The 240,589-nt window shown below is 41.0% G+C and overlaps 9 protein-coding genes and 2 long non-coding RNA genes across 21 annotated transcripts in view; 6 read left to right on the plus strand and 5 right to left on the minus strand.

Annotated features, from left to right (window-relative positions):
• The first annotated feature begins 3,696 nt into the window (after positions 1-3,696).
• LOC146966829 (uncharacterized) lies at positions 3,697-10,237 on the plus strand. The gene is made up of 4 exons (XM_085762671.1): positions 3,697-3,870; positions 4,107-6,730; positions 7,116-7,233; positions 9,222-10,237. Exons 2-4 carry the CDS (start codon positions 4,210-4,212, stop codon positions 9,463-9,465), a joined length of 2,883 nt encoding a protein of 960 aa, XP_085618797.1. The 5' UTR covers positions 3,697-3,870; positions 4,107-4,209; the 3' UTR covers positions 9,466-10,237.
• Positions 10,238-11,677: 1,440 nt separating this feature from the next.
• LOC146966830 (uncharacterized) lies at positions 11,678-16,840 on the plus strand. The gene is made up of 3 exons (XM_085762670.1): positions 11,678-14,209; positions 14,717-14,834; positions 15,901-16,840. Exons 1-3 carry the CDS (start codon positions 11,680-11,682, stop codon positions 16,139-16,141), a joined length of 2,889 nt encoding a protein of 962 aa, XP_085618796.1. The 5' UTR covers positions 11,678-11,679; the 3' UTR covers positions 16,142-16,840.
• Positions 16,841-17,814: 974 nt separating this feature from the next.
• Positions 17,815-19,252, minus strand: ccl20b (chemokine (C-C motif) ligand 20b). Its single transcript, XM_085763174.1, has 4 exons — positions 19,090-19,252; positions 18,886-18,988; positions 18,225-18,299; positions 17,815-18,103 (listed from the first exon to the last, which is right to left on the minus strand). Exons 1-4 carry the CDS (start codon positions 19,169-19,171, stop codon positions 18,040-18,042), a joined length of 324 nt encoding a protein of 107 aa, XP_085619300.1. The 5' UTR covers positions 19,172-19,252; the 3' UTR covers positions 17,815-18,039.
• Positions 19,253-24,349: 5,097 nt separating this feature from the next.
• On the plus strand, positions 24,350-27,006 carry LOC146966832 (uncharacterized). Its single transcript, XR_015034494.1, has 3 exons — positions 24,350-24,470; positions 24,757-24,834; positions 26,718-27,006. It is a non-coding gene; the product is annotated as an uncharacterized LOC146966832 (long non-coding RNA).
• A 4,161-nt stretch (positions 27,007-31,167) lies between these two features.
• map3k15 (mitogen-activated protein kinase kinase kinase 15) lies at positions 31,168-57,167 on the minus strand. 2 transcript variants are annotated; one of them, XM_085762584.1, is made up of 30 exons: positions 56,511-57,167; positions 54,004-54,143; positions 53,677-53,700; positions 53,300-53,377; positions 51,805-51,998; positions 50,966-51,134; positions 50,772-50,878; positions 50,396-50,566; positions 50,188-50,300; positions 49,791-49,950; positions 49,075-49,225; positions 48,851-48,958; positions 48,647-48,696; positions 48,163-48,258; positions 47,904-47,991; positions 47,689-47,822; positions 46,747-46,874; positions 45,302-45,432; positions 43,884-43,989; positions 41,915-42,072; positions 41,610-41,790; positions 41,155-41,332; positions 39,607-39,781; positions 38,433-38,618; positions 38,068-38,173; positions 36,746-36,986; positions 34,171-34,283; positions 32,753-32,859; positions 32,577-32,653; positions 31,168-31,389 (listed from the first exon to the last, which is right to left on the minus strand). In XM_085762584.1, exons 1-30 carry the CDS (start codon positions 57,019-57,021, stop codon positions 31,296-31,298), a joined length of 4,275 nt encoding a protein of 1,424 aa, XP_085618710.1. In that variant the 5' UTR covers positions 57,022-57,167; the 3' UTR covers positions 31,168-31,295. The 2 variants fall into 2 exon arrangements, with proteins under 2 accessions (XP_085618710.1, XP_085618711.1); XM_085762585.1 differs by lacking the exon at positions 53,300-53,377 and having other exon boundaries at positions 31,169-31,389; positions 56,511-57,166.
• Positions 57,168-59,504: 2,337 nt separating this feature from the next.
• sh3kbp1 (SH3-domain kinase binding protein 1) lies at positions 59,505-96,743 on the minus strand. Of its 5 annotated transcripts, none has more exons than XM_085763128.1 (19): positions 96,599-96,743; positions 87,668-87,825; positions 78,722-78,836; positions 77,231-77,337; positions 76,309-76,453; positions 76,033-76,112; positions 73,540-73,629; positions 67,188-67,257; positions 66,283-66,377; positions 66,022-66,117; positions 65,838-65,889; positions 65,665-65,736; positions 63,694-63,829; positions 63,515-63,585; positions 63,256-63,362; positions 62,676-62,813; positions 61,637-61,848; positions 61,487-61,550; positions 59,505-61,191 (listed from the first exon to the last, which is right to left on the minus strand). In XM_085763128.1, exons 1-19 carry the CDS (start codon positions 96,600-96,602, stop codon positions 61,153-61,155), a joined length of 1,851 nt encoding a protein of 616 aa, XP_085619254.1. In that variant the 5' UTR covers positions 96,603-96,743; the 3' UTR covers positions 59,505-61,152. The 5 variants fall into 5 exon arrangements, with proteins under 5 accessions (XP_085619254.1, XP_085619253.1, XP_085619252.1 ...); XM_085763127.1 differs by having other exon boundaries at positions 77,231-77,340; XM_085763126.1 differs by having other exon boundaries at positions 76,012-76,112; positions 77,231-77,340.
• Positions 96,744-103,374: 6,631 nt separating this feature from the next.
• On the plus strand, positions 103,375-115,762 carry tfr1b (transferrin receptor 1b). Of its 4 annotated transcripts, none has more exons than XM_085762863.1 (19): positions 103,375-103,444; positions 108,091-108,128; positions 108,424-108,637; positions 109,288-109,480; positions 110,245-110,382; positions 110,483-110,567; positions 111,175-111,297; positions 111,410-111,505; positions 111,596-111,735; positions 111,897-112,066; positions 112,166-112,285; positions 112,528-112,613; positions 112,702-112,765; positions 112,850-112,917; positions 113,003-113,070; positions 113,461-113,551; positions 114,209-114,436; positions 114,668-114,817; positions 115,320-115,762. In XM_085762863.1, the coding sequence occupies exons 2-19, from the start codon at positions 108,096-108,098 to the stop codon at positions 115,530-115,532; spliced, it is 2,280 nt and encodes a 759-aa protein (XP_085618989.1). In that variant the 5' UTR covers positions 103,375-103,444; positions 108,091-108,095; the 3' UTR covers positions 115,533-115,762. The 4 variants fall into 4 exon arrangements, with proteins under 4 accessions (XP_085618989.1, XP_085618988.1, XP_085618991.1 ...); XM_085762862.1 differs by having other exon boundaries at positions 103,375-103,438; positions 108,072-108,128; XM_085762865.1 differs by having other exon boundaries at positions 103,375-103,438.
• A 3,067-nt stretch (positions 115,763-118,829) lies between these two features.
• Positions 118,830-148,938, plus strand: tnk2a (tyrosine kinase, non-receptor, 2a). 2 transcript variants are annotated; one of them, XM_085762587.1, is made up of 21 exons: positions 118,830-119,073; positions 120,811-120,907; positions 126,976-127,138; positions 127,276-127,346; positions 129,225-129,431; positions 130,480-130,629; positions 130,736-130,831; positions 131,745-131,926; positions 132,026-132,152; positions 132,257-132,403; positions 133,442-133,536; positions 133,974-134,168; positions 136,871-136,962; positions 137,112-137,156; positions 137,263-137,498; positions 140,588-140,779; positions 140,917-141,578; positions 143,360-143,510; positions 144,270-144,365; positions 145,585-145,712; positions 147,487-148,938. In XM_085762587.1, the coding sequence occupies exons 3-21, from the start codon at positions 126,976-126,978 to the stop codon at positions 147,491-147,493; spliced, it is 3,042 nt and encodes a 1,013-aa protein (XP_085618713.1). In that variant the 5' UTR covers positions 118,830-119,073; positions 120,811-120,907; the 3' UTR covers positions 147,494-148,938. The 2 variants fall into 2 exon arrangements, with proteins under 2 accessions (XP_085618713.1, XP_085618712.1); XM_085762586.1 differs by lacking the exons at positions 118,830-119,073; positions 120,811-120,907 and adding an exon at positions 124,171-124,752.
• A 25,278-nt stretch (positions 148,939-174,216) lies between these two features.
• tmtopsb (teleost multiple tissue opsin b) lies at positions 174,217-203,494 on the plus strand. The gene is made up of 4 exons (XM_085763441.1): positions 174,217-174,713; positions 183,943-184,271; positions 195,473-195,706; positions 202,804-203,494. Exons 1-4 carry the CDS (start codon positions 174,326-174,328, stop codon positions 203,113-203,115), a joined length of 1,263 nt encoding a protein of 420 aa, XP_085619567.1. The 5' UTR covers positions 174,217-174,325; the 3' UTR covers positions 203,116-203,494.
• Positions 203,495-230,439: 26,945 nt separating this feature from the next.
• On the minus strand, positions 230,440-237,422 carry and1 (actinodin1). Of its 2 annotated transcripts, none has more exons than XM_085763245.1 (7): positions 237,260-237,422; positions 236,575-236,670; positions 233,876-233,920; positions 233,434-233,579; positions 232,371-232,778; positions 232,011-232,265; positions 230,440-231,915 (listed from the first exon to the last, which is right to left on the minus strand). In XM_085763245.1, the coding sequence occupies exons 2-7, from the start codon at positions 236,645-236,647 to the stop codon at positions 230,890-230,892; spliced, it is 1,953 nt and encodes a 650-aa protein (XP_085619371.1). In that variant the 5' UTR covers positions 236,648-236,670; positions 237,260-237,422; the 3' UTR covers positions 230,440-230,889. The 2 variants fall into 2 exon arrangements, with proteins under 2 accessions (XP_085619371.1, XP_085619372.1); XM_085763246.1 differs by lacking the exon at positions 237,260-237,422 and adding an exon at positions 236,898-237,125.
• A 2,544-nt stretch (positions 237,423-239,966) lies between these two features.
• The window catches only part of LOC146966839 (uncharacterized), an 11,579-nt gene continuing 10,956 nt past the window's right edge, over positions 239,967-240,589 (minus strand). The window contains exon 3 of the long non-coding RNA XR_015034504.1: positions 239,967-240,160. This is a non-coding gene — a long non-coding RNA (uncharacterized LOC146966839). The remainder of the gene's footprint in view (positions 240,161-240,589) is intronic.

A 240,589-nucleotide genomic window follows, 5' to 3' on the forward strand; every position in this document is an offset into this window, starting at 1 on the left:
TTTTTTCCCTGAGAATACACACATTTAATCTTATGTCCAAAATGGGAATTCTCATTCCTCTTCGTATCTTAATTCCCCATTTGGCTGTAATTGTACACTTGTGTGTAACATGTTTTTTTTATTAATTGTTGAATAAAGATCTTCCAAGTCTCACTAATGAATTCCTATACATATTTATGCTCAGCGCTGGGACATTAACTAAAGGCACTGTAGCAATTTCAGTCAGTGTGGCCAGATAATGAGAATATGATGAGAGCATTATTCGATTCAATCAAATCATTAAAGATTTATTGTGTTGAAATAGAGAGAGAGAGTGTGTGTGTGTGTGTGTGTGTGTGTGTGTGTGTGTGTGTGTGTGTGTGTGTGTGTGTGTGTGTGTGTGTGTGTGTGTGTGTTAAAGAACTCCCCTGCCCTTCATGCATGTCACCCATTCTCTCCCTCTCTATCTCTCTCTTTCACACACAAACACACACACACACACTTACACAGGAGGCAGGAAAGTACACTGCACACACAGCTCAGCTTCAACAAAAGGAGCAGAGCAGAAGTGCTGGAGATAAACATCAGATCTGGTTTCTTTTGATTTGATTCACTGCTGCGTCATCTCCTCTGTAGGTGGATGTATGCACATACTGTACCCAGACTGTGATCCAGTGCAAAGAGCAAGGACACGAAGAGTTTCCTTTCCCAACTGAGACCTCTGCTGGTGACAAGTGAAGTTGATGGTGGTTGTGTAGTGAAAGAAAGCAGGAGGCTCTAAGCTCTGTTACTACTGGATATCAGAGCAGAGACTTGAGACTTTATTCTTGGGGTTTTCAATGCTGTTAGAAATGAAGCTCAAGTTTCCAGAATTTTTTTTTAGATACGGAGGCCTGAGAAAAGACCAATGTGGAGTGAGTGTCAAGAAATAAAATATTCAACAAGACTCTATTTTAAGGGAGAAGAAAGGGCAAATTGTCCCATCACTTCAATTTGTACCTTGTCTTAGAAGACGAATAGGGTCATTGAGGGTCAAACACCAAAATCGATGCAACTCATGTCCATACGCAACATTAAGTCAGATGGTGATTTCCTGTGCTTAGCATGAAGGGACAATTCTAAGAATGAATAGGATCAAATTTAGTCATCAAGATTTCATCATCAACTAGAATTAGGCTACTTCCCCATGTACGTCTACCAAACTTGTGAAACAGAGGGAAAAACAAATCAACGCAATTACTTTTCAAAGTGACGTAATTTAGTCTTGTGCTATCTGGGCACCAGTGTCTTTGAATGGATATCATACTTTTACATTTTGACAAAACAACGTTTTCAAATACTTGTGTTGTTAGAGTCATTGGTTACAATCATTTGAAGTTTACAGACATATTGACCTACAAATCATTTACCCAGTTGAGGAACTAGTGATTAATAATATGTGAATAGGGAAGAGGAAAGGGGATTTGAAAATATGTAAATACTTCTAAAGCATTTCTTTACATGCAATTGACTGTCAGTGAAACAAAACTCTTCATCTATTTATAATTTATCTATATTGATTTACTTAAGAAATCACCCATACCAATGTGAATAATTATGGAACAGTTAGAGAACACAGAGTGAGGACACTGTGATGGAAGATCAAACTTCACACTAAAGAAGAAAAAACTTAAAAGGGACAATGGAAAGCTAAGTGTTTTCACACTACATTTCCCATGAGCAAGACGGACGAAAGCGAAAAGAATGTTTTCAAATCAAGAATGAAAGTCTGAAGTTCAAAGACGATCAGATACCGTCGTAGTTCCGACCATATCAGGCGGCATTATTCCCATGACCCGCCGGGCAGCATCCGCGAAACCAAAAATGCTGGACGAGCCGACCACTAAATAATAAATAAATAAAGACAAAAAAATATATATTTATCGAAAATGGACCCATTAACAAGTGTGAGTAATGTAGATTCATCCACATTAATATGAGGCTTTTTTATAACCAAATACAAACTCCTCATTGTCCCTTTAACAAGCTAAACCAGTAGTAGTGTAGGTCTATTTATTTCGATTTGCTGCCAAAGCCTAAAATATTTCACTGATGTGCAATAAGTAAAGTGAAACTGGGACTTTCTTTTTTTACTCAAGTAAGCTTGAGTCACTGTTGTATGATGTACATCATCCAGGGAAGTAACTCTTTCTTCAGTGACAGTATATTTTATATTGATTTGGAAAAATAATTAATACAACATGAAATGTGTAGAACACATACAGTACATATCTAACACACACAATTATGGTACAGTAGCTATATGACAAATGAAAGGACTATAATAAATGTTTGGAAATGTACCACCCCTACATGGCTCACTCAATATGGTGGCCTATAGGCAGCATGCTAGTTAGCTATATAGTTACACGTGTCGGCATGCAAGTTAGCTCAAACATGCTGTTCATTGTTGAGTCAAGTTAGTGACTCACTCTGTACTGACAGGATTTCGGGATTATTGTGCAAAAGTGACCGGATTGCTTCCTTAGGTCATGATCACCCCTACAGTATCTGTTTTATGCTGCAGTCATGGACTTAAAGCAGAAGTAAGTGGAATGTTTGTGTTAATATAAGCCTTAAATAGTTCTATCTTCCGACAGCAATCACTTATAGAGTGTTTGGTCTGAAACACAGGTCTGTCAGTCACTCTGCTCTGGTGTAAGCCGAGGAGAAAACTTTCCTTGTATCCTACAACCTTTATCCAATGAGGAGAGAGAACGGCATAAAGGGGCGGTCCTCTCTGTGTGTGCAGCCAAGGGATGCGCGTGAATGTGGTGACGTAGGGACGAGGGCGGAGACTGCTAACTCCATCGGCTGACAGGAAGTTAGCCAAAACGACCGGATCGCTTAACTATTGTTAATTTGGTCCTGAAATGTCATGAAGCCTATTACAAAAAAAAAAAAAAAAAAAAGGTTTACTAGTGCTCATGTCCCCCATGTTGTTTTGATGAATTCAAGTCGGTTCCCATTTTCTCCAGTTGTATGCACTTTATCTCTAAAGTGACTGTGATCTCTAGAGTGAAGTGTTGGTTGTTTTTCTACTGTAGTCTGTAATCATCATTACTAAACTTTTTAGCATACGTGATGAAATCAACAGCTCTCTTTACTACATTAAAAATAACAAAAAATATTAAGAGAGATAAGTGGGGTTCATCCAAAGTTCATGCGAGTAAATTACTGTATATCTAGAGCATTTGTATTTGTTGTAGCCTATATGATTGGATTTTTGTCTGACATGTACTGTATGCAGATGTGACAGTTGAGGTTCCTGTCACTATGCCTCCAATTGATCATGCGCCCTGGCTACTTGGCCAAGGGGATGTCCCTGGGTGACTGGCAAGCGCACATGACTATTATTACCCAGAGGGTGTGGGTTCAATCCCCGCCCGGGCCCTCTTCACCTTGCTACACAAACAACAGTGTAGGCTAATGGTAAATACGCTACTGTATACATAAACACAATGTTGTTTAAAAGGCTGACAAAATAGTAGATGATGCTGAATTTAGCATTCTGAAAATACTAACAAGAGGGGAATTGTGTTTATTCCTGAATATCTTGTCTCACTGAATACTCAGGATGAGTCAATGGACTGTAAATTTAAAAGTGAAGATACCCCTCCCTCTAAGCTAATCTCACTTCCTCAGTTGATTCATGAAAAAGAGAAGAGACACCTGCCAGAGGAAAGCTGTACAACCACAGAGCAAGACATTTTTTGCTCATGATCCCTGGATATTAAAGGGATAGTTATCATTTTTATTCTTTTGAACTAAGACACATTTCACTTGAACAAAGAAAGACGGCGGAAGATTGTTTGGATTCTCTCTGGATTTGACCAACCAAGATTTGACACAGTAAGTAACAGAAACCATTGTCATTTTTATTTCATTTGATCACAAACCAAGGCTTAACAGTAGATACAGTATCAGGGAAGGAAACAAGACAGGAGTAACAATCTTTTCTTGTAAATGACACTGTTAAATTGTAGTATTGCCATTTTCTAATGGCTAATTTCTAATGAGCTGAAGTTCAACAATTTAGTGTTAAAGCCTCTAATAGTGCTTGTCTGTCTGTTTTATTTCATTTTCAGCATTATATTCTTCAGTTTTATTTGCCTGTTGGAGAAAACACAAGAGCTCTGCCATTTGGACTCCACTTTTTATTTTATATTTAGCTGAGATTTTTTTTTAAAAATGGGTCCTGGAGTTAAAGAGAATGAAACAACTGCAACAAGAGGAAGAAGACATTTACAACTCATCATTTTTCTCTACTTACTGAGTATCAGCAGTTTAGTTGCCCCAGTCACAGGATTTGCATTGAAGAATTGCCGAATCAGTTACAATATTGCCATATGTGCCCAGAGTAAACTCACATCTGTTCCTCAGGATATTCCCTCAACAGTTAAAGGTATCGACTTGTCTGCAAACAAAATTCCAAAAGTAGAAATATCAGATTTCAAACATTTTCCAGTTTTGACACAGTTAGAACTAAATCGTAACTTCATTTCAAAGATAGAAAATGGTGCTTTTATCAATCTGATTTCCCTCAATAAGTTAAATCTAAACAATAATAAACTTGGTCAACTTGGAGAGAATCTTTTTAACGGACTGAGCAATCTCACCGAGCTCAGACTCGTTGGTAATCGTATTAAATCTGTGGCATCAACGTCTTTCAAGTCCATGATAAGCTTAACATTTTTGGACCTTTCTCACAACAAACTGCACGATGTGAGAAAAGTTAATTTGATAATACAGCATCTGCCAAATCTGCTGGAGTTGTATATTAAAAACAACGACTTTAACACTTTTCATTCGTGGGAACTAACAAATAGTTCAATACCACTTAAATACCTTGATGTATCTCAGAATCCAATCACACTTTTTCAGATCAAAGGGGATGTTTTACCAAACCTCACCTGGTTTAACATTGGCAGCTCTTTTTTAAAGCAACCGATGAAATGGGATGTGCGCAACAAGACTTTCTTTAGTAAAGTGTCTACTATTGACATGACTGGGCTTAGAATAGCTTTTCATGACTTGAAAACACTGTTTGAGACTGTTAACTCCTCACTAACATCTCTAAGGATGAATGCACTCAAACACAACCTTGCAGCGCTGGTCAACATTTCTTGTTCCGTCCCAACAATGTCCAAACTGCAGTTCCGCCGTTACAAACTGAGTTTTGTCAAATCTGATTTGTTTAAATTGTGTGTCAATATAACTATGCTGGATTTGGCGGATGATCAAATACAAAACATCAGTGATGACGCCTTCAGATCAATTCCGCGTTTAAGAATCTTAACTCTGAGTCGGAACAAACTTTCATCTGTTCCGGCCGCTACAAGGAATCTACCGATTCTTCAAGAGTTGGATCTGAGCGCTAATAAGATCAGCAACCTTGGATGTGATGATTTCGCCAACCAGACGATGCTTAGACAGCTCAACCTTTACAAGAATTCAATCTCAGCGCTGCATGAATGTCTGTTCAAAGATTTAATAAGATTGCAAGTTTTAAAGCTACAGAGCAACCACATCTCTAAGTTAAATGGTGCTTTCAACAAATACTTGCCAAACCTTAGACAACTGTATCTGAATGAAAATGATCTCAAAGTCCTTGAATATGAGGAATTCAGGGGTTTACAGTCCCTATGGAATTTGTCATTACATCAAAATAAAATAAAAGTCCTATATAAAGGGTGTTTCATTGGACTGACAAATCTTACTGATATCCTGCTACAGCAGAATAGTATTACAGTAGATGGAATAAACAATGGTAGTTTCAATGATCTGATAAATTTAAAAAGACTGGAATTGAGGGAAAATAGCATTAGATATACAAGCGATAATTCAACCATTGCACCATTTTCTAAGTTGTCCCGTCTGGAAACATTAGCTATTGGTGTACAGCATGGCAAGGGGAAGTTTACTTTGCCTCACAACCTCTTGCAAGGTTTGACAAATCTGCTGCTTTTCAATGCCAGGAACATTCAGCTGTTAACCTTGCACAATGAAACGTTTACTCACACACCTCAGCTGCAAGAACTTGACATTAGTTCAAATGAACTTGTGGATCTTAGTCCAGATGTGTTTTCCCCAATACCAAACCTTAAAATCCTTTACATATCCAGAACAATTCTTCGGTCTCTAGATTTTCTCATCGGTGCCAATCTTACCAAACTGGAGTTTTTGCAGGCAAGAAAGAATCAATATTCAGTTATCAGTGAGGAAATAATAGCTGCTTTACCAGCTCTTGTTTATGCAGATCTTCAGGGGAACAGTTTCACCTGCGATTGTGACAACGCATGGTTCCTCCACTGGGCACAAAACAGCCAAACACAGGTTTTTGATGCCTATAATTTCACATGCAACTATCCTGTGAACCTCCAAGGCACAAAACTGTTTGATCTGGACGTCCACTCCTGTTTAGTAGAGATTGAATTCATCTACTTTATCACAACCTCATGTGCAACCCTCCTGTTCATGGTGGTGGCCTTCACCTACCACTTCCTGAGGTGGCACCTGGCCTATGCCTACTACCTCTTCTTGGGTTTACTCTTGGACAAGAGGCACAAAAACAAGCAAGCTCCCAATCAGTACGACGCCTTCATCTCCTACAACACCCACGATGAGCCCTGGGTCATCCAAGAGATGCTGCCCAAACTGGAAGGAGATCAGGGCTGGAGACTGTGTCTGCACCATCGTGACTTTGAGCCAGGTGAGACCACTTCAGCTGCACTTTAATGGGCAAATGATGGTGATAATACTATGAAATTTCACAGACAGAGGTTATAGTAGAGCAGAAGTAAGAGTTGCACATGAAACTTTGAGTTTGGCAGTAAACACAAATGTGGCATTCTTCCTCAATACATTCAAAAATGGTGTTAAAGACGGCATGAGTTCAGAACCTGTAATCTGGGGGTTAGTGTGAACAAGGAATCACTGCTGACGCTGGTCTCATTTTGTACTTCAATCTCTTTTCCAGCAGGTGTCAGCATATTACTTTCTGTGCTGCACTATCAGAGGAACTCATGGGGAGTGCAGTGTTTGTGGTTCAGGTGTTTTTTTGTTTTTTTTTTACTTCTATCTCTGCTCTTCCTCAGGTAAACCCATCATAGACAACATCACCGATTCCATTTATGGAAGCAGGAAGACCATCTGTGTGATCAGTCGCAAGTACCTCGAGAGTGAGTGGTGCTCCAGAGAAATCCAGGTGGCCAGGTAATGTCTTATGTTTATATGAAGCATGCCTGTGTGTTAAGCAGTTGTCTATCATCTACTGTATGAAGACTTCTATCTATCTACAGATTTAGATCAGATTTAAGTTAATTCTCAGTTAAAGGGATAGTTCACCCAAAACTCAAATTGCACTCATTATCTACTCACCCTCATGTCGACTAAGGGTTTGGAGAAGTTTCAGAGTTATCCGTGGCTTCTCTGAGTTACAGGAGGTCTCGGCGTACAGTAGCAGTGCATGTCCATAATGGTTGCAAATGGATACCAATTGTCTTCGTAACAAAAAGACACACCAAAATGGTATTTGGATGTTTTTTTTAAGGCCAACTTAAAGTGGCTTCAATAACCCAAATAGATCTAAACTTAAAGATCATAAAACAGGTAGACATGCAGTGAGCAGGATGGATCTGACTCTCTATGGGATTGTGTAAAGGGCCAGCTGAAGGGGGGAGAGATAAAGAGAAAACTGTGATCAGGTGTGCAAGTGAGAAGATGCAGGTGGGGTGGGGGGAGAGATTAAACACAAGAGGGCAGCCTTGTGTAAAATATCTATCAGGGACCCCAACTTGAACACTGGTAAGAATAAGACATTGAGAATTTATGATAATAGCCAAGTTCTCTCAAGGTGTATGCTGTCAATTTTTGAGTAAAGATTCAGGACCCAAACACCTGGGGAGTGATTTCAAAGTAATTTAATTGGGGGGTGAAGGAACAAAAATATTCCCCCAAAAGAAAGAAAACAAAGTATCAAGGTTAACAGGCCTAAGGCCCAGACAACACAAAGAGGAACACAAGTACAGTATAACCCTCCCAGTATTTGGGAGAGAACGGCAACAAGATATTAGCATGGCATAAGCTCTTCTTCTCTTTTTGCCCCACATAATGGGCTCTTTGCACAGCTCTGCTACTTCCTGAACTTAATGCTCCTTTATTTCCTGTCTTACATTATTGGACAACCTGATTAATCCAGGTGTGTGTGACCATTGTGGCTACTCAGACACACCTGGATTAATCAGTTTGTCCAATAATGTAAGACAGGAAACAAGGAGCAGCATTAAGTTCAGGAAGTAGTGGAGCTGTGCAAAGAGCCCATTAGTAATTAAAGGGTAAGTATGGTCGCTTTTTCGCTGTTTTGGTCGCTTTTTTTCCCTCTACGGAGCTCTGTTTCGGAGTGCAAATCGGAGGCGTTCCCTCTTGCAGGTTGGTTTTCGGCCAAGAGACAATACTGTAGGTGGAAAAAAAAATAGCCTACTGTAGGTGGAAAGTGGAGAGCCTCCATTCTCCCTGTAACAAGTCATTTAACTTAACCTGACCTGACCATAACGGTGAAGAGTCAAGCTATTGTATTGAGAAAGGGGCCCACTCCTGAAAGTCAGTTATATAATGAGTGGGAAGTTGATGGCTAACCTCTACACCAGAGGCCTGAGGAACTGAGACTTTGGTCGAAGGCAAAGGCAGAATAGGCAATAGCCTGGGACAGAAATGGTAACAGATTCAATATGGAAATGAAACCATGGCATAAACCACCCGACAGTGCTTTATGAAGTTTCCCAGAAAAGTGAGGTAGTTACAGTCAGGGAGTGTTTCTTGCATGACTTTCATACCAAAAAAGAATATTTAGTTGTTAGTTATTTATGACTTTAACACTTCTTTTTTTTTTTTAGAGTTTAGCCTCTTAGCTGCCATTCTAACATGCTATGCAAAAAATATCATTTAATATCCCACTTGCATTTATCTAGGCTATCAATGACAAAAACATTCTCTTTTAACACATCATATGGCTTGAATGTTTTGAGGGGAAGGCTAGGCCTATCATGCAAGATACTGTAGCTTCACTTGATGCAGCCTCGAGTCCCACATCAGACTACAAAGCTTAAATGGACATAAAAATACTTTAATCATGCATGTGGAGTCACAGATTACATGGTGACTTTGCACTTATGTGTTCTCATCATCTACTATATCATTTCCAGCTTCCGTCTGTTCGATGAGCAGAAGGACGTGCTGATCCTGGTCTTCCTGGAGGACATTCCCGTCTGCGAGATGTCTCCTTACTACCGCATGAGGAAGCTGCTGAAGAAGCGGACCTACCTGAGCTGGCCTCGAGCTGAGGAGCACACCGAGCTGTTCTGGGAGAAGCTCCGCCAGGCGCTCAAGACCGGAGAAGATGATGGTGAGGGCATCCTCCAGTTAACTGTCGTGGACAGACAGTGGTAATGGAAAGCACAGCCAGCTCTTTGCAATGTTTACAGTTTTACAGCTATGCACTATACTGTAGTTCACTGGTTTCCTCAAGTTACTTTGGACTTTTTTTTTGTTCCTTTTGGCTCGTTTTAGTAGCTGCTATTATTTTGTTCTACCACAAATTGAATATTTCTGACATTTGCATTATAGGTTTACATTTATTACAAGGCTTGTTATAATAAAAAACAGCCATACACATGTATTAACCATATGAGTTGGTTTTGAAACAGGAGTTTTTTCATCACCCATCTCTCTGCAAAGCTTGATCCACCCCTTCCTTTTACAGTTTGTTTGGAATCATAATGTTCTCTGCTCATAAGGGTCCTATTTATTTATCAGGTTTGTTTTTATTGTACGAACTGTGTGTAAATTTGAGGTCTTGGCAGTAAGGTGGTTTATTTTTTATCTTTTATTACAGTGATCTATGTATGTGGAACAGAAGACCTGAGTGCTTCACTGTCACTGATATGTCCTTTATTATTTATTTTGTATTACTTTTGGACTGTTTTTCTTACCTACAGTTACTGTATCTGTTTCTGTTTCTTTTTTGTGGTATGGTTAAAGTATTCTCAGTTGTGGGTTATCGCGTGTGTGTTTGTGTGAATGAACAGACCGAAGATAGAACCACCTGCACCTATCTCAGGAATACAAAAATAACCATGAAAATTATTGACAGACTTTTTCATATGCTGTTCATCACAACACGAGACCATACTTCAGTGGTTAGAAAGACACTTGATGACATCTAGAAACAGTCGCTCTTCTTCCTGTTCCTATTCCTATTTTTACCAGATTGTCATCTGCGTCTGCCCATCTCAAGTCTGTATGCCTTCATTTTTAATTTATATGAATGAATTTTATGAATAAAAATGATCTTGAAGAGAAAAACAAAGAACAAAGAGAAAATGAACAGAAAAGAACAACAAATGAATGAATTATACACAGGTTATGTCATGTGAGTTAATTTATTCTATCTATGCACACGGAAATTATTCAAATTTTTGTTGACTTGCTGACTGATTTGCTTGGCTGAGACCAACCAGGGATATCTCCTCTCCACCAACAGTAACACTGTCCATCAGAGGAGAGGATGGGCTCATCATCAAAGAGGGGCTGCACTTAAGTAAAAAAATTGATAGTCTTTGAAAGCACCACACTCCCCTGTCAACTGGATTTCTATACATGATAGTTACAGTAAATAAAGTTATAAGATGATTGGTATTTTCACTGAAGTATTGATGATCTCCAAAGTTTGTGATTTTTACCTTTTTTCTGGTCTTATCGAGACATGATGTCTTCTAGTTGGCCGAAATGAGGAAGTGTCCACAAGACACCGCCATCGCTTGAACACCGCAGTCATTTGTGGAGGCCTGGAGGAAGTGATAAAAACCATGGCTTCCTGTATGACACAAAAGAGAAAGAAACGTAGATGGTGATGCTAGATTATAAACATAGTCATTCTGTATTTATCCTCAAGTATATATATTTTTTTCAGAAACGTAGGTTAACACATCTCTTAACATGCATCAAAAGTGATAGTGATGTTGGCAGTGGATTCATCATCATTCAAAAATGAAACAAAATGTCTCTTGCAGAAAGCAAACTCATTAATCGAAAGAAAAAAACAACTCACATCGGGAGCAACTCTCACTTCCTTAAGTCGATAGAGGAAAATGAGTGATGACATGATCTGCAGTTTAAGATGTTCAACCACACGGAGACACACACCTATGGTTTTTATAACGACAGTGAGTGATTTCACTCTTTTGAACTAAGAAAAATTCTTTATTTGGACAAATGAAGATTATTACAACAAGATTCCAGATTGATTGAGAGAGCAGCTTTTCCTTGGGACACAGTGAGTATCAGAAACAATTTTATGCCATTTGCTCAAGAGGATAATTCTAACTCATGTTTAATTTGTCATTAATCTGTCATTTGCAATGCTATTTTAATTTGTTACTAATAATAGGTTACAAATTCTGACCAGTTTAGACTGGAATTTGATTGTGTAGATTTTCGAGGAAGGGTAGATGACACATTTGTCATGTGTCACCACTTCTGGTCTCCTTTGTCTGCTGTGTGATTACTTTCGGCTGTTTCATTTTCTAACAATCATCATGCAAATTTACAATGTCTTGTTAGTTAGACAGAGCTTGTTCTTTGTTTTTTTAAACAGATTTTAAAATGGCTCTTGGAGTAAAAGATGGCAAAAAAGAGACAACAAGAGGAAGAACAACTTTGCAACTTGTCATTCTTCTCTGCTTGCTGTGTATCAGTAGTTTTGTTGTCCCGGTCTCAGGATTTGCACTGAAGAATTGCAGAATCAGTAAAGGCACTGCCTTATGTAGCGGCAGTCATCTCAGAGCTGTTCCTCAAGATGTTCCCTCAACAGTGAAAGGTTATGACTTGTCTCATAACAAAATTACAAGAATAAATGTATTAGATTTCAAAGATTTCACAGATTTAAGACAGTTGGACCTAAATAACAACTTCATTAGACAAATAGATAGCGGAGCATTTGTCAGTCTGATTTCCCTCAAGAAGTTAAATCTAAACCATAATAAAATTGCTGAACTTGGAGACAATCTTTTTAAAGGTCTGAGCAACCTCACCGAGCTCAGGATTACTAGCAATCACATTGGCACTGTGGCGCCCATGTCCTTCAAGCCCATGCTAAGCTTAGAGTTTCTGGAAATTTCTGACAACAAACTGAACAGCATAACAAAAGTCCATCCAATAGTACAGCATCTGCCAAATCTACGAGAGTTATACATTCAAAAAAACAATCTGACCACCTTTAACTCATGGGAACTGACAAACAGCTCAATACCACTCAAGTACCTTGACCTGTCTCACAATCCATTGACAGTTTTTCAGATGACTGCAGATGTTTTGCCAAATCTCACCTGGTTCTCCATTGGCAGTGCTTCTACAAAGAAAGAGATGAAATTGGATCTGCGCAATAAAACTTTTTTAAGTCGAGTGTCTGCTCTTGACATTAGCATCCTCCAAATGTCTCTTAATGACATGAAAACATTACTAGAGTCTGTAAACTCTTCACTCATACGTCTGAGGATGAATCAGCTCAAAAACAACTTCCCAGAGCTGGTCAACATTTCCTGCACCATCCCAACAATGTCCATGCTGCAGCTCCGGGAGTATAACCACAAGGTGGTCCACTCTGATTTGTTCAAGTTATGCATTAATGTAACTGAGTTAGACTTGGCAAAAAATCAAATAATGAATATCAGTGAGGACGCCTTCAGATCTACTCAGAATTTAAAAATCTTGACTCTAAGTACCAACAAACTTACATCTGTTCCAAACGCTACAAGGAATCTACCGATTCTTCGAGAGTTGGATCTGAGCTTTAATAAGATCAGCAACCTTGAATGTGATGATTTTGCCAACCATACAATGCTAAGACAGCTCGACCTTTACCAGAATTCAATCTCAGCACTGGATAAATGTCTTTTCAAAGACTTAATTCGATTAGAAGTTTTAAAGCTACAGAGCAACCAAATTTATAAGTTGCGTGGTGCATTCAAACACTGCCAATTGCCAAACCTCAGACAACTGCTGCTGAACAATAATAAGCTCAAATTCATTAACGACGGGGAGTTCAAGGGCTTACCGTCCCTCCAGAATTTGTCTTTACACGATAATTCAATAAAAGATGTTGATAAAAAGTGTTTCACTGGATTGACAAATCTTACCAATCTTCTGCTCCAGAGCAATGAGATCACAGCAGAAATTCTAAATAAAGGCAGTTTCAATGCACTGATAAATTTAAGGAGACTGGATTTGAGGGACAATGGCATTCAATATAAAAACGATTCAGCAATGCGTCAACCACCATTTTATCAGCTGTCCGATCTGGAGACATTGACAATTCCATCACAACACCACAGGCTGAAGGGTGTAATTCCTCGCAACTTCCTGCAAGGTTTGTCCAATCTGCAAACTTTCGATATTGGCAACGCTCAGCTTATATCCTTGCACGATGACACATTTATCTATACACCTAAACTGAAAAGACTTGACATGAGTTCAAATGAAGTTAGATATTTTACTCCAAAATTATTTTCCCCGATACCAAACCTTACAAGCCTTTACATATCTACAACAGTTCTTCGGTCTCTAAATTTTCTTATCAAAGCCAACCTTACCAAACTGGAGTTTTTGCAGGCAAGAAAGAATCAATTTTCAGTTATCAGTAAGGAAATGCTAGATGCTTTACCATCTCTCACTTATCTTGATCTTATGGGAAACAGCTTCAGATGTGACTGTGATAATGCATGGCTCGTCAACTGGATAGAAACAAACAGCCAAACACAGGTTTATGATGCCTACAACTTAACATGCAACTATCCTGAGAACCTACAAGGCACAAAACTGTTTGATCTGGACATCCGGTCCTGTTTAGTAGAGATTGAATTCATCTACTTTATCACCACCTTGTGTACAACCCTCCTGTTCATGGTGGTGGCCTTCACCTACCACTTCCTGAGGTGGCACTTGGCCTATGCCTACTACCTCTTTTTGGCTTTGCTCTTTGACACGAGGCATAAAAACAAGCAAGCTCCCAATCAGTACGACGCCTTCATCTCCTACAACACCCACGATGAGCCCTGGGTCATCCAAGAGATGCTGCCCAAACTGGAAGGAGATCAGGGCTGGAGACTGTGTCTGCACCATCGTGACTTTGAGCCAGGTGAGTGGAGGTTTTTCAGCCACTAGAGGGCACTGTTTTATTGTATCAGGCTTGGGCAACTATTCCACAAAAGGCCGGTGTGGCTGCAGGTTTTTGTTCCAACCAAGCAGCAGCACACCAGACTTGACTTATTTAATCAACTGATCTGTTTTCAGAACGTTGATTGTTTAAACTGTGTGCTCTTGATGGGTTACAATGTAGTGTAGGGCTGTAACAGGGCAGATAGATTTAGTTAACCTCAGACATGGGGTCAGACATGATAAATCTATGAAAATAAGTTGTCATTTATTCCATTATCTTTGCCTTTCAGACTATCATCTATATCTTAATCATCTAATTCATCTAAGAGAAAGTTGCATCAACTTCATTTTCAATGAGCATACTTTTTCCTCACAGATACCATCTTCCCATTGGTTGCTTTCATCTATACTTGAGCAGGTGTCACCATATTACATTTTGTGCTCCACATGGGAGTGGTTACTGTCTTATCCCTTTTCTCTTCCTCAGGTAAACCCATCATAGACAACATCACCGATTCCATTTATGGAAGCAGGAAGACCATCTGTGTGATCAGTCGCAAGTACCTCGAGAGTGAGTGGTGCTCCAGAGAAATCCAGGTGGCCAGGTAATGTCATGTACATGTCAGTTTAACATCTCACTTAGGTATCTATGCCGTATATTTGGTTCTCATAAAGTTAGGCTGTTCCAGTAACCATTGGCGATTCACCTTGAATTGAAATGAAGATAAAACACAAGAAATATGTCTAGTCTGTTTTGTTCTGACTAGACATGCTTCTTCGAACACATGTTTTCACCGGGTACTGCCTGCTGCTGTTTTGGTTCATAGCTTCCCAGTCTCCCCAGAAGTAGTGAACACCAAATTTACAGAAAGTCAGCAAGAGAATGTCCTTTTTCATCTCTACTGTTACCCAAAGATGAGGGGTTCAGCACCACAAGATGAACAGTTGGTAGAGCTAATTCTCCAGCTGAAGAGGTCTAAACAAAATTACGTAATGGAGCTAGTCGAACCTAAAATAATAGAAAAACATATAGAAAATCCTGAGGAAATGTAACATGTTTGTTCCATGAGGAACACTGAGGTTTTCCTCTACTGCAGGTTGTGAAACAAAAAACAAAACATGCTTTGTGTAGGCTATATTTACTGATTTAGTTCCTTATGTCTGTTCCTGTTACACTTTTAAGTTATCAGAAAGTAAAAGTATTTTTTTTTTTGAAAAAGAAAATTCTGATTTGTACCCACTTGTACATAAATTATATTATATTATATTAGCCTCAAGTTGTTGGCACCATGAACACTGACATAATGTTATACCTAAACCTTTGGGTTACCTCAAGGAAGGGAGATTTTTTTTCAAGAACAATTACTTGCTGCTACTCTACTCATGTAACAGAGGTCCGCAGGTATAACCATAGTCACGAGGTACCAGTGAGGAGAAGTGACAACGTGTGGCAGTTAGCGGTACTGAAGTTAAACTCAGTCTCCCATAAAAATGTGCTAATCCACTTGCCAAGTGGTCATTGACTTCTTGGCAAAACGGTTAGCATTGTCGCCCGCGGACCGCGGTGCGGGAGAACTGGGTTCAAAACCCACTCAGGGCAGGCCAGACAACATTGGTCACACTCATACGATCTCATCTTCTCTGTATCCCATCCCTCCTTGTTCCCTCCAGCTTCCGTCTGTTTGATGAACAGAAGGATGTGCTGATCCTGGTCTTCCTGGAGGACATTCCCACCCGTGAGCTGTCTCCTTACTACCGCATGAGGAGCCTGCTGAAGAAGCGGACCTACCTGAGCTGGCCTCGAGCTGAGGAGCACCCCGAGCTATTCTGGGAGAAGCTCCGCCAGGCGCTCAAGACCGGAGAAGATGATGGTGGTACCTCCTTACAGCTCATTGTGGGAGACAGAATATGATGAAATCAAACAGTTAATCTTTCTGTATGAAGTTTACAGTCAGTATAGTTACCTGCTTGAAGTCTTCCAATAAAATAAGCCATAAGTTTATCAAAGAGAGGCTACCATTACTTTTTATCAGAAGATATTCAACAACCTTATGCCTGTCTAGACTCATTAATCAGTTTAGCTGCACCTACTAATTAAATGAAATGGAAAATCAGGAGCTCCACATTTAAAATGTTTCCATACAACTAAACCAGAAGACCAAGTTATGACAGAGTGCCGGTGGACTTAATTTTTCCATGTTGAAATAAGGTGATACAACCAGTCCTGTAACCTGTCATACATATGTGAGGCAATCCGACAGACTGGAATAAGATGTGGAAAACTGTGGTGGCTATCATACTGAGGTGTTTCATGTATCTCATTTCAGCTTGTTGCAGATGATTCTTCAGAATTATGTAGAATTCTGTGTTTAAATGCTCACAACTCAAATATTCTTGCAAAAATGCAAAACATACAGACAGGCAGCAGATGCAGCACAACTTTCTGTAAGGACAATAACGGTCTTTTTAAGTTTAGGTTTAGGTATATACCAAGGATGGTTCATGAATGCAGATACTGAATGCAGATCACAAATATGTACGCAGCATTCTACTGTATGTCCTCCTGTGCTCGCCTATGACCTGGTTTATATCCTCATTTCCCACCGCAGGATTTCTGTCATCACTGGATTTTTTTTTTTTTTTAAAACTTGCTCCTGTCCACATTTTTTTTATCTAATCAAATTTCACTTTGTTCTAAAATTCAAAAGAAAGAAAGAAAGAAAATGAATAAAGAGGGGCCTCTCTGTCCAATGTTTGCCTGCATGGGCCTGTTGGAAAAACCGTCCACAGTCACACACATTCATTTTGAGGTGTGAGCAGGGAGTACAAAACCATCTGATTTGATTTAATGTTTTGCACTCTAGTTTTGCTTCAATATGCATTAAGCCATTATTTCTAAATAATTATGATGAAGACAATATTAGCTTTTGCTTGTTATTTGCAGACAAACTTAAGTTCTTCGGGGTAAAATGACAAATGCGCCACATGTTTAGCTGTGCTTTTGGTATGGCAATGTGTGTCTGTACAGTATATACATATATGTGTGTGTGTGTGTGTGTGTGTGTGTGTGTGTGTGTGTGTGATTTCTCTCTCTCTCTGCTTTAGTTCTATCAAGTTAGTTCTATAAAGTTCTGTCTTCAATGATTTTATTAAATAGCAATTTAAAAAATATATAATTCCACTTCTTATCACAGTAACATTAAATACAACTGAAGAAAATCTGTGACTGTACAGCAGCAACATGGTGTTTCATTTTCTTGCTTGTTTGTAATTGTATATAATAAAACATTTTTTAAATTGTTGTTACTTTAAAGGTTGCATTGAAGATATGAAAGGGCCCAGGTGCATGGTTTAAGTATACAGAAACCATAGACAGGAATCCATATTGGTATAAACATCTTTATTGATCTCTGTTTTAAATAAATGAATGAAAAAAAATCAGAATTTCACATATTTTGGGAAGACAGTCACTCCATTTCTCTGAATGAAAACTGTCAGTTTTGAATGTCAAAAATATAAACACAAAAAAATAATGTAGTTTAATTATTTTCTTTCTTCCCTTTTTTGAATGTAATCTTATTACTTAACTTAGTTTAGCTTATGTATTTAGAATACTACACATTACTGTTCACAAAACAGAATAAATATCATAAATGAAATACAAAAATAATATAACATACTAAATATCAAAGTTCCCATGACAGTAATTTAAAACATTTTCCAGTGTTGCTGATGTTGGGTTATGTGCTGGAGACACAATGAGTATAAATCCATTATGTACATGTATATCTCATTATATATTGTGTATGACTATGCTGGTGTGGTGCCATTGCCGTTCTGTTGGATGAGCTCAGCCATCTTCCTCCTCCTTTCACTACAAAACAAAAGCAGACAAAAAAAGGTTTAAATTTGGTTCAGCAAGAGCCATTAGTACTGTATATCAAATAAGTACACTGTACAGAAAAATCTTAATGAAGCCACGTGTTTATACTCACTTCACACATGCCTTCCCTCGCTGGACCCATTTCATGTTTGGGTCGGCACACACAAACCTCCCTGGAATGTGGAAGCTGTAGCATTCAGGAAACAGTGGAGACAAATGGTTACTCATGAGAAACATAAAGTCACCTGATGACACATGACTTGGGATTCACTTTCTCCCCCGGGGGGTCTCATTCCAGCTTATGTATTAACCCCAGTGTCTCTTATATTTACTGCAGTGTTACCTCAACACACACAAACACATGTAATCCAAACTTGCTGCTTTGGCAAATTGCTGACTCGCTGAATTCCACTGGTGATTTACTAAGTTACACTTTAACCACTGCAGAGACACAGGCAGGGGACTGCCACATACTTTCAATAGACAATGTCACAGAAGCGGTCTTATCTTGAGCCTTTTTTATGGTGTGTGTCAAACACTGAGCGGCTAAAACAAACTTATCTTTCCATATCCTATAAAAGCAGTTGCAACCAATGCAACCAAACCCAGCAACCATACATGAGATATAATTAATTATTTAGGCCTGTTTGTTTCATTTTCTCTAATCAACTAATCTATAATAACTTGCGGGTACAGTGCCACACACTGTGTATACTTAGAATCAATTTCCATCAGGTAATGTTGCATCAAGTGAGAGTGGACAGGTGACTTACATGATGGCATTGAGATCACAGGAAGTGTTGATGGTCTGGATGTTGTATCCCAGCAGCCGTGCGCAAGGCAACCGACCCTTGGTGTACCTCAGGCAGCAGCTCGCTACAAATACACACAAAGAAAATAAAATGTAAATAAAAATATAATAAGAGCAACCTTGTCATTTTCATACTAGCAACACAAGAGGCCGAAGAGGCACTCACCTGACTCTGTGCTGCTGATGGAGGTGGTGAGGATGATGAGGGAGCAGGCAGCTGCCAAGAGATACGCTTTGTTGTTTGCCATGTTTTCACTGCTGGTATGCTTGCTCTGCCGGTCTGTGTCTGTGTGAGGCTGGTAGTAGCTCAGGTGCCCTCAGAGTAGCTGATCTACTGAATGTGTTGCTCTCCTTAAGTACTCTGTTCTGGGATTTCCCCCGGTTGGTCTAGATTATGACTGGAGTTGAGCCAGCAACACATGGCATGAGCAACAGTGGGAGGTGCCGCCCTACGAAAGAGCTGGCTCCAAGTCAGATTTCATCACCTACACTCACCTGCAGTACTCAACAACAAGAATATAAAGATAATGTACTTCGCTTTCCTTTTCCGAAACAGCTTTGTCAACAAATTTACATACAGTACTGTGCTTCCCTGGGGATCCTTGTAAAGCAGGTTGCAGCTTCACAGCACAATTAATAAATAAACAAAATAATTAAAAAAATAATAATGTTTTAGTATGTAGTATTTAGCAGAATGGTTCAGTTTATTATGACAAATAGATTTTTCAGAGGGGCTGTCTGGGACAAAGTAAGAGCTCACACCAGAGAGATTATTGTGTTTTACTACAGTAACTTATCAAATTACCATGGCAATTGGCCTTTAATTCTCATGCGGCTTTGCTTTGTTTATCTGGCTAGAGGCTACATTTTTATTTATGCAGTTTACGGCATTAATCTCTCAAGTCTTTCAATGGTCAAATCACTGAATCATTTCTAAAATCACGACTAATGGTACATGTTAAATCTGGAAAGAATGCCGTACTTCCACGTTAGTGGCATCAGAGGTGATACAATTGTTTGAGAGGCTTATCTCAGGAGCAAATAGCTGAGATAAGGGATATCTGTGTAGAGAGTGGAAAGATTAATGGAGGCTTTTGTTGAAGAAATTCCCTCAGATTCCTAATCTGTGTCTCTATTAGAAACATTTTGTTTATTTTGTACTGGGGCCATCATTTATGTTTAAGTGTGTAATTCGTGTTTAACTGAGAATCTGCTTGTGAAGGAATGTGCACCGCTTCACTCCAAGAAAATCACATTGTCAAGTTTGTTGTGTGGCTTTGATGCTTAGAAGCGTGTCACTTAGATGACTGAAGTACCTGTGGGTTAGGCTACTCGTCAAAGATTTGCTAAGTTGTCGAAATCTTACTCCCAACTTGTTTAAAGGCCAGGAAGAGTTTGTTGAAATTCTTGTAAAAGTGGTTCTGGTTGGATTTCTATTCTCATATGAACTGGCAGGTGAGTCTCTACTCTGCATGGTCTGTGTGAAAACTAAAAGCTCATAGGAATCGGCACTGAGCATAGTGAGCAAAGCCTTGACAAAGTTTGACCTTTAAAAGTCTGAGTGTGTAATGTATAACATCACTGTTGATGATGAAACACACATGGGGCAGAGTGGTAGCAGTATAACTATGTGACGTGCCATTGACAAACATACCACTAATACCACTAGTCAAGGTATGGGAGGCTCACAGGTGATCGCATGACTTGACTATCATAACGTATATGTCAGTGATGACCCTGATAACTAAAAAAAAGAAAAAAAGAAGAAGAAGTGGGCAAATGTCTCATGGGCCTGAAAGGCAACTGCACTTGTTTCTAAGTTGGAACTAGCTTGTCTTCCCTGGTGTTTATTGAGGAGATTTCCCAGGAGCAAATGGTTCCATTACAGGGTGGGTGCATACCAAACTGTCTGTCACAGTTCATCACTGTGTCATGAGCATGCACCTTTCCTGTCAAAAAAATCCCTTCACCTTATCCCTCATACGGCCTTCTATTTTGCCAGGTCGTCATGGTTATTTTGTTCTTCATGACTGTCTTTTCACAGCTTGTGCGTCAGATCACAGATGAATGTGCCAAATTTACGATAACCTCTTGGTCACTTGATGGGCCTAATGCAATAACTGTGCTGGGGGGCAGTAAGCTGTTTCCCGTGCCGGAGCAGATAAAAGATGAATCACACTCGCAATGAGTGACCTGATTAGAACTTGCAGGGAGAAATCTTGTAGTATGCACAATAAAAAGCACACTCACTTTTCAGCAACACCTCTTGTTATGAGTCACTTGCTGCCACATTCAGGGCCCTTGCTGTCTGCTGGTTAGGTTAATTCACAAAGCTGCTTCACATGTACACAAGCTGAAGCAGACAGCTAAGTGACAGCAGGGTACCACTGTAGAGAGAGGGCACCTGACATATAGAGAGAAACAAACTCACATGCTCACTTTCACATCCACAGACAATTCAGATTTTGATTTCGCTAATCAAGCTAATGTGCATGAACCGGGCTTACCTGGCCAACCCTTCCAGGCATAGAGAGAACATGCAGACTTCACACAGAAAGGATCAGGGGTTCAAACCTTCTTTCTGTAAGGCAGCAGTGACACTGCAACACCATGCCACATTACAGTAAGATCAAGGTCTTAATCTGCCACATTGTCATTGATATCTTTGACAGAGGCAGCAGCAAAGATTATAGGAGCAATTTACTTAAAGGGATAGTTGAACATTTTTGGCAAATTGGCCCATTGCCATAATCCCTAGTCTTAGAAGTTTGTTACCTTTAATTGTCGGTGAAAGCTACTTTTGGAATGGCGGAGTGAGCCGCGAGCTGCTCTACGCTACGGAGGCTCATGGAATTTCTTGGTTTCCCTCATCAAACTCATCAAATACACAATCCAATAACTCCAAAATGCTCTCGTGGACAAGTTGTGACCTGCACATTCTCTCCTGCTGTATACACCAAGCTCCCTTTAGTTCTCCTACAGTTTGACACTCGTTCCCATAAAACCTGTAACGCTTTGTGGATGTCGTCATTGACCTCTGCAAAATTCCTGCTTGCAATCGATGAGAAAATGTGCAAACTCTGAATGACCGTATCCAAATCTTTGATCATGACGTGCACATGTTTGCTTGGATCTATTTTTAGCCCACAGCCTTATGCTAAAAATAGCTCAAGGTGTAGCGACTAAAAATAGCAACACATTGTCAGGTGTGCAATCATGTTTACAATGGTGGGGAGTGTGCTGCTATTTCCTTGTTGGTGACGCAAATGCAGGAGGAAAAGCACAGATTACAGTGCAGTTATGCCGCATGTTCAAAGCAGTCCCTCAGTTTTTATGAGTTTATGTTTGCTGGAGTTTTACATGCCGCTCTATGGGTCAAGGATTTTTTTTTTCTTCCTTGACAAAGTCCACTTTTATGCGTCACACTGCAGACTCAATCTGCTGAGGCTTTGAAAAGTAAAATGCTCCCTGTAATCATATCCGAGTTTGTTTGGTTTTTTTTCCCAAGGAAGTTTTTGCATAGTGGGCGGTTCCAGTGGGTGGCATTACACAAAACACAACATCAAAATAAAAACATTAAATGTTTAATTGTTGCTGTTGGGAATTGACCCCTGAATCCAAATATATGTTGTTTTGGGGTATTTCATGTTGTTGTTATATGTTGTTTTGGAGGTGGAGACCAAAAACAGAGGCTCACATTACGTCATATCATGTATTGAAATTAACATTTTTATTACAAATACAATTTTATCATTGTCTTTATAGTCTTGCTATAGTTGTTAAATGAATCACATTGAATTTTGGAGAAATGTGTAGGCCTATGACATATTCTGAATTATGAAAGAAGCTCAGGTGATGTCTGGGGACTCTTTATTGAGTATATTCAAAGTGACAGACATCATCCTCCGGACTAGTAGCTACTGGACACTATTATTCTGTCTCATTCTGTTTTGAACTGTCTACAACATTTTTTTGCACAGCCAAGCATCCAGTCTCCTTGTCTTCATTTGGACCTGGCTCTTTGGACTTTCTGGACCCTCTCCTGGACTTAATAATCTTTTTTGATTCAGTATGTGAGCTGACATGCATCACTGTAAATTTTACATATCTTTGTGGGCTGGCAGTTTGTTTTGTTTTGTCCTTCTACTTTTGTTTTGTTGTATATTGTCTCTGTTGTTCTATAGTGGTTTAAACTTAAAAACTTTATAAATAAAGTGTTCAGAAAGAAGCTCAGGTTAGGTCTAAGAGTGGAGAGGAACAATAGAACAAATTCACTCCAGATAACTCACTGCTGATTGGGTCTTATCTGCACAGCTTCCACAACAGTTACAACGCAAATCACTCACAGCAGGTGTCAAGATTGAAAAGAACAAACACTGTTTGTCACATGTTTGCAGGAGATTTAGGGTCAGATTGCTGTGTGAGTAGCTAGGATGTGTTGAAATGGAATCTCCTGGGCAACGCCTGACTGAGTTTTATTAGGCAGTTTAGACTAATTGTTATTTATCGTGCACAATTTCTGGAAAGAAATCCAGTCCAGGCCGTGGAAAGCACCTGCAGTAACTTAAGACACATTGAATATCCAAAAAAAAGTTCCAGTAGGCCCTCCCTCTGAGATCTGTGAATCCCACGGGCAACACAAACAATACTCAGTCACTACACTTGCACACCCAGCCCACTGTTTCATCAACACGGTCCACAGCCCGATGTCTCAAATGAGGCTTCTTTCCATTGTTCTGCTCGGTCTTGTTTGGCTGGCTCTCACAGGTAGCAGTACGCTGACGCTGATTCAGGCAGCAGGTAAGTCTTTGTTTGCAGAGATTAAAATAATTGCAGAATGATCACAGTTCTTTTTTTAAATTATTTGACGTCACTATATGTCACGTTTCTTGCCTGAATGTATTTTCTTAAGATGATTCATCTCACTCTCTTGCTATTGTTGTGTTAAAGAAGAAGGCCTGTGCATACTGTAGAGTCCAAAAGTCTGAGATCTCTTTCTCAGAGTATGAGAGTAAAAAAGGCATCAATGATATAAAAATGTGTGAACATTGGCTTAAATCTGTTTATATTTGTAGATTTGGGTGTCGTCAAATCCCAATCACTGGCATGTAGTTTGTTGTAATGCTTAGATGAGGTTCTTATCCCAAAAGGAAACGCTGAATATTTACTGGATGGCAGAAATTTGAGTTTGCAAGATGCCGGTCGAACACAGGCTGCTAATAGGTAACACTGTACTGCATATCACTTGTAAATAACTATAATGTTGTCCAACTAAAGGAAGGGACTCATCAACAGCTACACTGGAGAATAACTACATCCCACAAAAGACTGAGGAGCCAACAACCATCAACCTTCAAGATGTTATCTGAAGTATTACTGTATATCAGATGACCGTTGTGCCCGTGCATGTGCTTGTGCTCTTGCAGGACAAAGTGGCTGCTGTACGTCCGTCTCCAAAGCTCGTACTGTGAACTCCATCTTAAAAAGAGGAGGGACGGTGTGGTGTCAGTTGCAGGACATCAAAGAAAATTGTAACATTAATGCAGTGTAAGATTATCTCTTGCATAATCCCTTCTTTTCTTCTGCGCTTGTGTTTATGATACACTGTACGACTCTTTGAACTCAAACCATTTCCTTTCCTTTCAAAATGACCCACTTCCCCGTTTACAGGTTTCTCGTTTCCCGTCAGCACCTGAAATTTACAGTACAGTACTTTCTCGCAACAATTTCACCTCGTTTTGAGGTTATTTTCACATGACCGTCCTTGAGCCTTGCTGCTTATCTGACGGTCGGTGCCTCGGTTTCATTTGTACTGTTTCTGTTTCTCTTCAAGCATACTAAAGTGGAGAGGCCGCAACATATGTGTGGACCCGACACCCCAAAAGATGCAAAACCTTCTTGCAATTTTATGGTGAGACATGCAAGCACACATAGCTTAACAATGCACAACAAAATTCTTTTTGCCACCTCTAAACTGCAATTCTGGTGTATCAACCCCCACTCATTATGGCAAGTTGAAGTGAGAGCAATACCTGACATCTAATGATACAGTGCTATCTTCAATGTGGGCCATGATCATTAGCAAATTAACTAACTCACATTATACAAAGCCCAGGGGCAAACACTTAAACTTACAGTACTTTTAGTTTGTGAGCAGGTAACATAAAATAAATCTATCTTCACATAGGGTATCTCCCGTTATCAGCACATATTAGCAACCACCAAAATTAACCTAGCTAAAAAGATGGCATCTATTTTGCCACCAAAATACCAGTTAGTCCCCACCCTTACTTATAGGTAACTAGTTATACTACAATACCACACTTTAAGAACCAGCAGTTGATAGCTTTAGTCTTAGTCGTGGAAGCAGCTCTTTTCTCGAGATATACGTGCAACCTGTTTTATATTGTATATTGATTTTATTTTATTCGTCCATTCCACAAAACATAAACATACACAAACAAGTCAAAATTTCAGGATCAATATGGGCGAAAGGGCGAAGGCAGAAGCATACTGGGACTCTCTAGTTGAGAACAGCTTTTGTATGCAGGGTGGAAGTAGGTTGTTTATTGCCTTATACTGTAGGTTATTACAGCAGTGTTTAAATTGACCAGGTCTTCGAATTTCAATGTTTTGGTACTGGTGATGAAGAGGGGATTGGTTGGTGCTAAGTAATCCTTTTGGTGTATAATTCTAATGGCTTTCTTTTGCAGTATGACGATAGGATTAGTAATTGTTTTGTACTGTATGTGTTTCCCCATACCTCCACACAATATGTTAAGTAAGGAAGTATGAGGGAACAGTAGCCTACAGTATGTAGAGTGAGTTTTTGTCCACTATGTGCTTTATTCTATGTAGTATTGTGATTGTTTTGGAGACTTTTGTTTTATCAATATGTGATTTCCAGCTGAGTCTATTATCAAAAATGTATGTTCCTGGACTTGTTCGATTTCGACACCATTAATCGTTAGTTTGATTATTCTATTCATTTTTCTGTTGCCAAATATAATAAATTTGAATTCATCCAGGTCTTTGGCATGTACGTAGATGGGTACTGTAGTCCATTTTTTCCATACAGGCTTCCATCAGCAAACATTTGGAAGAGCATTGGGAAACAATTAATTATTCTCTTATTGTGGAAATCTGTCAGACCAAGAAAAAAAAAAGATTTTGAAGCATGTGACAAGTCGGTGTCATCCACACTTTCCCCTCTAATGGTCTGGTCTAAATGATATGCTGATTAATGGCTGCCGTTGATTTTATTTCTTGCCAGGCTGACTTAGATTGCTGTTTTGTCAGTACAGAACAGTAGGCTACTGAGTCATGTTTAGCTTCACCAGCTAGTGACCAGAATTAAGTGTTTTTGTCTTTTTGTATCAGTTCATTGGATATACAGGGTTCATTTCTGTAAATAACCTCATTTGGGGTTGGAATAACTGAATCCACACAGAATGTCAAATAGGAGGACACTGTAGGCTATTAGTAGTAGGCTATTACTCCTAGGGATTAATAAAGCATGTCCTATTCTATTCTAGTAGGCTACTGTTTTGAGGTCCTCTCATCCTGTACCTGGTTCCTGAAGGCAGGTTGATTGGCTACACAAGCAACAGTTATGATGAGATTAAGCACAAATGGGCGGGGATTTAATAAACCCCCACCTTCTTACTGTACCTGTTCTTGTTCTCACTCTGATACAACTTTGTGAGTGGTGTGGTGCAATCATAAATCACCCTATTGCAAAACTCCTGTTCCTGTGACGTAAAACAGACGGCCTTGTTCTGTGTTTCTATTCAGCAGCAGAAAAGCTCGTAAAGGAGTGAGGATCCATCACCGCCTACGGAGGAGAAAGACTAAAGTCTGAACTGCACCCACACTGGAAACAAAATCCTTTGTCCTCTGCCACTTTTTGAAGAGTATCAACTTCATTAAAAATACACAGACATGATCCACGGGGGTAATGTCCTCCACCAACCTGGTGTAGCCTGTTTGTAAACCGGAAATCTGCTGCAATAGCTTGTGATAATGATCTAAAATATCTCTATGAAAAAATGTCTGCAGTTTAACTTGGTAAGGCCTATGGCAGCAGCCAGAAAATAAGAAGCTGTATTGCTGTGATTTTGACCAAAACCCAATGCAAAGATACTTTGCTTTTCCGCGACCCTTACTATTTGTTTAGACTGTAGCCACACGCTTACTTTTTTCATTCTAAAACTGTCCCTATCAAAGTTACAACATCTCAGTATGATGAAACTATCATAACAAGCTAATTACAAAACTGTGTAGGGTCAAAGGAATGTCGAGAGGATAGTTAAGTCACGAATGCTTACATAGATAATTGAGCTGTCAACATTAAGTTTACCATCTTCCTTTCAGAGTTTTCCTGACTTAGTTATGTATTGTTTGTGACATCATGTGACTGCAAGCTCATGAAAGCCACACATCAGAATGGCCGTGCAAATGTTTAATTAACATGAAATATAGCATGTTTTTTTTAACATATAGTTCTACATTTGGCAAAATCAAGTTATTTACTATTCTTTCATATCTGTGAGGCAAAAATGCACCAGCAAGCAGGTGGTTTCCCGTAGCGGGGTCATTCCTATGTTCCCTCAGCCCTATGTTCCCACAGCCCTATGTTCCCTCAGCCCTGTTCCCACATTTCTAACTTTTGTTGTCACTGAAAATTAGGCCCTATGTTCCCACAGCCCTTTGGTCCCACCATTGGTTGGGTTTAGGCAATGAAGAAAGGAGTTGGTTAAGTTTAGTAAAAAGACCAGGTAGAGGCTAGACAGGCCAGATAGATAGAGTCCAGATAGGTAGAGAGAGTCCAGTGGGAACATAGGGCTGAGGGAACATACTGTAGGGCTGTGGGAACATAAGCTCTAAAGGCTAACACTGTCAGGCAATAACAAAATCCACATTCCTAAATCTTATGGAGTATCTCACCAGCAGGTTATACATACAAAGACTGTAACCTACTACTTCTCTTCCCTGTTGTTTTACACCTCAGTTTGTGTACAGCTACAGTAGTATGCTAAGCTAACTAACCCATTTAGCAGATGGATTAATACTGTATGTTGCTCATTTTGAACAGTTTGCAGTCTGTGTGTCTCATTTAATAGGCTACACTTCACTGCATCACTTCATTGAATGTTGATTAAACTTTTTTTTAGACCATTTTCCTCAGCGGTCTGTTGCATAGAGGGGTTTTCTGTGACTAACTTATTAACCAGGCTACAGGAGAAAATTAAACTGATAATGCAGGGTCTTTCCAAGATGAAGCAGTGACTGTCCAGTGATACATGCAGGAAAAACTCCTATACATGACGCATTAACTTGTCTAGTCTGTCAGGGAGGGTTGCCAACCTTTGGTCCTCGGCTGGAGTGAGATTCTGTTGGTGGCGCCAGGAGGTTGGGGGTCGGGGGTGGGGGGGGGGGTGGGGGTGGGGGGGCAGACAGGGAGGAGAGCTGTCCATAATAATAATAATAATAATAATAATAATAATAGTAATGTTTAATGTCGTTTTTCTCTCTTCCACACACAGGCACACACACACACCATACCTGCAAACTGAGTACAGGTGGAATAGGTGGCAAATTAAACCCCTCTAGGGGGGTCTGGGGGTCTGGGCTGTCTGACCAACACCGAAGCAGCAGACGGACATCACTGACGTAATGGCGGTAAATGTTTTCAGCGAATCAATAATCAGAGAAAAGTGTAAATAACACATTAGACACTGGAGTGGTTTAGAGCCTACTGTACGTAAGACTAGAGCTTGTTTACAGTCATTCGGAAATGAGTAGGTGATAAATGGAAAAATTTACAACATAAAATAAGTCAGATTTGGCGTGAGATTTCTCTCTTGAGCGTCAGAACGTGCGTGAGTTGGCAACCCTGGTCTGTGTCTAGAGTATACTTCCAGCTGGTGTTACAGAGGCAAAAGACAAGCCGGTCCTTTACAGAGCAGCATTATCCTTGTATGTGAAAACTTGTTTGGTTGGTTGGTTAAGGTGTTGCATATCAGTTGACATAACCTGCTGTGCTTTCACTGCCAAGTTTCAAGGTGAGGCTTCAATGGGATCAAACTGTCAAACAAGGCCGTGTGGAAACTTTGCCGTTTAGCTTGATGATGGATCAGCTAATTGAATGCATTTTATTAATGTGGAGGCAGGAAGTGTACCCATGCAGAACACACAACTTTAAGAAGCTGTCATTGGGACTGTTTCTTTGATAAAAAGTAGAAGTCAGCAGTGGGTTTTATGTTGCAGATGAGTGATGGGAGCAATATAGCCATAACCATGAGATTAGACATGCTCATCGCTGTCGATGTCTCTAATGTGGCCTGGACTGATCTCAAAAATAAATTGATGGATTACTGTGGAATAATGTGCAGTGACAATGCACAAACTAACTTAATAAGCATTAGTTAGCATTACTTAATCATCCAAAAAGTCCAATCCGGCTTGTGGGATGAATTTGCCAAGTGTGAAAATTACATAAAAGACAGAAGAGACATAATATTGTTGAAATTGCGCATATTTTTCATAAGAAATTACAGGTGGTTCATGATATGTTTTGTAAAAGGATAGTTCATTGTTTGCACAAAAAAAGGGAAAAATTCTCATTATTTATCAGTCATAATGCTATTATTTTACTGGTCTGGCCAACTTGAGATCAAATTGTGCTGTATGTGGCCCCTGAACTAAAATGAGGAAGAAATTCCCAGAGATAAAGATCTACCATCACAGATAAGTGATGAGCATTCTTTCTGTTATCCAGGCACACAGACGCCTAGAAAGGAAAAAAAAAAGTTGTTAAGACCGACTGGTATTGGATGACTGTCACAGATGTAAATACCTGGTAACCCCAGGCTGGACTCAGTAGTTTGGTCATCAATGGTCATGAACAGGCTGGAAACTAGCAGAGGCTCAGATATGATAGAATCAGTTGAGGGGAGGGGGCAGGTGAGACGTCATGCTGTAATGGTTAAAAGTATTTTAGGCAGGTGAGAGGTTGATCAGTGGAAGATTAAAGGAATGAATGAGTGCTATAAGCACTATACAGTAAGTAGAGGTCGTGACGGCATGGGTGATGATGTCACATTTAATTTTGCCATGGATTATACTCAACAATGCCCTCATAAATACTTCCAGGTGACAACAGTTTATTGCCGTTAACCAGGAAACAGACAAGCACATTATGTACAATAGTTGTGTACATATGCAGTAGTGTCCTAGATGGAATAAAAAAAACCCAAACAATTTAAATACAGGTACACACAGACGAGAAAACAACAGCTACTTCACTTCGAGAAATGTAAAGGAATTTAACAACTAATAAATAAGAGGATACAAATATAAAAGCGGCAATGGGCTGGCAGTCATGGTGTGTGCACATTTCAGTCATAGTAAGGCATTAGGCTTTCGCTAAAACAGTGTCTGTGGTTGCTTGCATATCACCGTATGCACAGTTTTAGAATAATAAACTAGTAAATGATAAAAGTCTCCAACTTGAAGCTGGAATACTTTGCCGAATATGTCTTGTCTGAGAATGAGCTCAGACTTTTGATGACACAAATCAGTCCAAAGGTTATGGAGATTTGAAAAACACAGGTGGTTTAAAATGGCATTTTTTGATAAAATTTGATACTTCACATTTTGCAGCAACAAGAGTAATGTATGTACTCATACCAATCATGTGTTCTGCAATAATTTGACAAAGACATTCAACCTGCTAACCAAATATTAAACAAAGTATACGTTTTTGTAACTTGTTTGCTTCTTGTAAAAGACACATTCACCTCTTCAAGTGTCGAAGAATCCCTCATGTTAACAAGAAAGAGGAAAAATATTTGGTTGAACTGTTCACATAAATCCTGTACACATGAAGGCCACAGTGGAGAGTCCCAGGTAGACATTGCTTCATTTTAAGGAGTCATTAAGGAATTGGGGATCACTGGTTTAAAATATACTGGCATCTGGACAGACAGCATGTAAGACAGTTCTAAAAAGCCTTTTTTCAATTCTACATCTGGTATGTCATACATTAAAGAAAGACTGAGGGGTTCCTTGTTTGCTAAAATGCTAATTTCAATAGAAAATCCTCAAGCACAAGCTCATGATGTGGCACAAATACACATTTAAGTGCACATAAAGATACATACAACTAGTGCCTGCACTAAAGCGCTTTGGTCTGGTCAAGTCTGACTCTGTATGGAGATGCACAGAGGAGCAAAGGCTCAGTCGGTCCTGTGCATAAGATACATGAAACGGGAGAGTGGAGTAAGAGAAAGGCTGGTAGTGTGTGTGTGTGTCTGTGTGTGCGTGTTTCTGCAATACAGAGTCCTCCAGAGTTGTAGTCTACATGTCCCGTCATGCATCATCTTCTGAGCGCGCGTCGCCCGTCACCCTCTCTCGCTCTCGGTGCCGTTGGATGGCTCGCCAGATGCGGCAGAGGACTCCACCCCTGAGGGGACAGATGGGTTCATCACTGTCGCTTTAGTTAGGGTGGTAACATTATATTGTGTGGCTAGCAAGCAAACAAACAAACAAACGGTTGCACCTTCACCTTAGAGAAAAACAACTTGGGACTACTCTTGGGAATACTCCTGGGACTCACACTTTTCAAAGTCTTAATTTCATTTTTGTTGAAAGACTTTATCAAGCAGAGAACCTTAAAGGGATACAGTAGTTCAACATTTTGGCAAATTGGCCCATTGCCATAACGCCTATAGTTTTAGGAGGAGGTCAGTGCAAGCTATTTTTAGACCGGTGGAGCAGAGCCGCGAGCTGCTCAGAGCTATGCTACGGAGGCTAATGGGATTTCTTGGTTTCCCTCATCAAACTCATCAAATACACAATCCAACAACTCCAAAACGCTCTCGTGGACAAGTTGTGACCTGCACATTCATCATGCTGTGAGATAATAATGGAACGTTACGAGACAGAGTTGTTTTCGAGGTAAATACATGCAAAACAGCTGATACGCGTTCCCGTCAGTGGTAGTTTTTCGGCAAGTAGTCTCTGCATTTGCCTCGAAAACAAACTCTGTTTGATGAGGGAAACCAAGAAATCCCATTAGCCTCCGTAGCGTAGCTCTGAGCAGCTCGCGGCTCTGCTTCACCGTTCTAAAAACAGCTTGCACCAACAATTAAAGGTAACGAACCTACTGCTATGACTATAGGGATTATGGCAATGGCCGATTTGCCAAAATGTTGAACTATCCCTTTAAGTCCCAACACTGTGTCATCACAAACTTGCATGACGCCTTAGATACAGAGACGAAGAGGAAACTGAAGACGCAAAATTTGCCTGATGGCTTGCAAAACTTCCTCATTGAAGGCATTGAGCTGTGGACAGTTTCTTTTAAATGTTTTATAACACTGCAGGCAAAAAATGTGCAAGGTGTGCTAAAGTAAAAAAAACAAAAAACTTTAGCTCCCAGAAGCACACGCTAAGTTTACAGAGAGACAGCCTGAGGCCATGCAGGCCTGGAGAAATCCATGAGGCCATGGACTTTAACTTTTGCAAAATGGCTATTTAATCATTTATGGAATATTAGAGAGCTAAATTGTGTATTGTATCAGTGTCTTGGTAACTTGATCTGATGTGGCTTTTCTGTCGCATGATACACAGATATGAAAAAGTAAATACCGTAGACGTAGACAGCGGAGGTCATCTTTGGTAACTTCATTGAGAACATCAGTCAGTGCGTATTCTTCCAACACAAACTAGAATGGAAACCCCAGAGAATCACCAGTGAGCTGTTATAATCCCACCAGAGGGAGAGGAAACTGTACACAAACCAAAGTCAACGGGCATGATTCAACCTTATCAATGGTGTCAGCATCTGCCCCCTGTTCCTTCAGCCAATCGGTGAGCTGTTTGTCTGGCTCGTGGTCCGCTGGGATTTGGAAGATGGAGGGAGGGGAAATGTCTGAAATAAGAAACAAAAGATACTTGTTTATGAGGTGCTGACAACACACTGCACACTTGCAGCCATTGACGTCAATACTTTTGGTTTAATAAAGTTAAACAAACATGACCAACATTGTTCTTGTACCCTGATGAAGACCTCGGTCGAAACGTTGGTCATGTTTGTTTAAACATTTTGGCAAATTGGCCCATTGCCATAATCTCCATAGTTTTAGGAGTAGGTTCGTTACCTTTAACTGTCGGTGCAAGCTATTTTTAGAATGGCGGAGCAGAGCCGCGAGCTACTCTAAAGGTACTTTATTAGTCACATATACAGCTAGTACAGTGAAATTCTTTCTCTGCATTTAACCCATCCCTGAGGAGCAGTGGGCAGCCGCGGTGCAGCGCCCGGGGACCAACTCCAGATTATGAGCCAGTCAGGGGCACTGACTGGAGGATTAACCTAGCTGACATGTTTTTTTAGTGGTGGGGGAAACCGGAGCAAACCGGAGGAAACCCACGCAGACACGGGGAGAACATGCAAACTCCACACAGAAATTCGAACCGGGATTCGAACCCGGACATGTTTTTTTAACCGGGAACCGGGATTCGAACCCAGGACCTTCTTGCTGTGAGGCAACAGTGCTAACCACTGTGCCACCGTGCCGCCACTATGGAGGCTAATGGGATTATCTTGGTTTCCCTCATCAAATACACAACCCAACAACTCCAAAATGCTCTGGTGGACAAGTTGTGACCTGCACATTCACCACGCTATGAGATAATAACAGAACGTTACCAGACAGAGTTGTTTTTGAGGCAAATGCAGAGACTGCGTGCTGAAAAACTGCCCTCGACGGGAACACGCATCAGCGGTTTTGCATGAATTTACCACGAAAACAACTCTGTCTCATAACGTTCCGTTATTATCTCATAGCGTGGTGAATGTGCAGGTCACAACTTGTCCACCAGAGCGTTTGGGAGATGTTGGATTGTGTATTTGATGAGTTTGATGAGCGAAACCAAGAAATCCCATTGGCCTCTGTAGGGTAGCTCTGAGCAGCTTGCGGCTCTGCTCCACCGTTCTAAAAACAACTTGCATTGACAATTAAAGGTAATGAACCTACTATCCTAAAACTATAGGGATTATGGCAATGGGCCAATTTGCCAAAATGTTGAACTATCCCTTTAACTATTAAACTAAAAGTATTTTACATCAATGGCTACAAGTGTGCAGCATCACTTTACTATGAAAATACGCAACAAAACAGAGATGAAGTGTTGATCAAGTAGACAGATACTAATCCATCAGTTAGTTAATGGGTGTGTTTACCTGGAGGTCTGTGTCGGGCTCTGACCAGCTCCAGGTCGTGTGTTCTCTGCTGCAGCGTGGCCTTCAGGACCTGCTGGTACTCCTTCTCCTTCTGCAGCAGCTCCTCCAGCAGCCTACACAGACCACCACAGCAACAGACAGCAAGGGAACTTAGTCTGGCAATGCAGCAGTGGCACTGTTCAGGGTCACAATGGGAATATGAACCTTGCAGAAGTAGTACACATCTTGAATATGACTCGAACATGGAGAAGTAGCAGCATTATGCTGTGCAATAAGAGAGAAGAGAGACTCAGGTCAACATTTTGAAATAAATGCTTAAAGCCCCTGTACAGAGTTTTCATTTAGTGTTGATTTTGGCGGCCCCTGTGATGAAAGCGGTGGTGTTTTGCCAGAATGAAGACTGCATTTCCCACTGTCATGAAGACGTTTGTGTAGATTTGTTTTGGAAACGCCAGAAAGAAGACGGGATTTGCTCTTTTTTTTTTTAGCAGCATAATGTATCTATTTGTATCGTTTCGTCAGTGGTCTGACCCGACCATGCCTTCCAGAGGTATAGAATTAGACTACTTAGAAATAGTGTATCTTCACACTGATGGGCTCATTTGCTGTTGTAGGTAACAGAGACACATCAGCAGAAACCAGAGACTTTTGCGTATCCAGTTAAAAGCTCCGTACAGGGGCTTTAAATAAGACAAAAGTATTTTGTTGAAATCCACGTAAGAAAACAAACATCTCAATTATTCAAAAACTCCTCTATTTGCACATAACCACCTGAACATGACACACAATCTCTGCAATGCGTCTATTTAAGTGACCACTTCCACGGCAGTTGCCATCTTCTGTCTTCCCTGTAATGACTGTGTCCACATGAGCCAACACTGTTAATCCCTGCAGTAAAACAAATAGCAGCACTGTACACTGAATTGTTCCCCTGTTAAAAATAGACACAAAGACAACAGAAGCATCGACTGCACTTTTTTTTAACCTCCTTGTTGGTTTCACTGTCAACGGACGGGTGCAGCCGAATAAACAGGATCAACTAACCGTTCACACGACTTCATGGCCGTTACCCAAAATGATGGGAAAAAATGTACACTGATACTGTTCAGTTAATATTAGTCATATTAGTCATTACTCAACAAATTTGATCAAAATCTTAACTTCATGGAGACGTGTGGCTGAAGATGTAGAAAGTGAAAATGTAAAAAGAAAAGGGTCAATACAAAGAGAACTCAGAGGCTCAAACATCAAAAAGAGAAGAAATATCAAGTGAAATCTCTGAATCCAGTTACTGAGGGACTTTAATGACAGAGTTATGATAAATGGTAAGAATAATACTTTAATTTTTAATTTAAGACATTGTCATGACTTCAACACGTAATTTTGAAATGTGAATGCAAGTATTAAAGAGGGAACTGCTGCATGTTTTCTCAAGATGTTGATTCCTGTTTCAAACTTGTAATAGAACAGTAAATTTAGAAGCAGCATCATAGATTGTCACAATGACTACTGCTGTGTTGTGTAGCATTATTTCTGAATCAACTTGAATTCATTTTAATTGCAATAAATCAGTTAATGTAAATTACAGGTATGTGATTATGACAACCGTTTTCCTTTCCTGGAGAGATGCAGCTGTACCTTATCTTCGACTCACGCATCAGTAATCCCTTCGTCACACGCAGCCTTCAGTAGACAATTTAACAATAACAGTTACAGTATCAAAGCAAAAGAAAGTTTTGCAATGAGTCATGTTCACACTAATCTCTCCAACATGTAAAATCAGACAGCCTTTCTCCTGCGTGTAGCATCAGCACCTCATTTTTTAAATGTTAAATAATCTCTATGAGCTTGTGTATTGATATTCTGTACCAATGTGTTTGTGTTCTTTTTTTATAATTTACTTATTGTTAGATCCATGCAGCCACATGTCTCCTTACAGAGAAAATCTTAATTTAGTGAGAATTTCATTAGGTTTTAAAAAGTACAAATACAAAATACATCTGTTTTGCTGAGTAATGTTGTATGTGTGAAGGTTTATCAATCACCGTCGACGTCACGCGACAGTGCGTGTCACCTTCTCTGCTGGATTAGTAACGTAAGTGCTTGCGTGTGTGTATTTCCTCCACTTTCCAGATTCAGGCATGTGTGTGTTTACTTCTAGCCGCACAATCTCTTCCACTTCCGTTCACAGATATGAGTGGAATGAGAATTTGTGGGTAGTTTTCCATGCGTGTGTGTTCTCTAATGAAGTACGTGTTGAACTCTTCAATTTGAGCTTCCTTAACCGGCGTTGCTTCACCACAAGAACTTGAATTTCCACTTTGCAGGTGTGTGACTCTTACTCATAATTATCTTATGAATGACTTCTGTGTTATTGCCAAAAATGTGTTCACTCACATTGCAGTGACCTTTCACTTTTGACCGCCAGATTCTAAATACTTCATTTCTGAGTCCCACCGGACATACAGTATGTGCCAGATGTGAAGAATCTCCCTCCAGCTGTTAATGATATGTTGCGTTCATGAGAATGGGCCAGAACGGTGATCGCGGTGTAGGAATTGTGTGTTTTGTTCACCTGTTCGTCTCTTGTTTGAGCCGTCCCAGCTGAGCTCCCAGCTGATGATGGGAGCGCTGGTTCTCCTGGGAGGGGGTCGAGTTCAGCGCGCCCACCGCCGAGTGGGTGGGGTCGGCCGTCGGGCCCGTGTCGTCCGCCTGAGGAGCCAGAACGGGGCCGAACTCTACTTCCTCCTCATCCACCTCGTCCTCTTTCTCTGCTCCCTCGCACTCTGACGCTGGGCCGAAGTGGGTCTGTAGCTCTGTCAGGAGGGGTCAAAGGTCAAGGGTTAAGGCCATGACATGTTACTGTGAATTAAGGCGAGACAGCACCCTCGAAAATGCCATTTTCCCTTTTTTCGGTCAATTTTGAGATATTTTGCTTCCTAAACATGTCTTTGGCACACAATTAGTTTCATTTTGCCAGACTGCGTCCATAAATTTCTCATAAATTTGCCAAAAGTTAGCACTTTTTGCATAGCTGTACTACACTGTATGTGTGTAGTTCTGTTCATTTCATATGAATAACTTCATGCTGTGTTGTTCAGTTATCAGTCATGTGTTTAGGATATTACTAATGGTTTGAATAGGTGTTGTGTTAGTAAATAGCAGTTTCAAATAAAAATGTAGGGAATTTTACAATACAGAACTTTCAGGATGTTTTCTCAAAAATTAGTTTTTCTTACACACCAGGATATGAAATACCCATTTCCCTTGTACCTACACTCACCAAACCTTCCACATTTCTTCCTATCTATATCCTGCTTCTTTTTACAGAAGGGTTTGTTGATATATCATTCATAGCCAGGTTTAAAGTACATTTTATACCAAACACAGGGTGAACATTGTTTTTTTATGACTGTAGACAGTATATCCTGATGTATGGGCTGATAAGAGGACATAGCCACAATCCCTTCTGTAAAAAGTTTCTTGTGGAATGTATCAACAAAATGAAACCAAGCTTTTGAATCTGGCATCATCCAATGTTGGTAATACTGTTCTTGGGTATATGCAAATTAGCACATATTTAATGAGTAAGTTCCTCATTTGCATATATAAACATAAGATTCAGAAACTTGCAATACATTTTTTCTTGGTTTTTATGTAAATAACTGGGAATGTTTCATAGGGATACCTTTAAAATATGTTTTTTTTTGCCTATTCACCTAGGCTGTCTCGCCTTAAGTTGAGCTTTACTTCCCTTTAACTTTTTGAGATACTATATCACTATTTCACCCTAAACCCTGTTTCAACATACACATGAGGAACGGCAAAATGTAAGATCCAAAATGTTGCATGTGTCCACTGGATGGCGACAAAAGCTCACACACTCTGAGCACCCACCTGGTATGAGGATGGTGATGGCTGCCTGCACGGCTCGGCGGATGATGTTATCCATGGCAAACATCCAGTGAGGTTTAATGTGGTGATTTCTAAGGACCTTGTTCACCTGAGAGCATCACACACAGAAAAGGACAAATAGTGGTATTTAAACTGTAAAGTGGCCTACAGACCTGAGACACACATCAGGGTGGACACATAAACACATCTGGATAAGTGGAATCAGCTTTTTTGTTAAGATATGGTTGATTTAATAGAGTTATGATACAATATGAATATCAGTTTGCCTCTTGTGTGCCATTTCTGCCCCATCCAACAGTTTTTATCAATGTGTGTGTGGTACTGTATGTATACATGTGTGTACAAACCGAGTCCTGGAAGCCAAACAGCACCAGTTGGATCTGGTTGATGGAGGTGGAGTCAAAGTCCAGGTCCAGCTTGAGCTTGGAGATGGTGGCCGCCATGACACGCCTCTCTGGGGAATGGATGAAGTCTCGAAGGATACAGATGATCTGCTTGATGTGGTCGACAGACAGCTGGAGCTCCTCACTGCCCTGTTCATATACACACATTTAATGGTTAAACCAACCAGCTACTCTATTAGGGATGTGGGTTTAGTGGGTTTGTCAAATTAAAGTAACATATCAAAGATCAGACTACAGATTAAAACAAACTGCACATGAAGTACATGAAAGTTTCAGGTGTAACTGATACTGAGAGAGTCATTCAGTGAATTTGCTGTTGAAGCTGTTTTTTATTTAAAGGGACAATGAGGAGTTTGTATTTAGATATAAAAAAGTCTCACCTTAATGTGGATGAATCTACGCTACCCACACTTGTTAATGGCTCCAGTTTCGATAAATATATCGTTTTTTCTCTATCGTTATTTCGTTATTACAATTAGTAGTGGAAATGCTGGGCGAGCCGACCAGCGTTTCCTTACTTTCGGTTTTGCGCACGCTGCCCGACGGGTCATGGGAATAACGACGCCGAATCGCCGTTTATGGTCGGAACTATGACGGTATCTGATCATCTTCGAACCTCTGACTTTCATTCTTGATGAATGAAAACATTCTTGGCAAGACGTCCGTCTTGCGCCGGTCCAAGAATTTCACCATGCACGCGGAGACTCATGGGAAATGTAGTGTGAAAACACTTCGCTTTCCAAAACTCCTCGGTGTCCCTTTAAAACCATGTGACTTTTGCGCCTCTAGTGGTAGAATCAGAAATTACACCGTGGCGTGGCTGGCTGCTCATCACCTGAATTGATTTCAAAATAATGTGAACTTTTTTGCACAAACCTAAATCTGTGCCTCCTGCAGTTCACGTGATTTCCTTAGTGTCGGCAAATGAAATTTGTTGCAAAACAGAAGGATAGTAAATGGTAATTTGACCTCCTTTATCTTGTTTTCACAATTATTGAAAGCCAAAATCGTATTTCTATATATTTGCTTGCACACTTTAGTTTATTCCTTTATTTTTGAAGATCAAATGTGTCTCTTTCCTTACGACAAACACACACACACACACACACACACACACCTGGATGTGGTTCTCCTTCAGGTTGGAGATGACCTTGTCTTGGTCGTCATTGAGGACCTTGTAGAGAATGGACCGTCTCTCACTGTCCTTCTTCAGTAAGAACAGGCCGCCATCCCTGTCCTCGGGGGACGGGGGGACGCTGCGGTCCTCTGACGCCGAACCTTCGTCTGGCACACTGCAACAGACACACACACACACACACACACACACACACAGTGATCTCACAGCAGCATAAAACAAAGACAACGGGTACGCGAATGATTTACAACATTGTGATGTGCCGCTCAGTTTATTTACAGATACAAGCCTCTCCAGGCGACTGTGTGTGCCCAGGAAAGTGCAGAGGCAGCATGAGTCAGCGCTCGCAAGCCGTGCACGTATGCGCACACAGATGTGTGTGTGATCGTGCGTGTGTGCTCAGCCGCCAGCTGAAGCTCATAAAATGATCAGACCTCATTATGTCAGTGCTGTAAAGGGCAGCAGAGCACACTGAGCACAATAAGGCCACCTGCCAGCCAAACACACACTCACATACAGACAGGTGCACATTCATTCACATCTTCGCACATGGTCTGTACTGCGCCGTCAGGGCTTAGTCCGCAGCTGACGAGGTTTTAAAACTGTGAAAGAAAGAATTAATCGTGTTTCTGCATTGAGAAGAGCTTTGTTTTTACCAGTAAGCCTTCGCTAATGCAACTCTAAAATCTTCCAGGTTAAAGGGGTACTTCACCTAAAATCGATAATTCACCAATTTTCTACTCACCGTCATGCCAAGGAAGGGTTTGGAGAACCTTTGGAGTTATCAAAACGCTTTTGGAGTTCCAGGGGGGGGTCCGGCTGGCAACGGATTTTCATATAATGGCGGCGGATCGTGCTCACTTTTGAATCATCCAAAACACACACTATGAAACATCCAAATACCTCCATACTGCTCGTCCGTACTGACCCAAGTGTCCTGAAGCCACCACATGAAAAAGTTTTTCGGAAAAAACTAATTTGATCTGTTATTAGCCTTGTTGTTGCGAGATTTGCTGCGAGATGTTCTTCCGTGTTTACGTCAGACATCCAACGGTTTACAATGACGAACCAAAATCTTGCAGCAAATCTCGCAATAGCAAGGTAAAAAACAGATCAAATTAGTTTTTTCCAAACAACTTTTTCATGTGGCGGCTTCAGGACACTTGGGCCAGTACAGACGAGCAGTATGGAGTATTTGGATGTTTCATAGTGTGTGTTTTGGACGAATCAAAAGTGAACTCTATCCGCCGCCATTATATGAAAATCCGTTGCCAGCCGGTCTGGAGCTCCAAAAGCATTTTGACAACTCCAAAGGTTTTCCAAACCCTTCCTTGGTATGACAGTGAGTAGATGATTAGTGAATTATCGATATCCCTTTAACATCAGTGTCAGAGTCAAGAAAGATCAGTAACAGCCAAAGACAAAGTAGATTTGAGATATTGAGAAATTCTGAGCTATAAAGTTTGGATGTCAAAGTCCTGTAAAGTCGATCCACCTCACTAACTGTTACACACACACACACACACACACCTCAGGTAGTTGGAGTTGGGGGGTTTGAGCAGGTTCTCGGAGCCAGAGCTTTTCTTCTTCTGGAAGAAAACATCATGTTTGGAGTCACAATCTGGACTGACGGAGCCATGCTCGCTGCTGCTGCTCCCGGTGGCCTCACACTGCAACTGCACCGGCAGGGAAACACTGTGGATGTAGTCTGCAAACAACAAACACACACACACAAACCACAAACAATCAAATTCACAGAATCATTTATGAGGGGAAAATACCAAATCATAATTTCTGCTGCATTGTATTCTATACTCGTAATAAAGTTGGAAATTTGAATTTTCCCTGAATCTTAATATACAGGTAGTAATCTCTCTTCTCAACTTTGGGAAAACAAACTTACTAGAGCATGATTTTAGCAAAGATTACAGCCTCCAGTGATAAATATAAATAAGCTGCGTCATTATGGGAGTATGTTAGTTAACCTGAAGGCTTGAAGGCGATCTTGCTCTTCTTGCCCTTGTTGTGCCGTACAAAGGTGTCTCTGAGCAGGTCGGAGGCGATGGCTCTCTTGTGAGGGTCGGGCTCGAAGCAGCGCAAGATGAACGATTTGGCCTCCAGCGACAAAGACTCAGGGATTTCCGGGTGGATCTTGAACATACCCACCTGTAACACACAGCCACAGATGCGCACACTGAAATCAGACACACAAAAATACTCATAGATACTCATAGGAAGTTTGGGAATCCAGTTTTTGATATAAGGCTTCAAATAGTAAAGATAGACCAACCTTAAACATGGCTGCCTGTGGCTCCCCCAGCTCATGGAAGGGAGGTTTCCCCGTGGCCATTTCTATGATGGTACATCCCAGGGACCAGATGTCGGCCGGGGCCCCGTACCCTCGAGGGCCCTTATCAATGATTTCTGGCGCCATGTACTGCAGAGTACCTGCAGACAGAGAGCTAGATATTAACCATTTCTAACGGACACAGAGAGACGGGTAACTCATCTGGAGTCAGGGTCAACAAATCTTTGCTGGACTCGTTGACTGAGCTCCAGATTTGGAACTGTGCCTTTTCTTACAGTGCCTTGCAAAAACTTCATACCCCTTGAACTTTTCCACATTTTGTCACGTTACAAACACAAACTTAAATGTATTTTATTGAGATTTTGAGATGAGTCAATACTTTGTTGAACCACCTTTCACTGCAAGGAGTATGTCTATTCCTCTTCACGGTGGGGATGGTGTGTTCAGGTGTGTTAGCTTTCCGCCACAAAAAGTTCAATGTTTGTCTTTGATTTGTAAAAAAATCTTGTACACGAGCTATCGTTTTACTTCCACTTCACAATTATTCACTACTTTGTGTTGGTCTATCACATAAAATCCTGATAAAATACATTTAGGTTTGTGGTTGTAACGTGACAAAATGTGGAAAAGGGAACAAATAATTTGAATAATATGAATAATATGAATAATAATATGAATGAATAATATGAATAATTTTGAAAGGCACTATCTAAAACATGATTAGAAACCCAGGTTTGACTTCACTGGAGACCTTTCTCCAAAAAAGACATGGCAGGTGTTTACATAATCAGCTTTTGAATCCAAATCCCAAGACTCAAGATCTGTACTGATTTCAAACTGCTGCAAAGATTCAAAAGTCTGACGACATCAGATCTGAGTCATTTTATTCCTCGAAGGTGAGTTCAGAAGAATATTTTATTCATGTAACTCTTAAGTATTTCTTAATAATTCTGAGTGGATTCAGTATCTAAACTGCTCTACGTGCTGATGTAAACAGAGAGAGCTATTAAAAGAATCAGCAGAGAGAGAGAGATGGAAGCAGCCGAGGAGAAACAGATAAGGGCACACACACATACACACACCTGCTAATGAAAGGTAAACACCTTTCTGTCTGTGCTTGATTAGCTAATCTAATTACACACGTCGCCGGCTGCTGGAGGAGGCCAGATGGCCAATGAATGTGCACGTCCATATGTGTGTGTGCACATTCACATTCGCACTGGCTCGTGTGTCCCGAGTGTTTCCATAGAGGCTGATAGTGGCTCTTGACATTTTGAGGGTCATTTGATATTTACAGTCATAGTCTGAGACTGCAGCATTTCTATGACTCCGTTTATGCAGCCCAGAGAATTACTGACTGTTGATGTATGACAGCACTTTGTCGAGCAAGGAGCTCTGTGCAGGCTCATTCTTTACGACTCAGTTTAGCCTTTTTGTTTTAGACATGCTGTTCATAAAGCATCACGTGGTGGTACACAGTGTTATTTCTGAGATTATTCAGTGTTTTTTATGTTAAAAAGGAAAAGATTCTATACCAGTTGGCACTTTTTATGTGTTTTACAAAGAATATCCATGTGGAAATGATTAAAAAAAAAGAAAATCTGAAATGTCTACAAATATTGCAAACATCTGGCTGAGGAGGAAAGGTTTGCATATTTAGAAAAGAGCAATGGAAACAGACTAAACAGTCATTTGGACTAAACAGAAACAATCTGTGATGAAATTACATTTATATTAGCAAAACGTTGGAGCTCTTACATCAGAAAATCTTACACCTGATTCAAAGATTCGCTTATTAAAGTCAATTTTTCCATCTTAATTGGTAGTTTAGGTATTGGAGACAGGCCAGCGACAAACAAAATGCAGGCATGTTGTGTGTGTATAAGATATCAGCAGGATATTGGACAACTATCACGTGTACTGGGGGAAGAGTAAAGTGTAAACAAGTTACCGGTGAATGTTTCTGTGCAGGGGTTGACTCCTGCCAAACGCTTGGAGGTACCAAAGTCTGAGATCTTCAAGACACCACTGTAGGTGTTGACCAGCACATTATCACCCTGATGGAGACAGAGACCGACAGAGTGTCAAAGGGAGACTAGTCAAACACAAAAAGGAAAACAGCAGACATGGAGAAAGGGGAATAAACAAATGGTGACTTTAGTAACTCTTAACAAACACAAAAAATTAAAAACAGCTGGAGAACCCAGGTGTAACCCTACAAGGGAAATCAAAAGGCGAAATAAGTCTCTAACTTAAAAAAAAACAACAAAGAAAGGAAAAAAAAGAACCAACAAACTCAGAAAACTAACATGGGGTATTCAGAGTCTGGGGCCATTTACTTGCTGTTATGGTAAGCAACCGGAACCAGGTCGAGAGAGACAGGCCTTTCCGTCAAAATAAAAGCACCAAGCTAATAAAATGCGGTGAAACTTTTTAATTTAAAGAATATAATTCTTAAAGAAAATCCCAGAGCCATTATGTTAAGCTTCTTCTTTCATTGTATTTAATTGTATTACAAGTTATTGCCTATTTTATAAGTTTTATGTTGGTGAACACTTTTACTTTGGTGAATTTGGTGATTTCCAGAAACAAGGCTCTGGGGTACTCACTCTCCACACAGACACCCGGGCAAAAACACAGGTGAGAAACGAGACACAGGTGGAACAATCACACACAGGTGAGACACATGAGGTAATCAGAGGAGGGCGAGCACAGGACGTCAAGAAGACAGGGAATTTCAAAATAAAACACAGCATAAACTGAAAACACAGAACACAAACCATAATACAGAGAGAGAAACAGGGTTTATAGTTTATATATGGTAGTGTGGGTTGGGATTCATTCACATAAATTGTTGTTAAGATACAGAAACTGCACTGGTCTCAAATACAAGTGTAGTTGTTAATTCTTTTTTTTTCTGTCTTGTCAAGTCAGCGTTGTTTAACATTGATACTGTATTTCACAGCACACATTTTAAAATGTCATAGCTGGCCTTATTAATAACACTAATGGTAACTGGGTTCTTAGTTAACGGTTCTATTTCCAGGGCCCTGTCGTGCTCACTCCCTGGCATTGATATTACAGCTAAATGAAATCATCAGATCATCAGTGTTAAATTACTTACACCTAAAATGTCAGGTTGTCTGCTGTGAGAATGGGTTTTTGTTAATTACAAAAACACCAGGGTGGATATGACTCAGGAGGGGGAGCGCGTCATCTACTCCTCCAGTCCACATGTAAAAGTGTTTTTCGGCATAAGCCCAAACCCCATGTATCATCAGTGTATGGTAGGAAAGTTCTTTACAGTATGTGTAAAAACAAACAAAAATAAAATGAAATGATTTAACAAAAGATACAAGCTACAGGAACCTTGATATCTCTGTGGACGATCTGGTTCTCGTGCAGGTACCGGAGCCCCTCCAGGATCTGCCTGGTGTAGAAGATGATCGTGGCCTCTTTCAGCGGACCCCATTTGGACCGCAGCAGCGCAGACAGGCTTCCTGGAGAAAGGAAGAGAAGGAGTGTCCAAAACCTATCATGAAATGGGAAGATGACCAAGCAGTTAGAGAGACCGCCCGCTAACCGAGAGGCCACAAGCATCCATCTCTGAAAGGGACATTTAGCCTGTTCTTTAATACTGAATTGTGTCTTTATTTTAACAATATCTGCCCACCTGCTTGGATATTTTGTGATACATTGGAGAAAATAATCATTAAAGGGGTTGTTCAACATTTTGGCAAATTGGCAATTGTTCAGTGCCATAATCCCTATAGTTTTAGCAGTAGGTTTGTTACTTTTAATTATTGGTGCAAGCTGTTTTTAGAACGGCGGAGCAGAGCTGGTTAGCGCTACGCTACGGAGGCTAATGGGATTTCTTGGTTTCCCTCAGCAAACTAATCAAATACAAAACCCAACAACTCCAAAACACTCTGGTGGACAAGTTGTGATCTGCACATTCACCACGCTATGAGATAATAACAGAACATTACGAGACAGAGTTGTTTTCGAGGCAAATTCAGAGACTGCTTGCTAAAAAACTGCCCCCGATGAGAACGCGCATCAGCGGTTTTGCATTAATTTACCTCTAAAACAACTCTGTCTCGTAACGTTTCGTGAATGTGCAGCTCACAACTTGTCCACAAGAATGTTTTGGAGTTGTTAGATTGTGTATTTGATGAGTTTGATGAGGGAAATCAAGAAATCCCATTAGCCTCCGTAGCGTAGCTCTGAGCAGCTCGCGGCCCTGCTTCGCCGTTCTAAAGACAGCTTGCACCGACAATTAAAGGTAACGAACCTACTGCTATGACTATAGGGATTATGGCAATGGGCCAATTTGCCAAAATGCTGAACTATCCCTTCAAACATATCAAGTAGATAGAGATTTACTATTTGTCCTGGACATTTTCACATCCCTGTATCAATGCTGACATGTCCAATCTTGCATTATCTTTATATTACCAACAGTGGATGGAAATTGTCTGGTTTAAACCCATGTTTTTCTTGGCTCCAATTAAAGGTTCCCTGTGGAGTTTTTGACCTCGACTCACACTATGGAGAGAAGAGCTACTCTACTTTATTTCCTCTTCTACACAAGACACATGCATGCATGATATACTGTATTTCAATCAAGAGGCCACAAAGCGTGACATTCAATATCTGAGGAAACAGACTTTTGTTTCTCATGGATTTCAAAGTATTGAAAACCTAAATGTCCACATTGTTGTGTTGCCTAACATACACAGTGATTATACTACACATGATCCATTTAACCATCTCTTTGTGTCATACACACATACACACAGACAAACACACACCTCCAGGCACTTGTTCCATGAAGATCTTGATGTATCCGTTCTCAGAAACAGAGCCCAAGTACTGAACAATGTTCCTGTGCTTCAGGTACTTGTGGAGGGCGATCTCCTCATGAAGGGGCTGAGAGTACCTGATTCACACAGAGAGACACACATTTGTTTACACAGCTCTTTAGTACAAACACACACACTGTTGTACAGATTTTGTGAAACAAGACATTCATTAACACACAGGATGTAACATTATCCAGTGGTTCTCCCATCATCCAAACATTTGATGATAAGTAACTTTTTAAGCAAAAACTTAACAACTTATGAGGTAAGAATGGGAATTTCTATCCTTAATCAGTCTGTGAGTAGCACTTTAAGCTTTTTTTTAAGGTCCAGTGTGTAATATTTGTCAAGGTTTATTTGCAAAATCTGAATATACTACCAATGAATATATAATATATAATAAAATCTGTTTGGTTTTCATAGCCTATTCTTCTTTTATCTATACATATAGCAAGGGTCTGTGTCGCCATCTTTCACCACCATGTTTGTACAGAATGGAAAATCCAGCCAACCAGAGAGCACGTTTCAAGAGTTTCACGTTCATAAATAAACAACAGAATTATTTAATAGATAAATAATAGAATAGGAATGCTAGACGTCACTGTTTTACCCTCATTTTACACACTGGACCTTTAAATATGGTGTTGAAGTCTGATTTTCAAAAAACAAATGTGGGGTGCCATGTGACACAGTGGGTTGAGCAGGTGCTATGCAGTGGCTACAGTGCTCGCTGCAGTCGCCCCTGGTTCGAAATACTGCATGTCATTCCCCCTCTCTCTGCCTCCCCATTTCCTGTCTCTCAACTGTCAAATAAAGGCAATAAAACCCCCCAAAATTATACTTAAAAACAAATGAATAAGATTGGACCATCATTAGACTATGTAAGTCTACCTGCTGTCTCTCTCAGGGATCTCCTTGATGGCGATTCGGACCTGGTTGCTGAGGTCTCTCCCAGCATACACCACTCCATAGGTTCCTCGCCCCAACACCACCCTGTCTCCCGTCTCATTGGTGTCATACTCATACTGTAACACATGAAGATGATTCTTAATGATCAGCAGTCATAAACAGCATCAGCTATATTCCTGTCATTAACAGCCTCTGACCTCCAGTGTGTCTCCGTCTCCCTCTCCCTCCAGCTCCACAGCGTTTCCTGTACCATCAGATATCATCTCCTTCACCATGGAGCAGAACCTAAAGCATGTTAAAACATACACACACACAACCAGACATTACAATTGTCTCTAGTTCATGGCCATCAGGTTGTGTTACAATACAAACACATATACTGTACGTACTGACTGGACGCAAACACGGACAAACACACACACCTACACAGACACATCTAGGGGTGTGTGTCCTCACCGACCGCACTGTTCCTCAGTGGAGAAGTAGATCTGGAAGTCGTCAGAGTTGTCGTGGACGTAGAGGAAGCAGCAGCGCTCGTCAAACTTACTGATGCTACAGGCAGGAGAGTTAGATTAGACCAAAGCTTAGATTAATCTATCTTAACCTGTAAAGGTTTTCTCGTTTTCTGTCCTTTCTCTGTTATAATTAGTTTAATTTAAATATAATCTCAAACTGTCAGTTGAAACCTTTTACACTACATGTAAAGCCTGTTTCAAAAGTGCCTTGGCCAAATTTTGTTAACGCAGCACTCAATGCAGCAAATGGGATTTTAACAATGGGAAACAATATCTGAGTGACCTAGTTTGGATTTCATGTGACTTCCATCTAAGAATTAAGAGTAAAAAATAAAATAAATAAAATCAAAATGAACTTTTAATGTGTTAAAAGTAATTTTTTTAAATAGTTTTTTAGCTACATAATATTCAACTCTTTTTCATACCTGATGCCTTTTATGGACATTGCAGTGAAGTTCCACTCATGGATGCCTTTCTGTAATGAAAAATAATCCAGTTTTTTTTATTTTGACATGAAAATTAATCAGCATTTTCATCTACTACTGTTTATCATATTTGAAATGATTTTATGTAAAAGTTGAAAATGTGCATAAAGATAGTGTTAGGTGGAAAGAGGGTCATATTCTTACAGTTTCAGCAGGAGAAACATGCCAAATAGAGACGTTCTTCTCTTCTGCCTCATTATTAATGGAGACGTAGGAGGGCTGGTAGATCTTCGTCGGCTCCAGAATCAACACCTGCAGCAAAGACACAAAAAAAGACATGAAAAGACATGGTGGCATGTTAGCCCAGGCTTCTGAATACTGAATACTGTGAATATTGTGCATATTTAATTGTCTGTATGTGTTTGTACCGGAAACCGCAGTCGATTGGTGGTGCGCTGTGTGGCCTCCACGATGATGTCCATCCAGAAGTTGAGCCTCTCCCGCTGAGGAGAGTGCTCTGTCGACTGCTTCTTAAACCTCTGGATCAGCTGCAGGTTCTGCACCACTGACCGCAAATACCTGGAAGACAAAACACAGAGGAGATGGAGACCACAACGCATGTTACAATGTTTCAAACTGTTAGCAAGAATACCAGTTGCCAGGTTGCAAAAATTCCAGTTAAATATAGCTTTTTTTAAAACATTTTTGCCATCCAAACTTTTTTATTGTTCTTACTGATATGCAGTATAAAGAATCTGCCCTTTGTTCAATGATGATGCCAAAATTCACAGTTTATAAAACCTCTATACAGTGTTCTTTGCAGAAGATGGTACAACTCACAATAAAACTAACCAAGAATGGTAGTAATACATTGTGTGAAAATTTGAATCCTGTTGTAGCCAATTAATATTAATATAATACTGAAAATATAGTTATTTTGATTACAACATGTATGTTGTTGAATGGCTTGATCTTACTGTATGTCCTCTTGAAATTAACTAGGAATAGATGAAATTGATAGAATCTATAGCTATATAGAATTTTTTTAAGACCATTAAAAGTTTAGATTGAAATACTTTGATAATACAGAGAGCAGATCTGTGTCGGCCTAAAGAAGCATGTGTGTTAATGTGAACGTGTTTACCAGAGAGGTGGCTTCAGTTTGAAGAGCTTCTCTGCAGCCTGAGTAGCTTTGGGGATGTCGTTAGCCAGCATGCTAACGGTGAAGAACTGGCCCACGTCCCAGTAATTATTCATTTTTTCCAGGGAACCTTTGCGCCCCAGCAGACTGTTCAGCCTCACACCTAAAGACATGAGGTTATCAGTCAGGAGAGAGTGGGAAAAATGCATTCTCTCAGTTTATTTCTGCACTTTGTTTTTGTAGTTTAACAGTTCACCACGAGTTATTAGTTTGAAATATGACACAGACAAATGAAGCAGATGGAGTAAACAAGGGCTCTTTGAAAGTAACATGTCTGAAATTGTACTTGGCTTTATGTGTTCTGTGAACAAAAGTAAAAGGAGTGCCAGTGATCTCTCACCTATTTTTCTCAGTTCAATTGAGCTCTCAAACTGTAGACCAGCAACTATGAGCAGGACGGCCAGATTGATGCCGGAGTAGAGTGTGGGCTGCAGCTCAAAACCCTTCCTGTACCTGAGGATAGAGAACAGCACATACATAAATAAAGAAACAGAAAGAAATAATTTAATATAGGCTTTGACAGGAGCATTTCTTTTCTGTGCTCTTACCACTGTATAGCGTTGTCTCTGTTTTTAGTGTCTTTGCAGTCTGAGTCCAGGAAGATGTCCTTGTATATTCGTCCACAGAGGCAGAACATGTCCGGCGCTGGATGTTCACATGACTGTAACACCTGTAGCATCACTTTGAGAGCCTGCTCCCTGTCACCAGGACTGTTTCTCCTGCACACATACAGATGGATAATTATTATCTGGGGTCATTTAGCAATTAGGGTGTTCATTTTCTATACCTGACCAAAGCATTGCAAAAGATTCTGCTCTCGATAAAGCTGCCGACTCAAAACTAATTTAAATGGAAAGGGAATAAAAAAGATGAAAAGGAGGCCATGACTTTTGCATAATAAAAAACAGGAAAAAGAAGAAGTACCTGTTGAGAGCAAACGCATAGTGGAACTGGATCATGGGCTGGGTTGCCAGATCGCACGTCGGCAGCATCTCCAGGGTTTGCACCAGCTTCACCATGGCGTCATAGTCCTGATGGGTCACATAGAGGCAGTTACATCAGGATTTTCTTCAGTGTTTCTGTTCATGCTTGAGTTTCACACCATGTCATGTTTGTACCTGTATATCTCTGTAGGAAAACAGCAGGTTCATGACGATGTCTTGTGTGAGGACCTCTGTGTTGTCGATTCGGAGTTTAATGCGGGAAAGCTCCTTTGCCAGCTCCTCTCCCTGGTATTTCTCCCTGGCCTTTCTGATGTCGTTTAGCAGGGTGTCCTTAAAGGAGGCGCTGGATGAGACAGACAGTAAGAGGAGGGACAATCAGATTAAATTAATGAATAATATATAGGTTGGTAGATGTGGAGGATAAGGAGAGAGAGTAATATAGAGAAAAAAAGACACTTAAATGCAACATGATAACACTGGGAAATGATTCTTGGGTAAAGCAAACCTCCTAATTTATACTTTAATTTAAAGGGATAGTTCAACATTTTGGCAAATTGGCCCATTGCCATAATCCCTATGAGTAGGTTCGTTACCTTTAATTGTCGGTGCAAGCTATTTTTAGAACGGCGGAGCAGAGCCGCGAGCTGTTCAGAGCTACGCTACGGAGGCTAATGGGATTTCTTGGTTTCCCTTGCAGTGACAATTAAAGGTAACGAACCTAACCTAAGAAAGAAAGAAAAAAAAGAATGAAATGAAATTTAAAAAATGAATTAGGGGCATAGTAATAATAATAAAAAAGGAATCATAAATCATTTTTCCATGTAGCTGTATGATGATTACTCACACAGTATCACACATGCACACACATCTTGAACAGTAGAACAATTCATTAAAGATAACCTCTCACGTATTTATTATTAAGTGGAATAGACTTCAAGTTTTCGAACTGTGATATGAGAGGTTGCCAGAAGTTGAAGTTTCTCTAGTGTATATTACTGGTGCATCGCTCTCACCAGGATGTGACGTGGATGTCCTTCAGCAGGCTGCTGAAGCGGTCGGTCAGGGGGACACAGAGCGGCCCCAGCAGGTTGTCCCAGCTGGGCTGCATGTACTCACTGGCCCTGCGCTGGGCGTCACTCTCACAGCACATATACTCATGGTTAGGAGTCACTATGTAGGGGATGAAATAGTAGTTACCACTGGATGCCTAGAGGAAGAGAGGGAGGGGATTTTAGTTTTAGTTTCAAGTCACAGATCTCTAATTACCGGAGATGCTTTCAAATGAATCGTGTAAATATATCACAACTATATCAGATGAACACATGCTGGATACTGATGAGAGGTGTAAAAGGAAAGAGGGGGCTTGGTGAGGAGAACATGGGGATTAGGGAGTGATTAATGATGGGATCAGTAGTACACCACTGACATTATTTGGTGGCAACATCAGCAAAGCTTGGCAGCAGCGATAAAGCTCACTTAAATGTTAAATATCCAGTAGAGCACAAGCAAATGCAACATCAATACACTCTTGCTCATTCTTACTCTTGCCTGTACTATCTGTACAATGTTCCCTTTTATTTTATGTACACTGTTTATTCTTTTTTTGTTGGTTTATCTTCTTCTTCCTCCTTCACCTTTGGGCATATTCATTATGATCATAAATCCTCTCTGTTGTCATTTTTATATTGAGGTCTTATCATGCATTCTGGCTTATTATACAGTACCTTGTCTGAAGTTGGGTGGAGCTACACTGCAAATTAAACCTGAGGTCAAAGTCCATGCACCAATGATTAAATCTATGTTGGAAAGTTCTCCTGTCCTTTAATAGATTAATTTTTTTTAAAAACATTAAAAACAAGGGGGTGCAAGGTCTTTTTTACAGTGCACTCTGTTTGTCCTATTGGATAACATCAGCTGAATTACTAAGAATGCATACATGACCCATAGTGGGTCTTGAATCCAGATGTTGTTATAACCAGTTCTATAATTAGACTGCCTTTCTTGGTACAGGCTGTCCAAGGTAAATCAAAGCAGAAAAGGGATAATCCAATCAAATCCAATGATAATCCATCACAGAGAAATAAGGGTTGGCTCTTGTTTCCATTCACCACAAATTGTAGCTAATTACAAAACAACTCATTATGACTTGAAATGAAAAAAGCTATTCTTATCTCTTTTTAAGCAGAGGATAGGGCCCTCTGCCACCTTTTGAATAAAGCAAACACATTTTATTATCTCATCAAATGAGTTAGTGCCTGTTTGAAGTTCGTATTTTACTCTAACTTGTTATTCTTATAGAATTAACAGCTGTTAGTGTTTCTGCTGTGACCCTAAGCACGTTATTCTATTGTGACTTTGTGAGTTGCATATTGTCAGGAGATAGAAATTGTTATTCACACAAGATCCCATTGGAGTGGTCACTGTTTTTGGCCCCTCTTTATTCTTTGTTATTATTATTAGTCTTTGACAAAATCTCCCAGCATGCTCTTGGTGCAGCATGTTACCTACTTTATTGCGCAATCCAGAGCCTCTGTACTCTGGAGGCAACTGAACCCATGGAAAACCTAATGCTGGAGGACGAGAGGCCTACTCCACACACACACATTAACAAAAAAATATGTCACTAGTAAGATTACACTTTATAATGCAATAGAATATTTCAGGCACCTGTCACACATGTTCTAGTGTGTGTGTGTGTGTGTGTGTGAGAGAAAAGAGGGAGACAGAGAATGAGAGAGACAGCGAGAGAGAACGAAAGAGACAGAGAAAGTATGTAGCTATGTACTTGCTATGAATATTATTCCAGAAATAGCACAAGACAGTATGTGGGACACAGATCACAATGAAATATCCAGACACACACACACACACACTCAGTTACTTACTGTGTTTTTCTGCACCACCATGTCCTATAAGCAGATAAAACACGAAATGTCAGACTGGACCTGGACATGTGATGTGTACTTTTGAGTGGCACTATTTGAAACAGCTGTTTCCCTCTGGTTGGCACCACAGTGCAGGACGCAACTGCACCACCCACACACACTGACCAATGCGCACACACACACTTACTCTGATCTGTAAATAACTCAGTGGATGACTTTGTTCTAAGGAGGTGCAAGGGAATGGCATCTGTGAACTCTGATTACACCATCAGATGATTCAAAGAGGTGTGTGCATGCATATGTATGTGTGTGTATGTGTGTGTGTACCTTCAGTGACTGGGCAGTGTCGGGGTCAGTGTCATGGTATAGGATGACATTGTTGGCCATGTCGAAGCTCTCCCTCACGCCAAGGTGGTAAAAAAGGGAGGGCTGCCGAAACACATCACTCATGTCCACAACTGCGATGTCTAGAAAGAGGACGATTAGAAAGATGATGATGACAGCAACAATAACCGGTCGAATACAATCCATGAGTAGCCCCTTTGAACACAACAGCTGAGACTAAAACCCATCTGCCCTTAAGTGTTTAAACACAAGTAGATTTAAACACTTTAAACCTTGTTGAAACTGGCCTCGCTTTGTCATGTACCTCCATTTACCATCACTAACAGTAGTTCAATTGCGCAGGTGCACATGAAGGTGTTGGTATGCTATATGATGTAGTATTTTGGTATCTGTTTGTATGTTTTGCTATTGTTTTCCCCTTGCATATACAGTACAGAATGTGGAAGACCATATTTCAAATGGCCATATCTTAAAAACCATCATTTAAAGTGTATTTTCTCCTCTTTTCATTGATACCAAAAATCTCAGTTTTGAAATCTGGGTCACTGTGACTCATTCTGTTGGATCAGGTCACTGCCTGTGTTGTCTGTGTCTATGCTTGTACTGTATGTGTTGTGACTGTATTAGCTGTTGTGTTTTTGTTTAGTTTTTTCCTTGATGGACTCGGAAGAATAGACAATTTTGGCTTAATGTTTGGACTCCAGGAAGAATAGCTATGCTAATGTGCTGGTGCTAATGGAGATCCAATAAATGAAATGTTTGGGGTCAGTGAAACGATGGATTTCTCTCTTAGATCTGTTATGAGCAAACTCAAATCCACTGTATTAAGTTCAAGTCCTAAATTCTGAAACATCAAGGTAATGTAAGGTCAGTGTTTTTCAGCCCAGGGTCTTCAGGATACATTAAAGTTAAGACAACACTGGAAGTTGTTGTTGAGAAATTTCTCTGAAAACCATAAATGTCAACTCCATGATGTCACTAAAGGTCATCAGAATTCTTAAATGGGAACAATAAATGTGATGCCAGTCCATGAAGTCAATACTGAGATGTTTCAGAGGATCAAGGAAGACTTTGACCTTGTTGTGGCACTAGATGAAAAGTCAGAGGAACATCAGAATCACTGTGGTTCATCCTCTGGACACCATACATGTCTGCACATAACTTCATAATGATCTATTCAATTGCTGAATAGACATTTCTCTGAAAACCACAGGCTAGTCTCATGACAGCAGTAGAGGAAACATGAGAATCACCAGAGACACTGAGCTTACTCATCTGGAGACTACTGGGTATGAATACAAAACATAATAGCTAGATATTAGTCAATAGGGTCAGCTAAGTACACAATGGTACTATACCGTACTGTACTATAAGCTTACACAGGGATATTTCACAGCAAACCTTCTGACATGTCCTGACAGGACTGATCTATTACACCAATGATTTTACCAGTTCCTATCCCTTCACTGTGTAAATAGACTGCCTGCCATAATAATACAGTGTTTTATGCGCTGACAAGTTAATGACTGCCATGAGAAAGATTTTCAATGAAATACAATAGGCCTAGGTGTTTTTTTCCACATGCACAGTCCACTGGCCTTGTATTTCTGTACAGTTAAAACTCCTATCTGTGTCAGTGCCGTCTTCTTTTCAGCGGAGGTGTGGACAGCATGATAAACCAGTATCTAACTGGCAATTGAAAACTTTGAGAGCAGCTCTCGTTTCAGTGCCACGATCAGACCAGGAGCAGTAAAAGGTGTCATCTTCTAAGGATGAAGACAGAATGATGAATCATGTGGTGGAGAGAGGGGTTGACCTAAATATTTAATCGGAGTCAATAAAGACTTTCAGGGGCATGTGGGGTTGTGTTTTTTAGCTGTGGTGGTCACAAGTAAGGGGAGCATCAGTGAGTGAACCAGTAATGGTCAAGATTATGAGGAATCAGATTCCTAGTTATTTACTTACAGTATAATCATTTATAAATATAAATCACAATTTGAGGTTAAAGGTCACCATTATGTGATATTGACAAATCTCATGTACTGTAGGGAGAATGAGGGGGAGCAAAGGTATTATGTCATGGTGTAACATGATTTTAAAAATTCTGCACAAATGAATAAAAACTGCATGACTGTGTATTCAGGCAGGGGACGCTAAAAAAAAGTGTGATAATGAATGTGTACGTTACGTAACAGACTTCTATAGCCTACCTAGCCTACATGGGTTTGCATTTTCCCAGCATAACTTAGCTTCTGGTCACAAGACCCATATAATGCAGTGTCCGTTGTTGCAGCAGAATTCACTTCACTATTTCAACATGGCAGTTGCTCAAATGCTGTGGGAACAACTTTTATGCAACTTTTCAAACGACTTTTGATGCAGCTAAAAGTTATAATTTTATCTTTTTTCTTTTCTTTTTTACATGCAAATGATCAGAACCCTCCTGTTTCTTTGTACACACACACACACACACACACACACACACACACCTGCATCGTAGAAACTGTCCAGCACCGATGTTTCTCCAAAGTCCAGCCTCCCGAAGGTGACGGTGGTGAGCAGGGCGCTCTCCGAGTCGCAGGCTCTCTGCAGGCTCTGCAGCGCTCCGGACTCCGGGCTGCTGGCCATCACCGCCTTCAGCCCGTCGTTCAGGACGTACACGGCCCGCAGGGAGCGCTGCTTGAAGGGCGGACTGGGGCTGGACACCTCGGCCCTCTCCCGGTCCCTGTCCACGCTCAGCCCGGCGGAGTGCTCCCCTCCCATGTCGACGACCTGCGCGCTTTGCCCGGTTTCCATAGCGAGAACCTGGGAGGGGCTGCTGGGGGGGTTTGTCTGTGTGTGATCTCCGGCTACTTTCCACCTCTCCCTCCCGTTAACTCCTTTATTCTGTGGGGAGTAGGGACTCCTCCGTCTTGTCTTGTCCTGTCGCTCACTTGTTGCGCACCTGTCGTGGCTGGAGCGCAGCGCGTCTGAGTTTGTGACCCGGCATCTCCGCCTCATTAACTCACATCATGTGGCGATTATCTCGCACCAAGAAGCCCGCTTCCCTCCCGAGACTGGATCCGACTAGATTCCCGAGAGAGAGAGAATAAGAGATGTGGAGAGAGGGAGGAGAAAGAGGGAGTGCAGAGAGAGATACATCCACAAACTGAATTCCTACTCCCTAAAATGTGTCCGTCTGGTTTGGAATAGGCTGCTGCTCCACGAGTGTTTATGTTGCAGGATACAATCAGGTCCTGGCACAGTCTGAAATGCTATCGCCGTGCCTCTGGTTGTCTAAATATAAAACTGTGTGTCCTTCTGGTGCCCTCACAGCAGCCAAGTTATTCTCAGTAATGCCCTCCTGACAGTAAATAAATTCAGCAGAGGGATGATATTTCCCTTTTTCCTCATCAGTTATCCTGAATCAGGTTTCACTTTCTGATGTCATGGCTGTACTTGAAGTTTTTTTCCTGAAGATCCTGGACATTTTTTTAATATCTGCTAACATATCTACATTTCAATAGAGGGAAGTAAAGAGTTCATGCTGCAGTTAATACACTGTTCCTGCACTGAGTTGAAGCACATGACTCTGATAGTCAGCATGGTGGCATGTGTGCCAGTGCTGGACTGGACTGGACTGACCAGAGCTCATCCATCAAACTCTGACAAGAAGGGACATACACTACCGGCCCATGTGTTCTCAAAGTGGGGTCATGATACCCACTGGTCCCTCCTCAATACTCTAATGTAACCACCATTACAGTATTATAATTGTATGTTGCAGATACAAGTAATACAGTATAGGAATACATGTAGTAAGAACACTATAGGTACTAATTGTTTTTTTTTAGTTACCATAGGAATAACAATAAAACATATTTTGCATCTAAGTGTATCCATCAAAGGTTGAAAAGATTTATAAGGTAGAAGTGGATTGTGTAGTGAGGATTAAAGCTATTAGATGAGGAAAAGGTACCTTCAGTAAAGACACACCAACTCCAGCTTGCTTAGACTGCACTACTACATGTGAAACACACTAAAAAATAAATAAATATCAAACACATTTTTGGCTCATGCCACATTTAAACTTGATATTTGTCAGTTAACTGGTGGTTTATGTATGTCGTTCATATATGTTTTGTGTAAGATGTCAAGGTGTTTTATTGTCCTAGTCCTGCCTCTTGTACTTTTATCGTCATTGTTTTTTATGTCTAACATCAACCTGCCAATGGGACTGGGGATGGAAATTAGCCACTTGGCTACAATCCCACATATCTACATGTCAATGTCCATTAATATGTACTGTTCCCATTTAAAAATAAATAAATAAATCTGAAATCTGAAAATATCTTATTTTCCTGCTTGGAACTTGGATAATAAACACATGTATTATCTCAGACCAATATATGACATGTTGATTTTCTTCTACAATTCCAAAAACCTGCTGCAGCTCAGTGGCTTTCTGGACACTTGGTGGCAGCAGAAACACGTTGTGAACCAAACATTACTAAATGATTATTTTTGCAATAGTGAACGTGTTAATAAACTGGTGTTAACATGGATGCCTTTTTATATGGTAGGATATTTTGCTGTTATAAATATGTGTTCAGACAGTCATACATCCCCAAACCACTACTGTATGTACTGCAGAAGTGAAGCTTATGAAAGTGTGTATCTGTTTTTTCCCCCCATCACATCAAAATAATCCTCTTGACGTTATTGCCACAGTGGTCTAAGTCGCCTGAATCAGGACTTTCACTTCTCCTTCTGTTCACTCAGACTGAGTACATGCAGTTTCCATCTGTCACAAACTCATACAGTTCTCTGTGAGTCATTTATATGCAGGAGCACCAATTACTGCAACAGATTGGAACAAAATGCTCCTATGAACAGTCTGTACTGTATATAAACACACGCACACTTTGTTTTTTTCCAGCAGACAATTCAATCATCTTTGTCATTGTTTTTCAGTTACATCTAAATAATGCTGTTGTTTTAATTCTGCAGTGGTTTAAGACGTTGTTAAGACTGAATCAGGGCTTTCATTTCTCCTTTTGTTCACTCAGGCCTTCAGTTTTCATCTATCACATACAGTGGTATATGGCAGTGCTCTATTAGCAGCCATCCATGCAGGAGCACCAGTTACCAGTGTTATGAGAAACACAATGTAGTGCTCCTATCAAGAATGGACTGGATAAAAACACACACATTTTACCGGCAGACGATTCAAACAGTTTTGTTTTGTTTTTTTGAAATAAAATATGCACACATACAGTACATAATAGCATCTTTATTACACTGAAATATAAAAGTATATATATTTATCACTATCCTGGAGAGAAAGGACCAAGTCAAGAAAACAACTTGTAGCCTCAATTGTAGCAGTTTTCTCACTGTCATAAGAAAGAAAGACAGAAAGACAGAAAGTGAGACAGAAAGAAAGAAAGAAAGAAAGAAAGAAAGAAAGAAAGAAAGAAAGAAAGAAAGAAAGAAAGAAAGAAAGAAAGAAAGAAAGAAAGAAAGAAAGAAAGAAGAGAGATTTGGAACAGGAAGGCCACAGTGACAGGTTGCCATAGATTCTGTGCACATTTATGGAAGGGAGGCAAACAGTCGAACATACATGCTACCACACATGCACATACATGTTTTTATCTTCCTTTACCTGTGAGGACTTAACACTTACTATAATACATTCCTTGATCCCTGTCCTTAACTTAAACCTTCACCTGCTGCCAAAAGAGCACCAGAAACACCAGGTGCACATGGATCTCAATTTGAGTTTCGGGGTGAGATGCGACCAGCACAGCTGTCTCATGAGTCGCAATATCAAAGTGCAAAAGCAAAAGAGGTTAAATTTGTTTAGTCTATCTGGAAGGCAATACTCTTGATGTGAAAATTATCATAGATGTATTCATGTAGAGACATGTTTTACTCAAAATAAAATTTGAAGCCTGACTAGCCTGGCTCTGTCAAAAGGTAATAAAACCAAAATGTAAAAATGACAGTTGAAGGTTTTACCAGTGGACATGCGCAAGACTATTTATTGACAGGAAGCAGTGGCTTGTCCTCACTGTAAAACCAGAAATTGCCATTTTCACACTGAACTAGAGGTGATGGTGAGAATTAGACAGAGCCAGAGAAGTTATTTTCCCCTGTTTTCCAGTTTTGTGCTATTGAGCATACAGGCATTAGAGTGATATCAGTCTTCTCATACAGTACTTCCCCCCAAGAAAGCAAAAGTGCATTTCTCAGAATGTCAAACTATTCCTTTGTGTAGCACCCATATAGTGTTGGTGAGATTTACTGAAGGGGGAAGAATCCTGATGTGCTTGTAGTTTTAACCAACATTTGAATATTTCACTAAAATCATCTGGCACTAAGAAGAGGAGGAAGAATTGTGAAATATGGCCGAATGCAAGTGCTGTTAATGGCTGATCTGCCGCCTGCAGTGTACCATAGGAGCATCAAGCACAATGTGCCCAATGATAATGATGTGCCTTTAAAGTGTGTGCTTTGACCCCTAAACCCAAATCCAAACTTTTTATTCCAGCATGTTGAAGAAGTCAGGACCAGCCACGATGACCTCACTGTAGATGTAACATCCACAGTCCTCACATGGATGGAAAACAAAACACAAACACGCACACACATCCCTAGATAAAAAGGCAAAAGGCCGCAGAGTGGACGCAGAACAGCACAGAGGTCATTTGAACCAGCCAGGCTAACGGAGGTCGAGTCCCAAAGTTTCCTTCACACTCAGAAACAAAAAAAAGTACCAATGGGGTCGCCACGGCAAACACACCTCCCGTCTCATCGTTTTTACAACCGTGGCAACCACACAGCGACGGGCCACGGTCAATCCCGTAACCGGTGGCACAGCAAGCTCTGACAAGATAGCAGTAAACTGAACAGAGAAGCCTCTTTAAAAGAACAAATAAAGAAGTAAACACAGGATAAGACGGCGTCGGGGAGGGGGAGGGGGGTGGCTGATTGATTCCATGGTGCTGAATTGTTGCTGATGGTGATCGTGATGATCATTTGGCACAAACTTTATCTTGGCTGAAGTGTCTCGGCCAACAGTGAAAAATGTTTTCAGATGATGGCCTCCGATGTGGTGATCAGAGTGCGCAGATGAGGATGCTCCAGTCTTTATTTTGACATATTTTTCTTTATGTGCTCTACTTCCATCTGTGAAACAAATATTGCACAAAGTCAGGACATTTATAAATGTACCTTTCTTTTTCCTTCAGTTATTTGATGCTGGCTAATGTTCAATCATTTTGCAGTGTAAATGGCAAAATATTGAAGCCTAAATATTGAAGAAAAAAATCAAAAAACATTAAAACTTTTAGTCAAAATCATACTGAAGTAGCGGTATATTTTGCCCTCTTGTGGTCAAAATGAGTACAGTACTTTTACACTTTGTAAAAACAAAAACCCTGACAAAAAGAAACTCCACCCACCAGTCCTTTACGAGTCTCACCTGTAAAGTAACACGTATCTTCTTCTCCTCATCCAGGGCACTGGCCAACTGCTTCATCTCCTGCCTGAAGTGCACAACAACACATCAGCATTATGATAAAAAACCATAACACAAGCCTATTGTTAACTTCAGTATGATGCACACATTTACCTGTGTTGGCTCTTCAGCAGTTCCACAGAGGTCCTCAGGTCTCTCAACTGGTTCCTGAGTTCCTCTAGTGTTGGAGGGGTCATGGGCGAGTGCCGGAGCTCGGGGGAGGGGCTCAGACCGGACGAGGAAGACGGGGAGGAGGGTCGATGGCCGGCGTTGGGTGGGGTCAGGACAGAGGGCTTGGCGGGCAGTGGTGCTTTACTATCAGGTGCCTAACAAAAATACAGATTTGTCATTTGAACCTTTTATGAATTATTATATTATTAGTAGTGGTCGTTTAAATGACAGCACAAAATAGACAAAAGGTGAAAAATATTTGACCTTGAGGTGAGAAGAATTTACTCTCAGTTTCAACTTTTAGGTCAACATAGGTAAGTCATCAGAAAAACTGATGTTTAACTTTTTACAATGGTTTTGAACAGGGGTGTCAAACGTGCGGCCCGCAGGCCAAAACCGGCCCGGCAGAAGGTCCAATCCGGCCCTCAGGATGAATTTGCCAAGTGTGAAAATTACATAGAAGACAGAAGAAGCATAATATTGCTGAAATTGCACATATTTTTATCAAGAAATTTCAGGTTTTTCATAATATGTTTTGTAAAACGACAGTACATTAACTACAAACATCTTAATTATGTACTAAAACAAAGGGAAAAATTCATAGTTCTTTTTCTATAAAATAGGTTATCATGCCATTATTTTACTGGTCCGGCCCACTTCAGATCAAATTGTGCTGTATGTGGCCCCTCAACTAAAATTAGTTTGACACCCCTAGTTTAGAACATAATAAACCTTTTAAGACTTTACATTACTAAACTAGTTGAGATTATCAATCATGTCATTGGCATTGTTGTGTCACTTTGTCTTGTGTAAAGAAACAATTATGTAACATGCCAATAATATTGTAGTGCATGACAGGGTGCAAGTCAAGACCATACAGTCTATGCTCAATACATGGAGAAACAGGAAAATCGATGCTGGGGCGCCCTCTGCTGAATAAAATAAATAATGCAAAAAGACTGGATCAAGGTGGTGGTCTTACAGAGATGGTGGGAAGTCCTTTTCTCTGGGATACATCTATAGATCGGATGGGAACAGGCTCCGGCTCATCCCTCCCTCTCTCCTTGTCCTTCCTGTCCTCAACTACAGGCAAGTCCAGGTCAATACTAGACAAGGAGGACTGCAAGAGAGACAGACAAGGGAAAGACGTGTTATAAAATGACTGCCCTGGTCGGTAACACTTTATAATAAGTACACACTATTAAAGGGATAGTTCAACATTTTGGCAAATTGGCTCATTGCCATAATCCCTATGGTTTTAGGAGTAGGTTCATTACCTTTAACTGTCGGTGCAAGCTATTTTTAGAACGGCGGAGCAGAGCCGCAAGCTGCTCAGAGCTATGCTACTGAGGCTAATGGGATTTCTTGGTTTCCCTCATCAAACTCATCAAATACACAATCCAACAACTCAAAAACACTCTCATGGACAAGTTGTTAATGTTAACAGTGTGTACTTATTATACAGTGTTACCCTCTGGTCTTTTTACCTGGGTTACTGCATTTCTCTGGGACACAGCTATAAGATGATTCTGGGGAAGACGCAACAATAACTCAACACTCACGGGTGTGATGATCTGTGAGCGAGGCCGGCGGTCTGTGACTCTCGGCCGCGACGCCGTTGGATGACTGAGCTTCTCTGTTGAAGAAACCACCACATCCAGGTCCACGTCTGCACAAAGACAAAAATAGTACGCACATTTTCAACGAGAGAAGTTGCGCACGCAAAGCGAGAGAGAGAGAGAGAGAGAGCACTCTGACAGTTACAGAGGCACCAACATGCCCTGATCTCATTGGTCGATTGCTCCTGTCAATCACACTCACCGGTGTCATGTGACCTGTCAGGGGTAGAATCTGGTGTCGAAGCCCTGCCCTCAGACTTGGGGCTTTCACACCTGAGCAGGTAAACCATACAACAACATTAGGCGTGATGCGTTCAGGGATGCCTGGATGTTTTCTGAGAGCGCCTGTGTGTGTGAGTGTGTGCGCGAGTGTGTACTGACGCTAGAGGGGGGGGTCTCTCAGGACGCCGCGGGGGTTGGGAGGAGGAGGAGGAGCTTGTCTTTGGGGGGAGGGGTTTCTTGGGAAGGAGAGACGGGAGGGAGGGCTTGGGGATGTCTCCAACCTTCACCTCTTCACCTACACACCCATATATACACATACACACACACATACATACAAAATAATACAAAACACACAGATAATCACTGAAACAGGTTTACAAGACATAAATACTGTACACACAGGTAAAACTTTCACGCACAGACATTCATAATAAGGTGAGGGCAAGGTCGAAGGAGAATAGTGATGAAGAGACGAGCAGCAGCAGCAGCAAAAAATGATTAATTTGATTCAATAGGACTAAAGCCGGTCGAATAAAGATGTTAGAGAATTGCAAGAGAATAAGAACAGAAAGAAGAAGAGGAAGAAGAGAGGTCTGAGGTTGCTCAAAGCTGCAAGAGCAGGAGAGGAAGAAGCTAAGAAAAACATCAGAGGTTTAAAGTGGACAAAGGTGATCAGGATGTTGGCAGCAGTAGGATTTAGTATTGTTATGTCTGTTTTGGTTTCATGAGTTTCCGTCTCCTGATGTGAAAAGTTAGATTTTGCAAAGATACTGTCTAGATTTGACTGTTTTTTGTCAATATGGGGTTTTAGAACTTCCACTAAATATACAGTAAGGCAGTGTTTTTCAACCTTGGGGTCGGGACCCCGCGTGAATTCGCCTGGAAATCAAATGGGGTCGCCTGAAATGTCTAGTACTTGATGAAAAAAATTACTGATAATTTTCTTTCTTTTTTTTTTTAGCTAATTATTTTTCTTTTTAAAATTACGATTAAAAACACCACACAAAGTCTTTAAAAAACTGTATTCTTTACTTTCACATTCTTGAATATAAAGAGTTCAAATAAAATGCAGCATATAAAAATATCTGAGTTGGCGCATCTTGACTGGCGGCCGTCACGTGATGGACAGAAATTTGTGATGTCACAAGCCAAAAAAGGTTGGGAACCACTGCAGTAAGGCTGCTAACTAATCACACATTTTTACTGAATGTATTTAAAAACTGCATAACATAACAGCAATAGATTACTGTATATGAATGGCAATAAAATGTTAAATTTTGATATATTATCTTTATGATACTGTTTTGCAAATAAGAGTATTGTGTGTTTGCGTAGCTTTTTTAGATAACATTGTTGAGTAAACTGTAAGAGCTCGGTACCAAAAACACACCTTGACCTGCTGCTAATGAGCACATCGGCGGGCAAAGCAGATAAAGCTGTTGGTCTTAGTTATTATATTTAAAAGAGGCATTGATGGGAGTTTTTTTTCCTTTTGTTTCCACTTGTTTATTCATACACTGATGAAACGTCATAGACTGAGACTCATGACTGCTGTTGCCCCCTTGTTTCATCATTCTACCTTTTTGTTTTAAATTTTCTTTATTAATTTGAAATATACTTGAAAATTAAAGAAAAACTATATTTAAATAATAAAAAATAAGAAACTGATATGTATGACTTGGGTGTACTGAGGGGTAAGAGGCTTTTGTTTTACAGCAGCAGCCAGCAGCACTGATGCATTTGATTAAAACCACAATGCCCGTGTCTTCCTGTTGCACAAAGACTGTTGTCGGCACCATTTCTTCAATCAAAGCTTTTGATTCTTCGCTTTGCAACAGGGGGCAAACAAACGGAAAGTGTTTTTCCATCTGCCCTCGTTTCAACATTCACCCTTCACACGAACCTACTGCTTGTTTAGCTCCATTTCTGCAACTGAAAAACAGCACCGTCGTCCCGTTTCGCTCTGAGAAGGAAACTCCAGCAGATGTAGAGATGAATTATTAATCATTAAGCGTGTTAGTTGGTTGATTTGCTCCTTGCCAGCTGAACAGATCAGTAGGAAGTTGCGAGATGCTGCAGGCAGAAGTGAGTCGAAGCAGCCGAGTGAGGCCGAAGTGGGTTAAACCGTACCTCGATCCTGGTCTCTCTGGGGCAGATGTTCAGGCCGCTCAGGAGGAACCTTCTTGACCTCAGACTTTTTCTCTACAGGTCAGAATTTAAGGTTTGATTTCTTTTGTTTTCATCTGTCTCTTTTTCTCTCTTTCACAACATACAAGGACAAAGAAGAAAATGTTAGGTGTTACCTGCAGTGTGTTTAGCTGAGGGGGCGCTGGGAGGAGGCGGTTTCTTTGGTCTCTGGAAACACACACAGGTGCAGAAACATTACAAAACCACCTCAGATATCTGTCACGTCTTTGAGACTTTTTAGCCTTCAGACGTCACAGTAAATACACAGCTTTTTACTTGTGTCAAGATGCCAAAAATAACCTCTTTCTCAGCTTCTAGCAGCTTGACAAAGTTGTCTGGGAAGACCCCTTGCCTTCCCCCGATCTCCCCCATCCACCAGCCGGCATCTGCACACTCCTGGACAAAAGATACAGAGATAAGTTATGTTTTGTATTTATTGTTTGTGGATGCAAATGATGTTTTCTTCTAACCAGAACAAACAAGTCCAAACCCACAGGATGCAAACAACCAGTTAGACACACCCACCTACAAGTGACACACACAGATACGTTCTCTTCTCACCTTGGTGATGATGTTGATGATCTCTCCCTCTTTGATCGTCAGCTCGTCTTCATTTTGTCCTTCATACGGAAAGAGAACTTTACACTGCTCCCGCCCTGACAGCCAAATAAATGATATATGAAGTCAGACAGGCCATAAACTAAACGATAACAAGAGGTAGAAGTTTTTATGAGGTATAATTTGTTCTGTGAGAGATGTTTCTGCAAGCAAAGGTCATGTGAAAAATACCCAGATGGTGCCCTTCAGAAGGGCAGACTGAATTAAGAAGATTTTCACGCCAAAAGTTGTTGTGTTACCAAAATGGAATAAGCTGAACACACTGGTCACCACAGTTTACAGTAAATACAGTTATCATGAGAGGGAGAGTTCAGAAAAGGAGAAAAGGGGGAAGAAATACTCTGGTAGGCAAATTGGACACATTCATATTAGCTTTTGAATGTGGAGTCACATTGTAGGCTACTGGAGTAAGCATGCTTTAGCCCATTACCTACAAATCATATGTGCCAAGAAACCATCAAATCCACATTGTTATTTAAATAATTTCCACGTTTGCTTATTGTCTCTCATCCAGTGGACTAGGTCAGTGCAATGCTCTTCATTCCCAACTCCTAAATCTTGGGAATCTGAGCTTTCTTCAAGCACTTGAACACACCAACAACAAGGAAGTATTTTCAAAACAGTGTTTTGTCAGGACTCTGTTACAATATAGCGACAATAACAAATAATACAATGTTAGAATGGAAGGAAGTCTTTTACATGAAAGGCAGGAAATTACATTCCATGTGGGGCATGGATAAAAATATAGTTAAATTATTCTGGAACAAATCAGAGCTAATACATACAGCTGTATAAATGTATAACTGTGTGTAATGTCACACGTACTGTATTTCACACACACTTCTTACCTTTGGCTTTGCTGTCAGGCTCAGTCTTCATGGTTTCAGGGGCAACACCCGCCACTTTCCCCTCGTTGACCTAAATGATGAACAGGTGGATGAGCAGGTGGAGACCTTGAGAAACCTTGAGACCCTCACACACATTTAAATCAAACCTCATGCATGGTTGGTTACCCTTAAACCTGCAGTCGCTCTGTTTCAGTTTGGGATTTCCTGAGCTTTCAGCAGTCTCTCTAGAGAGTTTTATGATGTCGTTTTGGTGGAAATGAAAGGGAAACGTGTGAGAATTTCAAATAGCTCTAGAAGCAATTGAGTATCGCAAAAGTATACACCACCTCAAATGGCCTTTTAAGAAATAAGATGACTTCTTTCATAGATAACATAGCCTCAGGGGATCACAGAGCTAAGCATGCAGTTTTTTCAAAACATTAATTCCCTTAAAAAATATGAGCAACTTTAATGAAAACAGTTATCACAGCTGTTCAAATACAAAAGACTGAACAATTTTAAGCTGTATATCGCTTGATATCTAGTCATAATTTTGCGTAACATTGGATTGTACTGGACACACAAGAGTTATGAACCCAAATCAACTTTCTTACTCTTTCCACCATCAAACGATAAAATAACATCGAAACACCAAACAACCTCCTGACAAACACCTTCAGCAGCCATCACACATCAGACGGTACAGACACCCACAATGTCTTTTGTATTTTCAATAAAGCCAGAGGACAAATGTATAATCCACATTGAATTACGATTATGATTACGATTACGAAAACTTTATTATCCACAGAGTGGAAATTCCTCTTTGGTTTCACCACCATAGACATGTCTCACAACAACAGAACACATAGTGACACAATAAAAACAAGTTTACAATTGTGGGTCTAAGACCTGCCTTATTCAAAGAACCTGCTGTGCAGGGAAACCCTCAGCAAAGGAAAAAACTGGAGTAAACAGGGTACCTAGCTACCGCATTCTGGTCTTATTTATTGCGTTGACAGCTTCTGGGGGAAGGGACTTTTTGTATAGGTTCTTCCTTGCCATCGGTAGTCTATACTGCTTCCCTGAAGGCAAAAGCTCAAACTCTCTGTACATGGGATGAGAGGTGTCATTAATCATCTCCTCAGCTTTACTTCTAATTAATTCATCATAAAGATCAGCTCAAATGTTTCTGTGGCTTCCCTAAAATCTTAGAGGCCAAGTTCACTATTTTCTGCAGTTTGTTTCTCCCTTTAATATTCAGGTTTCCATACCACATGATCATATTAAATGATAAAATACTTTCCACCAGGCTCTTATACACTGTTTCTAAGATACTTTGACTCACTCCCAAACTGTTAATTGTTATTAGCTTTAGGAAATCATCAGTTAACCATTTAGGTTATGCTTAAATGGAGGCCTTGAAGGATGTATGATGAGATCCAATCAAATCTGTACTGTCCCCTTCTGCCATTATTATTGAACCAAGTGTCATCAGGGAAATGAAGCATGCTTCCTAAATGGATTCAGCCTTTTGGAACCACAAGTATTTGCATGGTATTTTATAGCAAACCATCCAGTTGTTAACATACTTCAGTCTTCACCAAAATGGTGAACTGCCAGATATCATTGCTAGCCCTGGAGTGATGATGCTGCCAAGACATTCAATATAAAATAATGCAAAAGAAGGGAAACTAGCCAAATAGAATTAAGCAAAACTGAACTTAATTCAAAAACAAAAGGGTAAAAAACAAAAAACAAAATTCTGATTCACAAACAGAAATAGATCGTCACAAAAACAATTGAAATCATCACTTCTCTCCAGTGAGCATCAGCGTCCCTCGGGCTCTGAGCTAACCAGCTAATTAGAGAGGGTGAAATTGGATTTAGCATAAAAGCCAAGTGAGCTGACTTGAGGATGAAGTGTGTATGTGTGTACGTGGTGTGTGTGTGTGTGTGTGTGTGTGTGTGTGTGTGTGTTTGCATGCTCGTGCGGTACAGGTTGTTAAAGGAGCCGTTGTTTCCCGGCTGGAGTGGATCCCTAGATGGTGTTTGTGGAACCGGGGTGGCTCTTCCCCAGGAAAATACACACACACACACACACACATACACACTCACTCACACACACAGATACACTGTTATTAACAGGACCCGGTCTGTCCCGAACACACACACAGCTCTGTTCTGTTCAGGCTGAGAAAAAAAAAAAAAAAGTCCCAACCACCACCACCACCCACCACCCCCACTAGCTTCTCTCCTCTCTCTCTACACCCTTCCTTTCCTCTCCCCTCCCTCCCTAATGAGACCCATGTGGTGCCACAAGCATTGAGACATCATTGCAACATCACATGCTGCAGTATAGAGGCGGCGCAGATTGACCAATACGTTTATTGATACCGATAGAGTGATGACGACTATTTCTGGGGGTCAGACATTTAAACAAATTTCACAACTCTCACTTGCAAAAAAAAAAAGAAAGTGTTTGAACGTTCGTAGACACACAACAGAACCAACACAGCTGCGTCTACTGTACATCCTGTTGTTTTAGCGCGTCACTGTAAACCAACACTCCATCTGCATGAAGAAAGTGTGACCAGAGGCAGGAAATTCAAACAGGGGTACAATGTGCATGGTGTCATGCTGTTATGCCGATGTGTTGCACCACTCCCGTGTACTGTTTATAAATACTACTAAAGGTGTCTGTCCTTTTGAACATGATATTAAAACACAGGAAACTACGACATTGTCGATCACAAAAATTGTATATGATGTTCCTAAAACCTGAAGTATCTTGCTATAGCCAAGTCGTTGGCTATTTGAGATTGGGGGGGATCACAAGAGATGATTTTTTTTTTTAAAAGAAAAGAAAGAAAGGTCAAAGTCAGTCGAAGACGTGTGTGAGGCTCTGAAACACTGTATCCTACGTTTCCCATATTGCTTCATTACTCAGATTTTCTCAGACGTCAGGAAGTGTCCTCCGAAGGCACAGACGACATTTCACAACAGTTTCCTGAGTGATGGGCAGACAGAACTTCAACATTCCTCTTTACCAAACAGTCACTCTTATCTTTCCTATTCACATTGTTAAACCATCAACACAAAAATAACCTAAAAAAAAGTCCCACCACACAAGTACACTGTGTACAGATCTTTTCATTATCACATGGTTGGTATCATATCCAAATAACTACCTACGGATATAACAATTCATTGTTCTGACTGGGACATTTATTGTATTCAGAATGGAAATCCCATAATACAAACTAAGTCCCTTTTGGTCACGTTGAATAGACCCACATTCATCGATTAGGTGAAGTTTGGACAGTCAGTGGTGATGACCAGAAACAGAATTCACATCAAGTATGAAATTACCATTAATTAATAAACAACATAATTGGAGCACCAGATAAAGAAAAGAGAACAGACAGGAACAGAGGATGAGATATTGATCTTTTCTACACGTTGGTAATCTGCCAGGCAATTTGCATGATCCAAACTACTTCCTGTCAGCAGGGCACTTCAAAAGCTAGTAAAAAATGCATGATTTATTAATGCATTAAGTGGTAAAGTATGTTTTGCCTTAAAGAGCCACTACCCAGCCTAACATAACAATGTATGCTCAGTGTAAACTCGAGGCTGGATGACTCTGACTCACCACAAAGACATAAGATCTGGAGGAAACACTCCACACTTCTCCTTTTGTTGCTCATAGACACTGAACACGGGCATATAAAAAAAGCCCCCCACCCCCAGAATCATTGTCATTTATCTAGAAACCTTGTTCACCTAGCGTTCAATCATTTTGTACATCTGTGTAGCAGTACACCCAACCTTGCAGCAGCTGCACACTGGGACTTCACCCATGTATGAGCCTCCGACCTTCCATTTCACTTCAATTATAAAGTTGACGTGGCTTCCAGTGACTCAGCATCCCCCTCCCTGATCCCGGATGGAGACTGTCACCTCCTCCAGAGCCTCATTAGGGAGCAGAGAGACTTGTCTCAACATAAAGCAACATAACAGCCTCCCGCTCAGCAGGACAGGCTGACAAACATCCTTAGGAACAAGCGCACACACACACACACACACACACACACACACTCTCGTATGTCCACAACAACTACAAAAGAGAGACAGTTTGACAACCAGTATAGTTTTTAAAGGCCTATTTAATTAACCAGTGTGTCAGACCTTAGTGCCATTTGGCCTCTTAGAGGGTGTGGTTAGCCTGGGTTTACAGATGCATCATACTGAAGAAGGTTTTTCTCTTCTAAACATAATTTGACAATTGTGACTTATGCGTATTGCATTAAAGGGTTAGTTCACCAAAATTACAAAACATGAAAAAACCACATTTCCAAACACCTTGTGGTTTCTGGTTTACAATTTCTGCCTTTTACACGAATGCAGAAGAAATATTCAGATACTTTACTACACAAAATACCAATACAATTAAGTCAGGCATTCAAAGTCCTATAAGGAAATGTTCAAAGTATCAGTACTTAGTAATGTAGAAACGTAGGCTTGGAAATACATATTCTGATCAGTTGTATTATTTATTATTAATACGGATTCGTCAATGTAGAAGCAGCATTTTACTGTTAGTGCTGGAGGTGTAGCTAATTTCAACTGCTGTTACTATAGGTATTTCAGTCTGGTGGTTTCCAAAGATAAGATTCAGATATATCTGGGGTTAAGAGATGATTAATGAGAAGAGAAAGAAGAATAAACAGAGTTCTGTATGCAAAAGATTATATTGTATTTCTTGGAGGTTTGTTTCATCCAGTTTTTGGACAAATATTGAATGAAACTTTTTGCATAACTGTTGTTAACTCACAGACGTATGAATCCTGCGTGTTGCATCACTTACAATATCAGATAAATGTGGTAAAGCACATTTCCCTCTGAGATGTAGTGAAGTAGAAGTATAATGTAACGTGGTTTAAAACTGCTTCCCACCACTGTTCTCAAACGTCTTCATTTGAGTGTTTTAAAAGTTCTCATAATGAAACCGACAGTATCTGGATTAGCAAAGACCATTAACAATTTTGGTGACCCCTTGATATCAGATCCTTAAAATTGATTATATATTTATTTTAACCACCCCCAAAAAAATTAAAAATCAAGATCAACAGATAGGCTACAAAACTATTTTTGGTGGACTTGCCCTTTAATTTAAAAATACAGACATTTTTCAAGACAAATAAATATCAAAAATGTAATGTTTCCCCTCAACAGGCAGAGTGAAAGAGCCTCTAGAATTGTATTTTAACCATCACCAGACATAAAGCCCTTCACAGATGTGTTTTTCCTCCATTTTCTTTGTAATTCAAACATGAAAACTACACAAAAAGCTGCCACTGAAAGCCAAACAACACCAACCGCACCATTTACAAAACCTACGAGTCACCTTCTGAGCTCAGAGCGAAACCACAACATTCATAACACTCAGATGTCAAACGGTGCACGTTCAGCACAGAGAAAAGCTGAGGATAAGAGAAGAGGGCAGAGGATGAAATAACAGAATTATAGCGAAAAAAACAAAACCTTAATGGAAATAGAGCAAGAATGGAGAAAGAGAAACACAAAACTCAACTCTACCGTCCTCTCCTCTGGTTTCAGTTAAGCTGAGACAGACAGACGAAGCGTTGCTACATCAGCGCGGGCAGCTGGAGACTGTGTGTGTGTGTGTGTGAATATGTGAGCGTCAGTGAAAAACTGTATCACCTCCCCTCCTCTCTCTCTCTCTCTCTCTCTCTCTCTGTCTGCCCAGTGGAGCTCTCAGTTCTGCTTTGCTTGTCAAATCCCTGCAGGATGTGTGTGTGTGTGTGTGTGGGGGTGTGTGTGTGTGTGTGTGTGTGTGTGTGTGTGTGTGTGTGTGTGTGTGTGTGTGTGTGTGTGTGTGTGTGTGTGTCAACATACACCACTTCCTGTGCTGTAAAACTGAAACAGAGGAAGGGGAGGAGCCACGGCTGGAACTTCCTTCCCTCACAACTTAGAATATAAATGATCATTGTATCAGAAAATCTATAAAGAGAGACATGTATGCGTGTGGGTGTGTGTGTGTGTGTGTGGGAGAGAGCGAGAGAGAGAGAGACCTTCAAAGCACTGTGAGTTAAGGGTTAAGACTTGGATTAAAGGCTACATTTAGGATTAAGTTTAGGTTAGGGTCCCTTTTACGTCCAAGGGTCCGCACATGGACATAATAATGTATAATGTATGTAATTTCCCAGCTTGGGATCAATAAAGTATATCTATCTATCTATCTATCTATCTATCTATCTATCTATCTATCTATCTATCTATCTATCTATCTATAGAACAACGTGTGTGTGTGTGTGTGTGTGTGTGTGTGTGCGTGTTTGTGACTCACCTTGTCCATTTCTGAGTCAATTTCCATGGAGCGAGGTCTGAGCTTGATGGGCTGGTCTTTGAAGATGTCGCCAAAGCCAAACCCTCGGACCTGCAGGGTGGATAAAACATTAACTTGTAACTCAAAGTGATATTTAAAAGGAACAATCCATTAAAAACCTTGTTTTGAACATCAAACCATCATTGTCAATAGGTTTAAAGGACCAGTGTGACGGATTCACTGGCATCAGTGAGGTTGCATAAAGTAACCACCAGCCCTTCCCTCACACTTCCTTTCACAAACATGTCAGAGCACCTACGGTGGCCATTTGTCCATTTTGGGCTACTGTAGAAACAAACATGGCCGTGCAACATATTGGACCCTGCTGCTGCCCTGGTTCTTATGAATAATATATATGATATGATTAAAATGTAGCTCTGAAACTTTGTGTCTTGATTCACAAAGTTGGCATGTGGCTGGAGTCAGCTTGAATTAATAGCTGTTTTATTTAATTCAAAGCGAATCAAACAGTCATAACTGTTGTAGTTTTCTAAGCTGACTAACACTCGGACTCAGGGACGATGGGAACAAGAACACATTCAGCAGCAACTGGGATTTACTGAGAGACACAATATGACAAACACCCAACATTCCTTGTACCTACGGCCTGGTGGCACAGGCTTCTTATAGTCTGAATCTGGTCTGATAAGACAAGGTACAGTTCAGTTCTTAGGAGTCCTTGACCTGGAACATGCTCTTCGCTCAATCTAATCTAGTTGTTCTCACTGGGCTGGTGTCCATGATGTCTTCAAACCAGACTGTCTTGTAGTTTTCACACAGATAGTCCACAACACAACTTGGAAAATATACATACTGGATATTTTTATTAATAGAGCATCTCAGACCACAACTGTAACCAAATCCACTTCTCTGTTTTCTCGCTTCCGCTTCAGGCTCCTTTTGTGACTGTTCTGTAAGTTCTGACCCTAACCCTACATTAACTGTTTTTGCAGTGGACTGTTCAGTAGGGGGCAGCACAAATCAACTATAATTTGCTTCTGTATGCAGATGACTCAATCATATATACATCTGCTCCCTCAATATAATAACTTCAGACTGCATTTCAGTCATTATAAAGAGAGTTTAAGGGTCAAAAATGTTTACATCTGATGGTATTGATTGAAAGGGTGTCCTCCTATAAGTATTTGGACTGGAATTATGGATTGATGAAAAGCTCTCATTTAATATACATGACCTAGTCAAGAAACTCAAATTGGCTTTTATTTTAGAAATAAATCATGTTTCACTCCTCTCCAAATCATCACTGCATTCTGATTTCATTGGCTGGACATCACTGACTATTCATAGACAACAGCACTGGTTCGTATTCATCTACAAAACTCTGTTGGGTAAACTCCCAAAATACCTCAGTACCCTTCTCTCTGTCAGCTCTAGTAGCTACCATCTGCGTACATCCAAGTGGTTGCTCTTGAGTGTTCCTCGGGCCAGGACAGACCTTGGCAAAACATAATTTTTCTGCAATGCACCATGGTCCTGGAATAATTTACTTAAACTAAGAACATTTATATCCATAAATGATTTTAAGAGCATCATAAATAATTCAGGGAGGGAGGAATGCCATTCTTCTCTTAGAGTGGCCACTGTGTCTGTGTAGCTGACATTTTGTTTTGTCGTTTATCGTATCTTTTATGTGCTGATTTGATATGGCTGCTACCGTGGCCCAGTCTCCCTTGCAAAAGAGATTTCTGATCTCAATGGGACTTCTTGGTAAAATAAAGGTAAATAAATAATAAATAAACTGGAAACACAACAGTAACATACCGGTATAACACCTTTTAAGATGATATGGCAAAGAATATTTTTGTACATCCAGCAAATCTGGAGCATCGGTTTTTATTTGCAGTCATGTTTCCAGCCAGCTGACAAATGTAAGTCTTGGTCTCCAGTCATCACTGAGGGAAATATTGGACTTCTAAACGCTATTTAAAAACTATATTAGGAAAACTTTGAGCATATAAATGGGTGCACTTGGTGACGTCAATGCTTTATTTTTCTTGTAAAACTAAGATACTGTTGAAATCCACAAGGAGTAACAGTTTAAAATCTAGAGATCATCAATTTGTAAAGGCCACAAACAATGATATGTGAGCCTCAGCACTCACAGCTGTGAGCACATATGACTGGATGATTCATAACCTCTGTCTCACACCAGAGAGGTTTGTTTTTTTCATTTTTTTGCTGAAAGGACAGCGTCCTCTTCCTGTTTTTGTGCAACTAAGGAACTGAGCTGGACCTTTTCCCACAGCATCTGATGCTGCGTGATCACACCTTACAGGAATAAATATTCAACTTTTAAAGACCAGATCGTTGTTCTGTTAGATGCAAGAGTAGAACAGTGGGAATGAATGAAGAGGATGAGGTGTGTGAAGACATTATACTGTAGCATCATGTATTAACATTATGTCCTGTTACCTTTTGATTAGATCTGGTTACCTTCTTGGGCTGGATTTCTCCAGACCCCGTTTCTGAGCGACTGTCTCCCCCATCACTTTCACTGCCTGGGCTGTCCTTACCTACACACACACACACACAAAACACACTGCATATTAGTTTGTTTAAATACCTCTGAAAAAGTAGATTCAGAAGAACAGAAGTTTTGATTTGTTTTATTATTTGCATGTCTATGAAAATCCGTATATCAACATCAATGCGAGCCATAGCTACTTGTGGTGTGGATGGTTTCCCATGATCTGATTGGCTGAGACTCACTGGTGCGGTTGCTACGGAGGTCCTCCTGCGAGGTGGGCGTGTCCACAGAGGGCGTGTCGGACTCGGCCTGGACATCTCTGGTGAAATTGGAGGGAAACATTCCCGTCTTCCCATTAAGAACCCCCTCCCACCATCCCTCCTCCACCTGAACACACACCAACACACAGGGAAATCATGTTTACACAAAGAACCACACTTTACATACAGATATACACACTCGGACCCCAAAATCAGTGATACAAAAAGCTTCATGTCTACTGAATACAGCGTTGTTGTTTTTTTAGGTTAAACCAGCCCTTAGGGGAAAGCCAGGTGACTTAGAGGCAACTGGAGCTATAATATCAGCACAAATATAAGTGGGTTGTCAAGAACTGAAATGACCTTGTCCTGATTTTCTTTCTTCTGTTGTTTATATCTTGTTTTCATTTCAATCCATGATCTGAAAACTCATTATTTCTATAATAACCAATAACCAAAACTGTTGATACCAGGGATATAACTATAGAATTAAAACAAATACAAAGAGATAGTCAATCAATAGGAAAAGAATATTTCATAACCTTTATTTAAACGGAGATATAGATAGATAGATCAGAGATATATTGAGGAGTAACCTCATTTACAATATAGCTGAGAAGATAAAGATATTAAATTAAAAAGAATACATATTTAAGAATATATTTAGTACTAACACTGTAAAATACTATGTAGTTTCACAGTCTTCTTATCTGATCATATCAAATTTTAAAACATTTACACAAAGATATAAACATATCAGTGTCCTCTAGTGGACGTGCTGTGTGATGCCAGTTCCAATTTATTTGATGATTTGAGGATGATTTTACACACTGGGCTTAAAGGTGTGTGTGTGTTTGTGTTTGTGTGTGACTGACGGGTCCATTTTGAGTGGGATCAGTCTTACCTCTGCTATGATCTCAATGACATCTCCTATTTTCAATTCAAGTTCATCTTCATGCTGAGGCACGTAGCTGAAAGCAGCTTTACACCTTCGCTTACGGATTTGATCTCCTCCTGCACACACACACACACACACACACACACACACACACACACACACACAGACACACACACACACACAACAAGAGCACTTAGAAACATATTTATGTCTTACATGTGACACATTTAGCTCACACACTTCCCGATGATCCATGACTTCACAGTGAGTGAGCAGGTGCTCACTGACATATTAAAAGCCCTCATGGCTGAAGCGTGCTGACCTTTGACCTTTTGATTGGAGGACCGTGTCACCAGCGTTGACATCAAACTGCCTGGCGCGGCCCTTGCAGTTGTTTGTCTTACACCCATTATCCTGCTCATTACTCTTGACTCATTCCACAGCAGCTAGAGGCCTGAGACACACCACTCTGCACTTTCTTCTTTGTCCACCAGGTGTCAGTCTTCATCTTAATTTTTAAGGCATAGCTTATGTATATGCTGCCATATGGGGTTATGTACAAGGATGGATTAGAAACTCAATATTAAGCTCTGGTTCTTGACTCTAACTATAATGAATCATATTTTGTGCATTAAATAACAGAACTGAGTCACATATGATATCATGTCAATAAATAGCTACAAATCTTCTTAAAAATAATATAGTTAACAGGCTCTTAGATACACCTGGGTCCCCCAGCTCCCTAGAAGAAGTTAGTGTTGATACTCTGTGTCATATGAGGTTGTTTTGTATCTTTTTGTCTTTGTCTATGACTCTATTTTATTGATGTTGTGTCTCTGATAATTTTGGGGGTCTTTGTGGTTGTTCTATGTCTCTCTGTGCTGATTTTGCATCACCATGTAGTTGTTGTAGTATTTATATAGCACATTTCATACCAAGGCAACTCAATGTGCTTTACATAAAGACAAAACATTTTTTTTAAAGAACAGCATGAAACAGCATAAAAACAAAAACAAAAAACACAGAGTTAAAAACAGGAGCAAAGAAGAATAAAAAAGTAAAATAAAAGAAAATAGGTAAAGTTTAAAGTTCTTAAAAAGAGCTCAGCCATATGAAAAGAGAAATGTTTTTAACCTGGACTTAAAAGTGCTTACAGTTGGGGCTGATCTCTGTGTAGTTCTGTTGTGTCTCTTAGCCATTCAGTCACGTTGTTGTCATTTTGCATCTCCTTGCAATCGACCGAATGACTTCCCATCCAGACATGTTAACAGTCACTTATCCCATGCCGCTCCTTTGACCCCACCCCTGAGCACGTGTGTATCGTTAGTGTGTAGTATGTGTAAAACATGCGGTGCAAGGGTGAGGAATGCTTGACCCCAATCCTTCCTCACACTAATAGGATCTATGTTTGAGCCTGAAGACTTAAAGCTGCCTAATGACCATGATGTGTGAATGTATGACTATGTGTCCAACTGTCCATGTATGAGAGCTGTGTACCTTTCCTTCCTGGCCGTACGCCGGGGTCGGACACGGGGCTGGCCCTGCCATTTGCGAGGTCAGACCTGATCAAGCTGGTCTGTCCTGCATCCCTCTTCGCCTCTTTCTTTATCTCCTAGAGAAACAGAAGGAGGAGATTATTAGAGGAGAAGAGGAAGGGTGTTGGGAAAAGTTGGGATGACAGGTTCAGGTGATGAAATGCAGGCAAAGTAAGATTGAAGGGACATTAGTAAAAACAGTGAACTTAATAAGACTGCACCCTTACAACATTATTTAAGCTCTTTAAAGACCGGGTGTGAAGATGAATGAGAATACTCAGATGTACCAGGTGTGTATGAGCCTGTTCATGACCTCTGTAGTTGACAGTTTCTTTGTCAGTGTCGTGTTACACACTCATTGTTTCTGCTATCACCCACTTTCAGTCACACACTCTGGGGCTGAGCTGTTAGTGTCACAACAATTGCTGTTCCCAGAAAAATGGCTTCAATATGTCCGACACAGTGATGTTCACCAATGTTATGAATCAGCGGCAGAGAGGACACGCTGAGTTCAGGTGTCAGTATCTTCAATCATACTGAAGTAGAAGGACAAGTTAAACACATAAAATCTTTATTGGACATTCATCACTCTATAAAACATCTGTGCTCTACCAACTGTCCTGTGTGTCAACGCCCAGCAGCTGTGACCTGAGCTCAAGGTGATGATCACAAACCACAGTGTGTGAATACTTATTCTGTCCTTAATGATCTCTGAGGCTTGAAGCAATAGTTCAACATTTTGGCAAGTTGGCCCTTTGCCATAATCCCTATAGTTTTAGGAGTAGGTTCGTTACCTTTAATTGTTGGTGCAAGCTGTTTTTAGAACGGCAGAGCAGAGCTGCGAGCTGCTCAGAGCTACGCTACGAAGGCTAATGGAATTTCTTGGTTTCCCTCATCAAACTCATCAAATACACAATCCAACAACTCCAAAACACTGTCGTGGACAAGTTGTAACCTGCATATTCACCACGCTATGAGATAATAACAGAACGTTACGAGATGGAGTTGTTTTCGAGGCAAATGCAGAGACTGCTTGCTGGAAAACTGCCCCCGACGGGAACGCGCATCAGTGGTTTTACATGAATTTACCTCGTTTTGGAGTTGTTGGAGCTAGCGGCTCTGCTCTGCCATTCTAAAAATAGCTTGCACCGACAATTAAAGGTAACAAACCTACTGCTATGACTATAGGGATTATGACAATGGGCCAAATTGCCAAAATGTTGAATTATCAACATTCATCCACACTCATCCATTCACAACACCATAACACCTTAACATTCCACTGTAATGTCAATGTGAATTTAAAATTAAAATATCGACTTCCTTTTAATATTAGATCACTCATAAGTGAATCCTTCATAAGCTAATATGAGGCCCTCATAGACAAATTGGACAGATTAGATCAGTATCCTCTGAGTATCTTTGTTGCTTCCTCCGCAGCTCAGCAGCATCTTGTCTAACTCAGACTCAAATAACCTTTTCAACATAAAGTGTGTATTATATTGAGATAGACTCGAACAATGGAACCCGTCTTTAGACACTAGTTGTAGCAAAATAGAATAATTATCCAGATAAGGTCTGCGGATGAGTACGGGGCTATAGTCCTCGCTGCAGTGGCCCTGGTTTGATTCCACCAGCAGCCCTTTGCTGCATGTCATTTCCTCTCTCTCTGTCCCCCCATTTCCTGTCTCTCTACAGCTATCCTATCAGTTAAAGGTTAAAGCCCCCCCCCCACCAAAAAAAGAAAAAAAAAGATAAAGTTATGAGCTTATGTATAATGCAATAAACTTGTTCATAAATGCAAATCATGCAAATGTGTTTATCAGCCCTGTGCAGAGCTGCAGAGCTGCTGTCTGTATCCCAGATGACCCTCGTTGTTTACCTGCATACGACCAGCAACGGGCTCCTGAACCTTTGTGTACACAACACAAACACACAAACCTCAAACAGGCAACCTCACAGCTGCAACTTCTCCCTCCGCTAACTAACTCTCGGTCCCCATGACTTTCACTTGGATGAAAGAATCACAAGACAGCATGCGAAACTGATCAGGAGAAGCTGGGAGAGACAGGCAGGCAGACAAACACACCGAGCGACAGAAGAATCAACAACCAGGCAGATGGGGAGGAGGGGGGGACAACAGACGGGGAGACACACAACACACACACACACACACATTGAGACGTTCGCACACAGAGTCGCAGAAAAACTAGACATGACGGTTCGCATCTCCCCACCACATTCATCATGACGCTGTTTCATAAGCCCTGGCCCTGTGGCGAACGCAGCTCAGTGAAGCAGACGGGCCCGGGTACACTGACTCACAGAATCCAGTCCCTCAAACACACACACACACACACACACTTACACACACTTACACACACACTCTAGTTGTGTATGGCCTGGTGTGGCGTGAAAGCTATAATGAGCCACGGAGATCCAAAAATATAGCAACGAGAAGAGACGTTTCCTAGACAACAACTCACTTCAGGCTAAGAGCCATTTTAGGAGCGATACAAAGAAAGAAAGGATGGACACTGGACATGAAGCTGGAGTAAAAGTGTGATCCTGATATAAACTGGCATGAATTACAAACTCATTCAGCACAAAAGAGATTCACGGTCCAAGGCCTGAAATCAGATTTGGGGTAAGTGCAGTCATCTGCCTACAGGAGGTGGCAGATTCAAATGTAAGACAATGTTTCCCAACCTTTTCCAACCCATTTAGTTTGAAGACATTTAAAATCACTGTCTATATTTTTCTTTTTTTCCACCACAATGATTTGTGAGCTCTCCTCTGCTGCCCTCCAGGTGACCCCGCCCCACAGCTTGGGAACCACTGACCTAAGCCTCCTACTGTGGAGGATGTGGGTTTATTTTGCTCTCTGGGTCCCCCTACAGTTGTGGAGTGTAATTCCCTTATACAGTAATGCTGTGAATACAAGTTACATTAAGAATCCCACTCACAGACAGTGATATATGAGCATTTGCTGACAAGCTGAAGCCTACATAACCGGCAAAGGCAACAAAGCCCACGTAAACGGCAAACACATCACTTTCTTGTCCAGCAAAAAAGATGCCCAGTTCTGTGCATCCTGTCTTTTCTCTGAGCTCTTGCCAACAAGTAAAAACCAGTCCAAGACTGAATCTTGCCCAGTCCCTCAGCTACCCTCTTCTCTTCTTCTCTTCCTGCCACAACATCCTCTTTGAACGCTTTGCTACCTCTGCTATGACTAATATACTGAGACCAAGCGAGCTTCTTATAACTGGGCCAGAGGTCTTAATGTGTTGTCATTAAGTGGCACATGAAGTTACATGGCTAGTCAGGTGCATTGTGTCAATGGCCGGAGCCATTCTCCCTGTTACAAGTCAATGACACATCAACAGTATTGGGCATGTTACTTTAAAAAATGAGTAAAAAATAAAAAATACTACATTTTTAATAATAACTAATTACCAGAAAAAGTAACCATTACGTCATTTTTTAAAATAAAGTATTCAGTATTCCTATGCACAGTTGCAGAGTCGGTTAGTTCCAGATCAATGGCTTTTTTTCCAACAAGGTGATGGACCCAAAAAATGTGTACCGTACACTTTAACAGGTGTATTAATGTGACGGGACTTCTTGAGTCAAGTAACGGCGAGTAATGGCACATTTTATTGTCCGTAACGGTAATAGTGTTATAACGGGGGAAACAGTAACTTTTTGGATTACTTGTTACTGAAAAAAGTAGCGCCGTTAGTAACGTTGTTATTTTATAACGCCGTTATTCCAGTCACTGCACATCAAACGCTTGAGCACTCGTCCTGGGCTACAGCGTCACCCCGCTCCGCATCCTGCTAGAGGTTGTTCTGTCTTTTTGTTTTGTTGAGAGAAAGGAGTAACTAATAATGTGCACTTCTGAAATAAAGTAATCAGAACAGTAGCCTACTACTTTTAAAAAGGAGTATTTTTCCAGAGTAATTTACTGCTTCTAGATCCCTGTTTTTCAGCATGCATAATCAAAATAATATGTATTTGAGGCGAAATCTTTCTTCTTGTACGTGTGAATTTAAGACTATAGGCTACGTTTACTTGAGTAATGATTTGCATAATCTCCCCGGGACTTTCGGCCCCGGTGGAAACGCAGACAACAATGGGCCACAGGAACCTTTTAGTTCCTGAAAATAACGTTCTAGGAATTAACAAAGACACACATAATCATGCAAAATGTCCACAAAGAGGCGCAAAATGACCACTAAGAGATGCAAACTTAAGGAGACACAAAATGACTATAATCTATCTATCTATCTATCTATCTATCTATTTATCTATCTGCAATAAAGTTGTATTACTTCTGTCCACTGAAGTCACCTTTTCTCGACCTTTGCTGTTTGCAGTGTGTTAAGTAGGCTAATGCGGCACTAATGTAAAAGCAGGAAAGCAGTCATTGATTCTCCAGTGCAGAGTGCAGAAGCTTTGACTCTATACACTGTTCTGCACTCTATATACTGCACAAACAAGATATAGACACACTTAGATTCATTCAGAAACTCACACACAGACAAAAAGAACAACACAACACTTTGAGCTCGGAGACTCCACACTGCACAGACCAACCTACACAAAAACCCACAGAAGTATTCGCTAGCCTCGAGCTTCCTCTTTCACATGAGTAGAGGCGGTGTTTACTAGCTGTTTGCCTTTTTGTTTCATGTAAAAAGACACCACATTAATTCTGAAGACATGGAAATATAAAATACATACTCAGTCTGCATGTTTACAAGACTAATACACATGATTTTGGAGCCAGAGACGGATGGTTGTGTGGTTTTACAGAGGGGGAAAAAAAAGACAACTGCTCGGTTCTTGGAGGCCTTTGTTACTACTTGGATTGCATTCATGCTGCAATTCCTCCTGTGGGGATATGGAGGTAACGCAGAGTTAAAGGAAACCCAGCTGAAATGAGGGGAGGAAGACAACGTGATTCATCATATCTGAACAGGAAACACCTGCATTATGTACACAGCACAGCGTGTTTGTCTGCGCGCTGTGTACAAGCCCGACAGCGAGTGCGTAGTTTACACTGCACTGCTTTAATGCTAAACATCGCTCTGCTCGGCCCCTCTCGCCAGACCTCTGACCTTTTTTTTTCTTTTTTCTCTCTCTTCCCTCATCACAGACAATGCAAAACACACTGCAATGCAGCAGCTCACATCTCCTGTGTAGGACATATTAGTCCTGATGGCATTGTAAAAAAGAAGTTTAAAAAAATGCAACTCAATGGCATAGAGAGAAAACAAGAAGAAGGAAATAGAGTGACCTTATGCTTATAAAAAAACACACACAAAAAATTGTGAAATACGGAAGCACAGTGGTGCAAAAACTTAATTCCCTTCTTCTCATAAGCACAGCCCTTATTGCACAACATTATTCACGGTCACTAATATAGTAAGAAACCACTTAGGGAAGCTGATAGGGCATTACCGCTATTTTTTATTTGTTTTTTTTATCGTTTTGAACAAAACTGCTAGTTTCATGTTCTCAGATGTGAAAGTATCCTTGTGTTTTGGACATTTTTGCAGTATTTTCTAACATTTTACAGACTAAACACTGACTGTTATCACCATGAAAAGAACTGTAAGTTGCAGCCTTATCTTAAATGTAAAGGGAAGTTGTCTTATGACCAAGCTCAAATAAAGAATACATTTGCTAATTCAAGCAGCTTTTCAGAGAAAATGTGACGACTTCACTTCTCAGACAGGGACTAGCGGCAAATCTAGTTGCTCCTTTGAACCGTGAAGAAAGAATGCTGACCTTGACTCGCGGAGCATTTAATGTCATATCAGAGCATGTGAAGCTGATTTGCAATACCTGTTTGTCTAATTCACAGAGGTCAGATGACTACTAGCAGCAGTCCCCACAAACAGGATGTCATCCACCTCGGCTCACAATATTGCTCTGTAGGGACATTCAGGAGGAACTCGCTCACATCTCGACTATTTTTCTCGGAAGTGCAGTCACATAGTCATCTTAAACGGCTTATATATGAGTATTTTTAGAATGTATTAATCATTTAAGTCACTTTCTAAGCAGAAACACTGGTCGGACATGTGAGGATTGGTTGTTTATTGAGCAGTCTTTCATTGCAAACTGGATATCTTTTGGTTTTGCACTGCAGCAAAGCAACTTCACCTGATGTAAATTTGAGATTTAGGAGATTGTAAAGGGATTTTTCTATTATTTTTTATAACGTTTTGAATTAATTTAAGTACTCAGCAGGATAAATGATTATAAAAAATAATTAGCTACAGCCCTGACACTGCCAATACTTCTAAGTTGGTGGGTTTAACACTTTGTCTGTGTGGTTATTCACACGAAACTGAACATTTCCCTTGCAACTGTGGTTTTTTTTTAGATTAGCTAATTGGTTGGATGATTGCTTTTGATAAATTACCCAACCAAATTCACCATCAGAATCAGCAGTGTGTTCACCCGACTTCCCTCCAGCCAGGACCGACCAAAATGCATCTTTTCTTTTAGAGAATGTTAATTCATTGACCTCCACTAAAACAGCCAGGCACCGCTGAGGGGGAGCTGCTCACATACCATCACTTCCTGCCGCCTTTTTTTATCTTGTCTGTCCTCACCTCTCACTTCCCACAAATGCATGCACACAGACACACACACAGACACACACGCACACACATTAATCAGCACTGCAAAGCTTGATGTCGCTGATTCCCATAACTGCAGTCTTGTGACATACCAGTTTGGTATTACTGCATTACTCACAGTCTCCCTCTGTTTCTTTCTCACACACAAATTCACACAGACACATACACACACACAGCCTTCATGGGCCCATTGTTCGGCTCTCTGACAGTGAATGAGAGCTGTGACATTCAGTCAGCACAAATAAACCACCTGACAACAGATGGACTTCTTTTGTTTAGCACTCAGCCGCCCTTGGCTTGTAACACTTTTCTACTTCCCCTGATGGAACAGTGAACAGGATACTTCCCTCTTCTCATCAAAGCAGACACATTATATTGTTGCTGTACATATCAAAGGCATCGACTGACTCTGCTCCGCCCTGAAACGAACCTAAACGATTTACGTTACTCTGAGGGTTGGGTTGCGCGAGCTGCTCTTAATTACATTTAAAGTAGTCAGTAAAATCCTTTCAAATCAGTGTTATGTCTGAGAAATGATTGGCTTTTATTCTAGTTGTCTTCTCTGGTTGCATCACAGATCATGTTGCATTGATTTTGGCAGACTAAAACAGTGTAGCTGTACCCTTCACATTCCTGTCTGGTCTGATCTGGGGTCTGTTTGGCGTATTGTAAATGTGTGGGGATTCAGAAACACAGCTACAACTCATTAGTCTTCCCTCCAGCTTTCACATCAAGCAGTGGTTGATAACATCTGGCCGCCCCCACGAAGGGGTCAAAGCAGCCCGGGTCGAAGTTCAACCTATTTGAACTTTTGGTGCGCGCTAATGTGAATGCCCCATAACACTTAATCCATCAGTATACTTAAAACATGTTGCATGCGGTACCATCGAATAGTATGTGAACAACGCAACTGATACATAACAGCATGTAAAGGCTGTTCACTTACATACAGTATTTCGCAAGTCGCAAATAAGCTGATATTGAACATTATCTGCACAATGCTCCCACGCAACACATTTATGGTCCTGTTTACTCAGAACACATGGCCATGGGGAGCAGATAGTTGAGAATTGATTGTGTTGATGAAAAAACCACAATCTTTCCCCGATCTTGAAAACATAGATTGTGTTAGACTTGGGGTCTAACCAGTCTTATCCAGCACCAGAAGCAGCAGGGGACACAATATATCAACAGAGCGATGTGCTGCTCTGCATGGAGCCAGAGCATTAAAAAACCATTTAAGACCTTTAAAGGACGCCCACGGAAACACGGTCCAATATCTGGTTAAAAGTGTGTGTCATATAGAAAATGTTGTGTGGTTTATCTTCTTGTCACAGCAGTATTTTTCTTTGGTACTGCATTTTTTCTCAACCACTACTACTGTATTCCCACGCACTAGTGCCCTTACAGTGTACCACTGTATTACACTGCAACCAAAAGTTAGTTGAGTGAATGAGGAAGAGCTAGATGTTGTTTTACTCTTGGTCACACCTAATATGCTGACTATACATGACTACCCCACGTCCAATAAGTCAAACTAACACTAACAAAGTGTTTTTCCTACCACAGCCTGGAGTCTCAGTGTGGACACTGGTCCATTGTGACAGAGCCGTGTACACCCACCAATCACCTTCCTAACAATTCTGGTGCAGTTCATAAATTTAACACTTTGCTTCCGTCACCACATCTTCCTTGAAACACCTTACTGAGGCATTTTATGTTGGTTTTTTTGACTAATTCATCACCTATGTGTGTCATATTTTGACTTCAGCATCATTTTCCTGGTTTGTTACTGTTTGAAAACGGCATGACATGTTTCATTTGGTGTCAATGGGGAGATGACAGAATAAAATTGGGGCACCACTGACTTAATCACCTGCAGCTTTAATCGGCGGGTTTCTCTCTGCCCTCACAATAACCTCATCCTCACCTTAATCTAATATCAAACACTGAACGCAAAATTCAACCACAATACAATCTAATTTCTTAGTCTGATTTGATTTGATCCTTAAACTCTGTCTCACCTTATAAAACAATACTAAAACTAAAATAGAGCAAGAAAACACACCGAGACCCAAAAAGCGAGCCAGTGCCGCAGTGACAGGCTGTTAGCTGAATGTTTACTTTGCTGCTGTGCAGAACCTCCTGTGGGTTTATGAAGCGTGTGAGAGAGTGAGAATGCTGAGAGAGAATGGGGTGGGGGCTGGGGCTGGGGAGGGGGATGGTTGTGTGTGGGGTCTGTGATTACTCACCCTGACAAAGTTATCCGGGAAGAGCCCCCTTCGTCCACCCAGCTCTCCCTCCCACCATCCTCCATCGTCCCGCCGTATGTTCACGATGATGTCACCCACCGTCAGGCTCAACTCATCGTCCTGCTGAGCCTCATAGTCGAACTCCACCACGGCCTCCACTGCGCACAGAGGTGAGGAGACACAGAGAGAGGAGGAGGAGAAAGACGGGGTTAGTGTGTCACAACAGGATAAAAGGTCAAATAGTGCTGTGGTTTCCTCTTTGTTCCAAATTAACTCTGTGGTTTTCATTTTGATCATCATGCATAGTTTTACTTTTTTGACTCAAACTGGAAGTGAACAGCTGGTGTTAACGCTGTTTACTCTGGCCGGAATACTGTGGCTAGAAAAAAATGTGTTGAATTTCTCTGTAGTGCAGCTCTGATTCTGTTGAGTGTTTCATTTTGGCAATTAAAACAGCCAGATTCAAAACTGGCCAGCTTGCAAACATGCATTTAAAGGCTGGAAAGATCCTCAAAGGAGGGTAGCTCAAATGGCAAATTCATTATAATGTAATTTTCCCCATCCAACTGTACAACAATATAGTCATAATAATATAATCACCACGCTGCAGCTTGGAGATTTGCTCTTGAACAGGAAGACTGTTTTCACTCTCCAATCAAAGGTGCCAAGAGAGTTTCTTGTACACAAATAAAGTTGTGTTTACATTCGGCGTTTCTCATAAAAACACATGGTGTGTTTCCTTGAAGTCTAACAACATGAACACGCTGAATGCATTTCCTTCCTCATATAAAACCAGACTCTCCTGCCAAGCAGAACGACAGCACCAGTTTCAGAGATAGCCCCAAAACAAAACATGCTCATGTGTGTCAAGTGATAGGACTGCCTGAGACTGTCGAACCCAAAGGTCGCTCGTTCAGCAGTGAATTTGTGACCCATAGTTAAGTTTTCTCTGGTGATATCTATAGTGGCTGCAGCAATTTGACAGATGCAGTGGTCCATTACTGTACATGTGGTGCTGTAGGTGCAGTATTTCTGGAAACACTGACCAAACGGCTTATAGTTGGTTGTTTAGGTTGGAGGGCTTGTTAGCCCATCTCGTGGGTAAAGTGATTACCGGAGAAAAGGAGCAAATCATGTGATGTTACCGAGTGACAGAATCTGGGATGCTGTTCATTTTCCATTTCCACCCGAGAGTTAAAGGGGATCTATACACTTTACGATATTGTGTAGTCTTACAGTATCTGTCATAAACAAGAGTTTAACAAGATTACGCTTGGTGGAGGGCAGAGGGCCTCCATTCACCCTGTAAGTATCATCACAATTACTCCAAACCTTCTTGGAGCTATGTACGTTTTGCTACTGCTTCAGAGCCAACGTTAGCATTAGCTGCTGTTAAAAGTCTAAAAGAAATACTCTAGAGTTCAGCATAAAACATGAGTCTTTCATCCACCAAAACCTGGAAAGCCAACGTTAAAGGGGAACTATGCAAGTCAGGTTGCTTTTCCACTGTTTTGCTAACCCTCCTCCCGGCCATGTGCATTTGTTTACAACAAAGCTGGCGAGAGAGCGACCTTTAGCAGTGGACAACGTTATTTATCATATATAATGTTACGATGTGTATATTTGTGTAGTCTTATCTGTCATAAACAAAGAGATTATGGGTTACGGGGCACATTTATTTTGCGGTGCCACCAAGAAGAGAACTGGGATTTCAGCCAAGAGACACTGGGTGGAAGACAGGGAGCCTCCATTTATTTAACCATTACAATCACTCCAAAGCTGTTTAATTAAGGTAAAAATGTAGCAATAAAAGTTAAGGTAATAATCTTGCATAGTTCCTCTTTAATGTGTATCTCCAACACATCCTTGTTTCTACTCAAGTTAGCATGCCAACCAGCTAGCCTTGGCCCTCCTCATCACTTTCTGATGACATCTGTATCTTACAATCTGCCCTAAAGACATAGCACTGTTCAGAGGGAGCATTATAACCTCTTGTCTTGTAAAAGCGACATTGACTGAAGCTCTTGTAAATCCACAATCCCAGCAGTCGACAGCAGAGAAAACATAGAGAGAAAAAAATAACCCCTTGTAATTGCTATGATGCAGCTCCTGTCAAGGGCTGTGGCTACATGCATGTGTTCCTCCACAATCATCCTGGGTCATTTCGGGTCCGCTGTTAACATGGAGTGTGATTTACTACGGTCTGGTGTTTTCATGCATCAACACTTTTAATCGATGGGGTATGCACAAAAGTGATGCATACAGCTTGTACTGGCCTTTAACTATTCATCTTTATCATCATCTTTATCAGCCAAGAGTTTTCATCTAAGAATTTGTTCCAACTCTCCACTGAGAAATACATTTAGGTCAACATGAAAACATTCAAGAAACAAGAAGAAGACCACCGCAGAAGGACCACAGCCATAAAGTAATAAGGTTAAATTATTTGTTCTTTCCTTATTTATTAAAAGGTTTCAGTTTGGGCCTGTTTATTCTGACTGAGGTGTTTGTATGGAACATTTTTGTTTTGTCTGCATGGGCCACAAGAGAATGAACCCAAGCCATCATGTTTTCTTTAACCCAACCCGGTTGTTTTTGTTCCTAAAATTAACCAAACATTTACCACACTGTTGTTACATCAAGAAACCAATTGCTTTTTCTCTCACAGTGATATTTCACAGTCAATGTTGCAGGGCGGAGACACATTTTGTCATCCCGCTGACAGAGCTACATCAGGTCACAAGATGCTTCAAAGTGTCACTCTAAAGGGCCAGTACAAATGATGTGTTTGGTCATATGATTTTGAGTCATCACATAAAAAATACTTCCTGCAAATTCCACTCGTATTTAACTGCACTTTTCTTTTTTTTTTATCTTTCCATCTACTGTCAGTGAACCTGAGTAGCTGTTGAAGATGATGTGCATAAAACTATTCAAGTTTGACGGTGTATTTTGTTGCTTCAAGTCCTTGTCCAAGGTACACAGTATTCAGACAACAGGATGAATACAGTAGTACACATAATGCTCAGTACACCAAGGTCTACTGCTGCTCTGAAGCTTTAGTATTGTCCCTCACTTACAAGTTGCCTTGGATAAAATCATTTCCGCAATGGACAAAAAATTGAGCGAGAATAAAATCCATCTTGACATTTTGTTAGACAAACTCTTTGATAGGACAGAATAGGAACCTGCTGTTTGGCTTTGATTCACTGTATGAGATTTAATGTAAAGCAGGAAGTGTTGAGGTTCATTTAGAGGAGCATGACACCTTTTAAAACAGCAGCAAAGACTGAAATTCATCTATAAAGAGAAACCCAGACTTGTGAGTATTACATCACTATGATTTGGTAGTTTTAGAATCAGTGTGCTCTGTAAATGTGCGTCATGTTGAATTTTTTAAAGACACATAGGTAGACACGGAGGAGGTATTCTTTAGCAGTAAACATCACTAACTGCAAATTAAAACTGAAAAATATTAATATACCTAAATTAGTGAAAAAAAAGGCTTTTGTCTGATACAATATTTCCACTATTTGAAAAACTGCACATGAAAGAACAGATGCAAATATGTCCACACCACCACAAACACAAACACCAGGTGCTGAATGTGCATTTTCTTAACCCTAACCCTACAGTACACACACACACACACACACACACATACACACATGCATTCATATTGGCCGCCAAGCCCCGATCCTTGTCTAAACTGCGTGGGCAGCTAACAGGGGAGTAGGGCGGGGAGGGGGAGTTTCAGGGGTGGGTAACCATGGGAACAACAGCATAAAGGGGTAGCTATGACTCAGACACACTGGCATCCTCCCCAAAACCATCTCCCCCCTCCCACACATACGTACTGCAGAAGATGCACAGAAAGTTACAATTTTGCTCACTGACAGGTAAAGAGCCACGGTGATAATGAGACCAGTACTTTTATGAAAGCAGTTGTGTTTCAGTTGTGTGTCAGAGTTGCTGAGAGTTTACATCATGGGGGAGTAGGAGGACTAGCAGCAGACATAGGGATTACTGTATGCAGGCAGCAGTAGTCTGACTTGGCCCGCTGATCAGATGGGGAGGATATGAATCTGGCTTGAGATAACTTGAGAGATCAGCTGCAGACAAGGCCGTGACGTGGCGTACATACCATTTTTTTTTCTCTTTTCTTTTTTTTTTTGCTCTCACATTTGGTATTTAGTGGGGAAGTGGCAGATAAGCGGAGAGAGAGAGACAGAGTGGAAGTGGAAGGTTCTTCAGGAAAGAGAAGTACAGTGAATTAATAGGCTATGGCAGCTTTTCTTGCAAGCCACATTACGGTACATCTCAATGGCGTAACAGGAGGACAAGCACACTGCAGTCCACCCACCCACTCACGTCAGTCAACAACACATAGGCTACACCAGCGAAGAAGATGACAGATTGTGGCTCCTGCACAGAATGCATATCAGTGAGCGCAAAGAAGGGTGCAGTTTAGAAGTGACACAAAGTTAACACCAAATGGGCTGTAGAGGAGCTCAGTCTGGCGTAAAGATGCAGAAACAGTGGAAACAGCAATCAGCCTGAAGAATGTACTATGGATTACACTTTGAGAAGCCGCAGCACTCATCAGAAGGAGGAAATTCACAGAGCCTAGTTTAGAAAATGAAACTATATTTGCAAATTTTAAACATTTACATCTTCAGAACAGTGAGTCCAACACAATGTTGGTTTCCAACTTTTCAAGGCATCAGTGCACACAGGATTGTGCAAATCAGAGGTCTGGCTTGCACTGTGACTGGATCTCAGCCCGCAACAGATGACCCTCTCCTGGGTGTATTAGTAGAGAATGTAGAGTGGCATTGCATTACTTGACCTTGGATGCACCATCACTGCATTGCATTGCATGTTTAGATTTTATCATAATGCAGGCAGAATTAAGACAACAAGAATGCTTTTTAAATACCAGCGGAGGCATGTGATCAGAGGCCATATCCAGTTTACATGTTCTGATGTCAATTGTATGCTAATACCGTGGAAGACATGTTATTAGCATGCGTGAGCTCATTGTTGTGCTTCAGTGGCTCGTTTGGTTACACTTAGTGACTTTGGTAGTATGTTTTAAGTAAAGTCCCTATAAGTTCAGTCCTAAGTGATATTGGTTAAAAAAAAAAGTTCGACATCTGACACCTAAAGAGCCTTATCTCTCAGAAGTTGGAGGAGGTCGACTCGTGCTAAAATTGATAGGCTACCTGTTTGACAGTGAGGATTAACAAGTTTGGCCCAAACTAGAAGAGGAAAGTGACAGTATATTGCCATGAAACTGCCATGAATGTTGTACAACAAAAAGCCAAAAGGCGTAATGTTTGCACGATATCGCTCTTTTCAATCAATAGCCTCTTTTCTAGCTGGCCACTAGCTTACAAGTTCAACAAAGTTCAGTTTATGAAATTAAATTTAAACTCTCCGCATTCACAAGTTATGTTAAACTAACCTTAGCCAGGATTGTTCTGAAAGACATTAACCTGCTCTGCTAATCTTTTCATTGTTTGAGTCATTTTAAAATCAACAATGTCAAACATTGAATAGTAACAGCTTCACTGTGAGGATTCATTGCTTTAGTTTGTCTTTTGATGTTAATCTGAATGTAATTTGGTCTCTTGTTTGTGTAAAACAAACTATTTTGTTGGCATTATTTTGGGATTCAGCAAAGTGTGAACAGACACTTTGGAGACCAAACAATTATTCAACAAAGGAAGCAGTCACAAGTTCCAATGTGATGAAATTAGATGACTGAATTGTCACTTATTGTTAAACAATAACACTTGAACGGACTGACACACAAACCCTCAACCAATTTAGAGCTGACTGTTGGTGGTAGACTACAGTGCAAGGCTAAAAATGATACACATGACTTGAAAAGACTAGGCTAAAAATGATGCCTACAGACAAAATGTGGTCAGGTATTCACACTCAAAGCCAGAGAGGAACTGAGACAGGCTGGTGGGGTCCCCCTGGGCAGCTGTGGTCAGTTTAGATAAGGCGAAACTACACACACAGACACTTAACTTTGAAAAGCCATGCTGACATTTCACTGGTTTCCAGTAAAGCCTGTGTTTAGTTGTGGGCATGTTTCAGTGTGGCTGCTGCTGCTGCTGCTGATGTCAAGAGCAGCTGTGTGTTTCTGTCTGTAAAACATTCATGCTGGACCGGCGCCCACTGGGAGTCAAAGCCACCCACTCCAACTGTGGATCAGATCACAAACTTCAGCAAATTCTCCCACATTAAAGGAGAATTTCAACTATTCTCTGCTCATCATGCAAATAATTCATGAAAAAGAGGTTTCTCATTTATGTTAGTCCCTTATAATGTGTTAAACTTCTATGTCTAACACTGTCTTTTGGCAAAATGCCTTTAGACGACCCCTCAGATAAGAATTTGTGTATTCATCTTTGGGCTCGCAGTGTAGGTGGAGGAAGCCGTGGAGACAGCGAAAAGCAAAGCAAAAGCAAGACAGAGAGTGAGAGTGTTTCAATTTCAGATGTGAAAAGTGAAACGGGTCCTCTGGCTGATTTGTGTTCCTTTCTATTGAGACAAATGGCAACAGAGACACAAAGCTGTTCCTCACTGTATAACTGTTGAATGTTTCTGCAAACGCTTTGAAATAAACCTTTGTCTTTAAAGTACAAGGGAACTGAAGGTCACGTTTATAGATCTCTGACGTTGTTTTTTTCCTTGGAAACCGAAGAAACAGCAGCATAAAAGTGATATTTTGTCTTCAAGTCTTAAATGTCTCACTTTGTTTACAGGAACAAGCAAAAAAACAAAACAATAAAAAGAAAAGAAAGATTGCAAGGCACATTAAAACATGCTGTTTTAAGGCCAGTCCTCCAGGGCCAGTTTGATATACAGTACTAACACTGGAAAGGTCTTGCTTGGCATCGATACACAGTGGCCACTTTATGAGGTACACAATCTGTTGCAATTAAATATAGCTATTCTGCCATAGAGTGTCAGCCCTGCAATCATAATTAGTGGTTGTGAAACATCTCCAAGCAAAATACAGTCCTGGACGACATCGCCTTAAACTATGACCTCAGTCCAACATGGACCAACAAGTTTTGCAACCAAGACAATCAAATATGTCGTTGTTCAACCCTCCACCCATAGTTGTGTCTCCTGAAGTAATGCAACAACAGCAGTACGTGTAAGGAGCCCTTGTTGCCTGTTACCAAAAGCTACATAAAACCCAACAGTTCTGGCGTACCGATCATCATCATGGTTACTAAAATGCCAGTTAGGTATGTCTTGATTGGGATTGAGCACAGGCGCTTGGCTTTGGGTTAAGAAAGAGTAGATACAGGTAAATACTTCCTGAACGTTTGATGATGTTGACTTGGTTATTATAATAATGACGTGGTTAACTTTGTGTTAATATAAGTCTTAAGTCTTAAGTCTCTCTGTGTGTGCAGCCAAGGGATGCGCGCGAATGTGGTGACGTAGGGACGAGGGCGGGGACTGCTAACTCCATCGGCTGACAAGAAGTTAGCCAAAATGACCGGATCGCTTACTTCTGCTTTAATACTCGTGGATGGCACAAACAACTGGTCTGCTAGTTTCATGTCTGAATCCACTCCTGCCTATGCTTTATCGACCCATCCAGGAGGAGGCTGCCCTATGTGGACTTATAACTACAGCCACTAGATGTCGCTTGACAACAAAATGTAACTAATAACCTGCTGCACAAATGGTCCATGGGTTGGGCTCGCATTTTACTGGAGAACAGCCTCACATGAGCATCCATAATTTAATCTGCACAATAGTGGTTGTGTTGAAACTGCAGCAGATAGTAGGTGAACTGGATACAGTGGCCTGGTTTTGAGTGTAGACTTTGAGGCTGATGGTCTGAGACTGACAACATTTGGAAATTAACCACTGTTCCTATGTGTGAATGTCATGACCCATGCACAGTTATTGCCATCCCATACTGACAATCTGCTTTGAAACACACAATAGCCAAGTTTTCAGACCAAGACATACATTGAAAAGCCCCTGTGAAATGTTGCATAATGAATTAATCATTAGAATGATTCAACTAGGACTTCAGCTGAGAACTGTCTTAATTAGGCTATTGGTCAATATTGTGGAGAATCAACTTGATCTACAGACAATTGTTGTTATTCACTGTACACAAATTGGTGTGGTAAGGTGGATAATACACTACATTGGCAAATCAGTTGTTTCTTTACAGAGTATCACTGACAAGTGTGAACTCAAACAGACAAAAAAAAGTATGAAAATAACGGAAGCGTCAACTCCTGCCCTACATGGCATCTGTAAAGTATTACATCTAAATAAAACTCTTAGCTAACTGATTAGTTGACCGCCAAACCTGCAGTCAGTTCACTTGCATGCATTTTGTGTGTGCAACGGCGCAGTGCTGTGGGAAACGACTGCGATCACGAGAGGAAGAAATGTCCCACGTCAGGCCTGTTTCATCCCACAGAGAGGAGAGAAAGAGAAAGAGAGAGAGAGACCAAACAGAGAGAAACAGAGAGTGAATGTAAACGTGTCAACATCTGCAACTCATCAATGTGATCCGCAGCTTTTTTCCTCAAATCGCAGCCGCGCACAGGCATCCGCGCTGCACACCCACGCGCCAGGCTTTCTAATCATGAATAAAGCATCGGAAGCGCGTGAAAACACTGCGAGACGCCGAGTCTGTGCGGTGGATGACGGAACAGCTTCGGCTGTGTATGAAGCGACGTGAAGGGGAGGTGAGGCAGGGAGGAGAGCAGAGCAGAGCAGAGGAGAGGAGAGGGGGAGGAAGGAGAGAGGCTGAGCCCAGCGCGCATCTGGACCGGGCGTTTATTCCTGCCCATCCAGATGCGCAACGGCGCTGGAGGCTATTTTAGGACATGCTGCAGAATAAGGAGCAGAATAAGCGTCGCGTCTCACCCATTTATGTCTCCTCGCTGTGCTGGTAGTGCTCCTGCAGGCTGCGTGGTACCGGGGGAAAGGTGGTTGCTTCAGGTATACAGGGGTGGTTTGTACCGGACCGAGCCCCAGCCTCCTGCTCCTACTACAGATCCGCTACAGCAGCGCTGAAACGGGAGGAGCGTCAGATGAAACCATATTCCTTCCTCTTTTTTCTTTTTTTCTTTTTTTGTCTCCAGTGACACGACAGAGGAGGCAGAGCGAGTGGCCAGAAAACGGAAAAAGCGCTGATGAACAAATCTCTCTCTCTCTCTCTCTCTCTCTCTCTCTCTCTCTCTCTCTCTCTCTCTCTCTCTGCTGCATTCAGGTTCGCTGCGTAAATTCCCAGTTTTCCGAATTTGCATTTTCATCAGAGGCAGATACGGGAACGATGTGACGCAATTTGTTGCACCATGCATGATGCACAGATGGTGCTGACACAATTACTCTGTATTATGGGACCACAGCAGGGTTTAAGCTTTACCCAGGGTTACTGCTTAAGCTGTTTTTATTATTTTATTTCTCCAAATAAATAACCCGCCCATATCACAGTCATTTTATTAATTAGCATATTTATTATCATTTCAGTTTTAATTTTTTGTAGTATAGGTTTAATTATTTAAAAGATATTCATCACTTGTAGGCTACTTTCAGTTTTATGAAATGAAAATGAAATTAGGTTCCCCTTCAACTTTACAAACACATTACCTTGCATTTATAGACTTACACCACTGCCACACCTTACAACTTACTTTTCATACTACTTTCTAAAAGACATTACGACACAATGTGATGGTATTTATATGTCCAATACCCATTTTTGTCTCACTCCCACTACTTGTGTTACGAGAAATGATGGTCAAACATATCCCATACATTTGTCAAAATGAAATCCATCTAGAAGTTGTCCTTCACTGAAATATTTCTTACATATTAATAATAATTAATACTTACTTCCTAAGCTTTTTACTTTATTACATTTTGAATGCATTACTTTAACTCATAATAGAGTGCTTGTTAGTCTGGTAGGCTACTGCTAAGAACCTGTATATAGCCTACTTTCCACCCCATCAACGAGTATAGGTTTAGGTCTTGAAAGATCAATGAGGTTGCCTACTGGACAATGATATAGACCTATGCGAAATTTTCAACAAGATGCAGACTTGGTAAGATTGTAGAGGGCTGACTTGGTGGTGAAAGGAAGCCATATAAACCCTGATGCAGTTTTAATTTGATTATGATTTAATTAAGCTATATAAATAATTTATATCTGGGTTGTGTGGATTCATTGCTCAAGACTCAAGAGAATTAATGCTCTGACTGGTCTTATTTGTTAACACAACTATCACATTGTCACTTTTTCAGGGTCGTTCATGTTCGACTCGTCAAAAAGTTCAAGATTTCCAACAGCCTGTGAAGGCAGCATGCGCCTGAGCTCCAACCCTCGCACCTGTGTCGCCCAAATCGCGCGATAACCAACTCTGATAACCGCATACCCCAACATTACTGTGAAAGAATTACAGTAGCTACAATTGATATGATGTCAAATTGACTAATTGATTTGTTTTACTGAATTCCCACTGTAATTTCACTCATTGACTGGATCATAGATTTCTTAAGATGATGTATGATCTAATAAAAGAAAAAAAAATCAAGGGAGAGGCACACATACTTTCTCTCCCTCTCTCTGTCATACACACACACACACACACACACACACCATGCTAAGCCCTCCAGCGTTGTTGTCCCCTCTGGATCAAACCACATGCAGCCGAGAATGTGCTGGCAGCAGCAGAAAGAGGGCGATGAAATGATGCAGCGACAGGGCAGAGAAAGGGATGAGGAATTTAGATCTGTTCTCACAATCATTTGTCACTTGGGTGGAGTGCAGTGGCAGAACAAGCTGCTGCACAGAAAACAAAGAAGATATCTGATAATGATGAAGTGCACTGCAAAAACGACATTCACATGACCACAGTGTCTATAAATGTTTCTCAGGTAGTGTATCTGTGATGTGAGAAATGATACTTCCTCAACCTTGAACTCACGTCATTTTGTGGTCAGCATTAGACAATCTACCCAATGAAAAAACAAAACAAATGCATGTTTATTTTTGTTTAATATCAGATAAGATTGTCAGTTGTTACTACTTACGTTCCCATGATGAGGTTGACACATGACACACAATGACAAAGCAAAGAATGATACTGTACATAATAATCATCAGAAATAATCTTTACTTCTAATTTTATTTGGGTGTATATTATAATTGCACTACATTTCATTTATTTTTGCTTTATCAAAAGGTATATAGTAGCTCCACAAAGTGTGTTAAGTTTATAAGATACATTATCATAAATCAAACAGCACATTATGCAGAGTTACTTTTTTAATGTTTTTTTTTATTTTGGTGCACCATTGAGATCCAGTGACACTATTAGATTAGATACAGTGGATCTCCACCTCTGCACCTTTATGGCTAGATATATTTGAGTCTTGGGGCTCATATTGTGCCTGGGTTTCTTGTGACAGTGGTACAATAAAAGCTTGTCATGACTGTAAACAACACATGAAGAGAGCGCTTACAGATTTTGGATACTTCAACCTTGAGTGACTAATTAGGAATGCAAATTATGACTTGGATTAACTCAAAGCCTGAATTTGACAAATTAATTTTAACTTAAAATGTCACTGAAGATTGTAGACATGTTTTTGTGCGGCTTCCTTTTTTACATGGCAGCCTACATGCTCAGGCACATGAACTCACCCTCAGTTTAAGCTGGGGGCCTAAAGTGGAGAAAATGTGATATTATGGTGACTGATCACACATCTTTTCTCACAAACCAGATACCATCTGTGCTGCTGCCTGTTCAGTTGGCTTTAAGAGAGACAAAGTGTTTTCTCATCCAGAGATGAAGGTTAATTCTCTCCTGAGATAGGAAGTAATTTGAACACAAAGCACTAAGGTGACACCATCTGGGACAGTGTTGCTATTACAGGACGTGCTTCGCCACCTACTGTACAGTACATGTGGGGCGAGACACCACAAACACATAGTGAGGATTCTCAGTGGTGCAGATGCTATCTAGCACCTTTATCTCACCTTTCACATTTGTTGCTTGCTAGAATCTGTAACGCTGCATTCAAATCAATATGTTCATTTCAAGAACTGTCCAAAAATGATTGCAGTGGGGAGGGTGGCTTTCACCTGATACTTCCCCTCCATGGTTAATTATATTTGGTTTAGTTTGGACCCTACACCTGACTTCCCTTGACTAAAAATAATTGTTCCCTGTCCTTGTTTCCTCAAAGCACACTATTTTTTCAGTAAGTTTGTTTTGGTCAGGCACATTTCAGGAGTGACCCCGATTTCTCCTACAGCACATGAAGGCAGCAAAAGTTGTGTGCGTGTAAATGGTGTTGCCACACAGCAGGCTTATGTGTGACAGACAAGGGGATACATCCTGTGGATTAGAGGCTATGAGTTTACACTAAATATGCAACACACCCATAGTAAAAGAAAGTGCATATTAAATGTATGCTGAATTTTCCATGGGATATCAAAATCTCCATGCACATGTTTTTTTTTGTCTTTCTTTCCACTCTGGGAGGTCGTGCAGTGTTTGACCTCTTTTGACCTTTGGGTGACCTGTAGCCTACTGTGTGGCAACAACACTATGCTATATAAAACATGCTTTAACAATATCCAGATTACACCTGAAATATTCATGAACACATACAATTCAGTGACAACACATTTTCCTCACAGCTCTGTCAGATGTTGTCACTGAATACCCATCTTAAGAGTTAAATCAAATTCGCTAATGGACAACAATTACTAGATAAATTCAATTTGATGACCCTTTGGTGGCCCTTTGCTTTAGCCCCCTAAATTACTACATCCGTCCGTGCAAGTCAACACGTGATAATGACGACACTACGGAAGCGTAGAGGCTCCTCCGTATAAGGACACAAGAAGCTGCGCAGCTCAGCAGCTGGCATACAGACCTGTCCTGCAACAAAGGTGAGTAAACCGCCATTTAACAAACATTCATTCATGTTTTAGCGTAAAAATATCACATTTGTTGTGGAAGTCGCTTCGTCCTTCACGGGTGTTTGTGTCCTGTCCCCCTGCGGTCACGGCGGGGCAGAGTGAAGGAGAAACGCTGCTCTCACTAGCTTAAACACTAATGATGCAGCTAATCAGCCGCGTCTGTCTGTCTTTTACACACTGTGACATATGCCTCCAACTGCCGGCTTCAAATCCCACATTACACTTCATTATCCACAACGTATTTGACACTTATATCAGTATTTAAATGCTGCTGTTATTTCTAATATAATAATATAATATAAATCAATGTAGGGGATGTAGGGGGTCTGTCAAAGACAGTATCAGATGAAAAGTAAAAATAATATGATCTCAGATCAGTAGCTACAGTATAGCTCTGAATGAGTCTCCTTGTGTGCTCGTGGGTCACAGCATGATGTAATGTCATGACGGTTAACCACTCCCTGTCTTTAGCGCCATTTATTTTGTTTTATTGTTATTTTTTTATTACTATTACTATTTTGATATTTATATACAAATCTTTTTCTTTTCTTTATTTTGTAGGAAAAATGTTAAATATTCATAGGCACCTGTCTCTCAAATGTAGCTAAATATGCTACAATCAGTTACAGGAAATTGTGATGACAATTTTTTCCAATAACAAATAATCATTATTTGAACCTGTCCCCCCCAAAAAGCCATTGTTTTGGAAGATATTATAATAGGAGTTAGAACAGGTAATCTTTGCTTATTCACAAGAGTAAATATGGTGATGTGACTTTTTGCTGCTGGCTGCATAAAAGTGATCATGATGTGAAATGGTTTGTAGGCAAGGCCTGGAGCATCACTCCACACTGTTTCAGTTATGGTACACTGAGGCACAGTTCATCTCTTTATCAAAGAATTTGGATAATGCAACTTCACAGTGTTTTTTCTCTTTCTTAATATTGTTCAGACCAAGTTGCAGCCCTAAACTTAAAATAGGCCTAAATTATAATAAATTAATACTTAAATTGCATATTCTGAACATGTCTTGGTTTTATCCTAATGTAATGTGAAAATATCCCCTATGAGTCAAAATAATTTTCATGTTCAGGCTTGTTGGTGAGATTTCACATTTGTAAATGTCACAGTTTTTTCCAATGTGTCATTGTGTGAGCAATGATTGCAAAAAATAATCCACAGAATATTTGATACAGAGAGTGGCGACAATCTATCATTGTCTCGAAACACATTTTTGCCAAAGCTTCAACTGGAATTTATTGACACACTAGACTTGCGTGCCGAGCTATAATTATCACACAAGCCACAAGGAAGTTGTCGTGTCCTGTAAGGCAAGACAAGAAAAGAAAAGAAAAGAAAAGACTTTAGAGTGGTACAGTAGGCTATGGTGTGGCTAAGATTTCCAGGCAGAGATTATGACAGCTGCATTTCCTGTTCCAGTAACCGATGACTTTTAACTCTGCAGCTTTAAATCATGTTAAGACAAATCTCTGTCAGTGTATTCAGATTCAGATATCATCCTCTCAGCAGAATTATATTGATGCTGTCTTTCCACCGAGTTGCAGTTTTGAAGATTAAGATAAGTGTCAGGTTCAGTGCTGCGCTGAAACATCGACTGTATTGATCACTGTAAAGCTCTGGAGGCATACGATGTGAAATACAGTGGCAAGAAAGAGTATGTGAATCCTTGATCCTGATGAAACTAAGATTTAATTTTTTTGTATTTTTTAAAATATATATATATATATATCTATATATATATATATATATATATATATATATATATATATATATATATATGTTTTTTTTTTTTTTTTTTGTATGTATGGTGTAAAAATGGTACTGCATACCAGCATGTAAACATCATCTCAAAGGTGAAGTATGGTGGAGGGAGCATCATAGTTTGTGGCTGCTACAGGATAATGTCAGCCTGTGTCCACCAGCTGAAGCTCAGTGGAAGTTGTGTGATGCAGCAGGACAATGACCCTAAATATTAAAGTAAATCTAGAACAGAGTGGCCTTAGAAAAGAGAGAAGAAAATCCACCTTTGGGAGTGACCCAGTCAGAGCCCAGAATCCAATAGGGATGCTATGAAATGACCTCAAAAGAGCCATTTACACCAGACAATACACCCTAAGAACATGGTTGAGCTGAAGCAGTTCTGTAAGGACGAATTGTCCAAATTTCCTCCTGAGTGTTGTGCAGTTCTGATCAGCAGCTACAGGAAGTGATTGCTTGAGGTTATTGCTGCCAAAGGAGGTGTGATCAGTTATTACGGTAAATCCAAGGGTTCAGTTACTTTTTCCACCAGCACTGCGAGTATTTAATGGATAGGTTCAATGAAGACATGAAATATTAGAATTGTTCGTGTGGCATTAAGCACATTGTGTTTGTTTATACTTGTGCCCTAGATGTAGATCGGATACATTAAATGGCCAATTAATGCAGAAAACTTAGAAATTCCAAAAAGTTTTTCTTGCCACTGTAGATACATGCACCTGTTACAACGTGCTTAAAATACCCTCCCTTTGCTCGTAAAAAAAAAACAGGCTAACTTCCTCATGTCATTGAAAGCCACAAGATGTAGGAAGCGTCTGAGTTTGTGGTTCATGTTGACATGATTGCATGCATCACATAATTTCTTAACCTTTCATCAGACCTTCATTCATCCTGTCCATCTCCTGTCCTGCCTCTTCAGGTGTTCAGTTGGATTCAGCTCTGGTGACAGGTGGAGGCTGTTGGAGTTCACAGAAACCAGTCAGAGCTCGGTGAGTGTTTTTAAAAGCTTCTCGGTTACTTTGTTTTGAATTTACATATTGAAACACAACATAACAGGGAATGTGGAGCAAGTTAGACATCTAAATGTGTATTCAGCTAGTCTTTTCAGCTTCAAATGGACTGGTAGTGACTGAGTTGCACTATAGATTACAATTATCTGTAAATAAACTTTGGTCTTAACTGTCTGAGCATGGAATAAAAAGTCATAATAATAACCAATTAGGGTTGTTTCTCTCATCCAACTCGGGCTGTTTTCATCAGCCTGTGGTTTTATAAATAAATGTGCATTGTCCCATATTTCTACCTCCAGAGGATTAAAACTTGGAGCCTTTGCTCTTCATTTACCCGCTGTCATGGGGAATTGTTGTATCAGAGCTCCAGTTTCACATTTCAGTTCTCAGGGCCAAGTTCAGAGTTTGTTAAACCTGCTTTCTCAAACACCCCCTTGTGTAATACTAGGTGTTGTGTTCTTATAACACTGTTTTCAGTTTCTTTGTCAGATTGGATGGGGGAAAGTATCTGAAAGTGAACTTTATAAGTTAAGGTCAACAGGAAAGAAAAAAACAATTACAAGGAAATAAATGATCATGTGAAATCTTGAAATTCCGCTTGTTTTATCTTTTAAGGAAGGAGGAACCAGGTCAGGAATAAGGAGGTGGTTTGACTTATGGGTAGACTCAGTGAATACCTGCATAAGTCTTCAGCCACAGTATAAAGGAAAAGGACATACCTGAGAGGACAAGGATAATAGGATTAGTATACGTAGGTCTTTTCAGTTGAAAAACACTTCCTCCTCAATCTCTGTTTATAAATTACACAACCTACTGTCATGTGGAAACAAACAGCACCTCTTGTTAATCAGGGTGTGCAGTGTTGAAAGTCAAACCAGTTACCAAATGTCATGTTTGAGACATCTAATGTTTTGCTGTTACACTGGAGGTGTCAGTGTCACTAAAAAACCTGTTATCATAGAATAAAAGACATTTTGATTTTTTGAGTTTTCCAGGGATTGTTTGGTAAAGAGCAGATATTCTCATGGTCATAGTGTGTAGACAAAACAAGTAAATTTCAGCTTTTTGAAGCAGTGGCTAGTTTAGGGTGCTTAAATAATTCACAGCTGTTTGCATTTGCCAGATATTTCATTTTTAAGTGGTCATGAGTGATGATTTGTTGTATTTACCCCTGAACAGACAGGAGCGGTTTCATGCACGATCCTGAAAATAATGTAGCCTACACACGATAAATAGAAAACAATCGTTTCACTCCGGTCTCTTTTTTAAAGGTTCCTATTTTACAACTGAAACAGAATCAGATTAGAAACCAAAGATACAAAGGCACAGACATGGTAGAAATGTAAATTTCCTTTTCTGTTGTTACCATTTTTTTTGGCATTAAAAGACGAGTATGATGAGGCCTGGAGTTGGACCTAGTTACTGTATATAGCCACATATCTGAACTGTTTTCTTAGAAAGGTTAGTGAGACTGAGTCATGGAAATATGCAGCATGCAGCTGGAAATACCCCCTACAAGGTGGCGTTTTATTATACAAGTCATTTGCATAAACATTATGCCAACGGTTTGTTTTAGATGTTACCACTGGTTGTGTTGTGTCTGTAGTTCTCTGAAGTTGCGTACATTCACCCCATCACAGTTGGATCTCTGCTGTCTACTGTGCGTGTCAAAAAAGCTCTTTGATATTATGACTTGATGACTGATTTTAATGATGACTGATTTTAATGATATTGCCCACAACTGTGAATTATTTTCATCACTAATTTATCTGCAGATTATCTTCCCTATTAATTGTCTGTAAAGTGTCAAATGGAAAAATACTGTCATAACTTCCTAAATCTCAAATTTGGCTCATTTAATCTTTTCCACCCAGCATCTCAATGACTGAGTTAAAGGTGTTAGCTACAAATTCATGCCTCCCGGCCAGTAGGTGTAGCACTTGCTCTTGCCCGCTCTGGTTGCCAGGTACGCCTAGGGAGCGGCTAGTAGCTAAAGCTAAGCTATGCTATCCATATTTAACGAGCAGCAGCTCTGGTGTTGACAGCGGACTGGAAACACATCTGAATCATTTCACACTAACTCACCTGCAGACGAACCCGACAAACCCACAGCATCACACCTGCACCGGAAACGCTACAGTACCGGCTGACCGTTAGTTAGCATTAGCATTAGCTCGATGCCATTTCTCCAGAGCTATCAGGATCTGGCCCCTGAGCTCAACCCCACATGACATCAACATACTAATGCTGTTGGCCAACGTAACCAGATAAATAAATAAATATTTATATATTTTGGACCCGTCAGAATTTATAAAACAATTAGCCTATTTATATAGCTACTATTTTAAAAAATCTGTAAAATTAATACTTTTATTCAGCACCCCTATAGACATTCTGTGGATGTATAATTTTTGAAAAATGTATCATTTTGATGAAAAAGTTGTATAACCTTTAAAGGTGTACAGAAAAGAAAATTGAATTTGAGCCCACTCTGGGTCATAAAATTAGTGTAATAACTCATCTATCAGACGATGTAGGCCAAACTTTGTGCAAAATTCTATTTTTGAGTAAATCCGTGATGAAAGTGTGTATTTTAGTGTAGTTTTTTTTTTTCGTATTGGATAATGCAGGCGCACGGATTATACGTCAGCCTGTACACGATTCACTAGCCACTGATATTGGATCCGTAATCCGTCATTCAAACGTCTGAGACACGCACACACACACGGAGCTCGGTCTCGCCCCAAACTTTGAATATCCCGCCCGCTCGATAACGACCAATCAAATTCGTTTTCCTTACTCGGGTAAACTCGTGTTGCAGCTCGTGACAACTCGGCAGGGGTGGAAAGAGTACCAAAAAAATCTACTCAAGTAAAAGTACAGTTACCTTGATGAAATTTTACTCAAGTAAAAGTAAAAGTACTGGTGTAAAAATCTACTCAAGTAAAAGTAAAAAGTAGTTCATTTAAAATTTACTCAGAGTACAAGTTACTTAGTTACTTTTTTTGGGGGGGGGGGGGGGGGCTATAATGGCCAGAGATTGGCCTAACATTCTCCGTGCATGTCTCTGTGTTCCAAATGTGTCCCTTCTCCATCGATACACTGGTCTACATCATCTTTTAGCTCCTGTGGCACCAACTTGATTCTGACCTTCTGACACTGCAGTTGTCCAGAGCTAATCAGATGGACAGTTACAGTTACTGGCACTAAGGTTGTCACGATCATGATCATGATACTAACATTTTCAACTCAATATCGATATTAAGGAAAATATTCGATACTCAATACCATTTTCAATACGGATAAAAAAAGAAAAGAAAAATCTCTCTCTCCCTCTTTCACTCACACACACCTGTTTTTTTTACTGTCTTTCCTGTCTGCTCTCAAGGAGGAGGAGGAGGAGGAGGGGGGGGGGGGGTTACTGTAGGTTCTCTCTCTCTTGCCTCTTTACTGTAACTGCTCTGAAGCAGTGGGCTGCTTGTCTGTTCCTCTGAGCATGGCCATGGATCTGACTGGGCTCCTACATTTAACTCAACGGACCGCCGGTCCGGCCTTCAGCCCCGGTGTGTCTGGCACGGTCACCATAAACGTAGCCGAATAGATGGACATGCCTGATAACGTTGTCTTTAATCATTAACGTCATCTTTTAACCGCTAGCTGCGGCTAATGGCTAATATTAAGACGACAACATAGCGACGAGCCCTGTTATGCACTAACTCACGTAACAGGGAGGGGGAAAGAGATGTGTAGGCCTAGCCTACCTACCTGCTGCTGCTGTGTGCGTCTGTGAAGGGAGAGAGAGAGAGAGAGAGGCGGCAGCAGCAGCGTAGCTACTTTTGACAACCCACACAGAGTTATATATTTTTTACTTTGTAACTTAAGCTATTTAAAATGTAACTAAGTAAATTTCTTCCAACAATATGTACTCAAGTAAAAGTAAAAGTACTGATTTTAAAAATTACTCAAAAAAGTACAAGTACACAAAAAAGCTACTTAATTACAGTAACTTGAGTAAATGTAACTCGTTACTTTCCACCCCTGCAACTCGGCGCGACAAACGGGACAAACGGCCATTTCTGTACACCTTTAAGTCTGCTTTGACACTCAAACTATTCATGACGAGTTATCAAGAAAGTTACAGATTTTATTTTGTTGTCAATTGAGAAGATGAGAAAGATGAAATAATCTGTAGGGGTTTCATCACATTATTCATGGAAGCAAAAACTTAATACCATCAGCAGCAAAATGTCGTTAGGCTATGTTATTTATGGCATCATGATATTATACACAGAACACATACAGTACAGTTTATGTCGAATAAGGCTTTAGTAGTGGAGCTGTAGTTAAGGTTTCACCCTCAGGAAATCGGCCTGTTTACAGAGAAAACAGTCCCCACCCTCCGAGTTTACAGAAAGCAGCTCTGTTCCAAAGCCGAACCCCCCCACTCCTCCTCCTCCTCTTCCTCCTTATCCCCTTCCTTCCCTCCGAAGATTCAAGATTCAAAGCTAACTTTATTGTCCATATTTATTGCAACGTTGTGTGAATAACTAACAAGCAGCTCTGTGTCTCGCTCTCTGTTTCATTTCTCTTCGTCTCCTTCTTCCACCTCCAGCCTTGACAAGTAACTACAGCAGCAATGGATCGACTGAGGTCAGCGTTCAACAACATGGTGAGTGTTTGCTGTTACATCGCCGCTGAGTTGATGTTTCCCACATATTTACATGTTGTTTATCATGTGACTGACCTGATAGAGCAGAGAGTACAATGTCTTGCTCCTTTCTTTGTCAGTAGCTGAAACCAAAAACTGTAGCTTCTTAAAAATGAAAAAAAAAAAGAATAATCGTCTGATAACACTGCCCCCTCCCCACACACACACACACTCTCTGATCCTCCCCTGCAGCTGCACATTGCTCTCATAGTTCTCACTCTTATCTCCCCCTTGTCTTTGTTATTTTTCTCCCCAGATTAAAAGTGAGCGGTACAGCCGCTTCACCCTGCAGCCGGCGGAGGACGGAGAAAGGCACGTCGAGGTCAAACTGTCCGACGACGCCACGGATGACGCCACAGAGGTGGACGGTCAGGCGGGGGGGTCTCCGACCTTCAGGCCGGCCCCTAAGCATCAGAACCGGCGTCAGGTTTGCTACCTGGCCCTGGGAGCTCTGCTGCTGTTTGTTACCGGTAGGTTCTCTGGTCATTTCCAGAAAGAGACGTAACTGGACCAAAACAATTAATCAGTTGTGAAAGTTGTTGCTGGGCAAATCAGTTAGTTATCATATGCATCATGTACATGATGTAGAGTTCAGTATCTTTTTCAAATGAATGCAAATCCATCTGTAAGCATTTTTTGCTTCTGAAGGTTCCCTTTCATGTCCATCTGCTTGTTAACCGTTCTTGTGTATCATATTTTTCAAGTACATGAACAAAACATCTGAATCTAAAAAGTAAATAAAAAAAACTTGTGAGTGAATTCTGTAATTCAAGACTAGTCTGGAGAGTTAGACTTGTTTCTTTTGATTATTGGCCGTTATAAACACAGATGCGTGTTTCCAGAGATTCTCTCACAGTAAGAAAACTCTTGAAACTTGTGTGGTTGTCTGAAGATGTCAGATTGTGTTTTGAAACAAATGCCAGACACAAAATCCACACATATGTAAACATGTTCTGCCACCTGCCACCTGCCACCACAACCTGACGTCCCCTGACCCATTTCACGTGGTGTGTGCAGCTGCTCCCCGCGGCCCACATTTTGACATTTAGACGTCAGCAGGCGTGGTGTTGTTAGGGCTCTGTTTTATCAGTCTCATTGTCTCCGTGCTGTGTCTTTTCAGGCTACATGATTGGTTTCATCAGCCACCGTAAACCCCGTGCGGAGCCTCCAGTGAACCAGGAGCCGGATGTGAAGACCACGTCGGCTTCACAGGCTGTTTTTGAAGCAGCTCCGGAGCCCGAGCTGGACTGGAGCGACATCAGCGAGCTCCTCTCCCAGAAACTCACCAGCAAAGCCTTTGAAAAGACTCTGAGGTAACGTTTTAATGTGCACAACCTCAGGTTAATGTCACTATGGGGGTGAAGTCAGAAATTAATACACCTTACTGTGCAGACATTCTGTAATGAAACAAATCAGTTGCCAAATCATTAATGTTTACAGGTCAAAAAATTAAATAAAACACATTTAAAACAGTCACTCAGTAAATCCTGTTTTGCCAGCCAGGTGTAGTGTCGTCTAATGGCCTTAAGCTTCCTGTGAGAGACAGGAATAATGAATATGAATGGTTGAGAAGAACATTTTTATTTTGAGATTGTTACACTGCACAAAGAGAGAGAGAATACAAATGAGTCAGGGGAAGGTTACAATAATGTGGTTATGTAAGGGATAATATCTAACAAGTTCCATGACTGTAACGGATGATCCTGAGGCAAAGAGCCAGCCAGTAGCTAATCTCTCCCCCTGTTTGACCTTCAGATTCACACAAATATCACACACTCTGGGGCTGTTTACTATCTCAGTAACTTGTGAAAACCAGGATCAGTATGTTTATGCCTCTGTTTTTCATTTATCTTTGATGATTGTGGTTTTGAAGTTGGACTGTTTTTGTGATTGAATTAAAAAATAATCACTTTGGTTTAGTTGGAGATGCCCTGATTGTTTGGCCAAATATCATCACTGGCTGGTTTTTCTTGAACATTTATTATTATTTATCTGTGGGCCTTTTCTTTAAAAGTATTTTTGGGTTTTTTTTCACCATACAAAATTTCCATAAAGATAAAATGTTGTTCCTTTGCAGCGACTTTGATCTGACCAGTCGTTCAGCAGGGAGCGCACAGGATATGAGTCTGGGAAACCGCATCTTTGATGATTTCAAGAAACTGGAAATGGATCCCTGGACTGACGTTCACTACGCGCAGCTGCAAATCCCAGACAGGTTGATGCACCACCTGTTTGATACATGAACTGACTCAGGATTTTATCCAAATCAAAAATGCAATGATCATATTGTAACGAGCTTTCTTGTCATCTTATAGCGATCGGCCAAACCGAGTCATGTTTGACTCTAATGACTTCAAACCTGAAGGGTACCTGGCCTACAGTGCTACTGGGAAAGTGCAGGTGGGTTGATAAAGTTGACAATTTAAATTATGAAGATTAATGTATAGCTCTGAGCGAGAGAGCTACGCTACGGAGGCTCATGGAATTTCTTGGTTTCCCTCATCAAACTCATCAAATACACAATCCAACAACTCCAAAACACTCTTGTGGACAAGTTGTGACCTGCACATTCACCACGCTATGAGATAATAACAGAACGTTACGAGACAGAGCTGTTTTCAAGGTAAATTCATACAAAATCACTGATGCGGGTTCCCGTCGGGGGCAGTTTTTTGGCAAGCAGTCTCTGCATTTGCCTGGAAAAGAACTCATTCTCGTAACGTTCCGTTATTATCTAATAACGTGGTGAATGTGCAGGTCACAACTTGTCCACAAGAGCGTTTTCCTTCTCTTTGAAAGCCTCTCAAGTCACTGGTCGTGTCTTGGTGTTGGACTTTATACTGGACTTTTGTACATCAGAATCCAAGACTTGAAAGGAAACTGAGCCTTTAATGCTTTACTTTTTTAAACATACCTTGCCCTTAGAATAAATGTGATCTGTTGCTCAAATAATTCTCAGCAATATGTTAAATATAGTTGTCTTTTTCTCACTTGTATGTGTACATAGGGCAAACTGGTGTACGGCAACTATGGCCGCCCGGAGGATCTGGATTATCTGCAGGGGAAGAATGTGGAGCTCAAAGACAGTGTGCTGCTGCTGCGATGTGGAAAGATCAGCTTTGCAGAGATGGTATCAGCTGCTTTCATATGCCTCGTGTTGTGTTGCACTGATTTCCTGGTCTCTGGGGGAACTCGTCTCAGCTTCTTTCTTTTTTTTTCTTGTTTCTGTTGATTTTTTTCAGGTCGATAATGCTGCAACTAAAGGAGCCTCTGCTGTCCTCATCTACCCCGACGCCCAGGATTACAAGTATCTAGCAACCACCCCACTGTTCGGACACGTAGGTTTCCCCACACACATTTCATATAGAAGTCAATAAAACCTGGCACAGAACGATGTGTATTTAGTCTCGTTTTCCTGTCGCCTTCAGGTCCATCTGGGTTCAGGTGACCCTTACACGCCCGGTTTCCCCTCCTTCAACCACACCCAGTTCCCCCCAACTCAGTCGTCTGGCCTCCCCAAAATCCCAGCGCAGACCATCACCGCCAACATGGCCGCTACTCTTCTACAGTAAGGCCACCGGCACAGAAATACATGCACACACACACAAACACGCTGACAGAATGAATGTGTTCCCTGGTAAACTGTGAGAGACATTCCACTGTCATTCACCTTGACCTTATCTGTCTGTGTTTATTGTTTGTTTTCTATTCTTAAATCCCTGTCTCTAGGTCAATCGATGGCCCTGAATCTGAAGAAAACAGTGGTTTTAAAGGCGGCCTCTCCTCAGTGACGTACAAACTGGGAGGCAGCAAGAACGTCACTGTTGAGGTGAACAACGTGCTGGTCAACAGGGAGATCCACAATGTTTTTGGAGTCATCAAAGGATTCACTGATCCTGGTAGGACTTCACATTTTTTACTTGGATCATCCACACTAGAATGTTTTTTTTTTTCTTCATCTGAGCTGTGTTGTGTTGGGTGTGTGTCTGTGGCTGCAGATCGTTACGTGGTCCTGGGAGCTCAGAGAGACGCCTGGGGTCAAGGTTACACCAGAGCTGCTGTTGGCACCGCTATACTGGTAGAACTGGCCAAGGCTGTTCGCGATATGGTGGAGAACGGTAAACAAATATAACCCTCTGCATCACATCCCACATGTCTTCCCTTGAAAACTAACTAACTAACATTATTTATCACATAAATGGATATTGTTACAGTTCACATGATTCTTGTAATTTAAATGTGATCTTTTTTTAATGTCAGTATTGAGGAGTCATAAGCCTCTGCACTACTAAACCATTACAATAAAATACTCAACATTAAATGCAATCCATCAACACTTTGATTCATGTATTTTTCCTAGGTGGATTCCGGCCAAGGAGAAGCCTTGTGTTTGCAAGTTGGAGTGGTGGAGAGTTTGGAAATGTTGGCGCCACCGAGTGGTTGGAGGTAAGAACTACAAGACGTGATGTAGATGAACAGTGAGAGAAAATATCACCTTTGCCACAAATGTTCTTTAATGTATCTTTGTTTTTAGGCTTACATTTCGTCAATTGACAAAAATGTTTTCACCTACATAAACCTGGATGGAGCTGTTATGGGTATGTTCTGTCCACACTTACTTTATATCTCAGTACTGGAATATTAGTAATACAGATAAAAATCAATATTATTTCTTTCACAAGGTCGGGGAAGCTTCATGGCCTCAGCCAGTCCGCTGCTCCACAGCCTGATTGAGAACACGATGAAAGAGGTAACAACACAGCACATCACCATGATACAGCTCCTTCACTAACCAGTCGAGTTTGTATTGACTGTGACCTGTCTCGTCCACACAGGTGAAGAGTCCCGTCAGCGAAGGCACCGTCTACAACATGATGGGAGAAACAAAGTGGGAGGCCAATGTGTAAGTAGGAAAGGAAAGCTGTTTAAAAATCCAAGTGAAAACCCCTTAAATGCTGTGTTTTCTGAACAGGACGAGGGCTTGTATAAAACATATCCTTTTATGTCTGGTTAAACTAATTTGTACATTTTATCAATTGTCCTTTGGCCGAGGCATCTGTGTAGCCCCACAACAATTACAGTGCTAACCGTGCACTATAATGTTGTGATGCTTTTTCCATAATTTTGACTAACAGTGCAGAAACATCTCCTGCCAAAACAGTTTTTTGAGGTTTGATAATTAACCCAACAGAAATGTACTTGAACCCTGTATTTTCCCCCCACCGAAACGCGTTATCAGTTTGATTTGTTGCTAGTAGCTGGGGACAATAACTTAACATTATCATTCTAACAGGTTGAAGCCAATGACGATAGACGACCCGGCCTATCCCTTCCTGGCCTTCTCTGGAATTCCCTCCATCTCTTTCCACTTCATCTCCTCTAATGTGAGTCTAAATACCACTTCCAACATCTACATCTACTGATTATTATCTAGAATATTCTTCATAATTAAAGGGATACTTCACCCAAAATCAATAATTCACCAATTTTGTACTCACCGTCATGCCAAGGAAGAGTTTGGAGAACTTTCAGAGTCATCAAAACTCTTTAGGAGTTCCAAGGGAGGTCTGGCTGGCAACAGATTTTCATATAATGGCGGCGGATAGTACTCACTTTTGAATCGTCCAAAACACACACTATGAAACATCCAAATACCTCCATACTGCTCGTCGTACTGACTCAAGTGTCCTGAAGCCTCATGAAAAAGTTGTTCAGAAAAAATTACACGGAAGAACAGTTTTTAGCCGTGTTGTAGTAGTAGCTCCCAGTGGCTGCGCGAGATGCGCAAGATTTGCTGCGAGATGTTCTTCCGTGTTTTGGACAATTCAAAAGTGAGCACAATTATTATATGAAAGCGTTGTGATGATTTAGAAAGTTCTCCGAACCCTTCCTTGGCATGATGGTGAGTAGAAAATTGGTGAATTATTGATTTTGGGTGAAGTTGCCCTTTAAATTCATAGGACACTATTTAGCTTTTAAATGAAATGTTACTCACTTTTGCTCACATCTTTCGTGCATTTTGGCACCGTGTTTGTCCACAGGCTGTGTCCTACCCGTACTATGGCACCAACATGGACAACATGGATCACCTCAATTACCAAACCAACCACCGCACTCCAGATATGATGGTGCTGGCGGCCAAGTTCGCCGGACAGATGGCTCTGCGACTGGTCCACCACCACCTGCTCGGACTGGACGTGAGCCGCTACAGCAGCGTCATCACCCAGTCTGTGGTCCGCGTCTATAGACGAGTCATGCAGCTGTCACAGGTTGGCCCGCTGTCTCTCTCACATCTCTACATAGTTAATCTAATTTGGAAACGTGTCTCTGCTATGAGTGTATAGCTCCTGGATGGCCTGGCACATTAACATCTAAGCTAGACATGGGGGGGGAAAAAAGCAGTGCAGTGTTTATTGAACATTGAAGTCAATAGTTCCTGTGGGGATATGAGGGAACGTGCACCTGAATCTTTTGAACCTGGATTTTTGTTGTTTTTGTAGTCTGGTCAGCTGAAGGATGTGAGTCCCAACTGGCTGAATCGTGCACGAGGCGCCTTCCGTCGAGCTGCTGACGACCTCAACATCGCCATCACCAACACCGACCCCAGTGACAAGGAGGCCTGTCGCCTCCTCAACGACAGGATGATGAGGGTAAGACTGGTTAACCACGGAGCCCACAAGTCATTTTTACACTAAGTATTGATATCCTCAACCTGTAAACGTGTGTGCATGAACTGGAAATAATCAAAGTATTTGGATTTTTTATTTTTTTTCTAGCTTATACATTTCTATTCTGTGCCTCCTTCACCCCTGCTGATAACGCTAGAGTAATGACTGCAGCTAAAGTGGAAGTTCTAGGACTCAAAACAAATATCGTTCAGCTGCTCCACATTCATTTCACAGTGTGAAGATCCAAGCAGAAATTCTGTTATGTGCTTTGGCTTCCAGAGATAAATCTGGATGTTGGCACAGTTCATTCTCAAACTTTAAAGTAGGGAAATGAAGCCAAGCTGATATCCTGCTGCTCTATGGCTCCTCTTGGTTTTTCCATGTATTTTTAGTTTTCTCTCCCACTCTCTCCACAAGCTTGTGTCACCTAGTTTTCATCAACATCCCTCAATTGCATCACTTTTTTTTTTCTATATGATTCTAGGTTGAGCACTCGCTCCTTTCTCCATACGTTTCCCCCATCGAGACCCCCTTCCGTCACCTCCTGCTGGGCCGGGGCTCCCACACGCTGGCATCCATCACCGAGACCGCCGACATGGAGGAGCTCCACACCCAGCTGGCCCTGGCCACATGGAACCTGCAGGGCTGCGCCAACGCTCTGGAGGGAAACATCTGGGACATCGACAATGAAATCTAAAAAAGAGAGCGGTGCAGAGGTGTGAGTGTGGGTGTCACATGTGTATGTGTATGTGGTAGAAATGAAATTCGAGTTTGTGGAGGAGCTCCAGAATCGGCACTAAGCACAAGCTGTCAATCAAAGGTCTCACCCTTTAAATACAGGCTTATATTCAAGTTTTTTGTAGGGGACAGACGGTGTCCCACTAAGGAGACAGAAGAAAGTAAAAAAAAGAAAAAGGAAAAAAAAAAGAGAACCACCAACAAATACTTGAAGAAATTCCATGCTACTGACAAATTGCCTCCTCCTGGCTCCACCCTAACACATCGCAGCCTCTTGCCATCAAAACACTGAGAAACCTTATTTATACTTAGTTTTTTTATCAGTGGCAGTGCCCACTATAAAGCTATTGTTTGTCTTTTTTATACAACGTTATCGGAAGCAGTGCCTTCCATAATTATGACGGTTATACTGTCTGATCCTACAGCAGCATCTGCTACACAAACACCTCCTCAACTGTTGCTGATAAAAATGGAGCCCCTGGTAAAGTTTGATTTAATCTCTTCTGGCCTTTATTTCTTCTGTACGAGGCAGATTGATTATAGTTGGAGATCAAAATAGTGATTTTTATTCAATCGCTACTTGGACTACATCTGTGGTGCTTCTCTCTGCCATCAGAACAGTTAGTTTGAAAACTTTAAAAGGAAGAGAAGGAAGAGATTACCGGTAGGAAGAGTTTTTCTTGATTTAGTGTCCCGTGATTTTTTTTGATTTGTTCAAACCAGGAGAAGAAAAAGGACATTTTTATTAAAATACCTTGGACCTAGAAAAAACTATTATTCTAAGCTTGATGGCAGATGCATAAAACGAGAAAAAAAAGCCATTAAGAAACTGTCAATCAAAGCCCCTTTTACTGTAATAAGCAACTGAGCTGATTGGTTACATCATTTGCAAGAAAGCCATTTATATTGCACAGTCTACTTTGGAGCACTTAATAACGAGATAAAGTTATCGGGAGCAGTGCCTTCCATAATTAAAACCCATTATCGGAAGCAGTGTCTTCCATAATGACAAGCATTGATGGTAGTTTTTGTCTACCAGTGTGTGTGTTTGTGTGTGTGTGTGTTTTACAGCACGTGTATTTATCGGGAGCAGTGTCTCTCATATTTCACTTGAAGGGTGGAACAACTTATCGGGGACAGTGTTTCCCAGAGTTTTATACTTGACATATTTATTTGTGTTGTCCTTATTTCTGAATTGTGTGTGTGTGTGTGTGTGTGTGTATGAAGGCTCAGTCCTCCAGACCTCCAGAGATTTTTTTCCCCTGTTTTTTGCTTGTGCTTAAATTTCTGATCCATACTCCAATCTTAACACAGCAGAATCTAATAAGCCCCATTCCAACAGGATTAACATTACAGAAGTACTGGAAGTGCTCACTGTGCTCACTGTGTAATTTAACACGTTGGTCCTGATGGCATTTGAACTTTGAACCAACTAAAAATACAGAAGATGATCTTTAATAGATGCATTGAGCAGGACAAAACCAAAAGCCTCCACAGGGGGGCGTGGAAGAGCTGAAGAGGAGGCAAAGATGCTCCTCAGATGAAATGAAGTTACAAATCATCTGCCACATTGGACAGGATTTAAATTACAGTGTATACACAGGAGATAATAATCCATGACCCATGTATATAATGTTAAATCAACCCACCTTCCTTCAAGACATAATTGCACTCTAAATGGGGCTTTGGATTTCTGTTTTGTTTTGCATTCAAGCAGCTCAAATCACAAACACATAGAACATTTACATATACTGTATACATTATAGTTTAGTATCAACCTGTTAGCCTAGTCGCCCTCAAACCTGCTGTGTGTCTCTTTGATTTAGTACTTTAAAACGATCACAGATCCTGTTCTACGTATGAATTCAAGCCACGACTCTGTCTGCATGTGTTTCAGTGCCATATTTCCACTTCACTGCATGTTACTGTATCACTTTACTGAGGTGTAGCTTGACAGATCTGGACCACACTGCAAACCTTTCAAAGCATCATATAAGCACTAGACCAATACCATGTTTTGTATCCATCCATTCTATTTATCCGACTTAAAATGAAGGAAATTGTCAATCTGTTTTCTCTCAGAATTGTGTTGTCAGACCTCCAAAACAGCTTTAACAGGAACATACAATATAAAATCTATAACTGATATATAAAGTACTTTTTTCAAACTAAAAACTGCTAAAACTTGATTTAGCTTTTTTCAGCAAGGATCCTGGTGTCTGTCATCAAATCCACTGAAACCCCATTATAAACTACATTTAAAAATCCCTTTATTTTGTTACACCATGCAGTTAAAGTCCAATAAGATTTCCACATTTGATTTTTCAGATTATAAAACCAGATTTTGTTGTTGCCTCATGTCAGTTCTGTTGATCTTGTTAGTCTTATCTTCCTGTGTCTGTTACAAACCTCAAAAGGAACATTTCTGAATCCTGAGATGGAAATAAGAAATAGTTTTCCTCCACACTGTGTTGCTAAAAATGTGACTGTAGCATATCGACACATGTTCAGTATGATTTATGTACTTGAAACATTTTTGAAATTATGTTACTGTGGTTTCCATGTTCAGCAGATATGAGTAATAAATCATCTGGCTTAGCATCCCTTATGTGTCACTTTGATTTTTGTTGTTTTAATGAACAATAACTCCCTGGAATTCTGCACAGGATGATTGGACTGTTTGCTGTCTTTGTGTTTTTCATTCTTTTTTTCATTTATTTTTCTTTAATCTGTAGGTAAATTTTATCAACTGAATAGGAACAAATGACATTTCCAGTCTAATTTCCAGCTGTGCCATTTCTCCTGAATGCCATTCTTGATTCATCCAACAATTAATTTTTCTACTTCCACAAAACTAAAGCATTTAAACCCACAAAACAAAAAACAATACGGAATGAAATGTTACACACATGGCTTCTGCCAATCTAGATCTGACAGAATGGTTTTTGAAAATACTGACTATTGATGTGGCAGATTTTGATTCCTATGTGGAATGTTTTACAGTATTTGTCCTTGCTGTAGGCCATAAATAGGCTTGTTAAAATAATTTCCTTAAACCATATTAAAATATCAGATAGTTTAAGTAGGCTACTATATTTTAACAGTATGGCTTATGTGTAGTGTGTATATGTTCAATTAAATTAGACTACTCGATTGTGATCTATGAAGAACCGGAAATGTGCGCTTTTATTTTGAAGCCTGCTCCTCAAAACAGGAAGTGCTTTTATTTTGATGAGTCCAAGCTCGCGCTGAACAGAGCGCTCTTGTTTCCGTGCTGAGGTTACGCACAGTGACGCGCACAGATTCCGGCGGCGCACCGAGGAGCGTCCCGGAATTAACGGAGCAGAGAGAGAGAGGGAGATAACGGAGCCGGTGAATTTAGCTGATACCAGGACAAACAGCGAGACTTCCCGCCGGAGCAGAGCAGCTGAGAGCGGGGCACAGAGCGAGGAACGGCCGCAGTAGGGGAGCGTTTCCCCCCACAGAGCCCGTCTTCATAGGTCGGTACAGCGGGGTTATTTACCCCGGAGCCTCGTAATGTTCATGTTATTGAGAGTCGTCGTGTTGCATTGATTCAAAACAGTTTTTTTTTAAATAAATAAAACTATTAAAGTTAAAACTGTTGTATTGAAGATAAAGCTGAGACGCTGGGATGTTGGCTGAGACAGACGCAGGTGTCCACCGACTGTAACGTGACTGAATCTGCTAATCAGCTTTACACTGACTGGATGAGAGAGAAGCAACAGCCTGATCAATTAAGATCTGTTCAATCGATACACAGCATGTACAGTCCCCCAGTCTTCTCTGTCCCTCTGTGTCCTGTGTCCTTATTCAGGAACTTGGTTCATATACATTCAGCATGTTAAACACACTTAAGTGCACTGGCCTTTACTTATAGGATTTCACTGCACTGGTTTACAGTGCATCTGCTATTTTACACTAAGATAAATCTCCCATGTTTTTCAATTTTAATTTTCATATTCAGTTCAATCAGGTGTTATTTGTAGGCTACCCTTTATCTTAGCATTAAAACAGTTCAGATGTAAAAGCCGTTTGCATTTTGTCAAAGAGTCTAATGTGATGTGATTTTTATTTTATTTTTTGCAAAAAATAAATTGTGTGGAGAGGATTTTCCAAAAGACAAAAAAAGTCATCTTTAAGGGCCTGATTGGTAGAACCTTTTGATTGGTTTGTTTTGTATGGAGAATATAGGCTAGATTATCTGGTCAGCAGCTGATGATTCATGGCCTGTAATAGTGCAACACCTTGCTCCCAAAAACTCAAGAAGAGCAACAGCTGAATGACTTAAATTAGCAGAAGAAACTCTTAGAAAAAATACAGAAAACCTGACTTCACCTTGATGGATTGATAATCCCAGAGGTACATTATACAGCAACAACACATCTGCACATCTGAAACGTCTACACATCTGGAACATGGTAGAACAGTGAGATCTCCATTTGAAAATGTCTCTGTTAGATTTTGGAGGCAGTGTGTTTGCTGCTGCATGCTGAGTTTGTTTTTGTTGGAGATGGTTGACATGATGAGACAGTAGAGGGAACAGTTTGAATGATGCTTTTGTGCAGCAACAATAGGAGGCGGGGGGCTGCACTGCAGACAGCGCTCCGGGTTTGTGTTTGACATGGAGTCTTTGCTGGATGATCGTCGGTCATGTGTCACTTCATTCGATCTGATGCATTCAAGAAAAAAATGTTCAATTAGGTTTAATAAAAGTCAAAGAGGACGTGGAGCTGAAACGTTGTCATCTCCACGGTCACATGCTGACTTGAAATCAGGCTTCAACAACTTGAGACTTTGGCGTTTGTCTCATGAACATCTGAAGACGTCTCGGTCTGAGCTTCCCCACAGTGATAATGTGGACGCAGCCTGTTGTCGCCGGGTTGCCAGGTCTGCCCATGTGTCGGTCTGCTCCTTTTGGCAAAGGCCGAGTCGGCTCAGTCTGTGTTCCCTCTCACTGTCTTCTCAGCTTCCTCCTTGTTCCCCCAGCCCAGTCTGTCACAGCTCTGAGTTATTGTCGTGCTGCTCTCTTTACACTAACACATGATGCAACTCAACTTTCACTCTCAGGGTTTTGTTTTGTTTTGTTTTATTAATAATTTAATTAGACCAGATTAAATGATGTTCTTGGGCCTGTCTATGGTATTTCCTGCCTCTCTCAGTTCAGTGATACTTGTTTCTGCTGCTGACTCTCTCTTCCATTATGTGTGTGTGTGTAGATGAGGGGTCTCTGCACCCATGGCCTCCTCCAGGTGACCTCCAGTGACCTCAGTCATTCCTGACTGCAGCTTTATCCGTCACCCACCAGCAGACAAGGTGAGACGACTCATTCTCCACAGCTTAATGCAGACATTCACATATTTACACCTGATGTCAGCCTTTGAGCTGCAGGGATGTAAGTAAAGTGGGGAAATAAATACGTATTTGACCCCCTGCTGATTTTTGCCCTTATTTCACTTCATCAATTCATTCATAACTTCTATATGATGATATCATTTCTGGAGTTTTTGTTCATATTCTGTCTCTTTCTGTTAAAATAAACGTACCATAAAAACAATAGACCATCCAAATACTTATTTTCCCCACTGTATGTAGAAAATAACATGTCCTCACTCATCCAATAGAGTCAGTTCACCTGTAATATAAACTCAGTCTGATCTCTGGTTTGTTGTGTTTACTGTAACAGGAGGACTGTTGCCTTTTGACCGGCCTTAATATAGGAATGACAGTCCTGCAATGACACTGCAGCATTTGACTTGGATCCATATCTCACAATACCAGTCAGTCAGTATCTGTTCTGTATTTTAGCCTGGTTATAAGAAGAGATATATTTTACACAACATTTACTGTATCTGAAGACACAGTATCAGATTCACTGCTCTGCAGTAATTCAATTCAGTGTAATTTTATTTGTCCCCCAGGGGCAATTTTCAGAAGCACATGCAGCAGAGTCACAAGCATCACAGTACAGAAGAATATTTATGAGGAATTTATGATCAAACATCTTTAAACAACATAAGCAAATATTTAGAGTGATGAAAACAACTTATTATCACAATTATCTCAATTTTACACTAATTCACAACTACTGACCAGATAATAAACTTCATTTTCTTAGAGGATATTTTCACAATATTGTTGTCTAGTGGCTGATTAGAGCAGCAATGATCAGTCTGTTCACCAATTTGTGAATCAACAGAAAATGATCCTGCTACAGTTCAGTTTTCATAATCATTCAATATTTCAAGCAAAGAAAAAAATACAGTTTGTTTTTTTAAAATATGCTTTTATTTCTATATTTGTTTACATTTGCATGTGAGATGCTGTTGAACGTTCCCTGTCGTCTCTGCTCTGGTACTAAATTACAGGAGCGCTGCTCTGAAAACGTCTGTTTCCCTGCTGTCTGTAATTAGTCAGTGGTCAAAGCAGATGGCAGCGAACTGAGAACGCAGATTAAATCCTCATCCACATTACGCAGGGAAACATCAGCGTGTCAGTCAGAGTTCTCAGGTATTTGATGCTGAGATGAGAGAGTGAGGAAACCTCATTCACACCACTTCACTCTTCACGCCACTGAATGGAAGCTAAATTTAGTTTCTCTATTTTTAGAGCATTGCCCTCGATACGGCACGTGCTTCGATGGAAGCTCTGGTTTTGTGCTCATTCGGGCTCATACACACACACACACTTGAATGACATGTACAGGAATACACACACACACACACACACACACACACACACACTGGCTCATCCTGGCTGCTGCAGTTCATGCACCAGTTAGCCTGTCTTTGCTGTCATGTTTTATAAATGGTTAAAGCTCAGTATGTCACTCTTGTCATTGCTTCTTTCTGTCAAATTATTATTAACACAATCAAATTATACATGTTTTAATATATATTTCTGATTTTCAAAATGCCCAGTAAATGCTAAAGATGAATGTCACTTGGACTTCTCAAGCTCCAGAAAAGACGCAGATTCATATTCTCTCATAAACAATATTTTAAATGAACGTTAATTGATTTGATTTAAAGACATTTCACACTTCATAATAAGTACACACTATTAAGCATTAGTTAAGCATTAATAAATACTGAATTCTTCATTTATAACGCATGAATAGTCATTAATATGTAGTATAAATAAAGTAAAGTAAAACATACAACAACTGTGTTTATAAACTACATACTATTGAGTATTCATGTGTTATAAATGATGATTATTATAAAGCGTTACCAGTTTTATCCTGTCAGAAGTTTGGCCTTAAGCCCTGAAGTTAAATATGTGATTCATCATGTGATTCAACACGTGCAAATAAAACCAGTGTAAACAACACTTATATGTAAAGTAGCACGAGCAGGTTTGAGTTGCATCACCCGTCATTAGTTTGTATAGAGAATAGTGGGAGATGTGATTTTGAAGTTTCTAGAGACTGTGATGTTGGTTGAGTCTGTAGACTGATACAGTATATGTAATAGTTCTGCCAAATCTACATAGTCAGTTTGTAAACATGGCCCTGATGTCCAGGACATACTGTACACAAGTTTAAGAAACCAACATCCACACTGATAGATATTTCATTTATGTAAAAAAAGTACATTTCACTGCTGCACATTTTGCCCCATTATGGTGCTAGTTAGAGAATCAGCTGTGTCAAATCAAAGGAACACAAATATAATGTCTAGATTTATAGCAATAGAATTGGCAGTTTAGTTGTTTGTGACAAATTTTACTCAAAACCTCACACTGGCATGAAATGAAAAGTTAGGGAATCATCAAGTCAATGGTCAGCGAGAGACTTGCCATTCCATCTACTAGCATGACAAAAAGGCATCAAATAATAACAGTTTGCATCATTGCATAACATTGGAATTATCAAAACATCATGATTCATTTAATTTGACAAATCATGACAATTTCCCAGTCAGCTGCTCAAAACCCAAACAGCATGTAAATACAGCAGAACAGATTCTCCCATTTGAGAAGGTAAAATCAGTCACTGTTCTGCATTTCTGCTTGAGAGACCATGAATTAGAGAATAAGGACAGCAACTAATGACTATTTTCATCTTAGACTAATTCATTTTTTCAAGTAACTTGGTTAATTCTTTATTCTGTCAAATCTCATAACCACATAATAGATACAAATAAGGAAAAAAGCAGCAATTACTTTTAATTCTGAGAAGCTTGACTGAGTGAATGTTTCACACTTTATTGATAAAAGACTCAAACAATTAACAAAATCTAAGCTATTTCTTCATTTAATGCAGTCGTTTCATCAAAAATGATCCTGACATCATGCTTATACCACATCATAATCATTATCCCTCCATCCTTTATAAATATTATGCTTGTTTGGGTTGATGTCAAGCTCAGCCACCATCTGCATCCATCAAACTCATGCTGTCTCTTTGTTTTTTGTTTTATTATTTTGGCTCTTCCACTCATCCGTTTACCAATCCATCTGTCCACCTCTTTGCATCCACATTTTCTCCCCTCCCTCTCTCCCTCCTCCTCCTCCTCCTCCTCCTCCAGCATCTCCCTCTCCCTCTTCATCCTCTCGCCGGAGCTGCTGAATTATTTAACATCAGACCGTGGGCTCAGCTGCTGAGCCCGGGATGGTGATGGAGAAAGAGAGCTAGTAGGGAGGAGAGGGAAAAAAATGATGGATGGAGAGAGAGGAGGAGGGGGAAGTATGGAGGTGTCCGACGCCGCAGGAAGTCGTGAGTCAGCAGGGAGAGAGGGAACCGGTGGGAGGGAAGACGGAGACGGTTTATAGATAGCTGTAGGTGATACGACTGTGGAGAGAGCAGCGGCGTCAGATGCCTCCCGGTGTGTCGGTGTGTGCATGCGCGTATCGATCGAAGCAGAGAGAAGAAGGTCATGGAGCCGAGAGGAGATTAGCGAAACTAGACTGGGAGCTGAGGGGGAAGCGCTGCGTTGGAGCTAACACCTCCTCTGAATAGCAGCTAGACAGAGAGAGAGGGAGAGAGAGAGAAGAAAAAAAGGAGAGAGACAAGAAGGAAGGACAAGAGGAGCGGTAACAGTATGGGGGAGAGCTACATGTACCAGCGTCTCCCCTACACCAGAGGAGAGGAGGAGGGGGAGGATGAGGAGGAAGAGGAGAGAGACAGCGGGATCAGGGAGACAGTCGGGGGACAAATGGTAAAGTGTGAAGTTGTGGGTGGACCTGTTCTCTATCTGTACATGCATGTGTTTGTGCGTGAGTGGGTGTGTGTGTGTGTGTGTGTGCAGTCGGGGGTCTGGGGGGTTCAGTTCTGCTGGCAGGATGGACATTTTGAGGGGGGTTGGGCGTGTGTGTGTGCGTGTGTGTCAGTGAGGATGGCAAGTGTGTTGATGCGGTTTATTGTTGGGTGGCAACTGCAGATAAAATTTGATTTGGTCCTAATTTAAATGTCCACTCCAGTCCGGTGGTCCCTGCTCTTTTTTTAAACTTAAAAACAACAAACCAGTGTGTGTTGATCAGGTTAGACTGAGGACTGTTATGAGATTATGTTTCCACCTGTGTGTGTGTTTGACTGGTCGTTGTTGTTTTTAGAATTAGTCAGCAAGTGCAGCACAAATATGAGACTGTTTAATGCAAAATTCCGGGAAAGAAAGCATTAAACTTGGATGCACATCTGGTTAAAGATGCAGATACGTCATCATTTTCCCTAACATTGCAGAATCAGCCTTTTATATTTCATTAAATTGTCAGGGAATAATATATGGATCTTGATGTATAGCCACATATATTAATAGTGTTCTCTATGAGCTCAATGAGATTGCATGAAATCCAGATAACGATATTTTTTTGAATAATTTTCAAAAGCCTAAGGTTATCTGCTAATGAACTGAATAATTAATACTGGCATCAACCTCAAAAAAACACAATGGTTGGGCTGTACAGTATATCACACAGAGAGAGATAAAGAAACACATACAGTATCATTCTGATATACAACTGGCGCAACATAGATGATGTGACACTAATGGTGATAAATGAAATGAGCAGCTTGACATGAGGTCACTTGTTCTCTCTCTGAGAATAACAAGAGACGTTTGATAGCACTCTCATGTCTGTATGGGAAATATAGAGTGAGGACCAGCAGCCAATTATCTGATGGTAGCTTAGCATAAAGACTGCCCGCAGCTAACAGCATACGCTAACAGGGAATCTAAAGCTCATTATGGGACATGTTTCTAATCTGTGTTGTTTAATTTATACAAATTTCCCTAATGTTAAGCACTGTCATCGTAATCAAAGCTAAACCACTCGTCCCCTTGGAATTATAAGGTTCTATCTGCATTCTGACCAGATTTAAGAAACCAAGACAGAGTTTGAGTTTGTAGATAGAACCTTTTTGTTTTCCAGATTAAATGACCAAAAATTTAACTTGGAAAAAACACCTCCTAGTACGTTAATAAGTAGTATCAGAACTGGAATATGTGAATAACTCAATTTTGACAAAAATGTCAGATAGAACCTTATAATTCCAAGGGGACGCACAGTTAAATGCCAGGGGCTGAACCTTCCCTCCAAGATTATCCATGAATTTGGCCAAGAAATCCAATTGTCCTACTAGTCCAAATGATATACAATATGTATGTGCTTATTGTAACTTTATAACCATTTTTAACAGTATAGATTTACAGGAAATTGCCTTGTTGTGAACATGAAATAGTTCAGTGTGGGTACTTTATGTGTAAGTCAGGGTTTTTCAGAGTTTTCCTTAATCACCACACAAGCTCTTTTATTTCCCTGGTCCAATAACATGAACATCCCACTGAGCAACTGAACTAGTGTTGGGCGTTCGCGAGTGATTCGTTCGAAGGAACGAATTATTTAAGTGAACGTACTGACTCGAATCACTTCCTGAGTGATTCGAGTCAGTACGTTCACTTAAATAATATAGAACGACTCATTTTAAGGAACTGATTCTAGTGATTCAGTACAGTCAAAAGAACTGCCGATCCCATCATCACTACTATTTACACACTGATGCTTGTCTTCTATTTTCAATTCCTCCAGCTTGTCACATCTTAGGATTTGTTATTTCTTTTTGCTATTTGACATTAATCAACAATATATTGTCAACCTTAATGTTATCACTCCATAATTGGTAGATTAACCAATAATGAAAGTAATCATGCAGGCCCACATGAGCTTCTCCATTTCCTCCACATTACAGTGAGTCCATTAGCAGTGTCCATTAACATCCCACTGAAAGTTAGAATTGTGTCTGGTGAACAATCAGGGCTCAGGAGCCAGTCACCGAATGCATCCTAGCATCTATACTAATACAGATGAAATGTGTGTGTGTGTGTGTGTGTGTGTGTGTGTGTGTGTGTGTGTGTGTGTGTGTGTGTGTGTGTGTGTGTGTGCAGATGCAGTGTGAGGAGGGGACAGAGTGGCTGCTGGAGATGCTGACTGACATACAGCTGCAGCAGTACTTCCTGCGGATCCGCGATGACCTCAACGTCACGCGACTCTCCCACTTTGACTACGTCAAGAACGAAGACCTGGAGAAGATCGGCATGGGGCGCCCAGGTAGGCCTCATTACTTCATATCTGTGTAGTGTCCTCAGGTCAAGTGTGTATTCACTGATATTTCTGTTGAAGAAAAGTCATGTTGTAAACCTCTAGCATGGATAGGTGAATATATAAATGTGTTTGTGTTGGTTCAGGTCAGAGGAGGCTGTGGGAGGCCGTCAAGAGGAGAAGAGCTCTTTATAAACGCAAGTCCTGGATGAGCAAGGTGCAGTATCCACACGTCCTGCAAACACACACTCACACAACACACATCTTGGAGGACCACAGGGGACACATCAAATTAAAAAGAGGAATTTAAAAAAGGATTTGAAACTTGAACTTTAAAACAGTAATTTAGAAAATACACTATTGAATTCCCAAATGAATAACCAAATTTCAAAATTGATTTAAAAATGCATTTTGAAAAACAGAATTTGCAAACTGAATTAGAAAATACAACTTTTAATCAGTCTTTTAAAAGGGCAATTCTGTTTTCTGTTTGGATTTCCATTTCCTTCCATTTCAAATCAGATTTGAAAAAGATTTTCGAAATCAACCTTTGAAAAGCAGTGTGCCGTCTGGTCCTCCACGCTTAGAAACTGCAATGCAAATAAGCTCTGAGCGGAGAGATATATGAAGCTCTCTGATTGGCTGTTACACCTGACATTCAGGGACAGCGGCTGCAGGAGAACAGAGTGGAGACTAGCAGAGCCACAAGCAGCTGCAATTTTCACAGTGGGACTGTTTAATAGTCACATTATTAAGGTTTAACATTTTTTCAGGCGAGAAAGCAAGAGATTCCCCATGCGGTCGGTTTATCCTAATAACACCTGTTTGTTAATCTGCTGCCACGATTTCAGACACAGTATTTCAGAGCATTTGTTCTCCCTGACCCCTGTATCTGTCCACTGCTGAACTGAATACTTATCTATTATCAGAAAAAAAGTGTTATTCATATTCAAAGCTGTTCTGTTTAACATAAAAATGAGGAGGTATTAAACAGACAGAGCAAAAGCTTGTGTTAATGAACATGTTTTCAGATGCTTCATGAGCAGAAGCTGAGTCTCTGCATCTAAGATGAGAGTCAGTATTTTAAAGTGGATATGGGATTTGATTAGGAACCAGTGGAGGCGGCATAAAACTGATGGGATGTCTCATCTCTTGTTCCCTCTGGCTAAAAGCATTTTAGATGGTTTGGAGATGGTTCAACAAATTTTGATTCAGACGGTTAAAAACAGTGTTACAATGATTAACATTCAACATGCAACTGCAACTGCAGAGCTGCAAATTTACCTGACACATATTAAATGTATCCAGAATAACACACACACAGAACCACTACTAAAAAAACATGCCAGCTCGCCTGATCCTCCAGTCAGTGCCCCTGACCAAAGGCACTGGCTCATAATCTGGAGTTGGTCCCCGGGTGCTGCACCGTGGCTGCCCACTCACTGCTCCTCAGGGATGGGTTAAATGCAGAGAAAGAATTTCACTGTACTAGCTGTATATGTGACAAATAAAGTACCTCTACCTCTAGAACCAGTAACGGCGTGTCGGCATTACTAATGACACTACATTTTCAGTAATGAGTAATCAAAAAAATTACTGTTTCCCCCGTTACAACGCCGTTACCGTTACTGACAATAAGATGTACCGTTACTCTGCGTTACTTAAGAAGTACCATCAGAAAACAATACACCCGTTTAGAGAGGAACTAAGTCTGGTCGCTTTTCCTCTGTGTTGCTAACCCTCCACCTGGTCATGTGCATTTGTTTACAACAAAGCCGGCGGGAAATCAATACATGGAGCGGTGGATGACATAACTTTACGTTACTTTCAGTAACGTGCCCAACACTGCAGAGAACAGAGGGGTTCTGATGTTTTATCCAATCCAATCCACTTTATTTATATAGCACATTTTCAAAACATAAAGGTTTACCAAGATGCTGCACAGCGATTTAAGCCCCAAGTGGTAAGAAAATGTAATAAGGATTAAAAATAAAGATACAATATAAAGACACAGACACCTGGCAGCCTCAGTCACAATATCAAACCATACGGTGAAACCCCCTGTAACCGTCTTCTCCTCCTGGGCCCGCTGCAGGTGTTCCCGGTGAAACGATCCGACGCGGACCCCCAGCAGCCCCTCCCCCAGGGGGCCGCCTCCAGCCCGGCCCCGGCCAGCGGCGAATCAGGAGCCTCCCTCACCTGCCTGATCAGAGAGACGGAGCTGCAGCTGCTGGAGCGGCTGGGAGACGGCACGTTCGGAGTGGTGAGGAGAGGAGAGTGGACCGGGCCCAACGGCGGAGTGGTGAGATGAGCACACACACACACACACACACACATAGCAGAGTATTATGATGAATAATAACTTTTGTTCTTAAATGTTAAATGTGAGGGGTAGTTTAGAACCTGGATTGTGTTGGTTTGGAAATAAAGAGAGGGTATGCCCGCACACTGATAGTCACACAGTGATTTTTATTGTGAACAAACTATAATCTATATAAAAATATGAACCACATGAGTCTGAGGTGTGTTAATGTGTGGTCCAATTGGATGAAAGGGGGTAAACCTGAAGGTGAGGGGCACATCCTTCGACTTAAAGTTGCCTCACTGTGCGTTAAAGCAGAAGTAAGTGATCTGGTCGTTTTGGCTAACTTCTTGTCAGCCGATGGAGTTAGCAGTCCCCGCCCTCGTCCCTACAGTACATCACCACATGCACGCGCATCCCTTGGCTGCACACACAGAGAGGACTGCCCCTTTATGCCGTTCTCTCTCCTCATTGGATAAAGGTTGTAGGATACAAGGAAAGTTTTCTCCTCGGCTTACAGCAGAGCAGAGTGACTGACAGTGTTTCAGACCAAACACTCTATAGAAGTGATTTCTGTCGGAAGATATAACTTTTTAAGACTTATACTGTATTAACACAAATATTCCGCTTACTTCTGCTTTAAGACAGTGGAAAAATTTGACAACTATTCATAAATACAAACAATGACATCATATATTATTTGATAGCCCAAATAAATCCATAGTAAATCCATAATCATATAAATATAATCAGTGGGAACACCATTCGTAGTCGAAAATTCATCATTATGAGGAAATATGAGTATAGAGATGATGTATATAGTATAAATAATTATCCAACATCACATAATTACATAATTAATAGACAAAAAAAAAACATTAAAATCCTGTTTCAAGCTTTTGTGAGGGTGACTAAAGAAAATGTTTCATATCGTACTCCTGGTTTAGGCCTCTGGGGGTTAATGTTTGAAGGGTAAATATACATAATAGATCTCTCTTTTTAGTAAAAGACTGTTGTGGTCACCACCTTGTGTTGTCCGTTCTCTCAGTTGTCCGTGGCAGTGAAGTGTCTGAAGGCCGGCGTGCTAGACTCTGATGGTCTGGATGATTTCATCAGAGAGGTGAACGCCATGCACTCACTGAGTCACCAGAACCTCATCCGGCTGTACGGCATCGTCCTCACACAGCCCATGAAGATGGTACAACACACACACACACATACACACACCAATTCTCAAACACACAATGCGTAGCGGTTATTCAGATATAGTGAGCTTTGTGTGTATCTTGTGTGTCTGTGTGTAGGTGACGGAGCTGGCCCCTCTGGGCTCTCTGCTGGATCGTCTGAGGAAGCGTCAGGGTCACATCCTCATCTCCTCCCTCTGTAACTACGCCGTACAGGTCAGTTACTGGACAAGTAGGAGAAAGATGAAGTGAAAAACCCTTGAGTTCCTCTTTTCTTTCATTTCATCACATCCGTGGGTCAGTGCCCAGATGTTTGTGAAACAGTTTGGACCACAACTGGAAGGTTTTCATCCTCAGATTTTCAGATTTTGAGTTTGTTTTTTTATTTTCATGACGAAGACATGATTCTTCTTTATTAAAACAATGTGCTGCAACAACTGGTTGATCAATCCAGTTGCATTTATACAGGTATTAGCAAAAAAGCTGTTTTTCAACCTCTCAAATGAATGACTGAATTTCCTTTTGTTTATCCTTCACAAAATATTTCAGCACGAGAAAGTGCAATGGTTATTTTACACTATTTACTTACATAATTGAATTGATAAGAACAGTAGATAAAATAATTATTTATGTGCATGTGAGTTTTCCAGACATTTAACATAAAATTGATAATATTTGTTTTGTTTTTTTTTACATATTATTTTATTCAAAATAGGTAAAATTGTCTTTCAATGTATAATATCAACCTGCCTGGCACCTTTACACCACACTAATGTTGGTTAATTATGTTATCTCTGATAAATAAACAAAAATGTAAAAGTTAAAGTGAGAAAAACTGTTAAAACTAAACCTAAATATCTATTTAATTAGAATGTGTAGCTGGTGGCATATTGACAGGAATCACTTTATTAATTAGTTTCTTTTCAATAAGAAAATGTTGTCTTGAAAAATGTGTCACATGACTGTCACAGTGTGTCTGACATGGGGCTGACTGAGGGAAAAGTGCTGGAAATGACAAGTAACAAACTAATAATGAACTCTCCATATTATTATTTTACTTTAACACATGTCTGTGTGTGTATGTGCATGTGTTTTATTTATCTTGGTGTGTTCATATGTGTGTGTGTAGGTGGCGTGTGGCATGGCCTACCTGGAGCAGAAGCGTTTCCTCCACAGAGACCTGGCCGCTCGTAACGTTCTGCTGTCCACCAACGAAACGGTGAAGATCGGAGACTTCGGCCTGATGAGGGCGCTGCCCACGCACACGGACCAGTACATCATGGAGGAGGGTCACAAAATCCCCTTCCCATGGTGAGGAGAGGGAGAATGACGCCCTGCCGTCCACAGAGCTGTCCGCTGTCTTTATGTCGTCTTTGACGTTCACATTGTCCCTCTGGGGTTTCTGTCCAGGTGTGCTCCAGAGTCTCTCAAGTCGCGCACGTTCTCCCACGCGTCTGACACCTGGATGTTTGCGGTCACGCTGTGGGAGATGTTCACCCACGGACAGGAGCCGTGGCTGGGCCTGAATGGGAGCCAGGTGAAGGCTTATGCTCACAAAGTTACACTGTAAAAACTGGAATCACTTTTTCAGCAGTATTATACCATGTTGTTATTATTGATTATTGATGCTGGTGTGTGCAGATCCTCCATAAGGTGGACGTGGAGGCCGAGAGGCTGTGCAAACCAGAGGACTGTCCTCAGGACGTCTACAACGTCATGCTGCAGTGCTGGAGCCCCAAACCTGAGGACAGACCCACCTTCGTCGCCCTCAGAGACTTCCTGCTCGAGGTAAAGTAGTGTCACTCTAAAACTAAACCAGAAAAACTTTTTGGTATCAGAAATGTCTCAGTAACTTTGCCCATGAGAACAATGGCTACGTTCAGACTGCAGGCAAAAGTGGCCCAAAGTAGTGTGAACACTCAAATCTGGCCCAGATCTGGTTTTTTCAAATCAGATTTAGACCACTTCCTATGTGGTCCTGAATCAGATTCAGATCTGATTTTTTCCAATGTGACCACAGTGTGAACAGCAAAGGCGGATTTGATGCGACTTTTACGTCAATTTTTGGTTTAGGGGGTCTTTAATAAACCGAACGCTGCCCAGCGGGTTGAGGAGGATTATTCCTATATGGTACAAGCTAGAGTAATGGTAGAAACAAAAATACTGACTTTTGCTCTTTTTCTTCACTCTTTTCCTCCTCAGCAGCTGCTCAGACATTTTCCAGCTTCCATTTCACAGACATTTGGAAATAAAAGTGAAAATACTCATTCCCTCTATTTCCTGTACAACAGCTGCTGCACCTGCCGTCGTTGTTATTGTTCTTTTGTGCATGCCGTTCACACTGGAATCTGATATAGGCCACATTTTAGATGGTAATGTGAACAGCCAAACGAAAAATCGGACCTGAGCAAAAAATCTAAACTGAGCATTAAGGCTTGCAGTGTATTTTGGGTTAGGGTAGGATGAGCTGAACCAAGACCAACCCACACAGGTTTCTTTTGTCTGTATTAGTGACTCGACAGGAGAGGAAGTCCCTGGCTGGACTGGAAACAGGGTCGCTCTGAGTCCAGGACTTCAACACCTTGGCTTCCAAATGTGGACACACTAATTTTAATTAACTCAGCCATTCAAAGTAATTGTGCTTTAGCAGCTCAGAGAGTAAACAAAGTCATGCAGCGGGTAAATAAAGGACAATGAAGGCAAAATAAAGTAGAAAACAAATAAATCATCATTATACAAAATGACAAGTGTTTTCCTCTTTTTTGTCTCTGTGACGCTGCTAATAATTCATCCCCCTGGTGTGTGTGTGTGTGTGTGTCTTTGCAGACAATGCCCACGGACATGAGAGCCCTGCAGGACTTTGAGGAGGAGGACAAGCTCCAGATTAAAATGAACGACGTCATCACCATCATCGAGGGGAGGTCAGTGTGTGGGCAGAGCACGTCGCCGAGTCACTTCAGCCTCGGTCTTGTACATTTCCACAAAACGAGCGGCTCGTTAGTCAGTGTCGGCGCAGAGCTCCGGTCATTCCTACAGGACCACAACTGCATCTCTTGTTGACTCTGGATTCTTTGCATTGTGGGAAATTACTGTAATTACTGTCCACTTACTGCTCATTATAGAAATATTGTGACCCGAGCTGATGGGACACACACATATCTGTTTAGTAAAAACAAAACCACAAGTTAACAAGATGTGGTCAGATTTATATTATTAAGTGTGTTCATATGACATGTTTGTTGTACTCAGGAAAACCCTGTTAGTGTTGAAGTGCATGCGTGCCAGTAGAGCATGATGAGACTAAAGCTTCTTGACTGTTGTTGTATGTGTGTGTGTTTGTGTGTGTGTGTGTCTTCAGGGCAGAGCACTACTGGTGGCGAGGTCAGAACAGGCGGACGCTGCGTATGGGTCAGTTTCCCCGTCATGTGGTGACGTCGGTCGCCGGTCTGTCGGCCCACGACATCAGCCGGCCGCTCAAACACTCCTTCATCCACACGGGACACGGAGACACGGATCCTCACAGGAGCTGGGGCCACGCAGACCGCATAGACAGGTTAATACTGTAACACACAGCCACCAGCATCGCCACTGTGGCGTCTATCCCTACAGTTCCTAGTACAGCTGATAGATGCTGAAGGCTTCATTTTAAGGTGCTTATCATACCGTACAGTGTAGTAGAGTTTAGATTTAGCCAGAGCCAGATTTCCCACCACTTTCCGACAGGGCCTGATTAGGTTTTCAAAAAATTTTTATTAAAGGAATAGTTCGCCAAAAAATGAAATTCAGTCATTAGTGACTCACCCTCAATACAGGACTGTTTAGGCTGTAAAAATGTCCTAAATGACGTTGTTTCGAGTAAACTCTAGACCAGTGGTTCCCAAACTTTTTTGTCTTGCGTACCCCCTGAGCCGTTTTGCCATACCACAAGTACCCCCTCCCTCATAAGTGTTGATGATTCTCCAAAAGTGGTCATAACGTAACACAACTGATGAAGAAACGAAAATCATTTCAATTTCTCTCTTCAATTTGTACAAAGACATTTTACACTATTCTCCTGCATTTTAGTTGTTTCTGGCTGTTGTGGTGTTTGTTGTGGTCAAATGTGTCTTCACAGAGTTGTAGGATTGTCACAATACTAAAATTTCAAACTCAATGCCAATACCCAGGAAAATATTGAATATGACATCATATTCATTACAGCAGCAGTGCCTCCCAGCTTATTATTGTTCCATTATTTTATTTGTATTATAATCAAAAGGACTTCTAACAGATGTTTTTTTTTTTTATTAAATGAAAAGCTAACTAAGAGTTGTGCAATTCCAGCGTGTTGCTATTGTTTCATTACATTCATTACAATGCATCTCCTCTCCTCTGACGGGCGGGGCTCCCCCCTCCCTCCTCTCTCACAACACACACGCACGTGCACGCAGACAGCGGAGAAAAAGAGAGGAGACGAGAGAGGAGTGTTGCCGTTAATATCGCCGTTCTAAACTCTTACTCTAAACTCTTTAACTCTTTAAACTCGGCTAAATTCACCCTACGTGCGTCTAGTTCTGTGTAACTACTCACTCAGGTCCAAACGCTCTGGACGCTGCCTGCTCTCCTCTGCTCTGCTCTGCCTGTCGAGTGTGCGCGCGTCGGGCGCTGTGGGGGCGCTCTGTTAATATCGATACTTTTAGAAATCAGTCATGTATCCAGATGCGCCGTTTTGCATCGATACTTTTGACAACTATACAAAGCTGTGCTACAGGTTGTTGTCATCTGGGGGGAACTAGTTGTGGCGCACGTACCATTTCAGTAATGGGCTTCTGAAGTGACTCGGAATATCTACTTATCATCTTGGTAATAAATAAATTAATTTTTCTACGTACCCCCTGCAATGTGCTCACGTACCCCTAGGGGTACGCGTACCACACTTTGGGAACCACTGCTCTAGACTATATCCCTTCAAGACACTTAGATTGCAGTGGACGAGCAGTATGGAGGAATATTAAATGGTTTTTGTGTAGTTTTATGGACGTTTTTGTGTCGGGCCCTATTACTCTCATTTAAAGTTTACGGACTACGAACCGGCCTCGGTAATAAAAAACTACTTCATTCTATTCTATTATTCATCAACATGAGGGTGAGTCACTAATGACTGAATTTCATTTTTTGGTGAACTATTCCTTTAAGGCCTTTATAAAGCTATGCCTTGATAATGTCAAATATTATATGTAATATAACAAAAATAACAAGTCATACTGTGATCCATAAGTAAGTAGCTATTCATTCAGATCCCTCTGAATACTCATTAATATGTAGTTTATTATTGTAGTTAGTGCTTATCAATGGTGAGTAAAACATTTTTAACTGTGTTTATAAATGGTAAATGGTAAATGGTGAATGGTCTGTATTTATATAGCGCTTTACTATACCTGAAACGATACCCAAAGCGCTTTACAGTAGGGCCTACATCACATTCACCCATTCACACACACATTCACACACTGATGGCGGAAACTACATACTAATGGGTATTCATGTGTTATAAATGATGAATTAAGTATTTAATGCTTAACTAATGCTCAATAGTGTGTGCTTATTATAACGTGTTACCCAGATTTCTGCCATTCAAACAACTCAGTGAAGTTAAAAAAGGTCAGTTTTAAAGTTTAGTAAGTTTATTAAAGGTCAGATAATATACGGTACAGTTCTGGTCCAGATCTTTGGTTATCCGCTTTTCTGTGACCTGTTTAAATGAAGCAGTATCAGTTTGTGACCACTCCCTGGTTGTAAAAAAACAAAAAAAACAACGTTCTGTAAAATGAGAGGATTATCCCTTTAATCATCCCGCAATCCTCTTGGATTTACCTCAAACCACTTATCTCTCTTATCTATATTCTCCTTAAATAAACTCTGATAGTTCATTCTAAGCCGCAGACTTTATGATATGATTACACGCTTTGTTATTAAGCTTGGACCACACACGTGCTGTAGTAGCTGCCTGTGCTTTAACTCTCCACTGGAGAGCAGCAGTGCACCACCGCCCTCGGTTCATCAGCATATTCCTTTGGTTGAACAGTCTCACACACCCAGAGCTCCTTATGAAGTCTGCCACACCAGAAAATCCTCTTACCTGCTACTTACTTAGTAGCAAAGGTTGATTTATTGTTCAGTAACAAATGATATTACTTGGCTTCAACCAGCTAGGCTCAGTCGCTAAGTAAGCATGGAGAATGAATGAATCCAGTTAATCTGCTCTGTGTTTTTCAGTCTGTATCTGGGGAACCCCATGGACCCCCCCGACGTCCTTGGAATGGAGTCGGGCATTGCGAGACCGACCAAACTCCCCAACCGTGCCAAGAGTAAATTTAGCTGATCCTTCTTTAAGTGTTTATGAATGTGTTTTTTTTGTTGCACTTGCTTAAAATGTTGATGATACAGAGGTTTGTGTTCACTTTCCTGTTGGGAGTCGTTCTTTAAATTTACTGCATTATGTTTTTTTCTCCATCAGAGCAACCGCCCCCTCGTCCACCTCAGCCCGCTGTTCTGCTGAAGAGTAAGTTTCTCACACCAGGTGTTTTTTCTCTTCCTGCAGTCTGACCTTACGGTTACATACTGCTGTTATTGTCTGTCTGTGTGTGTGTGTCTGTGTGTGTGTGTAGAGCCATTCTACGACTCAGTGATGGACGATTATGATGATGAAGACGACGGCAGTGCTTCGTCGGGGCTGAAGAGACTGGGCGTGTCCCTGGGGCTGAAGCTCCGCCCGTGGGAGGGGCCCGGGCTGCGCTCGGCCAGAAGCGAAGTGTCGCTCATCGACTTCACCGACGACAGCTTCAGCTCCACCACGCCCTCGCCGCTCACAGAGACACAGCAGCCTGATGAGGACACGCTGAAGGTATATACATACTCAGCTACAAACAAAACATTCACACACACACACAGAGCTTTTAAGTGGTGTGCTGTTTCTAAACTAAACCAAACATCATCATGTCCAAGTAAACCTGTACTTTTTGGCTACCGTATGTCATTTTTCATACAGAATGCACAGCATTTCATGGTATCTGATTTTGAAATTTGAAGGATTTCATATTATTTTCATTATTTCAAGTTATTTTTAATATGTTTTTTGTTTCACTGATTTTTTTTGAAGTCAAGCATTTCTAAGCTGTTCTCACCATTGCCTGAATTTTTATTAACCAGATTTGATTAATTGGGTAAATAGGGGGCGCCGTATTGCTCACTGGGTAGAGCAGGTACCCCATATGCAGAGGCTACAGTCCTCGCTGCAGCCGGCCCTGGTTCGGATCCTGAATCTGGTGGCCCTTTGCTGCATGTCATTCCCCCTCTCTCTGCCTCACCATCTCCTGTCTCTCTCAACTATCCTATTAATTAAAGGCAAGAAGCCCAAAAATTATACTTTTTTTTTTCATGGGTTAATGGTCAGAATATTATTATTTAAAAATACATATTATGTTATATATATTATGTTACTTTATTTTCAAAGGATAGCCCCTTGAGATGTGCCATTTCATTTTCGAGGGGGTCCTTATAAACAACAAAAATACAAAACAAGAGTTCAGTCATCAATAGTACAGGTTCATAATAGAAAGTGAACACAAAACATGATACAATATAGAGACACAGACGCCCATTCACACACACTCACACTACAATGCTATAAATAATATAAATAAATTTTCTGCATCAAGTACTGTACATTCACTTTTTGATTGTACATTTTGCTACTGCTACATGGCTGTAATTTCCCAGCTTGGGATCAATAAAGTATATCTATCTATGGCTAACATTAGCTAACATTAGCCATGTAGCCATTTACCTACCAGTAAAGAATATTGTCCTATCAGCCCTGAAGATGTAGCACTGCTCAGTGGGAGTATTGTAACAGCTTGTGTTATAAAGACAGTGATGGTTGAAGCTTTGGGCAAGCAGCAGTCACCACCACCAGCTCCCAGCAAGAAACCATGCTAAGTGACATAGCAACAACATGTAGCCCTTAAGCTACAATTTCTTAATTTTACTTGTATATTTTCAGTGACATTTTCTTATAATGGAGTGTTTTAGTGACTTCAGTCCTTCCTTGTTCTCTAAAGGGGACCTATTGTGCTCATTTCAGGGGCTTTTAACCTGATATTGGACCCCAGCGGGGCACTATTGAATGTACCAATCAATAAAAAACTCCATAACTATGGCATACAAGCTGTCTGCATACTCCTCCATTCTGGCTCTTTCCTCTGAAACGCCCCCCCCACCCATCCATGCATGCTCAGTCTGCTGAGATTGATCAATGTATCGAGGGGCAACACCCCCCCGCCGCATCGTGCCACGCCTCCTCTCACATTCAAGGAAGTTGTCCCAGCCAGTAACCGAAAAGTACAGAAATTGAATTGTTTTTTTTAGCATATTTTAGCATATTAAAAATGTCGACCTTACCCAAACAATTGTACACCTTGGACCCAGAATCTGACCCAGACAACAAAAACACACAGCCTGTCGCAAAGCAATGACTTTGGCAAGACGTCTCTGAATTGTAAACACTGAATTCCACCACGTCTTATATTATCATCGTACAGGTTCAACCTCCTACTTAAAGACTAATTAGGGGATACCAATGGGCACTAAGGCCAGAGCCAGGTGAGTTGCCATATAGGGAACTTCCTCTCACTTTGTGACATGTCAAAGTGAGACTTTCCACGTCCTCTAGAACAAGTATCCAACATTTTAAACATATCAATAAGTCTTTGAATTGACAGTGATGATTTAATTAGCAATTTTACAGTCATAGGAATCACAGCAGGAGCCTGGACTTGGATGACAGGTGCCAGTGTCTGTTCCCTCCTTTGCAGCACATGCATACATCCCCTCGCTGAGTGTCTACGCAGCAGAGGGCGGGGTCGTATTTTCACTTCGTCAAACGTGATTTTCCAGATGTTTCTAAGAAGAGAATCTACCCACACAGAGCAGTCATGCAGCGTTTCTTTAAGGTCTGTCGAAGACCTCTATCTGATCAGACAGTGTCCTTGGTCCCATCAGCTCAAGAGGGCGTGAAAAGAGCATGAAATGTGTGTGACACCACTCGGCAAGAATCGCTTCACATATTCTCTGAAAGCAGCGGTCAAGCCTTTGGCCTAGAAATGTCATAAATAACCCCGTTCCCCTCGGATGCACTCGAGACACGTGCGCTGTGATGGATTGGCGCTCGCTGATTGATCATGTGCACACTCCTGCCTTAGTGGTTTACTTTGGGGCTTCGTGTTAATTCCACCTCAGAGCTTCAGTCTCCCTTCGATCACCTCAAAGACGCTCCGGCTGAAAGCTTTAAAGACGCCTTGAAAGACGGCTCAGTTCGGTTCTCGCATGATCATGAATGAATTACTTTTATTATTGTGTCATGCATACTTCTGTATGCCCAGCCCGCATGGGCTTATAACACTCCAAGAAAACAAACCGGATCCAGAGCACATCATCAGCACATCAAAGAAATAAGAAAACAAACAGGGGTTCAAAACCATTATCTGAAAAAAAGAAGAAAAAAAGAAAAGAAAAGGAAAACAATGCCAAGGTTCAAGAGAAATCATCAAAAATTAATGAAACAAATTTTCCTGTCTTCTTTTCCAGGCTTGAGAAATAAAATTAGCAGTTTTAAACACACTGAAATTAAACAACCAAAATATTTAAGGGTTTTGTCCACAGATTTCATGAAATAATACCTCTCTCAAATTGTCATACTTTGTACAATATAAAAGGAAATGAGCCTCATTTTCTACTTCATCTAACTCACACATTTCACATATTCTATTCTCCTTGGGAATATTCTTAAATCGACCAACCTCAATGGTCGGAGGAAGAATACCAGATCTCAGCTGTGCAACTAAAGATCTTTGACTTCTCTGTGATCACGTGTCGATACCTATTTACAACATCTGGGGGATGTTTTCATATCTTGTGTCGTCTGCTTCACCTCAGGACACTCCGTCCATCCTGGACTGGCCTCTGCCTCAGCCGGCGTACGACGAGGTCACCGCGGAGATGGAGGACCAATCGGAGGACCAGGAGGTGAGATCTATCAACAAGGGAGTGACCGAAGAGGGGGCGGTCACGCCCGGTGGCAGGAGCGAGTCCCAATCGGCTGACCTCTTCCAAGAACTGCAGAGAGAGGTAGAGAGACTCAATCACAGAGAACATCAAGGAAATGTCACCGCCGACTGATTCCGTCTCTGTCTGACTAATATTTAGCGCAGACAGACACGTATTTCATCCAGAGTTAATGTTTCTGTCTGTCTCCGTTGATGTAGGTGATGGTGAAGCTGCAGGTTCCCATGGCGACGGGCCGCTCCCTCCCCTCCTCCCCTCTCCCAATGCCCCTGGCTCCCTTGGCCCCCCACCGGCAGATCTGCCTCCCTCCTCCGTCCCCCTCCTCCAGCTACTCCTCCTCCTCCTTCGCCTCCTGCTTCGAGGACCGCCCGGTGCTGCCTCCCCGCAGCCCCGTCCCCCCGCTGCGTCCCTCCAAACAAAGCGCCCCCGCCCGCGCCCCCCACCCGCAGGCCCGCTCCAGCTCTATCTCCCTAGGGGGCGAGGAGGACACGCCCCCCCAGATACCGCCCCGAGACCACGCCTTCTCTCAGCCGGGCTCCCGCTCCTCCTCCCCGCTCCCGCTGGTGCCGCCGCTCTCCTCCGTGCCCGTGGCGCTGCCCCCTCCTCCCCTCTCCGTCTCGCCTCGCCGGGCGTCCGGGCTCCTGGGTCCCCTCCTGTCCTCCAACTCCTCTTCCTCTTCCTTGCCTCAAGCCACGTCGCATCCTTCGCGTCTCGCAGCCCCGCGGCCGTCCTCCTCCTACTCCTCCAGCTCCTTTCTGGATCCTCTCCCGTACCGGGAGGGGCGTGGCCTGTCCTCATTGATCGACAGCTCTCAAAGCTCTGCTCCCGCCCCTCTGCCCGAGAGACCTGCATTTCTGGAGAGGTGTGTTTTTTCGTCGTTTAGAATTACAAACAATTCAAGTTAGTTGTGGATGTAATGTAAAACTGTTCAATGTATTTGGACAAAAACATAGCGTCAAGTGGGAGTTAGCATGGAGCATGTGAACTCTCACCTGACCTGAGGTAAAATGCAGGTAGAAAACATTTTTCTTCTGAGTTCAACTTAAGTTTATTCTTGTTTCAACATCTATGTCTGACTTGATGAAACGCTGATACGATAAAAAACTTCACACTGAAACCCTTATCCGTGTAGACGGGCTCTAAGAGCTCTAATTTCGTAGACCAGTTGGGTTGTATGAGGTACAAATGGCCACTAAGTATAATATCTGCAGTAGAAAGGTCTCTGCCGCCCCCACACTGAGAAATACCGGCACAAATACCGGAACTAACCAACTCACTCAGTATTCCTCCGCGCATGTAGGCTTTGCAACGCGCTGGATCAATTCGCTTATCAGCTTTGATGTCATAACTGCAGTTAGTTCTAGATAAAGTAACTTTTTTCCGACCAGCTGATGCATTGTAAATTTTTACTTAATAGCGTACTCTTGAACTGGTGTATTATTTTGAGACAGGACTTCCCATAGGCAGCAAAAATATGCTGATCAATCGCCCCCCACTAACAACAGTGTACTGCCTGTGTCTCGGTTCAGCACGGTGCGCTGGTATTTCTCAGTGGGGGGGAGTAGAGACCTTTCTACTGCAGATATTATACTTACCGGCCATTTGTACCTCATACAACCCCACTTCAAAAAAACTGAACTATCCCTTTAAAATTTTGCTAGCTAGCTAGCTGCAGTCTGTCTGATCACTTCCTGATAGTGACTCACCGCAGCCTCACATTTGCCCTGAGGAAGTAGCTCTGCTCAGGAGCCCCATTAAAACATCTTGTACTATAAAGCAAAAAATAGCTGAAGCTTGTGTTAGGTGACAAACCCCACCAGCGCCCCCCTGACAAGAAACCATGTTCAGTGACAGTGAAAACTTCCATTAGCGTCAGTCAGCTAAAGCTAAGGCGAAACAGCGTTGTTTCATCGGTGGTGGGCAAACCTCAAATGGATTTCACGCATGTTATGTAATAAAACACCTTTGCCAGCTCACTCTAATTGGTCCAAAAATACTAGAAACACTAGACAAACACTCTCATAGCACCTGGAGAGCAAGCATCACTCAATAAAAAGACAGACTGAGCCAGATTCATCTCCTTGTCAAGTGTTGTTCACTCAGGCAAAAAGAAGTCCTCATTGTTCACACAGGTCTGATCCTCCTCCTGAACTCAACTGGCTTTATGTCAGTGACTGTAGAATCACCTTGTTGAGGTATTTTCAGTGTATAGTTTTCACCCCACAGTCTTCAGGGCACGATGAGTAGCGAGATTTGTGTATTTGGACTCCAGCAGTTTCAAATTTTTCTGTGATTCACACAGTGAATAATTAAATTCACCTCTGCTTATTAGACAATTAAAAAACACCAAAATAAATAAATAATGGAATAATGAATAACTGAACAGAAAAATGCAACAATTAGAGGAAAAACAAACCACAATTAAAAATCTTTTTTTTTTTTTGGTTATATTAGCACAGTATAAAATACTGAACTCAAACTGTGACTCATCACATATGTCTGAGTCTAATCAGTTTTGCATCATTAAATGTCATTAACACTTGTCTTTAAAGCAATTTTCTAATTTGTTCCATCAGGAAAACTAACTTTTAAACTGAGCTTCATATATACTTAAATACATCTTACTGGATCTTCTCTAATTAGATATGGAGCAGCCAACATGGCGGCCGTCAAACCCATGATGCAGCAGCAGCAGCAGCAGCAGCCCGGTGGAGCCAAGCCAAATTCCTCCTACAACAACAACAATGGGCGACCTGCAGCTCCCAGCATGCAACAGGACAAGAGCGTCAAACAGGTGAGGGAGAGTCAGAGGAAATGCACAGCATGTCGACATTTTTCTCCTTTTTCTGCTCTGATTTAAATGTGATCCCCATTGTTTTTGTTTCTATTATTGTTAATACAAATCACAAAGACCCCACACCAAGGACAGGCAGAGGAATTATTAGATAATCACACAAAATAGAAAGGGTAATTGTTTTGATATTAATTGATAAATATAACGAAAGTCATTAACAACTGATTTCATTATTGTGTTAATTATTTTACTGAATGTTTCTTTTGTCTCGTAGTTTGGTGTAATTCAAAATTGGTTGCACATGACCTTCATTGAACATTATCTACTACATTATCTACATAAATGTTTTCCAAATGAACTGTTTCGGTGTACAAGAAGGCTGGTGCATGAATGAATGGATGAATTCTAACTGAGCTGCATACCTGATAAAATGGTTGATATTTGTCAGCTGGTTGATGACATACAGGACATGTGTCTGTGCAGAATACTGATGTGCAGAGGATCAAAAGCAAATGACCGCACAACAGGAAGCTTGTATCAGTCTCTTAAATAGCCCACACTTAGAAATGATTTTGTATTTGATTTATCTTCAATTATGATTCCTGCTGTCTTTATCACCTCAGATGATATTCTGTATGAATGTGGAGCCTCTAGCATTCCTGTATTTTTTTCCCCCCATCATGGCTGTTATGTTTAAATGATGAAAAATCCATAGATCCACTCATGTTTATTTTACCTTGAACATGGTGGTATTGACAGGTTCAAGGAGCGGTGCATGGTGTCACACTGGAGGAGTGTCAGGCAGCTCTGCAGACTCACAACTGGAGCATCCCTCAGGCCATAAACCATTTGAAGGTACATCCATCAATGTGACTGCATACAATATGTTTCATTCTTATATAAGGTAATGGAATACATCTGTTGTGTCCTTGGGTCGATGTAGTCAACACTCAACAAGTGGCAAAAACAGACATTTGCTACAAAGTAAAGACGTGAAACGGAGAGGAAGTTTCAACTTGTGTAATTTTAATTTTGTTTTGTTTTTTCTATTATTTCCTGCAGTTATTTTCTTTCTACAAATGAAGTTAAATTTTTAAACCGGTTGCTTTGGCGATCATTATATTTTTTTTTATGCAAATGCTGTAACACAGAAGCAAACAAATAGAAACGATTCTGGACTCCCGCTGGTATTTTTGTGTCCCAGAAAAGAGAGCTGGATACTCTGGAAATACCACAGCTCTGTTTTACATAATCACACCAGCGTGCACACAGAGGCAACACACTGTGAAAAATCCTGGGCACCTGCAGATATTTATCCTCTCGGGAAAATGGTAAGAATTCCCAGGAAAGAACACAACCAAGGATCGGAGTCTCCTCATTTCAACTTTTTACAGTCTATACATCTGAGGCCACAGATGATGCTGTAATCAGAGTGGATTTTAAAGAATAGAGCGACCAGGACACAGGTCGTCTGTCACTGACCAGATGTTAAAGGGATAGTTCAACATTTTGGCAAATTGGCTCATTGCCATAATCCCTTTAGTTTTAGCAGTAGGTTCGTTACCTTTAATTGTCAGCGCAAGCTATTTTTAGAACGGTTGAGTAGAGCCGCTAGCTGATCAGAGCTACGCTACTGAAGCTAATGGGATTTCTTGGTTTCCCTCATCAAACTCATCAAATACACAATCCAACAACTCCAAAACGCTCTGGTGGACAAGTTGTGACCTGCACATTCACCACGCTATGAGATGATAATGGAACGTTACAAGATGGACTTGTTTTCGAGGCAAATACAGAGACTGCTTGCCAAAAAACTGCTCCCGACGGGAACACGCATCAGTGGTTTTGCATGAATGTACCTCTAAAATTTACCTAAATCTATTTACCTCTCTCATAACGTTCCATTATTATGTCATAGCGTGGTGAATGTGCAGGTCACAACTTGTCCACCAGAGAGAATAGAAAATGTATGTTGAGGTAGAAGAACATCATTTTAATCTTTGACAAGACAATGTAAAACACAGACAGGACAGAGCAAATGAGTGAAGGGATCTTGTTTATGTGTGTGTTGGAGGTGGAGCAGCTGTTCCGGTTGGGACTGCGGTCCAGAGGCGAGTGTGAGGAGCTTCTGCAGCGCTGCCAGTGGAACCTGGAACAGGCCAGCTCGGTCATGCTGGACACATATGGACCACATCACAACAGGTAGGTGAAACTTAGCAAGTAAAACTTTTATACATATAAATAATCTGCTGCAGTAAGAAATTAGATACTAAAATGCATTTGTCCCCTTTGTTGAGCTCCTTATGTAAGTCCTCTGTTGGATCTGTGTGCAGAAGATGAGTCGGCGCCGTACAGTACTGTATGTTGCAGCTGTTCTCTCCCCTGTGTGTGCACGCGTGTGTGTTGCTGAGTTTCAAAACATAATGATGCAGCAGTAGTTAGAAAACTCTTCCTTTGCTAACAACACGGCCACATATGGGCTGATGACGTCACTCCATCTGCTCCTCTCCCGCCGCCTGCCTGACGGCTCCGCTGCTCCTGTCACTGTCAAGACGTTGGGTTTGAGCGCACACATTCAGCCTGAGCTTCTCTGGTCTGTTACATTTCATTCAACACAGCACTGACTGTCATGTTTAAATTCCACGACCACTTGTGGTTGTTTTATACTCCCTGGATCTCATTACCAAAGAACATTACATTACGTTATATTATATTACATTAGTCTCATTACTGGGGATACTTTCTCTGCTAATTTCATTTGAGGTTTTTGTATTTTAACAACGGCTGTCGATCAATTAGAATGTTTATTTAAATTACCTGCATTTTTTTATTTGTTTAAAATATATCCCTAAAAGGGATATTATTCAAAACTTTAATCATGTACAAACATGGTAGCTTTATGCAAGTATAACCCTATCATACATCAGCTAAGAACAGTGAAAAAGACAGTTCACAAACCCTGCGAGGCCTCACTTTGTACGGTGTATAAAAAAAGCTCAGATAATAACATGACAGCTCCATCTGAGTGGTAACTGTTAGCAGAGGCAGTTTCATTTCCAGCAGCTGATTCAAACTACAAGTCAGGCCAAAGGCCAATGTGACAGAGCAGTAATGGCATGTCAAAAAAAATTGCGCCATTAAAAGGAATTTGCATTAATGCTTTGATATCACATTAACTTCGACAGTACTAATTTAAGTCTGGTTCACTTAAATGAAATCACAGTTTCAGAAATGCACTTTGCTTTCTAAGATCTAAACTACCGGTACTCCCTATCCAAAATGACCCATAACAAGTTCATTATTACTATAATTAATAATCCTTTTATTGAGCAGCTGATGGATGTCAGTGTGTTCTCTATTTTTACATCTGTTTTGGTCTCCACCACCTCTGGTCTTTAGCTGTTCATCACTTTGTTTGTGCAGCATGCAACTTTTCCTCATGTAACAGATGTGCACTCACTCCACCCATAAAAGACGTGCTAACCAACCTGCCAAGTGGTTGTCAACCTCTTGGCGAAGAGGTTAGCATCGTCGCCTCCGGTGCGGGAGGTCGTGGGATCGAACCCCACCTAGGGCAGGCCGTGAGAAACACAACGCAGAGGGCCAGATATGACATCGGCTACAGTGGTGCCGTGACCCGGATGCCCTGGGTGGAGTGAGTTCAGCGGGGGTGAGTGTAATGGATGTGCACTCACTCCACCCATAAAAGACGTGCTAACCAACTCGCCAAGTGGTGGTCAACCTCTTGGCGAAGAGGTAAGCATCGTCGCCTCCGGTGCGGGAGGTCGTGGGATCGAACCCCACCTAGGGCAGGCTGTGAGAAACACAACGCAGAGGGCCAGATATGACATCGGCTACACTCACACATGTCCACATGAGGATTTGCAGTTAAATCTCAGTTTCACTAATAAGCGCATAGCTGTGACACCGTCTCACCCTCCCTCCCTCTCTCTGTCTCTCTCTCGCTCTCTCTCAGGAAGTGACAGCAGCGTGACACACAATCAGCCACTGACCATGACGCCGCTCGGATCAAACCCCCAAACGGTCGGATGACTCATCGACCCAAGGACTCAAGACACAATCATGCTTTTTAATGAATGAAGGAAAATAAGGCAGCATATGTGCCTCTCTTTATGTACTGTGAATACCTGCTACTACCTGTGTCATACACATGCATGCTCATTATTAGCTAACCGAGCAGCTTGTTGAATGAGTCACACCATTTACTTGAACTTGTTGCTATTTAAATCTTTTTTTTTTTATTACATGATTAATGAGAGTTTATGTTTCCGCTGATAGTTAATGCAAAACTTTTTGTGGGTGTGAGCATTGCGTCCGCTATGAATGCATGTGTGTGTATGTGTATGTATAAGCATACACTCGTGTACAAACACTGTAAATGCCCATGCCTTTTGCTGTTAATGAAACCATATAAAATCAGGGAAACGTCAGCTAACGATAGAGTTGTACTTGTACGTTTTATGTTTGCCGTATTGTAAATCGCACTTTACTAAGTGTGTCGACACACGAGTGGATATTTTTGCCGACGTGTTAACTGCTGGTCAGACGACGATGAACAGTTTATCTAGTTAGTGCAATTAATAAGAATACTGATATCAACTAATAGCTTAACGTTTATTTTTAATGTATCATTTGTGTCTTAAAGCTTTCTAGGCTTTATATAGACGTGAGTTAAAAGAAGGACTGATTCATGTCCTTGTCAAATGACATATTTTATTATAGGCAGTAAAATGCCAAATGGCCAAATGTGACAATATCTACCATCTCTTCATGAATACAGGGTAAGTTCTATAAAGTCAAGATGTAATGCAACTTAAAGCTGATGTTTGGTATTTCTTCCTGCTGTATGATAATCATAAACACATGCTGAAGAGCTTGACTGTCATTCACCTGAATAAGTAGGTAACTAATGTGTATGAGTGTGTGCGTGTGTACTGGAAGCCAGCGCTGACCAGATGTTGATGTTAAGTGTGATCATTTATCAGCAGCTAAACAGAAAATGAAATGAACAAGACGTGTTCATTCTCTCAGCTACGTATCATGGCTTTAACAGGCCGTCAGTCACACGTTATTCTCTTCGCCAAACTGCAGAGGAAAGAATACAATTAGAAAAGTAGTGAATTTTAAAACACTCTCAAAAGTGGTGAATCTAATACTCATGTTTGTGTGTGTGTCAGTGTGTGTGTGTGTGTGTGTGTGTGTGTGTGTGCGCGTGCGTGTGCACTTGCATTTGTCTGAGACATCTCTTACTCAGTGGCTCAGCTGTAAGCTCTTTCAGTCACAATGTTATTTATGTGACACTGGCTGCATTGTACTGTGTAATTAGAGCAGCTTATAAATGCAAAATGCAAATATGGCCTCCACTGTTTTATAATAAATTGAAATTTGAGTCATTCTCTTTTCAGAACTCCAGGTGTCCTTTGGTTATTTCATAAATGTAGAGAGCAAACAAATATTAAATCATCTTGTTGTAGCTGACAGAACTGGACAGGTTGAAGATAGAACCTGACCATTCTTTAGATGGACTAAGTATGGAAGACCAAAGCTGACCAATGTTGTACGTGAACTGAAGAGACACGCACTTCTTTGTTATTTGTGCACACAATATAATAATGATAATGTACAATATAATTCTAATGTAATAATGTCAAATAAATATTTATTATATTATTCACTTGAAGAGAGGTAATGCCAGATTGTTGATATACTGTGTAGCAAATCAAACCACACCAACAACTGCAAAATGAATAAAAACTAAAGAAACAAAATGTAAATATATAATATATATATATGTGTGTGTCAGGGTTCCTACACAAGTATGGAAAAGTATGGGATTTGATTTTATACATTTCCAGGTCTGGAAAAGTATGGAAAATGGAAACTATTGTATGGAAATATATGTATCTTAATACTTATCTGGGTTTGGTCGTATGTGAAATTATTTGGGTTAATTATTTTATGCGTTATTAGCTTCAAATATTTGGAAATTATTTGGTGACATAATAGCATACAAATTCACCAGGAAGTCTGGTAATTAGGGTTTGGAAAAAGTATGGAATTTTGAAATTTCAAATGTGTAGGAACCCTGATATATACTGTATATTTATAAAACGGAAAGGTGAAATCCGGCAATCTGATTGGTTGTTAACCGTGGTATAATGAGCATATATCACGGCTACTATTCTTAGCCGTGGTATAATGAGCATGTATACCACAGCCTGCCGTGATATATTGCTTAAATATATACAGTATACTATATACACACACACACACACACACACACACACACACATGGATGATGTCATGTATTGCATTGTTATTTCATTAGATTGATTAATTTATTATTATTATTATTATTATTATTATTATTATCATTATTACAATTCCACTCACAGCAGTCATTACTCCATGTAGCATTTATATCAATAAATACATTTTGGTCAAACAGAAAAATTAAATGAAGAGGAAACCCAAATATTCACCTGGCTTTTCTTGCCAGCACCATGTTTTCTCTAAGTGCCTCTTTGAAAGTCAAAATAAATGAATACAGAAAGAAATATGGTAATTGAGGTCGGTGCATCTGCACTGGTATTTCACATTTTTCAAAGTTCCAGAGTTCAAGTAAACTGCTCCAAACATGTTTGACCAAAACTTGCTGTTAGTCACTAAACATCCTCCGAGCGCTGCAGGAGTCCTGTCTCTAATGGAAGTCTTGTCTCTGCTTCCGCTGGGATCAAACCTGTGACCTTTCCATAATGGGACAGTCAGGCCACCACCACCCTCCCCCCCTAACCCCCTACCCCCCACCCTTAGCCCTTGTCTCCCTCACTTACTCACCCAGTCACTCACATACAGCCTCTCTGCTAAATTGGTGGCAGCTGCAGTGCATTGTGGTGCGACTGCTCAGTGTGATCCCTGGGCAGCACAGTTCAGCAGCCTGTCTTCCCCCGGACGCTCTCCGCTACAGCACTAAGCACTCTGTCATGTTCAACCGACGATGCATAGGAAACACACATAAACACACACACACCTTCTGTGTCCCATACACACAAAGAACAACAAAAAATACTCCTTGTGGATATCACAGTGAGTGTTTTCCTATTTGGTGGAAGCTTAAAGGTGTCATTAGTCATTGTGTGTTTGTGCTACTGTGTTTGTGTGAGCTTGAACTATTTCTCACAAAATATCATGTTTCACTGATGTCTTTTTTTGTTTTTTTTGTAACAAATGGCCATAGAGCTCTGTATATGATGGACAGGACATTTTGCTTTATTGTCCTTATTTATATCTAGAACCAATATGACTATAGCTAGTTCTTCGTTTTTTTTTTCAGTTTGAAAAGTCGACAAATGTGAATGAAGGTGGATTTCTCTTGCACTATATTGCTTCATTAAAATATGAAGATGTATTTCCAGCTTGTGCCTCCTGGTTGGAGCCGGCTGCCTGGGGCTTGATTAAGCAGCAGCGTTTTCCAGGCAGAAGAAATGACGCCAACATGAAAGTTCGATTTAATAACCGCAGTTCTTTGAATGGCCACTTGAGGCTGGCTCCAAAGGCGACGCAATCCCCACAGACCCCCATGTTAATATGTAAACATGTTTACAGCCTGCTACAAGAGCTTTGGTCTCCACAGTTAATTTTCTCCTTCATGAAAACTGTACAGGGGGTGAAATATTGTTCAGCTCAGTAATTTTAAATTCAATTAAGGTTTAAAGTTGGAACGTGGGGCTACTTTGGGTGAGTTTTGGATGAGCAGCACCAAACTCTGCTCCATGCAATTTTGCTAAATATCTCTTTGTCAAATTTAAAGGGATAGCTCAACATTTTGGCAAAATTGGCCCATTGCCATAACCCCTATAGTTTTAGGAGTAGGTTCGTTACCTATACTGTAATTGTCGGTGCAAGCTGTTTTTAGAACAGCAGAGCAGAGCCGCGAGCTGCTCAGAGCTACACTATGGAGGCTAATGGGATTTCTTGGTTTCCCTCATCAAACTCATCAAATACACAATCCAACAACTCCAAAACACTCTCGTGGACAAGTTGTGACCTGCACATTCACCACGCTATGAGATACTAACAGAACGCTACGAGACGGAGTTGTTTTCAAAGCAAATTCATGCAAAACCGCTGATGCATGTTCCCGTCGGGGGCAGTTTTTTCGGCAAGCAGTCTCTGCATTTGCCTCAAAAACAACTCCAGGTTAGGGGTTTCTTAGGGTTAGGGAAAACAACCCTAACCCTTAGAAAAGTACATAATAATATTTCCATATACACTAGCAAACAAGGGTTACATATGGAGATGCACGTTTGCATATTGATGCAGATGAGGGGAGAGAATACACATGGAAATCCAGATGGGCTGTTTCATAACACCAACCCAGCAAATTAAAGTTTCATTTAGGAACCCCTAAATGTCAGTGGGACTTACCCATATCCTCTGGCAATGCCCACAGTTATAAAGATCCCTTGGAAGGCAAACACAAAGAAATAAAGTATGTGATTCAATTTTCATTTTATATGAGATACAGTTATTTGCTATTGAGGAAATTCATAGAGAAACGAAAGATAGGAGTATCTGTTTTGAATATTAATTGACTCCACTGAAATTAGTTATGCAGTTGTTGCAAGAAGATAAATTGAACATATGGAAAAGTTAACACATATAATGTATGCATTATTTTCCAACAGCAGCTGTTACTGAATGAAAGATGCATGTGACATGAATAAAGGCAACAGTAGAATTTAAATCTAAAGCAACAGTGTGTTTGGAAGTATAATTATTGAAATCTTTGTGTTGATGCTGGATGGAGTGTGTATTGATTCAAACAGGTCTCGCAGCTCAACATCAGACTCGCGCAACCAATCGACAGTCAGCTGGAAGCCGGACCTGTGATTTGTCGGAGATTGATTTCTCAGGACTCATCTGCCTCGATTCCACCTGGTGCAGCGAACAAAAGGATGGCGAGTCAATACACGAGTCAATAGCATAGATTGACTAACTGGACAATTGACCTGCCTATAACTCTCCCTGTCCCCGCACACGCCTCCTGGATTGTGGCAACTCCGAACAGACTCTCCTGACAAAAGAGTCCATTTCAGAAACAGGTCTTTTCATCACTGTTCACTGCAGCCAAAGTGCTTTGCCCCATGAATGCCGTTTTTTTTTCTTCTCTCCTTGTCTGTTTGATTGCTTCACATGTGACCTCGAATGACGTAAAAGAACCTTACTCAAAATATTATTTGCCAGTCTGGAAGAGAAGATGAACTCATTTCCTCAACCATGGACAAGCACCTTGAGGGCAGTTTTTCATTATGCCACATTCTCCATCTACCACATCATGTGCTCTATATGCTGCTGGGCTTGGATATACAGGAAATGCAGTTGCGTTGTGTCTATATATCGTTAGCTCTGTGTGTCTGAGGGTTGAAGGCTTCCAAGTCACTTATGTGAGACTCGAGAAAACACAGTAAACATTCAGTTTAATGCATTCAATGCAGTGCAGCTTAAAAGACATAAACACACCGCAAGTAACACAAAGGAAGGGTCTCCATTGAAAACAAGCAAAGGGTACCATGAAGGTGTAATCCTAACCGTGGTGGCACAGGTTCAAGCCCAACCTGTGGCACTCTCTCTCATTGTCACTATTGGCTATTGGTATTAAGACAAGAAATAACTTTTGAAAAAAAAAAAAAAACCTATGGGAAAACACTTGATATTCAATGCCTTCAATTTGTCACAACTGAACATCGGACAAGTTCCAGCCAGGTTCATCACTTTTTAGTGTGCCTTGGAAACAATACCACTGAATTTGAAGTGCATATTGTCAAATTGATAAAGATGTTTACTGACTTTGCAGTACATCTTGTGTCTCAGCATGCATTTTCTTAAGCCCTTAGAGGAACTATATAATATAGTCTCTGCAAAACTTCTCCTAAGCTCAACAATGCATTTACACAAAGCTACTGGAAGTATCAGGCATGTCAAGAATCTGTGGTTGTGGTGAAGTGTTGTTTGGAGCACATAACTTACATACTCTGCTCTGACTGGACTCTTGTTTTCGTATCAGTCAGTCACATAATGTTTAGCATTTGTTTGGTTATGTTGCAGTTAGTTAGGAAAGACATAAAGAACTAGGAAACACATGGCAACCAGTTTTTCTATCATCTTGTTCTCAGTTTCCACTTGGATTTGTTGAAATCAAGGTCATGATTGACTCTCACTTGTGCATCCATCACACTGCGTCACAGCATCTTTAACTTCCCACTGTAGTTTGTCTGGATGTTGAGTATGTTGAGCTGAGGGCGGTGCAGGGCTGCAAAGGTAGGGTTAGAGTTAGGCATCCATGCAACATGGTCACATGTTGAGCTATTCCATGATCCACAGAGGAAGGACCTTGGGGTAGTGTGGATTTTTTAAGGATGCAGAGGGGGTCCGCCACATTTGCTGCCCGTATTCTTGGACTTTGGCTTTAAAAATGTCAAACACACAAAATCAGAGAGGGGCCGCTCTTGAAATAAGAACAAGGAATGCTGTTAACATCCACTTTTGCTGTCAACCTTCTAGGGGGTGTTGTTTGCAGGGGTGATACCACCAGAACACACAATGTTGTGCTGAAAAAAAGGGTTTCCAATTGGAGGCAACTTTAATCTCAGACTTCAATTTGCTAGATTGTCTCGTTTGTTTCTATCAATTTCTTGTCTTGGAGACACCTAAACTTAATCCTGTTGCTTTCCAGCCAGAGTGTGAACCCCTTTAACCTGTGTGTACACACACACACACACACACACACACACACACACACACACACACACACAATACTCTTGCATTACCCCCAACCGTGACCTTAGAATATGACCCATATAAATAGTTCAGGGTAGAGTATTTACTTTGGTCCTAAGCTCTTTAAACCGTCTATGTACTTAATCATCTTTTCCCTTGTGAAAGTCTGAACTGACTCTGTTGTGCGTCATTTGCTTTTGGATCCAATCCAGTCAATCGTTCAAACGGCACTCATTACAGTAAGCTGAATTGCTGATTATAAGCCTCTGTGACGTAGTCCTGGACCTGAAACCATGCCGCCCCCTTGTTGGTTGTTGGGCTGTTTGCTGTTGTTGTCATTGTCATTGTGTTTTTGAACTGTGACTTTGTGGGCAGACAATTTGGAGACAAACAAGGCGGCCAATCTTTCTGTGCTCCTGCCAAAGCTCACCAAACAGCCAGCCAGCCATGGCTGACTGGGCCTTTAATGAGTGTACTTGAAAGGGTCGACATCATAGGGAAATAGAACAAGCTGGACACGGACCATACACACACAAACACACATATGAACACACAAAGCCTACAAGTCCATGCACCATCAGGTACTAGCCCAAAGTCATTGAGTGAGTGTCTCTGTGTGTGGTTGGTTTACTTCCTTGAGAGGATCGAAGGCAGAGTGCTCACTATAAACAAACACATCATCCACATATATCAACATCATACTTCCCAACACTTATTCACATATTCTCACTCTTACACACATATATTCTCCTTCCACATACATATATTGTCATTCTCACTCACATTCATTCTCCATTCATGTTATATTCTCACTCACATACACACATACATTCTCCTTTCACATAGGCTACTGTACATGTATGAATGTGAGAGTAAAAATGTTTAAATATGAGAGTGAAAGTAAGGAGAATATGTGTGTGTGAGAGAGCCATAATGAATTATGTCTTGTACGGCCCCTCGTGGGTCTGCACCTATACGTTTTAGTTTCTGGGTTCATAAAAGCATACAATGACCCTAGACGAAGCTAGCCATTGTTGTAAGCAGGGCTCTAAATTAACACCCGCCAAATGCAGGGTTAAAATTCACTTTGGCGGGTATTAATAAAAACGTACCTGCCAGTTTGGCCGGTGATGGATGATAAGGTAACTATATAGTCTATCGTTCAGAGCCGTTCTCCCTGTGGTTCTGTTTCTAGTCAGTCTCCATGTACACTACAAGTTCTGTTGTTTGAATAAATGTTTACATAAAATGACCAAATTCAGTGACACGTAATCTGTCTTATTTTCAACGGGGGAAAAAATGGCTAGTGGACATTCTGAATGGCTGGGAACTTCTGAAATTTACCAGCCACATTGGCTGGTGATCAAAAAAGTTAATTTAGAGCCCTGGTTGTAAGCTATACCGTAGGAGCATGAGAGGTTGCATGGTTGAAACATACAAAGCAGGGTTTGCAGGGAAGAATATGCTGCAGGAGTGGTTTGAATGTGCAATCCTTTGATCAGGATCCAAACTGACAAAACAGACTCTGATCAGAAAAACAAATTTTTGCAGCCAATTCCAAAGCTTTACTATGTAGAATGATTGTTATTATAAATATCATTGTTAGATTAATGATCATTAAGATAAAACTGAAGAAACCTCTCAGAACAAAATTAATTACTTTGCGTTTATTTTTATCTTTTTTTTTCTTTTCTTTTTCTTTTTTGCAGGGTTAAGAGGAGAGGAAACGTTCTGTCCTCAAAGAAGGATGGTGATAGTGTCATGTTGTACAGGTTGTAACAGCCTTTATGATTTTGAGCTGGCTGACACTCAACCAGATGCTTTTATAATAGAGTTATTGAAATACGCAGGAAATAGTTTATATACAAGACAAAATGGATATACAATGTGTTAAAGCCTGACCTTGACAGCTCCTTTCCTGTCTGCCGCCTGCTTCCATTTAGTCAATCTTATTAGCAAAATAATGTCTACAGCCTGTAACTTTAATTTGCTTTGTGGTGATGTCTCCTTTTATTTCTGTGCTTACAACTAATGTGTACAAAAGGATGGCACAGTGTGCTGAGATTTGATTTAATTTGATCTGACTGGATTGATTGGAAGAGAGATATAATTGGATAATTATGCGAGTGTTTATAGAGAGAGAGAGAGAAAGAAATGGTGAAAGCAGAGAAAGAGAGAGAGAGACAGAGAGAGAGAGAATGACTCATCCTTGAACTGGGTCAAAATCGATTGTGTCAAACGGAGAGGAAAATGTGTTCTCCCTGCGGAGAGGTAAAAGGAGTAAAGGACAGCGAGGAGGCCCGAGGTGCGAGAAGAAGAAAGTAAAAGGGTTCTCCCAAAAAACAAAAGAAAAGAAAACCTCACACATTTCTCTTTTTAAGGCCTACATTGTTCTTATTAGACCTATTTGTCCCTTCATTTCTTAAACGTATTTGAAGGCTATCGTGCTGGTTTTCCCTGCAGTTTTTCTCTAAAAGCCTGAAAAGGTGAAGCGCGGGCCGACCTGCTGGAGAGTTAAACACCCAGTGCCGTGTACTTTGGATTGAAATCCTGGCAGGACTTTGAGGGCTTAAGGGGCAATCTCACTGTGAAATCAACAGATGCTTGAGTGCTCTGTGACAGATTTCTTTTGAGCACTTATGCCACACAAGTTGTGAGGCATAAGAACTTTGTTCGATTCGATATCGTACAATTTGCGGCGCTTTGTAGCAAAGGGAACTGGAATATTCAATCATCACAAAAAAGGAAAAGCTGGAACAAACAAGTTGACATGCACAACACTGAGGACTGTGCTCAGTCATCTGTTTAATTAAAGGAACAACCATGACTTGTTTTCATCTAAATTCGCCCCAACTATGTCTGCTGGTAACACGGTATAACCAGGTTTTTATTTAGAGAAGTGAACAAAAAAAGCCCAGTTGTACTACATGAGCCTCGATCACATTAGCTGGCTGCAGAAATACCTCGGCCCAGGGACGATGTGATTTCACAAAGTGCTGTCCCCATAAACATTCCTCGTACAGCATTAGAGCCCCTGCCCTCTGCCACGGTCACCCACTTAGGCTGATCACACAGGTGACATCAGTTAAAATGTGAAAGGGTTCAGTGTTTAAGATAAAAGAAAGGTTATGTTAGAGGGGAAAGCGGTTTGTGCAACAAGTTTTTTTTTGTTTTTTTTCGGAAAACAAAAGTGTTACTTGATCCGTACCGACAGAGATCTAATCTCTCACTCCTGAGTGACCTGAGAAAACCTGGCCCTCCCTCGGCTTCTGGCTCCTGCTGCTACTGAGTTCCCTGCTACTGCGGAGGCTATGTTGTTGTTAGAGCGATAGCACACCTTACTTCTCCTTTACAGCACCTCAACTCTGTTTCCCTCCAGACAGTCCCTCGTGTTACCTTTCCTTAGATCAAACACAGTCTCCTTGTGAGTCCAGCTTCTGAGCCAGCGTTGAGAACCATTATTACTCCTTTGCTGTGGTTTGTTTGCTCTTTGATGCGCAGACTACAAAGACTAAAGGGTTAGGGAGTGTAGCAACCCAAAATGTAATAACTGCCAATAACATAATAACTTTGCCCATTTTAAATGTAATAAAGCCAATAATGTAATAACTTATTTGGCCAATAATTTATTAAGATATTACATTATTGGCTGGTTATTATGGTATTGGCCTAGTATTAAAAATAACGCTTGACCTTGTAATAACTGGAGCTGGTAATGTAATGTGTAATATAATAATATATGTAACTATATGTTGTTTTTTTATTTCCAGGGGTCACAGTTGTGACACATTTGAATTGCATTGTGTGCCTGTGTCGCATTTACACTGAGAAGCAAACTCCGACCATGCTTAATGATAAATGTGATTTGCTTATAGGTTTTCACATACTGTATGTTTGCAAATGGAGAAAGTAAGCATAGTAGGCTACCAACAACCTCATTGTAACGTATTGGGGTCTAATTTCGTAGAACAGGGCGCACTTTGCAAGTTTTGTGCGCGGCGCAGGTACTCTGTCCCTCCTACTGGTGCAAGTGGCAAAGAGGGAGGGGATAAGGTGTGAGTGGATTTAAAAGAGCAGACTGAAATCTTCACCAATCAAATCAGCTCCTCTCCTCATTTCCACATGGACGAAGGAGACAACGATGCCAGACAGCCAAACTTCTCCCAGACTGAAACTGATGTTCTGGTCCTAGAGGTCCAAGCTCACAGTGGCTGAATATAGTAACACAAACAGACCTCTGCGGGCAAAAATAGTCTGGAAAGAGGTTACTAACATTGTTAATCAGGTTTGCCCTGATACAATGAGAACCGTTGCAGCCTTTTTCCACAAATATAGACACTCACATTTAGTAACCTATATTTAAACCCCTGTGTAACAAAGTTACAAAAAACAAAACAGAACAAAAAGTTATTAGGTTATCAGCTCAAACAGTTTATTACATTATTGGCCGTTATTAGGGTTTGGGTTGCTACAGGGAGCTTTAAGCCTTGCAGAGGTCAAACCTGTGACCTTTTGCTCATGGATGGTTGTCTCCTGACAGCAGGTTCTCTCCTCTCCTAACCTCAAAGTGCAGTGGTGGAGCTATGAGGAGGAGTAACTTTGGGCTCTGGTGTTATTGATTGTCAGAGTGAGTATGTGGCTAAAGCTGTTTGCCAAGTTCTGTTCCTCCCTTCAGGTGGAAGAGGAGAGTGAAATTGTCTGCCTGCTCCACATCCTCAGGGAGGTCTCAGGCTTTATTTATCCCCCGTTAAGCCTTTATCTGACGCTCCTCTCTCTTTGCTTATTCACACGAAGATACTCATGACCCAGTCGACGGTGAGCAGGGCTCCCTGTGTTATTCACCCACGGTTTAAACACGTCTGCAGGGCAAGGAGGAATTACTCGCCTTCTATTGTAATGATCTTCCTTTAAGAAAAATGGACCAAGTCGTGGGTCAAGTGGGAAATCTCACTTAAATCTTCTTATTGGCTTATTATGTGTGTGTGGGGGGGAATCAATAAGGCTGCTGGAAAAACATGACTTAATTAATTCTACATTACATTACCAGCTTGGACATCTTTTATCAGATTAATGCTTAAACATCAAAAAATAGAACATAATGTAAAACAATATTTTAATGTTGTTTTACAGGCTTAATTAAAGTACAGCCACTTTATTCCCACCAAGATAAAACAAAGATTGTCCCCGGTGTCAACTCTTACACCTTCTATTTGGTTGGTTACTTTTATTATTTTCATGATTAGAAGACGTATAACATTTGGTAGCTGTGTGAAGTCACCTGCTGGAGTTACATTCCTTGCTCCAGTGGTTGTTATAATGATCAGCTGTAAAAAACCTTTCCTGTTAAAAGTGTCCCTTTGTCATCTACTGCTTAGCTTTCTATGTTACGTTTTTTGTACAGTATAGTCCTGGATCAGTGCTGGAATGGAAAGGTTTGCAGCTACAGCTAAATGCTCTGTTATTGTGTGTATGTTAATCACAGGAGGCGGACAGCACAGACAGTGGATGGCGATGAGTCTTCCACAGTTTGCAGGGTGAACGTTACTCCTCTGGACAATAGTGAACTGATAGAGTGCACCTTTCCGTTCCCATTTAGCTTCAGCTTGTGCTGATTCCACAAGGTCGGTTCAAGGTTGAATAGGTTCAGGATGTTGTTGACTGTATAAGGTGGAAGAAAAAGTACTTTATTCATCTTTTTGCCTTAAAATGTCCTGCATTCTCCTGTAAACTTTCCCTATAATTTCCTCAAATAAGAAGCCAGGGCACTGCTGCCTGTTGGTTCACTTTGAGTTTCATATGTTGATATATTGTTTGTATTTTCTGTTACCCTGGTCACATATTGCACCAGCCCTCAATGTTTCCTTTTCCATTTTTAAGTAAAAACATAATTCTTCCTTGTCTCTCACCCAGACAATAGGAAAAATAATGGACTGGTCATATACACTCCCCATGACTCCTGTTTGATGGCCCACAGGGGAACAGAAGTCACATTCATGCATGAATACATGACAAATCCTAAAAAAAAAAAGAAAACTGTGGACTGGTTGAAATCTGGGTCAAAAAAAAGGAGACAGGGGCTTTAAAGAATTTCCCAGCTCATTATTACTTTCAGGGCATGGAGGCGAAAAGCCCCATGCCCCTATTAATTTCTGACCCTTACTAAATTTTAATTGGCTGTGACAAGGAGAACCTGCAGATCATTTCTGAAAAAGATATCATATTCACAAGGCCAGACAATCATTTGTGATCTCACCATGATCTTAACGTTTAGTCCAAGTGAATGTTTGTATAGTGGGGGTATCCAGCACATTTTCACCAGTTAACAAGGTGCATTGATGGTGGTCTTGGTCTTGGAAAAAAAAAAAAAAGTTCCAGCAACATAATAATAAGAGAAACAACTTTTTGCTGATTTTAAGAAACTGCTTCAAGGCGTTAATGAGATATTACATTCACAGGAACAGGAATGGGCCACAACCCAGAAACGCTGTGAAAAGTGAAGAGCACCTGCTGAAGCTTTAAAGGGATAGTTCAACATTTCGGCAAATTGGCCCATTGCCATAATCCCTATAGTTTTAGGAGTAGGTTTGTTACCTTTAATTGTCGGTGCAAACTATTTTTAGCAAGCAGTCAATCCATTTGCCTCGAAAACAACTCTGTCTCGTAATGTTTCGTTATTATCTCATAGCGTGGTGAATGTGCAGGTCACAACTTGTCCACGAGAGCGTTTTGGAGTTGTTGGATTGTGTATTTGATGAGTTCGATGAGGGAAACTGAAATCCCATGAGCCTCTGTAGCGTAGCTCTGAGCAGCTTGCGGCTCTGCTCCGCCGTTCTAAAAATAGCCTGCACCGACAATTAAAGGTAACGAACCTACTGCTATGACTATAGAGATTATTTCATCATTTATTTATATATTTCTGATGTGTTTATGCCATAAATCAAATGTAGAAACTTCACAGACTTGTGGAACTGTAATACTGATTTGCATTTTTTATGTCTTTAAAATTGAAAAACTATTTGTCACTGTCAAACGTCAGCGGTTATCCTGCATACAAAAGTGAAACATCTATTTTTGTGCAACGCTGCAGTTTGAGATTAGTGCTTTTAATAACTAGTAGCTACCTGTGGTTTTAATGACCAGTTTCAAGGTTAAACTGAAAAATCCATGACTGTTTACCTTTCCTAAAAGTCACAGTTAATTTCCCCCAACAACAATTGAGTGTGACTCTACTTCCTCCTCTGGTCCTCTGTAATCACATGCCAGCACTTGTCAGAGGTCGTAGTGACTGAACTGGGTGTGCGTGTGGTGGATGTGGGTAATGGTGTGGATAAATGGATACTGATGCTTTTCCCAACTCAGCCACTCACTCACGGCCAAACGGGTCCCCTGGCAGGGCGGGAGAATGAACCTGAGAAGGACAGAAAGAAAGAGCGCAAGTAAACACAACTCCCTTTCATCCCCCTCTGTCAATTTCACCCATCTTCTTCAATAAGAATACATTTAAAAAAAAAACTTTTGATTGAGGGATATTTAGTTTTCCTTGGTCTCCTTTTTATTTCCCTTGGTTACCCTTCCTTTGCTCTCAGTTTCAATCATCAATTTATTGGCCTGTCAGCAAGAAAATCATTCAAATGGAACACCAAAAGCATTTTATTTTGATCTCTTTGATGAAAAATGTCTTTGGTCATTCTCGGTTTGATGCTGGGTTGGTTTGATAAAGGGGTGTGAGACGATATCCATATCCCTGGGGAAGCCTTGATTGTTGAATTTTCCATTAGTGAACTAAATTCTATGTTTTTTCATGGGGAAATAAATATATCTGCCTATTACTGTGAGCATGATGCATATTTACTCCCAAATATTAAAACATAATATTTACATTGACTGGCTGTTTGCAGACCGCTGCAGAGCCTGAGGATATTTTCTGAAAATACAGAGTGACAGAAGAAGAAGCATTTGTAAGTTTTCGCCTAAGAAACCTTAGTGTTTTCATACACTACATTAACCTTGTTACTCTAAAAACATCAATATAGGCTACATTCTTTGCACTGTAACCAAAGAAAAAAACTGTACATCCATATTGCAAATTCATATCTGCATCCAACAGAATGTCACATACTGTACTACTCCATACTTTGCACAATCCATATCAATTTGCACTATATTTCTTTAGGCCTACAGTATATACATTTATGTTGAAATGTGTGTGTCTTATATATTTTTATATTTTGTGTGTTTATTTTATTTTTACAGCACTGTGAATGGAGAAAAACACAATTTCAAAATCTCTGTATACCCTGTAAGTTATAGGCATTGGCAAATACAGTTGGCTTACATACAGCTGGTCAGTAATGAGGTTTATCTCCCATTCACCTACTGCCCCATCTCTGTGCTTTCCTCTGTAAATCAAGCTGTGAATAAGTAACTCACATATGTACAAGTAAATGCATCACTGCATTGATTGTGAATCTCTTTGGACTTCTTTATTATAATAATAGAGAATTAGAGAAACATCCCATCTTAATTCTTAAAGGAGCTATATGTATTATAGGATGTTAACATTAGTAACTAGCTGTTTAGTAGAAGAATTGAGTTCACACACTATCCTTTCTGTCTTATAAAAACATGGCTGAAGCTCTGACTCTAACTCAGCTCTGAAGTCCTAAAAACACAATCAAACATCAGCTATCAATATTTATGTCTGTTACCAAGCAACCAACACTTAGCTTCAAGATAGACAAGTTAGTGAGGCGTGTGTGTATGTGGAGATATTTTCTGAAATTGAAGCTATACTGCTAAACATTATCTGCATTTTTCATTTCATTTTTTTTTTTGTTCTTCCTCTAACGTTGTAAGAAACCTGCCTTTGAAATTTAGGGAAGCTAACTGGAAATTAATGACCAAGTGGTTTGAAGCTGACGGGAGGCACAGGTTGCGTTTTACGACATAATTGCTTGTTGTCTGTTTTATGAAAGACACAAGTGCTTTCAAGTCATTTCAGGCATTTGTCATCCTCTGTTGGTGATAAAGGATGTGGCGAACGCATCTCAGCTGGGGGCTGCAACACACAAAAACACACCACTTACTCACATGACAATTATACTGAGTGATCAGAGCAAATATCTAAACAAGACATGGGCTGTAACTCTTTCTGACATAAAGCAGTAATAAAACTATCACAGTTTACTGCAACCAGCTGATAACCCAATTAAAAATTATTTCAATAATTGTGTGGTAGGAGATAATAAAAATCTTTACTGATATAACCTTCAGGTAAAAAATAAATGAAGGGAATTAAAGGTAGGCCTACAATAAAATGTATACTTTCTGCCCTTGTTCTCTATTTGACGAAAGCCTTTTTTTGCCTTGAGGCAGGATCCTGACCCAACACACATCTCAATGTACATATGACATCTCAATGTACATATGACATCCTGCCTGAGGCTGAGGTGATCCGCAGCCACAAAGGCTCGGCCGCAGAAGCAGATGGTGAGAATTACTACTACACTGAATCCTGATTTTAATTGGATGTGTTGTCTGTTGCATATTCAGCTATTAATTCCCAAACACTGACATGAGGTAGATGAAGAGTATGTTTCTAGACAGGTTGAGACAATCTCTTCCTGAAAAAAAAGAAAAGAAAAGAAAAACTACTGAAAATATCAATTCAGAACTGTTGATTTACATTTTTAAATAGTGGTGCGAAAAAGTGATTGAATCCTTTGGAGTCACCTGTTTTTCTAAAATGTGATTCGGTCCTCATCAAAGTCACAAGCTCCGACAAACAAACACAATATGCTTCAACTAATTACACAAACAATTTGGATCTTTTGCATCTTTACTGAACACTGTCATTAGCCGACATGTGCAGAGTTTCTGGAGGGAAAATTAAGTGAACCCCTGCGAAAACTGGTTGAACCTCCTTTGGCACCATTAGGTTTGAAGTGTTTTCTGACATTATCCTTGAAGACAGTTTCATAAACTCATTCTCCCTTCAGTGATGATGGGCTGTCCAGGGCCATGATGACGATGCTCCCTCCGCTCTGCTTCACCTTTGGGAAATAGTTTTCCTGTCATCTACTGCCCATTTTATGTCACACATAGTGCTGTGTCAACTTCCCAAATAACTGAACCTTATAGTGTCAAGCTTCAGTAGTAGTTTTTTTTGCAGAGCATTGGCTTCCTCTGTGGTGTCCATGGTGGGACACAATGCATCATGCACCATGATTTGCACACAATAGACTCATGAACAGAGATGTCAAGCAGCTCCACTGATTCCCCTAAGCCTCTGGCTGCTACTCTGATGTTGTTTGTCATGTTGCTGATCATTCTGTTTCATGTTCATGGAGTTGTTTCAGCTGAACGCTCTCTTCTATCGAGAAGTATACACAGAACTTAACGGTCTCCAAGACAGTTCAATATGTGAATAATGAACATGTAATCTCTTTGAGATGACTTTATAACCTTTTTAACCTTCTGGAGATCAATTTTTGACCCCCAGAGCACTGGGAACTCCTTTTGTGCCAGGCAGACATTAGATTGGTATGGACAGTTTTAAACTGTTTCAAATAGGTTTGGTTTAAAATCAATCTGTTTGAAGATTTCACGTGCGTGCAGCTGTGAGTGATTGCGTTACTTATGGTTACAAGAATATTGATTATGGAAGTGCTACAGCTGTGCCAAAAAAAACACAGAAACATGGATCGTTTGTTGAGCGCAGTCTTTGCTGTTACAGTATTTCTCTTTATTATACAGCAGCGTGACATACCGGTATGCCTACTTTTAGAATCCAGCAGCAGGAGAAGAGGAGAGAGCCTTTTGGAGTCGGAGTGCGTATGCAATATGCAAATAATATTTTAGTATGTCCAGTAGTAAATACAGTAGGTTTCTCTTGAAGTCCATCTTGGGGCGGTGGATTTCGAAGACAGCCAGAAATCAACCCGTTTAACGCTTTAGAAAAGGTTGAAACTACCCCCTTCAAACCGATTGGAATTTCAATCGGTTTGGAATTTCGATCGGTTTGGGGTAATTGAGACAGTTTGAGGTGTAATACAGTTTGAAGTATTTTCAATAGGCTTTATGCACAGCTCCACTACTTCCTGAAATAAGCCAGCTCCTTTATTGGACAAAATAATAATAAATAATGGAGCTGGCTTATTTCAGGAAGTAGTGGAGCTGTGCATAAAGCCCATTGGTTTGGTCTCCCAAACCAATTTGAAACCGTTTAAAACTGTCCATGTAAACCCACCTATTATTGCTTTATTTCAGCTATACTTGTTATCAGAGGTAGTAACCTAAGGATAGGACCTAAGGATTGTGTTGAGGTGGCTACAACTCACACTTCTAATCTGATTTTATTGACTTGAGACCAGGTTTGATTACTCCAATCAGCTTTAGTCGATTTGCTAATGTTGATTGATTATTAGCCTGGAGGTTCACATACTCTCTCCAACCTACACTGAATATTTTAGTGCACTCGATTCAATATGGAAATGTCACATTGATTTGTTCCTTGTTAAAAATGTTTAAATACAATTTGTTTCTTTTTTTTAATTCATTAAAACCAAGATGGAGACCTGAGCACTTAGTTTTTCTTTCCTCCTACACATATAGCCATGTGATAGTCCACAGCTGACATTTACAGAGGAAAAACAACCTTTCACACTCACATTTACACCTACAGACAACTTTAAAGTCACCAATTAACCTAAACGGCATGCTACAACTCAATTAAACCACTAACAAAGATCCTCCACAGGTGTGTTTTCAGCAGGAGTTCCCTGACGATATTGCAGACAGGTGTCCTTCGCCTCCAATGGATGGCAAACCTTCCTAACCGAGTGAAATGACCTGGAAGTATTTAAGTGGCAGCCTCTCAATGCTTCTTTTCTTATCTCCTTTAGCATAGAAGACCATCTTTCATGAAAGGAGCGGAGATAATGGCATCCCACAGTTCCTTATGGAGGAAACATTTAAGGCGACATCTGCTGTCATCAATGTAAGTGCTGTCTGATTGCTATTTTTTTTTTCCCGAAGTCCTTGTGAATTCTCCGACCTCATTACACTTTAAAAAGAAGTCAAGGTTAAGTGGTCGGGAAAAGAGATTTTTTTTTTTTTTAACAATTTGACCACAGACAGAGAGAAAGGGAACACAACAACAGAACCAAAACACACATGTGTGCAGCATTCACACTAAAAACTAAATACAACACACTGGCACAGGGTTCGTATAGTGCTCACAGGGGTGGGATCGTGACAAACACACTCCCCCATGTACACACACTTTGTATACATCTTGTAATGCAGAGAACATCAAAGGAATCTGAATTAACTTGTCTGCATGCACCTGCTGTCTTATAATAAATCTTACTTATATATTATTAATGTGGAAAAACTGCATATTAGGGCTTTGATTTGAGAATAATTAATGCTACAGTGAATCCACATGACTCTTTGTTTTCTCACACACACCCACAGAAAGCTGCTCTTTATCCCGTACCTGAACTTTATGCTAGGTAGCTACTAATGAAAGCATAGCCCAGCTCCAGCATTCCTCTTTCCTCTTCCTTTTTTCTGTCTGGAAACAACAGCCCCTCACCTCCTGTGCTCTTTTCGCAGGCTGTTAACCTACACAACACACCTCTCCACATACCTGTATCCCCTCAGTAACCCTAGAGACCAGTGTCCCACAATTACCTTTAAATAGCAGAATCAGTGTCTTTTCAGCTCAGTGTGCAAGGAAAACTTAGCTGCAAGCTTTTAGATCTGCAGAAAATCTTAAAGTTAGAATCTCTCCCATCAGTACAGCAGTTCAAAATCCTCTCCTCAAACCCGATTTCACTGGAATGTAAGTGTTTTAATTGTACTTGATAATGATTGTTTGACCGTGTTCACTTCTTACCTGTTTTCTAATATTTTCTTTTATGCAAACTCCCTTTCTTCTTATTCCAGCTACAGAGATGGTAGTCCAGGCCCAGTGACAGCAGCTTTTTGACCAGCTTCCCTGGGTTGATTGTTCTCCAGGTGTGTGAGGGCAGTGTGCAGCAGGAGTGATATAACGTCCTCGGTGCATCTAAGGCAAACTGGTAAGAGTCCAGGTCGGCAGGGATGAAGGCCTTCATTACCAGTCTCTCAAAGCATTTCATGATAATTGGCGTAAGTGCAACAGGCCGATAATCAAAAAGGAGACATCTTATGCCCCTTTCCACAAATTAAAATAGTTCCCAGGTGTATTAAAGACATGTCTGTGACATGCTTTAGTCAAAATACCCCAAGGATCAAACATCACAGCTCTTTTCATCCTCTCAAACCAGCCCTGTTCAGAACGGCTGGTTTGAGTGCCTGTCCCTTTAAATACAAATGAACCACTGCTTGCCCCGCCCCTTCTACCGGTCCCAGGTAGGGGTGAAATTATGCAAATTCGAAACCTATAGTTACATCACTGGAAGACAACTGAGGGAACAGCTTGTAAAGACCATGTGGATTTCTAACTAAGGAGCCTGCACATTACAGATTGTTTTGTCAATTCTCACATTTTGGGGGCCGGAAGGCAAGACAAACACCCAAATATACAGTATATTTTGTGACATTTCCATAATATGTCCCCTTTAGGCATGTCACTGCTGGATGCTTTGGGACAGGGATGATGGTCACTGCCTTCAAGCAGGTGGGGACTGAGGCCTCTTCCAGAGACCTGTTGAATATATGAGTAAAGACAGCTGCAAGTTGGTGAGCGCATGCCTTTGCACGACCTGAGACCCCATCTGGGGCCTCAGGCCTTCTTAACCTGGTACTGGTGCAATCCCAGCGGTTGCCTCTCTTCCCAGGGGGAGTTGGTGATGATGTGTGAGGTGTGTTGATTGTGTGTGAGGGATGCTGGAGCTGACACTCCCACACTGCTGGTGTCTCAGTCAAACCGGGAAAAGAAGGTATTCAGCTGATCCGGTAGGGAGAGGTCGACTCTAGAGCCGGGCTTTGTCTGTAGTTAGTAATTGTTTTGATCCCTTGCCACATGCTGCGGTTGTTATTGTCCTTGAAATGCTGCTTGATTTGCATTTTGTATTTTCTTTTAGCAGCAGCAATCCCTCTTCTCAGATCTGCTCTGGATCTCCTGTAAGCCTCCCTGTCACCTGAACGCAGCGCCAAGTTTCCAGCTTTCAGCATGGGGTGTGAACCGTGCTGTTGAACCAGGGCTTCTGGTTTTGATGCACTCTTGATGTGTTTTTTTCAATCTGCAATCCCATAATTAGTTTTTGTGACACTGTCCTCTTGTAAAAAATGACCCCATGGGTCATTTGTGTTAGCAGCTTATTATGGCCTGTAGCTGTATTTCATTGTAAGGTGACCTAGTGGTTGTATTAATTACGATGAACCAAAAGAGAAAGCTACTGTATACTACAAAGAAGTCCGAGCTGAAGGAAGTGTGGAAGGTCAGTGTTGTTTCCTTTCTCCATGACCCACCTTAACTACATGTTTATCATTGTAACCATGACGACAAATGTGTTATCGACCTAGAGAAGTTCTTATTTGAACTCAAATCATAATCTTGTCCTAAATGTAACTAGTTTTTGTTCCTAAACCTGAGAAACCACAAACTAAAACATATTTTTAACAGTGTAACCATGATACAAAGGTTGCAGCATCTAAGGGCATGGTCAAACAATGCATAAGATCAGGTTGGATGACTTGTTGATTTTTTTTGACGTACTTGTTGCACTCATTCACGTATAACTGTCAGTCTGTAGCTCGAGTCAGCACACTTTACAAAAAAAAAGCTCTTCCTGCTAAATAAACACAAATTGACAAATGCGACTAATCACAACATTAATTGAATAAATATTTCACTAAATAGCTAAATAATGAAAACATCACACCTCCCTCCAGATGCCATGCTCCTTCTGTGATGCACACTAAACGCTGCAGTATTTTTCAATTCATCTCATGACCTTCATCTATCAAAACTACTCCGATATGTTGCACTCCACGTTGAGGTAATACCTGATAAGTGATGCAGGAGATCAGATTTAATGAATCCACACCACTTCATGCCCCCCGCTCCACCTAGAAATGCTAAAAGCGGGCCTCCTGTGGCTACAGTCAGGCTTCACCCTCTGTTTCTATCTGTTTAAATTGCCTGTGTTTGCTTGTATGCACTCTATGGCAACTTCATGAATTATGATGATTATGTGCTGTCAACCTGACCAAGCTCATTTGTGGTTTTAACAATCACTTTGCAATGTAAGTGCATTGATTGTTATCTGTTTGGTTTTGCCTTTGTTTGGCCTTGCTGCTAACATGACGACCATTTAACAAGCTGTCAAGTGTCAAGAAAATATACATCTGATTGACATGCATGGTTACATATCAACAAAAATATTGATTAGCAGTAATTATAGTCAGTCAGCCCATGAATACGTCTTAGTCAGTGAGTCAATCTGTCAATCAACCAATGACTCAGTCAGCTAGGTCAGTGGGAATGTTTAAACTGATCAACAATCAAATCAGTGAGTCGAACAGTAGTAAGCCAGTTAACAAATCAACCTGTCAATCAATAACCCACTCAATCAGTCAATAACAGGTTACCAGATCAGTAAATTGGCAATTAAATCATATAAAATATTGGCTGTTTGTGTGTGTGTGTGTGTCTATAAATCCCCATTTCAAACTGAAAATGAGGAGAGTGAGAATCAGACACCCTCAGTGCAAAACAGAGCGTTTTCGCAGGTCTTTTATCCCCATGTCAGTTAGACTTTTTAACAGTTCTATTTAATTTGTAATGTCTGTCGCACTTCTTTTTTGAAATCTCCCGTGCACTTTAAATTGCACTTTAAATTGTTTTTTATAGTTGTCTACCAGCAAGCACTTTTTTAAAATCTGTTACTTTGCCCAGCAGGTAGAGAGCACCGTAGCACTTTCTCCTTTTGTCTTCTTCTTCTTAAAGTATTTTTATGAATTGTGTATTTTATTATTTGTCTTGTTTTTATTTCCTTGTTAAATGCTGCTGTCACGAACAAATTTCCCCTCGGGGATGAAATAAAGTATAATCTAATCTAATCTTTATGTGTGAGCTGCTTATTGGGGTTCAGCTTTGTTTACTTAAAAAGTCAGGTTAGGAGGTGAAATGGTTTTGGTTGTCACACTGTGGCTCCTTTGAATCTGACTTGCAGCTTTGACAATTTTGTTTGAATGTCAACAAACCTCATGCAGACAGAGCTCATCATCACACACACACATGAACACATGGAGGCATTCACACACAAGCCTTTGTTTTACCAACATGTGCGTTTCTCTTCAGGAAATGATTCATATGGCTGTACTGGTGTGGATGGTGGTGAGGTTGTGTCACGTTGCACAACACGTTGAACTCGTCGACCTTGTTGACATCACCCGACGTTGCTCGGCTGTTCTCTTTATAGCCAGGGATGGTCCTCATCCCCTTCCACACCTCTCTGCTGCTGATGCTGCTGTTGTTGTGCTGCAGCTTCCTCCTTCACCTGCCTTAATCTCCTCTTCAGCTCATGTTGCACACCTGAGCTCCTCCCTCTCTCCATCCCTGAAGGCCTCCTTGTTCTTCTTGAGCAGGGTCTTGATTTTACTGGTGGTCTAAGGTTTGTTGTTTGAAGGGCAGTGCACAGTCTCTGTTGGTATTTAAGTGTCCATACAGAAGTGAATGCAATCTGTGGTGCATTCAACCATTCTGTCAAGTGGTGGCAGAGCTGAATAAATGTGGGACTCCTTGATGTTTGCATACAACGGATTAAGTGTATTGTTCTCCCTTGTGGCACAGTTAACACACTGAGTGAAGCCATTCAGGTGACAATGGAGAGCAAATTCTATAAAATCTGTATATATACAGTATATAGATCTAGATACTGTATCTCCTTCACTGTGATTTTCCTGAGGTTGGACCACCTGTTGTTTTCAAGCAGAGAAGTGGAGTATTGCTGTTCAACCAGGCCTCTGTGAAACTCATGTGACTAGACTCTCTGCATACTCACTGGCTCTTCACACTTCTTGCCAGGGAGTTGATATTTCCCATGAGGTTCAATGGTAGAATAGTCTGATAGCTTCATCTCGTAGCCTTTAGCGTAGCCCCGACTCCATATAAGTGGGGCAGTTTCTTCAGCACAGCTGCTATGGGATGTTGAATCTATATCTGGTAGCTACTGTATGCTTTAAAGCAAAGAGGTCCTCCCTCATGTGGACTATTTTCTCCATCAGCAGACATGCGTTGCAGAATGGAATCGCCAGCTGATAAAAAGAATACACTAATAGACTGAAAAAATTACCACATAAAGATACTTCTGCCAGCATATCATTTAATAAACATTGTGTGCAATGAAGATTTATTTATTTATAGTCTTATCAGTAATCATTTAGTAATGCTAATAAAGACACTTAGAGATTTTTTTATGCCTTCAGCAGTGAAAACAAAATCATAAAAGATCAATAACTATAAAGAACTCGCCTTTTTCCGATACTGAGTTGCTATATTATATTATATATACAGTATATTATAGTCTCCTCTGATGGAGTACTGCTGCTTACAGGATGTATTCCAATTTCTTATAAGGCTGAAGCTCTTGGCAGGACTGGCAAGCAAACAGCAGTTTAAACTTATTTGCATTTTGGACATATTGTCCTAGAGTCTTTAATGGTCCATAGATGTCCCGAACTCCAGAGAGTGTAAAATGGCCATGTCAAGATTAGACTTTCTTCTCATTCATTTTGTCATATTAAACTGGCTCAAAATAATAGCAAACTACAGGAAAAGGTCTGATCATTTGTAAAAAAAAAAAAAAAAAAAGAAAAAAGTTTGAAATAAAACTTTGCCTGCATGTGCACAATGCACAGGGTGATATAGTGACATAACCTTAATGATAAGGAAATTAACGCACACTTAAGTGCAGGGAAATGTGTCCCATGCTTAAGTTTTTATGAACACTGCTACATTTTTGATGAGGCAAATTTCATTAAATTAACTCATTTTGGTTAATTAATAATTCATTTCTCACTGGAGGTGCAAGAGTGCATCTGCTCGCAAGGTTACATTGGAAATCAAAGGAATAGTAAAGGAGACAAGAGAGTGGGTGAGCAACACGTGTAGTGTAGTGTGTGCGTTTCAGCATGTTAACTGCATTATAAGTATAATAAGGCCCAACATCTTATCTGACTGCTCCCATTTCACAGAGAAGTGACATAACTGGGTCTTTGTTTAAAAGCTTTAAAAAAACACACAGACATGTTAATGCGTTCCCAGTGAGAGATTCCTCGATGTGCAGATAATGAAGGCTTTATGTCCGTGGTGAGCGATTTCACACCTCATGATATACATCTGATGGAAAGTTCCATCGCCTCATGTGCCCCTCGCATATCAAGTGGAAAGTGAAGCTTGGCAGATATGCTGCATCTTTATTAATTGGAGGGAATAATCAGTGAACACCTTCCTATACCTCCTCACTCAAAATAGTCATTAGTTACAGTTCTATTTATGCTGTGGGTGTGTGTCTGTCAATCATGTCAAATGCATTTACTCACCCAGCAGCAGAATCACATCACAAGATGGACACTCTGATTGAAAGGTTGATCAAGGATTGGATCCAGTGCTGTTATAGACTTTCAGGGACCCGGACCTCTCCGCTCCAGAGCCCAGCTGCTGGTGTGTCATGACATTCATCACTCAGAAATCAATTTAAACGTTTAAATATGGAAACCGACACTTGGAAATGCTTCAATTTGCCTGCCCTAATATGAAACGTGCGAGCTTACTCATGCATACAGCAGGTGTCATTTCGTGGGGCGTGAAGACATCATTTAGACACAAGGACTTGCAAAGGAAGTATCTTTGCTGTCACTCTTTCCCTTTTTTCCTCAAAACCTGAAAAAAGAACTCAGGCTTCCTTTTGAAATGGCCGAATGCGTGTGCATCTGTGTTCCTGTCAAAGGATAGAAGAAAAAAAAAGAAAAAACACATGTGCAACAAGTGAGAATAAGGGAGAGCAGCGGGAGCAACACCAGGACTCACACAGGGAGAAAGAAAAGGCTGCAAGCAGGCGAACACCATTGATTGCCATGCTTTTGACAGTTAATTACACTTCCTTGCTCCTGACATCCAGCTGTGACACAATAAGCTAATAAATCACCCTGAAATTGGCAAATAAATATCTATCTATCTATTTATTTGAAATAATGATTAGTCAAGACAAAGTATTTCATGAACTCACAAGAAATCAGTCTTTGTTCCTTAGGCTATGAAATACTGATTGTCAGGCAGCTCATGGATTCTTTCCTGCAACCCTGACATGAACGACTGCAGATTTATTTTAATTAAATGTGTGTAAAGGAGTTGTTGGATCGATCACCAAGGTTTTATTTCCACAGACTTATGTGCATGCACCTGTCACAAAGCTGCTGGGTCTGTTTCTCTAAATTGGTTGCTTGTTTTTAGCTGAAACAAAAAAAAAAGAAAAAGAAAAGCTGTTACGCAACGCTTCCATCACCAGTGTCTGTAGGTCTGATAGTGGTTTGAGTGCTCAGACACACACACATACACATAGACACACACACACACACACACACACACACACACACACACATACACCCCCCACCCCAGCGCCTCATGTTGAGGGCTGCAGCCCCCCTGTTACAGGCGCTGTGGGTGATAAAAGCTCAGGCTCATACGCGCTGAACCGGTGGTCGCGCAAGATAAGGGAGCGCACCTCTCCGGACCCGGAGCGCACGGCGGAGAGGGGCGGACCTATAACGTACCACCGTCTGCTCTCTGAATCCTCACTCACTTGCCAACAGGCTCTGTCGGACTGGATAGCTAAGCGTTGACAAACCCCCCCTGTCTTCAAAAAAAAAAGAAAAGAAAAAAAAGGGTGCCATATGCGCGCACGGCGCTTCGCTGGACTCCTCCGTGCGCCCTCGCTCCTCCAGATGGGTTGAGCGAGTTTAACGCACAGAGAGCGGATGGAAAACTTCGGGTTGGTCCAAACTTCGCGGCTCGGCTCGGTATGATCGTTTCCAACGTGAGCTTAAGTTGCGCGCATTGTCCTGGGGGAGGAGCCGGCGGGACGGCAGCGACGGCGACGGATGCGTACGAAGAGGTGTCCGGCGCTCTGCCTCCTCCGTCCCTCAGCCCAACGGGGCATCTGGTGGTGGCGGTGTGCCTCGGCTTCATCGGCACCTTCGGGTTCCTCAGTAACTTCCTGGTTCTCACGCTGTTCTGCCGGTACCGAGCTCTGCGCACGCCCATGAACCTCCTGCTGGTGAGCATCTCTGCCAGCGACCTGCTGGTCAGCATGCTGGGCACCCCGTTCAGCTTCGCAGCCAGCACCCAGGGGCGGTGGCTGATCGGACGCGCTGGGTGCGTTTGGTACGGGTTCGTGAACGCATGTTTGGGTAAGGAGTGTTTCCATTTTTCTTTGGCATGTGTCACCAGACTGAATGAACCAGAACAACATCTTCCAGCCCATTTAATCCAGATTGAAATCTTTAAATGTTATCTTTCTGTCTTCGCGTGACTTATTCACCTCTATCAAGAGAAAAAGAGATGAAATATTGATTTTTGTTGCCACTTAATTTCACCTGCCGGTCAGATGTGTGTAATTACTGGACACTGTCTTGTCCCCAGGATGTCCTTTTCCAGTTTGTCCAGTTTGACCTTTCAAGATTTTTAAACGTGAAAAATGACTAAATCAAGGCTCATCAGTTCTCATGTGTTTTATTTGCTTTGCTGTCAAACATATTTAGCCTTATATATTTTCTCCCTGTAGCTGCAGAGGAAAATGCTCACTCCTTGCCTGCAGCAAAACTCACTCAAAACCTAACATGATTAAAATCCTGTAAACCCATTTAATTCTGCGGTTAATTTCAATTAAAATCCTATTAAGTTGTGAAGGTGTAATGTGCTGCTCCCTGCTGATTATGTTCGGCTTTGCTAAGCTCGCAAACTGAATTTTCTTCAGGGACATAAATCCTAATAGGATCTGGTAATGTGTCGTAATTCAAATTTAGTTCCAGATGTGACAATGCATTTTAGAGAAGGGAGGGGGGGCTAGAGGGAAAATTAATTCAAAAACTCAAATAATATAAATCATAAAACATAGAAAAAGCATTTCTTATGATATTAGCCTAGATAATAAATCCACCTGTCAGGCTCTCATCTTGATCCTTGGTTGTGTCTGGTGGTGTGCAGATTGGTGCAGACAGAGCTGTGGGGTCAAACCTTTGACCTTTCAGTTTCAGGGCAATCACTCTAATGACCGTCCAGGGTTGATTAATGTCACCTCATCTACTCAGAAACCATAGGATGCTAATTTTTGTGCAGCACACAGGGTGGAGTGGGAGTGGGGGTGTGTGTGGAGAGATCTTCTTGTGTTTGTCAGTGTCTTCATGGTCTTAATGACTTCTGTTGTTGCTCTTCAGGGTTTTCTGTGATTGAGAGTTGTTAAACGCAGCTCTGTGCACTACAGAGACGTGCTGCTGCCATTATAGCTGTTATTTTTCCTTCTTCTATGGAGTCTGGGTGAACTGCAGGGAGATGTTCTGCTCTAGTCTGTTTCTGTCTCTTTGGAGTCTGGACTTGAAATAAGGTGGAGGAAGCTGCTGCTGCTGCTGCTGCTGCTTTAAATCAGGTGTTTTCTCCCAGGAGACTGGACTGTTGTTGCTCATAAATAATTCATTTCCCCTCAGGAGAATGGACTTTTCAGTAAGACGTAGTAAAGCGTCGCTGCCTTTCAATCAACAGTTTTTTTTTTTAACGTCGGAGTCTGAACTTGGGGGTTGCTGCTCTTAAATCTCTTCTCTGGTCATATCGTTTTCTCATCTCTTCCCCATCAAACTGAAAAATTCCTCCATAACTCCGCTGCACGGCTAATGACACGGCCAACAGCTTTCCAATACAACCCTGAGAGCGTCAAGCTGTAATGAGACATGCACACTTCATATCTGCAATTTATCCATGACCTGAGAACTTGGCGTGATTAAATTTGCAAACAGTTGCCTCTTTAGGAGCAGCAGCAGAATAAACAAGCAACAACCAATCGCAGCAAAAAATTGTACGTGACAAGATCAAAGGCTCAGAGTTGAAATAGAGAAGACTTGGAGGCTTTAGAGACTGAGCTCTGGACTGGGCTGGACACTAGCCACTGGGATGGAGAGATGAGTCCTCCAGTGTGAAGGATTTATGTGAGCAGTGAGTGACTGATGACAGTTTGGCGAGAACTGATCAGATTGTGGAGAAAAAAAGGATAGACGTGCAGCCAGTTTGAAAAAGGGCAAAAGGGTCAAATTATTTCACATTGTGTGCCGGCTGATGAAAAGCCTGTACGCAATTGCGCAAATAGGAGACATAATAGTTTATTTAAAAAAGAAAGAAAAGTGAATGGGGGGGAAAAAAAAATCATTTGTTGTGTGAGAGAGTTACTTCTTAGAAGAGGGGAACATTGTTGGATTTGATCCCCACAAAAATGAGTTTGAACTCTGCAGAGTTCACGGCGGATTGTATTTTAAGTGGGAAAAGTAGCAGCCTGAGGAGGAGATGAAGCTCCAATTGTATCGCCTCTTTAGGATGCGTATTTAGCTGCAGTGTATCTTTGTGTCACATTTGAGCATCTTCTCTAAATGCAAGTGGCTTCCCAGTGTCTTTTTCCGGATGTGCACGGTTGCAAAGTAAAGCCAGGTTTCCCTGTGTTCAGTGTCTCAAATTACAGCATCTACACACAAAGACACTCACAGTCCAACTGGGCTGAAGTGCACCACTTCTACCCAGGGGTTTTTTTATGTAAAAGGGTGGAAATTACAGAATACAGAAAGTCCCCCCCCCAAAAAAAAAGTACAAATGTGCAAAAATGCCTCTCAAGTGCAGCAGCACAAGTACTGTAGGAAAACACATTACTGTGTTCAGTAAGTAAAAGATACGTTATCACACTCAGGACTGCAAAACGTATAAGAGGGATCCACTGAGTTAGGCAGGACTGAAGGGAAAACCCTCTGCCTGAAAGAGCCGAGATGGAATCGGCTCTGTTTGTTAATGAGACACTGTCCGCCCCGCTGCAATTACCCAGACAACATCAGAGCTACTGTACCATGCAGCCAGGAGCTGTTAGAAAACTTGTAATCAAGCCTCATAAGGTCACTCTCAGCGGAATTAGACTTTATTCATGAAGGTTTAGAGCTCTTCTTTATGTCTCCTCCCTCCATTCTCTTTTTCTTTACTACCGTACCTCTTTCTCTCCTCTCTTTGTCTCTGGCTGCAGAGGGCAACAGGTGCAGGGCTTGGGAAGCGTTCACTGTTGCGGTGACATTAAATGGACTAAACAATTAACCAAGCAAGCATAAAAATAATTGGCAGACGGATACCTGTGGGGCTGTTTTCTTTAATCCAGCGATCCCTTCTCTGTCTGAAGTTTTCATCCAGCCCACGTGCAAAATGTCAATCAGAGACCTGGTTATGCTTCGACACGGTCAAGAAATAACCTTTCCTCACCAGAGATCTAGCAGCAGAAATCAGGTTTCACTAATCCTCTTAAGCTGATTACAGAAACCAGATTTCTTTTCTTTCTTTTTTTAATGCGACTTTGAAGAAATTAAGTTACTCCGGTAACAGGATTACTTACAGTAAATGCATGTTAACACACAGTGACAGCGTGTTGGGAGTAGTGCAGTGTGGTCAGCAGTTGAGAAAACGGTCTGATCCGGCATAAGTGCTTTTGCTTTGCCATCAGTTGGATCGGGAACAGGAGTGGAGTGGAAAGAGGGGGAACAAGAGGGAGGTAGAGGTGAGATGGAGGGGAGGAGGTGGGGGGCAAACAGTGAGAGGGGTGCAGTGGGAAAGAGCAAGAGGGTAGTGCAGATTGAGGAAGAGAGAGGGAGAAAGAGGAGGAGACGAAGAAAAAGATGAGATGAAAAAAGCGAGAGGGGAGAGGAGAGAGGAAGAACACACAAAAGGAGAGAGAGAGAAGAGAGAGAGAAGGGAGAGAGTGAAAGATGATTAGCTCCTGTGCTGACTCAGGACCCTGGGACACTGGGTCATTCATTTTACCTTAAATCTATTCCACACCACTCTGGAGTTAAGACGAATCGGGCCTCAGGTGAGAAAGCCTTTAAAATGCATGCTGGGGAATCAAAGCCGAGCATGTTTGAATCAAAGCCAAACGTTGGGGAGTGATTTGCTCCCTGAATCCCCACCAGGCTCCGAGTAGAGACTGTGCAATCATTACGAGGCAGCAAACGGAGGAACGGTCGCCGGTGAGAGAGAGAGGGGCCGCCTTTTGTTGCTGAGCAAGCAGAGCGGAGCATTAAAAGAATCCTCTGTAATAGGCCGCCGAGGCCACGGGGTGTTGTTATTCTTCAAATTTGTTTACCCATGATTACACAATTATTTGATCATCTCAGGCCCAGTCTGTGTTTTCTCAGACACTCTCGGTGTCCTTGTAATCCCTCCACGTAATAATCCCTCCAAGTGATTAATGTGTGCCTTTGGTCATCGGCAGCTATATTCCAAAATAAACAACTTTAGATTAGACTTGAGGCGACGTCCGTCAGCGCTGTCGCTGATGTTCAAGAGATTTACTTTTCTGTCCACAATGGCTGTTATTAAATGATTCATCACAGCAGACAAGAAGACAAAAAACCAAAACATTGAAGCTGGACTAATCGATGCTCTTTGGTCTATTAATAATGGATCAAATGGTTTAAACGTGAAAGATGCTTCTTGTTTCGGTGAACCTCCAAAAGCTGCAGTCCTCCTCTCCTCTACGAAGCCTTTAGCCTCTTTTAGCTCATTGTTTTGGTTTTTGGTTTCCATCATGTGGATGATACTGTTGCTCCATGTAGGTTAGATATATGAATAGGAAACTACATGCAAAAACTTAATGATGTGGTAATACACTGGATATTCAGCTTGATCCAAAAATGTACTCACTGCAGCTTCAGAATTAATACACCCACACCTTGTTTAAGTGTTTACTTTTATTGCTTTGGCCCATTGGATCTCAACCTTTTTTTTTGGCTATTTGACCATCACTCTGTATCAATCCATATATTCTGACATGAGATCCGATGGAATCTTCAATAAATTTAAGGCTCGGACTCAGTGTTGCAGACGTTAGTCTTTTCATCAGTGCCAGCTTTGGATCGCTGCGTCTGCGACTATAATTTATATGTCTTGCTTTCTTTAGAGTCCATTTGTAGCCAAGCTGTTTCCACTTACTTAACTATAAAACTCTTCTCATTGGTTACTTATGTCTATGAACTGAAAGCTGTTTAACAAAGGAGTGATGCTCTTTTTGTAGACAGTTTCATTTAGTGTAGTTTTTAGAGGCATATACTGTAGAGGAAATTAATACAATAAAACACAAATGACATTTGAGTAACGCACTTATACACAGCTACAACTGAAATGCTTTCATTGTATATAAGTATCATATTGTGGATTTTCTCTTTAATTCCTTGGCATTTTATCTTTGTAACCCATAAGAGAATAACTATTCTATCTAACCAGAGTGCATCAGTCATTAAAATAGGCATCAAACACACTTACATTCAACCAAACACATTAATATCCAGCCTGAACAGACAAATACACATAGTCATTTCCATTATTCTCAAGGCTCTAGCTCTTTGCCATTGCGCTTAACAGAACAGACGTGCACCCACTGGCCCAGCCCGCTGTCCAAACCCAACACGCCACAGAGGCCCTCATTATGCAACCAGTTGCTGTGATTGTGTGTAATCAAAGTCTCCGTCCCTGGTAGACTCGGTGTGATGGAGCTAGAGTGCCCCTGGCCCAGCACTTAAACTCATATGCTGATTAGCTCTGATTTAAGACTTGAGCAACAATTTACTCCCCCGGCACATGTTCATCAATTAGCGATTAGCATGTAGAAGACGACTGAGCGTGGCCGTGCTGCTGTCTGCCTCTGTTTCTGTGTGAGCAGGTTATAATGATGACCGACCTGAGGATGTAATGACACTGTTGGCTCACTGTTTAGGCTGAGTCACAAAACAGAGCTCATGGTCCAGTCCTCCTCCTCAGGGAAAAGAAACATTTGTCTGTTTCAGCTCAACTGTGATTCCATTAGTAAATGTTCGAAGGGTCCAGCTCATCAGTTTTCATCATTTGTTGTTTGCTGAGTCACTGATTCTCTTTAGATTTTGGACAAAACAAGACACTGAAATACTTGATGGCTCTAGGAAGCAGTGATTGGCATTTTCTTTCCAGTGTGTTATAGACAAAAGGACGAATCAGTTCATGGGGGGAAAGTTGAGGCAGTGTATGGTGCCTCTTACAGTAGCAACAAGTGAATTTAAAGGGATAGTTCAACATTTTGGCAAATTAGCCCATAGCCATAATCCGTATAGTCATAGCAGTAGGATCGGTACCTTTAATTTTCGGTGCAAGCTGTTTTTAGAACGGCAGAGTAGAGCCGCGAGCTGCTCAGAGCTATGCTACGGAGGCTAATGGGATTTCTTGGTTTCCCTCATCAAACTCATCAAATACACAATCCAACAACTCCAAAACGCTCTCGTGGACAAGTTGTGACCTGCACATTCACCACGCTATAAGATAATAACAGAACGTTACCAGACAGAGTTGTTTTCGAGGCAAATGCAGAGACTGCTTGCCGAAATACTGCGCCCGACGGGAACACGCATCAGCGGTTTTGCATGAATTTACCTTGAAAACAACTCTGTCTTGTAACGTTCCATTATTATCTCATAGCGTGGTGAATGTGCAGGTCACAACTTGTCCACGAGAGTATTTTGGAGTTGTTGGATTGTGTATTTGATGAGTTTGATGAGGGAAACCAAGAAATCCCATTGGCCTTGAGCAGCTTTTTAGAACCGCTCCGCTGTTCTAAAAACAACTTGCACCGACAATTAAGTTAAAGTGTGTGGCTGGATCACTTATAGTTAAATCCCTATTACATAACTATGACATGTCTGACAGCATCACTAAAAACTTTTGCCTTAATGACTTTCACAGTGAAAGAGAGTGATGGATAGAAGGTGACATGCAGAAAAGGGGCCGTGGGTCAGACTGTAACCTGGGCCAAGACTTATCCCAGAGAATACCCTCCTCCACCAGCTGAGCTATCCCGACACATGCTTTCTGTCTGGGGTCCACAGCCATTCAGACGTCTCTCTCTTCCTCTCTGCTCGGTGTGTGTGTTGTTGTGTTTAGTTATTCCTCTGCCTCCTTCAGCGTAAGTGATACATGTAATTAAAGTAGTTCATGTGCCATAATGGAGGTGAAGCTCAGTGTGTTGGACACGTTCCTCTGCCTCCCTGCATACAAAGCAGGTGTGAAACCACAGTGGTTTGTTAGACTGCAGCTTGATTATGCTTCACTGAGCAGTGGTAGAATTAGCGTCAGTCAGTCAGTCAGGTACTTTCATGACTATGGGACTGCCCCACTGTAGGAGTAGGAGTAGTAGTGATGAAAATAATCGTAGTTTCACTCATACAAAGTCAAAGTTTTATTTTAGTTTTGAGTATTTTCGACACGGTTTGGTGCAAAATTTGAATAGTAACGTGATAAACTAATTAAATCAATTTTGTGTCTGGATGGGAAGCTGAAGATTAAAAACACAGTTCTCCAAACACATTAGCTGCACAAACTTTGATTTTTTTTTTTTTAGAGCATATCTGATGAATAATGCCATTACTTTGTAAATCCAACGGGATGTTTGGAGGCACTGTTAATGCAAATAGAGAAAATGAAAAGATACGCCAAGAAAAAGCAGATTTGTTTCACATGCTGCAAACTGAGCCAAAGACACGTCTGCCAGAGTTGAAGATGTTTTTTAAAAAGTGAGTGGAAATTGATGGAGGAAGTTTGGAAATCAGGCTGTTGACCTGTCACAGGTACGGAGTTGTGGCTTGTTAGCGCAGTGAATGTCAGTCAAACTCGATGAACTCCTCTGTTGTCCGTCGAATGTCAGAGAAACAGATGCAGCTTGCTCATTATCCGGGAGTGAACGAGAACACAGATGCTTTGGTTTTGAAAAATTGGTTGCTCCACTCACTTTCAGATTTTTGAAACCTTTGATTTATTTATGAAACCAAATAAATGAATAAATGAAAATACAAGAAACATAATGTTATGCAGTATACAAAGTCCAGGTCAAAAATCAACACATTTTAACAAATCAAATCAGAACTTGTTTGCAAAGAGTTGTAATATCTAGACTGAATGTTTTGATAAAGTTAGTAAAGAGTCCCTCTTAATCTAGACAAGATGACAAGACCTAGACCTGTGCTGTGTCTCAATTCGCACACTTTCGTAGTTATACTTACTATTTTGAGTGTTTAAGTGCGTTCACACTGACAAGTAAGGCTAATGCAGCGTACTGTAGGGTTAATACCTGGATGGTGCACGCATAACAGTCAAAGTGGAGTGTTGAATGATCGCCATCTTGGCTACGTATAGCGGAAGGGGAGGGACTACCACGGTCTGTAACCACGGCCGACTATCACCGGCTTAACATTACGACCAAGCTAACGCTAGCTGTCGCATTTTGCAAATATTTACAGCTTGTTAATGTTGCCTCTGACCACACACATCTGATGCTAAAATCTTTTAGTCAATTTAACATGCATAAAAAACAAACATATACGCCGTAACAAGCAAAATGCAACAGCTACGGTTCATCAGCCGGTGAGAGTTGGCAGTAACTCAATTCAATGGCCAAATGTTGCGATTGTCATTTCTGGTATGTAGCCTACACAACAACCATATTTGATTTGAGACAACATTTATCTGTTGCACTCTGGCGTAGTGTACCTAAATGGAAGTGTAGCCTACTAATGGAAGTATCCAAATTGAGACACGAGCCTGGTCTGATATTGTCTTGATTGGGGGAAAGAATTGTGAAATGTCAACTTTTTGTGTTTTCTCAGAAATTTAATATAAACAGTTACTGTAGTCTCCCACTGAGTCAAGTCCAGGCTTGATCAGTGCAACTATCAGGTCTTTGTCTGTTGTTTTGTGGATGGCTTAAATGATGGAAATGTCTTCTTTTTAAAAAAAGAAGAAAATAGAAATAACAATACAGCAAGTTACTCAGTATTGTTACTTAAGTTTTAGGCTACTTAACTTTCCAGATCAGAGGCTTAATTCAGTGTTGGAGCCTTTTGGTGGTGAAAATGTCTTGTAGCCTACTGTACTGCCTATATTTCATGTAATGGCTTAAATGAGGGAATTTAAGACAATAAATAAGTATGCTTATACTGAAACTCAGTCCTGTCACTTTCACTTTTTATTACTGAATAGACTGAGTAACATTAACAGCCAAGAGTGAAAAGCATTCTCTGTTTTATTGATTCTTGAGTGTGTATGCCGCTGGCCTGATTTTTAAGTTTTAAAAGTAAAATAAGTGAAGCTGAAATTTAAGAACAGTTTTATGATATGAATACCAAACATAGATGAAGCTAGTCCAGTTCTTTACAGTATGTGTCAGTAGATTTTGGTACTGGCACTGTGAGTACATGTATCTTCTGCGTCTTGTCTTGTAACGTAGAGCAGGAGATAGAAACACCCACCATGCTGCAGAGGGACGACACCTGTCATCCTCTGCATCCCATCTTTCTGTCTACTTTACATGACCTCTTGTTCTGTCCTCAGGCATCGTCTCCCTCATATCCCTGGCCGTTCTGTCCTACGAGCGTTACTGCACCATGATGGCGCCCACCATAGCCGACGGCAGAGACTTCCGCCCGGCGCTGGGAGGGATCTGCTTCTCCTGGCTCTACTCTGTGGCCTGGACGGTTCCTCCGCTGATGGGCTGGAGCAAATATGGGCCCGAGGGACCTGGAACCACCTGCTCGGTCGACTGGAGGACCCAGACGCCCAACAATATCTCCTACATCATCTGCCTGTTCACCTTCTGCCTCGTCCTGCCATTCGGCGTCATCGTCTACTCCTATGGCAAGCTGCTGTACGCCATCAGACAGGTGTGGTTCTGCAAATATAAATGTTTGTTGGGGTTGGGGGTTTGAGTCGATGCAGAGAAGTTGTTGAGCATTAAAACAACTTCCAGCTGCCTGGATACGAGCCAGTCTGGTCTGAGATATGATTGCAGCAAGTATTCATAAGTGATTCAGATGCACACCAGCAGTGCACCTTCTGATCTGTGGCCTTAACTGATCCAGGACCATATCAAACCCCTCCAGGCAGTCCAAATTTTCAGTGTGGGGCTGCAGAGTTGACGAGGGGAAAGAATATGAGTTCATATACATTTCAAAGACTGGAGTCTGAAAGCTTAGAAATGAAGCCATGCATCAGATGATCTCAACAATCGCCAATCAGGTTTGACATCTCAACAACATAGGCTATTAAAGCTGCCAACACCAATTTATTCTCTTGTCTACTCCTTCGTGCTGTTGCCCACTGCTGAGGTTGTTCAGGCCAAAGTGTCTGAAACCATCTCCCGCTATCGTCAAGACATAATTTACACCTCAATGCAGGAGCAGTAGAGGCTGAGACACGACCGGAGTTTTGAATGACAGCAGTAATTTACATCCAGATGTTAATGCGAACCTGGTAAAGCACAGTGTCAGCTGTCACATTTTCATGAAACTAAAAATAAAATGAATTCGGTCCACACTAAAGCTTAGTTTTGAGAGACCTAAGGGCACTTTTTGAAACTTTGATTTCAACTCTTCTGTGATGCAAACACTAAAGATGAAGGGTGAAAGTTTGAGGCTTGGTTCAGTTGGTGCAGGTTGTGTCAGGACAAATGGTCTTTTGGAAATGTGCAGGTGGGATCTTTCCATTTCTCTCTCTTTCCTGAATCCTGACTCATAACAAAGTGCTAACTAACTTAAAGCAGAAGTAAGTGATATATTTGTGTTAATATAAGTCTTAAATAGTTATATCTTCCGACAGCAATCACTTACATAGAGTGTTTGGACTAAAACACGGGTCTGTCAGTCACTCTGCTCTGCTCTGAGCCGAGGAGAAAACATTTATCGTATCCTACAGTTTTTATCCAATGAGGAGAGAGAACGGCATGCAGGGCTGTGTGTGCAGCCAAGGAACGCCGTGAATGTGGCGACGTAGGGACGAGGACTGTTATGGTGCGTTCAAGGAAACTCGTATTTTTCCGACCGTGAAGTGGTACCAGTTCGATCTGGTACGAGTTCACCGGTCGGAAGTTACGAGTGGCCGTTATAGTGACTTTCACAGGTAAAACAGGTCGGAAAAACACGAGTGGGTTGCCTGGAACGCTACAAAGTCGTAAGTGGTGACTTGAAGCTGTAATTTACGATTTCAAAAGCCTGCCTGGAACGCAGCATTAGCCGGACCACTTACTTCTGCTTTAACTAGTTATTTTGTTGTGCCACATAGAGACAGGACAAGTTCACAAAAGTACAAACAGACTAAAAAACTACGAAACTACTAACTTAACTACTAGAACATGATTTACATAAGTACATTAGGGAGGAAAATGCTTGTGCCACTATAACTACAAACACTGCAACAGAGTTAGGTTGTACTAGAGTTCGTGCCAAATACAAAAAAAGAAAACTTAACAGTCTTTTAATCTGCTAATTAAATCAAAATGTCAACCATACAGTCAGAAAAGTATTGTTTTGAGCAGCTCAAGGGATGAAATGCCAATGACAAAATAGTCTAGACTTAATTTTGTGTGTGTTGCAAATTAATAGAAACTGATCAATTGCATTAAGGAGCTGTGAGATAATCAGACAGATTGTCTTTCTTTTGCATGCGCTGGCCTGTAGGTTACCTTCCACCTCCCTGTTGTTGTGAAGTTTGAGCATAGTTTCTTTTCACTCCAGCCTAATTGGAACTCCGCCACCTCACTAATGATATTAGCCTGGGAACATGTTGTTGCACGCAGATCGCTGAGGTCACACATGCATTAGCTGATTGGCATTCGCTGCTTCATGCATGCTTTACCAGCACTGACTCTTTCAGCTGAACATCCAATCAAGTGTACTGTATATGCTGAGGTTTTGAGGACTTGATGTTGATGCACTTGTTTGTTCAGGTGGATCCTCGATGCTGCTTTGAGAGTTTCCTCAAAGTGCTGATTCTTCTCCACCACTCTTGCCAATACAGCAAGAGGAGCCAAGATCTGACCCAGGACCTGTGTCCGACTGGTTCCAAATTATGGTCTAATTGGCTCCGGTCTCACTTTGCTACCCTATTCAATACATCTAATATACAGTAGGAGAATGGCTCAGCATCTATCATAACCACCCCAGGAGAAGATACAATAGAAAATGATGCTATTAGGTGAACATTTACTTTTTGAAAATATAATTTTCAGATGTTAAATTGGTTAGAAAATTAGTATTGTTGGAGGTGAAAACAGTCTTTGAAGCATATGATGTGAACAATTATTTTTGGCATTAATTTTCAGAAAATAATTGTATCTCTGCTCTTTTCATATTTGTGTTTTAACTCCATTAAGGTCTGTTGTGGTTGAGCTAATTTTGCACCAAGGTCTATTTAGCGTGGGTCTGACTGTGCCCGGTCTCTCCTGTTTAAATGTCCCATATCGTATTAAGGTAGATTTTGTTTGATTATACAGTAGCCTAAAGCAGGTTGGTTCTATATTATTATTGTGAAATTATAAAAGTGTCAGTCCACAGAGCATGTATTCAAAAACTGAGCCTTTAAACAAGAGGTCAGGACCCACCTCAACCACCCTGGAAGGATTTGGTTTCCGCTATATTTTTATTGAGGTCCTTAGATCCTCTTCTCTGATTGGCTCACTGACCTGTTGTTACTACATTGGAGAGGGGATGTAAAACTACATTGAGACTTATATAACTACAATCTAACAACTATTTATAATGGTAAAATGGTGAATTTATTTTACAAGTCCTCATCTTAAAGGGGAACTCTGCAGGTCCGGTTGCTAACCCTCCTCCTGGCCATGTGCATTTATTTTCAACGAAGCCGGCAAGAGAGCAATCAATAGAGCAGTGAATAGGTTTAAAAAAAAAAAAATCATAAACAGTGTTATGCTGTGTATATCTGTGTATTCTTATCTGTCATGAAAAAGAGATTGTGGGTTTGGGGTGCTGCCAAGACGAGAGCTTGGACACCGGGTCGGAAGCACTGATATTGCACGGTTGAGCCTCCACATTACATATTCATAGTTCCTCTTTAAATGTTTTTGTAGGCAAGATCTTCTAATATTACAGGTTGTTTGTCTGTGATGATTGTTTCAGTCGGACTGGTTCTGACTATGGAGGAGTTAAGAGATGCAGTGACACATCACTGAGGAAACAGTGGGTTAGAGGAAAGTTTGGAGCTGCACTTTTTGGTAGCTACTGTAAGAGAAGGAAGAATTTCAAAGGAGTCGAGTTGCTGAAATTAATCATTTGGAACGGGAGTATAGAGCAGCACAGAGGCTCTGTGTTCAGGCTGGTGTTAATGACAGGATTATAGACGACTGTCTTCATTAAATTCAGCCGAGGCGCTTCTCTGAACCTCAAGGCTACAGACCTCCGCACCCACTGTCAGCTAATCACAAGAGACAAAATCTCTTCATTTAGTGGTGTGTGTATGTGTTTCTCTCTCCGGGTGCGTGTGTAGCTATGATGACACAGAGAGCATGCCTTCATATTGTTTCAGGAACGTGGGTGTTTAAATGACCTGAGGAGGAGTTAACATTCTACAATTACACGCAAATTACAAACAGCAGGTTCTGAAAGTTGTCGATGATATTTTTAGACTCGGTGCGTCTCATGTGTAATAAGCCTCAGACATGTTAAATGAAAAACGCACACACAGTCATATACCAAATCAAATTGAAGTGGTCAGTTGAAATGAGAAACTAAAGTGAAAACGTAAAACTGTTCCAGACTCCTGGCTGTGTGTCTGTGTGGTGGTGTGTGGATAACAAGTAAAGCACAATAAGTGGGCAAGTGTGACCGCTGACTGCATTTGCATGATGTTGATACGTTGTGATGATACATTACTTCTCTTATGCGTATCCGCTTGGCAGCTTCATGCGTACAGCGCGTCTCTGTTCGAATGTGCGTCATATGTCTTTCCTCAACTTTGTGTGGGATGGATCAATCTGTTTGTGTCAGTGAGTCCTGCGTGTTGATGCATTATGCTGTTTGCACATTTAATTTCTCACACCATTTGCTAGTCCATGTGCCATACCACTGTGGGTTTTCCTCCATGCCTGGAAGCACACTGAACTTTTTTTTGTGTGTGTGCTTTTTTTTTTCTTTTCTTTCTTTTCCCTTTTTTTTGCAAATGTGAAAGTATGAAAGCTGAATTGATCAGAAAGTCAAAAGTAGGTTGAAATTTCCCCCTAAAAATTGCAAAGATTGCCCCCAGAAGGAAAAGTGGCAAGTGGTTGTTGCTCCAATTGCACCTGTTCCCTCCTCTATCAATGCATGTTTCACGGTTGTATGATGATCAAATGGTGCATGTCTGTGGGGTATAATTTTTACGAATCCAAACTTCAGCCTCTGCCTCAACTTTTGAATGTGTCCAAAAAAAGATCTAATTAAACATTCAAAAACATTCATGGCAGATGTGATCACTTGCTCATGATTGGAACAGGAGGCCAGTAATTCCTCATCTCATGCAGCTTTCTGAGTGCCAGGTGAATACAGCATGTCAGCAAGTGAGACTTTGTTACATCACTGAAATTCAAGAAATGGCTCTGTTAATCACTTATAACTTCTATGCTGCTATGTATATTATGCATGTATCAATAAACTTAGACACAACTTATAAACCCTTTGAAAAAACAGAACTTTATAGGCCATTTCTCTCAGGTAGAGCCTCAGGGATCATTCCTTGGCCCTTTGCTATTATCAATGTTAATACCAGACAGCCAGGTCTTTACTGATGATATTTAATTATTAAGAATCTGTATGCTTACTATTTGAAATTCATTTCATATACTGTATATCTCCTTGATCGATGACAATGCACCCATTGTTGAAGTTTTTGCTGTCAGAAAAAAAAAGTGCCTAACTGTTGAGTATGTATAATAAAGTGAAAGCTATTTCTAATAGTTCATACAGTCATTACATGACTCATGGCAGTGTGCGTCTATTTATGTAAAGCTAGAGATGCTTTTTTTCCCTTTTTTTTTTAGTTAATATTACAGTTCCTGTTCAGTCTCACTTTTACTGTACCAGACACAGCAGCTTTTGTAACATAAAAGCGGCTTGTAAATGACTTTGTAAGTGATGAGCAACAAATGAAAAGTCATCTGGGAGTGTTTGCTAATTTCACATCAACTTCATAATGTAAGTGCTGCATTCAGAGCTCATTGCACCGCCCATAAAGTGTCTAAAAACAGACTCTTGGAGGTTTAAAGGAACCATTTTAGAAATGAATATTCTTCGACACTGTTTGGTTTCTAAACTGTTGATGCTGATCAGTCACATTCATTTTTCTATTACTTTTGATCGCATCAAATAAACTTCCAGGCGGAATAAACAAACTACATCAACATGCAGTTTTTGTGCCACATAATGACACTGAGGGACAGTGGAGAAGGTGTTTGTGATTTTGATGCTTGATAAAGCCCAATTTTGTTTTTGTGTTAGTCTCAGTAGACCCACAAGTCTCTCTACAGATTACTATCTTTGTCTCATGGGTTAGTGTCTCAGTTCGATGGAAGCTGTGCACAACAAAGTCCAACAACACACTGAATTAATCACTGGTGGTGATCCATTTTCATTAAACTATCATCTAAATTACCAACCTGATAAGAGATTCAGCTCATTAGAGCAAACATGTTGACAGAATCTGAAAACAAGAGTCGTAGATAACAACTTGAGTTAATGAACTGATCACTATTCTAATCATATTCATGGCATTGCCACGATGAGGTGGTTTTAAATTCTGAGGATCTTTGGCAAATTAGTTAATTAACCACAACAAAATACAACTTTATGTGGAGACAGAGACAAGATAAAAGGCTCAAGGTGATTGAGATTGGCATCGGGCAGAGACTGTGTTTCATTTTGCTCCGCTGTCTGCATACTGTATATGTGCAGGGCTCAGTGTGTGTGTGTGTGTGTGTGTGTGTGTGTGTCAGAGGGGTGGGGGTCTGGGTTTATGTGTTGTCTCTGCAGTCTATAGGTGTAAAGTTACCTAAGGGGAAGATAATCCCTTGCTTATACAGCATGCATTTTTCTCCCTTGCAGAGCAAATGCACACATACACATATATTTAAAACTCATTTCCAGAGTTTGGCTGAATGTGATTAAATCTTGCATGCACTGTATGCTGAAATCTGAGACACATTGCACGCAACAGTAAGAAACTGAAGGAGGCAAGCAAGTTTTTCCCCTCTGTGTGTGAGCTTTACTCGTTTTTATTTGATATTCATAATCCTTTTATTGTTATTAAAAAATCTTGCAGCACTGTGTTTAAAATATTTTAGCATTAATGTACATTATGAAGCAGTTGCGCATGAATCTACATATTTCTCTTTGAGCACTGTGATTTGTTTCTCTTTCTTTCCTATCACAGATGATATAGACTTTATTTGCAAACAGAACATCTTGTGACAGAACAGAACAGCTGCAGTGCTGCTTCCTCTGCACCATGGCAGCTTTGGTGTGACCTACAGTGAAAATGAAGATTTTATTGACAATATGAGTAGTACAGATTGCAAAAGGGTTTTTTTTGTTTTTTCAAACACATCAAAATATACTTTACAATGTTGAAGTTTACAACTGGGACAGAATGCCCTGATTAAATTTGTGAAACTTTTTAAATCAATAGGTCTTTGATTTCCTGAAAAACTATACTTGCACTTGTACTAGTTTTTCCTTTTCTGCTGCTTCATACCTCACTATATTTCAGAGAGACATGTGTCTTTTTACTTCATAACATTTACTCAAAAACTTCAGTTTCATGTTATGCTTCATTTACTTTGAAATTAAGAACATTTTTATGCTTTATACTTGAAGGAGCTGTTTGTAAGTTTTGCTAATGCTTTATAGCCAAAATTAGCATAGAAAGCTGTTTACTTTCCACTGTTACAGAGATACACCCTCCTCTGAGGCCAGAGTGGATGCTACAGTGACTCGGTATTGGAAAATGACAACACATCAGATACAACAAAGATAAACATGAAAAAGTATGACATTGGATTTTTTTTTTTGTTTAACTTGCGGAAATTCGTTGTTTAGGGAGTTCACTGTGGCCTGGAGCAATCACACCAGGACACATACAGCAACTAATAACTGTGAAGTTTTACTTTCATGACAACCTCACTGCCTTTTGGACCTGACACCTCTCCTCAGTCCTGTCTGAATCTGTCCCTGTGGTTTACACCAATCTTGGTTATCACTTACTTCAGCACAACTTTTTTTTTCCGTCCTCTCTGGTTCTCTCTCAGGTGGGTTGATGTGTTTCTGCAAAAAGGGGGAAAAAGCCACTTGGTGTCAGACTTCCCTGTATGTTAATTGACATTCGTCATGTAAGAAGAAAGATTAGATTATATTGCCATGATCTTCACTTTTTACCCATGCACCACAAAATCTTGTGACTTGCTGAAAACACCTCAGCGTCAGCGACAGCAGCTCTCTTCCTTTCAGACTTTCTTCACACCTCTGGGGAACTTCTATCTCTGCAGCCGCTAAGATGTTAATTTAAGATTCAGAGTACAACTTCAAACTTTAGTACAAACTTTGTCCCCTCTGTCCTTCCCTTCAGTATGATGGACAATCGGGCCGAAGACTTTGCACCTATTCAGTTCCTACCAGTGATTCAGTGGCTGCTTTTTAAATTTGTTTCACTTAGGACGACTGGGCATGAGGACTGATTCGGAGATCTGCCCTTGGTTCAACTGGGCAAATGCAAAACAAAAAGTTTCCACTCTGAAGACCTGATCAAACTACATTTTAAAGGAAATGAAAAACAAATAAATAGATGTATATTCCTAAATCCTCTTATGTCTTAAGCCATAAAATAGTTTGATAATGACAACAGAATATGATGCTAGAAACAGCAGGCTCTTAGCTTATCTTAATTTATCTTATTTTAGCATAAAGATTGAGGTACAGATCTATTTTACCAGATCGTGTTACAAAGTATCTTTTAGGAGGAGGAAACACCACCCTTTATTTTTTATTTGCACTGTTCTTGGTCCCATGTGCTGCATCCCTGATGTCTGGTAAACCAAGCTAGAGGAAGGAGCATGTCCTTGATCATGTGACAGTCTCTGGTCCCTTACTGACCTGACACTGTCACATGTCAGAATGTATTACAGTTTTTTTTTTTTTTTTTGCCACACCCTCCGTTCTCTGACAGTAAAAATGTCTCCAGGCGGCGGCTGCTGTAGGTCTGAAATATTCTTGAAACATCCCCGACACCCTCGACCACATCCGGCTGACACAGCAGCTGTCACATGGATTGAGAGGGTGCGGTTTGCCTACACTAACATGGACAGGGTGGTTCAGGTGTCAAGTCATTGTTCAAAGGGTGGCTCAGACCTTATGGAAAAGATGGCAGCATCTCCAATCTGACAAGACAGTCAAACACCGTTATAGATTGTTGGTATACAGTACAGTACACTGCAGGTTAAGACTAAGCCTTTTCTGTTTGGTTCCAATCGATACTGAAAGAACTGTTAATCTGTGGTCTAAGAGTTAACAATTTCAGTGCAGATTTTAATTCCACACATACTGCTCATCTATGATTTCTTGGAGTGACTTTCAGGCAAAATTATGGTTAAAGCTTATTTTATTTGTCATGTAAGAATCACAGCAAACATACCACTTGCACTTCTGTATACTTCTTGTAGTGATAAAGTTGCAAATAGGTGTTGTTCAAAAAACACATTACTTTTCAACTTTATCTTTTTACTTTTGAATTCTTCAAAGATTGTTGATATGATGCAGAAAATGTCTGTACTTGTATCTGGCATCTGCAGTTGTACAACAACACAAATTTGGTGAAAAAGTAAAAGCAGCTTTTTCAACTATCATTCAGTCCACATTTGAGGACTTTCTGCTGGAAAATAATGGTACAGAAGGGTTAAAATACAAAACAGGGTTACTCACCGCCATGATGAACCTCAAAATGTCTAAATTGCCTTTAAGGGCTACTCAACCCTATACAGCTATACAGATGGTGTGTATAGCTGGGTCTTACTCATTTACATGAGTCACATGCAAACTGAACTGATGCTTGCTGACTGTTTAAACAGCCAGTAGCTACTTTGGCCAGAAGAGAGTTGGCATCGGAGGCGCCGGGTACGTCGTCTCTTGTAACTGAGTTTGCTATTGATGTGCAAGTTCAAATGATTAACCTAAGTCTTTCTCTGCCTCTATCATCTCTCATTGTAGCTTATTTTTGACTATAAAATGATTTTACCGTTATGTAGGAGTTTCTGAATGCAGTATTTGTGTTGGTGGATGAGGACGTGATTGTGTGGGTTTAAATGTCAGTTCAGCCTTTGCGGCGCCTGGCAATGGAAATTTATATTTAGATTTAGTTCAGTTGTCGGGGGAAATCTATCAATGGAGTCACTGATCTATCTTTCCTGTCACTCAGGTGCTTGGTTGTGCTTGAGTTCTACGAATGAGCGCTACGGCAGACTGTTTCTTAATCCAGGATTTTCAGGCTGGACCGCTTATAGAAGTTCTCTTGGGATGATGTGAATCTGTGCAGAGCTGTGGGGAGCACCTTGGCTGCTAACTTATTGGTTGAGTTTACAGTATATTGCATATTACAGTATGTGCTGGGTGTGAGGGTTTACTATATAATAGATGAATTTCTTTCCACCTGTTTTTTTTTATTCTTTTGTTTTTCGCATCAATGGATTCTATATAGGAGTGCAAGACCAGTCAGATTTATTTAGGAGCACAGGGATGTCTCCTTTGTTGTTTCAACCTCACTGATTCTGTAACTAGGATCAAAAACTTTATTATTGTTATGCGCACACTTCTTAGTTATAATGCCATTTATTGGTTTTCTAAATCACAGACAAAAGCAGAGTTGTTCATTATTATGATGTGCTGGGAATGCATCATTCCCCTCTGTGGGCATTTTTGTGTTTGTTAAGTCAAGGCATTTTTCCGAGCTGATTTGTGATAGTCTGATCCCCGCACAAATCAGCCCCGGTGCATATTCACTGCCAGAGAGATTTAATGTGAACCTCTATTTCCTACTCACTGATTTGGGACAGTTTGAAATATGGCACACCATAGAGGTGAACGCACAGATGAAGCTGGAGCAGATAGGCTGATGGTGTCGGTGCCAGAGGGCAGAAGCCTTTACTTTCTAAGGAAAAGTTAAGAGTTTTCTTGTTGGCTCCCTCACAGGCTTTGGGAATTATTTAGAGCCAAAATCTATTAGCTGTGTCCTGAGGCCATTCATCATTGGCTTTAACACTCAGCTATGGTTGTGACTAACTGATTGGTCAGGTCACAACCCTGGGATGGTAACAGTGAGTATTACAGTAAAGCCACTGTGGTGAATCTGAGATTTAAGAGTAAAGTAATGTTAAAGAAAAAGTCATAATCTCTTAAAATAATGTAATTTATGTAATTCAGTATGTTATGCGAGAAAAGTTTATTGTTTCCTGGAGAAAATATTATATTACACTTTTATATTTTATACCATATATATATATATATAATTTAATTTTACATAATGTTTTTTTTCTTTTAATCAAGTAGTGGCACTGCATTAAAAGGCTCGTAGTTTTGCAAAAATTATAACTCAAATGAAACTAATTCCCTGTTGTTTATAGACCAGAGTCTTGCTACAACTAACCATTATTTTCAAAATATCATGCCATAAATAACCACAGTCCAAGAAGATGTGTTGCTTTGTTCAGCCCAAATCCCAGATGTATCCATTATACATCCTTATATACAGTCACGCATGACACAATAAAGCATTAAATCCATTTTAGATAAGTTTCTGGACGATCGACTTAATCAGCTGTTAAGACAATAAGACTGCTCAGACAATGGAGCTCATGTTTTCAGCTTGGTGGGAACCAGGGAGCAGTTTGTTCACGGTGTTGTATATAAACTGGCCTCAGATACACAACTCGGGGACAGAGAAGAATTAGGGCTCTTTAAATAGCTGAGTCATCATCATCTCTCTCCTTCTCTCTTAAGTTTATTGTGTTTGTTGTTCCAGTGCACCAAATCAGTCTCTGTGTCCTTTCTCTCAGGTCCGCAGCGTGAGCTCGGTGGTGACGCGGCGCAGGGAGCAGCGGGTGCTGGTGATGGTCGTCACCATGGTGGTGGGCTACCTGGTCTGCTGGCTGCCGTACGGGGTCGTGGCTCTGCTGGCGACCTTTGGCCCCCGTGACCTCATCACTCCCGAGGCAAGCATCACGCCGTCGCTGCTGGCCAAGTTTTCCACTGTCATCAACCCCTTTATCTATATATTCATGAACAAACAGGTGAGGCATTCTCGTCTTACTGCTTCTTCCTCCACCTCCACCTCCACCTCCACCTCCACCCCTCTGCTCTGTGTCTTGTGTGTGTCCTGCCTCTTTTCTCATTATCACACATCCTGGATGAGAGAGAGCACTGTCAGCAAAACAGCCTCTTTGTATGTAAACCTATACGGTAGTAGTCTCTCTCATGTTCCTTAGTTTTTGTGTCTGGTCCGATCTGCTGTGGTGTGTACAGATGTGAGTTGTGTGCATTGTTTACTGTAGCCAACGTTGGCACAGCTGCATGAAACACCTGCTTAGTCGGGGGACAGATGTGCAGGAGATCGGCAAATACAGTCTCGCCAACTTTATCAGTAATGCCAAACTTTACCCAGTCCAGCCTGTGATAAGCATGAGCCTGAGATAGAACCTGAACTGGCCGGCCGCCAGACAACAACTTTACACTGCAGGGTTCTTCAACAATGAGCACAGAAAACCATACTGGGACTAATTATCTCCATAGATGGGAAGGAGGGGTATACAAGTATTATTAACACAGTATATTATAGTTGTAAGCAGATGTAAGTGTTTATTCATGCATTTGTCAACAGCTAAAACTCCAGTGGGCATCCATAGGATGAGGCTGCTGCAAATAAATACATATTTAAAGGAGCTAGTCTGTTTTTCTATTGCTAATGTAAGCTTTAAAAGCCTCGAAGAAACTTTATGAGTTTGGCATCAAAAAGAAACCAATTTGTTGTGCTTTCCTTTCTCTCTCACTTTCTCATGCAAACCATCTAGCTCGTTCTAGTTATTCTTTATCACTGCAGCATCCTGCTTTGAAGGAGCAGTTCTTCTCAGAGGATGAATTATAACCTCTTGTATTATTAACACCTACTATGCTCCTAACACTAATAGCAAAACTTACAAATGAGACAAAGATTTTGTTTTATCTGCTTATAACTACACTATAGTGGGTTATAAAGCATTTATTAAATGTTTATAATGCTAGTGCTTAAAAATAATACACTACTGAACCAAAGTAGAGTGAGTCAAGTGTAATTCATCTATTATAAAAGTCATTATAGTGCGTTATAAAGCATTCATACTATCCAGTGCTTGGAAATGCTAAATTAAACCAAACCAAACTAAATTAAACTAGAGAATGCATTTCCTGAAGGAAATACGGGTGAATGCTGAAAGCTGAATGAGCTGAATAAATTGTTAAAACAATGCTGAATTAAGCGAAGAAACTGCTGAAGCAATCTTGAAGAGATGAAACAATAATGAAGAGTATGAAATGGTTGGAAAATACTAGAATTGTTGAAGATCAGTATGAAGAAATTGAAAGGCTAAAGTCTACTCGGATTTATTTAAAACTGACAGTTTGAAAACATTTTTGAAAAACTTAATGACTAAAATAATAATAAACTAAATTAAACTAAACTAGAGTGAGTCAAGTGTTCTGCATCACACAGTCTTACTACCTGTTTTCCCTGTAGTAATTACAGTAATTAAGTAATTACAGTTTTATAAATTACAGTAATTACAGTGTTATAAAGTATTTATTAAATGTTAATACTGTCCTGTGCTAGTTTAGTTTAGATATGTCAAACTAAACTAAACTAAACTAGAGTACACTAGGTGTTCTGTGTAATTATCTGCTCTCCCTTATTTAGACCAAGTGTCAGACATCCAGACCAGTAATTGAAGTTATATGAGAGTCACACCCCGGGGGAAGTTAATGTAGGTACAAACAGACCTCCTCCTCCATCTGCCGGCTCCTCATTTACACCTCTCACACACACACTCACAACTATCCAGCTACAAACACACACGCAATCGCACATGCACACAAACGTGCAGATTAAAGACACAGACCTGACATTATTATCATGCTGTCAGAGCCATAACTGCGCATAACTGCGTCAATGCATAACACCCATCCCTCCTCCCACCCACTGTGAGGTCATGATACTCATCGCTGCCATTCAAGGACAAAGAAAAAAAGAAAAAAAGACACTGATGAAAGAGGAAAGCATCTAGTTAACTCCGCTGACCTTCCTGAGGCCAACAGAGCCGACTGTAGTGTGCTTTGTGCAGTGTTAAACCATCAATAAATCATTACCACAGTCATTAGGAGATTAGTGTATAACTGTAAACAAACACAAGGACCTGATTCTTCACTGCTTTGTACATTTGTCACATTATTTTCTCTCTCTGAAAGTAAAACAAAGCCTTTCCACTTCTCTTTGTCAGCTTTTCCAACATTTCACAGTCATTACCTGTGCTGCTGATGGTAGTTGACCTCACCTGAGAGAGCATTAAGTTACATCAGATTGTACTTCTGCTCTTCAAAACATTTGCATGCAGAGTTACTGTATGTCAGACAATGACAGAGGAGACATCGCGCCACAGGAAACTAGAGGTTACTCAGATTATGTGTGATATGCAGATTTTTTTTTTTAAAACAAAATGAAACCCTCCCTTGATCATTTTAGGAGAAAAGGACACAGGAAAAACACAAAACAGAGCTGTAACTGTGAGCTTTGATACTTTTTTACAATAAGACAAAGTGATTCACCATGTGAACTAGTGGATAATGGCTTTGAAACTTTAAAACAGCATCCAGTAAAACACATGCACAAGTGCTGGAATTAGACCATTTAAAGGCATCCAACATCATCAATTCTTTTTACCGTTACAACACATACTCTGTATTTCACTGCAACATTTTTTAAATTTTATTTTAACTATGACAGTGTTATGGAAATGTTCTGTTATGAAAAGAATGCAATGAGAAACATTTAGTGGCAAGAAAAAAGGAGAAACATAAAGAGAGAACAAATGAACGGTAAAAAGGATGGAATGAGTTAGGAAAGAAAGAGGATATGAGTGAAAGTAGAAAAGTAAAGAGAAACAAAAGAAAGCATGCAAGGTCAGTGGAGGAATGAAGGAGACAGATATTTGTATGAGAGGAGCAAAAGTAAACTACGGGGGAAAGAAGAGTGTAAAGAAAGAGAAACAATGTTAACAGAAGAGTGAAAGTTGGGAAAAAAAAGGGCTAGGGAAGGAAGACTAAAGAGGAAAACATAAACCTAGTAAAAGTGGTAATGAGTGAAAAAAGGCACTGTGGGAAGGACACAGAGATGAAAGACAGGTGGGAAAAAGAAAGGTGACAGGTAGGTGGAGGAGGGAGGAAGCTCTTTTTCATCTCCAAAAGGCAGCGGAGCTTTGATTTTGATTAGCATGTGATGCTACTATCAGGGAACGACACAGTGTGATGGTGACCTTTCCTTCTTCTCTCAAACATTCACACACTCTTTTATCTGTCTCTGTCTCTTTTTATCTACCTCTACCTCCGTCTGTCTCCCAGGTCTTTTTTTTCCATGTTGGACTGCCTGTCTGTCACTTTTGAGCTTGTGAGACATTTAACTCTCTTTGATGGCTGACTTGTTACGACAGCGCCGTCTCTGCAGGTGCCACAGTCAAGTTATTTTGTGGGGTTGCATGATGTGTGAGTGTGGATGATTAAGCTGCTAAATGAACTTTCAGGGTCCACAGATAAACGCTGCATGGCCGCGCTGTGTGGCGCTTTCAGTCTTCAGTTCCTCCCAGCCCATAACTATGGCAGCAGTGTGTTGAGGCGAGTTGAAGACTTCAAGCGCTGCGCAGATTCACGCCCCGGACCTGAGCTCAGCAATACTGACTTTGTTAGTTATTTCTCTGCACAACGTGACGGGTTTCACACAAGTTCTTCTCCTGGGGAACAACTGGAGATGTTGTTTTGCTGTAAAATGTTGTCAATTATTTTTGAGTGAATCTCCACTTTCTAAATGTGTATGTTTCATTTCAGATATCAGCTACTGATTATAGGTGGAGATACAGGAGACAAAAATCAGTTGTGGGTATAACCTAACAGGACATTTACTCAGTTACTTTACTTGCAGTGTTACAGTACCAGGTAGTTAGTGCTTTTACCAGCTTTAAAGTCAAAGTGATGTACACATTTATATAGTAATAATAATCATAATCAAAATTAAGCTGACAAGAAGTTAGCATCGCTTACTTCTGCTTTAAGATGAGACTTATTCAATTAAAATTCAATTTGATTTAAATTTATTTATATAGCACCTGATGCATAAGCAGTTCAGAGTGCTTTCCATAGAGATACCTGTAGGACAACATATTAAAGTAAACAGCAATAGATACTGAGACACAGAAATTCACACACACAAAGACGTTTAAGGAAATGCACAGATAAACAGAAAAGTCTTAAGTTTGGCTTTGAAGGGGCACAACGTCGGAGCATTTCTGAGATCATGTGGTAGACTGTTCCACTCTGTAAGGCCATGTCACCTGATTTGGTAAAAGCTCTGGGCACATGGAGGCACTCATCAATATGACTGATGAGTGCTTTTACTTTTACTCCTCCTAAGAATTACTTTCAGTTAAGTAGAAATTCTGAATATTTCTTCCACAAGTAATAAAATTACACGTAAGGTATAAAATGAGAATTTCAGTTCAGATGTAGGCATGTGCTACGAATCATTTAATCATTATTTATTTATTCCCATGTTTTAATGTTTTTTTATTACTTTAAAAACATGCAGTCACAAACTTCACAAGTCAAGTTAACATTGCAACCAGATGGTCACTGATCTCTATCTTTATTTTAATGTCAAGAGGCTCGAAAAGGTGAATTCATCCTTCAGAACATAATGTAAACAATAAGTATCTTTGTAGAATATGATCCTCAACAATCTTCTGATGACTGGGACCCAAAAATGTGTTTTTCTAAGAGGTGAAATTTTGGAAAAATCACTCATTTGGACTATTGAGTGTTTTTCTCCTTTTGTCTTGGCCTGACACAGCTCTGATTCAAAAGCTCTGAACCTGTTGACAGTCCCATCATGTGTAACTTCTCTGCCCCTCCGTCTTTTTACAGTCAGTGAGGTGACAGCAGAGGCGACGACACCACACTGTGGCCTTGATACCTCTGCTCATCATTATTTGGGCTTCCTGGTGGAGTCGAGGCTCTGTAACACTCAGTGGGGCCGTGATGTGAAAGCTGTGCCTGCAACACAAGCGGGAGAAACTGTCTCTCACACTCAGAAAATCTGTTACCAGCAGCTTTTTTTTTAAATTTCATCTTCCCTTTTCCAATCACCAACTTTTCTCCTTCAGCAAAGACTCAAAGAATTCCTAACATTTGAGTGAGATTAAAAAATGTATTATGTATGCACATATTATTACAGCACACAGATATATCCCAGTTCTATCACATGTCTGTTTGCCTTAAAGACACACACACACAGTCACATACACACACATTTGCAGTGGCAGGTGAGGATTTGGTCACTCCTCAGTCTTAAGATCCAATCTGTGCCTGATTTCACATGTAATCCCTCATGACATCAGTTTGTCCTGTCCCTCCATTCCTTGTTTTGTTTTTTCCCCTCTCTTCACCTCAGACATCCCTTTCTCCTTCACACCTCCCACCCCCACTTTGCACATCTATCCCTTCTGTTTCCTTTGGGGTTTTTGCTTTTACACCAACAGATTCTTTTTTTTTTCAAGCACAGCTCTCCAATAGATTAATACACTGGGATTTAAGACACTGGAAGATTTGAAACGGAGAGCTAATTTTGAAAGCTGCACAATCTCCTCGGGGGTAACAGAAATTAATTGGCTCCTATATGATGAATTGTCAGCCAGCTGCTGGAGTATCTCGGTTTTTAAAAGCACCACAAACCACTCTAATTTGTCATATCAGTAACTGGATGTCACTTATTTCAAAGGGGGAAAACACTGCTGGAGGAAAGTATACTCATGATGATGTAATAAGATGCATCGAGGTGTCATGTTTCATGCGGCACGCCTGTTTGATCTGCGGCGCCCTGGGGAAATGTAGTAGACTTTAAGTATACGTGTGGAACTGGAGAGTATACTAAGTACACTACGTTTATCCAGGGGAGCGCGCTGCCCGCTGGACTGGATCTGATCGGTTACTACTCATGCTACTTCATCCTAAAGTGTCTAGTCTTCTATGATCAACCTCTCTCTCCACACACTGGTTCTTCTCCCTCTATAGGCGCCTTTATCAGCGGTTTCTAGCATCTCCCAATCTCACAGAGGCCAGATAAAGCCTCTTCAGAGCACAGTTTTCATTTATGCCTCTTGTCTTTTTCCTCTTAATTCTTCCTGTTGCGAACCAACCATCCATTTAGATCAGTGTTTTTCAACCTTGGGGTCGAGACCCCATGTGGGGTCGCCTGGAATTCAAATGGGGTCGCCTGAAATGTTTAGTAATTGATAAAAAAAAATACTGATAAAAATATTTTTTAAACTAATTATTATTCCTTTTGAAATTATGATTAAAAACGCCACACACAATCCTGAACAACTGTATTCTATACTTTAACTTTCGCAATTTTTTAAAATCGAGTTCAAATAAAATGCAGCATAAAAATATCTGAGCTGGCACATCTTGATTGACCGGGGGGTTGCCAGAAATTTGTGATGTCAAAATGGGGTCACGAGCCAGAAAGGTTGGGAACCACTGATTTAGATGCTCCAGTCATCGTGGACCGAGGGTGAAATAACAACCAAGTAAACAATGCCATCGATTGGCAAGGTTTATCTGATAGCTGCCTTATTGATTTGATTTGCTGACCCACCTGCAGGGCTGGGATCCAAATATCACGTTACCACATGACGACTGCTGCTACAACAGCTCTTTTGCCTCTAAACTTTATTTCTAAAAGTAATTTATTCTATGTTTTCTATAACAGGAAAATTTGTTTCATATCACCACAGCAGTATGAAGATGCATGAAGAAGTTCTTGTTCAGGTGCTGCACATGTCAATTTTTAATTATTGATTTGGCAGGAGCAATTGAACACACTGACTGGGTTCCTTTGGATTCTGCTTCTTACTTTAGAATGAATCAATCTAATTAACAGCTTTATTGAGTAAAGCATCTGTATTCATGACTGTGTCTTTTCTGGTTAAACTTGTGTCATAACAAGAGTCAAAACCAATATTGTTTCTACTTTGACAACCACTGCTCTTATTACCTACAGTGTTGCTAATGATACAACTTGTGTGTGTGTGTGTAGTTTTACAGGTGTTTCAGGGCGTTCCTCAGCTGCTCCACCCCCGAGCGAGGCTCCACCTTAAAGACACTTTCGCGGCCGACCAAGACTCTCCGCACCGTACGCCAAGAGAGAGAGCACCCGGTGTCTGCTCCGGCCCCGTCCTCCGCCATGCCCACGCCCAACTCCATCCAGAGGTCCTCGCAGGGAGCCAATGGCACGGCTCCGTCGCCATCGCCATCGGACAGAGGCTCCGACGCTTTCCACCACCCCACCACTGCTGCTGCTAACAGCCCCAAGCCCAAACTGATACTGGTGGCTCACTACAGGGAATAAGAGCGGAAGAGGAACAGCGACGTTTAGAGGGGGAACAACAAGAAGGGCCACGGGTCTCCAATTAAGAAACAAATCCTCTTAATAGTAGAAAAGAGCGAGCGCAAAGTGAGCTCAGTGGGCGTCTTAAATACAAGCTGGGACCTTTTTAATCCCACAGCACATTATCATTGCCCGGTGCGGTCGGCCGCAGGAAAACACACAAAATACCAGTCTCATCCTGCTCACCACAAGCAAGTGTATACAAAGCAGAAGGAAGATATGAAGACTAGGGCTAAACACGCTGTCATGCTTCGTGTTAACATTACAGACTCCTGCCATTAGAATGTACTTGCTGTAGTCACATCCACCGTGTACACAAGAGCACAAGAGTTGCATTACAGCTCACACAAAGTGAAACAAACTTGCAGTAGTTTGTCTAGTTTCTTGTTGGATTTAGGGAACCAGGATGATTCATTTGTAGTGTAGTCTGTGGAGACAGGTCAGGGCTTCAGGGTCGGAACGATGCCGACAACGTGAAGAGGTAAAATTAATGACTGCAGGTTTACCAAACAAAGAAAAAACACACAGGAAAAAAAGTAAGTCATAATGCGGGCAACCACTTAAGTGATTACTCACAGTGAGAGGGCTCTGCGAAACATCATGTTTTAAAAAAAGGACAGAATCACAATTGACAAAGGAAATACATTTAGTAGCTTTTGGAAATTATGTGTTTTTGGAATCAATAAAAAAAAAAACAAGCCTTTATTCGCGTGGATTCAGATGTGTATATTTTTGGAAGATTTGTTAATGAATGTGGAGTGCAGAGGAGGGGGGCAGGAGGGGGAACACGTCAGCTACCAGCTAAGAATTAGCATGAGTATTAGGCCGTTATTAGCATGTTAGCAACAGACACGGAAAATAAGCACGATTGCACTTTACTGATTCAGACGAACCACGAGGAGAGGAGGACGTGAAATTGCATTTACTCTGCCCCCAGTAATTCAATTATATTAAAAAAAAAATTATAATGTAGGTACATCCATATAACTAGGTCAGGTTTTTTCCCCTTCTTATATTGATGAGGTATCTTTGTTAGACAGCTAAATAATGTGATTTCTTAATCAGAGGTATAATTCAGGAACATATTGGAGAAGCACAGAGATTTCATGAACTTGCTCAGTGTATTTATTTATTCATATATTTATTTTGTGAGTAATAAAATGAGATACTTTGTCAGCTTCAGTGTGTAGCGCTGTCAGTGGGATTATTCCCTATTTTCCCCTCTTCCCCCAACGATAATTGGGTTGAGGAAGGCGCTAAACATTTTTTCCCTGACCCTGTTTCCATGCCTGATATTAGAGGATTTGATACAGAGTGTTAAAAATTTGTCAAACAATTTTATGCAATTTAGAACTGGGATTTTTTCTGTTAATGCCTTTATTCTCTGTCATCAGCACTGGGACTACTCTGAAAGCCATTAAAGGGATATTTCACCATTTTATGAAGTACAAACTTGAAAATAACAAAGAGAGAGTTTTTCTTTTTCTTAAAAAAAAGAAGAGAGAAACTATTTCTTTAGATAATTCATTATTTTTGTTATAATATATTTTTGGTTGAAACTCTGACAACATGACAACAATGGGCTACACGTGTGTAACCACTCCCTTATTTAAGACTGTCAAAAAAACTGTTTGCCTGATGAAGGACCGAAACGCCGCTTCCCTTTGCAAGAAAAGACAGTGTGTGGGAATTTCTAACAAAAAAAAACAAAAACATTTTATGAGGGACATGTGAAGGAGATCTCAGTGTTTTGAGTTGTGTCTAGATGTCGCTGCTGTTTCCCTTTGTTTAGTGGAAAAAGTGTTTTTTGTGTTGTCTCCTGATGTTTTTTGCTTTGCTTCTGTAACATAAATGAAACCATGTCACAAGCAGATTTGGATGTCTCAATATTTACTCTACTTCACCCAAAGTATGCGTCTCATGTGTGTTCGTCTCAGTGCTGCTTTCTCTCGTTCTCTTTCTTCTCAGTCATCTTCACTTGTGTTGAATAATCCATGATTTAGGAGCATTATTTACATGGAGGGACGCAGATTAACATTCTAAATCACAGCCTTGGTCTCTGGGAGAAACAAACAGCATTTGGAGCGTTGGAGTAGAATATTACAGCTGTCATCCATGAATGAATAATGAACCGATGGCTACGAACAAACATGTCACAAGTCAATAACGTGTCAATTTACATCTGTGCAGCTGCTCAGAATAAACTGTAAGTGTTGTGTGTGTCGTAATGCATCTTTACATTCAGTACGTTCCAAGCACTTAAAATACACATTGATTTCCTTTTGAAACATTATGCAGGACCTTGTCAAGCACAAGAAGACACATACACTGGGGTTTAAGCACATTTTGTCCCAGTGCCTTTAATTGGCTATAGTCCACAGACAGTGACTAATTCATGCTCAGTGTGTGTTTGGCTGATTTTACTGATTTTTACATTTTGCTGTGAATCTCAGCAACTGCAAGGTTTATGCAAAATTAGCATATTTAAACACCTAGTTGTAATAATGGGTTGAAGGTGCAGTATTTGTCTTATTATTCAGGTGTTATCTGGGCAACCTGAGTCTGCTGAATCTTAGTCCTCTGAGCTCTATTGTCCAAATACCTATGAAAACACATTACCACACACAAACACATTGCACTTTCTTTGAGTGAATCCTGCATACTCTGTCCCACAGTTGGAAAATGCAGTATTTCCCCTTTGAGTGGCTCTCAAAGTGAGGTCCAGGGACCCCCCGGGGTCTTTGATGAGATTCCCAGGGCTTCCTAACAAAAAGGGGAATAATTCATTCCACATTTCATTTATTCAACACTTCCTGAAATAAAAAAGCAGAAAGTAGGAATCTCTATAGGACAAACCTTTATCATATGGGATCTGTGGTACAATCTGTGTTTGTGTGGTACAAAGGAACTTTAAGGTTCCTTTAGCTATGTAAAAGGTTTGAGTCTTTGGTGAAAAGAGCTCAGTTATTTCAAGAAATGATTTGGCCTTTCCAAAACTGTAGTAACTAACTGATGATCAGCAGACTAACTTACTGCAGTCACAGACTGACAATAAATATTTTGCACAGAGCAGCACTGAAAACTGCTATACTGTAGGTTTTGTAATTTGACTAAACTAATCCTTCAAATGGATTTCTTGGGTGTGCTTGTCTGGTATATAATTTATGTGTTATGACTAAGGAGTGAAGCGCCCATGTCTTTATCATTTGCAGAGCCTCTGATTATATAATCAAAAACAGATTAAATATAAACTGATTATCTGATATCGTTTCAGGCATCAGAAACTATTGCGCTGGCCTTTATATCAGACTGTGTAATAAAGTGATACCGTTGTGATGGACTGTCAGGACACAGTGCACCCTTTAATCAAATTATACAGTACTACTGAGCAGTTGCAGGCAATAAATGTTACAAATTGGGGTAGCAGGCGTAAAACTGCTCAGCTTCAACTGGTTATGTAAGATTTTTGCATTTCAAGTGTAGATCTTTACCTAATTTACTCAGAGTTTATGCACTTCAAAGTTAGAGGAGAATCTTAAATTATGATGTTCAAATAAATAAAATAAAAAAGTGTTGGCCAATCAAATTTGATCTCACAGCACGACACAAAATTAATTCCTGTAATCTCATTTCTTAGTGTCATACATGAGCCCAGAACGCCTTCTGGCTGTGTTCATATTTCGGTCTCGAACACACTCAAACTTGCTCTGTTTGTGCGTCCTTATCCTTGGTTTATGTGGTTTCTGAAGGATGGCTAGGTTTAATTTGTGCAAGAAAAATATTTTTGTCACCCATCCTTGGACCCCTCTCCACCCCGAGAGATCCAGCTGATGAAGTAGGCCTCACACAGGACATGCTAAGTTCAGAGCAGCGTAATTATCAACATGGGAATGGGAGCTCTCAGTGTTAGCAGTAGCCTCCAGGATAGCCACTTTTCTCATTATGCTAAAGAGAGGAATCACAGCGGGAGACTTTTAGGCTCTTAGATATTATCAGGTCATGATATTTAATGCATGTATGTCCCGGTTTGACTTCAAACTCCATTTCCTCTCATTGCACATCGCCATCATGGCAGCAGGATTGAAAGCAAGTGAGAGTTGCACCACTCGTCAAAGCTGCCACCCGCGTAGGTGTCTGCTGGATTTTACAGCTCAGGGAGAGTGTGGGGATGTTTCACAGGTGCTTCCTTCACTAAAGTGAGAGATGCAGATTCATGTTTTACAAAGTCCTGCTAGGCTCCCGTGTGCTTGTGCATTATGAGTCACCATGCTACTGCACTTCCACCCATACACTGGTCGCCATGTCAGTTGGGGGTCATGACCATATCTTCTATTGTTGTTGTTCTGAGAGCCATGATGATGCTAATTGATACTACAGTAGTTGTGTGTACACTCGTACTGTGTGTATGAGTTGTGCGTAATCAAGCTAACTGCTGCCCTGCACTGATAGCTTAGCAGTTATCTGTTTGGGGAGTAGCTAGAGGAAAACATACAGTATGTGTGGGTTCAATTCACATGTGCACACAGTGGTAGTAAATAAATGATTGATGATTGATTAAAACTATTAACTGTATAGGCTATAAAAGTAGACTTCAGGACAGATTTCTTCTTATTTTAGCATCTTCACTAATCAGCCCCATTTATTTATTAATTAGCAACATTGCAACTTTTCTGTTATTTATTTGTTTATTTTTCATAATTTTGCATCATGTGTATATTCTCAATTTCAATGTTGTTTTAGTGAACTAGTTTTAGTAGCTTCAGTTAACTTCATTTCTCCCTTCACTTCTCTGTAGTTTAACTTTTTACAGTGCAAAGTAATTGCTGTTTTCAAAGTGATTTCCCCAGTACTGTTGGTACTATCACACCAAAGGAATAATGGTAGGTTTCTGGAGGAACAATGAAGCTGCAAGGCAAGGCAAGGCAAGGCAAGGCAAGGCAATTTTATTTGTATAGCCTGTTTTTACAAACAGTTTGTCTCAAAGAGCTTTACATGGCATCACAACAACATCCTCTGCCCTTAGGCCCTCACATCGACTGAGGAAAAGCTCCATAGAAACCCCTTTTAACAGGGAAAAATTGAAGAAACCTCAGGGTGAGCAACAGAGGAGGGATCCCTCACCCAGGACGGACAGACGTGCAATAGATGTTGTTACAGACAACAGTCACAGTATTGTGTGCAGACTTTCATAGGACCTAAAGATCATCAGTAGTGTCCTGCAAATCTTTGCCCCACGGCTGCAAACGTGATGAACATGAAGTAGTTCACTAAGTCCTTTTTATTAACGATTAAATGATAAATAAATAAATATCCATGTTCACCATAAGCAATTTTAAATGAGATGGACTGGTTTCTCACTCAGAAACATCCACAGAAAGTGATTGCAGCATATACTAACACAAACACTGGTCTCCCTCAAACACACACTGGTTAATCAGAAAAGATAAATGAGCTAATTTCCAGCGTCATCTTATTGAGAAATAGGAACTATAGGAAAACACCTCCATTATTAATAGTTACTTGACATGTCCTTAGCGTGTCCCTCCTCCAACTCTGTTGTAAATTGGATTGATTGTATCTCCACTTAATCACTACATACATCCTCATTAGCTGCATGATAAATAAAGGACTGAGATTCATATTGGTTTTTATAATCGTTACTATTTCAGGATTAATGTCACATTGGATCAAGTGAGTGAAACTATTTGCAGAGAAGGAGACGGAGGAAACTCCCAAAACAAACTGGGAATCTCTAGTGTGGCTCCTCAGTGGTTTGGTTGTCCTGAGACAAAGGATCAGCTTTCAGGATAGTTTTGTGCACTTTGTTATAAAAGCTTAAGTTTGTTCTGCGATGGTAGAAAAAAATACTTTTAGATCTCCCTGGGGTTTTCAACTTTTTAAGTCACAAAGAGCAGAGATTCACACAAACCATTAGCCTAACACCTCTCACACCAACACCTCTTACACAAGAGGAGATACCTCCAACTAAAAATGGTCCTTGTTCAATGGCTCTATAGAGCTGGGATGTTCAAGTGTTTTACCCTTGGCGTATACGTACCACAGGCCCCTGCTGTGACGCAAGTTCAACCCCTAACAAGTCCTTACTCTGCAGTTACAGTAGGCTATGCTACTTTCTCTTAGACTTGAAGCTCATGTTACCAGCTCCAAAACAAACAAAACACATAATGATATTCAAGGGGGGTACACATTACCAGCAACGTCACAACAAAATAGTACAAAATAATATAAATTTGTGTGTCTCCTGCCTCATGTCTCATGTTATCTTGAAACCATTGACACACAACAAACACACAGTCCGGGCTACATTATTTACCATGATGTTGTGGATGTTGCTGCACCAACTACCAACCGAACTTAGGTCAACAGCATTTCTTTTAAACAGAGAAACCCCACAGGAGGTATTTAGATCTGGAGGCAGCTCCTGAGTGGGCTTTTCCTATCTATCTGAGAGCCCCCAGAAATGTTTGGTCACAAATGTGGCCTGTTGGGAGCATCCACTTCTTTCCTCTCTGAGGAGACGCTCACTCCTACTTCTTCCAATTAAGAGGCAACTCTCATTATTGCAGAAGACCGGCTCCTCAGCAGGAGATCACGTTTGTGTAGGAGGGCCCCCTCCTGTCTTCGGTTTATTTAATTCGCCTACAAACAACGTCAAAGCCATTTCAGTGTGCGCTCTTATGTTCCAACATTCGTCTACAGCAGAGACTAAAGCACTAAAGCTTTGTACTTGTTGTACTTACAAGATAAGCCTATAACACACTGAATTAATATGTTTTTATATTTATTTTCTTTATTTGCTGCCAAGTCCATTTGACACCGCCAAGGTTGCAGCTGAAAGAAAAAGGCCACAATTATTGTACGCACTATGAGAATACTAATTTACATTTCTAATTTAATGGAATACACAAATGCAATTATAGTTAAATCTACTTGTGCCTGAATGGACAGTAATGTGTTATCTTGCATATTCACAAAGTAATATTTGAGTTTGTTCTTTGCCTGTACAATATGCCACTCTGCTGCCAGTAGACGTGATGTTTTTAGTAACTGGTCATATGCTGCAAACACTGCTACTTTTAAGTGTATGAGCTAGGGAGAGCCTGGATTGACTTATCGATGTGTGATCAGTTATGGTGACTGGTGCTGTCAGATAATGAAATCGGTGAGGACCTCAGAATGTATTGCAGCACAGGACACAATAACTGGATACGTCGATCTCAAGTGGAAGTATGAGGACTTTAATCTGCAGAGTGCATACGGCTGATAACATATGAAATCAAGCGTTTTTACCTGTTTTTCTGTGATAACTGTGTTGCTTTTACAGTAAATAAACAAACCTCTACCTGAACCCTGATCACTTCTTCCTTCTACTGTTGATGAGAAATCCATAACACAACCACTTCTCATTCAGACAGAGGTGTAGTATGGTTCATGTTGTCAGGGTAGAAAATTGATTTCTCTCCCCTGTGCGCATTAGCTCTTGATAGGAAAAGTAGGATTATGGGTGTTGAAAATGAAGTGATAAATACAGCTATTTATGGCAAAGAAATTATTCTAAAAACAAATTATGAGATTAATGACAAATCTTGCACAGAACCAAAGTGAGAGGGTGTTACAAGGAAATAATGAGTGAGAGATGAGGAGGATAGAGCTCAGACTAGAGAAATTAAAATAGGTTAAACTGTTTTTCTAGGTTTATTTCAGAGTCTGACATCAGTTCTGATGAAATGATAAGTCATATTCAGTAGTTCAAGGGTCATGGCAGTAGCATGAGCCTATCTCTACAATACAGTATGGATAGTGTAGTGGATTGTTTGCTCAGTGTAAGGGTTCAGTTTGTGTTTTGTATTACAATCAGCTATTAAAAGTCAAAGTATGATATACTGGACGAATTAGATTTCCTATGTATCCATATAGTTTGAATCATAGCCTAAGTGGCATTTCCGTTCGTATCATCAGCATCGAAGCAGACATTGATATGCTCAGTAAAGAAAAAAATGTTATAGACTATAAATAGCAGGGGCCTGTTATTGAGCCTTGAGGGATACAAGGAAGGCTTCAGTGACAAGTAAGGCTTGAACTGAGGAATATAAGATTGATGCTAGTCATCATTTTGAAGACTGTCTCTCAGGACAGCGTAACAGTGTGTCTTCTAATGAGATGAATTACTTTGTTCAGTCATATCAGACTATGGTATAAACTTAGTGACAAAAATGGCAAATTCCCCTTCAGTTACTTCTTACTGTAGGAGATTCACTGAAACAATAGAGAGAGAGCGAGGGAAATATTTGAGATAATATTTGTGAGTTGTATTTGAGGTACCGTATGAGAAACTTCTTGTCTTGAAAATGAAAAAAGGAAACTAATTGTATTTGTTTTGTTTCATTGATTCTTGATGCTTTGGCAACTGAGGGCCGGATTTACTAAAGGTTTGCGTGTATTAAAACGTGTGCAAACGTGATTGCACGCGCAAACACATGTGGAAACTGATCTACTAACCGGACGCACCGAGGATTGCGTCCCTCACACGGGCAGAATAGCACGTGCGATCCATTTAGCGTGTTTGCCTTGATGAATATGTAAATATGGGCGTTTCAGCCAGAACGTGCTAAATACTGGGAGGAGTAGATGCAAATAGATTTATTTAGCGCGTGCAATGTGATTTACCAAACCAGGAAGAGATAGCGGTGGCTGTTTTTGCGTCTTTATTCACCACGTCTGAAAACCACGTACTGATACAACTTTGCCAAAACTTATGCGTTTATTGATTTGATACCTGTCAGAGCCCCGTGATCTTACATCTCTGCATTTCCTCACGTCTGGGTAATTTTGTAACAGTTTTTCAGCCGTGTTAAAAGTCTTTTACGCGCCGTTACGCACGGGGCACGTCTGTCCTGCGGTGCGATCCTCACCTCTCCTCTCCTCTCCTCTCCTCTCCTCTCACCTGGCTGCTCAGCTCCGTCTCTCAGTCCCGGTCCCGGACTGAGACACGTCACCACTGCCTTCACCCGTCTTTAATCCCTCTGGTCGGTGGTCAGAGTGTTTAGATCCGTGTGTCCCACCTGAGCTCTCTATTAATCCACTCGATCATGGGCGGCACACACATATTACAGGTGTGTGATTGTCGCTGCAGCTGCTGCCTGTTCGTCACTATATGACGAGTTGGGCCCTGTAGCGATTTGTGTTTATTTATCTAAACAGAGCGCGAGAGAGATGAACACACATGCTGTCATTGTATGCATCGGATCAAATGTCATTCTGTCCCTTCGTCCGTCCAGCTCTCTGTCCACTCTCTCCATGGCGGAAACGATTACGACGCGCAAAACCCTCATATTGCGGTTTGCACGTGTTTTCATTTAGCGGGTTACTCTTAGTAGATCACCTGTTTTGCGTGCACTAACCAAACACGCAATATTATAGCGGGAGCAAACAATATAGCGTCCGCTATCTGAGATCTTAGTAAATCCGGCCCTTAGTATTCGTAACATCCATGCCAATAAAGAAAATTTGAAAATTTGAATTGAATTGAATTGAGAGAGAGAGAGAGAGAGAGACAGAGACAGAGACAGAGACAGAGACAGAGAGTGAAAGGCAGTACTAAATCTAATAGTTAAACCACATAAAACCAACATATTTCCCAGCATTGATAGCTAGGAGCCTGACATGAATTATGTGACTGCTTGTTTTTACAGTTTGTGAAATGATCCATTACAGGAACATTTGAATGTGTAAGCAGGGACTATAGCCATTGCTGAGGTCCTTCTCCTTCAGTCTCATATAATCACTGTACTGTTAACCAAGTTAATGTAAAACTGCAGAGAACAACAAGCTTTATGTAACTGGTATCAGTTACCAGTGGGGTGCACAGACTTTTTGAAGGGCAGGGACGAAAAGGAAAAAAAAGGGCACACGTGGCTCCCATCAGGGCACTTTAACATGCGTTTTGGCTCCCAGGGGGCCCTTTAGCATACGTTTTTCAACAATTGGCCACGCCACTGTCAGTTACCAGATATCATCAAATACATCAAGTGTGCATACCATCATTTCATGATGAGGAGGGGGCTAAATTGCTGACTCTGTTAATGAACTGTGGAGGTCAACTCAGTGCATCCTATTCTATCTCCAGTCAGTGGACTCAGTTTGACCACAAGAGCCAATATCCTGTCGTTTCTCCAATACTCAAATGTGATCGATATGAATTAGAATTTAATAAATTTGCATGGATGCTGCTGGTGCCAGCAGGTCAACCGTCATGTATTTATCAACTCCTCTGTTAATTGTGACACACATTTCATGGCACACTGGCTAACCTTCATTCAGATATCAGAAAGGTTTACAGGAGGCTGTTTAACAGTCCAGCAGGCGTTTAAAGCATTTCAACCCTGATGGCAACATCTGATAAACAAAAGGCCAGAGAAACAAAACACAGCCAGACTCCTATTTTGGTTCTCACTGTCACCCTTTTTTTATTCTGTCAGGCAATGGAAAGAACTTCATAAACAACTCTACTATTAATCATGCAAGGCACCATTCCTATGCTGCTGCAGAGTCAGATCAAAACAACATTTTATGATTACAAATGTTGTAAGACTAAGTAGATGTGATTGTTTATGGCACATTGGAAATTAGTAATCACAAATAAAGTTAACGAATATTATGCAATCACTGGTAACCAAAACTTTGAATTTATCTTTTAGACCCAAAATGTTCTTTTGATGCTCTCTTATCTATTTGATTACATCATAACATCAATGGTATAAACATGTTTTGTGTGTCATTTTCTTTTTTTTGCCTCAGTGTCCCCTCATCTTTTTGTTGTATAATGACCATGTGCTCCTCTGCAGTCACAGCTGTGAGCTTACACTGTAAACAAGACATCTTAAACACACATATGCACATACATATGCATGCGCACATTCATCCACTTTTTTGTCTTTTTTTCTCTCTCAGGAGCTCTGAATGAGCTCCCAAAGGAAATGTCAAAGTGCACGGTGAGTAATGAGAATATTCATCACAAAACATTACTCACAAACAGCTATGCACACGCACAAAGACATACAGATCTATACTTGGGCACACACATGCAACATGAGTGCAGGGCCACGTGACACTTGTTTATTGTCCTGCCATTCACTTCCATCCATCATCTCTCACCTTTCTGCCCTTCTCTCCATCCCGCGCCTGATCACAACAATCGAGACAGACGCTGCTGCTCGTCCTCACCTCATAAAGACACACTCACCAATATCCTCTCAGGGTCCTGACTGAATGCAGCCGTTCCCTCTCTCTTTATCATCTGTGCCTACTCTATTTTACCCTCTTGTCTGTTAACCTTGTGTAAGAGCTATAACACTGTTTGACTCGGATTCACAGAAATAAAGTGACAAAAGCTAAAATGTTGCTTAAGAGGGGTTGAGAAACAGCCAAGGTTTCCAGGAACGTAACATTACTGGAATCTTTGGCTGTATATACTATACAGGAGCTGAAGGAGGTTTCTGAAAAGGAAAATAATCTACAAGCATGTAACTTCCGGGAATCCAATTTTATGAATATTTATCAGCTCCCTGGAACCTCTGTGGTCTCTCACAGCTGATTCGGCGTCCTGTGTCGTACCTCTATTCTTCCTCTTTTGTATTTCTTAATTTACAGCATGTTTTTCATTCTATAGATAACAGATGAGAAATAAAATGCAGCAACTACTATCCTCACACCATGATGGATCCACGGCTAATGTTGCCTTTTCTCAAGTAGGTTGTAGATTTTCTCTTTCTCTCTCTTCTTGAAGTGGGTTGTGGTTTGTTTTCAGGGAGTTGAGCAATGTCATCTGTTTTAAAGCAGCAGGTGTTTTTCTTATACTACCACTAAATAAACCACTAAAAGACAGTGATGGACTCTTTCCTAACATTTTTGAACCTAAAAGTGCAAATGAAAGAAATGTTTTATTTTGATCTTGACATATTTGGCACTCCACAACAAGCTACTAAACTGAAGGCATTTTCAGACCTGTGCTGTTTAGTCTATTTGTTTACAATTTGTCTCTGCAGATATGATCACAGATGCACTTTGTATCCTGGGATTCAGATAAAGACAAAATAGACAAACAACAAAATAACGATGCACTTAAGGATTATCTCCATGATCAATTTTGGTGTTTTGCTGCTTTTTCAGTCTTAAATGTCAGAGTGGAGTGTGAGTTATTCTTGTTTTCACCTGAAAAATAAACCAGTATGACAAATTCACCTTTGTGCATGAGTAGAAAAGGAAATCAGAAAACTAAATAAAGAACCATCTGTCCTCCAACTGAGGCAGGGTCAAACATTTGTACTTCAGCCTCACACACAATATGGGAAATGTATAGACAAATGTTCACAAAAGCTCTTTTTTTCACAGTTTCTCTTTCAGCCTGAATTTATTTTACAGGTTTACAAAGGTAGTTTTCAGCTGCAAACCTTGGGATCACGTCTTTGTTAGACTGTCTGATTGCCTCGTCGTTAGTTTTACTTGATCTGTGTGACACTAATTTCTAGACATTTTTATGACACACTTATTTTGCATAGTTACAAAAACATCCTGCATGAAAGGGCTCTATTTGTTCGTATTATTAAAAGCATCCAGCTTTTCCTTTCAGTTATAACACAGTCTAAGTTGAATGGAGGTTAGAGCGCATGACAGATTGCCCTCATATATTCAGACTGATATCCGCCTTGTTTTGCCCTTGTGCTTCAGGTCGTTGTCATGTTGAAATGTAAATCCTAACAACCCTCTGAAGTGCTTTGTGTTTTTCTTCCCCAGTCCCTGATGCAGAAACACATCCCAGCAGCATGAGGCTTCCAGCATCAATGCCGATTATTCAGGAAATGAGAGGGACCTGGTTTTTGTCAGGACAAAAAATTAAATTTGTTTTTGTTTTGCTCTATAAAGTGCTTTGTGTGAAACCTCAGACCACTGCCATTTAGATGGTAGTGCCAGTTGTTTTCAGTCACTGCAGAGGAAATGTTCAGTTCAGTAAAGCCCTTAGATGGGATCTTTATTTAAAACATGATGACAACTCAATGAAAAAGCAACTTTTAGATAAAAGTCGGTTAAAACTTGTAATATTTCTGCAATGCTTCTTGCAGTCTGGATTGGATGTAGTCATGTTAATACACAGGCATGAGCAAGATGACAACATCTGGACAGCTGCAGCCTTGAGATCATTCTGCACCACTTGAGAGGGGTGTTCAGATTTACATGTCAACAACATGACAACGACCTGTGGCACGAGGCCAAAACAAGGCGGACATCAGCCTGAATATATGAGGACAATTTGTGACGCACTCCACCCTCCATCCAGTACACTCCTCAGCTGAGTGAGTTCATTCATTTCAGTGATGAAGAAACAAACATGTGAGATGAAAAGTTGAACTTATGCCGAAATCTTGGTAACACTTTACTTGACGCCTATCTCTATAAGGCATTATAACCATACTTATAATGAGTTATAATGCAGTTATAGCACTGTATAACTATAATTATAAACACTCATAAATGATCATAATGCTTTATAACAATAATCATAACACACTATAAAGCATTTTATCATGACTTATAAGGTCAGGTATTATAATACATTACAACTGTTAGTAACTCACTGACAATGCCCACATCGATAATGCATTATAAATATAGTTATAATGTGTTATAATTGGCTTATAAATGTGTATAACTATCATTGTAAACACACATAAATGATCATAAGACTTTATAACAATAAGCATAACACATCATAGAGCATTATAACTCTATTATAATACTTGACCTTATAAGCCATTATACAATGTTCTGTGATGTGTTATGCTTATTGTTATAAAGTCTTATGATCATTTATGAGTGTTTATAATGATAATTATACATGTCTAAACCAATTATAACACATTCTAACTATATTTATAATGCATTATCGATGTGGGCATTGTCAGCGAGTTACTAACAGTTATAATGTATTATAATACCTGACCTTATAAATCATGATAAAATGCTTTATAGTGTGTTATGATTATTGTTATAAAGCATTATGATCATTTATGAATGTTTATAATTATAGTTATACAGTGCTATAACTGCATTATAACTCATTATAAGTCTGGTTATATGTGCTATAGAGATAGGCGTCAAATAAAGTGTTACAGAAATGGTATACACTGGGGCGATGACCTGATAAAGTCACATAGACCCGCCCTTTCCCCTTGATACTGTTGGTATGTTTGCAGTAAACACAGACACATCATGTTTGTCCTGATGAAACATAATCCACACTAATTGCTTTCATTTTAAAACAACATCTTAAATAGAAAAAAACTATTTCCATCTGGCGAGTGTCTGAGCTCTGTATAAGAAATAATCTCTATCCATACTGACACGCCTGAAAACACACATCATCCTTCCATACACTTGGTGTGTGTGTGTGTATTTGTCAGTGTAAACTGGAGGCAGATTGTTTGCTTGGTAGTTGGTTGTATAAGTTGCAGAAAATACTATGAACAAGGACAAAAAGTAAAAACACAGATTTCTTTGTGTGGACCGGCATCGAGGTGGCATTGTTATTGAAAGTTTAACCTTTAGTAGAGAAACATGTTGTGACAGATGAGACCCCATCAGAAAGCAAACATTGGTTTCTGCATCTCTATGCAGGATTTTTTACCAACTTTGTTACATTATTACCTTAATTAAACAGCTACGGAGTAATTGTGATGGGTAAATAAATGACTTATAACTTGTTACGAGGGAGAACGGAGGCTATCTGCCTTCCACGTAGTATGACTTGGCTGAAAACTAACCCTGCAAGATCAGAGCCTCTGACCCCGTGTCCCAGCTCTCGTCTCAGTGGCACCAGCACAAATGTGCCCTGTAACCTCTTGTTTATGACAGATAAGACTCCACAAAATAATATACACATCGTAACGCAGTATTACATACTGTATACCATTATCAACTACTCCATATTGCTTTCTCACAGACCTTCTTGAAAACAAATGCAAATGGCTGGGAGGAGGGTTAGCAAAACAGCGGACAGGTAACCAGACTTGCCTCTTTAAAAAAATAAATATAAAAGCACAACTGTAGGCAAGGCAAAGTGAGTTGATTCATAAAGCCCATTTTTACAAATATTTTTTTCTCAAAGGGCTTTACATAGCATCATTACAACATCCACCCTGGGCAGGCTGGGCCATATAGGGAAAGCAGAGAGAGCAGGCCAGCTTATTGGAAGTACAGACTGTAGCCTAGTGTAAGTCTGTTCACAAGGTTTTAAAGAAAAGAAATAAAGACAGTCTTCCATTGTTTTTCTAAGCATTGTTTGAAGATTCACATAAAAGCAAGTAGCTAAAAATACATTTCCATATGAAAGTGAAAGCTTCTTCCTCTCCTCAAGTTCACCTCACCTCTGTAAATGAAACCACTCATCTGGAATCCTGTTGATAAATACTTGAAAATGTTAAATTGGTAACATCTTAAAATCAATGTATGAAATAAACTGAAGTCTGAGGGCTGTGTGACAAAGGCTGCAGCTAATGTGAAGTTTCTCTTATTGTTCCTCTATAATAACTGTTTAAATAACAATCTATTTTTCCTCTCTCTGTGTCTCTCTCTATCGTGGGGTAAATGTGAAGGGCCTCGGGAGAGAGGAGGAGGAACCATCTGTTGCTGTTTTAAACAGCTGCTCTCCACTCTCCACACACACACACACACACACACACACACACACACACACAAACCTGAGGCATTGTGGCTCCAGATGGCACAGCTTCATGGCCAAACATGAAAAGTTTGGCAAACATGCACAGACATAAACGGACCAACACATTTCAGACACACATATTCAGACTGAGACATTTATTCTTTTTGATCAGTGTTGAGAAAAAGGAATGCTCCACTTCACCCCTCAGATTCATTTCTCACAGAGTGCTATTCATTGGCTGCTGGCTAATTAAATGTGGAAAGGGACAAACACCAAGGAAGCAGTTCTCAGATAAATCTAAGTTTGGATAGCTAATGGATGAACAATCATGACCAGACTGGACTATAGGAGGTGGAAAAAACACCAACACACACTTTGGTGCAGGAAGGAACACACAAACACATAGGCCTAACACTACACACCTGGTACACACCTGGCTGGCGAGTGTTTTATAAAGTGATTAATATTTAATCAGACGCGCTGTTAGCGAGGGATGCGCCCCCTGTGAGCGGCACCATGATGAATGAGTGCTCACGGCGAAGGATAGCAAGATAAACACCAGAGCATCGCCAAGGCGACAGCGGGGAGTCGGGCACATCTATCACACCAAGGTTGCCATGACGACCTGTCGCCGGTTGTCGCCTGGCGACCGCTCCCCATCACGTCGTTCGCCTTCTGAAGAGCCGTGGCCCTCGAGCGACGCGCGACGCAGGATCCAACTAATCACCAAGTTCAACAGTGACAAGAGGAAACAAAGGCACTCAGAATGAGGACAGCAAACACAGAGGAGTGTGTGTGTGTGTGTGTGTGTGTGTGTGTGTGTGTGTGTGTGTGTGTGTGTGTGTGTGAGGCATCTGGCCCTGGAAAAACTCTCAAAACTTCTTCTTGGTTTGTTTTTCAAGCCTCAACAACCAGATGAGCTTTGTGTGTGTGTGCAGTGTGTGTGCCACATTGGGAAACAGAAACAAAATTGCATTTACATAATAATGTCTGCATGTGGATTGCGTAATTGTCTCCAACATATTAAATATCTCCCAAGTAATTACTGGTAATTTTCATGTAAATTTGGTATGAAATTAGTTCATGGGGCTTTTTTTTTTTGTCTCTGAGCGACCCTGCTTCATAATGATAAGACGACCCCCATCCTACCGCTCCCTCTCTATCTCTCGCTCTCTGTCACTCTTTTTGTCTGCGTCTCTCTCTACAGTTTTTCTCTTCCTTGTCCTTGTTAAAACATTTTCTGTTTCCTCAGGGAACAAGAAGAAAGAGCCTTAATGACTGAACTAGAAAGAGAAAAGATCCAGTGTCTTCAGTAAGAAAAAGCCCACGGTGCATAAGAGAGAAAAAAAAGGACACAAATTGCCACTATTAAAGCATTACATTTGTTTGGACAGACAATTTTGGGTCAAACAATTTTAATAATATAATGAGTGAATTCAACCTCCATTAGCAGAAGTCTGACACTCGCTGCCCCCGCACAAAACCAAACACAACTCCCCCTTTAGCTGGAATATATCATATCTCACTCTGGGAAATTGAGAATAAGTCGAATTTAAAATAAGATCACCACTTTGGGGTGAATAGTAATAATCAGGAAAGCACATTCTACCTCTCAGTGCATCAAAAGTTTTCACCACAACCAACTAAGAGAAGTGTGCACAAGTGGAAGTGTGGAGTGTTAGGCAGTGACTCATCTTCATTGATTCTGCAGGTGACTTTGAGTCAAGAGCAAAGCCGAGCTGCGAGAAAGTTACCACAGCAAGGGGACAGGAAATGAACAGAGGATATGAACTCATAAAGACAAATCCTCTCGCGTTAATATTGTGGACTCTTCTCTTCTTCAGTCTAATCCTTCAGATCTATAGAGCCAGTGTAAATCTGCCTCCGAAAATCGCTGAGTCGCTGTTTTCGTCTGACCTCTTCTACTGTGAGTGGAGATGGATGTGCGTGCAGCGGCGATGCACACAGGGGGCTGCAACACACATCCATGGGCGCCACAGTGACACATGAGCTAACATCTGCACCACCTCTGGAGCGTTCTGAAGGTTTCTTGATGCTTGTTAGACGAAACCGTTCAGTCTCAGATGTATTAAATTCAATCTGAGGAAATGAGTTTTCATCCAAACAAAAAGACCACAAGTGAGTGAGTTTTTATTGTTTTTAATTGCTTCCAAAAAAAAGTTGGAACAACTTTCTTTTGAGTTTACGCCCACATTAGAAAAACTGACTGCACACTTGTCAGCACTAATGATGTTTGCCATGTTTTTGAAGTGAGTAATGGCTCATTCTATTTTCTAACTCACAAAATAAGTTTGGCAGCTTTTTGAGACTGTTGAGTTTGTTTTTTGTTTTTTTTGTTATTCTTCAGTTTGAATCCAAAATCAGTCCTTTTTCATATACACTCATTACACTGTTGAGCTGCTTCAAAGATGTGGACAAACCAGATTTTGGTGTGATGTACCAGGGTTATTGCTGTTATTGTTATAGGGCTGATATTCATGGTCCCCAGAAAAAAAAAGTCAACTCAAAAAGGTTTTATTTCCGGTGACTTTTTCTTTGCCTGTTGCAGTACAGTGTCTCTGACCCCGGTTAAACTGATGATACTCCTCGGGACTAATGAGGAACTTCATTCAATCAGGATTTAAAAAGGGCTTTATGTCCTGTGTGACCTTTAAGGTCTTCCACCGGCAACAGGATCATCACAACACAGCTCTAACCTGCGCTAACAACCTGTGACCAAACAGGACAGTGGCGCTTCTGTATGACAGATATACACTACCTCCCTGACTCACAGAGACGGGGGTGAACAGAGGTCAGCAATAATTCAAGGCCGTTTTTTTCTCTCCTTCACATCATGGCGCCCCTGTCATCGCCAGTGACGTGTGCTGGAATATTTCTGCACTGTGCTTGCCTGCTGTCTCTATTTCTGTGAAATCCTGCTCTTCACCAACTCTAGTCTCTTTTCTCTCTGTTTCCTTTCTATTTCTTTAAACCCTTTTTTCCCCACTGGGGTTTTTGTGAGCTCACATTCACACTAATTCACATGCTGCCTCCAGGAAATAGCCATATCCGTCTTCCCTCCTCCACCTGTTGGGTTTTATATTCCCAGACTAACTATCAGCAATACAAATGAAAGCAGTACAATCTTATGTAAATAGTGTTAATAGGGACTCACCTGACCTTTCCCAAACAGCGGCTGGTAAGTACAGGATACAGGTACAGCTATGGACTGTGAGTTCCCTCACTGTCCTGCTGTAAATAATGAGTCTTTGCACAGCTAATGACAGGACAGAGGTGTAAAAGATGAAGAGTCATTAGTGTGACAGTGTAATCTATTGTTAGTCTACACAACACATAATCAGCTTTGATGTGTGTTGACAGCATCGGGAGTGACTGACGTGCACGTTGTCCTCCCCTGCACCACAAGAGGGAGTCCCAGCTGTTGACTGTGCGTGTGTGTAGGAGTGTGCGTGTAGGAGTGTGTGTGTGTGTGTGTGTGTGTGTGTGTGTGTGTGTGTGTGTGTGTGTGTGTGTGTGTGTGTGTGTGTGAGAGAGAGAAAGAAAGAGATCCTCACTCCTAATTATATCTGAATCAGTCGGCCTCCAGCTGCTGACAAAATCATACCCCCTACACTCACACTGTCTCTCTCCCTCTCTCTCTCTCCCTCCCCCTTCTCTCATTCTTTCTCTCTCTCTCACTATCACTCACTTCTTCACTCAGTCAGATGGACTTTGTCTCATGCTGTTTTCTCTTTGATTTGTTTCTTTTTATTGTCTGTGTCCCCTGCAGGAATCTGAACACATACTGTATGTAAAGACACAGGCCCCTGGACTTCTTTGGCAGCACTGTGATCTCTTGTTCTCTCTTTTGCTTTCTGCCCCTTTTCACTGTTACATGTATTAATCAAGGATATTTTAATAGATACTGGTATTGTTTTTATTTTTCGTGAGGTTTTCCCATCGTTATTATCAAAAGATGAGAATAGAAGCACAGCTTTCATGTTGTGCCTTTACTGTAAAAGCCATAAAAAACGTAGGTCTTTATTACCTGCACACAATAAGTGGTCTGAACTGCATCAGCTTGATTGATTGTCTGTCACTGCTGTCTCTTAAGGACAGTAACATCACATTAGCATGTGTTGACAGCCTTATTCTAACTCCTCTGAGCAAACTAGTGGGGTTTTAATATTAGATTCCCTGACATTAAGAATAATAGTCGTCTCATTCTGTGCATACAGGCTTTTAATCAAAGTGGTTCCCCTGAGGTGACTGTAAAACACCACCAGTCATGGTTGGTTTTCTTTCCTCTTTTCTTATCTTTCCTGTTTTCGCTATTTGTCTAGTTTATGTGTCTAAGAACTGGAGCCGAAGCCTTCAGAAGATCACAACTTCTTAAATATTACAGACTTATTCATTTTGGATGTGGATATGATATTATGTACATAGCTATATCATGACTGTCTGTGCATTTTTAAGACATGGAACTTGCTTTTCAAGGACTGATAGCAAAACCCTAAAGTATTTACAAAGCATTTACATTTGGTTATATTGAACATGGATGAACATGATTATTCTCTACTTATCATCATCTAAAAACAATGAGACAATTACTGTACTGTAAGAGTATGTTTATAGACTGTGACAACAAATCCTATAGTACATTCGTGTCACATAAAACTAACCCTAAAGATGATATAGTCCAATGAATTTGTGCGGCTGCAGAGCCTGGCGGTGCAGACAATTAGGAATTATGTGGCAGTCAGTCAGAGGAAGCTAATTTAAAGATCAGACACATAATTGAACAAAAAATGACAGCAGTGTTATTAAAGCTTGAAAACATTTTTCATGTTCTTGGATTGATGGGTTGCTGGAAGAACCTTTGTATTTGTTGAGCATAGCTCCAAAGATATGTGACAAGAAATTCTGATACCAGTCTGTCATTACAGTAAAGAACTGTGCTCTCTGCACCTGTGGCTCAAACATGGCTGCCAATGTTTCCTCCAGTGCCATTGACCTTAATTCACTTTGCACTTCCACTGGTCAATCATGCTACCTCAAGCTCAAGCAGCAGTTGAAGGCTGACCGACAATTTCTCAATGCGGAAGTGAGTGTCATAGGTTTATCATAGGTCACTAAAAAATATCCAGTGGAGTAATCTGGAGTAATAAAGCCCCACTTTGTGTCTGTATTCACTTTCTTACATTTTCAAGATAAACTGCACTCATTTTCAGATATTATCTCTAAATTTCATAGAGACACAATATCCTTCAATCTGATAAATGGAAGGGAAGAAAACAGAAGATAAGCAGCTCTGTGAAAAGAAAAGGAGACAAATCAATAACCTGCAGTCATGAGTTCACTTGCAGTGGAAAGCAAATACAGTAACTCCTTGGCATGGTGCTGGGGGCTTTTCCCACAGCTAACCTAAAAATGAAGACATCAAAGAGATCCAGGATGAAAATGACAGAAAACATAATCGCAGGGCTCAGATTTAGAACACAGGCACATGTGTGTGTTTCTAACCCTGTGGAAATACAACAAAAGACAGTAGCAGTGGGAGGAGGGAGGATGACAACAAGGACGTCGCATTTCTCAGGCTTCCAGATCTGCTGCAGTTCCCAATTTGTCATGTCTACCTGGAAACGTCTTGTAGCTCCACGCTGGAAAACCTACTAGGGGTTTTCAATTACATTGATTTTTATATAACAATATTTTAACATTATGTTTTTTATAATAGTTTACGGTATATTATATTAAGATCCACATTAATAGGGATGTTTGCAGGCTACAGGTGTTGCCATAAATATTACTCTTCACATCAATAAGTCAAAGTCTTAATTTATGACTGGAAAAAGCACATTTTTTCCATCCAGCTCTCTAGCATTTAAATGTTTTGATCCTGCTCTCTGAAAGAGTCAAGTTATAAGAGAGTAGCCTACCCGCTGTCTAAACACCAGAGTGTGTCCATCATGTGAGCACATGTTGTCTTGAGAAACGTTAGAGCTGTTCAAACTTTTCCCTCATCTTTTGTTGTTTAAGGTCATTTGCTGACAGATTTGACTTTTCTTGAATATACAGTATCTTCATCTCATCCACGGTTGGACTGGCATTTCCACAACTGCACTACTCTGCCAGATAATGGAATAAAAGATTAAGAGCTTGTTCTTGTTCTTCTTCTGTTCTTCTCTGTCATTTTAGATTCACCATAATTAGTTTATAACAAACAGAAAAAAAACATTTTCAACAGGTTTTACAGGAAATAGCAGCTCTAATGAAGAGCCAGTCCTGTGATCCCTCTTGGCAGTGGAGGCTTATGCAGCACAGAGTGATGAGGATGCTAAACAATTAAAACTGAGACCACAATACGCGTAAAGGATTTAACTGCCATGATTCCCAATTAGTCATTCCAGCAAATTTATCCTTACCCACAGCTGCTTCTAACACTGCAGTATAATCTAAGTAAAAGCCGATCAGGTAAATACTGATAAATGTATTCCATTGGCCAAGGTGTAGCAACAGCGTTGTGCTGTCTTTTCCAGTAGAAAAATGACAAACCTTCATGATTGTAATGTAAATTAGCAGCAAACCCAGTCATCCATCAGTAGCTGCAATTTTGCTGACTTGCTAACCAACTCTTTCACCTGAACACACTTTAATAAGTACAGTTGAGCTGACTGCACGTCCTTTAAACATGATTGTACATGTTTTTCACATTGTATCACATCTATTAGAATGAATGGGTTGTAGGCCTACATGCAGAGTGACAAAGGTATTGAGGTGCTTATCCACAGCTGAACAGCCTGTTAGGTTAGTTTATACCCAAGTGGTTGTTGATTCATTTTCACTCCGTCATTGTGAAATACATGTTGAGCGCCGGTATGTCATTATAGGATAATATGAAGAGACACTAACAATTTTGCGAACTTGAAAATCAAAACTAATATGAAATCAAATCATGATACCCCAGCACTGCCTATACAACATGTATGCAACATGCAAGGTGAAAAAAACACAACAAACAATTCTACAGTGACTAAATAAAATGTCAGTAACCTCAGAGTTTTTAGTTGAAGGAGTCCATGGCTCATCATTCACAAGAAAGAAAGAAAAAAACATAAACTGATTAATCTGATCATTAAATTTCTAATAAGAAGATAACATTAAATATTCAGATAAGTCTTGCAATCAAACACACATTTGGTATGAGAAAAAACTTCATCAACTTTAGTTACAAAGTTTTGCCATCTTCATATTAAAATTAATTTCATCAATATTATGGAGACCAGCCAATTGCTCCCACATATTTTGTGCCCAGGGGATGAAATGATGATTTTTCTCTGGTGTTTTACCTGCTTCAGGCAACACTGTACAAACAGACAGTTCACTGGTCGCTAATGGTTTTTCATGATGTTTAACATTAATTATACCAAGCTGTGCCTCCACGCCTGACTTGGAGGCAGGTGTGGAGGCTATGTCATTTCTCATTATTACCGTTTACATTAAATAGTGGTCCTCCCTTCAATTACAGTGCTGTCTCTCTTCCTCTTTGGCCAACTGGCCGAGGCAGATGGCCAGCCTCCCTGAGTTCAGCTCCGCTGGAGGTTTCTGCCTCTTTAAAGGAAGTTTGTCCTTGCCACTGTTGCCAAGTGCTCGCTCATGGTCACAACTGTTGGGTCTCTATAATCAATCTTTGTAAAGAAAACAGTCAAGTGCTGCTTTGTTTGAAAAGTGCCTTGACAACTTGTGTTGTGACTTGGTGCTGTATAAATAAAAAACTGACTCAACTCAACAGTATTTTGTATTCATAACTTTTTTTTACAGAAAACTCTTACAATAAATAATGATTTTTATGTAATGTAACTTGATGATATTTATTGTTATTTCAAAAGTATCAGTCTAAGTAGCAGTATTAGTATTAGTAGTTTTCATTATCAAGGCAAAAAGAAAGGAATGACCCAGTAAATGAGTAATATGGTTTATATTGACTCATTTTGGCCCAACCAGTCCAGTACGTGTTCTGCCCTATAGATACCAAGAGGAGGAATTAAAGTTATTAAAGCAGAAGTAAGCGATCCGGTCGTTTTGGCTAGTGCTGCCAAAGATATTCAATAAATGGAAAGATACTCCATGAGTGTCTGCTCTAATGATATGAAATGGTATACACTTCCTGTCTCTCTAAGTGGGCGTGGCCAACCGTCACCACCTCGTCTGTGATCGTGTGTGTGTGGATTTATACAATTTGTAGGTAGATGAAGGTGAGATATTTATATTTTCTTATGATAACATTAAATATTTACACTACTAACAGTAATATTTAGCATGCCAAAAATAATTTAAATCATTTTCACGGGAGTTCGCGGCCGTTTGTTTGACGTTGCCTAGGAGATCTGTGCCAAATCTCGCGAGAGTGTGTCGTAGAGACAGAGACAGGTCTTGAACAAAGTGGATTTTCTCCGGATCTCTCCGTCTGAAAATTACCATTTTGGTGTCAAACTGTTCAGAAGAGATGTGGCTTGTGAAAAATGAGTCCAAAATTTGCTTCAGTGACCGTGGGGAGAAAGGCCCGACCATAATCGGTGTTCACATTAAATTGTCCCATAGGAATCAATACACTCCAAGCTGCCTCTGGTCTCTCTAAAGGGGCGTGGCCGTGCAGAAGCCCACGTGACATGCATACAGGAAGCTGACTCGTCATGAAAGGTCTTGGTTTATAAACCGTCTTTGGTGCTGCGTTCCAGGCAGGCTTTTGAAACCGTAAATTACAGCTTCAAGTCACAACTTACGATTTTGTAGCGTTCCAGGCAACCCACTCGTGTTTTTCCGACCTGTTTTACCTGTGAATGTGCACTATAACGGCCACTCGTAACTTCCGACCGGTGAACTCGTACCAGATCGAACTGGTACGACTTCACAGGTCGGAAAAACACGAGTTACGAGTTTCCTTGAACGCACCATAACAGTCCTCGTCCCTACGTCACCACATTCACGGCGTCCCTTGGCTGCACACACAGCCCTGCATGCCGTTCTCTCTCCTCATTGGATAAAAACTGTAGGATACGATAAATGTTTTCTCCTCGGCTCAGAGCAGAGCAGAGTGACTGACAGACCCGTGTTTCAGTCCAAACACTCTATGTAAGTGATTGCTGTCGGAAGATATAACTATTTAAGACTTATATTAACACAAATATATCACTTACTTCTGCTTTAAAGATATTTTTTTTAAAGATATTTTTTTCCTCAGTAGCATTAGTAGCTAGTAGTAGTTTTTCAGTGTCTTCAGTGTCTTAACAGCACTGTTTTTTATTTCCCAGGTATCTCTCCTGTATGGATCCAGAGTGATGATGATAAGGGACCGTTCGTTATTTATGGAATGGGCCACCGGAGGAAAATGGGGGGGGGTCATGTCATAATATTCTTTGTTGAGGGGTGGGTCCACTAAAAAAAAAAGGTCAGCAAGGGGGGGTCATTCAACATTTTGTCTGGAGGACACTGCAATGCCCGCAAAAAATAAAAACAAAACAAAAACGGGACATTTCTAAGCTGCAAGCACTGATGGCAATGAGAGCAACGGCCCAAATCACAACGTTATTTTATAATGTTCTGATCTGCCCTGAGTGGGGTTCGAACCCGGGTCTCCCGCACGGCAGGCGACGATGCTAACCGCTTCGCCAAGAACTCAAAAAGGGTTCTGCCCGCGGCTTAGCACGTTTTTTATGGGTGAGTGAGTTTAACTTCAGTACCATACAGAGGCTACGCTGCCTCATTGCGTAACTCTACTAAGTCTGAGCGGCACGTACGTTCACGTTGCTTTCGTGAATTGTAAACACACAGACGCCCCCCCCCCCTCGGTTTTAGCGTCCAGCAGTTTAGCGGCTAATTCAACAGCAGTGATGGATAACTGTACCGGAGAGGCTCAACTTAATGAGCTTCATTTGAGGAATAAACGGCAGCTTTTACCTGACGGGAGACCGACGCCTGAGCTACGGTAGCTAACAGCTAGCAGCTAGCAGGTTTTATCTACTTCTCTCTCTCTTTCCCTCTCTTTCTTACACACACACGCACACACGCACACGCACACGCGCACACACACACACACACACACACACACACACACACACACACACACACACACACACACACACACACACACAGAGTTGTCTGTCATATCTGTCGTAAACCTTGTAATACGTTGTTGAGTGCAGTTCACATTATTGTTGCTTCGGTTTGAGTGTGGATTAATTGTTAATGGTTTGTTGTGTAATGTGAGCTGGTCCAAAATCGCGATTCTGTTATTGATGAGTTGGGTTTTAATAACAGCTGATAAATGGCATGGTGATGAGACATGGTTGTCAAAATGAAATAATGTAGTGTCACGCGCTACGTGGATGCGATGTCACGTACTTGATGGCTGGGGGGGGGGGTCATGTATCTTTTGATAAGGCTTATGCAGGGTCATGTTAAAATTTACTGACTCCGACAGGGGGGTCATGTAAAAAAAAAAAAAAAGTCCCGTGAATCCCTCCGGTGGCACTGATGATAAATAACGAACAGTCCCTAACTATGGTGAAGTCTTTTAGTAGTATAAAGTATTAAGTTTTCTTTCAAAGCCCTGCATGAGCCTCCCTCTGGACCTCTGAATGGCAGCTGCTGCTTCTGTGTTTGAGAGCTGTTGGATCAATAGAGTCAAGCCTCTGCTCTCTCCGACCCTCCTCAGGCTGCTTGTGTTTGGAGCTGACTGAGAGAACCAGTGTGTCAAAAGATGGAAGTCGAAGGAGGGCAAGAAGAAGAGCAGGGCCAGAGAAAGCCCTTTCAAAACAAGACCTTGCCCCATCAGCGGAGGTTTGAGTGTTGTTTGACGTGGCTGACAAGAGAACCTGAAAATCAATGGATGGAGAGGGGAGGGAAAACATTCATCCTGTTGGGATACCTCATTGTTTGTTTTATCTGTTTACTTTCATACATCACACACTGAGTTTCACCATTATTAAGCCATAAATCAAAGATTTATCTGCAGTTTCAAAAACTCATCTTCTGCAGAGAGAAGTGATGCAGAGTTCTTCTCTTTAAGTGGCAACAGAGGGTATTATATGAGATATTCATTCAAAAGTATAAGCTAAATTAAGCTTAAATCCAAATTAATTCCAGACTTAAAGTCCAAAATAGAAAAAGACATGTTTTTCTTTCTGGTCTTTCCACTCAAATGGACAGTAGACTGGAAGAAGTTGCATGCAGTAGATGTTTTGATTAAGTTTTAAACATAAGCCAATTTACGAGAAGCACCACACTGCCTGATCTTTTGTAGCGCTAAGTGAGAAAATATTTTTCAGCTCCAAGCTACATTGAAAATAGATTCAAGCTGGGGTTTGGGGACTGTAAAAGTATAGCACAATCCTTACAATACAAACTGGAGGAGTTAGAAAGATGCTTGCATTGATCAGATAGGGAGGGTGAAAAATATGCTGATGGTTGCCTCATGTTGCATCAATGGACTGGTCAACTCAATCAAGTTGAGTCAGAGTTCAAGGGTTCAGTCAATGAAATTCAAAGAACAGCTTTCAAGAGCTTTTTATTAGAACATTCAAAATGAAAAAAACTTTACATAATCCATCACTGACAAAAAGCAACAAACAAAGTAAAAAACGTGAGATGCGTAAATATAGAAGCGAAGCTGAGCGTTGAGAAGTCATTACACATTCGAGTGGATCGAGGAGGTTTGAGGTGGAAGGTAGAAAAGCCAAAGCAACAGATCTGAAGCAGCTAAAGAGATGAAAACATTGTCGGAGCAAACTCAGAAAGCTGAGTGCGCTCCTACAGCTGGAAGCTATGTGTGGATGTACGTGCATGTACTTGCGCACTGGGTCCATTGACTTCTCATGTGTCCCATAACTGGTCCAGTTTGGACTGGTTGTGCACTGCGTGAGACGGTCATGGGCTAAGCTACAAGAATGCACGGGACTGCGTGTTCATGTCCATCTGCATGCATGAGAGTGTTTGCATGTTTATTTCTTGCGGTAGTCGTCCGCATAAGCTCTGTGCTCATCCTGCTCGGGGAACTGGTCTCCGTAGCGCCTCAGTATGTCCTGCAGGGTGGGCATACCCTGTGAGAGTGGCTGGTAGGGCATGTGAGGCTCCTCCTGGCCACTCTGGTAGGGCTCCGTCTCGTACTGGTCCTGCTCCTGCTGCTCCGGCTGCTGCTCGCTCTCCGCCGCCCCCCGGCCGTGGTCCTCCTCGTCGTGGTGCTCGGGCAGGGCCTCAGGGTGGGCCTGCTCAGGCTCGCGGCGGCGCAGGCGGCAGTCCCTGTCGTACTCAGGGTCGCAGTGGGGGTTGTCAGGCTCCAGGACTCCTTTTCGGGTGCCGTCGGCGTTCACGTGGGGCTCGTATGCCTCGGCGGGGTACGGGATGCGACGGTGAACTCCGGAGCGAGGCTCGTTGGGCTTCACTGGGAAGCAGTCACGGTCATAGCCGATGAAGCAGTCGTAGCCCTCCTTGGTCTTACCTGGGGGGCCCAGCGGGTGGCGCTCCTCCTGGGCAGGCTCCTCAAAGTTGGGGACGGAAAACGGGAACTGCTGCCTGGGGTTAGAAGGGCCACGGCGATGCATGGCAGCTGCTGCCTCACGCATTGCAGAGAAAGGATCATTGGGGTTAGGCTCTGGAGCAGCCTCCATGCGCGGAGCATATCGGTCATTAGCTTGAGCATGGGCCATGTATCTGCGGATAAGAGCATATGGGTCGGTAGGTGCAGGAGTAGCTGGGACGCTGGCCTGGCGGAACATAGCATAAGGATCAGAAACCCTGTTAGCATGAGCGTTAGCATACGCATCCCTAAACATGGCATAGGGATCGTTGTTCTGCTCTGCGGGGGGAGGGGCGGCGCGAATGGCGGCAGCTTCATCGGTCTCCTCGTTCTTGTATGACTCTGGGGGAGAGGCAAATCTTGTGGCGGTGAGAGGGTTGCAGCCGTCTTCAAAAAGAGGGTTGCAGGATCCAGGGCCAGCGGGCGCAGGGGGGTTGGGAGCACGGGGTGCCTGGGGGAACAGAGAAAACAACTTTCATCATGAAAGTCATAGCAACAGAAAGCAGAGGATGAACTTGAGCTAATCAATATATAATCAAAGCATACCACGAGGGAGGCAGCATAGGCACAGAAAGGATCCCTGACAGGATCACAGTTGGGGTACTGCAGATAGCGACCAGAGGGGGCTTTCTGCACCAGCTTGGGTTTGCACTTGGGGTCTTTCTTGGGATCACAGCCCAGGTGGGCATAGGAAGGCAGAGGTCCAGCGGAGGGTGTGTGTCCATAGGCAGCTCTCATGTGGTACTGCAGACACTCAACGTCTTCAGCGGAGCAGATACGCAGCAGCTCAGCCTTCTGCTCCTGAACCATGAAAAAAAATGTATAGTCATAGATCATCTTTCATCTTGTTTTGTTACAGTTCTCTTAATTCAATAAGTTAGACTGATACTGCACTTGATAGTATACCTTGGAAAGGAGAGGCACTGCAGATGGAGCATAGTAGTAATACCCAGACTGAGGGTCCTTTGCCGGGGCAGCAGAGCGGACATACTGAGGGGCTGGGGCCTTCACTGGAGCTGGGGCAGGGGCGGCAGCTGGCAGCACCAGGGGCAGGTAGGGGCTCTTGCCCTGGACCAAAGCAGCATACAGGCAGTAAGCATCCTTGGTCGGGTCACAGGTTTTGACAGGTGCAGGTTTGGGTGGTTCGGGCTTGGGCCTGCTGGTGTAGGAGGCCACGCAGTTGGGATCGTCAGAGTCAGCACAAGATTTGTAGATGTCCCCCAGGTGGCTCAGGTAGGCCTTGTAGGAGCGACGTGACTCAGCACGGTTCTTGTTCTGGAGGTAGGCCAGGTAGATGCGGTCCATCTCCTGAACCTGAGACGGGAGGAGACAGCAGCTTTACTGGGGAGTTGATTTAGACACCATGAGTATGGACATAATTGTGCACAAATACAGCAATTGATACTCCACCCAATTTTTTTTAGGGCCAAATACACTTCATGGAAATGCTAACTTGAATTTTTATTAGTTACAACTGACTCAATCAAACAGTGACACAAACAGAAGGTAGGCCTACTAATCAAAACAATCAGGGGTGAGCGGAGCTCAGGGGGGGCCAGATCATGATAGCTCTGTGGAGAAATGGCATCGTGCTAATGCTAATGCTAACGGTCAGCCGGTATTGTAACGTTGCCGGTGCAGGGGTGATGCTGCGGGTTTGTCTGGTTCGTCTGCAGGTGAGTTAGTGTGAAATTATTCAGATGTGTCTTCAGCCACTGTTAACAGTTGCTTCTAAATACGGTTAGCTTTAGCTACTAGCCGCTCCCGGCATACCTGGCAACCAGTGAAGGTTGGAGCGAGTGTGAGTGCGACACCTACTGGCCGGGAGCAATTTTAGCTAACCCCTTTAAGAAAATTTCCATTTTAACCGTCTGTGATATTGGAAACCTTTTTGTGTTTTAGGAGATGTGCCACTTTAATACGTTGGATAAATGTGGGATGTAGTATTTTTTAGCATATTTTTACTCACTGCCTCCTGGTTGCCATTTTCAGTGAAGAACTTGTACCAGTTCCAGAAGTCAGAGTGCTGCTTGTACCAGCTGATGTTCCTGCGGTTGCGGATCAGCCTCCTGTGTGCTGCCGCCACCTCCGCCTTCTCTTGGATGCTCTCTCCCACTGAGGGCAGGAAAGACAAGAGGGAAGGTAGAGTTGATCCCAGGGTTTTCAGACTCCCTTGGACACCACATTCAACAACTTTAAAGTGACTGTAAAAGTTTATGACAAGGGCTAAAACTTTGATATAATTTGAGGTTAGATATAAGCCTTCATAAAGTATCATGTTAGATACCAATAATAAGGTTAAGTATTGATGCCAGCTGGAGCAATGCTTTCATGAACTCATTTCATGGTCAAAAGGCCTGTCAAAACGCCAAAAAAAAGAAACACCAACGTGTACAAAAACACATATTTACCATCTCCTTTGGCCTTTTGCCCAATTGGTCCAGCAGACAAGAAAGCTGCAAAGGTGATCAGAGAAAAACAAAACCAGATGTAAAATCAAAAAGTTGCTGAAGTCAAGATTAAATCCTGGAAATTGCTTACTCCATCTAGTCTGACTTTTGAAATGCGCCGTGAATACAAATGTGATAATATGACATTAAACCTCAAACACTCGGAGGCCGATATCATTCATTAAACGGGGCAGAGGTAATTGGCTCTGCCTGAAGCTCTGGCGACTGCAGCTCTTTGTAGATTTTATAGGTGAGCCTGTAACATCAAACCCCATGCTGCGTTTTCAAAGAGCTGCGTGCGCACTTGTGTGCGTGGGCGCAGGCATGTGTACAGCGCGTGCACCGTTTGACCCCGCATGCAGCCGAGGGAAGAGCGGATTCAGCTCTGCTCCAGGTTTCTTTCATCTCTCCAGGGAAAAGGTGTTAATGCCTTACAGAAGGAGAGGAAGAGGAGGTGAAGAGTGAGAGTGGGAACAGACGACGGCTTTAAAAAAGACTGATCCAGAGGGGATAATTCAGGGTTACGTGGCGCATGAGAGAAGTGGAAAAACATCAATCCTCCTGATTTAGAAAAGTTTTGATAATCTCTAGTAGAGTAGTCAGTGATGTTCTCTGTGGGGTCTAGGTTCAGAGAGGAAGAGTGGCAAGCAAAGCGATGAATCAGGAAGGAATAAAAGGCAGAAGAAGTGAAGGTGACCTGAGGTGATGGAGTGATGTGGTAAAGAAGGAAGAGGATGGTGGGTTAAATGATGCTGCCTCAGTGTATCCGCTCCACTGTTTTCTTTCTTATTTTTATGAGCTCGTAAAGTAGAGTCTGGCACATCTGGAAACAGCAGCGCTTTAAGAGTCAAGAAGAGGAGATGATGCTGACAGGTACTAATTTTTTACAGGAGCGGGAATGATGAAAGAAAAAACTCCCTTGATTACTACTCCTCTTTTTCCTCGCCTTTTTTTAACAGTGTGACTTTAAAAACCATTTTAAAAGGGAAAGATGAGCCGTGTCGACAGCAGAGTGGAAACAGGTGGCGGAGCAGCTACCTGTCATATAGATGATATATGAACACCACGGGCTGTATTAGAGAGCCAGATTATGATATACACAGCGCACAGATGAGTTACAGCCACTGTTGGTGAGGATGTAGAGATGAGTGGGTCCATGTCCATGAACCGCTGAAGGGCACAAACCCTTAGCGCTCCAACTAACCCTTGGCCCAAAGAAACAAGACCTTGAGTTGGAGGTTGTGAAGCTTCAAGTCAAGTGAAATTTATTTGTAAAGAGCTTTAAAGATGCAGGGTAACAATGAAGCTTGAGAGCAAACAGAGGAGGAGCTTGCTGTGCTTTTTATTCCACTATAGCAATCAATTCTCTGAGGATCAAGGTTTTACATACAAAATAATGTGATCCCCAAATATGCTTCAGATTAACCTATGCAACAGTGTTTGAATAACCAATTTTAGCTGCTTATTTCCTACAGCACTTGTTAAAACCTTCCAGAGAACCAACTGTTTTTCTTTGCTTAATAAAAACATGATATGTGTAGATATTTTTAGGATTTTGACCTCTCACCTCTACACAGCGCAGCTTTGAGGTGAAGACAGAAAACTGATTGGAATCACTGTGGCATGAATGTCGTCATCAACAACGTGATTGCATCATTTAGCAGTTCAGCCGCATTGTGAATAGTGTGAAATTACAGTATCCTGATTATGGTACTGAAATTTCACAATCACGCTCCTTTTAATCTTAACTTTTGTGCGGTTCTGCACATCCAGCAGTTCATTCAAAAATCTTGCATAAGCTCATCTTTCTGTGTCTTTAAATACGGTAGATACAATTAACACAAAAAAAGACGAGTAACATATAATTTTGTTGGAAAAAGTAATAGTAATAGGGGAAAAAAAGGTAAATTACAGCAGGGTCTGTGATAAGGTTCAGACATAATAATTGACATTTTTATCATCTCTGTAAGAGTCAGAATTTGAATGAGTCATATTTGAACATAACACTGTGTCTTTTATTCTCAATTAACTCTGAAAATGAAAACATGTTATAATGAACAAATGAGCTTAGTTTGTCTGGTCGCATTTAGTTTAACAGTCTGAAAAGTGTAGTTACGGATTGCCTAAGAATGGAAGTTTAACATTCAATCACATGATTGGTGGGTCAACAGAACATGTAATTGCAACTGAAAAATCATCATGTGAAGAAAAATGTCAACTCCAGATCACCTGATTCCAGCTTTAATAACATGAAGTTCTGTTTTAACTGAAGACGTCTACTGTTCAATTATAATTGTCATTTTATAAGCTTGATTAGACTGTTAATTGGAAAAAAAATATCAATATTATACAGAGGATTAAAATTAATCAGTTGCTGTCCTAAATTAAACCTGCCACATAAAACAATTAAAATGACTTTCATCTCTACCACACTCACTGTGCCCAAATTCCTACTTTTACTTAGTACAATGCACTGATATAGTATTCACTAGTATTAATTCATATTTAGTGTTGTATTATTAATTTTATCTCAGTAAAGGAAGTGAAACTTTAGTTTAAACAGCCATTTATATTTACTTTAGATACTGTACAGATATTGGACATGCTGACCTTGGTTATGTGATACCATATGTCATTTCTGCCCCCCCACCCGTACTCACCAGGCAGCAGCATCACAGCCAGCACCGCGGTGACGAACACACCGGAGAAACTGGTTCTCCTTCTTCCAGCCATGGCTTCTCACACCTCCTTCTCTCCTGTGAACACAAAAATATCTTACTCTAAAACATCCCACTCAGTTATTTTAGTACCGGCAACTTTTAGCACAACACAATTGCAGCTAGAGATTCTACCTATATAGTATGCACACAACCTCCTTGATTATTGCTAGAGTACAGGGTTGAAGTTCATCTAGCCAGGGTAGTTAAATGAAATTTCTAGAAAACAGATCCCAGCGCAGGAGCTCGAAAAGACATTTGATTACCTGCAAGAGTGTCTGGCAGTGCAGACGGACCTGCAAACCTCACAAATTGCTGTTGTAAAGTGTTTAAATTTCCACTCCAATCACAGGCTGAGAGCCCAGAGCAGCACTAGTGTTCACCTGGAGAGACGGTGAAGTGACCCCTGCAGTTTGGAAGTGAACTCTAAATGGAGAGGCTTTTAAACAAACATGCTGCCACACGGCTCCCGGCTGGTTTGTCTTTGAAAAACTGAACCAGGTGTTTTTCAACGGCACAAACTTGACATTAACCTGAACTTGAATCTCCGGGGTAAGCACCTAAATCTACTGAAGCACACCCACAAACACAAACCAAAATAGTTTGTTTGGTTTCGTTGGCGTCTTACCTGCGGTTATCCTATGGACACGGCTGTCTGCGGATCCAGATGTGGACTCCAAGCAACGGGCCAGATGAATCTGGAACACTAAATGTGTGTTTGTGTGTGAGTGTGTGTGTATGTTGTAGAGATTCCCGGTGCACCCTGTCCCTGCGACCCCTCTGACAGACTGCCCTAAACGAAGGGACCCCGCAAGGTTTTAAACCGAGCCCATCATCTCTGACACACGCAACAAGTACTCATTAACGCTCAACACAGGAAAACGCACACAGGGACCACCTGAGGGGGTCAAGGGCCACCTCAACAAAGACGCCTGATTGGCTGCGACGTTCTGAGGTTTTGGTCCAATCGCAGGCACCGTAATTAAGGACAGGAAAAGAGAAAGAGGGTGGGAGGGTTTGGAAGGAGTTAGGAGGTAGAGACGTGGAGAAACAGAGCGAGATGTTGCCTCAAGTGATGTTTTCTTTTCTTTTTTCTCTTTTTTTTATTTAACAAACAGATTTCATTCAAAGTGAAATTTAAGACTCTGAATCTGGTTTGAAGGTGTTTCACTAACTCTGGAGCGAGATAGAAGAATAGAAAGAAGAAAGAAAACACGAGGGGGGAAATGAAGGGGAGCCGAGGTGCCACATAAGCACTTCTCAGAGACGGTAGTGAGGGCCAAACCACAGCTTCTGTCTTAACCTGAACACACACACACACACACACACACATATGGGGACAGCTGGTCTACACATGAGGAATTTGATAATCTACAGTTTCCTCCTCACTTTAACTGTGTTCAGGCATGCTAAGCCTTGTAAGACGCACATGTACACATCGGCAGCGATTTTAGTGCTTTTCTACAAAAAAAAAAAAGGCCATATAGCTGCGATGTGATGATGTATGATGCAACATCACCACATGACATGTGACTGGATAATTCAATCCTGACAGTCTGTGGTCTTATGAGGTTTGCGTCTAGGCCGGTTTATGAGGAGGTTTGATTAGTTTATCAAGAATTGGGGATTTTTTACTAAAAAAAGAACACATTAAATGTGATTTAGCTGAATGTAAATCATCTCTTTTTTGAAGTCAGAATTAGATTTTAAACATTAGTTTATAGTAGTTCAGAGAGAGGACACCTTTATTCTTGTATATTTGGATTTATGGCAGTATGACTTGGAGTTGGAACTCCAATCTTGTTAAAGTAAAGTCACTTTACTTTGTGGAGCTGTTTATTATAGTCTGGGCTGTGTCCAGTGACTGGCTGTGACTTGAGGAATCTTAAAACCACTGAAACCTTGTTTTTGTTTTTTTGTGTTTTGCTTTTGTCACATCATGTAACCTATAATTAAGATATTTAGTCGTCAACGTAAACTAGAATTATTTGTCGGTAAGCAGGAAACCCTTAGAGGGAGCGAGACGTTCTTCAGGCTGTTTCCTGCTGATTGTGCTCAGTTAAGTTTACAAGCTAAAGACCGGAGTTTAGTATCGGAGGTACAGATGTGAGACTGGTACCAACATCTGCATCTAACCTGGCAAAAAGGCAAAAGCATGTTTGCCAAAAATGTTGAGCTACTTTAATTTCAGCTAATCGGCTTTAATCAGGACTGTGTGGGCGTGGTTTGATCGGATTTACCTGACCATGGGTGAACAGCTCAGGAAGCTGAATCAATAATCTGATTGGTGTATGGACGCACATGATTCCATCTGATCTTTGAGACCTTAAAATAACCAAAATTGTTGTAATTTCGCACCCAACTGTTAATTTAGAATCACAGTTGGTAAGAAGATGAATGAGAATGTGCCCACTCAGTGATATTTCATGATGTCCCTCCACCTGGTGAAGGTGGAGGACGTGACAAGGCCTCTGTGGACAAAGTGAGGTCCATAAAGAAATCACGGCGACAGTTCGTTGAGTGTCTGGTCTGCTCGACCTCAAACCCTCCATCTAACACCTCCGGGATGAACAGGAACGCCGCCAACTGTGAGCCAGGTTTTATCGCCCCGACGCCAGCACCTTACCTCACTAATGCTCTTGCAGCTGAATGGGAGCAAATCCCTGCGGCCACAATCTCACGTAAAGCCTAAAAACCAGAAGGGGATGTTTGTGGCAGCATGTTTGCAGATCTGTTTCGGTGGTTTACAACTCTCATGTGCAAATGTTGCTGCAGATTTCAAACAGCCTTTGTCTTTTAACACCTACACATGCAGCTGGCTTATGCCAGCCTGCATCATCTCATGGAAAATCCAAAAAAACGGAGAAACAAAAACCGCAAAGCTCATCTGAAAGTCAGAACAAGTATCTGAAGACGGCTGAGGCGGATAAGACATGACTCTAACCTTACAGGGAAAATCAAATGCTTTTCCATTTTCCTCTTTTTTATGACACCTGACTCGATCAATATATTGACTGTTACTGCCGACCTGACAGCAAGACTTTTTACTGCCGGAGTCTGCACCTGAATTCTTTATTTTCTCTTGTAGCTCTTTAGCATTTCCACATTTTTTTGCAGCCCCTTTTCCTGTCCCGTCGTGCCCTAACTGAACATTTAGCGCTCATGTTAACACTGTATCTTGTATGTAATTACGTTAGCTAACAGGTGTTTCGCAGTGGCCGCAAACCTACAATCCAGTCAAGGGTGCAGATTCAAACACGACGCCGCCAAAACCATACTCATAATTTTCTCTAAAGCTGGAATGTAAGGGATTCTCACAATTCACAGACACCTGGTTCACATTGACAGCAAAAAAGGCTTTATTTCAGTATAGTGGTGAGTGACATGGAGGGAGGGAGGGGGGAGGGGCTGTACAAGTGAGAGAAAATAAGCCCATCTTCACAGTTTTTCTTTTTTTTTTATCTACACAATCGTTCTGGTGTGAGACGTCATCACTGTAGGTCATCGTCATCGAAAAGATCCTCAAAGTCTGCAGATGGAAAAGAGACAAGGAGGAAGAGCACAGGGTTAGAATTAGTGCAGCTGTTTCCCAAAACTCCTACATTCTCTGCTAATTATGCAATTATACAACGACTTTTTTGACTCTGGCTTGAGTTTGAACCGGTTAAATCTTCTCACAACATATGCTGTGTGGTGGGTCCTTTTATCTGCCTTTGACTTTTGTTTGTTTGTGCTGAAGCATATGGGAGCTGTAGACATGCAGTCCACATTACTGCAAAGTACCCGAGGACAACTGAGGTAGAAAAACAAACAGAAAAAACCTACCCATCATTAGACAAGAAATGATCATGATACTAATTAAAAAAGATTAGACATCAACAAATAGCCTGTAGGCTTTCCCCTGGAGCTTAAAGCAGAAGTAAGCAGAATGTTTGTGTTAATATATAAGTCTTAAATA

This window comes from Trachurus japonicus, chromosome 20, assembly GCF_045865225.1.
Source record: "Trachurus japonicus isolate A0001 chromosome 20, Traja_1.0".
In the NCBI taxonomy this organism is placed as follows: Eukaryota; Metazoa; Chordata; class Actinopteri; order Carangiformes; family Carangidae; genus Trachurus; species Trachurus japonicus.

Excerpts from the sequence above, each read along its gene's own strand:
- tmtopsb (XM_085763441.1), top strand. The coding sequence starts at position 174,326 with ATGATCGTTTCCAACGTGAGCTTAAGTTGCGCGCATTGTCCTGGGGGA. Across the intron at positions 184,272-195,472 it reads TGCTGTACGCCATCAGACAG|GTCCGCAGCGTGAGCTCGGT; the intron begins GTGTGGTTCTGC and ends CCTTTCTCTCAG. Across the intron at positions 195,707-202,803 it reads ATATATTCATGAACAAACAG|TTTTACAGGTGTTTCAGGGC; the intron begins GTGAGGCATTCT and ends GTGTGTGTGTAG.
- LOC146966830 (XM_085762670.1), top strand. The coding sequence starts at position 11,680 with ATGGCTCTTGGAGTAAAAGATGGCAAAAAAGAGACAACAAGAGGAAGA. Across the intron at positions 14,210-14,716 it reads CCATCGTGACTTTGAGCCAG|GTAAACCCATCATAGACAAC; the intron begins GTGAGTGGAGGT and ends TCTCTTCCTCAG. Across the intron at positions 14,835-15,900 it reads AGAGAAATCCAGGTGGCCAG|CTTCCGTCTGTTTGATGAAC; the intron begins GTAATGTCATGT and ends TGTTCCCTCCAG.
- tfr1b (XM_085762863.1), top strand. The coding sequence starts at position 108,096 with ATGGATCGACTGAGGTCAGCGTTCAACAACATG. Across the intron at positions 110,383-110,482 it reads CAGCTGCAAATCCCAGACAG|CGATCGGCCAAACCGAGTCA; the intron begins GTTGATGCACCA and ends GTCATCTTATAG. Across the intron at positions 111,736-111,896 it reads ATGGCCGCTACTCTTCTACA|GTCAATCGATGGCCCTGAAT; the intron begins GTAAGGCCACCG and ends CCCTGTCTCTAG.
- LOC146966829 (XM_085762671.1), top strand. The coding sequence starts at position 4,210 with ATGGGTCCTGGAGTTAAAGAGAATGAAACAACTGCAACAAGAGGAAGA. Across the intron at positions 6,731-7,115 it reads CCATCGTGACTTTGAGCCAG|GTAAACCCATCATAGACAAC; the intron begins GTGAGACCACTT and ends GCTCTTCCTCAG. Across the intron at positions 7,234-9,221 it reads AGAGAAATCCAGGTGGCCAG|CTTCCGTCTGTTCGATGAGC; the intron begins GTAATGTCTTAT and ends TATCATTTCCAG.
- sh3kbp1 (XM_085763126.1), bottom strand. Across the intron at positions 76,113-76,308 it reads CCTCCGTAGCAACCGCACCA|GTAAGGACAGCCCAGGCAGT; the intron begins GTGAGTCTCAGC and ends GTGTGTGTGTAG. Across the intron at positions 66,378-67,187 it reads GCCTGACAGCAAAGCCAAAG|GGCGGGAGCAGTGTAAAGTT; the intron begins GTAAGAAGTGTG and ends TTTGGCTGTCAG.
- and1 (XM_085763245.1), bottom strand. The coding sequence starts at position 236,647 with ATGGCTGGAAGAAGGAGAACCAGTTTCTCCGGTGTGTTCGTCACCGCG. Across the intron at positions 232,779-233,433 it reads AAAATGGCAACCAGGAGGCA|GTTCAGGAGATGGACCGCAT; the intron begins GTGAGTAAAAAT and ends CTCCCGTCTCAG. Across the intron at positions 231,916-232,010 it reads CCTATGCTGCCTCCCTCGTG|GCACCCCGTGCTCCCAACCC; the intron begins GTATGCTTTGAT and ends CTGTTCCCCCAG.
- ccl20b (XM_085763174.1), bottom strand. The coding sequence starts at position 19,171 with ATGGCAAACAACAAAGCGTATCTCTTGGCAGCTGCCTGCTCCCTCATC. Across the intron at positions 18,300-18,885 it reads TGTGATCTCAATGCCATCAT|CTTCCACATTCCAGGGAGGT; the intron begins GTAAGTCACCTG and ends TGAATGCTACAG. Across the intron at positions 18,104-18,224 it reads CGAGGGAAGGCATGTGTGAA|TGAAAGGAGGAGGAAGATGG; the intron begins GTGAGTATAAAC and ends TTTGTTTTGTAG.
- tnk2a (XM_085762586.1), top strand. The coding sequence starts at position 124,636 with ATGGGGGAGAGCTACATGTACCAGCGTCTCCCCTACACCAGAGGAGAG. Across the intron at positions 133,537-133,973 it reads ATCACCATCATCGAGGGGAG|GGCAGAGCACTACTGGTGGC; the intron begins GTCAGTGTGTGG and ends GTGTGTCTTCAG. Across the intron at positions 134,169-136,870 it reads CACGCAGACCGCATAGACAG|TCTGTATCTGGGGAACCCCA; the intron begins GTTAATACTGTA and ends TGTGTTTTTCAG.
- map3k15 (XM_085762584.1), bottom strand. The coding sequence starts at position 57,021 with ATGAGGCGGAGATGCCGGGTCACAAACTCAGACGCGCTGCGCTCCAGC. Across the intron at positions 47,823-47,903 it reads GAGACGGAGACACACTGGAG|TATGAGTATGACACCAATGA; the intron begins GTCAGAGGCTGT and ends CATGTGTTACAG. Across the intron at positions 34,284-36,745 it reads CTCAAACAAGAGACGAACAG|GCTGCTGGAGGAGCTGCTGC; the intron begins GTGAACAAAACA and ends TGGTCTGTGTAG.